Genomic DNA, 282,807 nt, shown 5'->3' with positions numbered 1-282,807 from the left:
AAGCTAACAGCATCATTATCCTAACACCCCATAATGGAGTGCTTAAAAAAGAATTTCTTTTTTGGATTAAAAAAATAAAATTAATAAACGAACCAATCGCGGATTGCCACGTACCAGTGGAATCTGCAAAAAGTGTAAACATCGGTGATTAAATATGCTTCAGAAGTGCTGATGCTTAAAAATTTTGTGGGACCCGCCCACTTTTATATTAGTTTTTTGTTAAGCAATCCCCCTAAGCACTTGGGATAATGATAGTCTAAAATCATAATCAACGCGCGATCCTTAGAGAGTTTTTTAGGTGCGGACCCCGCAAAAATGTTAAAATTCGGTCCCCAGAACTACGAAATAAAAATCGATCTTACAAGGAGTTTTTGCACTGTTTGCGGGCCCCACCGATACGTAGCGGCCCGCAATTGGTTTGCTTTTAATTTTTTTTTTTCCGACCAAAAAAAAAACAATTTTTTTTTTTTAAGAAACCGATGCGATAATCATGCTCTAAGCACTAAGACCATCTCCAATGTATTTTTCTATTTTTTCCTGTAAAATATAAAAACTTTATAATAGAGATGGGTTTGTCTCTAATGTAAACCTCTATTTATTCCTGTAAAAATAATATTCTTGATATATTATTTTCTAATATTACAAATAATACTTTTTATTTGTGAAAGTTGAAAACCAACCCAATTTAGTGTAACATTCATAAAATTATGATATTATTTACATTGAATATGTTTATAGACACTATTACGTAAATAAAAAGTATGATTATATATTTATATAAACAGTAAATTTTCACTAAAAAGTATTTATTTTTGTTGTAATTGTTAAATAAAAAAGTTAAATGATCGTTTTGTAAATAAAAAAAGTATGTCTCTATTATAGAGGAATGCTATTTCTTTCTCTAAATATAGAAGTAAAAATAACAATCTCTATTTTAGAGGAAGAAATATAGTAGAGTTGGAGTGATTTAATCTCTATAATAGCATAGATGTGAGTTGGGGATGTTCTAAGAGGATGAGGCCGGGAAAAGGAATTTATTTAGTTCTTTGATTTTTCTCAACCTAGTTCTTTTATTCTTTCCAAAATTCAAAGCCTTACAAATATGTAGCACTTGATGGAAAACAGTTTTTTTTTGTCTTGAATATAATTTAACATCATTCAAAAAAAAAAGAGCATATTAACACACTTTCAACGTTTCACTTCAAAATTGTCGCGTTCATCTGGAGCTCCAATTGCAGCTCTTGCTCTCAAAAACCCTAAAACAACTTCAAGTTGGAAATATTACAAAATTACCAATATTAAGTTCGAAATTTGATATCAAATAACAGTAAAAGCTTGAATTCTGGAATTTTAAATTCGCTGTTAATGGCTACTAATGATGAAAATTTAGGGTTTTATTGATTCATCTTTTTAAACGTGATTAACTACAGAAAGATTTTACAACTAAGAATCCTAATAAAATGCAACCTTAAGTGATAAATGGACATTTGCATGCGGTGCAACCGTAAATTCCGCTTTTCTGAAATTCTTGATATAATATTGTGTATTTTGTCCGGATCAATTCCTCTTCAGATTTTCATATTACTACGTAATTTTGATAATAACAACAATTAAAAACATTGAGATCGATATAGATCGTCGTTACTCGTCAATCCCACACCTTGCATTCCCCACGGGCCACGACCACAAGGAACATAACTGGCGCATATTTCGAGTTTTCTGTAACTAGATTAATACAAACTTTTATACTGTAATTAACACTTTAATCGTAACAAAGATAATTTGTGGTACTTTTTTACAATCCTTTTATAAACTTTTTTTTGTCTGAATCCTTTTATAAACTTTGTTGGTAATATTTTATTTTTTTAAAAGCTATGGTTTGTATTTTAGGAAGAAAATAATTGAATATTAATACTTTTGCTTCTTTCGTGGCCATCAATGAAAGAGAAAATACAACACGCAAAGTTACAAAAAAAAAATAAAAATACGACACGCACAAAGATGACAAAATTAATGAAATTTGATAAAGTGGCAAAACTAAGCTGCATTCATATTATTACTAGCAAAGAAACCTAATTCAATAATTAGGGTAATAATGACATTCGTGCCAGTACTATATAAGAATATCGCATATATAGCTGATGGTTTGTTTATACGCAAATGATCATAAAAATACCACCAATTTTCCGATTATTTCTACCACGAACATAGTTACTTATCATTTAGTATGTTTTGTAATAAGATAGAGAATATAATTATTTTAACGAATTTTTTGCTTAATAAATTAATCTTAATGAAATTGAGTTCCACGAGAAAACCGGGGATGTTAGTACCTAAAAGTCTGGGAAAAATGTTGAAAGTATGCGTTTGGAGTGACTTGGTGACTTCAAGATTCGCTTCAAACCTTTACGTGTCTTCTCATTATTTACCTTTTTAACTCTTCATTTTGCCACGTCATGTCGTCATGCCCTACCATTTTTCACCTCAATATCTGACCAAATTGATTCATTATACAATCAGAATCACTAATCAACAAGTTGTATCTAGGCGACCCTGAGCTGGTGAAACATTAGCTTATAAATCTCCAAAGACCAAAACTTTAAAAAAAATTTAATTTACTTCTAAATTTATAAAGATAAATTCTCTAGGATAGACCTAAAAAGTTTTTGTCACAAATATAGATCTTAGAACAAAAAAGACTAAAATAGACTTAAATGTTTTATCAAAAGAAATAAATATATACTTATACTCCTAGAGTTAATTAATCTAGACATTAGAGTTTAGAGTTAAGGGGTGAGGTTTAGGGTTTAAGGTTTAGGGTTTAGGGTTGAGGAGTGGGGTTTTGGGGATAAGATTTCATATTTTAAAAAAAATTTTAAAACAATTCAAAATAATAAATGATATTTTGATCATTTTAATTTTTGGGATCTATTTTGTGCCAAAAACTTAAACTGGTTCGGATTTTGGTTCAAATTTTTTTGGTTGAATTTGGGTATGAGTCCGGATATCGGGTAAAATGTCCAAGCCTAATCTATACATATAATATTTAAAAATTTGGAGCCAATACCAATGTTTCAGTGCCATGTATCCATATCTAGCCATGAACATATATGAACAATTGTATCAATATCCTTTCAGTGCAACCTATACGTTAAAATATTAATACACTAGGTCGATATCCGCGCCTTGCGCGAGATGAATGTTTTATATACATAAATTTTTACATACTATTATTTATTTACGTTCTTTTACATATTATACAATATATATATACATATATATATATACTAAATAATTGAGAGGTTAGTATTTATTACGTATAGAATTAAATTAGTGCGGACCTATAAATCGAAACAGTCATTGTTTTTAATTTACAATCATTTTATGGTAACGAAATCTAAAAATCATTTTTATCTATTTTAGATGATATTAAATTTAAATGATATTAACAGCGATGTATATTATATTTTTAATATGATTATTTATTAAATAAAATTTTCTATTCATATGGTTTTATGATCATTTGTATTTCTTATACAAAAACTAAATCATTGATAACAAGATATTCAGTATGAAACTTTTAATATTTTTAGTAATTTATAATCATTTTTACAAATTAAATGAAAAATTTTAAACTAAAATAGTATCTTTCAATGCAAATTTTGAAATTTAAATATTTATGAATTTATATAGTATATACAGTTTAATTTAAATGATAAATGAGAATTCCTACTCATATAGTTTTATTAACATTTCTTTTGTTATATATAAAAATTAAATCATTGATCACAAAATTTTCAAAGTGTAACTTTTAACAGTTTTATTACTTTATAGTCATTTTTAAAAATTAAAAATATAACAGATACATAAAAATCTTTTTTTTATTATATGGTTATTGTGATTGATTAATTTCTTTTAGTAATATGAAATAAAACAAAAATGATTGAGAACGTATAAATTATTTTCAAATCTTTATTGTTTCGAATCATTAATTATCAAATATATTTTGATCAACTTAGATAATTATGTATCCTTTATTTAAGAAAAGAAGGAAGAATATTTTTTACATTAATAATTAATGTTATGATTAATTTAATGAAAAGTATAATATATGTTTAGATGGACCAACTTATTTTTTTTTTAAGAATTCTGAGAATTATTTGATGACACACGTGTCAATGTTTTTTTTTTGGCAACAAACGGCTATTATATTACTCAAACTTGAGGTGGTCTAGACCACCTCAAGTTTGAGTAATACTCCCTCTGTTTCTAAAATATCCATGTTTTAGAATTTTCACAATTTTTAATAAAATATATTAAAATTTAGCTATAAATGCATAGTTTTTTGTAATTTTATATTTTCTATATTTTTAAACCAAGAAGATTTAAAAAAATGAAATTAATATTCTTGAACTTCACAATTTCTCATTATTAGTTGACAAAATTGAATTGAAAATATAAAATATATATCTTTTTGAAACAAAAGTTTTCTATAGAATATAGATATTTTAGGAACGGAGAAATAGTATATATAAGGGTGTCAAGTTTAAAAGTTATAATGTTTATCTTTTAATATATGTAAGGGATCTCTTGAGAGTTACTGGTCATTACGACTAGCAAAAATATATTAGCGCATATCGGAAAAAAATGATGAAGAGACGAAGTTAATTTTCATAAATAGCTTAGCTGTTTCATTGAAAAAATGCATGGGAAAGATCTTCCGCGCCTCTTATAGAGAAATAGAAGTACAAGATTCGGTCAAGTAGTGAATGATTGTGTAACATCCCGAGTTGTGATATGTGAAAAAGGCTTAAGGGAATTGATTTGGCTACCTATGTCATCAAAGTTGACTTACCTTTTCCGGAACACATCCTGAAAGAACTCCAGAATTAAGCGTGCTTGAGCTGGAGTAGTGGAAGAATGGGTGACTTATCGGAAAGTGATTCGCGATAGTGTGCGAATGGGGCCAAAGCATGGAAAAGGGTAAGGTAATGATTGCAGGATAAGTAAACAATGATTTCGAGTCTTTAGAAAAATTAACGGACCGATCGCTGGAACGAAATGGACCCACAAACCGAGAGAACAGACGTGGGTGGTCTATTAGTCGTGGACTGGCGATACAGATTGGATTTATATATATTCTATTCAGATAGCTAGGCCTTCAACACTATACACACCCTCGTTCTAAATACCTATCTTGTAAATATAAAAATTGTATGTTGAACCAAAAGAAAAAGAAGATGAAATTGTACATCTGTGACTATACATATATATTAATAGGGTTGGATGTTCTTAGCTGAACATCATCCACTATCTCTACATAATAGTTTACTTATTGTTTATATATTATCCGTACTATTTTGCACTATAAAATATGACCACATTCATCTTCATCTTAATTCCATTTATGATAAGATCTTGAGTTGTTTTCAAGTCCATGTATATTTTCTCGTAAACTTAAAATTTGCTTTGGAAAATTTCCATTTCACTTTTTAGCAAAAAAAGAGAAGAATATTGACTTAGAGCATCTCCAACTCATTGTTATTTTCACCTCTAAATGCTATAATAGAGAAAAAGTGCTCCAATACACCTCTATTTTTTTTTTTAAATACAAATTGCCATTTTTTCCTCTCAATATAAAGACAAAAATAGCATTCATCTATTATAGAGACATACTTTTTATTTACAAAATAGTCTTTTAATTATTTAAACTTTTATAACTATAACCAAAATAATTATTAAAAACAGTTTTTATAAACATAGAATCACATTTTTTATTTACATAATAGTCTTTTAAAGAAACTTTAGTTTAAACAAAGTTATAATTTAATGAAAATCTTGTAAAAGTTAAAAATGAATAGGGTTAATTATCAACTTTCATAAATAAAAAGTATTTGTTGTAAAATTTAAATAGAATATCTTGAGAATATTCCTTTTTAGAGACAAAAATAGAGAAATACATTGGAGATAAACACATTTCTATTTTAGAGTTGTTCTATTTTAAAGATAAAAAGAAGAATACCTTAGAAATGGTCTTACAAAATCTTATTCGCCGTATAATTATTTATCCTTCTTGATCTGTCATAAAAACAAGTAAAATAATTAATGGGTACTTGAAGTATAGACTACCACATGACTATCTTGCAGAGTAAACTAATTTATATTTAGCTACATGAAGTGTATCTTATGCATGACAACATCCTAAACTTTATGATGTTACATAATTAACATCATGAGCTTAATTTCAAGAATCCAAAAAATGATGTGGGCGTCTGAGACGTTAACTCCATTTAATTTCCCGTTCATCAATTAAAATCCGATCCACTAGATTGTAATTTAACTACTCTCTCTGATTTTTTTTGATGAGTCAAATTTTAATAAAATGTTAGTTAGATGGGTCAGATTTTAATTGATTTACGGGAGAATTAAACTTAATTATTTTTTCGACGTCTACATCATTTTTTGGATTAATAAAATTAAGCTTGTGATGTTAACCATATAATATCATTAACCTGTGAATATTGTCATGTATAACATATATTTTGTGTAGCTAAATACAGTAGAACATCTATAAATTAATAATGTTGAGACTTTAAAATTTTATTAATTTATAGAGATACTAATTTACAAAATTTTCTTTATTTAGATTTCTTGTTTAAAGATATATTTATTCTAAGATAAGAAAAATATTTGATTTTAGTGTGTAGACATTAATTGTTATTTTTTGAAATTTCACATTATTAATTTTATTATATTATTTGGTGTATGTAATATATATTGCATAGAACTTAAATGTGGTTTTAGATGTAATATTCCTAAATCTCATCAAAAATATATTAAGTGTTAAGAAAATATAAAGATAAATCCATTGTGAATATAAAACAAAAAATATAATAGTAGGTTTTTACTTATATAAAATATGTATATATATATATAAATTATTAATTTATAATTTTAGTGGGACCATATATTTATATAAAATTTTCTAAAAAAAATATTATCTTATTATTTTATCGATTTTAGTCAAATTTTGAATCAGTCGAAGTTGAAACTGGCGAAATTTATTAATTTATAGAGATTATTAATTTATCGAATATTAATTTATAGAGGTTATTGATGTTAGGTGTTTTCAAGGCTCATAAGACAAATGTTGTAGTATAAAAGATTTTCGAACCAGTTCTGAGGGATATCAAAGCACCGAGAATGCAAGTACTCACTTAATCTAAGTGCAACCAATGATTTAGATGGGTTTTAAGCTATGACTAAAACTAAAAAGCAATAACAGAAGGATACTTTCTTGACTAAGGGAAAAGAGAACTCATGGGCATAGGGATTAGACCTTGGGTGATCAAGTATCGAACTAAGGATGGCAAATGATCGATCAAACTATCGACCTTAAGCCTAGACACAATTCTAAGCAAGCTCTATGTCTAGATGAATGCTCATTTGCTAACATATCTCAAACATCAAATGTCTTTGGTAGAATAATATGAAAGCAATCATTACTAACAAGTCTATTAGCTATCTTAGCACCTTTAACAACAAATGTCTTTGGCAAAGTATACTAAAAGCCTAGGAGAGTTATCTCGGGCATTTCATCGAACACCTTTCGAGTGAGAAATGCCTAAGGATCAACAACTGAGTGGCCAACTCAGAAGATGCATTATGATTACTCTACTAGCAAGGAAATACGAATGATCTACACTAAAACATCGTAGCTCTAACCTAATCACCCTTAATCTCCCTAACCCATGAATTCAAAAGGTGATTACTCACTAATCTCCATGATTCCTCTTAAACCCATATTGGATTTCAGAATAATCATGTAGAGAAATAGATAAGAAATCAACAAGAACACAAAAACATAACAATCAAAATCCAAGAGATGAACTTCTCCAGAGAGTTTTTGTGTATTTCTCAATCGATCAAAAGATCATCTGCCTGGTGGCTACAAAAGATGTTTAAAACATAGGTTTTAGAAATGTAAAACGTGCCTAATGAAATGACCAAAAGGCCCTTAAGTAAAATAGAAATCGAGCAGATAATAGACGCGGAGCGACCTCGGCATGTCGCTCCGACAAGTCGCTCCGGCCTTCGGGAGCGACCTCAGTGGGTCACTCTGAGAGGTCGCTCCAGGCTTCGCTTCGTGTCGTCTCGCCATAGAGACGCGAGCGACCTCGGGGTGTCGCTTTGGGAGGTCGCTCTGAGAGGGGTGTGAGATGCGAGCGACCTCTGGGCGTCGCTCTGGGCAAGTCGCTCTGGGGGGTGCTTTGGAGCGACCTCATGACGTCGCTGCGGAACCTCGCTCCCATGCTCTGCTCGTCCAATGATCACCTATTTCACGTCCTTTAAGCTCCAAATGCATCCAAATGTCCCCAAGAACTCCATGTGGCACTCCAACACCTAATAAGGACAATGAATGCAAAATACAACCTAGACATGGCTAAATCCTAATCTATATGATGAAAATGCTCATGGATGAATGGATAAAACGATGCAAATATGCAAGATATCAACTCCCCCAAACTTGTTCTTTTACTTGTCCACAAGTGAACTTTCTAGAACTCATAGGGAGAGAGGTTTGAAGGTGGGAGCTCATAGCCAAAAGAAACACAACTAGCAAACACAACTAGCACACTCTCTTATTACACTCTAGCTTCTCTAGGCCTATCTCAACTCCTTTTGCTCTTACACTCATCATCAAGCATCCACACATTCAAATCAACCAACTTTCACATTCATTAAGCACAAAACATCAGGTGAATTCTTGCAAATGGTCAGTTGGTCCAAGTCATTTAGTTGGGTAAGGGAAGGCTTTTATTTAAGTGAGTCAAGAGGTTCAAAATATATGATCTTTAAGGTGGTTTACTCTCGAAACAAGTAGCCTTGACATTGCACATAATATATCTAAGAAAGGGATCAACTCATGCTTACAATGCTCAATCTCCATTGTTCTACCCTTTTCCCAAACATACAATTACACAATCATTCTCAAATGTCAAGCCCAACTCACATCTCTCACTAAAAGATTCTAAAAACATCAGCTCTTTCTCTTTGAAATCTACAAGGGATTTTTCACAACCTCAAAATATTTCTTAGCTCCTAACAACTTTGCTAGCCCCCTTTTCTTTCTTTTCTTTTGTTTTTTTTTTCTTTTCTCTTTTTTTTTTCGTTTTTCTTTTTCCTTTTTTTTTTAGGCTGGGGGCCAAGACTTTACAAAACTTGAGCTAGAGGCTTCTCTACTTATCCCAATAAAACAGTTCACTTAAGCACAAAGAGTCTATTCTTTTCTTTTTTCATTTCTCCCAAATCATAATCACAACACTCACCCACCACCTATAGCTAGACAATAGAGTGCCCAATCTAGCAAGAATAAAGATCAAGCATTGTCGTTCCCGATATTCTCAACATTATGCACATGTAAGACTTTCCGAAGAAGGCCTCACTCATCAAACAATGAAAGCTTAAAAGGAGGGAAGGGTTTTAGGAGTGGTCTACCACTAGAGTTTGTCAAAATAAGATTGGCATAAAGGATGTGACAACTCAAGTGTGTATAGCCATGACTCAGTACACAAGGGACCATGAGCAAGAAGCATTAAGTTCGTTCAGTTCAAATAAGGTTGTAGTTGGCTTCAAAGACTGAGTTTCAGCAATCAACAAGTTTCAGGAAGAATTTTCAAGGCTCGAAACATACAAGTCTTTTTGAGAGGTGCAAAAGCTACTCAGGTGCAACGTAGTGTTCTTTACAAGGCATTTAAAATCATTGCTCCCAATGCAAGTGAATGCAACCTATATGCTCTAGACTCTCCTAGAAATGCAAATAATGCAAACTAAATGATTGATTTTTTTTTTATATATATATGCAAATAGGTATGCAATGCATGACTCAATGAAACAACATCAAAGCAAACGTGATCAAATACTTGGTACCTCCCCCAAACTTGAGTTACACAGTCTCTGTGTTGTCAAGTAGAGAAAGAGATACCGAAAAGAAGACTAATATGCAAAAATGAAATGGTATATACAAGGGAGTGTGGTGGGTTACCTTCTATGGGGAATGAGTAGAGGGAGATGCTCCCTCCTCGTCGTCCTCAGGTGGTAACTCTTCAAGGTGCTCATCAGCAGGAGTGCCCCTCTCTTCAATGTAGAAGGATTGCCCGAACACAGTTGGTTTCCTCATTTTCTCCTTGATGTCAAAGTGTAGGATGTTCTCTTTACCCAAATGGAGATCAATCGTGCCCTCCTTCACATTAACAATAGCTCCTGCTGTAGCTAAGAATGGCCTTCCTAGAATCAATGGGTCTTGAGCCTCCTCACCCATCTCAAGCACCACAAAATCTGTAGGTATCTCATACCTTCCAATCTTCACAGGGAGGTCCTCTAAGATGCCCACAGAATACTTCACTGAACGATCAGCAAACACCAGAGAGAGTCTACACTTCTTGTACTGAGTGAATCCAAGCTTCTTTGCAACAGACAAAGGCATCAAGCTGACACTAGCTCCCAAATCGCAGAGACATTTCTCAAATACCATAGGTCCAAGAGCACAAGGTAGTGTGAAGCTTCCTGGATCCTCTAACTTCTCTGGAACATCAAGCCTCTGGATGATGGCACTGCACTCATGGGTAAGAATCATCATGCCTTCCATCTCCTTCTTCTTTGCAGCTACAGCATCTTTCAAGAACTTGCTGTATTGAGGAATCAACATAAAAGCATCGATGATGGGCATTGCAACCTGAGCTTCACTCATTTGCTTCTCAAACAGAGCCTTGTACTTCTTTAGCAGATGCTTCTTGAATCTACCAGGGAATGGAAGTTTGGGTTCATAGGGAGGAGGAACAAAAGAACTTTCACTTGCTGGAGTAACAACTTCACCATCCTTTAATGTCTTCTTCTCTTCTCCAACCTTTCCTTTACCTTTGGCTTCCACTATCTTCTCCAAGATCTCGTCATTGATCTTCTCATCAACAATCACCACTTCATCATCTATGTTGATGGCAACCCCCTCACTTAGTTTCTCAGCATCCTTGGTGAGGGTTCTAGGAGGTAACTGCTTACCACTCCTAAGGGTGATAGCCTTGGCCTCCTTGGGATTTTGGTCAGACTTTCCAGGTAGAGATCCTTGCTGGCGATTCTGGTGAGTTTTCATGGAAGCAAACTGATTCTCTAAATTCCTGACTGTAGAAGCAAAGTGTGAGAATTTGTTGTTGAGCTCATTGTAACTCCCATCAATCTTGGTATGAAGGTTCTTCAACTCATAACCAACATGCTTCTCACTTCTAGTCTGAGACTCCAAGATTTGTTTCAGTAAGGTATCAGTGCTGCTCTCTTGAGGAGCAGAGGAACCAGACGAGGGGTTTTGCTGAGGCTGATAGCTGCCTTGCTGGTTGTTTCTAGGCGGATAACCACTCTGTTGGTTGGTTGGATAGGATTTCTGTTGGTAGTTGTTGTACTGAAAGTTGGGCTCTTTTTTGTACCAGCTACCATTGTTGTTAATGAAACACAACTCCTCTTGACCTTCCAAACCATCAACCTCATTGACAGCAAGTGGATCTTCCTGCTTGGAGTTACCAACAAACTTTAGCTGCTCTTGGGTGGCTTTTTCAGCAATGAGTAGGTCGATCTTCTCTTCCAAAGCTTTGATCTCTTTCCTCGTCTGCTTATCATCTGTTCTACTGCCTCTGTCATGGTCTCCACTGTAGACTGCATCACTCTTTACCATGTTGTCAACCAGCTCTTCTGCATCCTCTTCAGTTCTCCCCAAGAAGAATCCATTGCTAGCTGTATCCAGTCTGGCTCTGTACTTAGGAAGAGCACCACGGTAGAATGTGCTCAGCAAGCTTTCCTTAGAGAAGCCATGGTGTGGGCATTGAGCTTGGTAGCCCTTGAATCTCTCCCAGGCTTCACTGAAACCTTCCAAGTTCTTCTGTTGAAAGCTAGAAATCTCGTTTCTCAGCTTAGCAGTTCTTGAAGTAGAGAAGAACTTCTCCAAGAATGCTTTCTTGCAGTCATCCCAAGTGGTGATGGAGTCGCTGGGTAGAGACTTCTCCCACTGACATGCCTTATCCCCCCAAAGAGAAAGGGAATAGCTTGAGCTTTAAGGCATCTTCGGACACACCATTGGTTTTTGACAACCCACGGTAGCTGTCGAACCTGTCCAAGTGATCAAATGGATCCTTTAAAGCCAAGCCATGATACTTGTTGTTCTCGATCACGTTGAGGAGTCCTGATTTGATCTCAAAGTTGTTGGCTGCCACAGCTGGTGCTCGGATTCCCAATCTATGACCATGAATGTTGGGGCGGTCGTAAGTGCCAATGGGTCGAGCTGCTCGCTGTTGGTTTTGTGGAACGTTGTTAGCTCCATTGACGCCCGCATCATTTTGAGGTATGTCTTCCATATCAGTGTCCAATCTCTGCAAGTGAGCCTGTTGCTCTTCGTCTCTTCTCTTTCTAGCACACTCTCTCTCTAAAGCTCTGATGTCTGCAGCTCTTGGAACTAGGTTTGATGGACCCTTGCTCCTCAAGTTCATACACCTGTAGATTAAAGGGAGGTGAAGAAAGAGAATTAGTAACAAAAGAAAATAAAAATGACTTAGTCTCAAGCAAGTGACTAAATCTCAATGTTAAAATCTACTCAGAATTTGGCAACGGCGCCAATTTGATGTTAGGAGTTTTCAAGGCTCCTAAGATAAATGTTGTAGTATAAAAGATTGTCGAACCAGTTCTGAGGGATATCAAAGCACCGAGAATGCAAGTACTCACTTAATCTAAGTGCAACCAATGATTTAGATGGGTTTTAAGCTATGACTAAAACTAAAAAGCAATAACAGAATGATACTTTCTTGACTAAGGGAAAAGAGAACTCATGGGCATAGGGATTAGACCTTGGGTGATCAAGTATCGAAGTAAGGATGGCAAATGATCGATCAAACTATCGACCTTAAGCCTAGACACAATTCTAAGCAAGCTCTATGTCTAGATGAATGCTCATTTGCTAACATATCTCAAACATCAAATGTCTTTGGTTGAATAATATGAAAGCAATCATTACTAACAAGTCTATTAGCTATCTTAGCACCTTTAACAACAAATGTCTTTGGCAAAGTATACTAAAAGCCTAGGAGAGTTGTCTCGGGCATTTCATCGAACACTTTTCGGGTGAGAAATGCCTAAGGATCAACAACTGAGTGGCCAACTCAGAAGATGCATTATGATTACTCTACTAGCAAGGAAATACGAATGATCTACACTAAAACATCCTAGCTCTAACCTAATCACCCTTAATCTCCCTAACCCATGAAATCAAAAGGTGATTATTCACTAATCTCCATGATTCCTCTTAAACCCATATTGGATTTCAGAATAATCATGTAGAGAAATAGATAAGAAATCAACAAGAACACAAGAACATAACAATCAAAATCCAAGAGATGAACTTCTCCAGAGAGTTTTTGTGTATTTCTCAATCGATCAAACGATCATCTGCCTGGTGGCTACAAAAGATGTTTAAAACATAGGTTTTAGAAATGTAAAACATGCCTAATGAAATGACCAAAAGGCCCTTAAGTAAAATAGGAATCGAGCAGATAATAGACGCGGAGCGACCTCGGCATGTCGCTCCGACAAGTCGCTCCGGCCTTCGGGAGCGACCTCAGTGGGTCACTCTGAGAGGTCGCTCCAGGCTTCGCTTCGTGTCATCTCGCCATAGAGACGCGAGCGACCTCGGGGTGTCGCTTTGGGAGGTTGCTCTGAGAGGGGTGTGAGATGCGAGCGACCTCTGGGCGTCGCTCTGGGCAAGTCGCTCTGGGGGGTGCTTTGGAGCGACCTCATGACGTCGCTGTGGAACCTCGCTCCCATGCTCTGCTCGTCCAATGATCACCTATTTCACGTCCTTTAAGCTCCAAACGCATCCAAATGTCCCCAAGAACTTCATGTGGCACTCCAACACCTAATAAGGACAATGAATGCAAAATGCAACCTAGACATGGCTAAATCCTAATCTATATGATGAAAATGCTCATGGATGAATGGATAAAACGATGCAAATATGCAAGATATCAGTTATATTGTATACATTAGTTTAGTCTATATTATTAACTAGATGTGGTGGTGGTCTATACTTCAGGTAATCAGCAATATTTTTCTTAAAAACAAAATGGAAACTTATGGAATCTTAAGTGTAAATGCGGCCTACATTAAAATTTGGGCTTGTTTGGATTTAAGGATTTTCTTAAGTTAACGAGCCTTTTCGATTTTCCAAAGGCCTAAATCATCAAATAGGATTATAAATTTTAAGATTTGTCTTCCTCTGTACCGACTTATTCATCTGCCTATCACTTTGGACGTCATCTTCATTTTTTTGGGAAAAATGATCGAAGTTCTTTTCTTGGAATGTATCATAGCGAACAAACGGATAAGATTGAATAAGCAGAACATATACATCATGCGCATGTATATGCATGCACTTGCTCACGCGATCAAACAAGAGCATTCTCCAAAGCTATCGGAAAAGGCACGAACAAACTTTTTTATGGGAAGATTTTTGGCACTGTGTGATTCATGTCGGTCTCCCAAGTAACTTCAACCATTTCGTCTATGGTATAATTTTTTCTTTTCTGAAAACGTCTCCCAACGATCTCAAGGAGTAACTGCAAGAAAACGTTTTTTTGCTAAAATTGGTAATGTAAATTTTCTTAGTTGATAAGTTTTCTTTACAATTAAATGCTGAGAAAGAAACAAATGAGAAACAATCCAAAACTCTTTCTAAAGTTGGATGCAAACAAACTCTACCCTCCCCTTTATAAAAAAAAAAAAACAAACTCTACCAGATAAACTTCCATTTATTTCAAAATGAAAAACGCCATCTTTAAACTATATCGTTTTTGTAGATTTTTTTTTTAATCTTGTTTCCCTATTATAAAGTTGAGTATCCCAACAAAACAAAAACAAAAACAAAAAACTTGATGGTTAAATATGCTATGTTTTTTTTTGTCATCAACAAAATATACTCTACTAAGATTATGAGCTAAACTGGAAATTCTTTATACGGTAGAACCTCTATAAATTAATACTCGATAAATTAATAATCTCTATAAATTTTTTCCGTCCCAACCTGGACAACTGTAAAATTTGACACAAATCGACAAAATAATAAGATAATAATCTTTTTTAAACTCTCATGTAAATATATGGTCCCAAAAATATCATAAATTAATAAATAATATATAAGAACTTATGCATATATCTAAGATAGTCTACTAAAATATGAGTCTATTGTTGTTTGTTTCTTCTTAATTAAAATTAAAATCCTTTTGGAGCCCATCTCTGATTTTTCTTACTGCATCAAAAACTCCTGGTGTTGTCTTTTCGAACTGCATCCAAAAATTGTGAAGAGTTTTAGACGCGACAATTGCTTCCTTACGTGTAACTGTTTCCAAAGGCATCGCAGCATCATCTTCTGGTTCATCATCAACATTAAGAACACTAGCTACAATTTCTTCTAAACTTTGAGCTTCTAAGCATGTATCATTTTCATCGGGATAATCGAGTAGGTTCTTAACATCCATTCTATTGCAATAGCCAAGATTATTAATCACAACCTCAAGTTCATGAATGTTGTTTTCACTGGTGGACTGCTCTTCTAAAATTATTGGTATGTCATCTTCTGAACGGATTTTGCAGTGTCGAAAGCAATTCGCTATTGTCTCTTAATGAACATTGACCGTCCAAGCTCCCACAGAAAAATTGATAGCATCCAAAACATTAATCTAAGCTGGATCTGATTGTCCCAACTCATAACCTTCTAAAATTTCACGGTAAAGTCTTCTACGGTAATGCATCTTAAAAGCTCTTATTATTCCAGCATCGCAAAGTTGAATTTTTGATGTCATATTAGGTGGCAAGAAGAACAACTCAACATTCTGTAGTCCTTCAATATTTTTTGGATGTGCTGGAAAATTATCAACCACAAACAAAACTCTTCTACCATGCATTTTCTTATCAAACCAGCGATGTACTATTCAAAAATAACACTTGTCATCCAAGCTCTTTTGTTCGCACGGTAGTGACAATTCATGTTGTTCATGTTGATATTCTTAAAACAATGTGGTTTTGCATATTTTTCAATAATCCATAGAGGAATTTTTTCAGAACCATCCTCATTACAGCAAATAACAACCGTTAGTCTTTCTTTGTCTTGTTTTCTTTCTTCAAGTTGTTTTGTAGCAAGAGAATGATCAGCTTGTAACCTGTAAAACAAACCAGTTTCGTCCATATTAAAAACATCCCCTTTGGAGAACTTATCTTTTTTTTCCTAAAACAACCGTTAGTCTTTCTTTGTCTTGTTTTCTTCCTTCAAGTTGTTTTGTAGCAAGAGAATGATCAGCTTGTAACCTGTAAAACAAACCAGTTTCGTCCATATTAAAAACATCCATTTTGGAGAACTTATCTATTTTTTCCCTAATAGCCTCCAGTTTCTTCTCCATGTCTTCTATATTAACTGAACCACTTTCTCCAAAGCGACGAAAAGATTTGATACCATGCCGTAACTTAAACTTTTCAAGCCAACCCAAAGAAAGATGATGCTCAGATTCTGGTAGAGGGTATACAAGTTTCAGTGTCTCTCTTGCCTTTTCTAAAATTAGCTCGCCAATCATATTCACACGATCCTGATATTGAAGAAACCACTCAAAAACAACTTTTTCCATATCCGGAAATTTTGCTGGTTTGTGCCGCTTGATATCTCTTCCTCCTTCTAAGCTGGCAGAAAGATACTCAGATGATCGCTTGAGTGTGTTTGAAATTGTACCTAAAACTATAGGGAAGTATATACATTAGAGTAAGCACATAAATCAAAACTAATACTTTTTATTAATTTACAATCATTTTTTTGGTAAATAAATCAAAACAATCATTTTTTCTACTTTATATGGTATATAATTAAACTTTTGTTATATTAACATAGATATATATATAGTATATTTTAATATAAATATTTATTATTGACACTTCCTACTCATATGATTTTATTAACATTTTTTAAATTTGATGTAACAAAAATTTAAACCGTTAATCACAAAACTTTTAATGTGAGATTTTTCTATACAAATTTCAAAATTAAAATATTAAGATCTCAATAGCTATTCACTGTAAATTTTGAAATTAACATATTTATATATTTTATATAGTATAATTTAATTTAAATGATATTAATATATATATATAATATGAATATCTATTTATGAGGCTTCATATTCAATACGATTTATGATCATTTGTATCTTGCTTGAACAAAAAAAATTAAACAACTGATCACAAAATTTTCAATGTAGGACTTTTACCATTTTTATTCATTTCTAGTCATTAAAAAAATATCACATTAATTGTTTAATTTATATGTTTAATGTGATTGTTTAATTTCTTTTAATAATATAAAATTAAACAAAAAGAGAGAGGATACAATTTTTTTTATCATATATGTATTATTCATAATCATTAATTGTCATATATATGTTAATCATATTATATAATTTTGTAACTTTTATTTAAGGAAAAATAAAATATTCTTTTTGTGTATTACTAAACAATTGTATAGTTAGTTTAATAAAAAGTATAATACATATTTATATGGATTGGACTAATTTATTTTTCTAAAGAATCATCTTCGTGATATCACATAGCTATGAAAACACGCTGTAATGCTTCATATACAGGGGATAGTAGTACCTTTGGTACAATTCAAAAGTCAACCATCTTGTAGTCATTAAGCTAAGCAAACCGCTCCCTTAGAAAATGTATCACACGAGGCTTTTGTTTTTTATAAAAGGCTCGTTCATCCGGTAGGAACCATAACTCATTGTCATGTCACGATTTACCTTATACCCTTCTTTCTTGCTCCTGTTACGGCTCGTTGCCGCTCAAAGCACCGATACTGAAGGAGGAGCAGGGTTAAAACCAACCACGGCTATAATCATGATCGTATTCGTCAGCGTTTTTTTCTCACTTGGATGTGTCTCCGTCGTCTACATGCGAAAGTATCTCACGCAAGCTCTAGGGATCGACGACGGATTAAGATCCGGCGACAGGGGAAACTGGCTTAGCGAGAGGCAGGGGGCGTGTGGGCTCGACGCGTCTGTCATAGAAACGTTTCCAACGTTCCGTTACTCCACCGTGAAGACGTTGAGAATTGGCAAAGCAGCCTTAGAGTGTCCCGTTTGTCTTAACGGGTTTGAGGACGATGAAACGCTGCGGTTGATTCCTCAATGCTGCCACGTGTTCCATACTTGTTGCATAGATGCATGGCTACGTTCTCACGTCACGTGTCCTCTCTGCCGTGCCAATCTCGTTCCTGTACCGGGTGAGTCTGTTTCTTTCGAGATATCCGGTTTAGCTAGAGAATCCGGTCAGAACTCTCCCCGAACGTTGATTTCTGATGATAACCGGAGAAGGGTTTTGGGTTCTCCGGACGAGCGGTTGATTGACTCAGTGGCTTGGTCAGGTAACAAGAGCATGCCACGTAAGTCCATGTCTACTGGTTGGAAGTTAGCCGGATTGTTTAGCCGGTCGAGTTCTACCGGTCAAATGAGGGAAAATCTAGACCGGTTCAAGCTAAGGTTACCGCAGGAGATACACGACCAGCTGGTGAACCAAGAGTCAAAAGGGCATATTGCGTTACCTCAAGTGAGGAGCTCAATACGAGGGTACAGAACCGGAAGCCTAGGGAATGAAAGAAACTATTTTTACTTTGAACAGTTTGATCAAGACGGTCGGTTACACCGAAGACCATTTTCTATAACTCCTCCGTACTGTACCGGGTCATTTCAGTCTCTGGATATCCACGGAGCTCAGGAGCCTGCTGGTCCACACAAAGGCTTGATTGAAGCAAATCAGCAATAAGGTCACCGTTTGATCGGTTAGTCACTGGAAAGAACAATGTCGGTGATGCGAGTCTGGTGTGAACAGGTTTAATAAAATAGGGTTTTGTTGAGAAATTTACGAAGAAAAATCTGTATATTTGTTATTTTGTTACTCAAGAAATTCAATACCTTGTACTCTGCTGAAATAAAAGAAATGCTTTTGTTTTATCTAAGTTTTGTAACAGCAAAACCATGAACATAACAAAAAAAGGGCCAAACAAGTTAAGCCATGTCACTTGAGGTGAGAATTTGAGAGCGATTCATGAAGCAGAACCACCATGACGGGAATAGAGAACGGATCGATAGAGAGCAGCAACATGGAGAAGAAAAATCAGGGCTATGATTACATCATCCAGCAAACCAATAATCCCAAAGAGTGCTGACAAGAAATGGAAACAAAGTATTGGTAAGTCGACAGAAGAGAAGAATGGAAACAAAGTATTGAGGAATCACCTTCCGGAATGATGTCTATTGGGCTGATTATGTAAATCACACTGAGTATCAACTGCATCAGATCAAACGCAAGTTTCAGCCACATCATTTTTTTTGTTCAGATGTGATCATGTACTAAGTTGTGAACAGGTTCGTAGCAGATATAAACTTCTCTAAGGTGTCCTTAGAAGTGTAGTAAAATGTGTGCGCTTTAACTAACCGCAATATAAACACGAGCTTTGATGACGAGTGGAAGCGTTCTTTGTGGATCCATGATTTCTCTTAATAGCCTTCGGAGTAAGAAAGGAAGGTCTTGAATCCTCTGCACAAACAATAATTGAAGTTTCATGTGACAATTCTCCACCAGAGAAAACAGAAAAGCCACAATCAAAACTTCTTTGCAACATAAACTCAAAAGCTAAGGCAATAGGTAATATATATTCATTAAAATTCCAAAGCAAATACATTTACAAGGTACACTAATTATCCCCAAAACTTGGCTCTGTTCAGTTATAATCAGCTTGACATCATCGTAGTGATTATGGAGAAAGACGAAACGCATACCTGAGACAGACCAATTGATTGTCCACCAAAGACTCGGTTGTAAGTTTGAACATCGCGAAGAACCTCTGAAACTGTAGGGTCATCTCTACCTCTCGATGTATCCTCAGAAGGAACAAGCAAAGTAATAGGACGACGGCACAAGGGACATTTGCATGGGCGTAATGTAGATCCATGCCTCCAAACAAGCATAATGCAGTTTCCTACAATAAATAAATAGTTTGGAAGGTGATCATATCAATTGATAATCCCATAAGGCTTCTTCACTGAGAAACTATACTACAACTAACAATCACATAATTAGACTGAACTACGTGTCAACAACATATGGAGATTACTCGAAACTAGAGTTCACAATTCTAAACATGAACAATTCGAAGAACTCGATCTCCACTAAAATTTGGCTGAGGATGATTCAGGAGAGATAACATAATCGAGATGCTAAGGACCTAAGGTTCGATAAAGTACAAGGATAAGAGATCGCACCGCAGAACCAGTGGGAGCAATTGGCTTGGCAAGGAGCACTGAAATTGCCATGGCATATCGAACAAACCTCGTTCTCCGGAGCCTGATTCATCTTCTTCCTCCTCTACTTCTTAGTCTACTCGTTCTTCTTCGATCGCTATATATATTCATTAGGTTTTTTTTTCGTAGCAGTTAAGTATTACAATAAATGATATGTTTTATTATGGAAAAAGAAAAAAAAGATATGTTTTATTACACGTGTCGATTGATGAAGCTAGAGTGGATGGATAGATCCAATCCGAGCCGTCTAAATTGTAAATTTTGCGTCATCAAGTTGGGGTGAAAGACTTTGATTGGTTTATACATTCTGTATAGCCCCTTTTTAAATTATGCCCAAAATACTGAATTTTACTTACTCTTTACAATGTGTAATCAATATTGAAGATGAGATCACAAGTACGAGCATACAACTTGAGAAACAAGCTAAACTAAGGACCAAACTGTCAGAAAGATGGCGGATTAGGCTATCAACATATCATTAATTCTTAAACCAGGGGGATTGGTTTGGTCAAGGGAGCATTGAGTAAAAGGAACCGTAGAGGCAAACAAATTAATCCGGAGGTATTATCGGTGTTTTTTTTTTTTTTTTTTTTGAAACTAGGTGTTGAGTTTCTTTATTTTAAGATGTAAGAAGAACTCAAGAATTTATCCAAAAAGAAGTCAGAATGAGTAGATAAAGTCAGTGTGTACAAAATTGGTCATGTTATCTCCAAAGCCATGTCATGCAAGATCAACAACCACTTCCATACAAAACAAATGTAACAAACTCTTATTAGAAACCCATCAATGTTTGGGTTTATCCTCACGCTTCTTCTTTCTCTTGCTCTTCCGCAGCCTGGTAGGTGTCAATCAATCAAAATTGAAGAAAAAAACAATCACTTACTTGATTCTACTTTGTAAGAGTTTCATAGATTATAAACAATAACACGACTGGATTAGTCACTTAGTGTACAAAATGACCAGGGCCGGGCCTGAATAGAAGCCCATCAAGCATGTGCTTGGGGCCTGACGAAAATAGGGGCCAAGTATAATCATAAAAAGCATGTAGCTCTATTGGTAACATTGTTATATTTATGGGAATGGACCCGAGTTCAAGTCTTCTCAGCCACAACTTTTAATATTTTTACTGTTTTTAGAAACAAAAGAGCCAAAAGTATCTTTTTGCTTGTGGGCCAATATTTTCCAGACCCGGCCCTGAAAATGACTAGAACTGTTTTCCATCTAATTTAAAACTAAGGTAAGGGGCAAGACACTACTAAGGTACTCTCATAGACACTACTACTATTAAGAGAACTTGTTTACTGGATCGTTGACACCATTTGCTTATTTGGTACCCTTAGAGAATCTTAAAACAATCTTATTTACTTACCTCTAAACTTAGTCACCATTTTTTAACTTCCAATATTATTTTCCAAAAATGCGAAGAAAGAAAATGATCCAAGAAACGTATGCAATAAGGCGCTTCCCAAACACAGTCAAGGGGGTAAAGCAGAAGAGACAAGCAAACCTGAAAGACAAAATAAGAAGTCTCTGTACTCGTGGGTGAAGTTGCAGACGATGAAGAATCAAAGAAACGAGAACAATCTGCGTATGCAGAGCCCATACCGATTCCAGCACAACAAGCAGTCGACGCCCATCTTGTTACAGGACTCCCTGCATGAAAATTAATTATACAATCTCATTTGTAATCACGATATGTGTAAAAGCTATTGAATCGTAAGAAGAGAGTGGAAAACACCGAACTGAAGAAGAGAAGACCGGCGAACGCGGCGCCGAGGGAGGAGCAGACCACGCGACGAGCAGTGATATCGATACACGCATCCCATTTACTGTTGACATCGGACTCGCCGTTACTCTTCTTTTCCATTTTCTCCGATTTGATTTCTCCTCTCCTTCCGAAAATTTCTTCTTAAGGGATGATTGGCATCACGTTTATTTGGACGTTACTGAGTACCTGCTAAGGGTCAACGCCCATCACAACATTTTTTCACTATCTTACCCACAACATTTTTCATTTATCTTCCTGCGTTAAGACACTCCATAATGAAGAGTTTAACAGCCCAAATATTTATAAAAATCAATAAAAGTAAATGCTTTTCAAGTGTTGTAATTTTTTTTGCGTTAATTTTTTTGTTGGTTTGGTCACCACAAAAAATAATAGAATATACTTTAAATATTCTCATAATGTTAAAAATTGAAACTATCGTAAGATTTTGTTAACAAAATCCTATATTTAATGTTTAATATCTTTATTGAAATTTTTAATAATAATAAAAAATTCTATAAATACTAGTAAGTCAATTCACCAAAGCCTGAAACAGAAAAAAAAAAAAAAAGAAAAAAAAAGGTAAAACTTCTACTATACTTGATCGTTCTTAAATTGATACATGCAATTAATATTATTATTATATCTTGGGAAGACGATCTATTTCCCCACGAGTAGTATCATATAGCACCAAATGTCTCCGGAACTATTGCCTCGTTCCATTTGTCCCCGATTACAAAGTTCGAATCCTATTTCCACACCAACTAGAATTAAAAATCTATATATCCCCGATTACAAAGTTCGAATCTTAATTCCACATATGGCTGGTTAGACATTGGGTTACTGTTCGTAGGTGAATTAGTTAACCATAATAAGCCAGATTAAACCAATGTCTGGTCAAATTATGTTAATAAACCGAAATTAGATCCGACTAAGACCCGATTACTTTAATAAACCCGACGAAATCCTTGGCTGAAAGTCCAAATCCGATAAAAATCCCCCAAATCCCTTTCTTTATCAAACCTAACCCTAAATCAAAATAATCAGAGAGAACATAGAAAGTGAAAGAGAAGATTTTCGATGGCTAATGAAGTGAACGGTGAGGAATTTGATGAAGAAACAGTTGAGAGAGAAGAAAACGAGATTGAGCAGGTAGTGGAAGACTTCGTCGACGAGCCTCCTGTACGCCACGACGAGTGTCCCTCCAGTGAGGATGAGGATGAGGATGAGGAAGGTGAACCTCGTAGGAAGGCAAAGGCAAAGGTCCCTGTGAAACACGGTGCTGGAGTACTTTACAAGGGGCAACGTTTCTTAAATGGTGTGGCTTTCAAGGACTCTGTGCTCGATTATGCTCTGAATACAGGCCATAATATCAAGCAGTACCGGTATGATAAGGATAAGATTGGGTTCATATGTGTTGGTGGTGAAGGATGTGAATGGAAAGTGTATGCGTCCACTCTTCCTAAGGATAACGTTTGGAAAGTTAGAGTCTTCATAGAGGAGCATTCATGTATTCCAAATGGTGAATGTGAGATGTTAAAAATTCCTCAAATTGCAAGGCTTTTTGTTGATAAGATTAGAGAGGAACCAGAATACTACATGCCCATGAAGATTGAAAAATTGGTTCATGAAAAATGGGGGTTTACGGTATCTAGGCCTCAGTGTCAGGCTGCAAGAAACAAGGCACTAAAGTGGATTGAGTTCGAGAATGATCATATGTTTGCCCGGCTAAGAGATTATGCTGCTGAGTTGGTCCATTCAAACCCGGATTCGACTGTGGAGATTGAGACTGTGACTAACACAACTGGTCAGGAAGAGTTCAACAGGATATTTATTTGCTTTGATAACATCAGAAGGACATGGAAACAGTCATGTAGGCAACTGATAGGAGTCGATGGATGCTTCTTAAAGCACAAAGTCAAGGGACAGCTTCTTGTTGCATTAGGAAGAGACGCAGATAATGCTATATATCCAATAGCATGGGGGGCTGTTCAAGTCGAAAACACAGAAAACTTGTTATCCTTTTTTCTAAACTATTGTCGGCTTTTGGTGTCTATTTTAGCATTTCTTTTGTTCAAACCAATGACATTTATCATTTTTATGTCTAATGCTTCTTTTTGCAATAAAATTTCTTAAAACCAAATCATTTAACATTGAAAAACATGTCACTTAGCATTGAAAAGTATAGTCATTTAACAATAAAAACAGTCTTTCATTGTGGGTTACATAACAACATTACTAAAACACAACAAGCATAACTAAACTTAACCATTTTCTTCTTATCACATTCACCATGATTTGAGACAAAGCTCCATGATACCAACCAACACCACACCTCCAATGACAGCTGATAACAACGTTTTCTTCATGCTACCTTTAGCTTCAGCCAACACTTCTTCCACCTTATCAAACAGCTCTTTCTCCACTTTCATTTGAACTCTCTCACCCAACAAGATCTCATTTCTTCTCATCTCTCTCAACTCTTCTTCAAGTCTTGCATTTTTGAATTCAAGTTTTTCAACCTCATTTATCAATGCCTCATCAATCCATTTGAAGATATGATTATCATTCTCAAGCTAAAAATAACAACAAACCTTATAAAAATCGATGACAGAAAACAATACAGCTTATTAATGAACCTAATTCAAACAGCACAACAATAAACAACACAGCTAAAGAGAGAGAACTCACCTTCTTTCTTGCAGCATAAGCACAACGAAAATACCTTCGGTAAGGATTTTTGTCAGATTTCGACATCAGAGGAAGAGTTTCTTCACCACACCAGCAGCTCTTCGGAATTCCGTTGATCACTCCACCCCTGCGACGAGAAGAACTCACTCCAGTCGATACTCCAGATGTGTTACTCGAATCCCCTGACATTGTTCTCTCAAAGATTCAAACACAGAGGAGGCCTTTAGGGTTCTTATTTCAATTCGAATTGGGATTTTTTCGTTTAATTAGGTCTACTTAAGGTTGTGTAAGGTCGGGTCGGGTTTTAGTTCTGGTCCGAGTTTAGGTTTGGTCGGGTTTTATTTAAGTTCCTGGTTTAGTATTGTTTGGTTTAGCGTCCAAAAACCGTGGTTCGACTTTCGGTTAACATAATCGTGACAAAACGAAGATTGGTGTGGAAATAGGATTCGAACTTTGTAATCGGGGACAAATGGAACGAGGCAATAGTTCCGGAGACATTTGGTGCTATATGATACTATGATATCTCATGATTTTAATGAATTTTAGATTCATATTTAAGTTTAATATGATAATTTTAGATTGCATTTAGGTCTTTATGTTGCATTTGCATACTCATTTGCATATCATAGGGGTTGGATTGCACAAATGGAAGTTTGGAGCCAAAATGTGAGGTTGTTCTTGTGCATTCAAGACTTAGTGGCTGATTTGGAAACCATCAAAAGTCGAGGGACCAATGCTGCAAATTCAGAATACTTGCTTGGGTTAAATCGCACAATAAAAAGTCCAGGGGTTGATTTGAGAGGCATCTCTGCAAATTATGAAGTATTGGGGCTGAATTGTAAACAAGAAAAACTCCAGGGACCAAGGTCGCAAATTGATAGAACATCTCCATTGTTGTTTCTCTTCTCCGTGACGATGGCTGCGACGGCGAGAAGCGACGACTCTGGAGCTTCAGGACATGCTTTCACGGCTCGAGCTGAGGTCACTACGGAGGATCTGAGCTAGCCTGAACATGATGATCCGTGGCGGAGTTCGTGGTGGAAAGCGGAGGTTTCAAGGACGACAGCCAGTGGATCACCATTGGAGCTCGTGGTCAAGCTTTCACGGAGGAGACTGAAGCGACGACTCCCGATGGCGATTCCGGAGCTTCCACGGCGGAGATTCTGAGCACGGCCACAGGAGATAGAGAGGCCGTGAGCCGACGACGACGACGGAGCACTACGGTGGAGCTGAGCACGGCCACAGAGGAAGCTTGGTCGCGTCTTGGAGGAGACGGTGGCGCAGTCACGGCTTGATTTGCGACGAAGACTGAAGCTTGGGCTGACGACGACGACGGCGTGAATCAGAGCAGGAGAGAGACACCGTTGAGCATTGAGCGTGGTTCACAGCGACCACTGGCAACGCGGGAAGAAGAACCCGCTCGGGAAATCCATCATAAAAGATCAAGCATCACAGCGGCTTAGTGAAACGGGATGATGAACCCGCTGGGAAAAGACCCATGCCCCTGTCCAATATCGACTTGGTGGAGCGGGATGCGATGGCCGCTGTGGATGCGATTTTGAGATGTTGACCGGTTTATTCCGGTTTGACCCGGTTTAATTCAATTAAACCAGCACGACTTGTACACCTCTATAAATAGATTTAGACCTAGAAACTTTATTTTTATCTCATTTTCTCTCAAGACTTTGTTTAAACTTGTAAAAGCTTGAATCTTTCTATAATCTAAGGAAGTACTTCATCTTATAATTGTATTTCTCTTGCTCATTAATATGATTAGCCTTGATCCTTATATGGGTTTAAGGTTTCTCATGGAGATTATTGAGTAGACACATTTTGGATTCATGGGTTAAGGTAGATTAGGGTGATTAAGCTAGATCTAAGGTGTTTTAGTATAGATCCATCTTGTTCCTTGCTAGTAGAGTGCTTTTAATGCAACTCTAGAGTTGGCCTCTCTAAAGTTGAGCTCTAGGCATTTCATACCCGGAAGGTGTTTGATGAAATGCCTGAACCAACTCTCCTAAGCTTTTAACATTCTTTACCAAAGGAATTTGTTGTTAAAGGTGTTAAGATGGCTAGTAGACTTGAGATTAATGATTACTTAGATAACATTCAACCAAAGGAATTTGATGCTTGAGTTATCTACGTAAATGAGCATTCATCTAGGGATAGAGTTTGTTTAGGATTGTGTCTAGGTCTAAGGTAGATAGATTGGTTGAAAGTTGACACCTTTAGATTGAAACTTGATCACCTTATATCAATTATCCTTACCCATGAATCCATCCTTAGCATTTGATTGAGTTCTTGTACTTATTTCTTGATTGGATTTGAGATCACCTTGTTTATATTTCTAGGATCTTAGCTTGTTACAAATCATCCATCTTCTTGTTTGCTTAGATTAAGAAAGCTTGTGTATTCTTGGTGTTATAGGTCACTAGTTCCTTGTGGATTCGATCCTAAAATGCTACAATGACATATCATTCGATTGTGGTATTGTTGGCACATTAGGTTAATTGGTGTGTGCTTAAACGCGTAATCAATTTGGCGCCGTTGCCAAGTTCTAGGTTGATTGTGACATTGAGATTTAGTCACTTGCTTGAGACTAAGTCACTTTTTTCTTTTATTTTGTTACTGGTTCTCCTTCTTCCTCTCTCTCTTTGCATTTCAGGTGTATGAACTTGAGGAGCAGAGGTTCATCAAGCCTAGTTCCAAGAGTTGAAGACATTAGAGCACTTGAGAGGGAGATAGCAAGAAAGAGAAGAGAAGAAGAGCAACATGCTCACTTTCAGAGATTGGGGTTTGAAATGGAGCACAATCAGAATCAGCCTCATGATGGAGTGGCCCAAGGAGCTGCAAACCTTAGGCCACAGCATCCACAACGCCAAGCTAGAGCCATTGGAGCCTATGATCAACCTCACATTCATGGTCATAGGTTGGGAATCAGAGCACCAGCTGTGGAGAACAACAACTTTGAGATCAAGTTAGGGCTACTCAACACCATAGAGAACAATAAGTATCATGGCCTTGCTGCTGAAGATCCATTTGATCACTTGGACAAGTTTGATAAGTATTGTGGCTTATCCAAGACCAATGGTGTTTCTGAAGATGCATTGAAGCTCAAGCTGTTCCCTTTTTCTTTGGGTGACAAAGCACATCAGTGGGAGAAGGCTCTTCCAAGTGACTCTATCACAACTTGGAATGAGTGCAAGAGGGTATTCCTAGAGAAGTTTTTCTCTATCTCAAGGACGGCCAAGATCAGGAATGAGATCTCTAGCTTTCAGCAGAAGAACCTAGAGGGATTTAGTGAAGCTTGGGAGAGGTTCAAGGGCTATTGGTCTCAGTGCCCACATCATGGCTTCACCAAGGAGAGTTTGCTTAGTACCTTCTACAGAGGTGCTCTTCTAGAGTTCAGGAGCAGATTAGACACAGCCAGCAATGGTTTCTTCTTGGGTAGAACTGAAGAAGATGCAGAAGAGCTGGTGGAGAACATGGCTAAGAGTGACTCAGTCTACAGTGAGGAGTATGATAGAAGCAACATAGGTGATGATCAGCACACCAAGAAAGAACTGAAGTCTCTCCAAGCCAAGTTGGATCTACTTCTTGCAGAAAAGGCTAAGCAGGAGAAAATGAACTTTGTTGGTGATCAGAAACAAGAGGCACCTCCAGTGATCAATGAGGTTGATGGTTTAGAAGGCCAAGAGGAGCTGTGCTTCATTAATGCTAATGGCACATGGTACAAGAAAGAGCCCAACTTTCAGTACCAAAACAACTACCAGCAAAGACCACTCTACAACAATCAGCAAGGAGGTTACCAAGCCAACCAGTCTCCTCAGACTCAAGGAAGCTCTTCTCAAACTCAAGCTCCAGATTCAAGTGTGGATTCAATGTTCAAGCAACTCTTGGAATTTCAGGCCAAAAATGAGAAGACCATGATTTATGAGTTCAAGAACATCCATGCAAAGATTGATGGGAACTATTCTGACCTCAACAACAAGTACATGCAACTTGCCTCTCATCTCAAGGCTTTGGAGAGTCAAGTTGCTTCTATGCCTTCATCCTCCAAGCAGCCAATGGGGTCTCTACCAGGGAAACCAGAAAAGAACCCCAAGGAGTCTTGCAATGTTGTTTTCTCCACTACTTCTCCAGAGATTGAGCTGAGTGATCATGAGAAAGAGGAGGATGAGATTGAAAGACTGGTATTTGGAACTGAATTTGGGGAAGTTGAGAGATTTGTTGTGGCCACAGCTGAAGCACAAATTGTGAAGGACGCTGCTAGGAAGGTTGAAGCAACGAATCTGCAAAGAGTTGAGCACAAGGCTGCGAAACAAGTTGAGGAGAGAGCTGACAACAAGCTGAAAAAGGTTAAGCTAGAGGAAGCCACTGAGGTTGAGCCATCACCCTATGATAAGCTCCCTTTCCCCCAAAGAGTTCTCACCAAAGCACAGAAGAAGGTGCTCTCCAAGTTCAGGAAAGATCTTAGTGATGTTGGGATCAGACTTCCAGAAATCTCGGGTATGCGTGAAGCTCATGTCCAGATGATGCTCATCAAGGACATTATAGACCACCAAGCTGAAGTGGCTGAGCTTTTGGACATCTCCATTCTGAAGATTGATCCACCAATCCCTCCAAAGTCCCTCCCTAAGCTTGAGTTTCAAGGGATGTTCATCTTACCTTGCTACCTTGGTAAGCTCACTTTTGATGATGCTCTTGTTGATTCTGGCGCAAGTGTAAATGTGATCTCAATGGAAATGATGAAGAGTCTAGGGATTGAGAGCATGGAGCCAAACACATCTTCCCTACAGTTTGGAGATTCCTCTTCTACAACTCCCGTTGGTCTCATCAAGGACTTCCCTTTGAAGATTGGAGCATGCACCATTCCTATAGACCTCACTGTTCTGAAGATGGTAACTGAGAAAAGAGTTTCATTGATCCTTGGCACTTCATTCCTTACAACAGTGGAAGCTTGCATAGACTTTGCCAACAAGAAGGTCACACTCCTAAATGTGAACAAAGCTGTCTCCTATCCACTACAATCCCAAAAGATGAATGCTGAGTATTGTGGAACAATCACTTGTGGAGCATCCTCCATTGAGAAGACCAAGGCTGAAGGGGTTGGTATTGAGGAAGAAGGTCTTGCTGGAGAGTCCTCTAAAGAGCTGTGTGATGAGCACTTGGAAAGTGCTAAAAAGAAGGAGGTGTGTAGAGCCACAACGGCTGCTCATGACAAGAAGAAAATTGTGAAAGAACCTCATCCTCCACCTCTTGATAAGATTCCTCACACTCTTATTCTCCACCCAATGAAGCTTAAGGATGGGGTCATTGAGTACAAAATCAAGTGCAAGGGAAGGTCTAAGCCATTCTCAAGTGCAAGAGCCATCATCACTCCTCAACTCCAAAATGATCCAATCAAGCTTCAAGAGCTTCTCTCTCAAATCCTCACCATCACTCTTGATAGTGGGAAGGATCCTCCTCCACTCTCCGCTTGAGGTACCACTCCAACCTTTCCATTGTATATACCAGTTTTTCTTTGCATTTGTTCTTTCTTTTGGGTATCTCTTTCAACTTACCAACACAGAGACTGTGTGAACTAAGTTTGGGGGAGATACCAGGTATTTGATCATGTTTTCTTTGATGATATTGCATTGAGTCTTGCATTGTACATACATATTTGCATAGAAAAACCAAAAAAAAATTTGAAAATTTTGAAAAAAAAACACAAAAAGAAGCATGTATTTGCATCACTTGCATCTTTAGGATTGAGTCTAGAAGTATTTAGATTACATTCATGCATTGAGAGAAACCTTGTAAAGAACACATGTCTAGAACTCAATTTGACATCCTAGCTAAACATATCAAGTAGCTTAAGCATCTCTTGAAAAAGCTTGTAAGCTTCGAGCCTTGAAAACTCTTCTTGAAACATGTTGTTTGCTTGATGATTGGCATTGTTCTTGAAACCAACTCCAAATGAACTAGGGCTTAATGAACTTAATCTCTCTTGCATATGGGCATTTGCATACTTGATCATGGATATTATACACATTTGGGTTATCTTTCTCTCTTTGTACCAATCTTTGTTAACCCAAATGACACTTCATACCCATTAACCTTCACCATTCTTTGAAACCAACATTAATTTGCTTGAGTGAGGCCTTTTATTGATAGTATGTCATGTGCAAAATTTTGAGAGTATTAGGAGCGACAATGAGTTGTTCTCATCTTTGGCTAGCATTAGGACCTCATTTAGGTTAGCATCTAGGATGGTTGTTGGGTTTGTGAACTTCAATTCTTTTGATCTTGGGATTGGGAATGTGAGTGAAAGTGAAAAGAAATGAACCAAAAGAGTGAGAAAAGGAAAGAAAGCCACTAGGGATCTAAAAAAAAGGGCTCTTGTGTTTATAAATAGAATCCCCTTTAGAAAAAAAAAACATGAAAAGAGTGGGGAAAAGAAAAATAAAAGAGCTGAGTGAATAAAAAAAAAAATCTTAGTTGGCTAAAATAAGAAATGAGAATGTGTTCATTGGGTGAGAGGTGAAAGTGAGTGTATCTTTGGGTTTTGGGATGATGAAAAGAAGAAGGGTAGAGCTTGAAATCATTTAGGAAAGGGGTAGAATGATGAGAACAAGTCATTGTATGCATGAATTGCTCCTTTTCTTAGATAAATTTTGCATAATGTTCTTGCTCCTATTCTTGAGTGTGAGTCACCATAAAAGATGCATTTGAAAACCCTTGCTTCACATTAGATCATTTTTACTCACCAAGCCAAATGATTGAGATCATGTGCCCATTTGCAAGAACTCACCTTATATGCTTGCTTTAATAAATGTGAGGGTTGGCTAAGGAACTTGTTGATTGATGAGTAAATGACTTGTGTTGAGGCATAAGAGTCTTGATAGGCCTTGAGAAGCTAGAGTGTAATAAGAGAGTTGCTCATGCTATTTGCTATGTTTCTCTTAGGATGTTAGGTTGAAGGCTAGAAAATGACTCTTTTGGTTATGTATTTTATTTTCAGTTCTCTCCTCTTTGATTGATCTTGAATGTTTACTTGAGGACAAGTAAAGGACTAGTGTGGGGGAGTTGATATCTCATGATTTTAATGAATTTTAGATTCATATTTAAGTTTAATATGATAATTTTAGATTGCATTTAGGTCTTTATGTTGCATTTGCATACTCATTTGCATATCATAGGGGTTGGATTGCACAAATGGAAGTTTGGAGCCAAAATGTGAGGTTGTTCTTGTGCATTCAAGACTTAGTGGCTGATTTGGAAACCATCAAAAGTCGAGGGACCAATGCTGCAAATTCAGAATACTTGCTTGGGTTAAATCGCACAATAAAAAGTCCAGGGGTTGATTTGAGAGGCATCTCTGCAAATTATGAAGTATTGGGGCTGAATTGTAAACAAGAAAAACTCCAGGGACCAAGGTCGCAAATTGATAGAACATCTCCATTGTTGTTTCTCTTCTCCGTGACGATGGCTGCGACGGCGAGAAGCGACGACTCTGGAGCTTCAAGACATGCTTTCACGGCTCGAGCTGAGGTCACTACGGAGGATCTGAGCTAGCCTGAACATGATGATCTGTGGCGGAGTTCGTGGTGGAAAGCGGAGGTTTCAAGGACGACAGCCAGTGGATCACCATTGGAGCTCGTGGTCAAGCTTTCACGGAGGAGACTGAAGCGACGACTCCCGATGGCGATTCCGGAGCTTCCACGGCGGAGATTCTGAGCACGGCCACAGGAGATAGAGAGGCCGTGAGCCGACGACGACGACGGAGCACTACGGTGGAGCTGAGCACGGCCACAGAGGAAGCTTGGTCGCGTCTTGGAGGAGACGGTGGCGCAGTCACGGCTTGATTTGCGACGAAGACTGAAGCTTGGGCTGACGACGACGACGGCGTGAATCGGAGCAGGAGAGAGACACCGTTGAGCATTGAGCGTGGTTCACAGCGACCACTGGCAACGCGGGAAGAAGAACCCGCTCGGGAAATCCATCATAAAAGATCAAGCATCACAGCGGCTTAGTGAAACGGGATGATGAACCCGCTGGGAAAAGACCCATGCCCCTGTCCAATATCGACTTGGTGGAGCGGGATGCGATGGCCGCTGTGGATGCGATTTTGAGATGTTGACCGGTTTATTCCGGTTTGACCCGGTTTAATTCAATTAAACCAGCACGACTTGTACACCTCTATAAATAGATTTAGACCTAGAAACTTTATTTTTATCTCATTTTCTCTCAAGACTTTGTTTAAACTTGTAAAAGCTTGAATCTTTCTATAATCTAAGGAAGTACTTCATCTTATAATTGTATTTCTCTTGCTCATTAATATGATTAGCCTTGATCCTTATATGGGTTTAAGGTTTCTCATGGAGATTATTGAGTAGACACATTTTGGATTCATGGGTTAAGGTAGATTAGGGTGATTAAGCTAGATCTAAGGTGTTTTAGTATAGATCCATCTTGTTCCTTGCTAGTAGAGTGCTTTTAATGCAACTCTAGAGTTGGCCTCTCTAAAGTTGAGCTCTAGGCATTTCATACCCGGAAGGTGTTTGATGAAATGCCTGAACCAACTCTCCTAAGCTTTTAACATTCTTTACCAAAGGAATTTGTTGTTAAAGGTGTTAAGATGGCTAGTAGACTTGAGATTAATGATTACTTAGATAACATTCAACCAAAGGAATTTGATGCTTGAGTTATCTACGTAAATGAGCATTCATCTAGGGATAGAGTTTGTTTAGGATTGTGTCTAGGTCTAAGGTAGATAGATTGGTTGAAAGTTGACACCTTTAGATTGAAACTTGATCACCTTATATCAATTATCCTTACCCATGAATCCATCCTTAGCATTTGATTGAGTTCTTGTACTTATTTCTTGATTGGATTTGAGATCACCTTGTTTATATTTCTAGGATCTTAGCTTGTTACAAATCATCCATCTTCTTGTTTGCTTAGATTAAGAAAGCTTGTGTATTCTTGGTGTTATAGGTCACTAGTTCCTTGTGGATTCGATCCTAAAATGCTACAATGACATATCATTCGATTGTGGTATTGTTGACACATTAGGTTAATTAGTGTGTTCAAACGCGTAATCATACTACTCGTGGGGAAATAGATCGTCTTCCTTTATATCTTTTTAAATGCAGAGAAAGCATGGCAGAGCAAACACGAATTCCTATCCAAACACCAAATGTTGAGGTGAGATTCTTCTTTGACTTTTTATTCTCTAGTGTTTTGAAGTTTGTATTTTGTTTACAACACCTAAACTTTTTTATCTTTGTTTGATTTTCATCTCTAATGTTGAGGTGGTTCTCTCCTTTCACCTTTTTCTTTAATTTTTATCGTTCATACATATTATTGTTTTTACAAAACGTAGTTTTTTTTCCTCATTATTTGATTTTCATCTCAAGTATTCCATATTTTATTGTATGGGCCCCTTCATGTATTTAGTGTGCAATCTTGCAATGTAAGTGGATTTCTCAAATGACATCAACAGATAAAAGTGGAATTATTTGAACATTTTTTCCTGGATTCTGGTTAAATGATTTTTAGCTCAATGTATAACTTTTTTTTTATTTGATAAAATGTTAAGCAGCTCAATGTATAACTTAACACTAAAACAAAAGAAAACGCAAATTAATACAACTGATGTTAAGTGAACCGCTTGTGAGTATTCACCCTCTTCTTAACCATCCATGTTTCTAGAAAAGTAAAATTTGTATTTACCAAATACCTTTTTGTGAACATTATTTTACCAAAACCTTGCATTTTAAGTAACTCATCGTAAAAATTGATTTATCTTTTGAAAAAAGTAACATTAATATACAAAATTTATTTGTGTAGAAAAAAAAAATACCAAAACATCTAAAGTTCTAAACGGAGATAATATGACTTTATATATTCTTACCAAATGATTGATAGGCTTGATTAAGTTGATCAATGTCCTATAGATCAAGAAGATCAAAGCTAAAAGATTTACACAACGTTGTATTTCGTTCTTAAGAGGAAGTAAATGTGCGGCTCACTATAGGTGGGCAAATGGTCAATTTCGACCCCAACAAATCAAAATATAACCCAAAGAAATGGTTAGTATTAAATACGACCTTAACTCAATTGTAATTTAAAAATACTATTTGAACTTTTTAAAACATGCATAAATCTACGTTGATTCTAACAGAGTTAGTCAAACCTTTAATAAGATAAAACGTCGTCAATTTTATCTAATTTTTTTTTTTGAAATGTTCATTCCGAGACTGTCAAACCACTAACAAGATAAAACAACGTCGTTTTGATCTAAATTTTTTTTAAATGTTCATTTAGAGACTCGAATTCGTGCTTTGATAGTAGATACCTTTTAAAGGGGGTACACTAACCATTAGACTAAAATAATGTTATGAAATATAATTACAAATTTTAAATTATATAACTTTTATACTTCTTCACCTTATCCAATTAAAAATTTGGTGATGATTATTTCTGATTTCTAAAAATACATTAACATGTTTTCAATTATCATATATTTGATAAACTTATATAATACTAATATATAAATAATAAAATATTTATACTTATACGAAACTGAATATTCTTAAAACTTTGAAACTATTTATATAAATTATTTTAAAATTTTAGACCTTGAAGGGTAAATTTTTTTCTTCAAAATTAATATAATATAATATACTCTATATTTTATGTTTTTCTATATTTTAGTTATTTTTAATATGTCTAATATTTTGAACAAGATATCTTAGTGAAAGAAAAGTAAAAGGCCTCTTAACATTTTAAAAAAGTATCACAAATATATAATATTAAATTTGACAAAAAAATCCCATTTAAGTTTAAAAATTAAAAATAATTGATGTAAGAAATTTTTATAAATATTTTAAAATATTTTGGGTATATTTAATTTCGTATAATTATAAATATTTCATTACTTATATTTTAGTAAGATATATAAGCTTATTAAAGATACGATAAGTAAAAACATGTTAATGTATTTATATAAATCAGAAACAATCATCACCAAAGTTTGAATTAGATAAGATGAAAAAGTATAGTAGTTATATAATTTTAAATTTGTAATAATATTTCAAAAAAATTTACTTTAGTCTAATGGTTAGTGTGTCCCTTTTAAATGATATCAAAGCACGGGTTTGAGTCAAGTCTCGGAATGAATATATTTTAAAAAAAATTATATCAAAACGACATCATTTAATCTTGTTAATGGTTTGACTACCACTAGTAGAGTCAATGTAGATTTAGTGTGTTCGGATAGTATTTTTTTAATTATAATTAGTTAAAGTTGTATTTGACACGACTGAAATTGTTGGGATCGAAATGAGTTATTTTCCCCACTATAGGCCCAAGCCCAATACTAACCAACTTCACATTTAGAAAAATGCTGACGATGAACCGGGACTCAGCTTCTTTCTAAAACAGTTGACGGAGCCGTCGACTACAGAATCAAACCGCCGTCAGATTTTCCTCCGGAGGCTCGAGTTCGGTCTGATTCATCGTCGCTATTTCTAAGTCGATTTGGTACTCTTAGAGTTCTTCTTTTGACTTCGCCGTCTTTTGAATGGCTAATTTGAGTTCGGATCGCCACCGTACAATCCTCGCCGCCTCTACTCTCAGCTCTTTCCTACTCTTCCTCTTGTCATCAACGGTAAGAGATGATGACTCTGACGTATCGTGATTTTGATGAACAATGGGGGACTGACATGGTTCCTTCATACTACAATCTACTCGCGCCATGTTCTCCCAGATTTCAAGTAATTGCATTCTTCAGTGCCATGTATCTCTAAGAAGCTCAACACCCTTTAAACGCAATTCTCTATACTAGAATTAATATCGCAGGTACTATTTTTAATATTTAGATACACTTTCATCACACCAAATATTACTTTCCCATCTTGATTCATGATCGAATTAGTCATATAGGTCGCCTTTTTGGGATCCTTATGGTTATATTGTATAGTAGTACTCATATATCTTGTAATGCACGTAAGCATATAATGCATATTGAAAAGTCTCATGTTGGTTGCCTTTTCATGATCGTATAGCTGATCCAGAGTATGATCACTTTCAAAAAATTTACAGTAATCAGTTTAAATTCCAAATGAACAATGAATACGATATCGAAGTTCGATACAACTTGACTTTCTTGTTCTTAGACTTGGTCTACCCGGCGGTACACATACAACCTGGAGAAGAACAAAAACGCCAAAAATCCAGCGGCGGTGAAAGCGGCGAGCAACCAGTAGAAGTAATCAACATGGGCTCGGTTTAAATTAGTGTTGAACCAGCTATCACCGCCATCTTTGCCAGTAACCCAATTAATCACAGTGATGAGAAAACCACTCAAGAAGCTCGAAAGACCCATCGCACTCAAAGAAAGCGCAAGACCAATGCTCCTTAGCTCCGTTGGAACTTGGTCGTAGAAGAACTCTTGTGTACCCACTAGCGAGAACACATCAATCATCCCGAGCAATATATACTGAGGAACGAACCACCATATAGACATTGGCACGGTTGCATCCGGTCTATCCACAAGCCCGTACTCCTTAGCTATCTCTAGCCGTTTGGTCTCTACCAACGCGGCCACCACCATGTTGAAGCTAGAGAGCACCATTCCAGCTCCGATTCTCTGGAGCATTGTGATCCCAAAAGGCTTTTTGGTAATGTACCTAGCTAACGGGAGGAATACACGTTCATAAGTTGGAACTGAGATGAGAATCGACACACCGATAAATGATTGAAAAGAAGCTGGAGGGATTTCGAAACCCGGCAAGATTTTTCTGTCTACCGTAACACCTTGCTTGGTGAAGAAGGTAGAGTATTGAGCATAGGGAATCGTGCTGATGACCGATGTGATCCATATCGGTATAAGCCTTACCAAAGCCATTGCATCTTCCACGTCCTTTCTATTACATGGCTCAACACCTCCTTCTCCTGGTAGTAACGCTTTCCCTAAGCACCTTTAGGTCAAAATGAAAGTCATTCACAGATCAAACTCTAAAAACAAAGATTCAAGAAACTTATGCAACTTACTCAAGCCAGCCTCTACATTTCTGAGACGAACCATCCTCCAATAGACTTTCCCCCAAACCCGGATCAGCTAAGTTCAGTTTTCGGTTCTTGTAAGCCGTGACGAACACTCTACCGATTCTTGCCAAAGCGTTCTTCTCCTTGTGATCTTCTTTTGGGTATCTGTAAGTTTTTCTTCCGAGCAAGAAGAGAGCTAGAGCCATAACCATGAACAGACATGGGATCCCAAACCCAAGCGCCCAGCTTATATTGTCTTGAACGTAAACCACCACAAGAAAAGATAAAGTGATTCCGGCAGATAAAGTCATGAACCACCAGTTGAAAAACGATCCTCTAGATATTCTCTCCTTTGAATCTCTCGAGTCGAATTGATCAGCACCAAACGCTTGAACACACGGCTTGTGGCCGCCTTGTCCGATCGCCACCATATAGAGAGAGCAGAAGAAAAGTATATTCACCCAGAAAAACGTTTTAACTGAATCGTTTCGTTGCTCTGATATTCTTATTATGATTAAGAAAGCCGACAAGGTCAATAGTCCTAGTCCCTGTAATAACGATCCCCAAATATATAAGGTGTTATTGGTTTTATACTTACATTTGTATTTTGTAATTTAAAAGCACTTACAAACATGTTCAAGTTTAACGTGAAATTAAATTAGTATTTATAAATATTCAAAAACTAATAACAAATATTTTGAAAAAGAAAACTTACGAGTATTGATCGAATAAGATATAAATTTATTCAGAATAAGGTGAACATGATTTTGTTCAGAACTTTTTAACTGAATGTAAATTTATTCAATACCAAAAATCGTATTTAGATCAAGTTTCTTCTTGTTTACAATCTTGAACTAAGATATAAACACAATAAATTTTTTAAATAGAAGAATTAGATCGTTAAATTTTGAAAGAATCAGCTTCTATTTGTTTAGATTATTAAATCGATTAAAATTATAAGTTGGAGTTTTTTTTTTTTGGTAAAAATTATAAGTTGGAGTTGGAGTTGAAGAAGGAACATACGAGTATGTAGATGAGAGAAGCTATCACTATGGTGCGGTAACGACCAAGATAAGCGTCTGCCACGAAAGCTCCTACAACAGGAAGCATCGAGGCTGTTCCTGACCAAGTGTTCACGTTTACGGCGGCGGTCGCCGTCGATTGCCCGAGAGGTCCGGTGAGGTAAGTAATTAAGTTGGAGGCAATCCCAAAGTAAGCAAATCTTTCTCCTACCTCCACACCTGAAATATTTCAAGAAAAAAAAGAAACTCGTAAAAGAAATTTCAAGAATAGAAAGGATTCGATGTTTTTGTTATGTCTTCTCACCGATAATATACCAGGCGGATCTCCATCCACCGGTGGAAAGTTTTCCGGCGGGAACTCCACGGTAGTCTACTGAATCGCTAACGTAATCTTCTAGAAATGCGACTTCTTCCTCTATGGCCATTTCTTGTCGCCACTGAAATGAAGAATCTGTTTGGACTTTGGAGACGATGAGGGAACTGGACTTTAAGCTAGATTTAATAAAGGGTTAATTAATTATTATATATTCGTCCTTTTTTTTTGATCAAAGATATATTCGTCTATTTATAATATATATATATATATTTTTTTTAAATTAAAAAACGTAATCGCTGGTCCCCTAACTGTCGCAGAGCGTATTATAAAAGAGTAACAATCTACCATTATTTTATGGGGCAGAAGTTTCACGTGCTATATTTTAGTCCTCTGATATTTTTTTGTTTGTTTACCATTTTATTTCAGTTAAAGAGAAGTTAATAAAATGATAAATGCATTTATATTCTTACTAATTACATATATTTGATCGATAGTATTTGAGATATTTAAAATTATTTATAAGATTAATGCAATTTGCAATTAATATTAAGCTGAAAGCTAATATATTTTACATAAAAAATTTAAAATGATATTTTTTGTGTAACAAGAAAAAATATTAAAACGACATTGAAAAAAAAGAATATATAATAGTGGCAAATGGATCATGATATTAAATCTAATCAAGAACCATGCATGGACAAGCTAATTTTTATTTGAATACATATTGAAGGTATCTATATATATAAAGAAATGTTTGCATCTCTCCCGTGAAGCCACGTCATCAATTCGTGCGTTCTGGGAGTGACACGTATCCCATTTTATATTTAGGGCCAAAATAAATGAATACAGTTAAGGGTAATTGAACCCAGCACCTCTAGCACTGGTAATTTCTTTTAGAACCACTAGGCTAAAGTCACTTTTATAAATATGTGGCCGCGAAAATACTTATTATCGTGTCAGCTGGAAGCCCATGCTTCTTCTGCTTGTGGTCAGGGCCGACACTGAACTGACGTCAAGATGAAGATCGTGAAGTTAAAAACTTTGTTTCAAACAGTTTTGCAATGTTTTCAACCTTTATAACTTGATTCATATAATATATATCAAAATATATTTATTGTACACGTTTTTATTAGTTTTGCTTTTAAAAGAAGATATTTACAGTTATAAATGTTTTGTGCCAGTGAAGTAATGGTTGAAAAATCTCTATACATATGTCATTTTAAAATAACACTCAACTTCTATATATAGTCAATACATATGTCCATGTTATATTCTAGACTTAATATTTTCTCTTGTAAAAATATAGAAAACAATTTTTTTAGTCTACAAGCAAATGTTGTAGAGCAAGTATGCATTATACAAAATAATATATATTTAAAATCCATACACAAAAACATGAAAGTTGTTATAGGCCTTTTTCTCACACATGCACACTCCACTATGAATAAGAATTAAAAAAAAAAAACAGTATTGTCATCAAACTTTATCACAAATCCACATTTGTACATCTATAATTATGAGTTGGACAATTAGTTAATTTGATACAATACCAAAGCAAGAATAATCGAAAAACAACTATACCACCGCATATTAATAAGTAAGACATAACAGATAACCAAATTCTTGAATTTTAAAACAAATTTTAACTAGAGCATTTAGTGAATATCAAATTAACTAATATCCCGCCCGTAAGGCGGGCCGACCCTAGTTGTACTTATTTTTGTATTACTGATTATTGGTGTATGCATGCAGCTCTGAAATTCACTGTAATCCTGCTTTAGCTGGGTATCTTCTCTCGGTCTGGGTCTGGATTGTGGTTTGGGGAATTTTGATTTCTGGTTTGGTAAGTATACCGAGTCCAATCCTGGGCCTTTGGATGTCTTTAAGTTTATGTTTGTAAAAATAAAAATTATTAATTGATGAAAAGCCTTTATCAAAAAAAATTCCACTGTCATCAGTTTAGTTTTACATTGTCTGAGTTTTATTCATTTAAAGAGTTACCTCACATCACATTTCATATGTATAAATAAATACTTTTATAAAAAGGAAAAACTAAACGAAAGAAAAATGTATGAATAGATTAATTCTGAAATGGACAGATATGATTTGTCATTGTTAAGAGAATACGTCCGGACAAAAATTAGTAGGACCAGACATAAAGCACCAAAGCAAAAAAAAATATAAAAAAGGTTAGTATACAAAGGACGTGACAACGAAATAGTAAAGAACAACGAATAATGGTCTCAGTACTCTCAACGACGGTAGAAACAGTTTAAGTGGTACATGCAGATAACGAGAGCAAATATTGATCAAGTGGATCATGCATGAGAGATGCATATAGAATGGATCATCTAGACATATTAAACATATCAATCAATTATTATAGTTTTAAATGATAAAAAGAGTAAACAACAAATGATATGTTTAAATAACAAAAATTACAAAAAAAAAATATTAAAACACATGATATATAGATATAATACATAGACAACAATAAATCTTGCACTAAACCATGTATCTGTAATTTTGAAACCAAAATATGAAGACATTAAAATTTAATGAAATATATATTCTTCCAATAGTATACATATTTAAATTAATTACTATATTTTTCATAATACATGTTATAATCAAACATACATTATATAAATATAATAATCTAAATAAATATAAAATTATATGATGAAAGTAGAAAGAGAAATATATAGTCAACGATAGTTTTTAAATTGTTAAAGTTGCAAGTAAAATAGAATGAAAATATTGTATTATAAAAATAGATAAATATTTTAATATTAAAGATTTGTAGATCTTCCGCAAAGAACACCAAATGTATAGCGGGTCATGCAGACCTGTTTTTCCAGAAAAAAACAAAAAAATGAAATGCATGTAGATCTCCCGCTTTTTGCAATGTAAAACTAAAAATGATTGAATGGTGAATGCAGTACGGGAGAACTGCATGTGCTGATGTACGGATGATCTTCACTTCTCCTGCTACACCATTCGAAGTCTAAATGTCATATTGATACATATTTTGTGGGTCCATTAGGATTTTCTTTTGTGTATGTTCTGAATGGTAAAAATAGTTCAAGCGATTCAAATCAAGCAGATTATGCAAATCAAACATAACAAGTGTAGATCAAGTGGATCATGCAGTAGAGATGCAAATCAAGCGGATCATGCAGGCATATAAAGCAGATTAAATAGTTATTATAATTTTGAATTATAAAAATAGTTCAAATAATAACCGGAGTCTCTAGTTCTCGTGGTAAAGGGCTCACAGTTGTGAGTACCGCCACCTGGATTGAAGTCCGGCCACCCGAAACGCTTTATGTAGTAAGAAAACTTGGATTTTATGGGTCTCGTAGTGATTAGTCTTTGGACCTAGAAAACCTTTGAGATCACACCACAGTTGTAAAAAAAAGTTCAAATAAAACAGATTATGTGCTTAAATAATAAAAATTACAATAAAATATATCAAAACACATAATATAGAAGTATAATACATAACCAATAATAAATCTTGCACTAAAACCATGTTACTGCAATTTTGAAATCAATATATGAAAACATTAATGAATATATATATATTTCTTCCACTAGTGTACATATTTAAATTATATTACTATATTTTGCATAAAACATACTATAATTAAAAACAATTTATAAAAATATAATAATTTAAATAAACGCAAAATTATATGACAAAAATAGAAAGAGAAATATATAGTCAGTGATAGATTTTATATTGTTAAAGTTGTAAGTAAAATAGAATGAAACTATTATATTTATAAAAACAGATAAATGTATTTAAAATTAAATATTTGTATATCTCCTACAAACAATCCCAAATGTATTTAAAATTAAATATTTGTATATCTCCTACAAACAATCCCAAATGTATAGCGGGTGAGATCTGCATGCAAATCTCGTGTTTTTCCAAAAAATACCAAAAAAAAATTGAATTACATGCTCCTGCAGTGTAAAACCATAAATGGTTGAATGGTGAATGCAGTCAAGACCGGCTTAGTGCATAGGCAGTTGGTGCGACCGCATAGGGCCCACATTTTTTTTAATTTTTTTGTCAATAATGTTTTATTCATTTTTATTAACATATAAACCAGGGCCCACATTAAATTTAAACTAAATAATACTATAAAATATGATAATGTAAAATATTCAATTATATTATTAATTAAAATAAAGAGAGTATTAGTTTTCTAACAACATTTGTTGTTGTTTTTAAATAATGGAAATGCCTAAAGTTTTTTTTTGTCCATGCGCTCATGTTTCTATTGAGCCGGCCACGAATGAAGTGCGGGAGAACTGCTTGTGCGGATGATCTGCACTTCTCCTACTACGCCAATCGATAGATAAATAATATGATTGAGTAGCAGAAATGTAATTATCGATATCATAAATAACAAAAATTTCAAGAACTAGTATCAGTTGGGAAAACAAAAAAAAAATTAAAGATCTTTTGGAAAAAGAAGTAAGAATTCTAAACAAACAAAATCAGGTACTGAAAACAAAGTGAAAAATATATAAACAAATGGTTGGTAACATTGATGATTTGTAGTTTTTGTTTTACAAAAATTAAGGTAAATAACTAAATACCTTTTAGTATTAAAATGAGTCAAATGTATAGGTATAGAATTTGTTGTTTTTATTTTTTTTTATCATTTATCTTGGTTTTGTATATGAAAATTATGTTTAACATTTATATTTATGCCATTTAATCAGATACTTACATTTATCAGCTTTATTTAGTACATAATGTTAAAGTTCTTATTCTTATTCTTTTTAAAATTTATGTAGCAACTGAACGTCTAATGTGTAGAACTGCTTCCACTAAATTCTCAACTACTCCGTATAATCTAAAAATTTAATGGCCGACGATTGGGGCCATTTCTTCAAAACTTGGATTCAATTTTGTTTTGTTTATCCGTCACGTCTTTTGTAGTTTACTATATTGTTCTTTGCTTTGAATACATATATACTAATCAGTCGATGAACAAATCCTTCTTTATGCAAGCTCGCCATGTTAGACACACGCCAGTGGTCCACGCACAGCTCAACTGTTCGCAGGAGGAATCGGATTCGGAGCAGAGGCGGACCCAATGAAGGAAAAGGTGGGTCAGATGACACAGGTTAAATGTCAAATATATTGTGTTTTGACTTAGAACAATATAGAATCAGCAGCGCAAACGGTGTTTGTGAAGGTAATGACACACCTTAACCTGGGTTCGAATCTCCATTTGTCATTTTTGTTATCATTTTTCAAAAAATTATATATTATGACACAGGTAAACATAAATGCTGGGTCCGCCACTGATTCGGAGCCTTAACGAGTTTACGCCTTGAACTCAATAGCTTCAACTCTTGCGCTACACGTAGGTTAATTGGTAGATACATGTTCTTTCCGACAAGATCCAAAACTGGGCCAATTGTTCTCCAAGTGGACGGAATAGTATGATTGAATTTTTAAATCAGATCATCAGTTTAGTTGGTCGTCCAACCACGAAATCATCAATTCTGTCGGTCCATTCTTCAGCCCTTTCAAGGAAGATAATACTTGTTGGCATTATTATACACAATTTGGACAAATACATACTTGAAGATGGTTATATATATGGAATATCTTGGAAATATCCTAAACCAATGGACCACTTGGACTGTGAAACCAATCAGTCGAAGCAACCAGGGGCGGACGGAGTGCATAGGATACGGGGGCACGTGCCCCCAACTAATTTTAAAATTTTCTTTAACAAATGATGTAAGTACATATAAGTGCCCCCAACTGAAAGAAAAAATACAATGAAAACTTTGTTGTGCCCCTTATTAAATCTACTTCTGCATCCGCCCCTGGAAGCAACAAGGGCGGACGCGCGTAGCGTAATACCAAAGTGGGGCATGTGCACACACTAACTTTTATTTTTGAGCTTTTTCAAATATACTCAAAACAAAAAGTCAAACCAAAACTACTTCATGTTTTTCTTAAAATTTTTATTTGCTCTATTCATTTCAGAAGTTTGAATTATTCACGAAAATGCAATTACTTTATTTTATTTTTTTCAGAATTGAGTATTTTATTCTATCATCCTCATCTTCATCAAGAATTTATAATATTGTCATTGCCATCAATACACCAACCCACCATGAACAACCAATTTGAAGCCCTTAATGCACCAAAGTTTCAATTTTTACTCTTCATATCTTATTACTTATGCACACAAACTACATCTCTTTCACTTTCTCTCTATATTCAAAAAAAAACCAAGATTTTGATTCTAAACTTTGTAAGGTTCAAACTCATGATTCTTGGTCATTAACAAATGGGTCTGTTTCGTGGTAAAGTTCTGTGTGATAGGAGAAGCTAATCAAGTTATCTCACTGGTTGAAAATATGAGATTGATTTATTTTCCAGATATGTTCGTCAGAAGACTTCCGTGTAAGTTTTCTGATCGTAGAAGACTTATACGGAAGTCTTCTCGTCAATACAGAGGTTAATTTTGTAACTGACTTTATGTTTGTTTTTAGAGACGATTTCTCTTGAAATCTTCAAACTTTTCTTTGTTAACAAAAAATCTCGAAAATACCCGAAAAGACTTCCTCGTAAGTCATCTAGGATACACAAATTAATTGACTGGATTGTGTCAGAAGGTTGGCTTTCTCTAGATAACTTACACGAAAGTCTTTCGAATTCTCGGTAGAATTCTTTTCACTGCCGGTGAAAATCGTCTCGGGTTACTTTTACAATTGAAAAATAAAACTTTAATATTTAATTTTATATAGACGACTTCCATGTAAATCTTCCGGAAGATGACTTACACGGAAGTCTTCTGTGATAACCAAGGTTTGACGACTTCTATGTAATTTTCCGCTTAAATTTTAATTTCTCGCTTATATTTTACTTTTCCGCTTAAAAATTAAGTCTTCTGAGAAGACTTCCCAAAATATTTCTAGTGAAAGTGTCATATGTTTGAACTTATATAATGTTTGATATTTTGTGATTTTGACTAAGTTTTCTTAGAAGTCTTCTATCTTAGTTTTAGTAAATTTGATTAAATTTTTGTGTTATTTTGTTTTGCTATTGAAGTTGTATCAATAACTTCAATAAATTTAAGTATTTTTGGCAAGATAATATTGTAAACATGAACATATTTACTAATTTTTTATTATTATCTTTTCAAATTTACAAAAGAATTCACGACTAAAAGAATACACACATCAATATAACACACAACATGCCATAAATAAATCTTACAGAAAGAGGTTAGTGCGTCCTAGTGTTTGCCAACTAGCGATGACGAGTAAATTATAGAAGAGAGCAATCATAGAAGAATACCATGACTCACTACATTCACTTATTTGTGTTGAAAACTTTTCAATTTTACTATATTTTAATTTATATCATTTACAAATGTTTATAATTACATGATTCTCATTTTTATCCCATTAAAATAATTTTAATAAAATTTATAAATCATTTTTAAGATCTACAATATGAGAAGAATTCCTAGAAGTCTTCTCCCGTAAGACTTAAAAAATCTCCGGAAGACTTACATGGGTTATATTAGTAAAAGCCATTTTGTTTTTTGTTTGGTCATAAAAAGCTTCTTGTAATTTCATTAGTATTTTGAATTAGTTTTACAATTGATTCAAGTTGGGATATACGTTTGTGTGGGTCATATTTGGTAAATTTCCTTCTTCTTTTTTCAAAAATTAATATATAATATATTTAGATTCCCTTAATCTAAATATTTCTTATAATGTAGACCCCATATTAAATAAGTTGATGGATCTGCCCCTGAGAAGCTATCCAAATCAAATCCAGACACTTATCCAACTTGTCAATTCCATTATCTTTTTGACAAAACCGAGCTAAGCTTGTGCCGTGTTCACCATTGTTATCAAACCGCGGAAATATTAACCTCCACATGGTACGTTCTATTCCATCAAATTTTTTCTGCTTTATCTTTTTTATACTAGATTAAGACACTTGTCTTACAAAGAATGAATATTATATATAAATTAATAAATTGAACAATTAAAAAGTCAATAACTATTACATAAATAATCAAATTAATGCAAATATATAAATAAATTTTATTAATCCAAACAATATTTTTTTCTATTTGATATGGTATATGATTAAATTTAAATTATATTAACATATATATAATATAATTTTAATATTAATATCTATTAAATAATACTTTCAACTCATATGTTTTTTGATCATTTGTATCTTTTATAGAAAAATATTTAAATCACTGATAACAAAATTTTCATGGTTGGGATTAATAGTTTTAATAATTTATATTTTTTTTTAAATTAAGTTTTCAATATTTCTCAAAGCTTTTATCAAGAAAAAAAATTCAAAGTAAATTTTGAAATTAAAATATTTATGAATTTGTATATGGTATGTACTTTAATGATATATATATATATATATATCTTTTAGTTTTAATATTTATTAAATGAGACTTTTTACTTATATGATTTTGTAATCATTTGCATCTTGTCGTAACAAAAAATACTAAACCATGGATCACAAAATTTGAATGTGAGATTTTTAATAGTTATAGTAATTTATAGTCATTTTTAAAAATTCAAATTATAACATATACAGAAAATTCTAAATTTTTATTATATGGTTTACGTGTTTGTTTAATTTATTTTAATATTTTAAAATCAAAGAAATATGATATAATGTACACTATTTTTTATCAAATCTTTATTATTCAAAATCATTAATTGTTATATATACTTTAGCCACATTAGGCAATTCCATATTTTTTATTTAAGGAGATAACAAAGAACATTAATATTGAATTTATTTTACCAACGAATGACGAGGAATAATATATTCCTTAACGTTCTTAAAAAAAATCAACATTCACAAAGAATATTTTTTCTTTCTCATCCCCTCTCATTCCCTTTTTTTTTTGTAGAGAAATAAAGAACAAAAGTATTCCTTGTTAAATTTGAAAATGAACAACCATTCTTTTTTATTCCTACTATTTTATTCTTCTATATTATTTTCATATTCGTTCCTCTTGTTTTTCGAATGGTCATTAGTCGGACCCTTAGATGGACCAACTTATTTTTTTAATAATTTTAAAAATCATCATAATGATAACATGTGGCTACCAAAAAATGTTACAATGATTTTCAATTAATATATAAGGGATTAATTTATCAATAATAAGAACTTTTGTTAAATGGTTCCATAGTTACAACTTACCATAAGTCATTTTTTTATTTTTTTATTATTAATTTTGTATCTGCCTTGTCTTTTTCATAAATTGTTCCATGTTACATTGGTATTTTTATTATTAAACTAGGATAGTAATCCGCGCTTTGAAAGCGCGAAGTTGTTTTTTATGACAAATTTATTAACATTGTATGTATATTTGTTCATTAATATGTTTAGGCATAGTGTTTCGGTTTCAGATTGTATTTTTTATTTTCTTTTTGGTTCCAGTCGGCTGTGGTTTTTGGTTCGCGGTTCAAGAAATATAGGAACCGATAGATTATTTATAAATTTGGATTTTTTATTAGTTTAGTTATTTTGTTTTTTGGTTTGGTTCAAATAACAATATTAGGGACCCGGAAAATTTATGATTCAATAAGTTTGGTCTGAATGGGAATTGGAATTTTCAATCTAATTTAGGTAGCTCTTGAATTTCAACCTTGATATATAGTTATATTAAAAGGAAGATGTGTTGCACTAAAAGCCTTATGTGTAATGCCGTAATATACAGAATCTTACATTAGTGCAACATTTGAAACATTTCCTTGACATGTATCACATCGCCACAAAATGTTTAACCATTTTCCCGACTCTTCTCTATTAATTTGTGTCACCTTTCTGTTGTTTTTGCAACATCTGAAATAGTACCAAACCCAACCGATATTGTACCTGCCTTGTCTTTTTCATAAATTGTTCCATGTTACATTGGTATTTTTATTATTAAATACAATAGTATTATAATTTTATCTCTTTTTCGAGTGTTTTTATAAATCAAAGAATATTTAGACGGAAGTCCAACTAATCCTACTATATAAAAGAAGCAGTTGATCAAAAAAAAAAAAAAAAAAATAAAAAAATAAAAGAAGCTAATTTGGGAGTTTATAAAGGGTGCCACATGGGCAAAATAATCTCCACCAATCATACTGCCATGTCACTGGCGGATTGGGCTTCTAATTAAAATTGTAATAAAAGATTTGGGTTTGGTTTTGATTACAAAATTGGCTACAGCGAGTGGCTTTGAATTAAAGTTGCTTTGGTTACAAAATTGGCTATAGCGAGTGGGCTTCGAGTTAAAAGAATGGGGTTCAAATTAAAATTGCTTTGGTTTGGCTTCAGCGAGTGGGCTTCGAATTAAAAGAACAATCTCGCAGCCCAGCCCATTAATTATGTGTACCTGTTAATTATTCACTAAGAACACGTAAACAAATTGCAATGCATGCAAACAATAAGGAATACGTCCTTTACGAGTTGCCTTATAATAAAACAAATGTATGCATGAATTGGTTTTTGTCGAGTTGTTAATTATTAGATAGACTTCTAGCTATACACGTCTAAATCAAAAACGATTTCACCAAGTTTAACTGGCCCCATAGTAATATTCTTTTCACCAAGTTTAACTGGCCCCATAGTAATATTCTTCTAGCAAAAAATCTGCATGCATTCACTAAGAAGTAAATAACATATATTCTGCCATTAATACAAAAAACAAAAGATATGGAAACAAAACCATAACGTTAATCAAAATATATATTCAAGCTTTGACTCTAAGCTCACCATAACATTTATCCATCGTCTCTCCCTCTGCAGAAAATCAGTCTAAGTTATTCAACCTAATCAGTGTAAGCTATTCAAACGATTAGTCTATAGTATTGGTATTCCGTTTAAGTTATCAACATCTGCACGTAGATACAAAATCCCACGAGAAAACCTCCTAACGTCATTTGGTAAGAAATCGTTTACGATCAACCAGCTCTACCCCTTCGTCGCAAAAGCCAATTAGGTAACCTTTTTTTTGGTGGTCGATCTGAACAATCATTTTAATATTCTTCATTTTGTTTAAGGAAGTGCTGATCCCAACACCATGGTCAAATCAACATCCAGAGATCCTTCCCTTCTAGGAGGTATTTTATATTTACAAGTTCCTTTTTGAATCAAAAAATTATTAGTATTGATATATTAATTTAATACTTAAATCTAAGGTAGATTTTCCTTTCAGATAGTAGTGATTTTTTGTATTTAAAAATACAAACTATGAACCGTATTAATTTTACAACAACATATTTATATTATACATTTTTAAAATAAAACATCATTAGTATTTATTATTCAACCAATAATAAAATATAATGTATACTAAATAACTGATTTGACATAATGTTGACATTACTTCTTAAAGTTCCTTTTTATTATATTTAGACCCAATAAAATAATTAAAAATTAACACTTCCAAATACTCATGCTACGTCCTTTTGATTGCCAATAAAAAACAAACAAACAAACTATCTTCACTTCAAAAACCAATTTTTAAAAATTAAATCAAATTTTGGTCACTCCAAATACATATTCTTTAATTATATTAAATTAAATGAAAGAAATCCAATTTTTTAAAAAAACAAACAAATTATAACTGTGTTCACTTCAAAAAATTAAAAAAAATGGTCAACAAAAAATAAATCACACAGTTATCTGTGCAAATCATGCAGCCGAAGATCACAATAACCGGAGCAACAACCTCGGACCGCAACCAATAATCGTTAGGATCATTAGGATGTGGCCCATCACAAATCACAAAACAAAAATGCTTTCCTAGGAACAACTTTCATTTATCTTGACATCCAGGTTTGTCTAAAAAATACTTTGTTTTTATTCTTTCCAACTACATATGAAATGATTGCTTTAAACCACTCAACAGGAACAGAAAATGGAAGGGAGGGTGCCTATTTCTACGTCGGACAAAATGTACCAACGGTTCGAGGAAGGGAAAATTTATCACATTAGATATTTTAATCTCCTTCCCAATAACCAACGGTACAGTCTTACAGTTCAACCATACATAATCAATATCAGTGAGACAACAATAATTACACAGATTGAAAAAAACATTCCACCAATACCTTCATACATATTCCGGCCCCAACGCTACCCCCAATTGATCAACTTAGCAAGTGCAACCAATTTCCTCCCAGGTAAAAAAAAACCATTGCCGGTCTCGCAAACAAATAAATTCTCTTTTTCCTCACTATAAAAAAAATATTATCACAGATGTTGTTGGTCGAATATGCCTCATCCAAAGAAGTGATTTATATAACAAGAACACATATTCTAAGATCATCATTGGATTGCGTTTACACAGGTACTAACACTTTATTAATAATATTTATTTTAACTAATAAATATATAATACAATCATTTTTAGTAGATCGAAAATGGTACGTCTAACTATCTGGGACAACGAGGCGGCAAATTTCAGGGAGCTAAATCACATATCTACCAGAAAAAACAAATCATAATCATCACAAGTATATTTCACGATTACATGAAGGTAATAAACTAAACATAATATTACGTCAAAATAAATGCTTACAAATATTTCACTTTTACAGGGAAACTATCACTCACAACCACACCTGGATCGCGCTTTTACTTCGACACCGACATTGATATCATACAACGCTTTCAAAAGAGGAATAAACTGCTATACTAAGCTTGAAGCCATAACTCCACATGGAATGAACAACAAGACATCAAACAACACCGGTCAACTGTTTTAAAATTTAAATTACTGCTTTCTACGTCAATTAAAAAGACCCACTCATATACTCTTTTATCCTACAAAAATTATTTGCTCAACCCAATATATTATTCAAATTTACTATATGGTTCATTCTACAATACACAAAAATAACTTCCAATTTCTAGAACTTAAAAATACCAAAAAATTAAAAATTTACTTCAATTGAACATGTTATCCGCGCGTAGCGCGGACCCCGGCTCTAGTCTTCTATAAAAGTATCTACGAATAATTCGATCCTGAGTTTTCAAATAAGGTTTAAGACATGATTTCATGTCTTGCCTGACCAAGCAAATGACAATTTAGTTTCTGGCGGAATTCAAATCCATGACTGAAAAATTTAAGATTTGTCCCAAGTTCTCCTTTTACCATCATGCTATCACTGTTTGGCTTCTCTCGTGTTACACAACAAAAATTGGATCATCAGACAATTTTTAAAGGCTGTGATTTTTTTCTTAAAAAGTAATTGTTGAGAAATATATCTAAACATTAACCAAAAATCAAATAAAATAAGTTGGTAACACAAACAAAATAGAAAAGACAAATCAAATTATAAGCACATTAACCTACAAATTAGAACCACACATAAATTAAGAAGATCAAATTATAAACAAATAAAAGTACAAGTAAAAACTGATTTATGTTTGTATTGTAAATTCTTAAACTTGATTTCTACCGGACGATATACATACAACTTGGGGATGAACAAGTACGTAATGACAGCATGGAGGTGAATCGGCGAGCAACAAGTAAGGCTCGGTTCAGGTTAGTGTTGAACCAGCTTTACCCACTGTTTCTTCCGGTAGCTCAATCAGGCACTCAAAGAAAGCGCGAAATCGAATGCTCCTTAGCTCCGTTGAGACTTGGTCGTAGAAGAATTATTGTGTTACCACCAAAGAAAATACGACATCGATTTTCTGTTAGATTAGATTTTGAAGGAATTTTAAACGTGCATCTCAAAATTATATTGTCCATGTTTTTTTTTTCTCTAAAACATTGTCCATGTTAAGACAACAAAATACTGGTTAAACCTTTTGCTTTAAGTGTGGTCTTACTATTTTTTGGGAACTAATCTTTTATTTTCATATTTCAGTTTTGAAATACTCAATTTGTTATTTTGTTTTCAAATTTTAAACCTTATCGGCTGTGTTATAGGCTTATGCGCCAACCACTGAGTTGAGTTTTGACTGTTACTTTGGCTTTCATGTGCAAGATAAAATAGACAAAAATTCCAGACAATGCAAATCTATATGTTGTCACCAATTTTCGATTTTTAAAATGATAGATTCATGTTTTTTTTTTTTTTTTTTTTTTTTTTTTTGATTAACCTGGGGGTATCCCAGGCCCATGGAGAGGCCCAGACTAATCCCCAAGGGGAGGTGCAGCCCACGGATAGACCCTCTCTCCGGGTATTCAAATGGGCCCTAAAGCATGGACCCATATCCGTGTTGGGTGACCAGGATAATTGTGACTTAGTTTCGCGCAGCAGGTGGATCGAACCTGAAACATGTTGGTGTCTCAGCCCCGTCTCCTTACCACTCGACCACAATCACCCGGTCAATGATAGATTCATGTTGACATATATATTTTGTGATTAAGTTTGTTTCTCGATTGTAGATTTGATTCTTGAAGAATTTTTCTATGATGCCAGATGTTTTCTTGTTTTTGATAAGATTTGATGTATGAAAAGATTATTGATGAACGTGTTACGTGAACAAACTCAAGTTTCTCCAGTTTCTCAAGTTCTCAACCACACTCTGAAGACTTGTGGGCTCTCAACATTAAGATTCTTGTTGATATCCCCTATATATTAAAAGAGAAGCATTACAACATATTTTTGTAGCCACATGTCATCACCACAATCATTCTTACAATCCTTAGAAAAATATGTTGGTCCACATAAATATATAATAAGCTTTTTATTAAACTAACCATAAATTAATCATAAATGTTCTTCATTGTTTCCTTAAATAAAAATCACGGAATTACCTAATGTGGCTAAAGTATATATAACAATTAATGATTTTGAATAATAAAGATTTGATAAAACTTAGTATATTATCTATCATTTTTAAAAAATTTAACTTATTAAAATAAATTAAACAACCACATTAACTATATAATAAAAATTTAGATTTTTTCCTATATGTTATATTTTGAATTTTTAAAAACGAATATAAATGACTAAAGTTGTTAAAAATCTCACATTGAAATTTTTCTGATCCATGGTTTAAAATTTATGTTATAACAAGATACAAATGATTACGAAATACATAAGTAGGAAATCTCATTTAATAAATATTATATATGTATATTAATATTTTTTTAAAAATAAATTATATACCATATAAAATAAATAATTATTTTAATTTTGAATTTGCTTTGAATTTTTTTGATAAACATTTTGAACAGTTATTAACAACTTAATATTTAGATTTAAACTTTGCATTGAATGTTTATAAAATTATAAATTACTAAAACTATTAAAGATCCCACAAATGTTTTATTGTTATCATTGATTTAAAAAATTTGTTATAAATAAATACAAATGATCAAAAATAATATGAATATAAAATATTTTTTTAACAGATGTCAATATTAAAAATGTACTATATATATATATGTTAATATCATTTAAACTTAATTTTATACCATATAAAATAGAAAAAAAGTGTTTGTCTGGATTAATAAAATTTATTTAAGTATTTGTACCAATTTAATTATATACGTAATAGTTACTAAACTTTTAATTATTCAATATATATTTATTATTTCATAATATGTAAAAAAATATATAATACTTAAAAATAATTTATATATAATATTTATTCCGCGCATGGCGCGGATCTTAACCTAGTATAAATTAAAAGAGCCGATGTATGGAAATGGTGAAAAAACCCTCGCCTCTGATAAAAGTCTAAAACCATATTTTAAAGAGTTATTATTGATTTCACCCTACAGGAATAAAACTTTGGGAAAACTGATTTTTTAGAGCAAAAAAATGGTAATTATGTCCCTTTAGACTAATCTATATTTTGTGTCATATTTTCCTATAACACCCTTTAATATTTTTGAAAATAAATTTAAGAAATAATTTTACAAACAAAAAAAATTTGGAAAAATAGTAACTTTTGATAAAATACTTATATGAACTTAGTGATATTTTTTCCAGTTATAAAAAAGTTAAAATTATCAATTTCATATTATGTTCTAAATAAAGTAGAAATGACATTCTACGAAGTAGAAAACGAAATCCACTTTTTTCATTGAATCTACAATGTTTAGAATACGTGATCTACGTAAATAGGAGTATTCTAAAAAAATTTAGAATACACATTCTGCGCTTAACCTATCGTTCTAAAATCTTTAGAAATCAAAATCTACACATTAATATAAATCAAAAACACGTAGAAACCGACTTCTACAGATTTACTATAAATCTAAAACATGTAGAAATCAAAATCTAAACATTACTATAATTCTAAAAAACTGTAGAAACCGATTTCTACATATTAGTTGTATTCTACGGATAAAAAATCAGTTCCTAAAAATATGGAAACAAAATATTTGGGAATATTCACTTTTATATTTTGAAAAAAAAAATTGAATTTTTTAAAAAAAATAAAAAAACGAAAAAGGAACAAAAAAAAACGAAAAAGGAATAAAAATTATAATTTTAAGGGCATTACTGCCATTTTGAAAAAAATTAGTCTAATGGAACATAAAGTAATATAGATTAGTATAAAGGGACATAGTTACCATTTTTTTGCTCTAAAAAAACAATTTTCCCTAAAACTTTTTACAAAAATATTGTTAACACTAGAGTTTAAAATTTACCCAAGGGTTTAAGGTTTAGTGTTTAGTATTTAGAGATTTTAAGATTTAGTTTTAATGTTTACTAGATTTTGACCCGCGCTTAAGAAGCGCGGGTATTTTTTGGTGACCGTAAACTCAAATATTAACTAAATTTATATTTACTATTAGATATCTAAAATATTTAAAAGCTGTTCTATTATTATTGTTTCAGTCCGGTACAATATTTTTATTGAGTTTTTATATCCGAATCAGACTTGTGGTCGAACCATAAGATCTAGTAACTCATATATAGTGGGATAGAATATAATAAAATGAATATAGTAAAAGTATCTGAAAATCAAAAAGACCGTTATTAACCCACTGAGAAAAATATAATTTGTTTTTTGTTTTATAAATTTTTGATATATTAATATACATTTGACTTGTATAAGAAATTTCTTTTAACAAATATTGTTAAGTTTATTTATAAATATATTAATTATCAATCTACCAAAATAGTGAAGCAAGTATTATTTTTTTCCTTTTTTGATTTTCTATTAAACTATTATCATTTAAAAAAAAAATCAGTTTGTGACAGATATTTTATTATAAGAAATCCATACAATTTAAATAATGTTACATTTATATGTATTTATGTATAAAATGGTCTTCATAATTTGGGATTTTGTAAAAAATGGGCCTAAAGTTAATTTGTTTAATTTTTTTTATGTAACAAATGTTAAATTGGATTTATAATTTTCTTTTCTGAATGAGTTGTATTAGTTAAATTATCTTTCTTAAGTTAAACGCCCAAAGCCCAATTAATAATATTTATTTTGATGATAACAAAGTGAGATTAAATAGGGATAACATATAATATGTAAGGAAGACCAAAAAATAAAAAAAGGAAAAGGTCCAACAACCTTTTATAAGTAGATTTTTAAAGACTGCTTCCCTTTTAATAGTATAGACTAGATTTTGATCCGCGCTTTCAAAGCGCGGGATCATTTCCGAAACATTCCAAGTTTATTTGATATAAATTTGTATTTTAATTATATCTACACTAATGGAATATTATATTCAATGTTTTGAAACTCGACCCGACCCGCAGTAAAATTGGCAAATTCGGTGGCTCATATGTAATCCATTTTAGTTTAAAAAAAAAACTGTTATTTAAAAATTTTAAAAAACCCGTAACAACCGCTAAAACCCGAGATCTGGTTATCGGTTGAGCTGGTAGATGACCCAATATGTAATTCGGTTTGATTTATTATTATATTTAGAGTATTGTAATATATATTCATGAATGTTCAGATGAATAGTGAATATATTATAAAAAGTGATACTCCAATTTAAATACATGTCTCTTTGAGTAACCCGTAAAAAATATATTCATAAAGCTATCAACAGTAACTTGTTTCATCGTATAATTACTATAAATATTTATTTTATCATATATATATATATATATATATATATTATTTTTTCTTTTTAATAATACTCTAACTATAAAAAATATATTTTTATGTATTTGGTGAGGGTTTTGAACAATTTGTTTTTTTTTTGCATTTGGATTAATATATATTTATATATATACAAATGAATAGATATATATATATATAAGTATTTATTACATTAATAACTAAAATATAATTGATTAGTTATTTAAATTTCGAATTAACATAAATTAAATTCATTAGTTTAAAAAATAACAGATTAGTTAGTTAGTTCCTTAATTTTAGGTATGATGTATATTTAATAATTAAATTAGATATGAATAGAAATAATAGGAAATATAATTAAATATAATGGTCCAACCTAGACTATTTGTAAGTAGATAAAAATTGCTTCTGTTTTAATAGTATTGATGATTCAGTGTTAAAGATTTATCCAAAGGTTTTGAGTTTACCCAAAAGTTTAGGGTTTAAGATTTAGAATTTAGTATTTTGTTGACAGCGTTAACAATATTTTTAAAAAAACTTTTTGGTAATTATTACTATTTTTTTAAAGCATAATATGATTTGATAAAATTTTATTATTTTGTTTTTTTTTTAAATAATAAATCTTAAATAACAAAATTTTATGAGTTGGTGAATCTAAAGGTTCATTTTTAGAGACTGAAACTGAATTCAAGAATAACTTTATTTTAAAACAGGACCTGTTTCTTAAAGTTTAAAACCATATTTTGATGAACGTGTTACGTGAACTCAAGTTTCTTAACCACACTCTCAAGACTTGTGGGCTCTTAAGTCTTAACATTAAGATTCGTGTTGATATATAAATTAAATGAGCCGATGTGTGGGCCTAATTTCCAAGAAACTTAAGTAGGTTGTTGCAAAATTATTGAAACTAGAATAAGACTTGCGGTGAATTTATATGAAAATTATTTAAAAAATATTGTATGGAAAAATAAAATTTATATTCTTGATCGAATTAATATTTTTGTTCCCCTAAACAATTTTTTTAAAAAAATTTGTTAATTATATAATTTGTTTTTCTAATGAACTGATCTCATTTTCAAAAATATTTTAGGTCAAAAAATCACTTTTCGCATAAGGACCTAAAATTTAGGCTGAAGAATCTCAGGTCTACTATTTGGTTACAATGAAACAATATCAGCTCGGTTTTATATTATAATTTAGCAATTTAAAATTTAATTATGGTTATGAGAAGTTTACGTTCACGTGACAATCTTATTTATCTTCAATATTTTTTTCATTTTTGTGTCGTTTTTTTTTCATTTTGGTTATTGCTCGATATAAATATCGATTTTTGAGTTTATTTTCATTTCGTTATTTTTTTCTGGCCTGAAATTTAGAAAATGTTTAAGATTTAAAATTATTAAAGAAATGCATACTTAGGTTAAGATATACGCCTTGTGCGGAATAAATATTTTATATTTATTACTTATTTTATGTTTTCTGCATATTATGAAATAATAAAATAATAATTTTATATTAAATAACTAAGAAATCAGTTATTATTATGCAATAAATTGGCGTGCGTCTATAAATCATATGACCGCTCTTGTTTATTCGCAATCGTTTTAGGGTAAATAAATCAAAACAATCAATCTTATCTATTGTATATGATATATAATTAAATTTAAATAATATTAACATAAATTTATAGTATACTTTTAATATGGATATTATTAAATGAGGTCTTTACTCATATGATTTTATTATTATTTGCATATTTGTGTAACAAAATGTTACACCAACGATTTTTTTTTAAAAATGTGGAATGTTTAATGGTTTCAGTAATTTATAATCATTTAAAAAACAATGAAGATTTCAAAATTCAAATATTAACTTTTCAATATATGTTCAACGCAGATATCAAATTATAAGTATGTATTTTCATATAATATATAGTTTAATTTACACTATATGAATTATATATATATATATTAACATAAACACCTATTAAAATAAAATTATTTATTCATATGATTTTATAATCATTTTATCTTATTATAGAAAAAAAAATTAAACCTTGATCACAAAAGTTTATGTGAGACTTTTAACAATTTTCGTAATTTATAATCGTTTTGAAAAATTCAAAATACATATACAAAAAAATCTAAATTTTTATTATATGATTTATGTAATTGTGTAATTTATTTTAATAATAATTAGTTAAACAAAAATTATAGAAAGTATACAGATTGTTAGGAAATCTTTATTATTTAAAATCTTTAATTGCCATATATATCTTAATCACATTAGGTAATTCCGTAGATTTTATTTAAGGAAATGATATATAATCATTTCAATTTGATAATGAATGGTCCATAATGGACATACTATATACTATAACATTCTCTAGCAATTTAATTTTGGACTAACAAAATTTTCAATTGATTCTCAAGCTGTCACGTAAGCAAAATTAGCATTTCAATTATGTGACAACTCATCATGACACTTTTTAATTAGTACAAACTACAGGTTATAACTTTTTAAATGTTTCTTTATTAAATATATAAGAGACGGTGAAAAACCCTCGCCTTTGATGAAAGTCTAAGACCATATTTTAAAACCGGATGTGTTTTTGTGAGTCTTAGCCCCCCCCCCCCCCCCCCCCCCATATTTTAAAAACAGAGACTTGATATCAGATTAAGAACATGAGTACATACAAAACGAAGAGACAGAACACGAGTCATGTTTAACTTCGCAGTGAATCTCGTTGCGTAGCTTATGAACAATCATCCTTCAGTCCTTAGAATAATTTTTATTAAGCTATGCAGCAAAGATCCACTGAACTAGTCAAGACAAGTAATCAAAACAACAAGCAACTAAGCTAACAGAGGTAGAATTTTAACTTCGCAGCGGATCTTGCGGTGTAGCCAATGAACAATCACTCTTCATTCCTTTGAATGATTTTTCATCAGCTACACCGCAAAGATCCGCTGAACTAGTCAAGACAAGTAATGCAAGTAGCTAAACTACTCAACACAATACAATAAGACACAGTGAACTTGTGAAGACAAGTAATACAAGTAAATCTCTATTTCAAATAACAAGTAACTAAACATCAACCTAACAGATATTTATTATCTTATTAGAGTAGTAACAACATACAATTTACAAAACTTTCAGCTTGGTGTTGTATCTTTTATTCTTGAGCACGGAGACGTTTGGTAATAACCGGTCAAGCCGGTGTGCGATCAACACATACATCAAGTCAACACCATAACATGCTATATCGTTTTGAGCCTACACCAGATTTCACGGTCATTACCAGTCGCAGACTCAATCAAGTGAAGAAAAGGAATGCAAGTAAATCACAATTCCAATACCAAAGATATATCAGTTCACAGGACAAATAATATCAGAGTACACTAATATAACTAAACAAACTACATTAGTCTTGTCTTAACTTCGCAATTTCACAATTTCAAACCACAATTAAATATGAAGCAAACCGAGACAGAGGCAATTGAAACTAGACATCAAACAAAACTATTAAATGAAGAGTTTTATACTAAGACAGAAAGACATGTAATAAAGTTCAAACTAATAATCAAGTAATAAAAGTTCACTTCATAGACAAAACACCATACTTAGCAGTTAACAACATCAAACAACAAACGAAAAGCTGAGAACCGGGAAGAAGGGACAAATCGCTACACTACTCAAGACATGACAATAAGACACAACAGTCTAGTAGTCGAGTTAACATCAAGCAACAAACGAAAACAAGAGACACAACAGTCTATTTAGATCATCTATATAACCGATATACTAAGAGTCTTAGAGAGTCTTACATGGGAATGTCAAACATCTTACTGATCTTGCATGCATCTTACGGATCTCTTTCCTTAGGTAGCTAACAACCTGCACATGATATACCAGAGTAAATCGTTAGAGGTTTAGAGCAGGGAGTTTGATGGATAAAGAACTTGAAAATATAATATGAGAAACTTAGAAGAAGAGATGTAAAAGCTTAACTCTGTACATGCATGTTTGATCTGTGAGGATTACAAGCCGAGATGGAATAACCGGAGCTTTTCTGTTGCCGGAGCTCCATTTCTTGTGTCGGCGACTCGTCTCTCTCTCTCTCTCTCTCTCTCTCTCTCTCTCTCTCTCTCTCTCTCTCTCTCTCTCTCTCTCTCTCTCTCTCTCTCTCTCTCTCTCTCTCTCCTTGTTTTTTTCAGGTGGCTGATGAAATGAGAAGGCTAGAAGGCGTGGGACATTAGGGTTACCCGCGGATCATTTTGGCCGTCCCGCTTTAAGCCCGAACCTGCACAGTACCAACCCGCGCACCATTCTGCGGGATTCCACTTTCTCGGCCCAATACCGCCCCGCCACAAGCTTTAATGGGCCAGTCCCGCGGTACAAGCCCTTGACATCCCTACATCTAGATGAGCATCCGGATGGACAAACAAATAGCCCCATAAAATCTGAATAAATAGATCATACAGATGGATCAGCTGGATGAAGATGACATATAGTGAAACGAACAACCCCATAGTTAGCCAAGTTGGACTCAGTTCCTCCACTCTTGATAACGTTCTATCCGTTAGTGGTTTTAAATTCAATATGCTGAATTGTGTGTTACTTATATACCACTAAGCACCAACAAATCTAGTAACAGTTCAAAATAAATTTCTCTATAAAAAAAACACAAAGCGTCTGTAGAAGAAAATAAAATCTGGTTGTCGGAATAAAGGGTGGCATGGAGGAGGGACAACTTCGATATACTCTTGTCTTGTTTATATCTCGATTTATCTTCTTCTTTTTTTAACATCAAAGAGTCATACCACAATTCAAATTTGAAATGGTTTGGATAGCCAAACCGAAATAGAACAACCAACAAAATAAAAATTTCCATGAAATATTTTTACAATCTTATCTAAGGAATCAACAATAACGTTTTGTCCTCTATGGATGTAGAAAATATTGAATATGTGGAATCTTCGTTGCAGCGTCTCCATCTTTTCAGCTCCATTGAAACTAGACTCTCTGATCATGATAATCAAATTTTTACAGTCAATTTCCAAATTTTGACATGTAAAATGTCTAAGCATCGCATGTTTTCCATTATTCAAGCAAGTGTTCAATTTATTTTAGTAAATGATATACATTTGTTAAAGTTTTAGTTGGTAACATAACTTAAGCCTAATATACATGAAGAAATCAAATTATTTTTTTTAAGGGAGAAAAGTTCTAATTATTAATGTGAAAACTTATGAATAATCATGTAGAAAAATTAATACGAAATTTTTGTTGTAATTTAATAAATATAAGTAAATAGTGTTTCCACCTTATATATGTTATAATGGTATACCATATTAAAATAGTTTGGATTTTTTACACATATATTAATTAGAAAATAATATATTTGGTGAGATACACACATATTTAGTTATGTACTAGGTGACCGGTCCGCACCCTGTGCGGGCATAACAAAATTCAAAATATAGAATAAATAGTGTATAGTTTTAGAAGTAACGGAATTTACATCTTAATACCACCGTCTTTGCGAAAAAGCATCAGTTATGGAGAAAAGCTGGTACTCAATATTTGTCATGGACGAGAGGGAACAAAGTAACTTCAGTATCAAGAAGCAGTTATTGTGTATATGTATAATTGCAACGTCCCAAAATAATTTGTGTGTTTAAGAAAAAAATTTCAATAACGATTTTATATTGTAATAAGGTAAGTCATTACAAACGAATTAAGAATTTAGAAACATTAATGTAAATTGGCATTTAAAATTTCAATAAATGTGATAATAACTTGGGCAGTAAATGTTTAAAATAAATAAGGTAACTTACATTTAAACTATTCATAAGTTATTTTGCAATTTGAACATGTCAAATAAGAAAACGACATGTGCAATAGGAAAAGAGCTGAAAAAAATGATGATATAGCTCACCTTCCCAAAGAACATATAGAACCTCTTATTATAATTTAAAACATATGATAAGCCAATATAAATAATTTTATAAATTTATTTATAATTTAATAAATGATTTATAAAGCATGCATCGAATTTAATAGACATTAATAGTTATTATGATACTTTATATGCAAATATAAAGCTTTCTATACGTATATAAAATCATTATATCAATTCAAATAAACATTTTTGTTTCTTATTTTATGTAATTTATAAATATATAAAAAATTTGATCACATTATTACTCTTTCATAGTTTCAACAATTAGTTACCATAAATAATTATTTCTAAAATTATATAGATTATTTGGAAAGTGGTAATTGAATTATCCTTTCTTTTTAGATATAATTATAATAAATAAAATCATCAAATCATCGGACAATCAAATTATAACAATTTGAAGAGTTCATTTATGATCGACACGTAATAAAAAAATCACTTATATGACTTCTCAATCAATATGTAGTAGGTTTATAATTTTTATAAATAATTTATAACATTTTATAAATTATTTTAAAATTCTGATAAATTTATTCTTTAAACAACGATAAATAATTTAAAAATAATATTAATAAACATGTTTGGATTTTGTTATATTTAAAACGAATACAATTCATCAAGTAGAGTATAAAACTATTATAATTATCTTATATAAAATTCCGTTCATTATATTTTATAGTTTATAAATATTGAAAGTAATAAATAAAACATTATTAATCTTTCTATAATTTAGAGAATTAGTTTCCATAAATTGTTATTTGTAATATTCTTTAGATTATATGGCAAGTGATGTTAAATGATTTTAAACTTACCTTAAATTTGTATATCTACATTAAATAAATAAAAATTAAGAACAATCGACCAATCAAATTATAACAATTTTTTGAAACGTACCTATGAGCGACACGTCACCAGAAATCACTAAAGTAATTTCTCTTTCAAAATATGGAATAAATAGTGCATAGTTTTAGAAGTAACAGATTTTATATTATCATTAATTAGAATTGTATTGTATATGTGTTGTAATTCTTTATTTTAGGTGAATAATATTATTTTTACATAAATAATATAGAAAAATTTATGTAGACATATTAAAAGAAAATATAATTAAATTAAAAATATTATCCATAAATAATATAAATTATAAAGTACAATTCTCGATAAATAAAACACAATCTATTAGAAACCTGCAAAAAATTTCTTAAATTTTGTAAGCAATTGGACGGGTTAACATTATTTGATAGATCTATAAGTTTCAGAATTTTATTGAACAAAAAATAATATTAAATTGACATACCGTCATCGAAATAGTTGAAATACTTGATTCGTAAGCTGTGAAGGTATACCGCGCATCCGCAAAATAGTCGAAATATTAAATTGAAATAGTCGAAATATTAAATTGACATACCGCGCATCCGCAAAATACTTCTCCGAAACTTCACTCGAAAATTCATCAGCTGTTCCAACAAAATTTGTTTGAAAGAAGCCAATTTTGTACGGATGCGCGGTTATCCGATAATCACCAATAGCATCGACAATTTGAATAACTGGACGACTTTCGCATCACCCTTGGTTAGTTTCCCTTCAAATTGTTTGATGAGCTGTTCACCAACTGAAGCACGAATTCTTGTCCCCTACACGAAGATGAGATGAGAACAAAAGACTAAAGACGATTATGAGTTGTAAAAAATGTAGTAATCTACTTACTTCTTTATCAACGAAAACCATTTCAATGGTGTTTCCGGAATCTTTGTTGTAATTTCTCCACAAGTGAAGAATCCTAACCTCAATACGTTATGTATCTTTACATGGTTTTAATTCCCTGATAAAAGACACTCGGTTTTTGGGAGCTTGAACTATTGCCATACTGTTTTTAAAAATTTGATATCTTCACAACAATGTATTGTATTGTATGTACGACCTTGGGAGTATCTTTATATATAGTCGACTTTTCATAATAAATGACGTTTGAATATTTATTTTCCGCAATAAATATTGAAATAGATTAAAGAAATATATTAATTTTACATTGTCATAAGCTGGTTTGCATTTAATATATATAAGAACTTGCGTAAGTAATGCATATTTAAAACTAGGTAAGTCATTAAAAATGAATTAACAATTTAGAAAGATTTAAAAGTCGAATTATGTGATACTAACTTGCGCAAGAAATACTTATTCTTAATAAGGCAACTTTATATTGTCGACCTTTCAAAAATAAATGACGTTGCTATATTTATTTTTTACAATAAATATTAAAATAGATTAAAGAAAATTATCCCCCTATTAACTATTTCACCGGGAATTTTTTATTGTAATAAGGTAAGTCATTACAAACGAATTAAGAATTTAGAAACATTAAGGTAAATTGGCATTTAAAATTTTAATAAATGTGATAATAACTTGGCAAGAAATGTTTAAAATAAATAAAGTAACTTACATTTAAACTATTCATAAGTTAATTTGCAACTTGCGTAAGAAAAAAGAAATTATTCATAAGTTACTTTGCAAAATAAATAAGGTAACTTACATTTAAACTATTCATAAGTTATTTTAAAATTTTGATAAATTTATTCTTTAAAGAACGATAAATAATTTAAAAATAATATTAATAAACATGTTTGGATTTTGTTATATTTAAAATAGTTATTATATAATTATATTCGAATACAATTCATCAAGTATAATATAAAACTATTATAATTATCTTATATAAAATTTCGTTCATTATATTTTATAGTTTATAAATATTGAAAGTGATAAATAAAACATTATTAATCTTTCTATAATTTCGAGAATTAGTTTCCATAAATTGTTATTTGTAATATTCTTTAGATTATAAGGTAAGTGGTGTTAAATGATTTTAGACTTACCTTAAATTTTGAAATCTAAATTAAATAAATAAAAATTAAGAACAATCGACCAATCAAATTATAACAATTAAATTAAAACTTCACCTATGAGCGACACGTCATCAGAAATCACTAAAGTGACTTCTCTTTTAATATATAGGGGGATAGCTATTATTACAAACAGAGTAAATGATAATGTAAAAGTGACCCTTATGATACTAGATCATGTACAAAGTTATGTTAAATATGTAATCACAAATTATAAAACAAATTAATACATACATATTGTATGTATAACTGTAAATAAGAGTCTCTTGCATTGTTCTTTTAAGTTGGATTTTTTTAATTGGAGTATATTAGAATTTTATTACCAATTTTAATTTTGACTTACATGTCATTTACTTGCTGATCTAATAATATTAGTACTTGTCTAATTATATATACGCATGTGATTGTGTATGTATATACCATTCTACTTGGTTTAACTATTAGAAATAGAGTTATTCTTGGGTTCATCCTCTATGGTGAACTTTTAGGTTCACCAACCAATAGGATTTCATTATTTCAAATTTGATATTTTTTAAAAAGGAAACAGAATATTGTTCAGTTATATTTATTTTTAAAGTTAAAAAAAACTTAGAAGTTACAGAAAAAATAATTTTAAAAAAAATATTTTTAACGTCGTCAGCAAGATACTAAACCCTAGAGTTTAGGATTTAAGGTTTAGTGTTTTGTTGACGACGTTAAAATATATTTTTTTGTAATTACTACTATTTATTTCTTTTTATCTATTAATTTTAAAAACATAATATAATTTGACAATATTTTGTTTCTTCTTTTAAAAAGTATCGAATATGAAATAACACAATTCTATTGGTTGGTGAACCGAGAGGTTCACCCCAAGAATAAGTCTTAGAAATATGTTCAGACTTTTTCATATAGTCAACATTTATGGGGCAAATATAACCTTTCCTATCCTGCAGATTCTCTAGACCAAGCAATATACACATAATAAAATGAGAAAGTATCTTTGGATTGAAATCTTCTTTATTTAGAAAGATTTTATAGCTATTTTACCTTAAACCTTTATATGTAGTTTTCTTTTAAAACCTTTCTATAATTTGTTGTAACTCTCTGTGGACTTGACCGACCCATAATATCAAAGTTAGAAACTCTATATAACAATATACCCATCTGGTCCCTAAAACACACACAAACCTTCTCCTCCTCCTCATTTTTTCATCACCATGGGAAGAAGAAAAGTTACACACCAATTGATTTCTGACAAGTCGACTCGCCGAGTCACGTTCAGAAAACGCAAAGAAGGCATCCTGAAGAAGATCAATGAACTAACCATTCTTTGCGGTCTACGCGCTTGCGCCATCATCTACAGCGATTACAAGGAGGGCCCTGAGGTTTGGCCAAACCGTAGAGAGGTACGTGTTCTTCTAAACAGGTTTAGCGCACTCCCCAAGGACAAGCAGACCAAATACATGATGGATCAGAAGGATCTCATGACCAGGATGATCCAAGACGCAAAGAAGAAGTTGGAGAAAGAGAAGATGCATAGCCGTGCGATGGAACTTGGGACGATTGCTGCGTTTAATGATTTACATGATGCTGATCATTCGGAGGATCTGATCAAAGCAGCCGATGTGGTTGAGAAGAGGATCAATGTGATCAGAGAGAGGATCAAGGCTTTGGAATCAAGAGTAGCCTTGGTCAAGAGAGACTAGGCTTTCAAAAGTTTCTTATCTTTTCATGGATTTTTAATAGTTTACAAATAAAGAAAGATGCTTAAGATAAAATTATGTTGTATGATTTTGTTTTAAAAGTCTTAAGAGAATAATATGGTTCATATGAATAACTTTGGTCTTCTTGGTATTTCAATCGGACTATAGATTGAATGGACAACATGATCTATTCGGGTTTATGACCAAGTTTGGTATTATATTTAGGAAGGTTTTGTCCCATTTTTGCTTTATTTATTTTTATTTCTTACACTTTTTTCACTCAATTATGATGTGGAATCATGTTTGTTAAAACAATCAAATTACAAGAACAACTAACGTATCGGTGGCTCAATCCCTCAATAAGTGAGGCTGAGTCGATGGCCGAGATACACAAAGTGCCAAGTGAGAGACATTAGAGTGAGTAAATTTAGTCGCGACGAGTACGCATTTAACCTACTTAACCTCTCGTTCAGCTTCTTCAGTCTACGGTTCACCGCATCCTCATCCATATTGTATCTAACCTTCTTACCACAGGTTCGAGCCGCTGCTTCACTGGAGTGTGATTCTGACTTGTCAAGCCCTCTTCCTTCTTCTTTTTCCACTTTTATCCGCTCAAACATCGCCTATTGATGAGCATAACACAAAAATCAATATTACACTGCATATTAATTTACATTAATAAAATAAACGTATAGGTTTTAGGCCTTTCATAACCTTTATAACTCGTGGTTCAACAAATGACGCATTAGCTTCAACCATCAGGATCGAGGACAAGAGGTTAACGGCCTGCCACATCTCCACCGCATCGGTAAGAACCTTCCGGCGTTGGCTGATGACGTGTCCTAGCAACCCAACCAGAAGCCCTACGGAGATTGCCTTGAAGTACACGGAATACACCTTGCTCTGCGCCACACCGAATCGATGCCTCCCAAGCACCGATGCCAACAAGTACTTCGTCACGACCGTCACCCACACGCACATCCCAAACGCCGCCGCGATCCCGATCAGACTCACCACGCTCCCGACCTTTGTCGGGTTCAGCGCCGCCGTAACTGCCGTCCCTAACCGCTTCACCGCCAACTTTGCCTTCACCAAAACGTTTTGGCTCTTACTCATCGTTCGCCTAGTTTCTTGAGCCTTGTGTTCAGCATAGTGGGGCTCGTGAGCCAGAGTTTCTTTCACGTCACGTGCCGCACGTGCAACCTTCTCCTTCCTATCTTGCGCCGTTGGATCGTCAACTCTCCCTAACACACTCGCCACCTTGTGCTTACACTTACCGATGGCATCGCATATGAGCTCTCCTGGTGACGCGTGGAGTTCACGCTCCTCCTCCACTTGGTCACTAACCGGAAGAGACGACGGTGTTTCTATCACTTTCCTTTTCACATTTCTAAACATTTCTCTTTGGTCTCCTATCTGCTCTTGTCCTCTTTCCGGCGGTGAAATCAAGACTCTAGTGTTGGTTTTGCCGTCTGCGTCGTACTCCACCACAACAACACGGTGGCCATCTTTCACGATGATTTCACCTTCCGACTCTGTGCACCGGCTCACCGTCAGTAAAACACTCAAGACAAGACATAACAAGGCCAATAGTTTTGTCATTTTCACTTCTTGCTTCGTGTCGCTCACTCGTTTGATACTTATATATATAGGCTGGCCGCCAACGCTAAAATAACACGTGTCTCCACGTGGACTTACACGTGTAGACTTCATATCATATCCTTCTCTACGAGGAAATGTAAACTCCAACATCAGCATTCAGCACTATTTGTTCCTTGAGGAATGGTGCGTGGTGAGGGAGGAATGAGAAAAGGCTAAACCATGGGCCTAGTTTTCACATGTATACCCAATATATACCGGGGACTTGACAGACCCGTGTGCAACTGTTTAATTTATCATCTTCTCATTGATCTGGGCCGTTTTCATCTATAAGTCACACCGTTCCAAGTGATTGCAATACTGCTCGCACTGTTCATGCTGCGCCATCCGCGGTTCAGGAGTAGGATGCCTTCAGTAGTCAGTACCTGCCAATTTCTTCAAGAGATTGCCTGCTAAGTCAGATATACTACTGAAAGTACATTAAAACATCATTCTGTTTGTACTAGTGTGTATCAAAAGAACAATGGTGTAGAAATTAGTAGAGGTAAGGAAACTAGTTTTGCCTCTGTGGTTGCGTACGTATATTCTATTATCCCAGTACTATGCTATATTTAGTAATATAAGCCAATTATTTTTCACAAATGCTCACAAAAGATTCATGTAAAGCAAAAGGGGAGTCTCTCTGATGTGAGACGTTATGTTCTTGGGGGCATAATGGGTTGGTTTTGTGATTAAATGACCTTTGGGATCTTATCATCTCCAACCAGCCATCTGGCTAACCAACAAGGATCTCCAGCGAAGTGTTTGCATTGTGTTGGAATGATCCCGAGATTGCTACCGATCTGAGCGTATTCATTTAAAGCTTTTTCCATCTCTGTTTCTTCTTCTCCCATGTTGTCCATTACATCGACTGTGTTCATACGAAGAACCTCCGCGTAGTTCTCTTCTAACTCATGATCGTTCTCAAAAGGTTCCATAGCTGGACACTGTTCAACATAAGGAAATGAGATTCTGAGTTAAATTTAAAGATATCTATTAATCTGTAGTTCCATATCAGCAAAGATAGAGAATCCGAACCTGACAGAACTGGGCATAATGTTTGTAAATTTCGCTGTTCTCATCTTGGTCACCGAGGAGAGTACCACCATACCACCCATTGGCTTCAGTGGTTGATGTGATCGATAGGTACCTAATACAATGAAACAACTGAAACAAGTGATTTGATGCAACCAGAGACAATATCTGGATTTTGAAAATGCCAAGTTGCGGTTAGACCCAACGTTTGGTCAGTATATACGTGTATGATCAGTGATAAGTTTGCTAATAATTTTATACAAATTTATTCTGAACGAAACTTAGATTTCAGAGAGGGGAGGAAAAGGAAATCATTACTTTTGAAAGATATCTTCATGATGATCGTTAGGCTCAGAAAGCCAGTCCAAGTTGCAGAAATCGTGGACTCGCTCACTCGAGGTCACTCCTTTCTCACTATCATCTGCACCAGATTTTGCGGCAGAGCCACTCTCTTCGGGTTTTCTTGATCCAAACAGCCAATTGGGGCTCTTGAGCTGAATCTCACTGAAGATAAGAATGTCAAGAAAAATAAGCTAACATCCGAAAAAGTCATGGTTCAGTTTTAACTACTATCTCTGTTCTTTCCTAAACTAGAAAACGTCTTTCTACTTTCTTATGCTCCTACTAAACGTAAAGAAACAAGATTCAATCAATTCCAAAATTTCCAGTCAAAGGGATAATAAGATGACTGAAAATTTTCAAATGAGGATCATTACGCTGCATCAGGAGCCACACCAGTGCCTCCAGCGCTGCCACCTGGCCTTTGGCCTGTCTCGCTGCAAAGCCTCACGTTCTTTATTGAACTGCATGTCTGCTCGATCAGTTTGTCAAATGACGTTAGTTTCTTCCGTGAGAAGTCTTCCCTGAAAGCCGGCACTGGTGCAAGATTGACTCCGATGCCACTCATGGGTTTCTCAATGGACTGGACCCTGCAATACACCAGAATTAGAAATCATACGCAACCAAAGGTTATGACTTATGATCTATCTCGGGAAATATAATATAACATCTTTGGTATTTCCTGAACAAGTTCATAAGTCCATTAAACTTGACGTCCAGTTTCAGGCACGTCTCCATATGTTATTTGCACCTAATGAAGAGTAAAACCATAATCTGATACGCACTAGGTTCACTAAATATAAACCTTACCCCCTTCCTGGGAAAATTTCATCTCCGATCCCTGACACGTGAAGATAATAATCAGAATCCAGCTCCCAGAGCGCAGGTTTCCCTTCTTGAGGTTGAAAGTAACCCAAGAATCTGCTCGAAAGAAAAATCATTAGCTACTTGGATTTGAGCCTTAATAGAAATGAAAATCAAAAGTTTTAAGTCAACAATTCCTTTAGAGGATTCAATATCTTAGTAGTTAATATTATCAGTCATGCATAAGGTAAGAGTTGTAATGCCCGTGTTCTAAAGCCTTCATCCTATTGCTACATCACTGGCAAACTAGACATATCAAGAACTTAGCAAGGAAACGAAGTAATTTTGCATAGGAGTATATTACAAGTTAATGGCGTCTTGCTTTTCGCCATCAGTGTAGGTATTGCTGTAGTATCGTTTGATAGAATTGAGATATTCTCTAGACTGTGTCGTGGCCTTCCATTTACCCTGCCTTTCTGGGAAAACCTATAATCCATCAACCAAGTTAACGAATAAACATTGCAAGTCTCGCTTTGTCAAAAAGGAAAAATAACTGGCCAAAGGTAATAAGTGGTGTTATTACAGTATTATGAGCAGCTGAGCCGCCATATTGGTGAGCGAGGGCGTCGCCCATGCTCTGGTACATATCCATAAGTGCAACAGCTATGCTACTGTCTGGGTCGATCTTAGATGTATCACTCAGACCCATTGCGTGCAGCTGACGGCCTAAAGCAGCCAAACCATATGCATACTGTGCTACGTTTGTTCGATCCAGGCAGTCGATACAGTTCGTACGCAGAACACCACTTTGGTAACGAGGAGCTGAAATACCAGTCCCATCGTCTTCTTTTTGCTGGCTTAGCTTCATCTCTTTCTCTCGGTTAGCAAGAGCACTAAGTATATCATTAGAACTCTCACCCCTTGAAAGTTCCAAGGAGAAAGCTCTTAGATCACGCAGAGATGCTTCCCTGCAGTATTTTTCTCCATTAAACCAGAAAGGTAACTAATATGTCTCCAGTGTTTAGAATTATATGTAGCAAATAACAAAAACAACTAAACATTAGCTGACATATCATCCCAAAAATACCTTCCAGTGCTAGCATGACTAAGTTGGGTAGCTTTTTTCTTAACAATTTTAGGCTTGCCACTGAAGTAAAATCCAGTCAGATCAAGTGCTTCGCTTGCGACGGCACCCAAAACAGCCAATACATTCGCCGACTTGCTTTAACATTAAAAATACAAAGTAATGTGAGCTCAAGTTAAAGGCAGGAAAACAAATCCACAACATTTTACCTCTTTGCGAATTTGTGAAAATCCCAGTGGATAAATTTGAGATGATTTTCTTCATCTAAAATTGAGTTTAGATAACCCACTGCATTCGCAAACTCCCGCCTTAGCACCATTTCCCGAGGTCTTTTCTCAACCGTCTGAATATTTCCATTGAAATTTCTAAGTACAAAAGGCACAACCATCTCCTTTAGAAGGACAGTAAATAAAAAAAAGCTAACCTTGATTAAGTTGAGCACAATGATCGGATTCCCATATCGGTTCATCAGGTCTTCAAAATGCATTTTAGTTGACTCGTATGTAGGATCATACCTCTGTACTGAGGCAGAAAAAAAAACAGAAAAAAGTAAGCAGATCGATAACCACAAACACGTTAAAATGCTCTAATTGAGATAACAGGCGCCTCTTATGTTAGTTTCTCACAGAAAATATCAGGCTTAGGGCTAAATCTCGAGGCCTCTTGCGACCAAAATAGTGGAATTGACCCTCGCATCTGCACCACTGAGGTCATTTTTCCCTTGCGTGATCCAGCTTCTTCATCAAAAACAAGTTGTTCTGTTTCAACATCATTCGCAACCCTTCCACGATCATTCACTCCCCTTTTCAAGTAACTGCGTAAACAAATTTACAGAATGGGAAGCTATACAATTCACAGAAAACAAGAAAGACAAGCATCTAAACTAGTTTAGAAGAGTTCACACGACTCAATGCTATGTTCATCCAAAATAAAATCAACAGAAGATACTAAGTATAACTCAGAAAGGGTCTTCGAAAACAGATATGGACTATGAATTCCTCATCCACGAGAGGCCTGACTAGAATGAATCTTACCGTGTGCCTGCAAAATGTCGAGAACGTTTGGATACTAGAGTAACACTGAAGTCTCTTCCATATATCGATAGCCGTGTCTGAATAACGCAAACCAATAAAACCATTTTGAGTCTACTAGTAGCCAACGTAGACATATGTAGGTTAAGACACAAGAGCATACAAGTACCTGCTTAAAATTCCCATGAACTAATGCCAGTGTCCAAATAGTGTTGTTACACCTTGAACGGATAGGCTGTGTCAGATACGCATTCCATACAAAGATGTTATCATAGGGCACCCCTTCCTCACCAGATGACAAAACGTTCTTTTGCAAACTCTGCATTATAGGATACGTGTAACTGTAGAAGAAATCTTTTGTCAAGTCTACACTTGACAGAAGCTTCTTGTACCTGCAAAGAAAGGAAAAAACAAAGAACCATGTGAAATCAAATAAATAGTTCAACTTCAAAGAGCAATCAAAACTCCAAGAAACAGACCTTAGTTCAGTTTTGGAATTGGCAACATCAGACTGGATAGTTGCATGTGGAACACTGATCATCTGACTTTCATCAATAGCATATATAGCATGCCCACATATGCATCCAATTTGTCGCCGTTTCGTCACCAAAACTAAGTAGTATGACTCCATAAACTTAGCACAACCTACAAAGCAAAAGCTTATCCACAAAATCCAAAGATGCAAAACGTTTGATTCACAAAACTAACCAGCAATCCCATAGACTTTAGCCACAAAAGCCAATCCTCCAGTGGAGCGATTGCCTTCAGCAATACGCTGAAGGAGACTCTTGATCTCCTGAGGCGAATACACTACTGGATCTTCACTTATGTGAAGCTCTGATTGCTCTGAACGATCAATCTTCAGCACTCTGAAGAACCTTTTGTTCCTATCGCTCCCGAGTAAATAAAACCTCTACGCAACAATAAGAACACAGTGCCATGAGATTCAACGTTACTGCAATTCGATCTACGGTTTTCATATGGATGCCAATCATAAGAGCAACACAGAGATTGACCTTGAGATTGATGAATCGATAAAGCTTACCGCTCGGGTCTCGTAGAGCTTGAATTTCTCGAGCGCGTAGGAATCGGGATCGGCGTCGGCATCGTCGGAGGGTTGAATCTTGGCGAAAGAGGAGAAGCTAGGAGTCCTTGAGTGTTCCGATTTCGCCATGCCGGATTTATCTCTCCGGGAACAGTCCGTTCATTTGCGATCGGAGAACAGGATTGCTTGGGAAGTTTGGAACTCGCGCGACGAGGGGCCTTTCCGTAATTTGCAAGTTTTTGAGATTGTGTTTATTGTCCCTTCTTTTTTTTTGGGGCAAACTATCGTCTCTTCTTTTTGTTTTCACACCTTAGACCATGTACATCAAGAGATTATAAGAGGTTCATGGGCTGGGTTTTACAGGATTTTAATCCAAAAAGAAAATGTAAAATGGGTTAATTTAAGTGAACCGGGCCGCTTGAGTGATCCCGTGTGAAGCGAGTTCACAACATGTGTCGCCACGGTATTGGCTTGCCCTTTCTCAGATGTCGACGCGGAAAATGAAGGCGTCGCGTGTTTCTCCTCATTTCCTCTTCTCTTCCAAAAGCTAGGGTTTTCTAGGCGAGAGGCGATTTGTGCTGCGACCACGATCGAGAGGTCGTTTTTCCATCAAATCGACGAGGAAGAGTGTTCTGATCGACTTCACCGTCCTTTGTAATCCTCTCTCTTCTCAGTCTTTTTATTTTTTAGGGTTGAAAAGCGTCGATACGAATTCGAATTGGGGGTTTCTCCTCCAATAGAGTCTGGAAGTGAAATCGATTAGGGGTTTGTTTGTTAGGGTTCTAAATCGAGTCTAAATCGAGTCTGAGAGATTTCTATTAGCTGAAATCGATTAGGGGTTTGTTTGTTAGGGTTCTAAATCGAGTCTAAATCGAGTCTGAGAGATTTCTATTAGCTGTGCTCGATTAGAGGGTTTCTTTGTTTAATAGAGTCGGCCTGCCTAAAGTTGTGGTTTTTTTTAGGGTTTAATAGAGTCGATATGAATTGGAAAAGGGGGTTTCTTTGTTTAATAGAGTCGGCCTGCATAAAGTTGGGGTTTTTTTTACGGTTTAATAGAGTCGATATGAATTTGAAAAGGGGGTTTCTTTGTTAGGAATCGTTTGTTCTAATAGAGTGGAGATATCTGTTTGGGTTATAAGAATTTTGGCATTAGTTTGTTCTAATCAATTCGTTTTGTGGTGCAGATGGATCCCTCAGAAGAACGTAAACATTCAAAACAACAAAAGGAGTACTGTGACATGTTAGGCTTCGTGGAGGATTCACAGTACGGTATTCCAATACGGTGTGCTTGCGGTGGGAGAATCATTGACGAGGTCCGGGGGAAGGAAGACTACGACAGTCATCCTGGAAAGAGGTTCTTCACGTGCATAAACTATGAAGTTAGTATATTTTCCTTAATCTATGTCATTAAAATTTATGAAACTCGAACTGTCTCTAATATTTTGTTTTCTGTTGTCAACAAGGATAATGGGTTGCACTATAGTCATCCTTGGGTGGTTGGTGTCCAGGAGGAGATGGAAAGGCTGAGGAAGCGTCTGGAAGAGGCTGAGGAGATTATCAAGGGGGTGCCGAGTCTCAATTACCAGATTGAGAGCCTGGAGGTAAATACCAGATTGAGCCTGGAGCTTGCTTTATTTCTGTTGCTTTAATATGTATGTCCTCTATTAATATTAATGAGTAACACTGTATTCTTGTTGTTTGCCTGTCCAGGAACAGGTTCGAAGCCTCACTGTCCAGGTCGGTACCCTAGAGAAGCTGTGCTTCGACTGAAATAGAGAGGTAAATGTTCTAACCCATCTCTAGCTGTGATGTAGACTGTAATGTGTTTGGCGGGAATTGATAACTAGAACTAGAAGAATTGATAACTAGAACTAGAAGTATTTAAAATTCGCGTTTTAAAATTCTCTAGAACTAGCCTTGATAACTAGAACTAGAAGTATAACTAGAACTAGAAGTATTTATTAGTAAGAGTAGCCTTGCTCAGAAAAGTAGAGTGGAATTAAATCTGTCTTTAAGTAGTTGATAGTATTAAGTTGTTGATTTGATGTGTATTTAGTTCTCTGTGTGGAGTAGTTGTTCTCCATTAGGTTTTATATTCAATGCTTGGCTGGTTGAATTTAATTTAGCTCTACTACCTGCGTGAAAACAACCTTAAATAGAGCAGTCCATAACCCCATTATCTTTAAAAATATACCTAAACCATAACTAAAACATAAACCAAAACCATGGAACCCTTTTCCACACAAACTTCCGGTTTCATTTCCCTACTAGCTTCGCAGAGCAGTCCATACCCTAACTGCGACCCTCCAGAAGCAGTAGCTAACTCTACTGGGTTAGTGAAACCGGCTTCCAAGAGGAAGTGGACAACTAAAGAGGACCTTGTGCTCATCAGTGGTTGGCTGAACACGAGCAAGGACCCTATTGTCAGTAATGAGCAGAAGATCACCTCCTTTTGGAGGAGAATAGAGGCGTACGTGAATTCTAGCACTCTGCTCACTGGCAGCGCTCCAAGAGAGTGGGGTCAGTGTAAGCAGAGGTGGGGAAGGGTCAACGAGCAAGTCTGCAAGTTTGTAGGCAGCTATGACGCGGCTTTGAAGCACCAATCAAGTGGTCAAAATGATGATGATGTGATGAAGGCTGCCCATGAGATTTTCTTCAATGATTACCAAGCCAAATTCACCATGGAACACTGTTGGAGGGAACTGAGACATGATCAGAAGTGGAAGTCAGTTTTGAAGTCAAGAGATGGCGGGAAGGAGAAAACGAAGGAAGCTGAACAGGTAATGGCTGAGGACGAGGTTAGACCACCTGGTGTTAAGGCTGCTAAAGCAGCCAAACGCAAGAGGCACGGGAAAGAAGCTGCATTCGATCAAATAGAGACCATCCTGGCTGAGAGAAAAAAGATCTCCCAGCACAAAATCCTACAACTTCTACTAGCCAAGATTGAGACTGATCTAACCCCTAACGAAATAACCCTCAAACAGAAACTCATATCTGAACTACTTGATTGATTTGGTTAACTTGCTTGATCGAATCTGTGTTTTCTTTATTTTTTGCCTCAATATGTGTAGTAATTAACTTATGTTGTCACGTTATTGTTGTGCAGGTTGCTTTGTCAGGAGTTGCACGATCACGGGTTGGTGTCTGTTGCTGTCTCACGGGTTGGTGTCTGTTTTTCTGTCGTATGCTTTATGTCTATCGGATGCAGTGTAGTATTTTTGTTGGTTTCTACACTGATGTTGCTTTGTTTCACGGGTTGTACTTGTTCTCTACAATGCTTTGTTTCACGGGTTGTACTTGTCACGGGTTATGTAACAAAACAAGCATATATAAATATGCTCTCTTGATGTATGCTTTTATAAATCAAAAAACTCTGCTTCTCTTGTTACTCTTCGATTCACATGTTCAACTCCATTTCTCTTTGCCTCAACGTACATCACCAACAAGAAGCAACCAAACAACCACCAAGAACCAAGAACCAAACGTAAGTTTTAAACAAAAACTTACACTTTTGTTAAACATACCTGTAATAATTATTCAAAGTTAGAAATATTCAATAGTTTGGATAATACAAAGAGTTCATCGAATTGTTAAAAGTTTTAAATATTCAAGAATTATTCAAAGTTATAAATATTTAATAATTATGCAAAGCTAAAAAAATTCAATGAATACTCTAGCTGATTTGGACCAGTAAAAGTTATAAATATTTAATAATCATTCAAAAACAGGAACAATGTCAAGCAACTCAGATGATGAAGTATATGAAGTATTTGAAGAAATGGTCGACCAACAAATTGATGATTACATCGAGTCTGCTCTAACCAAACAGCCGAAGACACGAGTATATATCGAAAGAGATCGGGAAGTAGGACACATGCAACTTTGGCAAGACTATTTCAGTGAAAATCCTACATACACACACGACTTGTTTAGGCGACGTTTTCGAATGAACAAGTCATTGTTCCTTCGCATTGTCGAACGTCTAGGTAATGAAGTTCCATACTTTCAACAACGGAGAAATGGTCATGGAAGGAACGGCCTCTCTACACTTCAAAAATGCACTTCAGCTATGAGAATGTTGGCTTACGGTCGTGCCGGAGATGCAAATGACGAGTATCTCCGACTTGGGGCAAGTACTGCAATTTTATGTTTGGAGAATTTCGCGGAAGCGATAATACAAGTGTTTGGAGATGAGTATCAAAGAAAACCAACACCTGAAGATCTTCAAAGACTACTTGATTCTGGAGAGGCACGGGGGTTTCCGGGAATGATAGGCAGCATCGATTGTATGCATTGGGAGTGGAAAAACTGCCCAACTGCTTGGAAAGGTCAGTTCACACGTGGTTTGGGAAAACCGACAATTGTCTTAGAAGCCGTGGCATCACAAGATCTTTGGATATGGCACTCATTTTTCGGATTACCAGGTACACTCAACGATATCAATGTTCTTGATCGGTCACCGGTTTTTGATGAAATTTTACAAGGTCGAGCTCCTAAAGTGAAGTTCAAGGTGAACAACCACACTTATCGTATGCCCTACTATCTTACCGACGGGATTTATCCTAATTGGGCAACATTTATCCAATCCATCCCGCTTCCTCAAGGTCCTAAAGCAGTGGCATTTGCAAAACGTCAAGAATCGACCAGAAAAGATGTAGAACGGGCATTTGGAGTCTTGCAATCGAGGTTTGCAATTGTTAAAAACCCTGCTCTTAAATGGGACAAAGAAAAGATAGGAAAGGTAATGAGAGCCTGTGTCATATTGCACAATATGATAGTAGAGGACGAAAGACAAGGATACATTCTAGCTAATACATCTGAGTTCGAGTCAGGAGAATCTAGCCGAAGTTCGGAGGTGAGAAGGAGAGAAAGTGTGAATGTTGATATGCTTAACATTCGCAATCAGGTTCGGGATTCACAAATTCATGAGCGTCTCAAAGCTGATTTAGTTGAAAATGTATGGGCAAAATTTGATGATCGTAGTGACTAATCTTTTGTATGTTCTTGAATTTCCAATGTATTGAATAAAACCTTTTACAATTTAATTAAAAATATTTTCTAAGTTTATGAATTCTCAATGTATTGAATTACAACTTCTTTAAAAAAAACAAATTTTTTATTTTTCTCAAACTTTGTTTTTTTTCCCAAAAATATATTATTTTATTCGTATGAACCCGAACTTGAGGTTCATTGATGCATAACCATATATGAGAGGGTTCAACACTGTTCACTGGCCCCACCATTAAATTTATAAAAAAATCCAATGAACCCCAAGGGGGGGTTCATTGATGTACATGCTCTTACTGTTAGATGTATATTGGTTCAATTTCTTCTAAATGTCCTATATTAGATTTTTTATCCGTAATAAGAGAGAAAATCCAGTCCAATCACTGAAAATCGTTTTTATCGTTGTCAGAAATCGTCTTCACTCAGAATTAAAATTTGAATTTGAGAATTTCAAAATTTTTAGGTTTAGTGAAAGGATAATTGATATGAAACTAACCGGGACATCTAATTCTGGTGATAAAAGATTCACAGTTGTGAGTACCGCCACCTAGGTTCGATTCCCGGCAACTGCGGATTTCACATTTGGACCGCAGCAACACAGATTAGTTCTTTGGACCTATGAAGCTGTGTATAATAAGAAAAAAAAATTGATATGAAACCAAGGTAAGTTATTTATGATTTAACAGTTGATTTTTTTGGTTATCAAGTTGTCAAGTCAACTATTAGTTAGAGAACAAAATCGTGCAAGCAATACTTTCATATTAAACTTGTTGATTTCAAATAGTTGAGAATTTAAATGTCTATTTTCTCGTTTATGAAGTTACAAAAATATTTTACTCAATAGATTTACAATTTATATGATTTGATACATACGGTAAAAAGGAAAAAACTGACACAATCAAAATTGAGTTTTCACGTACTGTATAGCAAAATAGTTTTTAAGAAAAACTTCATCGTGGATAGGATCACTGTTGATCATTTTGTGTATTTTCGATCGTTCATAATCATTTTGTTTTAATCCAGAAATGCTTTTGATCATTTTGTTTTGGACTGGCATATTTTACTATTAATTTTTTACTGTGTTTGTATCATGAATAATTGTATAACTGTTTTGTATCACGGAACAAAGGAGATGATTGGTTGGGTTGCAACTGTAGCAAATTTACTTTAGAATTTAGTATGTAAAATTTTTATTTACTTTTAGGAGATATAGCTTTAAAATTTCCTACAGCTAAAAAGATGTGGCTTTAGAAAACAAAATTTTTACGGCTATTTTTTTTTTGTTTTTTTTGCTGCAGTTTTAATTTTTTGGTTGTACCTTTAAAAACTAATATAAAGTATGATTGATAGTTTTTAAGGCTGTAGATGAAAATTAGAGTTTTTTTTGTTTTTTTTGCTGTAGTTTTAATTTTTTGGTTGTACCTTTAAAAACTAATATAAAGTATGATTGATAGTTTTTAAGGCTGTAGATGAAAATTAGAGTTATTTTTGTTTTTTGCTGCAATTTTAATTTTTTGGTTGTATCTTTAAAAATTAATATAAAATATGATTGATAGTTTTTAAGGCTGTAGATGAAAATTAGAGTTAAAGTCACTTCTTACGGCTCCACCAATCACTCCAAAAGTTTTGATTGGTATTTGGTGGAGTAAAAGTAGTAGAAATAAATAGGTGAAAAATGGAAGAACACCAAAAGTTAAACTCGGAGTATAATGTTCCTTACATTTATTATAGAGTAATAGATTACTCTACTTTTAATCATTTTTGGAGTAAATGGGCAGAAAATCAATTTGGCTTGATTGGTTGAAAAGAGAGTAACTTGCAGAAAATTTTGTTACTCTATTTTGATTATCGCTAGAAAATTTTGTTACTCTACTTTTATTATCGCTACCATTACCTTCCAATCACACTCAAAGAGTGGAAAGATAGAACTATACAAATTGTTGTATGATAAACATGTATCTATCTTAGTAATTTTTTGTTGTATAACTTGCACGTATAATATAAAAAGTTACTGATAATTTATATTTTGGACATAACTGAATTATATTTAAAGCTTTTAATTCTCTGAGAGACTTAGCAACAAAACATGAGTAAAAGTTGTATGATTGTATCTAACTTACATAAAGCAAAGCGTTTAAGACTGCTAAATACCAAACTTTTACAATTTCCAACCGTGCTTCCTTATGACGATGCCTTGATAGGACTTACCGAGCAATCTACCGAATTATCCAGAAGTGATAAGACACTCGGTTCATGTTAGCCAATAGCTAGAAGATACAAATATTTTTGCAAGTTTGGTGTATCACCTTTGATTATATATGAGGAAATTAAAAAGCTTGTTTGCAATTAGTCAGGTTGGGCCTGGCGAGTGACGTCTTAGTGATACAGAATACGTATTAAGAAGAAGAAAAAGTCGGCGAAATATACGGAATGTCCCGTTCGGAGCGTACCGCTGAATGAAGGCATGTGGTTATGGGCTCATATAACTCTTATGATCGTTCTTAATTTTGTGCATAGCTTATGAATCCTTGGCTCAAATTCACTTAAGCTCCTAAAGTTTAGTGCTTAGAATCACATCAGTTGTGTTAGCACTAATCTACTTTACTAGATTAGTCCTATTATACTTCTTCAAGTTTTTTTAAATATTTTTTTGGGTTTGTACAAGTAAATTGACTTCTTGAAGCATCTTAGACTTCAAGTCAACACTTGTAATCTTCTGTTCGTTTACTATTTACATTTCTAGCAAAAAAAATTATCCATATATAGCTTATGGCTGCCATAAAACATTGAATAGTGGACATCAGAATGTTTTAATTGAACAGTGGTTAAGTTTAATACACTGAACAGCGGTTGGATTGTAGAACATCTCGGAAGAAGTGTAAGATCAAAGATTTTGTTAGAAAAAAAAAATTAATATATCTCCACAAGAAATAGCTGACTTTTAGTACACTAAACATCGGTTGGATTGTATAGACCACCTCGGAAAAGTGTAAGATCAGAAGATATTTTTAGAAAAAAGGAAATTAATATATTTCCACAAGAAATAGCTGGCTTTTAGTTCTATTTGGTGGACTGATAGATTGGTCCCAAATATATTGTTTAAGAAATTTATAAATTCATTTTTCCTTTTCTATCACACAGTCAAAAATCTTTATCAATTTCTTAGATGAATTCTAGGGTTGGGCAAATAAACCGAACCCAAAAATCTGAACCGAATCTGATCCGATAAAAATGAATCCGAACCGATCCAAACCCGACGTAAATACCGAATGGATCTTGTTTTGTGGTATTTCGGGTTATGGGTATTATCCGAACCGAACCCGAATCTAAATGGATATCCGATAAAATCCGAAACATTCAAAACTTCGAAAAGATCTTGTACCAAACATGATCTCAATTCCAAATATGTATCCAAAATACACTATGAAATATTGAACATCTAAAATACTTATCTATTACATGAAGGTTGGTGGTTCTATTGCATGAAGGTTGGTGGTTCTATTACATGAAGGTTGATGGTTGAAGATGGCCGTTGAATCTTGAAGTATTTAGATTTAGATTTTGTTTTTGTTAAAAAATGTTTCTCATGTCATGAGAACTTGGTTTTCATTTTATGCTTTTATTTATTTGGTTTTCTTTTTATCAGTAAATATGTTTACTTTTCGTTTGATTTTGAATAATCACGGTTGATGTTACTTATTTTTGAATCGATTTTACTTAAGTTTTAGTTACAAAATAGATATAAATCAGGTATTTTAAAACTGAAGAACCGATTTTACTCATGTTTTGGTTATAAAATAGGTAAAAATTAGGTACTTTTAAACCGAAAAACCGATTGGGATCCGAACCCGAAAGTATATTGGGTTGTACCGGTTGTTTGAAGATTTACTAACCCCGACCCGAACCCGATAGAACCCGAACCGGTCCCGAACCGAATTTTCATATAATCCGAATGGGGCTAATTTTGATAAACCCGAAAAACCGAAACCCGATTGGATAAAACCGAAACCCGTTTGGGACCCCGAATGCCCAGGCCTAATGAATTCTCACAATGCTTTTGATTATAATTGATTAAAGTATCTTGATTTTGTTTTAATAAATTTCAATCTTTGTCGTCTTAAAACAGAAAGCCCTCGTCAAAATATATTATTGGTGCGATTGCCAAAATTTATGTCCGTTGGAAATTATCAAAATGAAAACAGGTAAAAAAAACACATAGGGTTGTTGCTAGTAGACTCTTGTAAGTTTATGTTTTATTTATAGATGTGTCGCGTTGTAAAACTCATCTCTATCAATTGTAATGACTTGATAACTTGTTTATATGACCTACTGTAAGAAGGATAAATATAAAAAGATAATAAACAATTTTTGCGTAATAGTGTTTTTAACATAATTGGACCGACATTGTTAGAACTTGGAACTGCGTTGTGACATTCGAAAATGGCTTTGACGATCACAACACAAGAGTAGAAGACCAAGAAGAGACAGAAATACACATGCACCAACCCAAATAATTCAGTTATCCAACTAATCTGAAAGAAATATAAAAAGGATTTTTTGTCAAAAAAAATAAATATAAAAAGGATATAGATAGGGGGTGGGATAAAATTAAAATCATAGGAGAGGATAATACACGTGGAAGTACATGGGAGAAGTAGCGTGTTGAGAGAGTGATTGGAGGGCAGAGTCGAAGTTGGAGTATTCAGATTGAAAAAGACAGCTACACCTACTCATCTTCCCAATCCCAATCTAATCTACCTACTTTCTTTCAGATCTACTCTCTTTCTTCCTTTTTCCTTTACACACACAAAAAAAAAAAGAAAACATTGCTGGTATATTTCATGATCAGCTAAGATTATAATTCTTTGAATGATGCAGCAAGAATTGCTTATACCGTTAAATGGTTAAAATGGCAAATATACTCTCTTTTTATTGTTACACTAGGAAGAAACAGAAGAAAGTGACAAAAAAGGTGCAATGAGCATGGCTAAAATAGTTGAAAATTATTAGTGATGACGCAATTAAATGTTATCATGGTTATTTTTCTAAATGATCAATCAATCAGATGTTTGAGAAATTGTAAAATCATTACGATGTTTTCTTAGAGCAGAAAAGTCAATAACTATAAACCGTACGATCTGCATCTGAATGAAAATAAAGCTAGGAAACCCCACGTTCCTCCTGTGAGTGTACAATCAATATATTTTTTTAAAAAAAAATTGACTGTTATAAAATTAATTTTTTCCATTGTACATCATTTTTGGTTATAAGTTTGGTAGTAAAATATAGGTTGTTAGTTAGTATAAATAACACTCAAAACGAAACATCCTACCGGAACCCTCTTCCTTCCTTGCAAAATAAAACACATCCAATTCCTCTTCCCTGAGCTTGAAGAGAAGAAGCGATTAAAGAGAGAGAGAGGGAGAGATGGGAAGGTCACCATGCTGTGAGAAAGCTCACATGAACAAAGGAGCTTGGACCAAAGAAGAAGACCAGCTTCTCGTTGATTACATCCGCAAACACGGCGAAGGTTGCTGGCGATCTCTTCCTCGAGCCGCAGGTACATATATTTACGTATTCATCTATCTCTTTCTGCATATATAGAGAGATAGAGATTAATTTTTATTGAAATTTTGACAGGGTTGCAGAGATGTGGTAAGAGTTGTAGGTTGAGATGGATGAATTATCTAAGACCAGATCTCAAGAGAGGTAATTTCACTGAGGAAGAAGACGAACTCATCATCAAACTCCATAGCTTATTCGGTAACAAGTTAGTCTCCTCTCTCTTTTCAAGAATTGTAACAGAGGATATCAGAAACAAAACATAAAAAAACATTTGTGAATTTTACTAATTTTGGGGAATATCATTATTTGCAGATGGTCGTTGATAGCTGGGAGATTACCAGGAAGAACAGACAACGAGATCAAGAACTATTGGAACACTCACATCAAGAGGAAGCTTCTCAGCCGTGGGATCGACCCAAACACCCACCGTTCGATCAACGGATCCGCAACCCCTCCTTCCAAAACGACGACTCCTTCTCTTCAAAACGACGAGCCGGTACGATTCGATTTCTCCGGACCGGATCAACAACGGACGGTTAAACCGGAACCTATGTTACTAGACCGAGAAGAGACTAATAATAACAACATTAATAACTGCACGAGCAGCGGAACGACGTCGGAGAAGGATATTCAAACGGACGACGATTGGGTACTCAATTTGGAACTCTCTGTTGGTCCAGCGACGACCAAGAGTTATCGGTACGAGCTGACTCGCAAAGCGAATCCTGACTTGGCCGAGTCGACTCGACGTTGGAGCTTTGAGTTGTTAGGGGCTCAGGCTGAGGTGTGTTTGTGTTGTCGGATAGGTTCTCATAACGAGTCGTGTCGGAATTGTCGTACTTCCGATGTTTTAACTACTTGGGAATCGAAAATTCTTTAGGATTTTTTATTTACTAGTACTATAAGTTTAATTTGTATGTTTTTTGTGCCTTTAATGTCTTGTAATGCATGAAGTAACAACATAGGTTTAATTATCAGATGGGACAGAGATTAATTATTAGTACTAATCTAGTAGTATCAATATTTGTTATCCGATCAAATCCGAATTACTTAAACTGTTTCCTAATATTAGTTAGATTTTTCTCAAACCTACGTGACAGAGTCACACAAAAGCAGATGATGTGCAGAGCAATTACGCAGTCTTTGATGCAGACACAAAACTATTACCTAACTGTTTGGTCTAGGTTTGGTGTCATCATTATTGTTATTCTTTTTGATTTTAGCATTTCGTCCTTCGGTTTTATGATTTTTAACTGACCTCACCTACTTTCTGTTTTTCAAAAAACTAAACCCTACTGATTTAGTGATTTCGGTCTATTATAAATTTAGACAAAAATATTGAACGTGACAGAAAAAATAAAAAGGATCGATGACGCCCATAAAGATATCGAATTTTGACACTTCCCGTTTCCAGAACTGGTAAGCATGTTCAAACACAATTAAAATAAGAATTTTTTATCCTTTTTTATATTAAAACAAAAAAAAAAGATTTTTCTTTCATTCAGTGACTTTCCAGACTATAGATTGGTACCATTGATACCATTTTACATATATGTCATGTGTGGTTTTGTTCGTGTTCTATCATTACATATTTGTTATTAATTATTTCTGTGTTTACAAATCGATTGCACTTGTTTAGAGGACGCAAACATAAGATTTTTTGTTTTGTTTTTAGGGGAGGGATAGACCTGAGCATTCAGGCCTTTCGGTTAGATAGGATTAGTTTCTTTCGAGTATGGGTTTTTCAAATCTAACACATGTAAATCCACTTAGGTATTTAAAAGATTTTTATTCGGATTCGACCGATTTTTTGAGTCTGTGTCGATTTAAATCTATAATTAAAATACATGTAATCTTGTAATTCACAAATATATAGCGGATCCTAGCCGGTTCAAGTATTTAGAAATTTAGCCGAAATCCTTTATATTTATCTATGATTTTGCAACATAACAAAAATAAAACTATTAGAAATTGAAATTAATTTTTTTTTTCAAACTCTAAATTTGACATTTAAAAATTCATATTACATAAAATATTATAAAATATTGTAAAGTTGTAAACAAAAAAATTATTATAACTAAATTATAAACTAACATATATAAAATATAACACATGGAATCATAATATTTGATATTTACGTTTTTAGGTTGGGTATGAATCAATTTTTATCAAGTCAAGTATATTCGAACGTTTTTTTGGTCTTGAATTATTCAGATCAGTTCTTTTCGGTTTCAATTCTTTCGAATAGAGGAATTTCGGATCTAACTAGGTACTTATAACTTTTTGATTCTATTTTGGATTTATATTTTTGGGTGGATTTTGATTTAGATTTTTGGGTCCAGATAAAATGTTCATGTCCAGGGAGGGTCCAGAGAGGAGGAACTCAAACACACATCTCTGTTTATAATTAAATTATCAACTTACATACCTTAATTTACTTTCATATATAATCAGAAACTACAAAGTCAACGTGGTTTCACTTAGCTTTATTTAATAGAGGAAGAATGATGAGTCATATAAGACAATTGACATATTCGCAATTTTTTTGTTGCGAAAACATATTCAAAATTGATAGCTAGATATCAACAAAATAATATTTTTGAGGGTGTTTCTTTAAAAACTAACTAAGATTTTCGTCTACGTAACTAAGATATTCATGTATATCAACTCGTGAATGGATCCTTACTCAGCAACTAAAGAAATTGAGATATACCCATTAAACTTTTAGGAAAAGCACGTTATCGTTATAACAAAAAGAAAATGAAGGTAATTGTATCGTGGTTGTTATGATTATCAGTTATAACTAATATAAATTAACAAATCACCACCACCATTATCTTAAGCTTTTAGAGTGGACTATGGACATCATGTAACGTGCCAGCTCCAATCTGGTTCCAGCATGTGGTTTCCTTAAAAACATTTTTATTAAAAAAGAAATGATAATGAAATCGAAGTTTAGGCTCTTTTAGGTAGAATCTCACCTAAAAGGTGGTTCCAGAACAATAATACCGAATTATCATGTGCATCTTGAGACAAAATCTTATTTCTATCCTTTTTATTTGTAACATGTAAAGCCTTTTTCTGCATTGGTGGCTTAAACTTTTTCAGACGTGTTATTGAAAGAGAAATTGGGTTAGATATACATAACAACCGGCGGAATTAAGTTTATAACCATTACAATTGCTTGGTTATGATATTTTGTGAATATTATGGCTCCGATTGATAAACATATCTTAATCGTGAAATCATGGAAACAATAGTAAAGCAGCAAAAAAAATTTTAAATTGCATAACAGCGAAATACAGATTATATTAATTATAGTATTTTATATGATATTTATTTTATTTATAATAAAAACAAACACCAATAATTAAACTAATTATTACAAAATATGAAATAACTAAAATTTATTATAAATACTTTACTTCTTATTATAAATATTTAACTTATTTGTCAATACATTTTTAATAATAGACTGACATCTTATAATATTATAAAGCAAAGTAATATAATTCTATCTATAACATAACTATTTATCATCAAAAAATTATTGCTGTTTATTTAAAATTTAAAATGATATTATCATATTAATGTGAAAGTGTTGATTTTGTAATTTATTTATATTTTTCTTAGCGAACACGCAGACTTGTGTTTTTGCGTTTTTTCTTCTTTTTGTAATTTTTATTGATTGACAGAAAACTTGCGGAATCGAGTTTAAAACGCCATTTAACAAGGTTACCAATCAGTACCTATATATTAATTGTTTTTATCTTTGATAAAGCACCACACATTTTCTTCTTCTATTTCTATTTATAATTATATGCTCAATTTCCAATCATTTCACTTTCGTACGCCCCAATCGTGTATATTTATCACATCACCACCATCACTATTGCTGATTATTTCATTCTTCGTCACCATTGCCGCTTCCACCATTTTCGTCACTATCGCTGCTTCCACTATTTTCGTCACCATCTCCACGGTTGTTATCAGTTGTTTTATTCTTCGCCACCATCGTTGTCATCGTCTCCACAGTTTTATCTTCCACCACCACTGCCACTCGTGATCTATTTATTTTTTTCCATCGTCTCTTTTCTCTTCCATCTTATGTAGCTGTTTCTTTTTCTCAGCAACTCTGGCAATTCAACTAGCTTCTCTGCTAATCATATTTCCTCTTCCGCCTCATCTTCTTCTGCAATGTACTATTTATTTAGTTATGTTCTATTTATTGAACGTATAATAGAAATGTGACCTTACAATACAATAAGAGACATGTGTTATATTTTGTTGTTGTGTCATTTTTATGAATCAATTGGTTTATATTTATTGATTAAGACTAACCAATAACAAAAAAACAACATATCAATACTATATTATTAAAATCGACAATGTTTAAGGTGTTAAACACTGTGAGCCAGTAAAAAAAAAAGACTATACCATTTAGATATACAATGTGGTATAGGATTGCATTAAGTTTCATAGTTGTAAAAGATGGACAACTTCGACAATTCCACTACGTTGCACAGAAGCTTCATCGGACGTCCGCTTCCCGCTTCGGAATCGGAATCGGAATCAGAATCTTGTGGAAGCTTACGGAATCTCGCTTCCAAAACGCTTCTAAAATATTCTTTTTAAAAACATGTTGGAAGCTTACGATTCCGTTTTGGAATCACGCTTCCATTCCTTAAATCAATAAAAATATAAAATTATAATTTTATTTTATATAAAATCTAAATTTTAATAGTATTGAATAGAAAGAATAGAAGTATATAAAAAAATTAACAATATAAATTATCTTTATGCATTGAGGGTTTTAATAAAGATAATCATATATTCAAATATATTATGTCAATTAATTATAAAGTAATAAAAATAATTAATATAATAATTTATTTTAAATTTAATTTATGTGTATTTCACAGTTTTAATATGAAATAATTTGGAAACTATTATAAATGAATAGATGCTTTATTTTAAATTTTAAACATGTAATTTTTAGTTCTAGATTTTAAAAAAAATTTTATATATGTATACGCTTCCAACACGTACCCGCTTCTTAACTTTTTTTAAAATCTCGCTTCCGCGCTTCCATAAGCTTCCGCTTCCACGTATCCGCTTCCGTTTCCATGTAACATAGCAATTCCACCAGATCCTCCGCAAATCTTACATTTTCCTACACTGATTTTTATCCATCAGCTCTGGAGATAATAAACATATCATACTGAAATATAGTGTTTTATTTTTTACTATTTTATTTTAGAAACATAGAATAGTAATGAAGCTTTACAATCTATTTTCCTCTTCTTCCTCAACCTTTTTATTTTTCTCTCTTTCTCTGAATTTTATAAAAATTCTCCTGGAATATCTTACATGCAAATCTCTCTCTCTCTCTCTCTCTCTCTCTCTCTCTCTCTCTCTCTCTCTCTCTCTCTCTCTCTCTCTCTCTCTCTCTCTCTCTCTCTCTCTCTCTCTCTCTCTCTCTCTCTCTCTCTCTCTCTCTCTCTCTCTCTCTCTCTCTCTCTCTCTCTCGGTTTTTTTTTCTTCTGTTGTTATGTACTATATATTTAACAAATATAGTATAGTGTAATATTGAACATTGCATTGAAGAACGGTCATGTATAGGAAAATAGAAATCCGTTCATTTTCATACTAAATTGTTATACATATCGATGCATAGATATATTATTAAATCTTATACTATTATATGCATTTCACAAAATCACCCTTATAGATAATAGAAAAAGAAAAGAAGCATTCTGGTAAAGAAACAAATCGAACAATATATTGACAGTTGATAACACACATATATGATTTTATTTACAAAAGAAGTAAAAACTAAAATAAAAGTGGATAAATTCAAAACATATGTTTAATTACGATGTAGTGACTTTTATATAATTGCGTATGCATCCGTTTAAATCTTTTTCTTAATTTCCTCTTTTTATAAAGAAAAAATCATAAGTATCTTGTATTTTAACAAATTCTACGTTGCCAATATTTGGTACTTAGTTATTTTGAGGTTTTTAATTCAGTATTCTACAATATTTTAAATATATTTTATAAGAAAATTATAAACCAAAAAAACATTTTTGTAAATAAAGTTTCTATCTAACCCTCACTCAAAACTCACTTTCTTTAAAGATAAACTATAACAATTTTTTATATGAGAGTATAAGTTGTATAATTCCGAAATTTTTAACGTGCGTAAAATGTTAAAATGATACTATTTGTAAAAATAAAGCGAGCAAGTTATATTGACAAATTATTTCAATTTTTTTCTTAGCTTTCTTTTGACAAAAGATATTATTCCAAGAGAGGCCAAAATTTAGAATATAAGCAGGTGAGATGGGGTAGATGGTAGAAGACAGATAAAAGCAACATGTGAGATGTTGGGTGGTAGGTAACCGAATCTATGATCAATGAATAATGGATAAAGGAAAATTATAATAAAGTTCTATATAACAAGAACAATTATAAAATATGGAATATTAATGATAGTACAACTTAAGATGTTGCACATGCACTTAGCTAGATTGAATCGCATCATCTTTAGCCAGCCATGCACTGGTCTATCTCTCTTTATTTTAATGTATTATCAATTCATACGTGAACTTCCTACATGTATAACTGTGTAAAAATGTCTTCCTTGTTGATTATTTTTTTTGTCAGCCCTTGTTGATTGATTATGTTGAAGGTTCCGGTTAAAATTGCAGCACTGGACCACCCTACTGTTAAAGATTATAAAATAATAATATTATTTAGTTTATTTTTTAGAGAAAATCACATCCTTGAAAGTGCCAATTAACACTTTAAATCTTGAAGTTTTTTCACTAATACTTTAACATTTAAAGTAATATTTGTATCATAAAAAATCTCAAAAAAGAAAGTTAACCGACTAAAAAGGTCAAAAAATATGATGTGTCAGTTTTGTTTTCAAATAATAATGATTTAATAATAATAAAAATATAATAGAAATCAGAAAATTTGAAAAAAACTCATAAAACTCATAAAATTAAAAAAATTAGAAAATTAAATAAAGATTTATAAAATTAAATAAAACAAAAAATAACTAATATTTTTAAAAATAAATAAGATCAAATTAAAATAGAGAAAACTAAAACAAAATCATAATTTTTTTAAAAAAAATTCAAAAACTCAAAAAAGTTTTGTTATGCCAAAAAACCGTCATTGTTAATGGTTGTGTGAGAAACCATCATATTCATTGGTAATATATTTGAAATTAATATTGTCAACGATGATATGATACATTTTTTAAAGAAATCTTGTAATTTAAATATATATATTTTTATTTTATTTTTTGATTTTATGAATTAATATTTTGGTTTTCTATATTTTAATTTAATCTTAGTTATTTTTTTGAATTTTTAATTATTTTATTTTTATTTAATTTTCTGAATTTTTATTTAATATCTGATTTTTTTTTGTTTTCTGAAATTTTTATTTAATTTTATGAACTTTTATTCAATTTTATGAATTTGTATTTAATTTTCTGAATTTGTTTTTTTATTTATTAAATATTTTTTTGGAGAAAAAAAACTGAAACATAATTTTTTTACCTATTTAACCAGTTTTTTTTTGGAGTGTTTTTTTGTGATACAAATGTCAATTTGAAGGTTGAAAGTGTTATTGAAAAAACTTCAAAATTTAAAGTTTAGGGTTTTTATGCAATTTTCTCTAAATTTTTATTTTAGAACTTTTGCCAATAAGATTACTTTTATATTTTTGTGGTTAAACTGTGAGCGTAACCAACTTGATTTGATTTGAATTTTTTTTTTTTTGAAAAAGATTTGATTTGAATTTTTGTCGATAATAAGTTTGGATAAAGTTGGGTAGCGAGACTACGCGGGAGTAAGGAAAACCAATCGCAAACTAAAAATTGAATAAGGCCCGGCCATCACCTGACAAAACTATTGCCTGGCTGAGAATCTCTCTTTTATTCATTTCAAATCCGAATGGTCCATGCCTCCATGTTATGAGTTTTGTTTCCCTTCATATACTTTCTAGAATAAACCAAATTCAATACGGATAAACCTTTCATGGTCTAATATTCTACCTGAAAATGTATAATTTATGAAAAGGATTTCCTCCTCACAATAAATTTTTTCTCTAACGTGTTAAAAGTCGAGATAAGAATTTCCACGCTTTTAGTTTGGTGCGTTAATAACTGCTACGACTAATAATTTTTACTATAGTACTAAGCAAATTCAGTTTAAATACAATGGCAAAAATCGATTCTTCAACTTTATTTTCTTCTTCCTTTTTATCGGATTAATTAGTGTTGGAGTCGCTATATTCTTTTGTTTTATCCATCTCAGTGTGGTTATGATTCTTTTTGTTCTTTATTTCTTTTGTTTGGGGTTTTAGTTTCCCCGTATGTGTAGCTTTTCTCCCAATATTTGGAATAGGGCTGGGCAAATAAACCGAATCCAAAAACCCAAACCGAACCCGACCCGATAAAAATGAATCCGAACCGATCCAAACCCGACATAAAAACCGAATGGATTTTGTTTTATGATATTTCGGGTTATGGGTATTATCCGAACCGAACCCGAACCTAAATAGATACCCGATAGAACCCGAAACATTTAAAATTTCTAAAAAGAACTTGTACCAAACATGATTTCAATTCCTAATATGTATTCAAAATATATTGAACATCTAAAATAATTATCTATTATATGAAGATTGATGGTTGAAGGTGGCGGTTGAAGGTTGAAGTTTTTAGATTTGGGTTTTATTTTTTATTGAATAATGTTTTTCATTTCATGAGAACTTGATTTTCGTCTCATGCTTTCATTTATTTGGTTTTCTTTCGATCAATAACTATGTTTACCTTTCACTTGATTTTGAATGATTACATTTGATGTTCCTTTTTTTTTAATCGATTTTATTTATGTTTTGGTTACAAAATAGGTAGAAATCAAGTATTTTAAAACCAAAGAACCGATTTTAGTTACTTTTTGGTTACAAAGTAGATATAAATTAGGTACATTTAAGCCGAAGAACCGATTGGAACACGAACCCGAAAGTACATCGGGTTGTACCGGTTCTTTGAAGATTTACTAAACCCGACCCGAACCCGATAGAACCCGAACTGGTCCCGAACCGAATTTTTATATAACCCGAATGGGGCTGATTTTGATAAACCCGAAAAACCGAAACCCGATTGGACTAAACCGAAACTCGATTGGGATCCCGAATGCCCATGCCTAATTTGGAACTTGCTTATTTATCTTCGTATCTCACTTATATATCACCCGTATTTCAACTATTAATGAACTTAGAAAATATTGAAACACGTTATAATATTGAACCGTGAAAAAATATATAACAAAAACTATGTGTGGTTGTACAGTTGTCCTTGATTTTGTTTGTTTAGTACGCGTATCAACGAGGGGATTGACTTTCATTCTTTCTCGGTATTCAAGATTTGATGCATTTATGCATGAATGCAACTCTGTTTATATACAGTTCCGTAGATATCGCATAAAGTCTTCGGTGGTAGATTATAGTAGTCTTGCTAGTTGCTACCTATCGTAGGATAATATTTGCAGCAAATGAAAGAAATGTTTGCATTTGCTTCTATCGTCTTAGAAATATACGACAATTTACAACCAAGTAGACAACACATGAGACCTCAGACTTCATTAGAAAATCCTGGATCTTCGATCGGTACTGTTCTTCTAGAGGATTTGTTTGAGACATCTTGGTTATTATAAGGTTATCGGGTATTAGGCTTTCAAATAAATATAAAACAAACATTTAGTAAGGTAATGAAACTAGGCTTTTATTGGGCTTAATAATAGCTCTGACTTTATATGGATCCAAGCTGGCCCATAAACTCAACTCACTCCCCGTAAACCGCCGGAGATGGAAACGCGCCGCTTAAAAACACCATGACATTGTCTCTCCCTCTCCCAATCAACACTATTATAAATCTCCCGAGACCCCTTCTGCTGGGCCCTCCTTCTCGTTGCCGTTTCTCAACCGTCGCCTTTCGTCCTTCATCGCTTCTCCACATTTCCGGCGTCGTTTCTCGGAATCTGTGTCGTTACTGGTTCTCGACGATGACGACGGCTGCTAGAGTGGAGCAAGAGGAGGATAAGCAATCAAAAACCTCAGTCGAACTGAAGGAGAAGATCGAGATCACTGAGAAAGAGCGGGAGATTTTCGATCGGCTTCTCGGTACGCTTCGGTTTTGCAACCTCGACACGCAGCTCCGAGTCGCCGGCGGTTGGGTGCGCGATAAGGTACGAACACTGGAACACTCCCGCCGTTAGATTCGTTAAAACTAGAATTGAACAAACGAAAATTAGGTTTGGAGTATATGCCGTTGGATACTAGGGGTGGGCGTTCGGGTTCGGATCGGGTATCTCGGATTTTCGGGTATTTCGGTATAGAGGTCTAGAACCGTTCGGATAGTTCTGTACTTCGGGTCGGGTTCGGATATTTTTAGTTTGGATTCGGTTATTTCGGATCGGGTTAGGATATTTAGATTTTGAAAAAAAAAAAGAAATTTCATTTCTCAAGTTTGTTGTATTTAAAAATATAACTTTCAGTTAACTAATTTTTTATTTTTAATAGATTGAATGGTTAATAGATTTGGACATAACATTTTAAAACTAAAAAGACATTAATTTAGTTATTTTTTTTTAATTTTGGATGTAATTTTAGCTACTTCGGTTTGGATTTCGGTTCGGGTTTTTCGGATCGGGTTCGGGTGCCACTTCAGATATCGGGTAAAGTGCCCACCCCTATTGGATACTCTCGCTCATGATTGGTGGATCTTGTGTGTTTACAGCTTCTAGGGAGAGATAGTGATGATATTGACATAGCAATCGACAATATGTATGGAAGTGAGTTTCTCGATAAGCTCAAGGAGTATTTAGCTTCTAGAGGCGAACAAGTTCAAGGCGACACTGTTATTGAAAGGTTCTTTTAACTTTTTTTAACCTGGATCTATTAGTATTATTACCCTTACGCTATAGTTCTTGATGTCATCTTGTTGGCCTTTTTCTCAGGAATCCTGACCAATCCAAACATTTGGAGACGGCCAAGATGCGCATTTATAACCAGTGGATAGATTTTGTTAACTTGAGATCTGAAGAGTACACGGAGAATAGTCGTATTCCAACAATGGTACTGCTCCTTATTCATCTCATACGAGTGTTGCAATGGAAAGAACCCAACTTTTTGTGCTCCTTAGTTTTGAGCTTTTGTTTATTTGCTTTATTACAGAAATTTGGCACCCCAAAAGAGGATGCTTACAGGAGAGACTTAACCATAAATAGGTACTCTCATCTTCCTCAAGAACAAGAATAGTTATGATCTGTGTCAATTTATGTGTTTGTGACATTTTTTTTATGATTTCGTAAATTTGATAGCTTGTTCTACAACATTAACACTGGCTCAATAGAAGATCTTACAGAAAGAGGTTAGTGCGTCCGTCCTAGTGTTCGCCAGCATTGTGTTCCTGTGATGTTCTAAATAATAGTTTACAAGGAACTGAATAAATCACAGGCATCGATGACCTTAAGTCCGGACGAATTGTCACACCATTGCCTGCAAAAGCTACATTCTTGGATGATCCTTTGCGAGTTCTCAGGGCTATTCGCTTTGGTACCTTTGTTATATATCCTTTTTCGAATTTTATTTCATTTACAGTGCTCATATCAGATCTTTCATTTGAGCTCTGTGGTTGTCGTTTTGTCAATTTACTGCTGTAACAGGTGCAAGATTTGGTTTTACGCTGGATGAAGAACTAAAACAAGATGCTTCAAGCGAGGAAGTTAGGGTAGCTCTTGGTGAAAAAATTAGCAGAGAGCGGATTGGGAATGAAGTATGTGACTGATCTTCCTGATTGCTAGATATTAGCTTATTCCGCTGTAAACCTCTCTTTTTAGGGTGTATTGTGACGCAACTTGATTTCTTGGTGCAGGTTGATTTGATGATATCTGGGAATGGGCCAGTTTCAGCAGTAACGTATCTTTCTGATCTGAAACTGTTTGGGGTTGTCTTTGCCTTTCCTGCTTCATCCGAGCCTGCACCATCAGAGAATTGTGGCAGGTTTATCTCATTTCTACTCTACTTAGCTAATCTGGTTCTCTTACACTGGGTTAATATTTTGCAAAAGCACTAACATGTCTGGCTTTTTAGCATCTGCAAAGCATACTTGGAAGCTATGTGGAGTCTCATTCAAACACCTGGGCTAGGAAAGTTCAGCGTGAGTTATTATACTGTCATGATCGCTTCTTGCTCCCTTTCTATATATATTCAGTTAGATTTTATTGGTGTCTTGTTTGGTTTCAGGGTGAACAAAGAAGGCTTGCTCTGTATGCTGCTCTGTTTCTCCCCTTTAGGAAAACCGTCTACAAAGACAATAAGGGCAAAATGGTACTGTAGTTCACGTATTTGAACTCTTGTTATCTTTGCTTGGACTAAACAAATCTGAGTTTGAATATTATATCTAACAAAATTTGAGCTCTTTTTTCCAGATCCCTGTTGTCAACCACATATTCAAGTTCTCCATGAAGCGGAAGACCAGTGATGCTGAAACGGTGAGCTCTGATTATTAATGTTCAATAGTCCTTAATTGCAGTAACAGGGCTATACGTGGTTTGTTGGTAATAACGAGAAAACCCATCTAACATGGTAAAATTAAAGCCTTCACATATGTTTTGCATAGTTTGGTGGTGTGGTCTTGTTCAAGAGCAGTGTATCTCGCGTTTTACCATGCTTTGTTTAAGTTGAACTGCTTTACAGCATAACAGATTCATGTCTATCATAATAATGAAATCCATCTTCTTCAGGTTATTAATATACATCGTACCACCGAGAAATTCCTATCGCTGATTCATTCCCTCCAGTTGAAGAATGGCGCACAAGTAGACAAGCTTGATTGGGCCACTGATATTCTCGAGCACTGGAAGTCCATCTCCGTTGATGATCCAGAGATCCCAGAAACTTCGAAAATAAGAGTACTCACAGGTACTCCTCTATAGCATAGATGGTATTGTATTCTTATAACTTCTGTTAATCTTTTGTGTAAACTACGAGTATTATAAAATTTGTGATTTTATTAGATCCGACCGTATGTATGTAACTAAAATGGTTTGTTTTATTATAACTCCAGGGTTTCTTCTTAGAGATATCAAAGACTTCTGGCGTGTTGCACTCTTAACGTCTCTGTTGTTGAGTGTGGTTGACGGCATGAAGGAAGATCAAGAAACTGGGCAGCTGGACTTCCAACTGGAGAAGCTGCGAGAAAGTTATCTAACAATCGAGGAAACCATTTGTGAATTGGGTAAGCGTTAGTATGGATGCTAAATTGTAGCATCAAAAGATAGAAATTTTCCAAGAGGTTAGACTTTGGTCAGTTACCAAGGCTCCACATAGGTGATGGTGTTTATTGCCTTGAACATTACAGGTCTTGATAACATCTGGCATGTAAAGCCTCTGGTGAATGGCAATACGATCATGCAAATTACAGAGCTTAAAGGAGGATACCACATCCGAGAATGGGTAAAAAACCTTTGTTTCAGTTATTGATTCTCTTTGCAGTTGAATCATTGCTTCTCTCTCATATACATGCTGCTGCCGTTTGCTTGCTCTGTTTTTGCAGCAACAGAAACTTCTCACATGGCAGCTAGCTTATCCCAATGGCTCTTCAGAAGAATGCAAGGATTGGATGAGACAAGTAAAAGCAAAACGACAACGGACAGAATGATGACTTTAGAATCTGGTGCCTCACTGGCTCACTCTGCTTATGTCTAGTCTTTAAGTATGATTTGATCAAATAGCATAGGCATTCCATTTCCATTAACCCGAAACAAAACAAGAAAACAAGTTTCATTTTCATATTAACGTAAAATCTCCTTACAAAAACACAAGAAAATAAACAGAGAGGAGAAGAATGGTTCTTGGTTCGAGCCCTTGTGTTAACTCTCCTCGTCACCGTTTCTTAGACTTAACTGCCACAACGCCTTTATAGAGCTTGACACGATCCTTCAAGGCATCTCGTCGAGGCCGAGCCACCTTATTGTTGGGATCAAACAACAAGGCCTCTTCAAAAGCTTTCAACGCCAAAGGCAGCTCTTTCTTCTGCTCATAAGCATCTCCAAGGTTGTTCCAAGCCGTAACATAACCAGGTTGCAGCTTCACCGCCATTTCGAACTGAGCGATTCCTTTGTCCAGTTTCTCCTCTCGAACATAACTCACTCCAAGAGCGTTATAGACCTGTTGAACTGTACAGGTTCAGTGAACTCTTATCACTTTCTGTGTATCCAGTGTGTGTGCGCAAACTTTTAGTACCTGAGCAAGATCTTGATCATCACCGTCCCATTTCTGGATGGCTTGAAGCAAGAACTTGTTGGCTGCAGGATAGAATTTCCGTCTCAGCATCACTGCACCTAGCTCAAAGAGCTCTGTTGCACTTGCATCCCCGCTCCTAACTTGTTCCTTGAGATTGTTCAGACAACAAAACAAAACCATGGAACACAGGTTTGATTAAGACTACCAAAAAGCATGGCTTGTACTTGGCTTAGTCTAACAATCTCCATAACATTCAGATTTCATCTCGGTTTGTTTATCGTTAATACTTGGAACAAAATCTATACCTGTAATTCTTTGGCGGAGAGGTCAAGCTCTCTGCGGACAAGTACTTGACGGATCACATAGAAAGTACCAACACCGAGCAAACCAAGTAGTAACAACAAGTAAGAAAGCTGGATGCTTAGTTCAAACAACTCTCCAACTTCGTAAATGGGTTCTGGCTTCAAGGTTTCTGCTGCTGCTGCTAGCTGAGGGTTAGCAGACATGATCAACAAGCTCTGGCCCAACAAGAAAGTTGATCCCTTTATTGGTATCTTCTTCTTCAAGGAAGCTTTGTTCAAAACCGGTAAACCTCTAGCAGCAAGTTCTGCAGGCAAGTTTAAGCCTTTGAAGATCATACAATGAAATAAAAGTGATGAAACTTAAAGCAAAGGAAGAAGAGAGGTGAATAAGTACCATGAAACGATGGAATGGGTAAAGTCCTTCCATGTATCTGAAACCCTAAAATTACTGAGATTATCAACTAAGAATGACGAGTAAATCATGGAAGAGAGCAACGATGGAGTGTTTACCTGAAGAGAAATCCTTCTGGGCGAGAGCTTGAGTGAAGGGAGGATCTGAGAATGAAGGGGAGGAGAAGATGAAGATACAGTGTGAAGAAGCATGTTGGTTTCGATCATAAGGTTTCTACAGATCGCACTGAAATTCTGAAATCGACGAGTGTGTATGTGTGTGAGAGCTCAGAGATGAAAGAAGAAGAAGATAAGGCCCACGTTGCTCTTCAGGTTTCCGGTTTTACCTTCCGGATTCTTATTTATGACTTATATGAGTATTAAAATAATAACTTGCACATTTTTAGTTAATTAATAAGGTATTTATGAACTTTTAAAATTTTGGACTCATTTTCATTAGGCAGATTATGGCAAATTAAACAAACTAAAGATCGTTGACAAAAAAAAAAACTAAAGATCACAATCACGTTCTATAACCCTACTTCCAAGTACATAATTCAAGGGGTACCAGAGATAGATAATCATTTGTGCTGTTTTTGTCCATGTTTTTTTCTTAAAGTATTTTTTTTTACGGCAACTGCACATTGGTATGGATTTTGAGGCTTATTTTTCTTCATACAAGACAGCACAATCAAATATTTAGAGGATTTCCTCACCTACATCTGAAAGTCGAAAGCATCACTTTATTGCTACACTAATCAAACACGTTATTAGCTTAGTTCTTCCTAGTTTATTAGCTTTATACTATATGCTTAGATAATTATATGAATTTTTAATTAGATGTATTTGCTAAAGAAGGTACAGCTACGGTAACATTTTTTTTGTCAACGTACAGCTACGGTAACATAGCATAAGGTATTTTTGAGTAAAAAAAATGATTGTTTATGTATTACTCCTTTCTAATATACTTGATAAGAACAAATAGTTGAGAAAATCACATAAGCTACAAAATATATACGATTTTCTAAATTAATATATTTTAATGTTTATTTTTAAGTAACAATACAATATTTAATTTTCTTAATTCTTAACATATGATAAATGTCTGACTTCAATTGTTTTTGTTTTAATTTTGGGAAATTATTCTACATTAATTGATTTATGAATTCTTCAGAAACATTTTGGGACCTCAACAAATAGTTGAGAAACTCTACCAATTTTTGTCGATATCAATACAATACTAAAAGGGGGATAATCTCAACTCTCAGCTATGCCACGTCACTAAAAATATTCAACCAATCAGAACATTTCGTTTTTAGATATGGGCTTAAAGTTTGTTTTCAATGCAATTAGATGTGTGGGCTTCGTTGGAGTTAGGTTTGGGCTTCTTTCATTTGATTAGACCTAAGTCTGCGACGGAGCTGAAGTCGCGAGTCTTTTCCCTTCTCCTCTACCACTTCGTCTTCTCCCCTTGAAACCATTTCGCACTGAGCTTTAATCGATCCATCAATACTCCACAAGGGTTCGTTTCAGCTCCTTTTTTTCCTCCTTCAATGTTCTCAGTTTGTGTTTGCAATTGCATAAAGGATCGTTCTCAGATTAACAAAGTAAGATGAGTGGAAGTGGAGTTAAGAGTTTCCGGAACCACAAAGACACCTGCAGATTTCCTCAAACCCATCTGTGAGACCGTTGTGGTGAAACTCATTATTGGTGTTGATTATGGAGGTGATGATACTCTCTTTCTTTGAACATATCTTCTTCTTTGTATTCTTCTTATGTTGTGGCTAACATTAAGGATGTAGCTAAAGTTCAGCAGAGCGATGTGAATTCAAATACGCTGAAGTTTATGCCACAGAGAATGCTCGGTACGGTGTCGTCTTCATGATTCCAAGTTGGTGGAAGATAAATGGAGAGTAGTGTTGTTGGTGATCCGAACGGTGAGGAGCTTATCAGCCGCATCTGGTGAGACCATGATGATACAATCTCTTAGCTTCGATGGTACTTATGTATAGTCTCTACAATTAATTAGATTCTTTAAGTGTTTCTGATGCCTGCGAGGGTATTTTTACTTAGTGGAAGCTCAGATTCTGATTGATAACTACAGATTCTGATGCCTGCGAGGGTATTTTTACTTAGTGGAAGCTCAGAAACAAGAGTTTCTGCAGAAGAGTTTGGTTTCTTGAAAGAGACATGTGACAGATACGGTGAACACGGTCCAGTGCTACATTCCAAGTGTATCGATTGTTTCAAAACGTTACCTTTGGCATCTGATTTTGCAGATAATGTGTCTACACAAATCATGGCGGCCTCTTTCAAAGCTCCTCTCGGGTCCATGAAGATAGCACTTTATTGTTGGGTTCATTAGAGGAACTTGACAGGGTTTACAGGAGAGAAGTTGGCGAGAATGATGATGGGAATATAACTCTTAACCATGTTTTATGGTCGTGTCCGTGGATGGCTGATGGTCTGAGCGAAAGTAATTACAAGGGACTTCTTTGGGGAGCTGATTGCACTGAGAGTTTTCTAAAACAATCGAACTTAAAAGGTAAGTGTAAAGCTTCTAATGATGTTTTCATTTGTGATTATATAAACTTTAATGTGTTTATTTTTATCATCTTTAGATGATTATAAGATCACGTGAAGGCCCTGATGCAAAATCAGATCGAGAAGAGATGGGAAACATGCTATGCAGATACTCAGTAGATCATGGAGTAGAATCTGGAGAGCTTTATACAATCTTCAGTGCTTCACATCTCTCACAGGTCACTTCCCTTAAACAAAGAGAAATACTCAAGAGCCTAGCTTTGCAGGATTTCATGTTCAGTGAATGGTTTGAGAGCTGTAGGTTCAGGTTAGATGGAGTTCTATTACCAGCGGACCAATCAAATGTTTGTTCTAGCGATGGCATAATTCTGCTTATGAACTGTGCGCACAATATGGTACTACCATGATGTCAGCATTGATTCTCTCAGAATCGTGAATGGATCAACATTACATATTTCTCCACATACTAATCCACAAGCTACTTAACTATGTTTGAAAGGTAAAAAATGTCAAGGTTTATACGCTTTGATACATTACGGATGTTTGGTCCTACTAAAAACAATTTTTTCATATAAATACATTGCAGGTACATGGGACAGATGTTTAGAAGAGTGTGAGTCCGTGAAATACATGATATGCTTGATGGTATTTTCTGGATTAGTCTTACTTCTAGCATATTTGTCTATAGTTGTTTGGGATGTAATGATCAACATCTGAGTTTATTCAGAGTATCTGTTATAGCGAATTTAAGGCTTACAATTTCATAAAGCAAAGGACATGTTCATATTGCATAAATACAAGAAAGTGACACATGTTGTCGGGTTTTGTTTTATCCAAACCAATAACCAGAACCAAACTGAAAACAAAAAAATACGACCTGGAAGAAAATCAAAACACCTAAACATATTCATGAACGAACAGTATAAATATATTTTCAAAATTGATGACAATTTTTCTCAAACATTTCCAATAATAAGTTTTTAATATGAAACATATGATTCATTAAAAAAAATCACTTGGTAAATTGAACTTCGGATAAAACATATTTTGGTTACATTACATATTGATCTACTAGAACATATTATTTCGTATATATTTATTAAAAAATTTAATTAATCTTCATAAATATTTTTAAGTACATACAAATTATTGATAAATTATTTAATAACTCTCAAAATTATATACACAGATAAAAATAGTAAATTTATGTTAAAAATATAAATTTAAAAATTCACATGAAAAACATTAATGTATATTCTTCTTATATTTGAATTTACAATTCAGGTTAAAAACATATTTTCGTTAATACGACGCAACAAAATGGAAAACATTAAATTTATGTTTTATAAGAGGAGATAATATAAATTTCAAAATTATATTATATTTAATGTATATAATATCATGTTAATATCATTTAAATGTCAGAAAAGTAAAAGCAAATAAATTCAATAATAGAAGAAAATATACATAATATGAATTTTTTTTTTTTTGAACACAATCATAATATGAATTTAAGAGCGAGAAACATTAATGTTTTCAATATTTGTCTGTCTTATAGCATTTTTTAATGTCATTTTTTTCTCAATTACTAAGCAACATTTCATATTATTAGTTATTAGTAATTTTTATTGTTTATTCACCTGCATGTGGGCTGAAAGTATGAATTTTAGAGTCAAAACATATGATGATTTTGTTCGTCATATTATCAATCAGAGAGACCCTTTTTGACACAGCTCACAATTCAAAAACTGATTATGTGTACTGGAGTTTTTTCGAGGAAATTTTCAAGAGGCAAACACATAAAAGAAGAAAAATGATTTATTTTTAGATAAAAAACTGTTTTTTTAGTCGAAAGATGATGAGTTTCCACGATAAAAGCAGATGATGATAAACTTAATTGCGATAATATCCTTTTATTTTTTGTGTGTGACTGTGTATAAAAAAGAAGGACAGTTTTAAAAATTTAACATAAGATTTAGATTAAAGCTACAACTATTAGTTAAATGTTTCTTTGCTAAAAATAATCGAGATGACATCGTTAGAAGCTAAATTAGACCAAACTTGAAAGAATAATTATATTTTATGGTTTGTGATTTGATTTTTAAAATAATTAGATTCTGTTTAGCTAACTAAGTTTATGATTTATAAAATAAATAGATAAATTTGACGTGTAATTTTTAGCTAAAATAATAAAATCACACTAATAAAGAAACATACAGAAATAGAAGAAGATATGAAAAAGATGAAAAAAAGAGAGAATGCAAAGATGAGAAGAGATGAAATCACAACAAGAAACGGCCACAATGGTGTAAATATAAATCTGCAAAAGACAAAGTCAAATGATGATAAAGGCTTCTACTTTAGAAATCGCTAAACACGCATGGATCCAATTTTTATAGTTTGTATCCAAACTAGATTTAGTCAAAACTCAATATCAGAAAAACACATTAACTGATTCAAACAATTATCCCAATTTTGGCTATACAAAAGAGAAGTCAAGGCAGCAAATACGAAAAAAGAAATAAAGAAATTCACTACCCTGATTGAAAAAGAACATGATCAAGCTTGAGAGTAAGAAGAAAGGTTAAGGAGAAGAGAAAACATGCGCTGAAACTGCTTGAAACGACTCACTACTCTTCTCCAACTCACTACTCTTCTGTGAACCAATATTTTTTTATCCTGAAGTCTCTAAATCACTCAGAGAGATCTTTTTTTTTTGACACAACTCACAATTCAAAATCTGATTGTGTGAAAGTGGAGTTTTTTCGCAAAAAAATTCAAGAGGCAACGCACATAAAAGAAGAGAAAATGATTTGTTCTTAGAAAAAAGAAACGATTTTTTCGAGTCGACAGATGACAAGTTTTCATTACAAAGCAAATGTATGACAAACTTAGTTTATGATAATAAATTTTAATTTTTTGTGTGTGACTGTGTATAAAAGTGAATGAGAATTTAGAAAATTTAACATTGTATTTAACTATTAGTTATATGTTTCATTTTTAAAAATAGTCAATGTGACATATCGATATAAGCTAAACTAAAACAAACTTTTTTAAAAAAATTATATTTTTATGATTTTAACAGTTAATTAAGTTTATGATTTGTAAAATAAAAAGATAAATTTGACGTGATAAATTATACGTTTTAATATATTTAAATTAATTATTCACCCGCCCGTAGGGCGGGTTTAATCCTAGTAGTTTTTAAATGTTCTTAAGAACGTTATGATATATATATATATATATAGGAAACAAACTAAACAAGTTATTTGTAAATGTTCAAAACTTATCATGCTTTGTCAAAAAAAAAATTGTGAAATAAATAATCAAATTAATGATTATTGAATTGTTTTAGGTCACGATAAATACTTTGTCGATTAAGAGGTATTACCGAAAGGTCCAAAACAATGAAGCCTTGAAAGTAACAAATGTAAAATATACTCAACTTAAAACCCAGTTACATAAAAAGGGACATAATGGTTATGTAAAATACAGACCATTCCCGAGAAGATCAGTTTCCTTTCTTCTCTTTATGTAGAATTTGCACAATAACACTAATGTTTTATGAGAGAAACAGAGCCAAATCAAACACTGTTAAAACTTAATGAAATCCCATAGCCCCAGTTTTGAAAGCTGGAGCATCCGGTGGTGGCGATGGCAGCACCGTTAAAGCCAATATGCCACTCACCGCAGCTGCAATTGCTCCTAACACAAACGCCGGAATGTTTCCACCACCGAAGATTTCATCAAATGGTCCACCTCCCACAGATACCACCATCTACATTTAATTACGCAAACATATTTATCAGAATCCTAGCATTTATATCTAGTTAAATAAATAAAACTGCTTTCAACGATTTTATTACCTGTGGGACGACAATAGCCAGATTTAGAACACCTAGAGAAAGTCCTGTTCGAATGAAAGACGCAAATCTTTAGTTTAACATTATTAATTCAAGAAATTGGTGTAATTCATCGTTTGTAAATATATTTAATACCTTTTTGTAACAAATATATTTAAGACTTTATCAGTGACTTATAGAATCATCTCAATAAATTATTAAATTACGAATCTGTACGTATTAAATGCTTATAGCTTTTTTAGGTCCCAACACGTTTAAGAAGAGTGTAGACTTGCATTATCCAAAACAAAAGGGGTAACTAAATTAAATTAAATTGAAAACTTAAATTAGAAAATTTACCTTGGCCGGCACCGGAATTGCTTGAAAATATGGAAGCTAGTGCAAAAGGAATACTGAACGTAATCTGCCATTAATTAAAATAAAATAAAAAGTCAAAATTAGGTTATTAATTTATTTCTAATATAATCAAAATAATAATAAGCCAATGGACACAATTTTTTTCAGTAAAATAACAACAAAAAAACAGAGAGAAACTCACCGCTTGAGGAATACCGAGAACAGCAAATAGAGTTAAGGCACCAGCAGTGACGTTACCAGGCGGTCCTGTTTTAGCACCGCCGTGATCTCGCCGATGATTCTCCGCCTGTTTAGTCACCAGAACCGTCATGGCCAAGCAAATAGCGAGGATGAAGTTAACAACTCCCCAAAGTCGTTTAGCTCCTCCCATTTTCCGACCAACCCATTCAACACCAAGAGACATGAAACCAAGAACTATAGCGTTAAGCATAAGCCCCAACGCACCAGCTCTTACACCATCATTGTAAAGCTTTTTAGCGGTTGCGCTTGCAGTTGCGTCTGAGTTACCTCCATAAACCTCACGGCCCATCCAATCAGTGTCGAAGAGGAGGAAAGGGAACCAAGCGATCCAGTTTAGTGCAGTGACTATAAGAAGCATCCACATCGGTCTTTTCAGCTCCTTGAAAGCTCCGAAGATCTCTCCGAAAAACGGAACGTTCGAGGCTTTCCCGTCTGCGGTTGGCTCAGGCGTCCATGGCTTCTCCTTCACGTAACAGAGAGAGACGAACGTGACCAAGACGAGAAGCGTTATGGAGAGGAAGAAACACGTTTTGAGGTTAGCACAGTAGAGGTCGCATGACTCGGTCATCGTGAAAGGGACCATCTTGTAGAGATCCCTGTAAGAACCCGCCGCGTAACCCAAAACGTTTCCCACCGCCATGAAAAACGAGAAAAACGCGTTTGCGGTCCGCGTTTTTTTCGCGTTCCCCGCGGATAGATCGGCCAAGAAAGCTCGGCATGGTCCTTGGAGGGTGTTGTTAGCCACGTCGAGTATCCAAAACCCGAGAGCGAAAATCGCGATGGCTCGCGTTCTAGGCGGTTTGTTGAGCTGATCACCCATGCTGTGACCTAAGTCGGCGGCGTAACCGATGAGGAAAACGGCGACGGTGACTAAACCGGCTCCGGCGACGATGAAAGGACGACGACGGCCGAATCTTGAGGTGCAACGGTCACTGTGGTAACCGACGATGGGTTGAACAAGCATGCCGGAGATTGGGCCACAGAGCCATATCAGAGAAGCCCATTTATGTGGGATTCCGAGTAGCTGCACGTAAGGAGTCAGCAGAGATAGTTGTAAAGCCCAGCCGAACTGTACACCGGCGGCTATAGAAGACACCGATATGATTTTTCTAAGCGCTGCTGGCTGATCAAGCTCAGCCGTCTGCGTCTCTAGCGCGGACGTACCGTTGGAAGCTTTCTCCATTGGGTGACTGACCATATTTCTGATCAGATTTAGACAAAGAAAGTTTGTTTTGTTTTTAACAGTGGTTGTTTCTGGTGGGTTTGGTGGTGGAGAAAGAGGGAGAGTGAAGAGGTATTTATAGGAAGAGAAGGATAGGATTATCCGAAGAGGAGACAAGGTAAAAGTATTTCTATTGGTGAGATACTCATCCAATATCTAGTTTAGTTATGAGTGTCTCCTCTGTAAATTTAGTTTAGTTATGTTGTTCCATTTATAATTAAACTTTTTGATTAAAAAAATTGTTTGATGGGATTTAAAGTTTTTTATTTTAAAAAACTCATTTCACTTTCTTATTTTCTTTTATTTATAATAATTTATTGTGATACCGTTAATGTAGATGATCAAAGACTTATTAAAGAGTTTGAGGCAGAAGAAAAAGAAGAGCTGCTCTTTAGTGTAGGGTACAGCATTGACATATGTCGTTCTTACATTAAATTTCTGTTTTATTTATTAGTTTTTTTCCTTTTTTTAGGGTACTGTTTTGGGCGGTTGAATGCATGAATAACATGCGCCAGAAAAGAGTAATTGTTTGAATACTCATCGATGGATGTTAAAGAGGTGCTTTTGCATCCTCATCTCCACTCTGCCTCCGGTTGATAGCTGATGGTATCGTAAAGCTCCTACAATCATTTGAATCGTGGTTATTGATGTTTGTCCATGAGAACCAAAATCATATGGCTACTGAAATTACAAAGAGTGTCATTCTCAGACAAAGCTTCCAATCCTACATTGCATGGGAGGGTCCAACTTGGCTCCATCATCGGATTTCTCAAGAAACTTCTCCGGGCTAAAGGGTTGATCCATCTTTCAAGTTCTGGCTTGGGATTGCTATCTTATAGCATTAGTCCTTCTCATCTGCCTCCATCTTTCAGCATGAGGTTTGTTTGTTTGTTGTGGTATCTACTTGTATTTCTTTCCTTCTTTTTTTTTCTTTGTATCTCTTTCCTTTGTTTTCTGTTTTGCTCTTCCTCTGTTGTTTTTTCAACTCTTTTTTTTTTATAACTATGGTGTGATTCTAAAAAGTTTATAGGTCCAATGATTAATCACCGCGAGACCTGCATAATTCGCGTTTTCTTACCACTTAAGGTATTCCGGGTGACAAAAAAAAATTAAACCTAGAGCGGTACCGGAAGTAGTAGCTTTGTTTTGGTTTTCAGAACCTTTTAGAATTATTAAGCTCCAACTCTGTAGTAGCTTTGTTTTGGTTTTCAGAACTTAATGTAATGAAATTTGAAGTGTTAAAAAGCGTCATATTAGTTTCTGTTTTTGGAACTTAATTGTTACTATCTACTACTGATATGGACCTTCGAATTTCTCTGACCTTTTCTTTTCACCCTTTTAATTCCTTTTGTTAAACTCAAAGTTCGGATTGCAAAAAGTCAGAAATAATATGTAAGGACATATACTACGCTGGTAGATATATTCCAGTTGTTTTTTTTGGATTTTTAAATTAGGTAAAGAGAAAAAAAAGGAATATAACTTTCGAATTTCGATCCGAGCGAGTGGCGCACTGGAATAAGTTTCGGCGTTACACTATTTTTATAAAATATAATTATTATTTTCAGACGTAAATAGGATATCATACACATAATATATATACAGTATATATCAATACAAAAAATAAATAAAAACATCTCTGTCTGGTAGATATTTAGATGAACTGATTATGTTTTTGACGGTTTTGTAACAGTATGTTCAACTCTTCTACTGTTGATTACCTCATGATACAACTACTTTATACGCATTTTATGTGATTAACCAAGTAAGAGAGGTTATATTTAGTTACAATGGTATCAATCAAACTTATAAATGCATTAAATAACTTGAAATATATAGTTGGTATGTTATTTTATGCATGAATATAATCACTATTTCTTTTAACAAGTAATTATATGCTTTCAAGATATTTTAAAAATATACAGTGTGAAGAGAATAATGACAGAGAAGGATACCATTTGGCAATCACATAAACAAAATAATACCCCAGAAGATAGTTACAGAAATATTTATCAATATATATGTTTTGGTAAATTAGTAAAGAAGGTTCTTTGTCAAAAAAAAAAAAAGTAAAGAAGGTTGTCTTAAATTTTGAAGACAGTTTGTCTACAGATTCTCTGATCTACATTTAAATGGATATAAGCAGGCATATCTGGGTCTTATTAAGATATTAGGATCACATGTTTGTCCATTTGTTCCGTTATCTTCGAAGTCTCGCACCTATCAGCAATATTGTGGACTCACTACTAATAAATATGTTATGTAGTGCAGGAGTGGTATCAGTACATATATGTATGTTTGTGTTCCTTAATTCCACCGGAAGTGTGACATAATTATGAAACTTCTAAAATTGATCATTCAACTATTTCTCCAACTAATTCATCTTCAGGCTATATATATGATTATTTTTTACTAATTTTTTTAACCATTCTCTTTGAAAATGACATAATAGTAAATGTTTGAATTACTTTCATGCATCTTTTTGCTAGATAAATTGTGGATTACAGTATTTGTTATATACATATAAACTAAAGCTAATAAAACACACAAAAAACAGAACTGAGAAGTTATAAGGAATTTATGGCTTTCATACAAATTTTGCATGATTTTAGATATGTTCGAAAAATACACGTTATAGGATTGGTTACGAGTAGCCTTAGTCAAAATATTATAAGATAAGGAGAAGTCCTTGTACATATGAAACATAAAAGAAAGAAATTTGTTGTTTAGAAAATAGAGCAAAAGAAGTAAAAAAAAAAAGTAGAGATCGGTACGTGAGAAGACATAATTAAATAGCTGGAAATTGTTGTTTTGGTTACAAAATGAAGGTTTTAGCTAATGTATAAAATTGTGCTAAAAAAAAGAAAGCTAATGTATAGAAATATGTTAAATTGTTGTGACTTGTGAAAGTAAATGTCTGTCTCAGGACAATTTTGTTTGTTAATCTCTCAAGTTGAATTACAGAGTAAACTTGTTTGTTTTGAAGGTGAAAAATGATGTCAACTGAGATTTGAATATATATATATAGTATATACATATCTTGTCGATTGTTGAAACATTAATTGTGGTGGGAGTATAATTGTTAGTCTAGTGATAAAATCCTAAATAACTGCACAAATACAAACTATTTTCAAATAAAATGGCTGATTTTTGTCCGTCCACAAAGAATAACAGATTAAATTAAAAAACAAAAGTGGAAGTTCAAAAATAAATAAAGAAGATTGCACGCACCAAAAATAACCAACTCTCAAAAGAGAGTAACAATTTAACAAAATCTGGTAAATGTCTCCCACATAACAAAGTGGACACTGTATCATTGCAGTTCAAATGCAAATAATTTCATGGTTTATTATAATAATAATACAGAGTAATTGTGTGAAACAATATGAAACCAGTCCCTTCGGGATCATCCGATAAAATTGAAATGATATACAGAAGATTAGCATGGTTCCTGCGCAAGGATGACACGTACAAATCGAGAAATAGTCAAAATTTCTTCAGTTAAAAAAAAAACAATATGAAACCACAATAATATATATAATTAAAAAGTTCAGATGAGAATGTATAATGGCCTTGTACTTTATTTTGGTGAATGATTGCAGTTTTATTAATTCCAAAACATTAGGGTCGGGGATTGCAACTACAAAAGAATTTTGTAGTTAGTTTGTGTTCAAAGATTTGTGCTTTGTTCCATCATTATGCACCCGTAGTTGGTAATGACTCGGCAACATGGGTTTTGCCTCACTTTTTTCTTTTGTTTCTTCATTAAAGAGTCAAAATATACATCATATGTTACAAAAAAGGTATATATGTATACCATAATAATCTTTCTTTAATCATTTGAAAAAAAATAATAGAAGCTGAATTAAAAATATTTAACTGACTAAGATAGGATAAACATATATATCTGGCATCCAGACTTTTAAGGTATATGTATTTGATTCAAAAATATATTAAATTGAAGTCTCAGTATTTATAAAACTGTTAGACACTCATATATATATTTTTTAAAGTTTGATAATTTAACTAAAATCAGGTGTTTTTGTTGTGTGCCACATTGGAGTATATATCCAAAGTATAATAGATTGCGTTTCACTAGAAAGCAATGATAATTAAGTATTTATGAGGTTTATCATGGATCATGAATTTGAGTTACATTTTGATCTTTTTTTTACAACCGTGAGGTCCAAAAGTTTTGTAAGTCCAAAGATCGATTCTACGAAGTCATGTATCAGGGTATGCAACTAATCTATCTAAATATCATGGTTAAGTGATCAAGATGAATTAAATTTATGACAAAAATTTCAACTGGAATCCTTTTGTCACTAAGTCAAGATGACTTGATGTTTTATAAGGTTTTATTTATCATGCATCATGAACTGGAAGCTTGATGTTTCTGTCAACCAAATAGAAAGCAAAAATAAAAGCAGAAAAAGGCACTCCAGAGTCGGGCAGGCCTAAAGAATAAGTTATACTCTAAAAGATGCATGCATTTTTTTTAACTCGGAATAAATCAGTTTGACAATGAAATCTTAATATTGAGGAAAGTTTTAGATAATTTAATAAATAATATGTATCAGAGATTTCGGATGACGCGGTGTTGATCAGTTCTCGGGATATACAACCTTATGGATTCACTGAATAGAGAGGAAGGAGAAGTTGTCAGCTCATTGACTCCTGTAAGCTATCCTTTAACTAGCACTCCGCTCTTTTCAGTTAATCTAGAATTTATTGATCTAATTCAATAGTTAGGTTTATATTCGTATATCCAATTATCTAAGTTTATACTATATCCTTTTTAGAAATAAAACTATTCGGAAATAACTGGAGTTAGGGTTTGTATTTGATATATATATATATATAAATATGCGTTCAAGTGTCTTTGTTATGAGTTGACTAAAGTTGCATTGTTTAGTTATTATGTATTCAATCATTTTCAAAGCATTTCTAATGTATTACTCTTTTTCAAAATAAAGTGATTATGAAATTAAGTTTTACTCTAATTTTATTTATTATTTCATTATAAAATAAAAAAATGTATTAAATTTTACTCTAAATTTTATTTTAAAATAAAAAAATAAAGTAAGATTAAAGATGCTTTAACGTTTGGTCCAATATTCCCAATGGTGTATGTTTTACTTAATCTGCATGAATTTTCAAGATTTAAAAAAAAATATTTATCCATAAAACCATGCTTTTATTGTGAACTACTTCATAAGTTCTATAATAGAGAATATTTAAAATTTTTAAATATAAAAATGTTTTGCTATTTGAAATAATTGAATTTTATTTTAAAATGCTTGCTTAATAATATTTTATTGTATTATTTATAATTGTTTAATTATTTCAAACTGATATTATTAATACTAGTATCTTTTAAAATGTAGATTTATTAAATTTTATGTTTTTTACAAAAAATAACTTATATTATAGAAAGGAGGGAATATATAACAAATATACTTGTGAAAATTTGAATTTTTTTATTGAGATTTATAAAGTCATAACAGGTGTGTGGCCTAATTCGAAGCGTCTGTAGCCTAATTCGAAGCGTCTGTAGCACCAAACTCTAAAATGATTACAAAACTGAAAAAAGCAATATCACGGCTAACAGCAATAAAGAAAGGAGAAATCAAATACAAATTTGGATAATTAAAAGAAGAAAAAATACGATAAAGGATCCGAATGTTCAATAGAAAAAAGAATAATCAACGAATTTTTCTGAAAAGAATAAAAATTAGAGACGTCACAAAATGGGAAGACTCCGTTAATACATATTCAGTCAAAAGACAAAAGAGTCTACTTACATTTAACTATTGTGTCATTTAAAAGTAACGGCTGACGGACAAAGTATATTCTTCGTGGAAAAAGAGACCAACGTGTTCGTGTATTTACATTACCCTGAGGAAGTTACCTATTCCCTCTAAAGCTGAACAAAATATCCTTAAATTTTAATTTAACGTTATTCGTTTCGATTTGAACTAAAAAATCTGAACATATATAACTCTATCAATCAAACCAAATATTAATATGCAATATCTATTCAGATATTCTCTACATTTCGGAACAGATACATATCAGATTTTTCAGTTTGGGTTCGATTCAGATTTCGGATTACGGATATTATGCCCATGCCTAAACATACCTCTCAGTTTGTCTCAACTACATCAGCTATACTACTAAATTGACCTGTGTTACTGTGTACGTCAATTTTTTTTTTTTGTAAAAGAATGTACGTCGAACTTATCGTCGCAAAGTAGTTCATATGTTACGACTAACTATACCGGCACTCGAATGTGAATCAGAATCTAGTAAAAAACAATCTTGTCAAATTTACTTCTATAAGAATAGTATAATAATGTATTGTATATGTATATATGAAGAAAAAAAAACAATCTTGTCAAATTTACTTCTGTAAGAATAGTATAATAATGTATTGTATATGTATATATGAAAAAAATTGCTAAACTATTTCACTTATAGAAATGAAGTGTTTGATAATTTATTTCATTTTTTTCTTGCTTGTGGAAGTATAACAATGTCCCTTTTTATCGCATACTCAAATCATCCATTTGGTCATTAAAAAAATAGTACTATTCAACATTCAAAGCCATTATAAGAAAGAAAGAATTTAGGCAATAAAATTTGTCAAGCTGAAAAAAAATCATATGCTAGACTTTAACCACTGCTTCATACTATAGCGTTGCTATTAATATTCTTTTAGTGGTACCAACCAAATCTCGTCCAAATAATCAGCTAAAAAGGGTCAAAATATCTTGCTAAGCAAAGAATCTTGCCTTTTTCCTGGTTGAGCAGGATCTAGATCCATCGAACCATCACATAAGATAGTCGAATCAAGCATCTGAGTCTCTTTATTTTCCTCCCCAAATCCTTCACGGATCTTATACACCACGCGCATCTACATATGTCACTCGAATTTTATATTTTTTATATTAGTGTTAAAGTTAGGACAAGTTTTCTAAAGTAAAAACGTACGCAAAACCAAGTTCTCTCGTGACTAGAAAATAATCAGTTCTTTTGTTATATTCAAAACGATTTTGATTCAAATAATTTAATCAAAACTAAAGCTAAGTTTATTTGGATTGTTACAACAATCTACCATATATCCGATAATAGGTTCGCTTAATTATCGATAAGCTGGAAACTAATTGAACTCAGACAATATTACTAGGCACGTTGTACAATGAAACCGTTCTCTACATACAATAAATGAAGCGGTTTATATTTTGTACTACATCCTAGTTATAAAAAATCAAAACATTTAACCACACATACATGGTGTTAATTTTAGAAGTGTTAAATCTTTATGCACCAAAAAAAACCAGCATCTAGTTGACATCTAGACCAACGTTGAATTGGCCTAGTGATAAAAAAAATGTTAGTAGCCTTTTCTTGCTCAGGTTCAATCCGTATTGAAAAAGATTATTTATATTGCTAAGATTTCTAGCAAGTAGGTGAAATCATTTTTTTTCCATTAAAAAAAGATTGACATATAGAGAATGTAGGGGCTAAAGGTTCCCGCGGTACAATAGACTTTTTAAAATCAAATGTTTTTTTAGGATAAATATATATTTTAAAAAGAAAAAAATTAGATTTTGAAACAATTATAAATATGAGTCTAAGAAATTGTAAAATTCTAAAAAAGTTTGTAAAGTTATTTATTCATATAATAATATACAAACAAAAATTTGCCTCGATACATTTTGTTCTTGAGTTCTTTATTTTCTTTTATATTTGATTTGTGCTTGTTTGCAACATATGATCTAGTGATAAGCAATTCGATGAATTAAGTGATCTGAGTTTGAATTAATTTCACGACATTAACCATTTAACTATATGCTTTTACATTTAGATTTGTATTTTAATTTTAAAGTAAAGTTCATTAATTAGTTAAATCTAAAACATCAATCTTTAAATGTAAACATAAAATTCAAAATATCAAAATTTTAAATATATAGAAGAGGTAGTATTTAAGGCTGTGTATCATAACTAGTATCCACATATTTGTTTTTTAGATAAACATGTTGGGCAACTTGGTCTTCCAAATGGCAGCATCACACCATGCATGCATAACATGCATAACTCGAAAGAATAAAGTAAGAAAAAATATAAACAAATACTAAATATCAAAGAAATAAAAATATGTCGGACTAAACAATTTATTTTCTAAAAAGTTGGATCGGATATATCTTAAAAATTTATTTGGATACACAAAAATCACTAATCTTCCTATGTAGAAATGAAAAGCTTTGTTATTTTACAGATCGTGTCAGTCATATGTTTATCACTATACAAACATCTATAATTTCAAGTGTTACGATCCTTTTTAAGTGGGGGTTTTAATCCATAGCAAAAAAGATACTGAATTTCACAAAATACAAAGAGATATAGTAATAAATACACATAGTGAACAAAACAAGAGAGATGGGGTAGAGGGAATAAATACATCTGTTACCACTTACCAGTTTCAATCAAATATATATACACATTGAAAATAGTAATATCTACTTAAGAATTTATTTTTTTTACTTAAGAAAATATTAATAATATGAGTTAAAATTTATAGAATAGAGTGACAACTGAACCAAACCAATTCGAGAAGATATACGAACTTTAGTCTAAAATCTCTTCTTTTTTTTTTTTTTTAGTCTAAAATCTCTTACTCAAAAGATAAAAAAAAAAAGCAAAAGAAAAAAGAAAAGAGAATGACCTTTTTAATGAATTTGGGGAATACATACATTCTGGTTTGCCACGTGTTATATAAACCATTGGTGAGTTGCTTTGCACCCAGAGATGCAGGCACAACCATTTTGAGCAAAGGTGGTCCAGCTTGCTGTTATAAGTCCGGACTCTCGGACCATACACTTACTAATAACTGCTCGTTAACTAACTCTGTGGTATCAAGTTGTTGATGGACTAATGGTAGTAGGATTGGTTCTTTTAATGTCCCGAGCTTAATCTATTCTTTCTTATACAGAGTTATTATTTAAATTAGAATATCTAAAGCTGACTCCAAATGTAGAGAAAATTAAACTTTCACTGTTAACAAAAAAAAAGAAGACTAACTTGGTATTTCTCAAACTTCTTTTTCATTACATATGTTAATTATTTTTCAGACTTTGATTTTGGCCGGCCGTCATGAGTCTGTTATTGGATATTTCTCTCTTTTCTTCTTCACGGATTACGTAAACCCCATGACATACAACATCGCTGTAGTCACTTTGTTGCCGACACATATATTATAATCTTGTAAGTGGATGGATCTTGAATGTAAATATATTGCGAGTTTGATTCTTCTGATGCGGAAACTAAGTCACATTGTTCTATTCACGATGGCTGCGGATAAGTTCGTATAAAACTCCTACTGCGGAAACTAAGTCACATTATTCTATTCACGAAGACTGCGAATATGTTCGTATGAAAATCTAAAAGGACCTGTCGTGGACTCCATTTCTTACCCGAGAGTTAGATCCATATCTTTAATAGACCCGAATTTATCTTTTTCTTTTTCAAAAAATAATCTTATAAGGATTTATTAAAACTGTCGATACGAGGGTGTAGTAGTTACTCTGATTGTTAAAATCTATTTGCGATTTTTTTTTGTTTATGTTTTGATGTGTTTGTGTGTCAAACAGTAGTGACAAACCACGAAACTTCTTCAGGTATGCTTACAAACTCGATCCTTATATGATTTATGAGAGAACATCTATCTTTATATCTTAGCTAGTGTACCTACCATGAATTTAAACTAAACTTTCGACCGACCATAAAGAACATCTATCTTCCGATCGTTTTTTTTTTTTTGTCTCACATGATAATGTTTAGAAACTCACTAGAACCATATATGACACTTGAAACCTATAAATTAGTCAAAATTTTATTTTATAATTAACTTTTAATTATATAGCTATAATTTATTAAAATATCAATATCGTTTTTGTTTAAAAAACGTTTTGGAGTTCTCACTGATAATAGTAACATATATGTCTCTCAGATAATTTCATTTTAGTTTTTAAAATTATTTTTTACTTTCTTAGAAAAATAAACTACACTTAAAAGAACAAATGTGATTTGAGTCTCAATTTTTTTTGAAAGTTTCTCAAAGAAGAGCTGTTTTTAGTCTCTCTTAATTAATCATTTATACTTAATTTTTAATCATTTATATTAAATTTAATCATGAGAAACTCACTTAACATACCTAGGACTAGGCTAATAAACCAAACCCAAAAACCCGACCGAACCCAAAAACCTGATCCGATGAAAATAAGTCTGAACCGATTCGAACCCGACATAAATACTGAATGCATCTTGTTCTATGAAATTTTTGGGCTACGGCTATTATCCGAACTGAACTCGAACCTAAATGGATATCCGACCGAACCCAAAACATTCAAAATCTCAAAAGAGAACTTGTACCAAACATGATCTTTAATTTCTAATATGTATCAAAATATATTGAACATCTAAAATAATTATCTATTACATGAAGCTTGATGGTTGAAGAAGGCGGTTGAAGCTTATTTTTTTTTAGATTTTGGTTTTGTTTTCATTGAATAATGTTTCTCATTTTATGAGAATATGGTTTTCGTTTTATGCTTTCATTTATTTGGTTTTCTTTCTATCGATAACTATGTTTATCTTTCCTTTGATTTTGAATGATCATGTTTGATGTTAACTTATGTTTTGGTTATAAAATAAATACAAATCAGGTATTTTAAAACCGGTGAACCGATTTTACTTTGATTTTGGTTACAAAATAAATACAAATCGGATACATTTAAACTGAAGAATCAATTGGGACCCAAATCCAAAAATACAATGGGTTGTACCGGTTCTTTGAATATTTACTAACCTCGGCCGAATCCGATAGAACCCGAACCGGTCCCAAACCAAACTTTCTATAATCCGAATGGAGTTAGTTTTGATAAACCCAAAAAACGAGAACTGATTGGACAAAACCGAAACCCGATCGGGATTCCGAATGCCCATGTCTAAACATACCAATGTGGATGCTCTAACGTTTATAATGATAGACCGAGTTACAGTAATAACAATAATGTACAGTTTACCAGATCGCAATTCCTATTAATATTGATACCTGAGTTTATAAATCAATTTAAACCTAACACAATAATAATTGAATATTCCCGTGGCCAGAAAAATGGCATATATGTTTGGTCCCGTTTCTCTAGAAGTTAAATTTCAAATCTAGCTGGATTTCTTATTTTCTAATCTTGATTTATTTTCAAGTTTTGTTTGAGGTTGTTAAAGAAAAGAGTTACCTATATGAGGTTGACACACACTAGACTATTTTGAGTATTTCCAAATATTTTCGATTGTTCTTTTCCTGAAAAGTCATTATTTCGGATTGACCCTATTAATTCCTTGACGATGTAGATCACCTACCAAACACCTTTGTTCTCTGCAAAAAGATATCCACCCAACCCATTTTGTTATAGATTCAAATCACACAACGACGTTAGTAAAGTAGTAAACTTGTAAATACAGTTAGGATGAGTTTATGTATCAAAAATTCAGTTCAAAACTGAAAAGAATTGGTAGCAAAGATTCATTGACACAAAATGAATGAGCTAAAGTGCGCATGAAAAGTTCAAAAAAAAGTCCGCATGAACGATCCCAAGACAAGGGCTAATACGCTCTATTCTTAATTTAATCCCATATGCAATAAATTGATTTGCATGTTAGAAAGCGGACGATGAACTAAGACCAAATGAATATGTGGTGAGCTAAGCTCTCCGAACTACACTTATAATTCACGTATGAGATTAGTCGGTAGGTTTATAGACTTAGTCGGTCGGTAACACAAGATTTTCGCATGCAGGAAACTCCGGTCTCGTGTATTCAATTTAAAGTTTGAGATGATTTGATTTTTAATGAAGTTTTAGATAGTTTTAATAAATTAAAGAATTCTAAATGATTTTTATTAAGCCATTCTAGAACATATCATCTAAACCACGAAATTTGATTTTTTTTTTTAAATTAAGAAATTCCATCCAAACACACTCTTAAATCATTTGAAAACTCTAAAATTTTACAATTTAAAATATTTTCAAGAGTAAATTAGCTCAATATACAAAAAGAAGTGGGATACCATAGAGTTGAGGGAAAATGGTGATGATGGGGGGAAAAAAATTGGGGGGAAATAGGGTATGGAGTGCAAATAGGGTATATGTTGTGTATAGGGAGTACAAATTCTCTATTTTCAATAACAATAGATTTCAGAATACTTTATAAAAATATCAAATTCAATAACAATGGATTTTAAATGAATTTTTAAAATTCATATTTGAATAACAATAAATTTGTTATTTTAATGCAAATCACCTCAGACCTCCTTCAAATACATTCTCCACAGCGTTACTTCAGAATGAGCTAGAATTTTTTTTTTGAATAACATAAAAATCCCAAAATGTATTGGAACGTAAAACAATATCTGTTAAAGATACTCTGTTATTAATGTAAAGATAATGTAACTACAGTAAAAACTCTTTAAATTTATAATATTGAGACTTTACTATTTTATTAATTTAACACTATTTTTAAAATATATTTTTTGTAACATAAGAAAATAATTAAACTATTATAATAAAAAACTATTATTTTTATTATATTATTTAGTGTATATAAAATATTTATTTATAGGATTTAGATGAGTTTTAGATAAAATTTTATTAAATACTATCAAAATATTTTGAATTTAAAAAATAGAAATAGACGCTATTGTGAATATAAAATAAAAATATATAAATTTCTGTTTATCCTTATAGTAATTGCATATATATAAATTATTAATTTGTAAATTTAATGGGACCATATTTTTATATAATATTTTTTAAAAACAATTATCTTATATTTTATCGCTGAACCTATTCAGAACTAACTTTAAATTAATTTGTGTTATTTATTAATTTATCGAATATTATATAGAGTATACTGTATTTTGATCATAATTTATCTTGTGTGAGGTCTTTTACATACTTTAGTACTAGCAGTTAATTATTCCCTACATATATATTATATGTATAAGGTCTTTTGATGTTTGATTATACAGAGGTTCATATCTTTCCGAATATCTTTTTGGAGTATTGTTTGGCATATAAAATATGGTACCAGTTATTCCCGATCAGAGAATATAAAAAAAGTATTCAAATTCTACTTTGAAATCTCAAAGAGGAAAACAAACAAACAAGAGAAAGATTATCATCACTGTCCTAGTTTATGGACCATATCATCACTGTCCAAGTGCATGGACCAAATGGGATCGCGGCCTCCACCACTTGCTAAAAATATACGGTTCATGTTTAGATTAAACCGGTCGAGCCGCGTGTTACATGTAACAACGATGTACCGTATACTCGCAAGATTTACAAGACCATACACTTGTATTATTTTCTTATTTTTTTTTTTCATTTAGTCTAGCTTTTCAAGGAATAAACTAGATTATATTGAATTATGAAGCACATGATGCACATATAGTTAATTACTAGCTTTTAGACAACACTGGGAATGGCTAAATATCTAGATAAGAATAAGATATATAAAACGAATTTTCATCATGGGCACCGAATTTATCATACAGTGTCATACATTAAAACAACAAAACGATAACATTTTCATCCACTAGACTAATTATGAGAAGTTCGGCATGTTTAAATAGTTACTTCATCATTGGAGACTAGAGCATGCTCATAGATCCTCTAACTTAGGAGCTCATCTCATTGCTAAATGTGTGACTAGAGAGAGGATCATGGCAATCATATATCGCTTCAAGTTTTTTTTTTTTTTTGGTAAAAATGTTAAGATTGCATTACCATTTTAAAGTTTGTGACAGAAGTTACAGAGAATCACTAGTAGCAGAAGACAAACGCCAAAAAGAAACTACAACACAACAACAATTACAGTAAGAAAAACGCGAGAATGAGCTGAACCTAGAAGTAGAAGAAAGAACACACGGGAAGAACTTGAAAGGGTTGCTAAGAGCGAGCAGCACGCAAGATCGAACTCCAAAGGAAGGCGCCAGTTAAAACATGAGTCGCTTCAAGTTTCCGTTCTTGGCTTAAGGATCTCTTTGTCAGTGAAGGTGGCTAAACCACTTGTATTTTTTTTTGGCTGGTTTATTGTATGATTCCTCTTGATCTGTCTTTTTTGTTTCTTTGAACCCTTGCGGGTATCTACTCTTCAGACGAAGAAATAGTTACTTCATCATGAGTCATGACAATCGGCTAATTAATCAATATTCCAAAATATGGAGAGAAATGGCTCTACATAGAACAATACAATTAATCTCAAAATTATCATTCAGAAAGTAAAACTTCACTCTCAAAACCAATATTTAAGACGCTTAATAGTATCTAATTAATATATAATCTCAAAAGATAACAATAATAGATCTTGCGCTTGTATGATGAATACAAAAAAATATATTTATTAAAATCAAATAGACGCCCACTAACTCGTCCCCAACAACAACTATATATGACTATACAAACTAAATGAAAGTGCAGTGGTAGCATAATCCTAAACCTCCATTCATCTTTTAAATATATCCAAAACCCGAAACAACTAATTTCATGAGGATATCCATTGAAAATCTCTGTTGAATGCTGATTATTTAAATCATGTCTACCTAGAAACATAAGATGTTACATAAGATGTTACAGAAAATATCACTATCATAAGCCTTTTTTTTAAATCACTATTTCATATTACATTTAAATATTAAGAATACATCCATATAAAACGTGTTTTAACCCATTTTATTTTCATGAACTAGGAAACCCGTTATCAGTTTTCTTAACAGTCATCACTTATCACTATAGTGTCTTTTTTTTTCGAAAAACGCTTTCTATTTAAATGAAAGTAACCATTACAGCTAACTTATAGTGTCTTCTAGTGTAAATAGTTTATAAGAATGAGTTTTTTTTTGTCAAATCTTCTTCGAAACTATAGGAATCATATGTACATATGAATCTAAGTGCTCTTTTTACTAATCATATTTGATCATATTCGCATGCAAGGGTAAGTGCGCGTACGAGTGACTGTGAAAAAGATGTACACATTCACAACAAAATATGCCGTGACGAATTTGGCCAAAAGATTGTGAGAATAATCAACACTCGTTGTGTATATAAAGTGCTTTACATGCATCTGCATTTACAATCCACACATCCTATATAAACAGATTTATTGAATTAATATAAATCTCTCAAATCGAGGAGAACCCTCGCAACAAATGTTTATGTAGTTATGAATCACACACATACATGCATATATATGATGAATGAATATGTATATATATATATGCGTACTTATATAGAGCGTGGATGATTGATCATACATGATCATGATAATGTCCAAGGTATGGGACAGTGGCGATACTTGCGAATGGCATGTTTTGATTCGAACCCACCCTAACAAGCACAACAATGACAATAATAATTAATAGTATATAATAAAAAGCTTTGTAATAATGTCCTTTGTGGAATTTTAATTCCAATATTCTCAATTATTGACCACATAAAAGAAAAGAGAATAGAGAGAAATGCCCATTTTCCAAATTCCCGAATTCCATAACCACTACGATGTTCGATTTTATGTGCTGATAAGAATAACTTTCGTTTCACAATCTTTTCACTATTTACTATTTCGGATCATAATGTCTTGATTTGATTTGTTACTGTAAACTCTTTTTTTTATTCCTCGTTTTGTTGGCCTTTCTTTTCTGGAGTTGATAGAAATTCTCACTCATTCCTTGATTTTTATTTATTTGATAATTGAATATATGCTTATGTAGTTATGTATACATCAATTTTAGTAAGACCAATCAACTTGCTGATTTTGGATTCCTGTTGATCCAGCTCTAAGTGAAGGAAGCATATATAATCCACTCATATTTGTGTCGTTCTGTTGGTTAAGACTAAATGATATCCATTTCCATCTACTCAGTATTATTTATGTCGTATGGAGATCTATGCTAGGATTAAAAGGATGTTAACGACGCAGACATATAATTAACACAAAACGATTTTGACTCCGATACAAATAACTTGAAAACAGAGAGCCCAAGAGTTTTATGGTTGGTTTTGGCAGCCGCATGCTTGCGTCAACAAGACACCACTAAACGAAGTGGAAGCGGCTCGTACTATATGACAACTCACAAGAATGTCTGTTTGTTTCATATAAAAGAGTCCGCACATGCATATTGACTATGTTAGGTTTTGTCGCTATCAAAAACTATTTGATCTATGTATTATCTTTTATGCTTTAGGGTTTCTTCCATTCATCACATATTCACATGTTCATGTAAATCAATAAGGAAGAAGATATATATATATCATGGATAAGTTTATTAAAACTTATCCATGATTTTCAAACGGTATATAAAAATATAATGACTGTGATAATAAGACAACAAACATTTATTTGTGTACTACTTATTAGCTCCAATAGAAATTTTACATCATTCACAATTTCACCCAAAAAGGAAAGAAAAATGTCGCAGTCAAAAAGAACCTAACCGCCCTAAGATTCCACCCAACCCAACACTGCACTGCAGAGGCCACTTACGTTAACGTGAAAATTACTAACATATCGTGTGGCTCATCTCCTTCCATGTTGCATCCTAAAATCATCGCACTTAAGATCTGTTTCTTCCTTTTAATTTATTTCCAAAATTGTCCCTACCAGAATCTAATCTGTTCAGTTTTTGCCCTTTTCTTGTTTCAATTTTGCCAAAATGTGTGAGAAATTTCTTCCTTTTACAGCTTACTTTGAATTTATTTCCCAAATTGCATCTCTCAGAAGCTAATCTTTTCAGTTTTTACCCTTTTCTTGTTCCAGTTTCGCCAAAATATGTGGAGTTTTCTATTTCGCAATATTTGTTGAATTTGCAACATAATCAGTCTTCTACACCGAATTAGTGAAATTTAATCAAGCGTTTATATGTGTTGAAGTGGGAAGATCTGTTCAATTTTATTTTGTAATTTAATAAGAAATATAAATTAATATACCAAAAAGTTAATGATACTAAATTTTTTATATAGTTGACATGCATTCTTTTTTTTATTGTCAGTGGTTTTAAATATTAGTGTATGATTTCTTTTATGCTAGACTGGTGATCAACCCGCCCTACGGGCGGGGTATGCAAACAAATGAAAATAATAATATATTTTAAATATTTAATTTATTTTTTACTAAAAAAAAATTAATTTTGATATTTTTTCTCATTTCGTATTCCTTTGAAATATATATATTTGAACTGAAATTGGTCTATATATTTGCTTATTCGGAAAAAATCAGGTGAGTAAACTTTTGTTTATTCAGTTTTTTTTTTTGTTTTTTGGTCAATTTCTTTATATTCAGTTTAGTTGGTTGATATGTTTTAACCAATTGGTCCTTGCTTGCCAATCGAACCACAAAACCGATTAATGAAAACAGGGAACCGATAATTTTGGTTTGGTCGGTTCCATTTGCTTAGGTTTGTACCACATGCCCATCGCTAAAACTCAGCATCGTTGAAGAATGAGAAGTGTCATGTTTGCTAGTTGCTACTGGCATTTTTGGGAAAATGTCGATGTTGAAGAGAAATAATGTGATCTTCTATTTTCTATAAATCTTTAAATCTAGTTGCAGGTGAAGTAAACATACATGTTTAAATTAATCCCATTAGCCACAAGAATAGGTTCTCCTCAGGTTCATACAATCTCTCAAAGCACCTAATTTGATTGAATTAGTATTTTATTTTATAGAAGAAAGATTGGCGCATGTTATGCTAATGGTCTGAAGTAATTTATTTAAGGTTGAGTTATTAGGGATTGTTTGATCTTGGGACGACAATGAATCCCGCAAATCCATATACAACTATGTTGTATGCTTCCAGCTACTAAGATTCACTCAATTTAATGAAAACATTAATTTTTTCTTGAAACTTTTGACCTTTTAGCTTGTCCGTTTAATACTTGTTTAAAGCATGTTTTCTGATGGAGTTTATGTACATTGGAATTATAAAATGTCAACTGATGTAGATTCTATGCATTGTGCTCTTATCATAATTTGATTTTCCTTACTTGCGTACTCTTCCAAATTTACTTTCACACACATATTTTCGTGTTCATGTTAGCAGGTCTAAGACTATAAATTATTTCAGATATATGTTTAATTTAATATTTTTATTATTTTTATTTTTATATTTTAACATCACAATAAATATACATTTTATTATATATAATAAACGTGGCATTATTACATTGTAATGGAAAATAAAATTACATTTTACGCCTAATAAATATACGTAATATTTACGTATATTTAATTTTAAAATTTTAAGATATATGTTTAATGTAGTATTTCTATTTTTTAATTGTATATTTACTTATTATTTGTTTGATGTAAAACTATATAATTTTTTTGTTTAATGTAATATTAACTTTTTTTATATTGTATATTAATTTTTTAAATGTAGTATTTCCTTTTTTTTACATTATGTACTTACTTATTATTATTTTTTCATGTATTATATATTTAAATATTTAAATGTATATTTACTTATATTTAATTTTTACATTTTAAGATAGATGTTTAATGTAGTATTTCTATTTTTGAATTGTGTATTTACTTATTCTTATTATTTTCGTATATATATATTTACAAATTTAAATTTCTATTTACTTACATATTGTATATTATATATTTATATATTTAAATGTATATTTACTTATATTTCATATATTATATATTTATATATTTAAATGGTAATAATGTGATTTAATGTAATAAGATAATAATAGTAATGATGTCAAGTGGTTTCTTTCGAATAATAATTTTATGTTGATGTTGATGTTCTGTGGAGCCTCAAAAAATCTTTTTTATTAGTATATATATTTTGGATTTATCTTTTTTTTCAACTAATTGTATTTTAGTTTTCGGTTTTATGTGAAACTATAAAATAAGATAGCATACATTAAGGTTGGGAAATCGGGGTCCTAATCGGATTCCAGCTTGAGTTTATTTGGGTTTCGAGTTTTCAGGTTCATGAACTTCAAACTCCATTCGGATATTATAAAATTTCAAGACAGATATTGTTCGGGTTTAGTCGAGTTCGGGTTTAATTACATATCCAAGATCCACTTGAACCCATAATAGTTTTGGTTTTGGATACTAATCGGGTTATCAGTTCTAAAAATTTAATTTGTACTTGATTAAACTCAATAAATTTCTAATCTTTTTAATAAATTTATGTACGTGGTTTCCTCAAACCATATGGTTGTCTTCAAAATTATTTTGGGAAACTCGTTCTTGATTTATACGTGATAACATCAGAAGTATCATGATTCATGACAAACCAAATCCTTAAACGAACGAGAATCATACATAATGAAATGTAAGCAAATTAAATGTAGCAACTATCAACTCTATAATCGTATGAAACATCTAAAATAATTATGTCATCAAAAAGAAAGTTGACATACATTAAAAAATACTCGAATTTATTAATCCGTAAATTTGTTTTAAACTTTTTTAAACAACATTGGTTAAATTTTAGAGAAAACTTATTTGTAAATGAACTTCAAATGCAATTATAAAAGCATAAAAAACATAAATATTAACCAAATTTCAAAATATATACTAGAATTAGTATTTGAGTTAATTATTCATGCAATATATAATTAGTTAAAGTACTCAATAATATATTACTGTAATTTGGATACATAATAGGAACTGAGTTCTAGTTTGATACAAGTTCTTTTTAGGACTATAAATTTATAAGTTTTTCGGATATCCATTTAGATTCGGTTCGGATAAAACCCATAATCCAAAATACCGTAGAAAAAGATCCATTCGGTATTTATATTGGGTTTGGTTTCATTTTTATTGGGTCAGATTAGGTTTAGATTTTTGGGTTTGGTTTATCGCTCAACCTTAGCATACATCAGACTATAAAATTTGATATTTTTTAGTCATATTTTTTAATTCTGTCTTTTAAAGGGCTCACTAAATAGTAGCAAATCAGATTAGATGTTAAATGGGATTACCCAACAAAACTTTAATTTTTTCTTTCCGGTAACTTACACCACATTGCCATTGCCATTTCCATTTCCATTTCCATTTCCATCTCCTAAAGAAAATACAGAATCCTGATGACCAGAAAATATTGATTCACCATGGAGATTGATTAACATGGATTTGATACAAAGAAGCTCAAAAACAAATTATGTGCAGACCAGGAAGCTCATCAGACCAATCCTCCATATAAAGCCTTTATATATAATGTCCTCCTCAGGTTGCAACAAGTGTAGAGTCTGTTGGGCTACAAGCTAACGTATAAAGCTCACATATACTATCCTAAAGAAGCCGAACATTTTCTTCTTTTTGTTTTGAACAACTGAAGCCGAACATTTTCTTAGACATACAATTTGAGAGCTTTTTACATTCCCTCGATTACATACACAAGTACATAACAGAGTAATACCAGTGTGACATGTGAGTGTATGTGTCTACAGAATCATCTTTTTCATCTACCAAAATAACATGGAACACATTATAGCATCCCTCACACGAATAATATAAAAAGAGTTACAAATTCTCAGTGAACTATGATGAACAAACTGGAAATCCTTTAGCGATCGTTAGGGTTAAACCAATACGACGCCGTATCCCACTATCACTATCAGCCGTCAATTTTAAAACTCCTAAATCAATGTCGACCGTTAGATGGTCTCACCGATCGTTCCCCAAGTCGCCATCAACACCATCACCGAAGAAAGATCTGTTGACCGACGACAATGGCTTCTCTCCAGTCAACCCCAACTTCTCTCCGCCCCAAGCTCCATCTCTCATCTCACGCAACCACACAGCCTACCCTCCCCCTCACCCTCCGATTCCCTCGTCGCCGCAACGGCCGCGGCGGCGTAAAAATGTCATCGCCGGTTTCCGAAATCTACGCGACGGCGTTAGCTGACGTGGCGAAAGCGAACAACACCCTAGAACCAACCTGCAGCGACTTGGAGAAGCTGGAGAAGACCTTCTCAGACCCTAACGTTCTAGGCCTGTTCGTGAACCCAACGGTGGAGCTTCGGAAGAAGCGAGAGGTGATCGACTTGATCGCCGAGTCGTTATCCCTGCTTCCACACACGGCCAGCTTCTTGAACGTGTTGATCGATTCGAACCGGATTGATCTAGTGAAGGAGATCGCCAAGGAGTTCGAAGCTGTGTACAACAAGATGACGAAGACGGAGCTCGTGGTTGTCAAGTCCGTGGTGAAGCTCGATTCTCAGCATCTAGCTCAGGTGGCGAAGCATGTGCAGAGGCTCACCGGAGCTAGGAATGTGAGAGTTAGAACGGTGATTGACGAGAGTTTGATCGCTGGGTTCACGATTAGGTACGGTGGTTCAGGTTCTAAGCTTATTGATATGAGTGTGAAGAAGCGGCTTGAGGATATCACCGCTCAGGTACAAATTGAAGGTTGAAGTTTTTTTTGGTTTACTAGTAAACAATGGTTTAAAGCTTTGTTATGCAGTGAAGTTCGAAACAAAAACAACAAACCGTTCCTTAACAGTTTATGAATTTAAAAGCTAATAAAACAATTACAAAGATTTGACTGTTCGCACGAAACTTGGACTCTGAGCCTTTCTTCGTAGTCTTTGGCTTTAGGGTTCTCACCACAACAAAGACCTTCCTGAAACTCCCATCATGACCCAAGATAAAGCACACAGAGCTCCAATGATCGATAAGCAGAAGAAACCCTTGTGGTTGTTCTTCTTGTTGTTTCCTCCAGACTTGTTCCTCTTTGCTTCTGAATCGTTAACTGCTATAACAACATTGCTACTTGTGCTTTTAGAACCAAACCGGTAGCGGCCACCGAGGCTTGATATCCTGACTATGTTGAGGTTAACGATTGGATTCTCTGAAGCAAATGCTGGACTCGCAGGAATCGACTCCAGGAAAGACCATACGCTAGAAGAAAACTGACTTGACTCGTCTTTTGTGGCTTCTTCTCCCTTGGTTATACTTATACCAGAAGTAATAGGGTTTATGAGCTCAGATGCATCAACTGCCAAGAAAATATGATTAGTAAAAGTCTAAACAAAGGGATCATCAGAAGTCTGTTATTGGTTTACCTGTACCAGGGGCCTCACCATATCGGCAAACAGTAACTTCATCATCCCTCCATGATTCACTACTTATCTTTCTGGTATAGCTGTTACGGAGCGGCCAGTTGCTATCTTGGTTCTTCCATGTTTGCTGCTGGAACTGGTTGCTATTCGCCTGGTCAATCACTGGAAGACTTTGTACAACCCCATTGTTCAAACCAACACCAACAGGCTCTGACTGAGGATTCGTGGCATCAAAATCACCAATGTATGAATCAACATCAAAGAAATCATTATCATTCAGCACAGCAGACCCTTCTTTGTCCACATAACTTGGTTCAGGTCCAGGGAGTAAAAGATCGTCAATTTCCAAATACTCATCTTCTGCCAAGTTTACCGGATTATTATTTGCCACATGAGAGTTCACTCCAGTCTCTTCGCTAACCTGTCTCATCAGCTCTTGAATATCGTTTTCATTCAACTCAGACTGGTTAAGCCCACCATCCGCCCATATATTATTATTACTTCCCAAACAAGCTGAAACCATGAGCTGATTTGTAGGAACATGGACTGCATCAGCCTCATCAACCTCGTCATCCTCCTCAGCCCACTCTTCTTCAACGAAAGGAGCTCCATAATGCTCACCGTTCTTAGGACCAGACCCGCTCTTCTTAAAAATCTTGTAAAGAACATAATTATCCTTAACATCTCCGCACTTCTCGAGTTCCTCTTTGTGGAGTGTGTACTCGTGCATGACCCAGTCAGTCCTCTCGCCCTTGGGAGCCCTGCCTCTGTGGAAAACAAGGGTCTTCTTCTCTCCAACGGGACGAGAACTGCACTTGATGATTCTATCTACCCCTGTTGCTTTCCAGTATCCACGGTCAGTTGCTCTGCTTGACCTGCCTCCATGTTGTTTCCTGTCTCTCGGGCTGAAGAAGAACCACTGACGATCTCCAGTATTATGTAATGCTTTGCCTACAAAAAAAAACATAAGTCCATCTTCCCCGAGTCAAAAGTTAACCTTTTAAACATGGTAACAACACAAAGATCTCAAAAGTATTAAAAAAAACAGAACCATTAAGTAAATTCAACTAAGTAAATTCGTAAATTCATTGAAAACAGAGTAAAACAGAGCGAAACAGAGCAAAGTTCTGAAAATTGTAAGCAAATGAAATGAAAAATGGTGGAAGGAGAAGATCTTGTAAAGGTACCGGGCAGCTCCTCCGGATCGAACTTGTAGACATCAGTCTCGCCAATTGCAGCGACTCTCAGTTTCTTGCGGCGGATCTTTCTCTTGAGGTAGTAAACAACCAGTTCCTCGTCGGTTGGATGAAACCTAAACCCTGGAGCTAAGACTCTGTCTCCAGCCCGACATGAACCCCTCCTTGAAGTCTCCATCACAAAGAAAAACCTTAACTTTTGTGTTGGTGCAAATTCAGAATCTGGGAAGAGATCGAAGTTTAAAGAGTGTTCCAATAGGATTGCATACTTTAAGGATCGTTTCTGTAATTTATTTAGTTATTTCGTTATCTTTTAGGGTTTTACTTGGAGAAGAGGGTTTAGCTGTTAAGGCGCCAGGTGGAACCTTCCAGTCGACTGCGTGGGATTCAAGCACGAAGGCCCATTCGTTAGACGGTGATAACTAATGGGCTTGGTATAAGGAGAGAAGCCCATAACGCTTTTTTATTTGGTTAAAACGAAAAATATATCCCTAAACATTAAATAGAGAGTGAAGGAGCGTGAATGACTCAGAGGAGACGTGGCTGGGGTAAAGAGGGCAGCAAATTACGGATACAAGGCCAAACCATAGGGCTTGTGTCATTACTTAAGAAGCTGATTCCATTTTTTTGTAATAAAGTAAATAAAAATCCTAAAAAAAGAAAGAAATAAATACTTTAGTTGATGTTCAACTTTATGGAAAACTCATGCATCAATGTATCTGAAATGACAGGGCAATGGACATTCAGATTCAACAAACTTTGATGCAGACTTAAGTGAGTACAAGAAAAAGGCAACTATAATCGTCGAAGAGTACTTCAGCACCAACGATGTTTTATCAATTGCTAATGAACTCAAGGAACTCGGAATGGCCGAGTACCGTTACTATTTCCTCCAGAAGTTTACAGAGGCTTCAACAAACTTGTGGCTTCAGCTGATGATCTCTTCGTAGATATTCCTAATGCTGTTGATGTTCTCGCTGTCTTTGTGGCTCGTGCTATTGTCGACGACATCCTCCCTCCTGCGTTTCTGAAGAAGCAGATAAACCTCTTGCCTGATGACTCTAAAGGTGTGGAGGTGTTGAAGAAGGCTGAGAAGAGTTATCTAGCGGCTCCGCTTCATGCGGAAGTTGTTGAGAAGAGATGGGGAGGTGCTGATAACTGGACAGCTGAGGATGTGAAAGGAAGGATTAACGACTTGTTGAAAGAGTATGTGATGAGTGGAGACAAGAAGGAAGCTTTTAGATGCATCAAAGGCTTGAAAGTTCCTTTCTTTCACCACGAGATTGTCAAAAGAGCGTTGATTATGGCCATGGAGAGGCAAAAGGCGCAAGTGAAGCTGCTTGATTTGTTAAAGGAAGCGGTTAAGGTTGGTCTTATAAACACCACTCAAGTGACGAAAGGGTTTAGTAGAATCATAGATTCAGTTGAAGATTTATCTCTTGATATACCAGAGGCACACATTGTGTTACAGTCTTTCATCTCGAAAGCTGCTTCTGAAGGATGGTTATGTGCTTCTTCTCTGAAATCGCTCTCAGCTGGTGAGAAGTTACTTGAAAACTCCAGCGCCAATGTGTTTAAAGACAAGGCTAAGTCGATTGTCCGAGAGTACTTCCTGTCTGGTGACACTTCAGAGGTTGTGCATTGTCTTGATACAGAGCCGAGTGCGTCTTCTAGCCAGATACGTGCGATCTTTGTCAAGTATCTGATAACTTTAGCAATGGACAGAAAGAAAAGAGAGAAAGCGATGGCTTGTGTCCTTGTCTATTCTCTTGGCTTCCCTGCCAAAGATGTCAGAAACGCATTCTCAATGCTCATAGAATCTGCAGACGACACTGCTTTAGACAACCCAGTGGTCGTTGAAGACCTTGCCATGTTCTTATCCAGAGCTGTGGTTGACGAGGTGTTATCTCCACGTGACTTGGAAGAACTAAGCTCAAGTGTATAAGGGAATGTGATTCAAACGGCGAAGACATTGCTGGCAGCACGTCTCTCTGGTGAAAGAATCTTACGTTGCTGGGGAGGAGGAGGAATAGAGACAAAGTCGCCAGGGTGCACTGTGAGCGAAGTGAAGGAGAAGATTCAGGTTCTTCTTGAAGAGTACGTCTCTGGTGGAGACCTGAAAGAAGCTTGTAGGTGTGTGAAGGAGCTGGGGATGTCGTTTTTCCACCACGAGGTTGTGAAGAAGTCAGTGGTGAGGATCATAGAAGAGAAAGAGAAGAAGGAACGAGTGTGGAAGCTGCTAAAAGTGTGTTTTGACTCGGGGCTAGTGACGATATATCAGATGCCAAAAGGGTTTAAAAGAGTGGGTGAGTTGCTGGAGGATCTATCTTTGGATGTTCCTGATGCTGCTGATAAGTTTTCATGTTGCGTGGAAAGAGCTAAGGTTGATGGGTTCTTGGACAAGTCAATTTCTATTAAGTAAACACAAGGTAAGAAAGAGAACGGCTCGTCTTGTTTTGCACCAACCTGAACCTCTTGACTCTGAGATGTTGGTTTGACGCATGATTGATTACCTTTTGAACTCTTTTTTTTTTCTTTATAAACATATATATTGAGAGTTTTTGTACTTTGATGATGATCTTACATTATGAAAGGGTCTCTCTCATCTTTACTACTCTTTTTCCTCTAAATGTTTTTTTCTTTGTTTCGTTTGAGAATCATCATCATCATCATAGTTTTACCTTTTTTCTATTGTTTAACTTATTTGCGTTTGGTTTAACACTTGGTGTATATCTCTAAACAAATCTGTTAAAGAATACGTTAAGGATGGTTGATAAGATTGGCATGTTAAAATCATCACTAGAATGTTGTGGGAGATGGATCAAGCAGATATTCTACACTTGGAGTCACCACATACTGAATTTTTATTTATTAAACTTAGCTTATGGTTTCTGAGTCTTTATCTTAGCTTGGTTGGTCCAGTTTATTTAAGAGAATCTTATTATGGACGGTGATAATTTACTTAATAATTTACTTGTTCTCTCTGGAAAGACTTAAAATGAAACTGAAATTTCTGAATTTCCAAATTCACTATACATGTTTAAGCTGTTATAATAGGCATGTTTAAGTGACCGAGCGGCGTGGCTGTCTGGCAATAAAAAAACGACACCTTTGTCGACGCTGTTGTAGAGAATCTCCTTGACCGCTTAGAGGTACACTCTTTGTCTCTGATCGCATTAAGACAAGTAGAGAGCCATTAACAAATGCCGTAGGTGTGAGAGTAATGATTCATGTTTCTCGCGTTAATAACGTTTTTTTTTTTTGCTATTGTTGTAAGAATTGTAAGAAGAGTTTTCCCTCTGCATTGTTTGGGAGGATCTCTTGGTGCTGTTCAGCGTTTACCACGTGGTCGTGGTTAGTTATCTCTCTCTTGACTGTCTTGGTTTAGGTTCATTTCCATCTGCATTTTTGAATGATGATGATGTTGATTTTGGCTTTGTTGCTCAGGTGGGATTCAAAAGCTTATCATGATGGATTCATCACATCTATTCTATTAAAACAGCAGTGTGACCCATTGATAAAAAGTTATGTCCAACTATTTATTCTTTAATATTAATAACAACTTTTTTTAATTCAAATGTTGTATAACTACTTTCTACATTAATTATGCACCACTACTCCCTTTTTTATTAAACAAGACCCACTATTCCCTAAAAACTCTCGACTAAAAAAACCAACATGAGATAATATTATGTACGTGGAACAGTTTTAAAATATATGCTTTTCCTATATGTAAAAAATCATATACGTATCAAAGGTGGGATTTACTTATAAATAAAATCAAACATGATTCAGAAACATTTATTTAACCAAACAAATCTGTTTTTTTTCAACATATTGTTGAAAACCTTACTTAAAACCCACTAAATTTGTAACTAATCAACCTTTAATAACTATGATTGCATATAAATATTATCAATAAATATAATTTCAGTTATTTATATTTTAATTTTGACCGAACTGATCCAAAAAAATATTAGCTTCAACAATTTAGAAATTTGAGTAAATATTATCATATAAATATAAATATTATCAATAAATATAAATATTATCAATATCAATAAATATTAGCTTATAAAAATCTAGAAATCCAATAGCCTTGGCTCTCTTCAAAAACCTCTATGCATATAAATATTATCAATAAATATTAGCTTCTTTGTTTAGAAATTTTTATTCTCGAAATGTTTTTATGTGAATAAATTAAATTATTTTTGTTATATTTTAAAATATTATTTTATTTAATATATTATATTTCAGTTTAATGTTTTTATTTTTACTAAAAATATCAACATAAAATGTTACAACCAATAAAATGTTATTTCTTTTGTTTTATATAAGAAAATTATTTGATAATATAAAAAGAATTGGGTTATACTATTTAATTTCAAAATTAGTTACTGAAATATATAATATATGGTCTATATTAAATATGATAAACAGTCAAATGATAATTACCTAATGATAATATATTTATCTTTTCTTAGAAATATTATTGTTTAGATGTATATTGTTTTTGTTAGGAGAATATCATATATGAGTAATTTTAAGATGTTTAGTTAAATTTCTAATGAATGGTCTAACATAGACTTATGTATGGTAGATAAAAAAATATGACTCTATTTTAATAGAGTTGAAAATTTATATTTGTTGAAATTTTTTTGATGATATTGTACAAATCATATATTAATGAATTATTTTTGTTTATTTATTTAAAATGCAGCATCAATATTAATAGTTTAATTTTAAACATTAGTTTTATATGAATTATAAAAAAAAGTTAGCTTCTTTGTTTAGAAATTTTTATTCTCGAAATGTTTTTATGTGAATAAATTTAATTATTTTTGTTATATTAAAATATTATTTTATTTGATATATTATTTTATTTAATATATTATATTTCAGTTTAATGTTTTTATTTTTACTAAAAATATCAACATAAAAAGTTACAACCAATAAAATATTATTTATTTTGTTTTATATAAAAATTAATTTGATAATTTAAAAAGAGTTGGGCTATACTTTTTGATTTCAAAATTAGTTACTGGAATATATAAAATATGGTCTATATTAAATATGATAAACAGTCAAATGATAATTACCTAATGACAAAATATTTATCTTTTCTTAGAAATGTTATTGTTTAGATGTATGTTGTTTTTGTTAGGAGAATATTATATATGAGTAATTTTAGAATGTTTAGTTAAATTTCTAATTAATGGTCTAACATAGACTTGTGTATGGTAGATAAAAAATATGATTCTATTTTAATAGAGTAGATACAAATTATTATGTGTGATAACGATGTAACTACAATTATATACGAAATTAAATAATTCCAATTTTATATATTTTTTTAATTTATTTAATGTATCTATTTAATTACTGTTTTATTACTAAACAAAATTGTAACAATACTTTGTTATTTTTTTTTTAAATTACTGTTTTAAAATAAAGTACCATATTAATAAACTAAAAGGCTATGTCACAAATTTATAGTTTAACCCTATAATAAATTCAATACAATTATCAAAATACTTTACTAATCATTTTTTATAGAAAATTATGCAAATATGATCACATATAAAATCTCAAATATGATTATAAAAAAAATACATATATGATACAAGGAAAAACACAAGTGCAAACTTATGAAACTTGATTTATTTAATATACTTACAAAAATTATCTATTATATTAAATTTATATCATACAAAAATATGATACAAACACACAGACATATAAATTATATTAGGCAAAAAAAATTAAAACAAAACATATACCCGCCCTCTCGAGGGCGGGTCAATATCTAGTCTTATATATTAAAACATAAGTCACAACCTTGATTCATGTGTGATTTTTTTTTAAAATGGACATTTATTAAAAATCAGTTATCAATCATTTATTACTAATAACATGGCTTCATAATATATCACAACTAATATAACCATAATCCCTACAAAACCGGAATGGTAAACATGACCAATTTTTAATCCTTATTAAATGTAAAATCAATTTATAGATAGTCAGGATGTAAACTATTATCAAACCAGTCCGTTGACCAATATATTATCCTATTGTTATTATTCTGAACATGTAATATAAATCAAATTTCGCCTACCCCTTAGACTAACGATGACCACTATACCAAATGGGTTTAATTAATCACCATATGTATACTGCGTTTATAAAACAAATTTTATACACCAAATCTGAATTACAAACTAACTAATTGCACCGTAATATTTTAGAGGCACAATATATTATAGTGTTAAAAATTTGATGTTTTTAACAGTATCCCAATTTTTTTTATCTATTACCAGTTTGATTTAGTTTTTAACAGTAGGTCTACTTTGATTTAAATTTTATATATATTTCAAATTTCTAAATAAAAATAGTACTGTTACATAATTATGTTTTCAAAACAAAATCTGTTACAAGAATGCAAAATTTGAATTTTTATAATAACAATATCATAAATCACATAAACACATCTATAATAGAGTTAGATAATACATAGTACTAAACTATATTAATTTATTGATAAATGTTGTTTTATAAACTAAAATGGTTTAGTATATAAAATAAAATCCGCACGGTTGTGCGGGTCGGCATGATTAAATCATGTAGAGATGCTCAACTGGATTCACACGAGACATCTTATTTGGTTGCTGATGAAGAGTTTCTCCCAATCAAAGAGAGGTAACAACAACAACACCACTCCCCCGCTATTTCCTTTTTTCGTTCTTGTTAGCTTTTTAAAATTATTAGGGAGCTGAGAATAGCATGCACTTTGGCTCACATGGAGCGAGAAGGAGGCATTAGTCCCCGCCTATCACCGTTGGCACAGGTTTGTAGATGACAGAAACAAAAAAAATGATTTATAATCGTACTGAGCTTAAGGCTTCTGTTTTGCTTTCAGGTTAGGGACGCATGGAATCTCTTGACCAGGGCGGGTTTTAGTCTTCCTGGTGTTGACTTTGACGAATATGTTGTTAAATACAAGAGTGGTAAAAAAACTATTCCACTTTTTGTTCTTCTTCATCATTGCATGCCCAAAGCTTTTTGGTCTTCTAACTTTTTCCTCTTCTATGATCTCTTTCTACTCAGCGCTGGATCTTATAGAGCATCTTCGTGCCATGGGTAAAAGTTTCACCCATGGCACGAAGAAACCAACGCTCTTCTCCAAAGGAACAAGTTAGGCATGTTTTTCTTTCTTTCTTCTGTCAGACTTTTCGTAAATATGACATTTTTCTTAACAAAAACTCATCTTCTTGACTATAAAAACAAAACAGATATTGAATCGCGAAATTGCTCTTGCCACGGCAGCTATATATGACTCCATGTTCGCCACAGAGGACGGAACTATACCTGCTACTTTTCAGGTCCGTCTAATAGAATACAGTCATTAAAACAAAGCATGCTAAACACCACAGGTGTATAATCCTTGCAGTGGACAACCTTTGAGGCCTAAATGTATATCGTTGGATACGTATTCATGTGTAGGTGATTTACATGACGGGATGGAGAGAACACTCTTCTCAACCACAGGCCAAGAGGAGAGGTTCAGACATCCAGAGGACCAGAAGCAATTGGGTGCTGTATCTTGAAGGGACGTTCAGGAAAAAACAGAGGCTTTACAAAAGAGACTGGGAGAATCAGTGACTAACCGACGTCGTACTATGTATTTTTGTATCGAATAATAATACAATATCAGGCATGTTTGATTAGTGTTCACTGTTCAGTGTTCCACACACACACACAAAAAATAGTGTTCAGTAAATCAATAGGCAGTAATTAGGCGATTTATAAGAGATTATTGATTAGGCCATTGTTTAGAACCTTTTTTGAACGCTTAGACCAAAATTTTTAATATATTAGTCTAGAAAAAAATTGTTTCATTTTAAATAAGGGATTAGCTCCCTAGAGACCAATTTTAGAATTTGTGTTTGCTGGTTCTTGTCTTGTCTGGTTCAGTAAACCTTATGACTATATAATTTTCTTGAAGGCTTTTTAAAAATAGCAAAAAGGGTTTCTTGAATTGGCCCGACATTGAAACATAAATGCACATGTATGTATATATTCACAACCATTTGGTTTGCATACTTAGGCTCCAAACACTCTGTTTTAGTAGCTTTAAATCAAAAAGAAGAAGACCAAACGTGCTCATGACCGTCCAGATAATCATACACCGAAATATTCAACGGCTCCACTACTCCACCTCCATTCCCACAATACGCCGTCGTATCGCCACACCCAGAGTTCCCTGACACGCCGTTACTGTTGACAATCCCAGCGTCAACTGCCATTCCGGCATTGGAAGCAGCTTGCTGGATAGACCTCGGCGAAGTATTATTGGAAGCGATATAAGGAGGAAGGAGGTGAGGAAAGTTGAGAGATTCGAGTGAGTTTGGTTGGTGTAAACAGTAGAAAGCTACGTCGTGTGCTACGGCGGCGCCTTCTGCGGTGGAGAATGAGCCTAGCCAGAGACGGTCTCGAGTTCCCGGAACTCGGATCTCCGATACCCATTTTCCCCATTTCCTGCGACGGATTCCTTTGTACTTTGATTGACTTTCGCTGCAATCCATTTTGTATTTGTGTTTTGAGTTTGAATCTCTATGGTGCTATTTATACGTTGAAGATTTGAAAGTCAAAATGAATAAAATAATATTATAATCTAGGTTGACCAATATAATTTAAATTTAATAATAGTTTTTTTTTATTCCGAAGAATAATTCAACCGGTCAAAGTATGACCTGTGTTAGTGGTAGTATCGGTTTGACATGGCGGTGGAAATTTGGTTCCAAAGTTGTAACTTTTTAAAAACTGGGGGTGTATAATAGTAAATTTGAAATTTATTTAAAATTTTACTTCTTATTCTGTCATAATATATATATCTCATAATTTCTGTAAGTAAATACCAAAATTATACCATCTATTATATACTTTTCCGTTTCAAATTATATATTTTTAAGTAGAACATACAAATTTTTAAAAAAAAATCAGTTTTATCCTGATTTGGTTATTAAACTTTACAATATTTATTGTTTTGTTAAATTAATCAATAAAGTTTTTGTAAAAGTAATAGAAAACTGTACTGAAATCATAAAACAGTATTTAATTATAACAGAAAATTAGCCCTAACTTAGTTAGGTGAGTTTGGAATATACTTAATCAAAATCTAATTTAAGACAGAGAAAAAAGCAATGTAAATTGAAAAAGCCAACAAAGACGATCAAAACTCCAAAAGAAGAACGTGAAAGTCGTCGGCCCATTCACTAGCACGTGGGGGGTAAAAATATAACCAATTTCTTTGCCTGTCTATAAATTCGTCACGCGTGACGTTAGCACCGTCTAAACGGGGATGGATGGATCCCTTGTTTTTCCATTTCGGAGAATTTTGACTAAAACAATATCCAGTTCCACGGGTTACACACAGACGGAGACAGCCCTAAACCAGTTGCAAAAAGTTGTCTTTTGTCGTGTTGTGTGCAGGCCTGGTTGTGTGTGTGTCTTTAATATATTGAAGATGGACGAAGACGTGATGGTCGACTTTAGTTCTCACACACAATATACACGGAATCACCCACCTAATACGTAATCAATGTGATTCATTCGGTTGAGAATGAGACGCACAACCAATTCTCTTAGTTGATTAGGTTCTCGTCTTTACTCCCTTACCAAATTTGGATATTTTCTTGTATTAGACACCGACTCGTTTAAAAGAAGTGATCACAGCTTCCACTAGCTGTAATCTCTTTTGACTGATTGACTATTTTACTTTTACATGGATGATTAACTGGAGCCCACTGAAAAGCCCATTTAGTTATCGGCCCATTATTTTGATAGTTAAGAGAGAGCTCTCTCGTCTCGTGCGTTGTTGTCCTAACAGAAACAAACCCTAAAGAGAAGCGAGTTCCGTCTTAATTTTCTCCCCAGCGAAAATGGCGTCGTTCGATGAAGCACCACCAGGAAACTCCAAGGCCGGTGAAAAGATCTTCAGAACCAAGTGCGCTCAGTGTCACACCGTCGACAAAGGCGCCGGTCACAAACAAGGTTAATCTCATCTCTGCAATTTTTATGATCTGGAACCGATTCGTCCTTGTCGTTTTGCGAATCCGCACGCTTATTTTTTCAAATCATCATCATTAGATCTGATCCAAGAACCTTGATGTCGTCTTATGTTTGTCCTGAAAACAGCTCAAATAACGAAGTTGTGGTCTTGTCTCTTTGCCACAACCATTGATATTTGTTGCTCACTTTTGACTTGTGAATAACTGTTATAGGACCGAACCTAAACGGGCTGTTTGGAAGGCAGTCTGGAACAACAGCCGGTTACTCTTACTCTGCGGCTAACAAGAACAAGGCTGTTGAATGGGAAGAGAAGACCTTGTACGATTACTTGCTCAATCCCAAGAAGGTAACTTAAATATTAGTATCATACACGTTCTGATTTGTGAGTATAACATTGAGATTGATTGCATTTTGATTCTGTGTTGTCATTGCAGTACATTCCTGGAACAAAGATGGTCTTCCCTGGGCTCAAGAAGCCACAAGATCGCGCTGATCTCATCGCCTACTTGAAGGAAGCTACTGCTTAGTGAAATCTATCAACCAATGGTGGTGTGGGAACATCATGAATTATTATTCTTTTGACAAATAAAATGTCCAAAACTTTTGAATTTTTTTTTTCACTTTTGGAAATTGTCTCTTCTTCAAATACGTTTTGGTGAGTACCAAATGTACTCGTGAGTACTTTCATTTTCTGAGGCTCATTTATATAAATGCATCTATCTATAAGCATTTTCTTTTCTCACATATTGCTGTGTAGAGAACAATAATCAAATTATATCACTTCAGTGTCATCCTTAAAAACCAAAAATTCAACTTTTGGTTCCATAGTTCTCTGCTAAGGTTTTACCAATCCTCGAGTTTATCCAATGGATTCAGATGCGTCGATGTGCTGTTCCCTCTTTAGTTTGCCTATCTCTCTACTCCTCATCAATGTCCTTGATAGCATCCTGCAACACCCAACAATTAGATCCAAGTGTGTAAGCAAAATATGGGATCAGACGCTGAGACTTTTCTGTGCTTATGCTACCCAAAGCTTGGAACCAATTGGTCTGAGAAAAAGATATAGTAGAATAGAGTAAGAGCAAAACAGTTGGTTACCTTTGCAAGACGTGTCACATATGTTGCAGCCAGTGCAGTTACCAACAAACCCAACCCGAGTGTTAAAAGCTGGCCGTTTCCTCCAGGCAAGCCAACATTAGATTCTTCTTGCTGAACACAACATAGATACCAGATTTGCCCATTTGATGATTATGAGAATCACAAAGTATTAACAGTTTCAACACATTCATGGACGTTACAAAACACAGCTTGATGATCTATAACCCTTTTTAACTCCCTCCTTTATATTAACAGAACATACAAGAAAACAACTTGCAATGATTGCTCGTCCAAAAGCCCCAGCACTGACATAAGCCCAAGACCCTGGAAGCATACCCAACCAGCTGCAAAAAAAAACACTAGTATGTAAACTCAGAATTCACCTTTATCAAGTTTTCTTAAAAAGAAATCTTGAAAAAAAGTAGGACTAACACAGACCTTCCAAAGACATAAGGCACAAACTTGACAGAAGTCAAGCCGTAGAGGTAATTGCCAAGAGAGAAAGGAAGGAGAGGGCTTAGCCGAAGGAGAGTAACAACCCTAAACCCATTTTCACCAATGGCTTTATCAATGGCGAGGAACTTCTTGTTGCCTTCAACTAACTTAAGGATACGCTCTCTAGCAAAGTATCTTGCAATCAGAAAAGCAACACTAGCAGCCATCTAAACAAAAGAAAAATTTAGACAACTAAACATGGGAATGTTACTTGGTGAAACAGTTTTGTGGGAGAACAACTTACAGTTCCACTGATAGAAACTATGATAGTACCAACAAGAGAACCGAAGAGGAGACCAGCCGACATGGTCAACGGGAGAGCGGGAATGGCTAGTATCTATCTAACCAGAAGTCAAACAAAAAAGAGCTTTGAAACTGAGACTTGTCAAGATAAAAACATTGAAGAGAGTGTCAAGAAGCTTGCCTCAAGCCCAGCATTTACGGCAATGAACAGTGCGTACCCAGCAGGACCATAACCTGTGTTTATTGGTTCCACAACACAACACTCAGGACTATTGTCATTAGAGATGTCAAATGGGCGGGTTGGGCGGGTTTAGGTGTGTCCGAATGGGCTTCATTTTTTGCTGGACATTTTTGATCGAAGCCCAAATAGAACCATGTCCAGATGAGACCATAACCAAATAAGCCCATGATTTGTTAGGCTACCCATGGACAGTCCATATGCCCACTTAATGTAAACAACATAATTTTAGTTTTAAAGATTTAAAAATTCTTAAGTTTTCAATTTTAAAAATGTCATATACTTAAACTTTATGTTTTAAACTTCATGTTTCAAAGTTATAAAAAACCAAGATAAGTTCAAAAGATTCGTGATTTCGTCTGATTTGCGGAAGCGGAAACAGAAACAGTCGCCAGACTCGCCACCAGACTCGTTATGAACACAAATTACCATCCATCTAACACATAACCCATAACACAATATTAGTAGATGATACGAATCAGTAGTTAATAGTGAAAACCCATAACATAAATCAGGAAATCTAACTTTAAGAGATGATGAAATCAGAAGTTGGTGAAGAAGAACCGAAAGAGAATCGAAAAAAACGAAGACGAGAAAGAAGAATCGAACACGAAGAGGAAGAATCGAAGAGGAAGAATCAAAGACGAGGACTCAAAGAGGAAGAATCAAACACGAAGAAAAATCGCAAGAGTGAGACAGGAAGAAAAAAAAGTGATTTGTGTATTCCCTCAATTTCCCAAACCCTAGACATTTAACTTTATTGGACCGCCCATTGTCCAAGTGGTTAAACCCAATGTTGCCCATGGATATAATTGTGTTCACCCATCTGAACAAATTTTAATTATGGTTTAATCTAGGTCTGTCCATTTTGGACCATATCAATTTGGACACGGGCCACCCATTTATAGCCCGCCCATTTGACATCTCTAATTGTCATTGAGTTGAACATAAAACATGGAATCAGTTCGGTAATAGAATTAATAAGAACCTTCGATAAGAGTAGAGAACTGAGTGAGAAAGGTATTGATCTGGTCCCTGTAGACGTAGCCAACTCCGGCGAATCCACCAACACTACCAATCAACAAAACGCCGGCAAGAATCGTGCCCTTAAGAGCAGCATCCCCATCGTCATCGTCTTCATCCGAGGAGGATTTAGCGTCTTCGTCGTCACTGGATTTGGGAGTGAAGAGCCACCGGAGAGTCTGGGGAGGAGGGGCGGTGGAGGGAGGGAGAGACTGTTTCTGCTTCTTGTTGGTCTGTTTGAGGGAAGAACATGGCTTGAGGAAGTGAAACCGTTTGTAGAGTGTGAATGGGAGAGAAGAGGATCTGATGATGAGACCGGAAGTGAGGCTGCGCATCTTCAAGCAGCTTTGATGAAGATTGAAGTGAAGCTTCTTCTGTGTTCCATCTAAATGTTTCTGAGTTTCTTCTCTCTCTGTTGTTGGCGCGGTGGAGAGAGAGAGAGAGATGCAGTTTGGATGTGGCTTCTGGAGATCTAGACTGCCACGTGTGTCTCTCCTCAGGGTCACGAAATAAGTCTCATTTCTTCCAGAAAAAAATGAAAATACAGTTTTTATGGTCTGGACTATATGTTGTTATTAAAAATAAATAAATATTTCGATATCTTTCAAGACTTGTATGCAATAGGAAATAAATGAAAATGAACAAAATAATAGGGTTTGATCAAAAAAAAAAAGAACAAAATAATAGAAATACTTATTCCATATTGTTTTTCCTTATGAAAAAAAAAACAACAACCATATATAACTGTTTCTCTTAACCCACTACACTACCTTACCTATGATTCTTCTTCTTTATCCACGAACATAAAAATTATAGTATCATACATTAAGTATATTGGTGTCATTAGTCAAAACAACTATAAATTGCAAATCAAAAATTAGTAAAAAAATACTGAAAGCGAAAAAACGTAAAGAACTAAAACAGAAAAGCTTCAAGCTAATATTTATATCAAACAAGATAATTAAGATCAATGATGCAGTTATGGTTTCTTCGATCGTAACCTAGGGCGGGCAGTCAAAAGTGAGCATTCTCCTCTCCCCCACAAATGACGTTCTGCATTACCATTTCTTATTTCAACTGTTTGGGCCTTCGGGCTAATGGGTTCCATCGATACGGGTCTGCTAATGTTTATTTTCTGTCTAACACTGGGTCTAACCCATAATATACTCTGGCCCAGGCCTGTAATATTTTTCTTTTCTTTTTGCATTTTTAATATGAAAGCAGTTTACAAAAAAAAAAAAATCAATGTAAAAATATTAAACAAATCTTATTTCATTTTATAGTATATTTGTGGTTGATTAATGATAAGTGTGTTGATATTTTCTTATATATACAGATAAATCAAAGTTAAATACTACATGTTATTTTTTTTTATATTATAAATACTTATATTTTAGTTTTATTAATAAGCAAAAAATATTCACATGCATAGCATGGACTCAATACTAGTAGTCAATAATATGCGATACACAGTTAATGTGTTTTGATAATAGTTCTCCACCTTTCAAAAAGTATTTTAATAGATCTTTCTAGTGGAAACACCGTAATATAGTAGTGGTTAAGGTTTAAAGGCTTCTACACACAAGTCTGGAGTTTGAACCTGCTACAGAAGAAAGGTTTATAAGGAATCTTTAACATAGTGCAAATAAATCTGGTCAGAAATGGATCTTCATAGGACGGCTCAGATGATGCAGTTAGGCGTAGATCTTCATAAGACATGTAGTATTGTCGGTTGTCGAATCGTCTATGTAATCTTTCTCATAAATGTAATGTCATAACAAATCAGCGTTATAAAAAAAATAGATCTTTCTAACTTTTTTTGGTATTAATTTTCGTAAAATCTATAATTGTATAGATCATCATCAATTATGTCTGAATGCATATCATATTTTTTTTAAAAATTCATATTCAAACATGATGCCTTTAAACTTTAAAGTGTCATAACTAAAGATATAGATCAAATATTATTTTAACTAATTTTTTATTATTATTTTTATGTATAACTATTAATAAAAAATGAAGTTAATATATGTCTTCTTAAATCGGAGGCCAGGCGTGGATCTTCATAGGACAGCTCAGGTGATGCAGTTAGGCGTAGGTCTTCATAAGGTAGGTAGTATTGTCGGTTATCGAATCGTCTATGTAATCTTTCTCATATCGTAATTGTAAGATCTTAATAAATCAGCGTCAAAAAAAAAATCGGAGGCCAAAATCAACGGTTTGGGTGGTTGGTTTATCCTCTGGGGCCCGACTATGCCTCTGAGGCTACTGTTCTTTCTCTTGTTACAGTGTTACCGACGTTTGGGTGAATCAAAGTGAGTAATGGGCCATGACTTCAAGGTAGATGCCCTGATCAAACCCCGTTGGTTAGTAAATAAGGTAGCAGAAGCACTCTTGTTTTCGCAACAAATCTAACCTCTCACATTTAAACACAGAGAAGCCTGTACAGTACATACTAAAGAACACAAGGAGATGTGAATTCGGTTAGCATAGCGTCATGAAGTTCATCTTTAGGCTTGTGGAGAGAGATTCGAATAATATTTTCTCTTCCACTTGATATATATAATTTGTTAATACTTTTATGTAATAATATCTCCTAACTTTAGTAGTCAAACAAAAAAAATCTCCTAACTTTATTTGAAGTTTTTTTTATCACATTTCGTTGCAAGAGATTTATATGATTGTAATCTTCTTATGTTTCAAATCAATTCAATTAATGTACTATATATGGTGGTCCTGGACAACATAAGTCTTCAAAAGGTTGTGTCCTTAGTGACTAAGTAGTGACTAACCGATTAATGCAAACATACTGTGTTTCTCTTCCAACGTCGTTAAAATTTTTTTCGCACGAGGTGGAGAAATTACATGTAGCTCTCATATGGATCACTACGTTACACGTGCAATAGATTCAGCCGCGAATCTCCCTAATTGAGATTCTGCTACCATTATCAAGAAATATTATGTAGGGATTCGTCGTCGGTTCAGAAAAAAAGGTGGTTTTGTTTGCTTAACCTCCAATCTCCTCAGCTCTATCACGATTTTAAGCCGTCTTATACGCAAGAGAGACGAATATTTTTATTTCACATATAATAATAAATAATATCAAAACTAGCAAGACAATAACCAAGAGATTAAGGAATCACTTAGACATTTACGTATTAGTTACACATGAGATATTCTAAAATGCAAGTCCCTTAGACTCGGCGCCGTTATCTTGGCACCATCTGCCTCACACCCGCTTCTTTTATCTCTTTTTTTTTCCTTCTAAATCGCAATCCTCAAAACCCTTACCTAACTAAACTAAAAATTACCTAACTAACCACCCTAATATCAAGATCCAAGATTCAAGACATTTATCCATCTCTAACTGTACATGTAACGCCAAAATCCAACATACACACATACACTCCTTTACTATGGTAAAAGATTAGTATCTATATAACCGATCCTGAAATTTTAAAAATTAAATCCTACAATGACAAAAAGATAACACATTATCAAGTCATGAGTTGCATACTAAATGTAATTAATTCCAAATGTCAGTTCTATAAAATAATATAAAAATTAGACCAAAAAAATAATAATATAAAAATTAGAAAAAGGGGAAGAAAAGAGTAGTTTCTTTAGCAGTTAAGCTGACTTCCAAAAAGCCATAATCCTCGCTCTCAATCTCATCAACGCTATTTGCATTCTTTGGCTATATATACATGCTTATATTCACATGAACTATCAAGCCATTAGCCATACCTCAAAATTGCTCTGAGCTTTGCTTTAGCCAAGCCACTTTTACAAGAATGGCTTCCCCTTTCTTGTTTGTTTTCCTTCTCTCTGGTCTTTTAGTAAGAAACACCTATGCTGGTCCCAATTACAGAGAAGCACTCTCAAAGTCATTGCTCTTTTTCCAAGGTCAGCGGTCCGGTCGCCTCCCTGGTGACCAAAAACTCTCATGGAGGTTCAACTCTGGCCTCTCTGATGGCTCCTCTGCTCATGTAAGACCCTCAAAAACTATATATAATTCCATAGTCACTAGAAGTAAAAGGGCACAACATTAATAGCTATGAGTTACAGGTGGATTTGACTGGAGGGTACTATGATGCTGGTGACAACGTGAAGTTCAATTTCCCTATGGCCTTCACCACCACCATGCTCTCCTGGAGCTCTTTGGAGTACGGTAAGAAGATGGGACCAGAACTTCAGAACGCCCGTGAAGCCATCCGTTGGGCCACGGACTATCTACTGAAATGTGCCAGGGCTACACCCGGGAAGCTTTACGTTGGAGTAGGAGACCCAAACGGTGATCACAAGTGCTGGGAACGTCCAGAAGATATGGACACTCCTCGCACAGTCTACTCTGTGTCACCCTCGAACCCTGGCTCTGATGTAGCAGCTGAAACCGCTGCTGCTCTAGCAGCTAGCTCCATGGTTTTCAGGAAAGTTGATCCCAAGTACTCTCGCTTGCTCCTGGCAACAGCCAAGAAGGTAATGCAGTTTGCTATTCAGTACCGTGGCGCTTACAGTGATTCCCTTTCCTCTGCTGTTTGTCCTTTCTACTGCTCCTACTCTGGCTACAAGGACGAGCTTCTGTGGGGAGGGGCATGGCTTCTTAGAGCAACCAACAATCAGTATTACTTAAACTTTATTAAATCCTTGGGAGGTGGAGACCAGCCTGACATATTCAGTTGGGACAATAAGTATGCTGGTGCTTATGTTCTTCTCTCACGAGTATGTCTCTCAATGCTTAGAAATTATTGACATTATTTGGTTCAATGATTCACAAACATATCTTCTTTCGCAGCGAGCAGTACTAAACAAAGACAACAACTTTGAGGTCTACAAGCAAGCAGCTGAGAATTTCATGTGCAAGATCCTTCCAAACACTCCTTCATCTTCCACAAAGTACACTAAAGGTGACTTAAACATACACCAGAATCAATATATAGCACATTTTCTTACTTAATATTTTAAAGTTTTAACCCTAAAAATTGATTTTTTCAGGTGGCTTGATGTACAAGTTACCTCAGAGCAATCTACAATATGTGACATCAATAACATTCTTGCTTACGACCTACGCTAAATACATGAAGTCCACGAAACAGACGTTCAACTGCGGAAACTCTTTCATCGCTCCCAACGCTCTGATAAACTTGTCGAAGCTTCAAGTCGATTACATCCTCGGTGTGAATCCGATGAAAATGTCTTACATGGTTGGATTCGGATCGAGTTTCCCCAAGAGAATCCACCATAGAGGATCCTCTCTCCCGAGCCGAGCAGTCCGTTCAAATTCTCTGGGATGCAGTGGCGGGTTCCAGTCTTTTCGCACACAAAACCCTAACCCTAACATATTAGCTGGAGCTATTGTGGGAGGACCGGATCGAAACGACCAGTATCCAGACCAGAGAGATGATTACAGCCGGTCTGAACCAGCTACTTACATAAATGCGGCATTTGTCGGACCCTTGGCCTATTTTGTCGGAAAGTCGCATTGAATAGACGGTGTCTGGTCTCTTTGGCTTGAATGGGCCACTCACTCTTAGTTCATTGCCTTTTTTTTTCTACAATTTGAAAAGTCGTTAGAGATCGGTTAGTCTAAATCCTACGCGCGAAAAGAAGTGAACGGGTTTGGCTATTCGAATGTAAACTGTAATGGGCTTTTAGTTCCATGACTAATCGGACTATTTAGAAAGCTCATCTTTGGCTCTTCGCTAGTTGAAGAATTGGTCAGATTATAACTCAGATGCAAACGAGTTTTATTTACCTGGTAAATTAATCTTCTTCAAGATTTCAATAATTCCCGGATATCTGATTTTAGGTTGACTACGCAAACATATTAAACTAGGTGGATTTCCGCGATTCAAGGGTTCGAATGTTTTGCAACAATATATTTATTATAATTTTGTTAAATATTTTTCTAAAAATGATTGTTTAAAAAAAAAGACTATTTTAAATACTTTTTGATATTTTGTATTGATAATTATACTAAAATTAGTTATATATAATATTTATGATTCAGTTTTTAATAAAATTACTTAAGTTTTGAAGGTATATAATACTGAAACTTTTGAAATATTTTATAAGCTTGTATAAATGATTTAAAACCTCTTATCATAATTTAAAACATATTATGAGATAAGATAAATAATTTTATAAATGTATTTATAATTTTATAAATGAGTTATAAAGCTTGTATGAATTTTATTAGACATTAATAGTTATTATAATACTTTATATACAAATATAATGCTTTATATAAGAATATAAAATCATTATATCAATATTAATAATTTTTTATTATTTTATGTAGTTTACAAATATACAAAAAATTTATCAAACATTATTATTCTTTCTATAGTTTCAACAAATAGTTACCATAAATAATTATTTGTAATATTATGTAGATTTTTGGCAAGTAAAATTAACTGTTTATAGACTTATTTTTTCTATTAAATATTATTAAAAATTAAAAATTATCGACCAATCAATTTATAATAATTTTTTAAGATTTCATAAATGATCAACACAAAAGCAAAAATCTCTTAAGCGACTTCTCAATTAATATATAGTAGGATAGTATGATGAGATTTTAAAAAATATTTTATAAAGTAATATATAAGCTCTTATAGATAACTTACAAACTCTTATGATAATTTAAAATATACAATAATTTGATAAATGTTTTTATAGATGATTTATAAAGCATATAATATGAACTTTAGAAGATGTTAATAGTTATTATGATAATTTATGTAAAATATAATATATATTTTTTTGTCGTCAACTATTACAGACTCGTACTAACTCTGTAAACCAAACCGGGTTATCTGCATCCATGTGAACGATAAAAGATGGTTGCTTTCTAGCACTGCGTGCTAGTCTATCCGCCTTTGTATTTTGCGTCCTTGGTATATAGATGATCTCTGATCTGGTGAAGCTCTCTTTTAGGGTCTTGACATCCTCCAAGTAATTTGCAAAAACTGGCAATTCATCTGGTTCTGAAACCATCTTCACTAATTGAGAATAATCCGTTGCAAACGTAACCTGAAACTGACGTAAAATATAATGCTTTTAAATAAGAATACAAAATCATTATATTGATTTATATAAACAGATTATTAATTTATGTATTTTAAAAGATATAAAGTTGATTATTTTATGTATTTTAAAAGATATAAAGTTGATCTATATTAAATAATATCGACCAATCAATTAATAATAATTTTTTAGGATTTCATATATGATCGACACATAAGAAAAAGTCTCTTAAGTCACTTCTCAATTAATATATAGTAGGATAGTAGAATGAGATTTTAAAATAAATTTTATAAATTAATTTATAAGCTCTCATAGATGACATACAAACTCTTATAATAATTTAAAATATACAATAAGCCAAGATATATAATTTGATAAATGTTTTTATAGATGGTTTATAAAGCATGTAATATGAACTTTAGAAGATTTTAATAGTTATTATGATAATTTACACAAAATATAATGCTTTTAAATAAGAATATAAAATCACTATATTAAGTTATATAAAAAGTTTGTCATTTATTATTTTATGTATTTTATAAATATAGAAAAATGATCAATTTATTTCTCTTTCTATAATTTAAACAATTAGTACCATAAGTAATTATTTGTAATATTATGTAAATTATTTGGCAAGTGATATTAATTAGTTATAGACTTACCTTTTTTTTTAGATCTAAATAAAATAAATAAAAATTAAAAATCATCGACCAGTCAAATTATAACAATTTTGTAAGAGTTTACCTATGATCGACATGTAAGCAAAAGTCACTAAAATAACTTCTCAATTAATATATAGTAGGATATTTGTTTGATATAATGATCATCATCATATAAAAAGATCAAGAATGAGTTAGCAGGGGGGGCTGATCTTGCCCTGTTAATTGATTAAACCCAAAACCAGATTACCAACAAATTAGAAAATGTCTTTTTGGGATTTATTCAATTTAAACGTATGAAGAAGGTGAAAATATATTTATCCTGTGCTTTGACCAAAAGATTATTAATGCTGATATTATTTCACCAAAAAATCTTGTCATGTAAAATATATGTTGCATGCTATTGCTTGCCCGAGTGATTCTTCCATTTCTTTATGAGTTCTCTTTTTTTTTTTTTTTTTTTTTTTTTGTCGTCAACTTTACAGACTCATAAATGGAAGAGTTCTCTTTATAGATATTTTCCCATCGACCTAAATGCCAGTCTCTTTTTCTCTGTACTTCATATTTTGGCTTCTCTTGATTTCTCTTTATGAGTTCTCTTTACAAACATAATTTATTTTTTTATGTTACATTTCAAAAAACAAATTTTAGCATTTGGAATATTACCATTTTGAGTTCTTAATATTTATTTTAAAAATTGTATACTTGGTTAAATAAATTTGAAAAATTACACAATTATCATTTTTAGTTAGGAAAATTATGTTTTTGTCACTAAATTAGTTCAATATTTTGTAAAAATATATTTGAATTTTTGGTAAGGTTTTTTATATTTTCTCAACAGATTTTGTTATATTTAAAATAAACATTAAATTTATAAGTAAAATTGATTTGTCATTATTATTTTTAACTAACTATTAAAAATTAATTTTTTTCTAGGAACATAATTGTATAATAATACATGAACTAAAAGGTTAGTTATATACTTATTATATTTTGAATATAATTATTTTTATAAAATATATTATTGGGTGTTTCAAAATAAATAAATGATATTATATAGTTGTAGATATAAAAGTTTAACATATGTTAATAGTTTTAATTTTTGTATTCAATATTACATAGTGTAAGAATTTTAACCCATTTTGACGATGAATGATTATTTACTTAAATGCAACAATTTTTGTTTTTTAAATCTGTTAATCTAGCAATTTAATATAAGTTTTTCATATTTAATTTATAGAGAACGTATATTTTAATATAATATATACTATAATAATAAAATTTATAAAATATCATAGAATTTTATATGTTTTATGATAAAATTCTAGTAATCATTAATTTATAATAAGATTACATTACTAATTAAGAAATTATAATGCATTATTTTATAAAAAAAAGTATTAATTTTTTTAGTAGGATTTTGTTATAACTAAAAATAAAATTCAAAATTATAATTAATATTATTTATTATTTATATTTATTTATTATTAAAATTTAATATAAATAATCAAATATTTCACATTAATTATTTAATTAAATGGTCCTACTATAATTTTCAACAGTAAATAAAATATATGACTCTAAATTAGTAGATTAGAGGTATTTGCTCTAGGCTACCAAAATTAAATTGTACAAGAAATACCATATTTCTATTAGATGGTTTGGACTGGTTAATTAAATATTTAGTGTTTTACTTTCTAACAAGTATATTGAGATTGAATGGTTGGATTTTTCAGTTTCTTCATTTTCTTAAATTAAAAAGTATTTCTTAAAACTAAAGGTAAAATATATAAGTTGAATTAACATGCACGCAGCATAGAAATCAACTTTTATCACTCCTGATTCACTCAAAAGGATGCTATATACGAAGTTTAAATTTTGTGAAAAAATATCTTCTTATGTTTTAAAGTCATATAATGTAAAAATGAATAATGCATCCAAAAAGAACTGTAGTTTTATCTGGTTGGCAAAAATAGAAGAAGAGACAACTGTAAATCTAAATTAAAAGCATATGTTTGCATTAATAAAAGAAAGAGCAAAGAAACAAAGAATTAACCAGAAAAATCCTCAAATCTAAAAGCCACAGATAATTACCCAAAACCTCTAGAAATCTAGACACGACTATGCGATCTTTAATTGTTTCTAGTATGGGGCATTCTTATAACTAATGTTTAACCTAGAGATACTTCAATAAGTTTAAACACTAATTATTAATGAAAATTAACTAATTAGGGTGGGCATATGACACACCTCTTCTTGTCTTAGGTCAGCCCTTGCAAGTGATTAAGTGTGAATCACGAGTGCAGATTCAACTACAACCGTAGCTTAAATTTGACCAACTATATAATACGTGTTGTTCAGATATACAATGAGAAAATAAGGCACTAAGATCATCTCCCATGGAGGTTCTTCAATCAGAACTCTCCTACTAAAATTAAAGAAATTTTTTTTAAAAAATAAGAGAAAGTGAAAAAAATATTCTAAAAACTCTTGTTTTAGAATTATTTCTAAACATTTTTCATCCGCATATCATGCAATTAACATTTTAATGTTTTAAAAAAATATCAAATATAATTACACAATTAAAATATGAGTATTTTTTTTTTAGAACTTTACATGATTTCTAATGGTTGGAGATGGTCTAAAACATTTTAAAATTTTAAAATTTAAATTCTGTTTTCCTTCCTTTACTCTTTAAATAATTGAACGTACTTCATAAAATGCAATAAGTAAGAACAATCCATGCCTATATCATCACGCCCATCTAACGCGCGTCAACACCACATAACCTTTGAGTAGTGGCTGCGTGAGAGACACGATCAATAGAGTCGGATAAAAGGTTAGAGACTGTATCTATACATAATTCAAGTCCAATATCTTTTTCCCAGTGGCACTTTATCATTATTATTACTCCTATTATTTTCGCTTTTCTTCTCATTCTCATTACATATCAATCAACCCTAAAGAAAACTTATCTTCTGAATCTGTTAAGTAGATCTCTAATCTCTTTCCTACTATCTATATAGCCCTACTTCTATGAATCTTTGTGTCCCTCACAATCTCACAAGTGAAACGTAAAGATAGATATTTGATCGGAGAAAAGATATGACGGGAGGAATAGGGTTGGGAGACACGACGTACACAAAGGTGTTTGTGGGAGGATTAGCTTGGGAGACGCACAAGGATACGTTGAAGAAGCACTTCGAGCAGTTTGGGGAGATTTTGGAAGCTGTAGTCATCACCGACAAGGCTTCGGGCAGATCTAAGGGCTACGGATTCGTATATACAATAACTCATTGTTTCTAGATATATATAGAGTGGAATATTTAGGTATATACATATATACCTCAAAGGGGGAACTAATTAGTACAGTTGTGTGATCAGGTGACATTCAAGGAGGCAGATGCGGCGAGCAAGGCTTGTGTGGACGCTACTCCGGTGATCGACGGAAGAAGAGCAAATTGCAACCTTGCCTCTCTTGGTCTTCAAAGATCCAAACCCTCCACTCCTAACCATGGTTAATACATATATATCCCATCTCTCTCTCAAAATGTGTGTGTATGTGTATGTATGCCTTTATAATGTTATGCAAGTTAGATCAAGAAAAAGGATAACTATAAGTTAATATATGGTTAGAGTGTCTAACTTTCTATACAAAGTTGATTTAATTGGTTAGAAATTTGTGTGGCCAATTAAGTATTGGAATTACATTATATATATAGTTGGTAACTGATGTTAATGGACCATAGATATAGCTTTTGTGTTGATCTTAAAAGTGATTTTGATGTTTAATGAAAGTGTTAGGGGGAGGGAGAATTAACAATATGAGAGTGATGATGAACACAATGCAGACTGGTTTTGGACCACCACATCCACCAACCACTTTCTCTCACTATCCCCAGCTCCCTCTCAATCTCTTTGGGTATACTCTTCTTCTTTTCCTCTCTTTCTTACATGTAATGATCATGATGATGAGATAGTACATGCATGCATAGACATAACATGATACCATCCAGCTCATATATCTCAATTAAATCGAACAAATCAGTTTGCATAACATAGCTGGCTGTCCTTCAATGTTTCCCACTTTGATTGTGGACCGACACTATTATTATTATTTGTAACTATATCTCTTTCTAATTTTCACTGGCTAATAATAATGTCTATAGACTAAAATGACTGAGAAAGTGGTCAACGACAGCTTGTAAAACTAACTGATTGATTCCCTCTTTCACCAATCATTTTTACTCTCTCTCCTCACATGCACTTTCTTGTGCCATGACCACGTGCCACGTGCATTCATACATGTTGTCACTCTTAAAGTGTAATTCTGTTATGTAAGAAAAAACATTGATTTGATACTCGCAGGTACTCTCCATACTCGTCAGATTACTCTCCATTCCCTACGGTCCGTAACTTTTTATCTCTCTGACATTGAGAGTAGTTGTATAACGAATCGAAGAATCTTTTCTGTCAACGAGTCTATCAGTTAACTTAGTTATTCATGATCACATAATATCTAACATTAATCTAACGTGTTACATACAGAGCTTATACGGCGTGTACGACTGCTATTCAGGGGGACAATATGGACTATATAGCAATGGAAACGGTGGAAGCGGTGGACTAACCGCAGCAGCCGCATCAGCTGCTCCATTTTATCCTTGTGGTAGCGGTGGAGGACATGGTGGGGTTCAATTCACTCAACCACAACCGTTTTATCATCACTTCTCTTCTTATAACAACCCGCACCAATACTCTCCTGCCACAATATCTGTTCAACAAGGTACACATCCCCAAAGCATTTTTAAGGACTAACCTTACTTTCATGTGTTATTAACAACTTTGTCATACTGAGGTCTTACCTCGTGTATGATTACACACCATGACACCAAAGCCAAAAAAGAGATACATTGTACACTAATATTGTTGACAGTGTGTTTTGCTGTGCCACAGGTGTAACCGGATTTCCACTTCAGCCACCTCTCATTCCTTACCGTTGAAAGAAGCTTAGAGTCTTTGGTAGCCATCAAGCTTCACATCGTCATCATAATCTTCATCTTCTTCTTCTCAAGTCAAGAGTAATCTATGGTTTAATAGGTGCTCTCTGGCTATCACAACAACTTTTTCTCTCTCCCTGTGCCCTAAAAGCCACCCATTTTATGGAATTTGAGGTGGCTTTTATTAGCAGATCCCCAATGGGATCTCCAGTTTCAGATGGTGATCATGTCGTATTGACATCTCTCACTTTCTTGCATTGCATCTTCTTGAGAGAAAAGGGTTCTCTCTCGATACAGTGATAATGCTTATGGAGCAGAATCGTCAATCATTCATCATGTGCCAAACTCAAAGCTGATGCATGTATCGGCTTGTTTGTCATGTTGTTTAGCCTAGGGATGGCTAATCAACAAGGCAAAGAAAAAATGTCTGTTAGGACTAATGTATAAAAATCAAGCACTACAACCATGTGCTGTTTGAAAAACTGAATCAATGATCCCATTTTAAGGAAAACATCAGCTAGCCTTTTTGTTGTATGATGAACATGTTAGTCTTTTTAGCATTAGGACTCAATTAGGTCATCAAATCTTCTTCCCCTTGGAGGGGAGGAATATCTTAAGATCATCTTTCTTATATAAAATGCATTATATATTTAAAGTATTTGTTAGTTTCTACAACCTCTTAGAATATGGCACACTTTAAGGACAATGCCATGCTTTCTAGTCTCTGTTCATAAATAATACTGGAAATATAAGTCCAAGGATGTAATTTGCTTAAACCTAAACAATACCTATTATAATATCTCGACAACACATTCTTATCTAATTCGGTTGTATCACCTTGTGTTAATGTCTGTTCTCGTATCCACATTTTGGTTTTGAACATGACATCAACAAGAGATTCATTCTCCAGTGACCACCACACTAGCTCACAATTATTCTTGTTCGATCAGTTTCACCACTTCTAGTGTTGTCTGGATGAACTTCAAAGATAATGGAGGGCTGAACAATTTTTAAGAGTAGATGTTTTCTCATCTATGGTTGTGTGCCATTTTGAGAAAAGGTATTGTAGCTCATCCATGTTCCACCTCTCAAGTCTGTCCTCTCAAGTATGCTAGATGGGATGAATATAAGATCCTTGTCCAGGGATAACACATTATCCATGATATATATGCTATGTTTCTAGAATTAGCATGTTCCAGCAACTTTTCACATGGTCAAATCCTTTCATACCAATTTTAAGATAGTTCTCAAGGAAGAAAGAAAAAATAATAACTGAACCTCTGGTCATATTAACGTCATTTATTACACACAAAACGCTTGTCTAAATCAGATACACTGGAGAGACATAATACAGAAACCAATGTGCATATTTTCTCTCAAAAACCCGGTTTGAAGCAAAGTCTTTTGCGTTTGCGGAAGACAAAGAAAAAGAGCACCAACTTCACGATGTAATCATCGGCTCTGGATCAGTCGGGTCGCTGGGAGTTTTGTCAGACTGACGTGCGGAAATGAACAATATGTCTTTAATAACCTGCACATTGATAAATAAAAGGTCTTGAGAGTAAATCTCATGGACTCATGAACCAAAAAGGGTACGTCAAGATTGTGTTTACTCACCTGTGACATTAATCCATGAACCTGCTCAATAGTTATCTTTGCACTATCCCGAGTTATTTTAGCGAGTGGAAGCTCGTCCTGAAAGTGATCCATAACACACATACATAATTGGGCTTTGAAAACAGATGGTGTAAACAAGATTAAAACCGACAACAGAACTCTAGGAAGCAAACACAGAATATTGGCAACAACTAGACGACGAATTGAGACATCAAAATTCTACCAGATTGTATGCTTGTTCAAACTTCCAATTCTGTCTATTTTGACTAAATAAACACGCAATTGTGAAACCATACAACCAGAGAAGGTGAACCATAATGATGTGCTGGTTATATCTAAGCAACATAGTGTTAAATCTTGATAGGCTGATAAGATTTTCTACATACTACAATCCAAGTAGTTAGATATTGATACATAAAGCAGTAGCACGTGATTTAGCTAAATGTCAAACTTGTAGATAAGAAAAAAGCTTAACAAATGGCATGTGGAAGAGTTCAAGTTCATGTCCAAAATCTCAGACAATCAAGAAACATTGAGAGCTTAAAGCAACCATTTAGAACAAACCTTTTTTTTCTTGTGAAGACTGGCCTTTTTTCCTCCAAACCAGGATTGAACCAGCTGACTCTCGGCTTGGTCAAGCTTCTCAGCTTCATTGGAAAAATGATAAGAAACGAGTAATTATTAAACTAAATGTTTTGAAGAAAAAGTAGCTATTGCATATCCAAGAATTATTTACCCAAGTCTGATATTTGTCCAGCAACATAGTCTCCATTGCCCAGCAATGGGGAAGAAGATAGTGTGTTCACCCAGTACTTGTTCCAAAGGAGATCAAGAAGGTGGCTATCAAGAGATGACTTGAAATAAGTGATGTCCAATGAATAGTACTGCCACATTACAATAAGAATCAAACATATAAGATTCAGAGGGACGATGAAACCCTCCAAGATTAAATGAGGATATGACAAGTACCTGTTTGCAATGAACACCAAAGTCCTCGATCTTGTTTAAAGGGATAGTCTGATACTCAGAAACATGATCATCTGAGATCTTATGCCCCTCTGGATATGTTCTGAACGCCCCAATCTCAACCTTACCTGCCGAAACAGTCCTTGTGGGATCAATAACAACAGCCAAGAAAGGCTCCTGATACTGCTGGTTAAGCATCTGTGTTGAAACATCAATACCCGAGAGCCAGCATCCATACCCAGGATGAGAGTGATACCATCCAACAACATTCTCCAATCTCCCAGCCTATGATTCAAGTTACAACAATAATCAACAAAACAAGATGAATTGTAGACTGAGCCTGTCCTAACATACGCAAGTGAAAACATTCACACAGGACTACCAAATATTTAAAGAGTTAATATACATAGGTCCCTAAATTGTTAAAAACAAAATCTTATTAAAATTCTTACTACTTATCTATACCATAAATAATCTCCGGCCCTGACAATAGAAAAGGATAAAATAAAGACGCTTCAAGGATAACTAAACAAGAATAATTATGTGGGCATCTCTAAAACCCTAGAATACCCTAAACCTAACTTAAGCACCAAGCAAACAAGCAGCTAAATACAACCAAGAGAGAAAAGATACCAGCTTATTTGTCTGTGAATATTCAACCATGTACTCATACGCATCGGCCTGAGCATTAACCCTAGTCTCGGTTCCTTCAACAGGCAAAGCAAAAGCATCCATAACGATGATAGTATCGCCATCGGTTTTCCCCTGCATAAGACCCATGATCTCGATAGTGCCACCAGAGCGAGCATGCACAACCATCTTGAGAAGAGCGAGCGCTGAGATTTGGACACGCTTGAAGTAGTTAGGATCGGTGGCCCATGGCTTCTCCTTCAGGACCTTGGCGTGAGCAGCTCCGTCGTAGTGGAATATGTTGTCGGAGGATGAATCCGCCGGTGGTTTCACGGTGAGGATGTTGTTCTCGAGCTCCCATGTCTTCCTTGCGATGGTAGACGAAGACTCCATTGTTTAGAGAAATCAAGAGGCAGAAGAATCTTAAAGATATTCTGTGAAGAAAGGCTTTTCTGGGGGCTTTGTGGTATCAGCAAAACTTATATGCTTCGGCTCAATCCAATTACATTCTATCCTTTTTTTAGACAATTTTCTATTTTAAAATATAGTAAATATTATATCATTTAGATTTGTTTCTTATATTATGGCAATTTATTCCAAAAGTTATATAGATATTCATTGACATTTTTGGTTTTGTTATTTAATTATAATTTTTTATAAAAATATTTGTTGTGAATAAATTTAGTGTTAGTTAATCTGATGCGACACGTAAGAATAGAGATCGCTATCTTCTTAAGAAAATATTTGAAACTCGTAAACTACCGATCACAAATATATCAGAACCAATACCCGATCTAGCTGTCGATCTGAGACAAGCTGAACTTTGAGAAATTATTGTTGAAAGTGGATTTCACCTTGGTCTAAACCTGGTCCAAAGATCTTATCCAGAAACTCAAAGGTTCCACAAGAAGACGATAGGCCCATAAAGAATAGTAATCTATCCCAAACTCAGATAAAGATCAAAGCTGATCTAACTCGGTCAACCAAAACGTAAAAGAGATCAGAGCAATAAAGACGTTTTTGAAGGCACACAATACCCGCCAAATATCGTACCACCGTTATGATTCCCCTAAGAGATATAAAGAAACTGTAAAGGAGAGGGAGAAGGACATCCAAGTCTTCTGATATTTTTATAAAATCAATAACATGCACATTTTCATACGAAAATCATCAAAAACAATCATTTACAAATTACTTTTCAATATTAGTATAAACTTTAACTCTAATTTCTGAATGGATTTTAAGATCCGTCAACAACAACGGCTTTGGTCTTCTTGTTGCTTTTTTACTCTGCAGTGTGTAATTGTATAGATGATGATGATGATGTGATGCACTAATCAAGCGCAAAGGCTACATGCGTTTCTTTTGTGTAGATTTACAACTTACAAGTTACAAGTAGCCTCATTTTATAATGACATTCAAATAGAATATCAATTACGTAAAGACTGCTTTCAAATTACAAGTACCCTCATTTTCTAGACAACTTACATTTCAGTCGTCATAGGTTAGTTTTACATTTGACTGGATTATTTCAGAAGTTTGACTTTCGTGAACGACTTACATTTCAGTCGTCTGGTGAAAATTGAAATATCAATATTTTATTAAAACTAGCCGACTTACAATTAAGTCGTCATAGGTTAGTTTTGCAATTGAAAAAAAACTTCAATATTTAATTATACCCAGACAACTTACAATTCAGTCGTCTGCTCGACGACTTACATATAAGTCGTCCAGGATTTTATTCCGAGATTATGGTCAAACCTCGTAAATCTTGGACGACTTACATGTAAGTCGTCTGACGGACAACTGAATTGTAAGTCGTCTATATTATTAAATATTGAAGTTTTATTTTTCAATTGCAAAACTAACCTATGACGACTTAATTGTAAGTCGTCTAGTTTAAAAAAAAAAATATTATTATTTAATTTTCACGAGACGACTGAAATGTAAGTCGTCCAGAAAAGTCAAACTTCTGAAATAATCCAGTCAAATGCAAAACTAACCTATGACGATTTAAATGTAAGTCGTCTAGCTTCTTTGGAGTTTTTTTTAACCAAACAAAAGTAGACAACTTATTTTTCAGTCGTCTCAAATAAAAAAATTTCAAAGTCAATTGCAAAAATAACTTCTGCGTTGACCAGACAACTTATATTTTAATCGTCTGGAAGACTTAGATTGAAGTCGTCTGCGTCGACCTAAATGGACGACTTCTGTGGAAGTCTACTAGATGACCTCCGTGGATGTCGTCTGGGTCAATGTTTAATAAACTTGCACTTTCTCTAAAACTATAAAGACTTTTTAACATTTTCTTGTTACTTCATGTTTATTAATGAATATTTGGGCTACTGAATGAAATTTATAACTTAATTGGTGATATTTATGAGGTTACCAACATTCACGTTAATTAAAGTTTCTAACTGGTCTGAGAAGACTTCTGTGGAAGTCTTCTCCGCTAGTTTTTAAGTCTTCTACGCTAGTTTTTGAATAACTTGTATTTTTAAGAGTGATAAGTAACTTCAAGATATGTAAAACTCATATTTTTAAGAGTGATAAGTAACTTCAAGATATGTAAAACTCATATTTTCCAAATATGTTCTCTCCCTTAGTTTTACTAAATTTGACTAAGTTTTTCAACACAAACTTATAAAAAAATATGATATGCTTTGACTAGTTACTATTGTTTGTTTCCATCTCTTAAGCATTATTGTTATAGACACTAATGATGAATATTGTTATGAGTTGGAAGAAGGGTTAACATGCTTCTTAAAATGTTGTATCAATATGAAGCTACCAACATTCTTGTTTATTAAGATGAGAAAAAGGTCATTGGAGTTTATTATTGCATATGAGAGATCCAAAGATAAGAAAATGGCTACTGAAGTCTATTATTTCATTGATTTGTAAATGTGTAAACACATTGTTAGCAAATGTATTACATCTTGGGAAACATTATTACTGATTTTACAAAAAAAATCACAATTAAAAGAGTAGACATGTAATTCACAAAACATATCACAAACAAAACTATTATAGATCATTCATCTATAAAGACAAGCTTGGACTCCACTTGATATGGAAGAAGACTTTGTCATAATACTTCCAGGAAGTCCAAACGACTTCTAGGAAGTCTAGACGACTTCCAAACGAGTTCCGGGAAGTCCAGACGACTTTCAGAAGTCCAGACGACTTTCAGGAAGTCCAGACGACTAAAATAGAAGTCGTCTGGAAGACTTCCTGGAAGTCGTCTAGTGCATTATATTTTAGACGACTAACAGGTAAGTCGTCCCAGAAGTCTTCCAGATCTGAAAAACCTGCATATTAAATCCAGATCTGAAAAACCTGCATATCCAAAAACGTTCAAATGGCTTAAAAACAGAAAAAATGAGTGGAACATTAGATAAATCTACCTTTATAGAACACATAAAATACATATCTAAAATTAATAGATCTACCTTTAAATGAGTGGAAGATGAGTACCATCTGATTAAAAACCTGCAAAAAAGATAGATTATTAAGAAAGACATGAGACAAAACTGAAAAATTCATATAAAGTTTGGTGTTTTCAAGTCAAAGAGATTAGAGTGGGTTTGGAGAGTTTTAGTTTGGGAAAAAATTAAGAACTTTATACAACAAGAAGTTGCCAAGAAAGAAAAATCAGACATAAAAACTTACCAAAACGTTCAGATCTATTATGAAAGGGTGACTTCGTCAGAAGACTTTCATGAAGTCCAGACGACTTCCATGAAGTCCAGACGACTTCCATGAAGTCCAGACGACTTCCAAGAAGTCCAGACGACTGAAATGGAAGTCGTCTGGAAGACTTCCTGAAAGTCGTCTAGTGCATTATATTTTAGACGACTAACATGTAAGTCGGTCTAGAAATCTTCCAGATCTGAAAAAACCTGCATATCAAATCCAGATCTGAAAAAACCTGCATATCAAATCCAGATCTGAAAAACCTTCATATCCAAAAACGTTCAAATGACTTAAAAACAGAGAAAATGAGTGGAAGATTAGATAAATCTACCTTTATAGAACACACAAAAATACATATCTAAAATTAATAGATCTACTTTTAAATGAGTAGAAGATGATTATCATCTGATTAAAAACCTGCAAAAAAAGATAGATTAGTAAGAAAGACATGAGACAAAGCTGAAAAATTCATATAAAGTTTGGTGTTTTCAAGTCAAAGAGATTAGAGAGAGGTTGAAGAGTTTTAAAATGATGAACATTACATTTTTGTTGCAGCCATTTGAGAAGATGAGAGAGAATGTATAAATTTTTCTTTATATAGGGAGACAAAAAATCCAATTAGGTTAAATATTTTTGATTCATACGACTTTCTAGACAACTTATTTGTAAGTCGTGCAGAAGACTTTAATATTTTTAGCGGGAAATTAAAATATTTTTAGCGGAAAACTAAAATAGAAGACTTCCCAGACGACTTACAAGTAAGTCGTCGGGTTTAAATTGTTTAAGCGGGAAAATAATTTTAAAGAAAATTTAGGCGGGAATATTTGGACGACTTACATGTAAGTCGTCTATTTTAATTTCTTCACCAGACGACTGAAATGTATGTTGTCTAGACCCTAAACATAACCCCTAAACTTAATTAACTAACTAAACACTTTATAAAATCAAATTAAACTTTAAAAGTGTTTACTATACACAAAAATAAACACGTATAGGTAAAAAATTAATTTTTCAAAAAAAGATTTAAGCTTTCCAAAATCTAACCTTAAGAATACATACAATACTACAACATATGTTGCCAAACCCTAGACCAAAGAAAACCATGATTCACTACATACACTTAGGGGTGTCAAAATGGGTCAAATGGGTCAACCCAACCCAAAACCCAAATGGGTTTACTGTTAATAGGTCATGGGTCAACCCAACATATTTATTAAATGAGTTGGGTTGACCCATGACCCATTAAATTAAATAGGTTAGATGGGTTAATGGTTGACCCATCGACCCAATATCTTTATAATAAATTATTTTTAAGTTAAGACCAAGTTGATTAAAATGATAAAATGTTTTTTGTGGTTTCTCCGGGAAAGTGAGTTTTCCCAGTTTTGGCGGGAAAATGCGTTTTTGCGGTTTTGGCGGGAAAACACGTTTTTTGCGGTTTTGGCGGGAAAATGCGTTTTTGCGGTTTTGGCGGGAAAACACGTTTTTGCGGTTTTGGCGGGAAAACACGTTTTTGCGGTTTTGGCGGGAAAATGCATTTTTGCGGTTTTGGCGGGAAAATGCGTTTTTGCGGCAAAATTGATTTTTCAGTTTTGGCGGGAAATTGCGTTTTTTTGCGGAAAACTGAGTTTTGCAGTTTTGGCGGGAAAACTTGTTTTGTAGATTTGGCGGGAAAACACGTTTTGGCGGAAAAACGTATTTTGCAGTTTTGGCGGGAAACGCATTTTACCACCGAATAAATGATTGGACTTTAGAGAAACTCATGATTTTTCAATTTTATCAAACCTTAGAATTGAGTTTACTTATGGTTTTGCTTAGAGTAGTTGCAATTAGAAACTCATGATGTTTCAATTTTATATATTGAAACAGTATATTCCCCATTTATTATAGAGTAGTTGCAATTAGAAAACCAAGGTTCCGAACGGTTTAATCACGACCGGTTTTGAAGAACATTACCATGTGATATTTACCTACTTGTGTTTGCCATCAAAGTCTCGCGCAATTAGCTAGAACACATGATCATGTGTCTAAATTGCCTGTAAACAGAATGTTCGAAATCTATCCTCAATATCTAGTTTCCAAAATGAAGTTCTTGTTATTCAAGTTGGGAAGAAACACTAGAGAAAAATGTTCTTATATGTCTAAAACGCATCAATCCTTACTATAGTTGGTGAGAGTAACCAGTAAGACCGAGCAGAGAAAACGCTCATAAACATCAAAATGAAGTCACTACCAGAGATAGTAAACTTGGAAAAGGTGAAACAACAGCTAAAGGGTCTCACATATAAGTCAAAAAAGAACACAAAAATAAGATCACAAATGTACAATTATATATATGATAATTAAACCAAGAATCTGGAATGAGAAATTAGTAACTTCAAATATTGCATGTACAAAGAGAGAACTTGCTGTTAAAAGGTAAAAATGATCACTTTTTACAAAAGAAAAGAAAGAGAATCATCAGTCCCCCGCAACGGAATCTTGCTTCACAGCCGGAGATTCTGGGCCGAAATTGATCGGCGCGTGAGGCCCAATAAGCCGAATCGCGGCCTTGTCGTAAGCCAAAGCAGCTTCCTCGGCGGTTTCGAATGTCCCAAGCCAAAGACGAACAGGTCCCCCGTTGCGAATTCCACCGTGAGCTTTACCGCACCTGATCTCAGCCGCCCATTTCCCCCACGGCCTCTGCCTCACACCTCGGAACTTCTTCGTAAGCCTCGCCGGAATCCTGATCTTAAACCGCGTCTTTCTCACCTCGGCGGAATCGGATGGGTCGATGACGATCTCCTTGACGAACCTCTTCCCTTTTCGTGGCGACGGCGATTCGGTGTTCGTCTGATCGTCTTCGCTGCTGGAAGAATCGGTGGCCTCCACGTCGGTGAATGATATCCTCACGACTCGCTTCATCGGGAAACTGGAGATGTGGCGGAGCTATGGTGTGTTTCGGTCTTTGAAATTTTTTAAACAATGACTTGTTCTTATTATTACGTCAGAACCTCATCATCATGTGGCTTGGAGTTGGAGATACTTGACTCGCTTTCTGAACAAGTTTTATTAAGTCGGTTATTGAAATTTATTGCATGATTGATTTTTGTTGATATGAAAATATTTTTATTTATTGACTTGAATTTTTTTTTTTTTTTGAAATTTTAACGGTAAATTTTTTGTCTATATATCTTTTTCTTTTGTAGGCTTTTGTCTGTAAATCTAAAATCATTTGCAGTTCAGTTTTAGATTTTATTTGATCATTAAATTTTTGGTTTGATTCTCGTTTGAAAAAATAAAATTTTGGTTTGATTCGATTTACTAAATCCAAATTGGATTTTTGAATTGGGTTTGGCTCAATATAAAAACCTCATCCTTGTGGAGTTTTATTGGCCTTGTGGGCTTACAAGTTACAACTTTATAGGCTTCAGCCATCCACAAAACTAGAGCGTGTATGATTTGATCACTTGTTGTCCAAATTTTTCTACAAGACTACAAGCTATATTGTTCCAAAACTCAACATATTAGTATATAAGTTCGTAATGTAATGGCAAATAAAAAATATGCATATGGACCGCTAATTCTTGTGAACCCCTGATAAGAAGTAGGATATTAGAGCACCATCAATACTATTAAAAGGGAAGAAGTCTTAAAAATCTACTTAAAATAAGTCATAGTTGGACCATTTCATTTAACTAGAATTCCTATTATTTCTCATACTACTAACTTCATTATTTTTCACTAAAGACAAATTAGTCATAAAAAATGATCCTAACTTAATTCTCTACATATACATTTATTATATACACATTATTCCATCATAATTATTTTGTGTTATTATTAAATAATGTCCACCCTATATTTGTAATGGTTACTTGTGATTTATTTAATAGTAAATATCTTTGGAGACTATAAACATAATACAATATCCATTGTAAAAAAAATTGCATCTTTTACAGAGATCAACCATTATTTTATACCAACCTTATTAACTAAACTGATCTCATTAACCATGTTATATATATGAACACTTCAGCATTATCATTCAGAAACTAAAGGATGTTTGTCACAATTTAATATTCCAAATTGGTTGTATTATTTAATACCAAACCAGTTCTTATACGAATCCATATATATGATTATGGTCTACATAAAACCGGTTCAATCTTTCCACCTGCTATATTTTCAGAAAATTGCTATTTATCTTTGGTTCTGTTAAATATTTAGTCTAACTAATTATAAATCGGTTAGTGATAACTTCTAAAAACTTTGAAAACACATAGTTATGTATTAACACTATATCAATACTTTAAAATAGGTTAGCAGTAGAATTGTGTTTTAGAACAAAATTTACTCATTTTAAAACATAATATTATTTTGAAAATAGTTTTGGTACTATGTGTTATATTAAACATAGTTATATATATATTTTAAATAAATAATTATATACATAATTTATACTTTTGGTTAACTAAATTATTTATCAACCAAATAAAAATATTCAGGTAATTCAATTTTTCGGGTTATCCGGTTTATAAATAGAATTTTTATGATATTTGGTTATTTAAAATTGAATGTAATTAATATTTTTAAATATATAATTTTTATTTGAAAATTCAGGTACTCATTTGGTTCTCGGTTTGGTTTCAATTTTTCAGTCATAGATATATGGTTTGCTCTATTATTTATGCAATTCAGTTCAATTTTTGGTTTTTCAGTTTAGTACGGATTGGTCTGTGTTTTTGGATAAATGTGCTCAAACTTATACATTATCTTATATAGAAATTTGTTTAAAATATATTTAATTACAAAAACAAATCCGCGCTTTTCAAGCGCGGATCAAAATCTAGTTAGTGTTAATATTTAGTGAGGATATCTCTTAACAAAATATCAAAAAGTAGGAAAGAGAATAAGGAATAGTTGAGAAGCCATTCTTTGTGAGAGAACATTGCACACAACCAAAGAGACCTATTCTATAGGTGTTATTTTTCTATTATTGTAACTATTTTTTAGTTATTAAAAGTAGATAAAATATAGATACTATTTAAAACATTACTCAATCCGTTTCATAATACTTGATGTTTTGTAGTAGTGCACAAGGATTAAAAAATTATATTTTTCTAAAAAAATATTTTAAAAGTATAAAATTAAAATCAGTTAACCAATTATAAAAACAGTAAAATCTAATTGATTGAACATTTTCCAATAAAATTAAAGTTAACCTTAAAATTTCAAAATTTTATGTAAAATTAAATAAAACAGTCATTCTAAAACATCATATATATTGAAAGGGAGGAAGTAATATAAATGCATAAAATTGTGATAGAGAGACTCACAAGATGCCGAGGACAATCCCATTGGAGGTATATTCTACCTATTAAAAATAGAAAATGTTGTGTCAAATAAACAAGCGATTGGGTGTAGAGAACTTCAACAAAAAAGTATGATATCCTCTTCACACATGTTACTTTTTTATTGGATTACATTAAATTTTGTGATTTAAAATTTAACTTTTAACTAGAATACATAAAAGTTATTATTATTAAAGTGGTTAAAAACCCTTGGCAATCGTACTTAGGGCTGGGTAAATAAACCGACCCGAAAATCCGAACCGAATTTGATCCGATAAAAATGAATCCGAACCGATCCGAATCCGACATAAATACCGAATGGATCCTGTTTTTTGATATATTGGGTTATGGGTATTATCCGAACCGAACCCGGACCTAAATGGATATCCGATAGAACCCGAAATATTTATAATCACAAAAAGAACTTCTACCAAATATGATCTTAATTCTTAATATGTATCCAAAATACTTTAAGATATTATTGAACTTCTAAAATAATTATCTATTACATGAAGGTTGATGGTAGAATGTGGCGGTTGAAGCCTAAAGTTTTTTATTTTGGTTTTATTTTCATTGAATAATGTTTCTCATTTCATGAGAACTTAGTTTTTGTTTTATGATTTCATTTATCTGGTTTTCTTTCTATCACTAACTATGTTTATCTTTCGCTTGATTTTGAATGATCACGTTTGATGTTTTTTCTTATTTTTGGATCGATTTTACTTATATTTTGGCTATTAAAAATGTAAAAATCATGTATTTTAAATCTGAAAAACCGATTTCATTTATGTTTTAGTTACAAAATAGGTACAAATCATGTATTTTTAAACTGAAGAACCGATTGGGACCTAAATCCGAAAGTACAATGGGTTATACTGGTTCTTTGAAGATTTACGAACCCCGATCCGAACCCGATATAACCCGAACCGGTTCCGAACCGAACTTTTATATAATCCGAATGGGGTTGATTTTGATAAACCCGAAAAATCAAAACCCGAATGGATAAAACCAAAATCCAATTGGGATTCCGAATGCCCATGCCTAAACGTACTCCCTGTTAATTTGTTAATGCTCTGATGATGCTCTTATTGATCAAACTTTTATGCATAGAGCTCTAGTGACCTTTTCATGGACTGAATTAAAAGATTCAAAACCTATTTGTGTACGTATTTTATGAATATGGCCAACAAGAAAATTAATTCGTACACGTTTTGCAAACAGTAAACCTTGAGGTTTTGACAAAGTGGTTTCTTGATAAATTGAGTATATTAGAGCATGATTAATGGAGGTTTTTAGAGTGGTATTTTTAGCGAAAAATAAAAAACCGTTTTTTAAACTTTCAACTAAAAAAACTAAAAATCTGCTCTTAAATAAGATATTTAAGAATCGATTCTTAGTTTTTTAATTAAAAGTTAAGAGACAGTTTCTTATTTTCTATTAAAAATCTCACCCTAAGAACTTTCATGCTCCGAGAACATTAAATCATTAACCAATTAACGCAAAACACATGAGGGGTAGGCCTTCATGAGGTCATGTACTCATGTTTATAGGATGTGGAAGAGTGGTTTTGTGACAAGTCTCAATAAGACCTTTGTCATCTAGTGATCGTGCATTAATATATCTTTTCGTATGTCGAATTAATTACCTGCACTGATATCATATTATTTTAGTAAGTATTTTGAATATATTGTATGCCTGATACGATAAGATTGAATTATTAATTATTCGTCTCCACAAGTTACTGGACCAATAATATTTTGTATGATTGAATCCACAAGCCTTGCCTCGCACCACTAAAATATATAGAGAAGATATTACCAAACAGATAAAAGGGACGTTTAACACAATTTCAACCTAATCTGCCCCAAACCCACTTTTCCAAAGAAGTTTATTATTAAGCGCAATCAACTCTATCATATTAAAATATTATGTGACCACTGATTATTTTTGTTGGTATAAACACTAATCAACTATGTGGACATGAATAAATCAAAAGCACCGGTTTCACTTCATATGGAGCCTACTTACAAGGTAGTATACTATGGATGATAGTCAGATATGTAAATACGAGAAAAGGTATGCCGACTAATATTTGACAATTAATTACACTGCCTGAAATTTGTTAAGAGTCTTAAGACGTACATGTTGTCTCAAGTTAAGTATATGCGTATATGCACATTGAGAGGTAGCAACACGAGTAGTTTTGCTATACATCAAAGGCTGTATTGGGAAAGGAGTTCTACTTAAAGCCAACAGCGTTGTACGTGAGTAAATGTGTATAGAGACTCGTACATGTTCACTTATTCGACGATCTTTTGAGGGCCTATGTATTTTGTTTTGGAGAGTCCAATAAACTTATTTGGATAACAAAAAAAAAAGGTTTTCGCTCGTATGCATAAACTGAAACCATGAAATGACAAGTCAAAATGAAAAACATACAATTACACCTTGTTACAAAAATATATATTTAAATGCAAAGATCTTTGGATGAATTACTATATGACGAAAGCAATCGTGATACAATAGGGGAAAAAAATGTAAGATGCATGCATCTCCTGCATCGGTTGATAAGTTTCCATAGATATGTATTTTAACTTCCAATCTCTGGAGGTGGGTTCCATTTTACTTACTATAAATATGTAATGTTTCAATTATTTGGTATTCGTGTTGGTCGCAAATGCATCTTGCGTGGTACACCAAAATAATATCGATCCTAAGAAAAAAATAAAGTCAAAGTGCACTAATTAAGTAATTATTAGGTACTTTAAATTTCTTTAAAAAAATCTTAGTAGATTTAGCTCATTGCATTACATGTTTACAAGGTAACACTTGACGTGATAATAAACATAGGAGTCATTTTCTTCTATAAACTATATAATTTTATATAACACAAAGAATTAACTACCAATTAAAAAAATAAGAAAGCGACCCGATGAATGAAAGAAACATCAGAAACGGCCTCATTGTCCGCCAGAAAATATCTTGGATGAGGACATCAATTTATCTATACACTAGAGGGACACACCTCCAACTTTAAACAATTATATCGTTACACCTAATGACATAGAATTATGTTCAATTCCATCAACAAATAAACTAATGTCTGTTTGTTTCGGAACATAATATTAACCATACCAAACTTCCCTATATATATATAGCTAGAGAGACCAATCTCATTCAAAGCATTACTCTCTTCGCGTGTGACAGTAAACATGGGAGCTCTCGACTTTCTCTTCGACTATTTCTCTAATAGTTTCGATGTTTCGATAAGAAAACGGAAGAAGCATAAAGTCATGCAGGTAATTAATATCCATAAACCCTTTGGTTTATTTGTTTTATAATTGATCGTCTTAACCTTTTTCAATTTGATGTGAGCAGACAGTGAACATAAAGGTGAAGATAGACTGTGACGGATGCGAACGCAAAATCAAGAACGCTGTTTCCTCCATGAAAGGTTCATTCCTCAAAGCTCCCCTAGTAAAAACACGACCCTTAAATCACATAAGATATCTATACGTGTAATAAAACTCTAAAACATTGACTCTACCGTACTAATAGCTAAGATTACGTAATTTGACATTTCATATTTCAGAAACGTAATTACTTTCCAAATTATATCAGCCAAACGCAGCTAGCCTAACTAATATATACACCACTCGTTTTTTTTCTGAAGGGGCAAAATCGGTGGAAGTGAATAGAAAGATGCACAAAGTGACAGTGAGTGGCTACGTGGATCCCAAGAAAGTATTGAAGAGAGTGCAAAGCACTGGGAAGAAGAAAGCTGAGTTATGGCCGTATGTTCCTTACACGATGGTGGCTTATCCGTACGCAGCTGGAGCTTACGACAAGAGGGCACCAGCGGGTTTTGTGAGGAAGTCGGAGCAGGCTCAGGCGCAGCCGGGAGGTACAGACGATAAGCTCATGTCCCTTTTCAGCGACGAGAACCCTAACGCCTGCATCGTCATGTGAATGAGTTTAGTGCTTTACATAATTATAATTAGCAACGTTTTTTTCTATTTTTATAAAGTTTGTATTGTAATCTTCTTGGTGTTCTATATAATAAGAAGCAAAGCAACTTATAGTAAACTACTTGTTTTTTGGTTAAAACTCATAGTCGACTGCTATATGTGTTATTTAACGACGACTATCTAACTCGCTATTTTCTCATATATATAAACTAATTTTGGTTTGTTTAATATTAGTACTTTTACTTGTTTTATATTAGTTTCATACGGTATTCGAAAACTAAGATTTATGTCCGAATCGTTCGATTGAGACTGAACATTATATACGCCTCCAAAAAGTTACCTTATTTTAGCTGTTTAATTTGGATATACCTAGCTGGGCGGTATGGTGTAAGCCAGAAGTAAAATCAGAAACCAAAATTTAATTAAGCTAAATTGATTTTTCAGTATAATGCTAAAATAGAAATAAAAAAAAAACTAGAAGAAACGATTAAAAATAGGAGTCATTTGTTTGAAATTGAAAATTAAGCTGGATGGAAAACTAGAAATGAAGTATAGTCAATCAGAAAATATGCTAGACCAGGTTATATTATATTCGGTTTATTTTGACGACTACTAAGGACATCTCCAATTCTACTCTATTTTCAATTCTAAAACAGAGTTTATAATGAAAATGCTCTAATAGTACTCTATTTTTCATTCTATAATAGAGTGAAAACTAGGTTTACTCTAAAAATAGAGTAACTTATTTATTTTGTTCATCACCATATCTTTTACTCTAAAATAGAGTATCATTGGAGTAAACTCCAACTCTATTATAGAGTTACTCTATTTTAGAGAAAAAAATAGAATAAACCATTGGAAATGGTCTAATTTCCTGAAACTCAAAAACTAAAAACCTATTATAGAATGGAAAGTTAGAAACCTAGCGATTAAACAGTATCACTACCTACTGTGAATCATTAACGGTGACATTCTTATTTATCCCAAAAAAAGAATACCGTGATCTAAGGATTAGCCAGTATGGGATAATATCATAAGCAAATAAAATATAATATAAAAGTATTTAAATAGCTATCTTTAGACCAATATATTGCACTCACTCGATACGTATCAGTAAAACGAGTTTTGTGGAGGCAGAGATTGATTAATAAAAAGTTGAAAGATTCTATGACGCCGGAGGAAATCTTTGGCAAGTAAAAAGCCAAACATAAAACAATTATATTACATCTATACCCTTTTGTTGCACAACTATGACACGTGTAAGATCCGATGGTAAATCTATCACATGTGATCTATTGTATCTCTACGTAATTGATGGTATTCTTCCTCGGTGGAGGTAGATATGTCGCTGATGATGTCTTTGGATAATATAAAAGATATTTGTTAGTCAATAGATATAAAAATAGTTTTTTTTTTCAAAAAATATAGATACAAAATAGAAAGTAAATAATTCGGTATTCGATTTGCTTATCTTCTATGTGCTCACTTTGTAAAAAGAACAAGAGAATTTATTAAACTTTGGACATAGCTTCTGCCGACCACCAGTAACAACAAACGAACTAAATAAGACTTAATATGTCAGAGGACATGTAAGTACATCAATGTAAGATGATGGCATGACCAGTTATTGATATGACCCTAACATTTTCTTGAAAATCTATTATGGCATGTGAAAATGTGAAAAGACACAAAACAAATGGACGTACGATGAGTGTAACATATAGCAAACGCGTGGCGTAGAGATAGAAGATAGCCAGAGACTTGGAAACTGTGAGTCAAAGTTTCGATGATGATGATGCTGATGCTGATGCTGATGCTGACACTGATACTGATAAGATATTTCGAACAAGTAAGGCCCAGGGTTTAAATTTACCAAAAAAAAAGGCCCAGGGTTTACAAGGAGCTTCTGTGTTAACTGCAACGTGTATGGTGTTTAGGACATGAACGGCTAAATTATTCGACTCGAAGCACTAATTAATCACAGCAGTGTATATCCACCGGAAACAGATGGTACAATATTGATATCTGGAGTTCACTTCAAAAATTAATATGCCCTTATGATTATGAAATGTCGGCTATGGACTTAACAAAATCATGTGAAACAACGTGGTACAATATTGATATCTGGAGTTCACTTCAAAAATTAATACATGCCCTTATGAAATGTCGGCTATGGACTTAACAAAATCATATTGTACAACGTACAAGTATGCTTTTTTGGTAATCAGGTTTTTCGTGAAATGAACATTGGAGTATCGGAGGTGGCAACTCCCGAATCTAAAGGGAATCTATTACAAATAGTTTGGATATATGAGTGGTATAGTATATTTGTTTTTCGCTAACAGTTCTATATACAGTGTTGTAGATGTAACTTTCAAGTTTTTAGGAGATTTCTAAACAAGCTATATATGATGGTCATGTGTATTTTATTTTTAAATTGGTACGTTTATTGTGGATGATGAAATCATTATTGTAGACGATTATACTCATTATTAGGTTTGTGGGGTAAAAAATTAAATTAAATTAAGTTGCAGATATTAGGGTTATCACTATAATTTTATCATGTTATAATAAATGTTTTCAATGATAAGAAGAATATTCGGGGTTTTAGGTTTCAAGATGAGTTTGATGAAAATGGAGGAAAGAAATTTTAGATCAGTTTGATGAAAATATTCAGATCAGTTTTAAGATTCTGGAGGACATAAATTTTAATTTAAGAAAATGATGCTTATATATATAATTACTAAAATAATATATAGGATTTATGTCTAAATATACTATCTCTACAAAATCTGGAGTTAATCAATAGTGTCATGGGTCCGGGGCAAAAAAAATTTTCAAACTAATATTAAAAAAAAAATCTTATAGATATTTGTTTTTGAAAGATACAAAAAAATATTTATAAAAAATAAAACTGTGATAAATAAAATTACTTTCATATAAAACAATATTGGACCTTTTTATTTTTAATATGAAAACACATGTATTTTAACAAGAAAATCGGATCCTTATCTATTAAAAGATAGAGGAAAATGGATTAGATCCCAGATGGTCGCAACATTTGTCTCCTATCTAAACTGGTCCTGGCTATGACTAGATCCACCCATGTATATAATTTGTAAACTCACATCAGATTAAAGCCTTGAAGTATGCAGTGGAATGAAAATACACATCGTGGAATGAAAATACGTACCATTAAACTTACTTTTTTTTGTCTTACTTTTCATAAAAAATACGGATAAATTAAAGAAAAAAGAGGCAGATAATTGTGCTGAAATGCATTGAGAAGATAGTCAAAAGATGTGGTTGTAGGTATATTATTTTACAAAAACATTTTTGATATTTTTATTGCTAAAAATGCAAAAACACATATTCAAGAATTAATATTTTCTTTATATATGCATAAAATTTATTTCAAACTAGGCGTTGGTCCGCCCTACGGGCGGGTGAGTTTATATTAAAACTATTTATATTTAAATATTATAAATCATTGAAACTTTATTTTATATTGAAAATAATAAGTATAATCTGTTTTTATTCTAAGATCATATGGTAATTATTTTGATGAAATTTCAAATTTATTGAACTATCAAAAGAATGTTATATACAAATCAGACCCTTTTAAGATGAAAAACTCTTCTATAAATATAAAAGCTACTCATAAGTTGTTACTTCAAACCATCTTCTTAATAACCCTTCCAACTTATGATTTGGTTTGTATTGGAGTGAACTAATCATGTTTTTCATTGCCTTGTTTATTAGCCCTCGCATGTTGTTTGTAGAAGTTATCAGCTTCTTGTTTATTAGCCCTCACATATTGTAAATTTTATTTTGTTGGTTTGAGTTGACTACTAACAATATTTTTGTTAGAGAACACAAAGTTATTAAATAAAAAATTAAGGAAAATGAAATGATTTATATATTTTATTTGATTTCTATTTCAATTTCATACAGTTGAAAAAATATAAAGTAAGAATAGCTATTTTTTTCTAAGAGTATCAGATTTTTAAATAACTAATTTCATATAGTTGAAAAAAATATAAAGTAACAATTTCATATTATTACAATAAATAATTTTTTTCACAATAATTAATTAATACACCAACTCCAAGCCAAATCATTGAAAATCAAATATAATGTGATAAAATTATAAAACTTAATTTTAAAAATAATAGACAAATAGTTTCAACAATGTCGTAAATAATAATTAGTACATATTATGTAACAACAAATGATGATTTATAATATATTTTTGTTTCAGTTTATATTAGATTTTCAATTTATAAAAGGGTAAGTTTATTATTTTAGTTAAAAATTACTTCTGTAATATTTAAAAATTACTTATATAAAATATTTAGTATACATTAATAAATCAAATTTATTATAATTTGTTGAATATGTATTTAGTAAAAAAAAATTCTAATTCGGAGACTCTTTAATCTTCCAACGTACGCTTTAATTTTGTTTATTTAAATCGTTGTGGCAGGTAATGAGATTGTTTATTTGAGGATTAGTGATAAATAGTTGTATTGTAAAGATAATTGTGTTGTAAAGGATAGTGGTCCACTTATCAATATATCATTGCCTAAATTTTAAAATCTTTTATGTTTTTATTTGGAAGTTTAACCTTTTTTATTATTATGTTTTGGTTGTAGAGAGTATTGACAATAATCTGCAACACTAAGCCGATAAGGCAAACTTAAATCCAGTTTTGGTGTTATATTTCTTTGACTTTGTTATGTTCTTAGAAAATGTACATAATTAATTGATTCAGATTCAACTGCTTTTCACTATAGCTACCTTTGTTGCTGTCATTTTTTTGGCCACGCGTTTTTGGGATATATCTCCTTGAAATTGTTTTTAGAGATGAGGCGATGTTCCAATGGTGGCATTCGTATAATAGGTTTATTTTTCTTATTATAAGAGAATTTTTACCATTGGTATAATGGAGCATAAAGTTAATCTCTTAAGTCAATTCTCAAAGATAAACAAATTTGAACGTGAAACTGTTTTTTATTTAGTAATAATCTGCCCTGTTCAGATTTAGATGCATCATAAGAGCAAACAAACATTAAAAATGGCTAGAGGAACACTTTTTGGAATGAGTAAAGCCGATAATGGTGATGCGTGAGATTGTTAGGCTGTAAGATATATGTACAGTGTAGGTCTTCATCGATTCCAGAAAACTTATTTAGAGGTCGAGCTTGTATATGCTAAAGAAAACTTATTTAGAGGTCGAACTTGTATATGCTAAAGAAACCGTTCATGAACCTGAATAAATGAGACGGAGTGAGAGGAGAGGTGAGGTGGATTTTAATGACTGAATTAAAGCGTGCGTTTAAGAAAAAGAGAAAAACGTTACAGAAAATCTAATCGGAGACCATGGCAAACGATATGGTTATGAGATCGAAGAGGAAGGGGAAGACAAAACTGATCTAACCGTGGCAAATCTGACCAAAGTTATGAAAATAGGAAGGGCCCAAAAATAACCAAAGCCCTTCAATGCTTTGCACTAAACGAACAGAATCAGAAAGAATAAGAAGTTGTCTCTCTGCTTGACACGTGTCGAAAAAAAAAATATGAGAGGTGATGTGGTGCATTATAGAGTCTTTCTCTTCTACTTTATTATTATAGATGTGTGTTATTTAGTTAAGATAATATTTATTACTATACATTTAAATATTTTTTAAAAATAATGCAAAATGATTGATATTGTATGTGTCATACATACCTATATTTTTTACATATTATATATATACATATGTGTTTATCTAATTTTTTTACCATTCAAATATTTGTTCTGGCCGCATGTTATTTTGATAACTTTTTTTCTTTTTCGTAAAATGTTATATATTATATATATATATATATATATATATATATATATATATATATATATATATATATATATACTTTTTATAACTTCTCAAGCTTTATTAGGCACCGTTATTTACTTCATCTATTCATATTCTACAATATATTGTTTTTTACAAAACCACATTTAAGCCGTACCACATTATATTATGAGTCCCTTATATTATTCACTTAATTTGCACTGTCTAAGTTGATGTTGTCATTCTAAGTGAAAAAATTCTGTGAAGAGGTAATCTTATCTATTCAAGTAGATGTCATAATTTTTTTGATGTGTTATTATTTAAGTTAGACAATCTTCTAAATATTTATTTTAATGAATTTTTCTATTTGTACGATAACATCATAACAATAACTGTGACTGCATTTTAGTCTTTTCTTTTCTCTAAACAACTAATTAAAAGTATTGTTAATGAAATTTTTTCTTGATTTCTTTAGTAAACATATGCTTCTTTTTTATTTAACGTGTGATATTTAATGTTGCTGATTTAATTGTAGCTAAAATATATCTATTTTAATTAAAAAGAACATTATAAAACGTATCTTCATCTAGAGTTCAAGAGAACAATAATACATATATTCATATAGCTTTTTAGATCATTTGATACAACAACCTACTGTATAAGACAATAGATGTACGTAGATTAAAGAAGTAGCAAATATGCAGAAACATATACACGTAAATAATTTATGTTACTTTTATACTTTGTTGTATAATTTATAACTCTCTTATATTTTGAACATTTAATACGGATTGATATATATCTTTAATAATATTTATTCTACTCTTATACTTCTTTCATAAGTGATTTTTTAATTTGGACAATTCATTAAAATTTTATCAAATTTTACATGACTCAATTATAATATTTTTAATATCTTTATCTTTTTATTTGAAATACAAATAAATGTTTTTAAGAAAATTATAAAAAAAAAATCTTTTAAATATCTTTACATAAGCATTTTAAATTTTATTTTCAAAAGTACTTAATTTAAATTTTAATTACCAAAAACTATAATTAGAAAGATCCATTTCTATTTCAATTAAAAAAATCACCCAACTTAGTGTATTTCAAGCAATTTATCAAATAACATCTTTACAACAAAATTATTCTGAAGTACAATGTATTATAGTTTTTTTTTTTTTTTAACAGTCTCAACAAAAAAATTCTCTATTATGTAGGTCCAATTTAATTTACGTCCATAAGTTACAAATTTCAAATTTATAAATAAAAAAAAAATTATGTAAAGTAGTATTGTTACATAATAGTGTTTTCAAAATAAATTTTGTTACAAGATATATATTTATAATATTTATAGTAATAATATATAAACCACATAAACATAGGAATTCTAGAGTTATATAATATATATAACACTAAATTACATTAAGTTATTGATAAGTTTTGTTATATAAAATAAAATATTTTAGTAAAGAAAGAAAAAAACATGTTTGGATGTGTGGGTCAAAATCTAGTTTACATTTAATTTTCATTATGTTATTTGAATTTGTGATCAAAGCCCACATTACGAAAACCGACCCTACTAAAACCCTGAACCAAAAACAAATTTAAAGCCCGATGTATGACAACAATATTCTTAGAGCATCTCCAACCCAAAACCTTATTTTAAAGGGATCAAGACCTCAAAATAAGGATTTGAGGGTTGATTACTCCAAACATGAATTCTCAAAAAAATCCTTAAAAGTTTATTTATTTACATTATAGTCCTTAACATTAACAAAAGTTGTTAATAATGATAAAACTTCACAAATACATATAAAAGATGCTTTTAATATACTATACAACATGCAATATTACAATATTATAAAATATAAATTACATATCTAATAAAACAACACACATACACACAAATTTTAGAAAATTTCATATAACATGCCAAATTACTCAAACAATATTTTCGTAAGACATGTAATATTTAAGCATTTATATAATTTTATATAATTTGTGTTAAATTTGTTTAATGTTTTTTTATTTTGTGTGAGCTTTATTTAATGTATCTTTCTATTGTATGAACTTTATTTACATGTTATGTAATATTTATTTTAACTTATTTTGGTGTACTTAAGTTATGCTAAATAAAGTTATTAGATATAGTTGTTAAATAAAATAAATGTAAGGAATAAAAAAAAATGAATAGTAGTTTTGAGATTTTGAATTGTGAAACTTCAAATTTGAGGTGTCACTATTCGAAACTTAAAAATTTGAGGATTTGAAGTTGGGTTGGAATGATAAAAACCTCAAAAATTAAAGATTTTAAATTGGGTTGGAGTGACAAAAACCTCAAAATTTGAGGATTTGAGATTGGGTCGAAGATGTTCTTAGTTCTTACTTTCACAACCATGATTTGAGTTATAGGCAATCTAAAGCAAAATCAACACTTTTCCTTAGCAGATAAAACGTTTTCTTTTAGATAAAAACTTATATATATTGATATTCTACAATACAAAGAGTCGGCTCTTGACATGTGCGAGGGAGCAAAAGCACTTATCCAGCTGCTTTACAAAAAAAAGTTATCGTTATTGTTTTTTTTTTTTTGTGGAAAAGGACTTTTAAAATTATGCACATGCCTGAATGTATGTTACTACTATGTACAAAGATGACATGTTCAAAATCATGGAAGATGACTACTCTTATTGAAAGCCGATGGCAGTGCCAGTCTTAACATTTTATAATGTCCTAAACCAGTTCAGAAAACTATGCCCTTGTATATATGTCATTTAAAATCATATAATAGAAAATCAAACTATGCTCAGTCTGGATAAACAAAAGTATAAAACAAAACGTGATTCAGTGACCAATTAACAATAAAATATCATTAAAATTTGCTGTAATATTCTATAAATAATTGACTATCATTAAGATTGATGAACAGTGAATACAATAGAAAATCAAACTCGTAACGATTCCTAAGTCCTTAATTACAATGTCAATACATGATACTGCTCTCATCATAATTTTTTAGTTTTTCTATAAATTTGGAAAATAATAAAGTAGTCAGACCATCTCCAATGTATTTCTCTATTTTTACCTCTAAAATAGAGGAATTCTATAATAGAAGTGGGTTTTACTCCAATATATTTCTCTAAAATAGAGATCTCTACATATAGAGCAAAATATAGAAAAATGTTATTTCTTCCTCTATAAATAGAGGAGAAAATAGCAATTTCTATTTTAAAGATAAAAATAGAGATGGATTAGAGTGGTTTTGCCTCTAAATGCTATTATACAGGTAGAAATAGAGGTGGATTGGAAATGCTCACATACCTTGTCTATGCGAAAACAATGATCGGAGAACTGAAGCAATAAAAGTAGAAACTAAAACTCAAGCAATAGTAAAAGAAAAAGCCGGAAATTGGGGACACGGCGGATGAGAAAGAAGCAACAAGAAAAATTTCTTTGTGCTCCCAATTTTCATTTTTTCGTGGAAGACCAGAACAACCAATATTGTAGAAGACCGGACTACCAGTATCAGTATCATGTAAGAAAAGAACAGACATATCTTATTGGAGAATCACTACAAGAAAAATTGTGTTTACCCACAATTCAACAATGCAAAATTATGTGGCTAAAGTTTTCTAGCCACAAATAGTCATAAAACAGCTATGCTTAAAAAAAAAAACAGAAATTTGTATTTATCATGTGACTTTTTGTGGCTATTATATGCCATAGCTATTCGAAGGACGAATGCCACAAATAAAAGCCTAAAGTTATAGGACACTAAATTTACTGTTGGATGATCTCTACATCATCCCAAAAGAAAAGTCTAATAGGGACGAATTTAGAAAATAGCGAAACGGAGATTAGACAATGTTTAAGTTATAAATAAAAGTGTTGGTGATATTTGTAAAATTAATGCAAGTAGAAATATTTCTTAGAGAATGTTATTCTCAGACCACTAAATAACATCAAACTTCTCCAAAATAAAAGTTATTTTCAAATTCTAAATTGTTTCTTTCTCATCTTTTGTAACATCAACAGATTTCTGGTGCGAATGAAGATGGATATTATCATTCCCTTTGAAGGAAAATTACTTTTATTAGAAACCTATGATAGAAAATACTCTTTATCGCAAGATTTTGCATGAATCCACCATCATGAAAGACTAGACAAAAGAAAATATGACAAAGACATGGAGTATTCTAAATAGAAAAGTGCATGGTTGTAGTAATCTGTAAGCCATCGGCTAATTTGTTTTTTGAACATGTCTATGTTTTTTAACATTTGCACCCAAAAAAACATGTCTATGTTTTTTGAACATGTCTATACTTATACATATTTGGAATTATAGAAAACTTGAAACAATAAAAAAAAACTCATAAAATCATCTAAATAAAGTCGAAATGAAGGTCGAACAGAAAATGCAAGCCAATCTATTTGTTAGTTCACTGCCAAAGACTTGGGACACACTAGTTGTGCCTCTGCACAATCCAACACCGAAGAGAATGCTTACTACAAATACTATCAATGATATCCTTCTGATAGAAGTTCAACAAAGGGAATGGGGCTTGACTTTTATTCAAAGGCCAACATCATTGATAGAAGAGGTAGAGACGCGACATGTGGGTATAATAGAAGCAAATATCAAAATGAATCTCAAAGACGATCCAAGTTTTTCTAAATTTTCAAATTTTATCCAAAGTTTAGTTATTATATTCCTAAAATTTAATTTTTTTTAAAAAAGATTTGTTTTGAATTTGAGATTTTTTTAAATTTTGTTTGAAACTTATCAATATTTTAACTAAAATAAACATATTTTAAATATTAAATGAGCAAAGTTTTAAAAATTAATTTTTTAAAATGAATAAGATAAATTTTTGTTTGAACTATTAAATTGGGTATTAAAAAGTTCAAGTATTAAAAAGTTCAAGTATTAAAAAACTTAACAAAATTTAGTTAGAATATTTCATGAAATTTTCCCAATTAATTTATTTATGTTGGTTAATTTCTTTCACATTTCAAAAAAAAAGCCATTAAAGTTCAAAAAGAGAAAACTAAGCCATTGAAGAACCAATTGCGTGACTAGGAACAGTTGCGTGTCTAGCCCGTGCGTGTTTGTCAGAACAACTAGTTTTCTACCAAATTTGCCAATTAATCCGGCTTTTCGGCTATTATTACAGACTCTCCCTACAAACCAGTATCCGTTTTTATAAATCATAATTACAGAGTATCATTTTATAAATTTTGTTAAAGTTCAATATTAAAATCTGAAATGTTTTTCATTACCAATTTAGTCTAATGTAAAACGGTTATTCAAATTCTATAAATGCATAAATTTAGAATTTTAATAAATGACAAATTATAATTAGTTTTGTTTGGTTCTATTACGCCTAAATAATTTGGTTGAAGTTCCGTTTTGAATTTTCATTTCTTTAATTACGATTCTTGTTTTTATTAATTTCCTAAGTACAGAAGTTTTATCTTTTATTTTTTTTAGTATAATTTTAAAGAAAAATGAAAATTATATGCATAGCTGATAGCTGTTTGCCTGTTTCCAAGAAAAATGTACTCATATTAGATTCAATTTCCTTCTTTTTTCAAGGAAAAAACTCTTGGGAAGTCGGAACCTAAAAACTCTTCGGGTTTAGCCATCTCTCTTATTTATATCTCCAAATCACTATTCACGGATCTTTCAAATGTAACATGGCTGAGCAACAAACTCCGTCCGCTGAGAATCAAAGTAGTAGCACTACACCCGTTTCCCTGACTCTGTTGGATCCAGATGTTCTCGAATGCCCTATTTGCTGCGAGCCCCTGAAGATTCCTATATTTCAGGTTTTGTCCTTCTTCATGATTCACAACTCTATATAGTGTCTTTGAATCTTGCTAGACTCTCAATCGTACGAAATGTTGACATTTATTTCTCATTGGGTTTGTATAGAGAGAATTCTTATTATTTCATTTGTTTTTCCAAGGGAGAGTAGGTCAATTAGTTAAACCATTTTTGTGATTCTTTTTGTAGTGTGAAAATGGCCATCTAGCCTGTTCTCAGTGCTGCGAAAAAGTGAAGAAGATTTGCCCGTCCTGTAAATCACCGAATGGGTACAGTCGTTGCAGAGCCATGGAAAGAGTCATTGAAGCATGTAGAGTGTCATGCCCAAATTCCAAATACGGGTGTAAAGAAAATACCTCGTTTGGAAATCGCTCTAGCCATGAGAAGCAGTGTCTTTTCGCCCCTTGTTTCTGCCCCGTGCCCTTGAATGATTGCAACTATGTTGGCTCAGACAAGAATCTCCGCAACCACATTCGGGCTAAACACAAGGACCACGTAATTCCGATTGTGTTTGATACTCCTTTAACACTTGTCATGGGCTCGAGCGAGAAGATTGTCTGTTTTCAGGAAAAGAAAGATGGGGAACTGTTTGTGGTTCAAGCTTTTCGCAAATCGTATGGTTTGTCTGTCAGCGTGAACTGCATTGCACCATCGGCGCATGGGCACGGAAGATTCTCCTGCTGTATGGATGTGATAATTGATCCTTGTATCAAACTAAAGCAGGCATTCACGGTTAGGGAAATCCAGAAGAAGATTCATGAAGAGCCCAAGGATAGTTTTATGTTGATTCCCTCGCATATGTTAATGCTTACTGACTGGAGCTTTGGTATTGATATTTGTTTCAGCCGTGGCATGGATAGTTTTATTCGTGCTTGAGTGCTAATGTACTGCGCAGTGTTTGTCCCGTGTGTCTACTAATGTGGTTGTTTTGTAATCCTATAACGTTGCGCGCTACTATGGAATTAGATTTTTAAAAATAATTTTCAATATTTTAAGCTTATAACACAATGCTGATTTACATGCCCTGGTAACAAATTGCTAAACTCTAAAGGTCTAAAGTTATTGGACACCAAATGTACTGTTGGATTATCTATATATCATTTCAAAAGAAAAGTCTACAAATAAAGATATTCTAGAAATATTGAGAAAATGGAGAACTATGGAGAAGGACGATTAAAGAGTTTCAGAATAAAAGTTATTTTTATTTTCTACACTTAGAGAATGTTTCTAAGCTTAAATCAGCATTGTGTTATAAGCTTAAAATATTGAAGATGCTGATTTACATGCCCTGGTAACAAATTGCTAAACTCTAAAGGTCTAAAGTTATTGGACACCAAATGTACTGCTGGATTATCTATATATCATTCCAAAAGAAAAGTCTACAAATAAAGATATTCTAGAAACATTGAGAAAATGGAGAACTATGGAGAAGGACGATTAAAGAGTTTCAGAATAAAAGTTATTTTTTACTCCAAAATGGTGCAACACCAAAATGGAGTAAGGTTTTACTCCAATGTATTACTCTATTTTCTACTCCAAAAATAATATTTTTTAAAGATTTCATTTTTATTTTATTACTAATTGCAAATAAAATCTTATACTTATAAAAATTAACAATTAACCCCAACTATTTTATGTTTACGATAAATAATTAAAATATATATTATTTGAATTAAATATTTATTATTAAAAAGTACAAGAAATCATTAAAAAGACAACATATATGTAGGTTCAACAATGAGCATTATAATATTTTTCCTACAAATGATCAACTTATGCATTTTGTAATGAAAATGAGCTTCTTTATCTTTGATATTCCTAAATCGAGCAAGAAAATTTTGAAATCAGACATTTTCATCTTCTGCAATTTCGATACTCGGATGTGGAGCTTCTCTTCCAAATTCAATTGGTGCATCGAGTTCACGCTCATCCATACAAGATCCAAATGTTCGTGCGTATATTCAAACTCAACAAATACAAATAATATCAAAGCGAAATGTTGAATCACAAGATCAACAAGCTCTTTCTTAGACTTCTCCGTTTGGGTAATATTTCACCGACCTTAGCGGATCCGGAACGGATTTTCCAGATTATTAAATTACTTATTTTATGTTATTTTTATTTTTATTATTTATTTTTCTGTTATTTTCATTATTTATTTAAAATTATTAAATAATCCTTTGTGGAATATACTATTTTCATGTTAATGTATCATTTTAAATATTATTTAAGTAAGAAATAAAAACATTAAAGATTGAAAGGACCATTTTATAAATAAAAAAAGTTCAACTCCAAAATGGAGTAATGGGTAAGATTACTCCATAAATGGAGTAACCCTAGCAATTACTCCATTTTGGAGTTGAAAATAGAGTGGGGTTGGAGAAGATTTTACTCCATAATAATGTTTGGAGTTGAAAATGGAGTAGTGTTGTAAAAAAAGCAAAGTCTTGTACTAAAATTCTCTTCCAAAATAAAAGTTATTTTTATTTTCTTTTTTATCTTAATCTATCGAAGATAACTGGATTTTTCCCCAACAAATGGTATATGACCAGGTTCTTTTGTAACATCAGTATTTTTCACAGTGCTTCATGGCTTTGGTTTGGAGCAGAAACGACGCAATCTCACGTGTCAAACGAGATGTTTTTAGCTTCATTTAAGATTTTCTTGTTGTCATGATTTGTCGATTTTTTGGTTCGTTTTGTGTATTTGATAGCTTTTGGGATAGGATTTTGTTATTTCATTTAATAGGGTACATAGTGTTGTTATCATGAAGTAATTAGGGGTTCTGCCCCAACTGCTTGAGATTGTCTCGTTATTGTTTTAAACGACTGCACATATTAGTACCAAATTGAGTACTGAATAGAAAAAAGCAAATTCATGTTTCTAAAAACATACCGGAAAGGTAAAGAAAACATAGACTAAGCATTCATCTTAGTGGTTTGTGCTAGTATTCGACAATGATGGTTAGGGTTCAAACCAAATTTGCTAAAAGTCGTATAAGACCTCTTTCGATCGGTTCCAAATCCATTCAAATAACGATGACTAATTAATGAGAAACAGTTTGGAACGGTATTGGCGTGCAATAGATTTTTTGAACGTCGACGACAATTGTCCTTCTTTTGCAAAAACACATTAGGATCGAATCCGTTTGGGAACAAATCAAACGAGATAAGCTTAGTGGTCCTGGAAAGAGGAACATACGATTTAGACTTCGGTGGATGAGTCTATTCTTCAAGTTTTTTTTTTCTTCTTTTTTGACATATATTCTTTTATATCACCCATTTTATACGAATATAGAGATAAATTTAGAAACTAAAAGATTACATACCAATCGATGATTGATGATGATAATATTTTATAATTTCATAATAGTTCCGGCCAGAACAAACAGTTACCTAATTTTGACATAGTAATGTCCATGTATTTATAAGATTGACCCATTCTGTTTATATATATTATTAGAATCAATTACTATTTTATATAAAAACAGATGATAATATAAAGTCGGCTTTACAACGAAGCAAGAAAAGAAATGTAGTGGTGCTCGATCACTCTCTTATGTATAATTAAAGCGTGTGTGTTGGTGTGTGGCTCATTTCAATTATATGTTGTGGTTGCATTATGAACCATAATATTCCATAGCCAACTGTATCTTCCTCCTTGTCTTCTTCTTCTCTTCCAATCTCCCACCGCCAGTTTCGCTATCTTTTTCTTCATAAAATGTATTTGCACGCTATGCGATTAAGAGAATGGTATATAAGAAAACACCAAAGCAAAGTTCTTATCCAAAAGAGTGAATATATCGATAATGTTGATGAATTTAGCATTCTTATTAAATGTTTACGTTGACATACTATTCTTTTTTTAACTTGTTATTTACAAATAAATACATTCAATAAAATAAATTACCAAGTTCCATCCAAGATTTTAATAACAATATTGACTTTGTATATTTCTTAAATTAAATATTTTGAATATACTATCATTTTCCTAATTCGATTTAATAAAAATGACAAATATCCAAAATAGCACCTTTTAAAAATATATTGTAAAAATAGCATACAAAAGAAAAACTTTCCAAAATAACCTTCATTTTACAAAAAAAAAAATTGCTCTAACTCTCAAACTCTAATCCGACGTACACACCCTTAAATATTAAAATTTAAACCAAATTTCATATAAAGATTTATTTTTAATAAATACTATTGTGTGAATTTTTCTTTTTGTGTTTTATTTTTTTGACAGATTATTAATTTTAAGGCTATTCGAGGGTATTTTTCTAAATAAAAAAACTTAGAGGTAGGCCCACTAAAACGGTGCCGTAACAGCGACATCTCTCTTGACAAATGGTCGCGTGGATAAATAAAAGCGACTAACTCCGAGCCCAGAGCCAATCTCCAAGTTGATTTATTATTTCTTTATTTAATTAATTTCCCGATAGACGGCGGCTGATCGGCGTAATGGCCGGAGTAATCATCCCACCCGCCTCTCTGCTCAAACTCATCGCCGAGATTGCTGAGATTCCACTCAACGCCGGCGTGTTCAAGAAGGATTGCACAGATCTCACTCGGCGAGTCTCTCTCCTGACGCATTTGGTAGAGGAGATTAAAGACTCAAACCAGATCGATTCATCTTCGTCGGAGAATGACTGGTGGTCTGATCTCGTGGTGGCGCTTCAAGCCTCGAAGCGTGTCCTCTCCTCAGCTCGCGACTCATCTGTAAGCAAAATCCTCGGTTAATGCAGAATTACCGGTTTAGTATCGGTTAAATCGAATTTAAAGTAAACCACGGATTATTGTACGTTTATCATCGGTTTGGCTAAAACGTTGATTTTCTCGGTTCAAATTGAAATCCTCGGTTATTATAAAATCTCTGGTTTAGTATCGGTTAAATTGAATTCAACCACTGATAATTACGGTTATATCCGGTTTAGCTAAAATGTTGATTTTTTTCGGTTTAAGGACGTTGCTGCGAAGAGAATCTCGTTCCAGTTCCAGTGCGTTACATGGAAGCTTGAGAAAGCTTTAAGCAATCTACCATACGATCTTTACGATATCTCTGACGAAGTTAAAGAACAGGTAACATAATACTCATTAAAAGATATGATTTTGCTAGTGTTTTTGGAGTGCTTCAAGGTTTGTTTTTGTTCTGTGTAGGTGGAGCTAGCGAGAATGCAGCTGAGAAGAGCGATGCAGAGATACGGTTCATTGAACTCTAACAAGTTCTCGAGTGCCTTATCTGAGTTGATGGAGAGAGATGTAAAGATCAAAGCTGAGGAAGAGAAGGATGAGAGTGTTGCAGAGACGATTCATCTCGCTGAGGAGAAGAAGCAGCTGACGAAAAGCCCTTCTATCTCTTTGGCTTTTTACTTGTCCAAAGACGCGGATAGCGAGAGATTAGGTAAAATGGTCACCAAGAACACTGATGAATCGAGTAAACTCACGGTTCCTGTTGACTTTCTCTGTCCTGTGTCTCTGGAACTGATGAAGGATCCTGTTATTGTCTCCACAGGACAGGTCTGGTTTCAAGATTTTTATACTTTCCTTACTGTTGTTTCTTGGTTTATTGATAAGTTTTATCTCTTCGATTACAGACTTACGAGAGGGCGTACATACAGAGATGGATCGACTGTGGGAACCTAACATGTCCAAAGACTCAACAGAAACTCCAAAACTTTACTCTAACTCCAAACTACGTTCTCAGAAGCTTGATCTCTCGGTGGTGCACCGAACACAACATTAAGCAACCCGGAAACGGCAGGTGTGGAGACATGTCAATGATCAGGTCACTGGTTCGCAGTCTCTCAAACCGGTCCCTAGAGGAACGCAGGAACGCTGTTTCTGAGATTCGGTCTCTGTCAAAGAGAAGCACAGACAATCGCATTATGATTGCAGAAGCAGGAGCAATCCCTGTTCTTGTGAACCTTTTAACCTCAGAGGACGTCGCCACGCAGGAGAACGCAATCACTTGCCTTCTCAACCTCTCTATATACGACAACAACAAAGAGCTGATAATGTTCGCTGGTGCAGTCACTTCAATAGTTCAAGTCCTTAGAGCTGGAACCATGGAAGCAAGAGAAAACGCAGCGGCTACACTCTTTAGCCTCTCGTTAGCCGATGAGAACAAGATCATCATAGGCGGGTCCGGTGCGATACCTGCCTTGGTTGATCTTCTCGAGAACGGGACGACGAGAGGGAAGAAAGACGCAGCGACTGCATTGTTTAATCTCTGCATTTATCAGGGGAACAAAGGCAGAGCGGTTAGAGCAGGTATAGTCCCTGCATTGGTTAAGATGCTAAGTGAGACGAGCAGCCAAAGGATGATGGTTGATGAAGCTTTGACAATACTCTCGGTCCTTGCAAGTAACCTAGACGCTAAGTCCGCGATGGTTAAAGCGAATACTTTACCTGCGTTGATAGGTATTCTCCAGACGGGTCAAGGTAGGAACAGAGAGAACGCAGCGGCGATATTGCTTTCGTTGTGTAAGAGAGACAATGAGAGACTGGTCTTGATAGGTAGACTCGGTGCGGTTGTGCCGTTGATGGAGCTATCTAAGAATGGAACAGAGAGAGGTCAAAGGAAAGCTGTGTCTTTGTTAGAGCTTCTACGTAAAGCATGTCAATGATTATTAGTCGTCTGAAAATAAAAGAAAAGGTTGGTCAATCTCTAATTTTTTTTTGGAAAATTGGCTGGCTATTTGTTTGATTATTATGTTAATATTTTGTTCAATTGTTTTGATATTTTTGGGGGATATTAATTCCATTTGTGGAATCGTATGTGGAGATGGTGAGGCCAAAAGGGTTTTCGAGAATCGAAACTCTTTTGGTTTTCTGTGTCTTTATTTTGTTCTATTTGTAATGAATTTGGGGAACAATAAGCATTGTTTCTGATTCATGAATTTCCATTTCTGTTTCTTGGTTACTCTTGTGAACAAGGTTACTTGGAAGAGAAGCAATAGATGTAAATAATAACTGATTTAGCTGCATTATTCGTTAAATGTCAAAGTTTCTGTTGCTTCGGTAGGCAAGTAGAGGACCACCACATGTCCTTACTAACTGGCGGATTATGGGAAGAGTCAATATATTCGATGGATGTATCAAAACTTTCAAACAACATTACCTCATAGACTTCAGTGTTTCACATGATTGTCAAGTGGCAAGGAAGACATATTCAATGATTGAGATTAATCTGAAAACGAAGATATATGTTTTTGTGATTGTTTCAAAGTTTCTTCAAGACCGAAAGCGAAATGAGTCATAATAGTCCTCTCTCTCATTGTTTTGTAGTTTTTTTTTTGTGATTACAAAAAGTCGTATGGTAATGGTATCATGGTTCATTAGCATCTTAAACGACCCATAACCCCCAAATTTTAAATGAGAGGGGGGGGGGGGGGGAGAGGGGGTAGGTAGCTTGAGAAGCAAGAAATTGAAAGTTCAGTAAGATAACGAATTCGGTTTGAAGCAACGAAGCATTTCGGGATCATTGCCAAATATTTTGTACTTCAATGAACCTTGTGAATCCAAATAGTTTTGTTTATTTAAGTAACATAGTGTCCTATTTAACTGTTTTTGCTTCTTCTTTTTTGCCTTTTTGTGAAAATTTGATTGGGAACAACTGAAAATGTACAAGAACTAGTATGAAACTAAGAATTACTTTGGAATGGGTACAATGGGCCTTTCTTTCTTAAATCAAATATATTCTTGATCAAGAAAAGAAGTCACATAAGGTCTCTCCTTTCTTGTATGATGTACAGCGTGTCCAAGAGAACTAAACTGTTCTCAGCTGTACTGTTTTCAGGACTGGACCCAACTTTAGAGAGATGATCTATGCCGCTAACTCTAGTTGACTATACTTCTGTAAATTATGTGGGCTTTGACTTGTTTTACAGACCAAGCTTCATAATGTAATGCTATTTGCATTACCCGGATACTTCCGGTTAGTACAGGTCCTACTTTTCGCCTATGGAATATAATCCAACTTTGTCTTGTATCTATGACCCGGCATCTAAATAATGTACAGTTTATAACGATTGCTGATCTTTTAAACAAAATTTTGGACTACTAGACTCAGATTCTCCGTTGCATGTTCCATGGCCACCAAAACAAATTTTCTCCATTAATATAATTTTTATGTGATAAAATAGCCTACGCTGTTAAATTTTCTGTCACGAATTATTCTTCAATCATACGAAAGCATTTATCCAATCTTTCTCTTTCGTACGAAAAATTATTTTCTGATATCTTCTCTTTATGTAATCGAACAACTAAAGCAAAGTTCCACTGAAAAGCAACACTTACGCTTTAAGCAAAACTACACGCACTCGTATATACATACTACTATACCTCCAGTTACTTCTTCTTTGTTTGAGAAAAGGCCTATACCTCCAATTATTGTCTTTATTCAATTCAATAGTATATGTTAAAAAAACATTTGATAAAGAAGGATTTAACCAATATTCAAAAAAGAAAGAAGGTTTAACTTACTTTGGATAATTACAAACGAATTATGTAATTACATTCACACATGCAGTATGACTTTGAACCACTATCCATCTCACACATGTATTGTTTATACTATTGTTTTGGTGTACGACGGTGGTAGTTAACCACTCTAGTAATTCCCAAATTAAAAAATTTCATAACGTGGAAAACCAAATTTGTTCATGTGGGACTCACATGAAAAAGCAATATCTTAGTGAACCGACGAGTATGCCTTAACCAACCATATTCTTAGTTTTCTTATTAATTATATTTAAGTTTAGTTAAGATTTCTTTTTTATTAAAAAGACTAGAAGTTTATGGAAATAGTTAGTATACACTATTTAAGAAGTCTATGAGTCTCATGCACTTGGCTTACGTAACGAGAACGCATTCATCATCACCTCTCCTCTTAACTCTTCACTCCATACCTCTTTAAACGTAACCTCCACAAATTCTTCTTTTTATTTCTCATTGTTCTAATCCCAAAAAATAAAACATGCCGGGAAATTATCACAGCCGAGGATCCAACGTTGGAGTCATAATCTTCACGGTGATGATCACGTTGCTGACTCGTCCAATAATCATCAACGCTTCATCAGATTCTTCTTCAGCCAACATGAGGAAGCTCGACGAGGTAGATCCCATAAAGTGCTCTCCAAGCTGTATCCAAAACCCTCCTCCACCATCTCCTCCACCACCATCTCCACCGCCTCCAGCGTGTCCTCCTCCCCCGGCTCTCCCTCCACCGCCTAAGAAAGTCTCACCTAACTGTCCACCGCCTCCGCCAGCTAATTTCTTGTACATAACGGGTCCGCCTGGAAATCTCTACCCCGTTGATGAGCAATTCGGTGCGGCCGCCGGAAAAAGCTTTACGGTGGTGAAGCTCGCCGGTCTGATTGGGTTTGGAGTTCTGTGGGTGTTGGTTCTTTGAGATATGCTCGGAGAAAAGAAAATTCGAAGATTTGTTATTTTGATCAGTTTATTGAAGAACGTTACTATCGTTGGTTATTAATAAATTTTCTAGCTAGGATCATGTATGTTTCATCATATTTTCCTATATCCAATTTTCTAATGGGGTTTTAAACACATTAATAAGGTGCGTAGACCAAAATTATGTTAAGGGAAATATGTAAATTTCTAGAATTTTTTCTCTTTATGTGATATGTTCTCATCTCTTTATCAACTTGCCGTTCGCATTGATTCTTGAACTTGAAAAATTGTACTTTATGTGGAATAATTTTATAGAAAAGCAATTCTACTTACAAAAGTAAACAAATGTAAAGTTGAAATTATTCCCAGGAAAATGTGAATTGAAAAGGGTAGAAAGGCAAAATTGGTGAAAATACTTTTGTTCTTTTTGGTTTATTCTTCAGTCAAATATGTGATTGTTATATATATCTACAAATAGTTTTTACTTTTTACTGCATACTTTTTGTGCTATGGAAAATAGAAATATCTATATCACACCATTATTTTTACAACAATTTCTTACTATTTTTAGTTATTCTATTATTTTCTCATTTAATACAAAACGGGCCGGTATGTCTTAATTCAAGTAAAGTGAATAACGTTGACAAAAAAATATTTGAGATGAAGCTGGAACAGGTGTCAAGGAAATGTATATGCTCTGATTTGAAAGAGATGGAAATCAACTTGGGTTTCAACAAAACTGGGCCATAGACGGCCGACCTCAGACATGACATGTGCATCTGTTTCGCCTAACGCTATATCCTCTCTACCAAATGCCATCTCTTGCCTACGCTTTCACTTTGATTTCTTCATACACACCGAATGTAGAATTTAAAAAAATTAATCCGAAAGTGTAATATTGGCTATATAATAAACTACTAAATTTGGAATATATATTTGAAACCTTTTTTTTCTGTTAAGCTTTCGAGGTTTATAGTTTATTTTCTAGAAAGACTGTACTCTTATACACAGAGCTGGTCTTTAACGGAAGCGAGTAAAACATGTGACCGTGAGATATTAAGTAAAAAACCGGCCGCATTTTTGACAAAAGTTTCTTCACCCTAGTTGGTGGTTGTACTATAGTTTGCTTGATAAGGTCATAGTTCGAGACTGTGTCCTTTTTACTACAATTTTATTTTATTTTTAATATTTAACAGGCCAAACAAAAATTTGGTTTCTAGTCCAAATATTTCTAAGACCGGTTCTGCTTATACATTTACTTTTCTGTATTTTAAACATTATTCTCTGTGAATAAATAGTATACATGAATCAAATCATTGTGCACCACATGACAGCTGTACTGCTATGCTTATATATATATTGTCTAAAAAATGTTAACACACTAGGAACTCTGTAGTACGTCTGATTGTCACTATCGCTTTTGACGTATTTAGGTTAGAGGAAAGTCGGGAGTTATAGTAGTAGCTATCATAACCACACCGACTAAAATTCTTCTTTTAGGTTAACATCTCCTTTATTTCACAAAATATTAAGAGTAAATAGCCAATCAATAGTTGAATGTTAGGTTTAGCCATTTTGGAGATTAATTAGTATGATTATTCTGTAGGTCTGGGATACTTCCCGGTTAAACAAAAAAAAAAAGAGTTAGTCATTTGAGTCATGAAACAAGGATACTTTTAGGATAGAATCATATAAAAAAAAGTCAGGGTCGCACCCTAAACATGTGACACACTGCATATACAGCTAACTCTGTGCCCCCCGCGTAACATCTCTGTGATCGGTATCTAGAGATATATTTCAAACCAATATATCATATATTGCATGAACCTTTGCAAACACAGCCAATTACAAGAAAGTTTTCCTTTATATAGTGCACATGATCTATTTCGTTTTTTCACTGCCATATCAATCCAAGCTATGATTTAAATTCACAACTGACTATCGACCGCGTACAAAATGACATTACTACTGCGATATTCATGGGCACTTAAGATTACCAATTTAACATGTTCTTCATTTGTATGAGTATAGATGAAAATTAGATAATTTCCCAGTTATAAGAAACTCTTATCGATACCAACCTCGAAAGCATGTGCGCATTTCTTAAACCTTCAAATTCACTCAACGTGTAGCCCTTTACAGATGTCTCGAGATTTCCTCAAAATTGTAATCATAATTAATTACCACTAGATCCGCACGTTTGTTTTTATTTTTTTATAAATAAATATTTATTTGTATAAATGATAATATATATTTTTAAAATTTTATCCGTTTAAATAATTGTTTAATATGACATTTCTAAACATAATAATCTCATAGTTTATATTGAGTGGTTTTATTTTATCCCGTAAACTGTTAATTGTATCATCCATATTTTTATAATATGACCCATGTATCCGCAAAAATATTTTTTTTTTATTTTTTATAGATCAAAATTTTATTATAATATATAATAAAATTGTTGTATATACTATTTTTCATGGATCAAAAATTTTTTTTTTGAAAGAAAAAAAATCAAAATTTCATGATAGTGTATAATAAAATTGTTATATATACTATTTATTATGTATATATATAATTAATAAAATAATTACCATATAATATATATGTATTTAGTTACGAAATGTATATATGAAATTAATTATTTCCAAACATATATATAAATATATAAAATAAAATAGGAAAAGACAAAGAATACTAAAAACTAGGTTTATTAATTATTGTTGCCATAAGTTTTATGTTAGAATTTGATTTTAGAGATGCATTAATTAAAGAGGAAAAGATAAAGAATCATAAAAAAATAGATTGATTAATATTTTTAGTGGCATGTAATTGTAAATAAGTTGAAAAACTTAAGAGTATTTTATAATTGTACTTTTCTTTTAATAATATAGATACATTTTATTTTTATAACTTAATTTAAAAAGTCTTTTAGAACTTGATTGTTAGTTACGATATTTGTTTACTTGAGACATAATAAGTCTTCAGAAAATGATACTATCTTTCCATTTGTCTTTGGGAGGTTAAAGTACAACCATCTACCACTTTAAGCATCAACGACGCACCATTTGTCTTTGGGAGGTTAAAATACAACCATCTACCACTTTAAGCATCAATGACGCATCGATTTCTTTAGGGAACATTATTAGGTCATCGTAGTGGTTGACGTGTCGAATATTCATCTAAAATTTTGTCGTATTAACAAAACACATTTTGTTTTCTCAATAAGATGGTTGCATTATATATTTATATATATATATATATTATTTTTTAATAAAATAGATATATTAGACAAAAAGAGATAGATAGATATATATCTCTCATTAATAAAAGATAGATAGGTATATACAATGCAAAACATGCATGTTTTCGGAACTTTTCCTTAGTCAATAATACAAATAATCAACCAAAACATCTCCACATTTTAAACTTCACGTGGTTTATTGATTTCCACTGAATGAGGGATCACCATATTGGTCCAAATTAGGAATTGATTTTTTTCCAGAGCAAATTTTCTAGCTTTTCATGTAGTCAGATAGCGTATATTTCTAACTCACACGTAAAACAACCGGACTGTCACCGATGAATAAATCTTCAAAAAATTAGTCGGTGGCCCCCGCCGGATATCCTTGGTTAATCAAAAAAAAACATCACCACATTTTTTTAAAGGCTTAAAATTACATCTCCACATAGAGCGTTGAAAAGACCGTTAATATAACTATAATCAAACAGGGATCCAAGAAATACGTAATGTATGGTCACTAATCGAGAATTATGCAAACCTATCATTTTACATAGTGATCATAACTATGTCGAGTAGCTTGCACATATACACATATATAATAGAGAATACTACAACATGCTAACTAAAGAAGACAACACTAATAACAACAACAAAAACCAAAGAAGTCAACACTAGCTCAATACAAATCCACAACTAACAAAAGAAAATCCATTAACTAACGAAGAATGACTCACTAAAATCATTAAGTAACGATAAATTAAGAACAATAAGTAATGTGACTAAGGAGGAGATATAGTAACAACAAACCATTGGCGGTGGCTCCTCCACGACTCAACCACCACCATATCCTCCTCCAGCATTTTACTACCCTTCCCCGGCTGAAAATTTACCGAATTACCCTTCTGACCTTCTCCACCGAGTGAAGGCGAAGGTGGCGGCAGCTTAGGGTCCTCCACCACCGGATGCTATCTTGCCTTACTTCCCCTACTACTTTAGAAATCCTTCTCATCGTACGGACCAAACGTTGTCGTCTCTATTCATGTTGGTTCCAGGGAAATTGACGGTAATGATCGTAGCCGTAGCAAATCTTGTGGTTGTTGGAGTTCTGGTAACTTCTTGTAATTAAGTTAATAATTATTGTAGAAAGTTCTGATTTGTTTGTATAAGGTGTTGTTATGCTTTAGAATATACTGCAGAGGAAGTAAAGCAAAAAAAAAAAGCCAAAAAGAAAGATTGTTAAAAGATTGTCTCTAGATATTGTGGAAAGTGGAAACTAAATTATAATTAACTAGGCCGCAGCATCTAATTATATTATTTGGAAATTAAAACTAAATTTTATCGCAAGGGAAAATTGAATTGAATTTCGTATATGTTTGAAAATATTTGTTTCACAAAGCTTGCCACTTTAGAGGTTTCTTTTACAACCACTTTCAAATAATGCATTTTACAATTATAATGTGAGATTATTTATTTGAATGATGATTATAACATAAGCGAGCCCCTAGCTCTGATTGTTTTATTATATATGTGTTTCTATTGTATAATATTATAATCATTATAACATAGAAACACAAACGCAAACACAACTAAACGGTGAATGGCTCACAAAGCAACCTCAACCGCAGCGCGCCTAACCGCCAAACTCCTTCCGTTTGCGTTGTTTTTCGCTGTCTGATCCCTGCTATTTGGTCTAATCCCAGTTAGACTCCTCTGTGTATCCACCTTCTGTTTGTTAATATTGAGCTTACTCTTGGCTGCTCCATTTGCCAATGACCGATTACTACTAGCTTTAGATGAGTGTGCTTGAGCATCTTTTCTTACCTTTTCTTGACCTATTGACGTGTCTTGAGGTCTAGCTAGAAGCACTGGTCTTGCTTTGAAGTTGAGAGATTTTTGCACTATGGCTTCCACATTTTCCTATAACATCAGAAATGTTCCCTCATAAACTCCATTTTGGAACAGAGCAAATGAGAGAAGAGAGATAAGTTAGATATTAATTTATGTACCTCTTTTCTCTTCTCGACTCTCTCGCTGCTTCTTGAACTGAAACCATTAGTAGCTGTTCTCTCTTTCATAGCAGAACCAAAAGTGTTCTTGGACCTGAACTTGTTTGCAGCTAGAGGAGTCAGGCTCTCAGTTTTCTTTGTTACTGGAGCTTGAGATGCATTGGATTTAACAATCAACGCCGGCTTCATTTCCTTTCCTCTGCCACCAGAAAAAAATAGTCATTTGAGAGTCGTGAACACACACACATACATAAAGTTATATGAAAAGAGAGGATATAAGCTACCTCTTAGTGTCAAAACTTGTTTTAGTATTACAACTAGAAGACCCCTTTGCTATGACAACATCCTTCTTGGTAGTAGTTTTCGTCGTTTTCGCATAACTAGGAGTAGCTTTCCGGTCATTTTTCAAAGACTTCAATGCAGTTGCAGAGGGAAAACTCATTTCTGCTTTATCCTCTACACTTCTCTCACTGCAACCAATTCCAATCTTCTCCGAAGCAACAGAAAGAGAACTATGATCATCATAAGACTCATAACTCAAACAAGAATCGCCGAATGAGCTCTTTTCTTTATCACACTTGTCTAGTTCATAGCTGTAGTGGCTACACTGACTCATACTCTCCCACAAATTTTCTTCTTTCTCACTAGCAGTTTGTTGATGATGTTGAGCTACTTCTCCCCATGTTTGAGCTTCTACAGAACTTGGAAGTTTGATTCCTTTTTTCTTAAAATGAGCCTCGAAATGAGCTCTCATCTGAGTAACAGACCCAGGCTTAGAGAATCTCTCAGCCTCTTCTAGATATCTATTGTGTGAGAAAGATGATCTCTTCTCCCATGATAAAGATTCCTTCTCGAATCTCCCAAATGAAACGGATCCTGAGTGAATAGAATTCTCCTGCAGCCCATTAGGAAACATATTAAAAGGCTTGTTTGTGTTTATACTTTATAGTTTATACATATATATTTTGATAAATAGAACATTTTCAGTTTCTCCATAGAACATATATATTTGCATAATACAAACGCAAAATATACACTAAACGCAGACGGAAACAAAAAATAAAAAATAAAAAATATCGAGGCCTAAGAACACTCTTGCCTGTTTAAAACGTGTAATATATTGGAAATTTGTTACGTGGATGACGAAAGAGGTACTAAGAAAAGGGCTCAGGGTCTCTAGGTGACTAGGTCTCAACATGACGAACAAAACGTACAAGTCCGTATCTTAGTTCTTATCAATGGGTCCATGAAAACGAGTGAGTGTTAATTTGAACTGAACATATAATCTGAAAACTATAAGAAGACAAAGTAGTAAAATTTTGACAATAGTTGAAGAAATTACCAGAAGGCTTAGGTTAAGCGGTTCTTGTATTTCTCCCGCCATCATATCGAGTTAGATAATTTTCTGTTGAACTGAAAATATACGTACATTTTTAGAAGAAGTTTTGTAAAAGGGAATATAAAAACCACACAATAACAATAGCATACCTGTATTCTGGGACAATAAGAGCATGAGAAACAGAGAGTACTACTGTACCAGTATACGGAGTTGATGAAATAAAGCACGAATGAGGAACTTTCCACAAAAGAACTCCTTGTAAATATAATGTTGAATTCAGATTTGGAATCGAAGGGTGACTAATCAATACTAATCTTCATGTTCATGTCACATCACATGTACTTCCTCCTCTTCTTGGACGGACGCTTCCCACGTTCTCCGTTTTAAACGCCGTTTAATTAGGAGGGTCACGATCCACGGTCGAGAGTTTACAATGTGATCTCGAATATTCGTAAACCGTTCGATCTTTCTTATGTTATCATGTGGATATCATTTCACACGTGAATGCACATTGCAAAGCGCTTCGCCATGTTCAATTGTTGCCAAATCCAACGTTTCGCTTACGGGACCGACCATTAGATCTCTTTAATTTTTTCAACCGAATTTTTGTTTTCTTTTCGATATGTATTATACGGATTTTAATATGAATGCTAATTTAACAGAGTAAGAAAAACAAACGAAGGATGCTAATACAAACCTTTAAACACATGTTTTCGTTTGAATGAAAAAATATTTAGATCAGAATGAGATATCGGTAAAATTAATATCAGTTGAATATGACTTTTGTGTATTTTCACTATGCTTCGTTGCTTAGAGAATCTCCAATGTACACCTATATAATTTCCTCTAAAATAGAAATTTATATTATAGAAGTGAAAATGTTTCAATGTATGCTTCTATAACATAGTTCTTCTATTTTATAGGAAAAAATATAGAGGAAAATTATTTTTTGCCACTATATTTAGAGGTGAAAATAACATATCTCTATATTTTCCTTTATAAATAGAGAAACTCTATTATAGAGGTATACATTGGAGCATTTTCACTTCTATAATACAACTTCTCTATTTTAGAGGAAAATATAGAGATAGAAATAGATGTGGCTTGGAGATGGTCTCAGAAGTTATAGCGAAGACAAGACGAAAAAATGAAAATAATTTAGGGGTTAGGTCTCTCTCGTACTAATATAATGGAGGCTAAACAAGGAAACATAATAATTGATACCTCACCAGCCCAAAGCATGTGATAACATTAATAAGAAATGTCGATTTTGCAATAGACCATAGCATGGCAATTGCATGTGACTTCCCGCGCTTGCAGCAGCAACAAGACGTAAGTCTTATCTAATGATTAGCTCATTTGCATATGATTCTCATTTCCCATTCTATGAACATCATTACTGGGGATATCTTATCAACTTGATTATCTCACATGTGGAAGCAAAAATAATAATTAGATTTAATTAGTGGATATCTGAAATCCTTGAAAAATTCCCACACAAAAATTTACCAATTAAATATTATTACTAGATTTTGACCCGCGCTTGGAAAGCGCGGAGTTGTTGGATTATATTAAAATACAAAATCTTATTATATCGAAAAACATAATTTTTAACAGCTATATAATTTACAAATTAGTTTATTTGAGATTTTATATGTACACTTTTACGTAAGTTTTTTTCGACATGAGAATTATATCCGGATAAAAAAAAACAACCGAACCGATCCAAAATTATAGGTTTAGTTCAGGTCCAGAAAAGATAACCTATTGAGTTTTTTGGATCCGCAGGTCTTTGTTTGAGTCCGGATCCTACCCTAGACCCGATCATAAATATGTGTTTATTAGGTATATTTGGACATTTCGAATATGTTTCCGGTATTATGGATATTGTTTTTAAGTTTTTGGTTTACGATTAGAGTTTTGATTTCAGGTAAATTTTTCAAATTAAAAAAATTGCGTATTTGGATAAATATTTGGGTATTTTTCAGTTCATGTGTCAGGTTTTGAATAAGATTTTAAATTTTTAGGTATTTGAATTTTTTTGGTATTTCTTTGGAGTTTCAAATACTTTTCGTGTTTTGGATATTTTTCAGATTTTTTAGATATTTCAAATTCTTTTAGGATCCTAAATACCCGAACAGATGTGGACCTATTACGTCCATATCAGGTCCAACAACCTTTTGATATAGATTTTTAACGTTATTATACAAAAACATGGTTGATGAAATATTTTTCTTAGTAAAGGTGTCATAAGAAATAATATTAAGATCTGTTAAAAATATTTGAAATATTGTATGTTTAGAATGATTAATGTATTATCAGAAAAATAATAAATAGTTATACATAACTCCAATAACTTTTTATGTTAGATTTTTTAAAACTCTTTCTCTTTTAATAGTATTGATTCGTTTTAAGTGAAAAGTATATAAAAGTATAATATCTAAACCAATAATTTTCAAAATCTTGAATAATCAATACTGATATAGTGAAGTCGGGTTAGCTTTAATAGAACCAATGAATTTCTTCATTTTTGTGAAGGTAACATGAATGTTCAGAAAATTATTTTTAAATATGAAAATATTATCAAACTATAGACAATTGAAAGTTTAGTATATGATATGAGATTTTAGTAGGAAAGTTTATATATGATATGATTATTTTATTATAAACGAAAGAGGAAGTTAGAATGTACACATATATGTCTTGTAATTTATCTTGCTTTAAATCATATATTATATGATAAAAGTGATAATATAAAACATTAGTTTCAATGCTTTTACGATTAAAAATCAAAATGGAAAATATAGTAATAGTAATGATTAGGATTTAGGAATGAGATTTAAATAAATAAATATAAGAATTGAATAAATTATTGTTAGAAAAATATATGGTAACATATTGTTAGTATAAATTTAAGGTAAGACCAAAAAATAATGAGTTAAATGAAAAAATCCAAACAACTTTCATAGGTAGATTTTTTTTAGACTCCTTCCTTTTTAATAGTATTGATTATTTGTTTTCATACGTTGAAATATTTATGTTCACATATCCCATAATGCTGCTCTAAAGCGCTTCTTCTTTCCCCAAGCCTACTGTTAAAATATAACTATACATGAATATGAAACCCTAATACAAGTTTTTTTTTCTTTCTGTTAGTAGCAATGAAGATGCACGGTTGAATTCTCTTTTTTTTTTATCTTGCAATTCCTATGATGCAATTGGAACAACAGAAAAGCAATGTCATAGTTACATACATGTGAGTATCCTAATAGCCTATTGGAACCATGTACACTGCAATAGGTAACCCAAACACACAGCCCATATAGAAGGGAATGAAGCCCAAGAAAGGAAAGGAAAAAGGGAACTTTAACAAAAAAATGAAACTCATTAACTGATTCTCACTTAAGGTTTCGAAAGAAAAAGTGGATCAAACGTTGTGATTAATGGATTGAATGAAACTAAAACAGACCAAACAAATCAAACTAGGTCTTGGAAATTTATCTGAATCTGAAGACTGGAACTGGAACTAGAATCGACCCGAGAAAACTGGTTTTGGTCAAGTATGATAATGCATTTTACTCCATTAGATTTTATTGTGGAGGACCTACGGGTCTTAGTCCCGACCCATACCGAAATCTAGAGTCGATCTGGTAATAGTGGATCCAAATTTTAATAACCCTAACCTAATAGCTATTGCAAAAAGTTAGATTTTATTCTTATGAATTTGTGATATTGCATGCTTTTAATGCATGTTACAAAAACAGTTCGGGTACAAATTCAGTAAAGGATGAAATGGAATTGAATTACTCAAAATTTATAAAACATATTCGAAAATTGCAAATAAACCTATCCGGAAACATGAAAAAGCACGAAAAATGCCAAAAACCTGAAAATTACAAAAAAACCGATCATAAGACAAAAAATACATGAAAAGTACCCAAAAGACCCAAAACCGTTTGTATCCGTATATAGCAGTTTCTTACGGTGTTAAAATTGTTTATCCGAAATGACCCGGACCGAGAAGATCTGACCCGAAACTGAACCAAAAATTTTTAAATACCTAGTTGGGTCTAAATGTCTAAGATCCGAAAGATCCCAAACTCAAAGGATTGATCCAAACCCGACTCGGGTCGAATCTAACCTAGATAAAACGGAAAGCGAGCGAATCAAATGGTCTAAAATATTGATATTATTATATTTGGTTCAGAATTATATATTATTTTCACATTTTCAAAATATTTTATACTTTAATGTTAAATATGTATTTAATACTTTGTTGTCATAATAATACTAAATTTAATATCAATACAATAAATTTAAAAATATATTTAATAGATCATACGTATTTTTAAAGTATATAAATATTTTTAAACTAAGATAAATGATTCATAAATGTTATATATAAAATAAATGTTAACCACATACTGGTAAACATTAATACTACAAATCGATATTAGTTAACCAGGTGAGAAGTACACTTAAAATATGAAGTGTGAATACTGTTACTAACAGACCATGATTTTATTTTAAGAAATAGAATACTTATACAACTATTGGAGTGCTTTATTATTTATTTTATTTTATTAAAAACACAATTGAATCTTTTTTTTATTGAATGGAAGGTCGAATGCAGTCTTAGAGCAATATTATTGGTGGGATGAACAGAGAGAGGGAGAGAATCCCTTGTTTTTTTTTTTTTTTGGTCATTGGAGAGTAAGGGACAGCCCTTAATTAAAGGCTTTTCTCTTCTCTTTCTTTTTCGGTTCCCACCTCTTTCCCTTAAAAGATATCTTAAAAGACTCCCAATAATGTTGTCCTTACCATCTTTCGTGTAGAAACGTCTCTTATATTGTTCCCACTCGTAGCCTAAATAAACTTTACCATCTCATAAAGCTGTTTTTGAAATAACAAGAATCTTATGAAGCTGAGCTCTGTATGATTTTAGAAGTTGGTTTTCTGTTTGATTTTAGAAGTTAATTATTTACTTCTAAAATATTAACATGGTCGCATGTAAACAGTGATTTATGCTAATAGATTATGAAAATCAAATACTAATTTTATTTAAAAAAGAAGGTTGTCGGATACACATGTATTTGTTTTAATCCAGTGGTCATGTTAGGGCCTAGAGCACCTTCACTCGTTACATACCCTATTTAGTATCTAAATAAATATATATTTTATATGTATAATTATTGTAATATTCAATTAAATTTGGAAAATTAAAAGAAGAGCTATCAATTATCATGTGATTAATGTCAAAGGGATTCTAAAAATTATGTATAGAAATTTGAAAATGGAACTTTCTCTGGCACAAATTCTATCTCTTTCTTTTTTTATTAATAAATTTTAAACAAAATTGTTAGATATCCCCTCTAAACACCCCACCATTAAGGTTGCCTTTAACAGGCCAATACTATCTTATTTTCTGGTTTCCGAGAAGCAGCACCCGCAGTCATTGGTCTATCTATGAGTACCTTTTTTTTTTTGTAACTGGGCTTACTATCTATGAGTACCTGAACACAAAAATATTTAAAAAATAAAAAAAGGAAGTGGCAGAAATGCACGATGGGAGAAATAAGAAGGGACACTCCTTCTTTGAGATACCCTTGCACCAAATTACTCCCAAATTAAAAAGACCCATGTCCAGATGTCATATTATAATTAGTTTAGTCTTTTTTTATTTGTTTTAAGTAATTATTTACAGCAAATTATTATTATTATAATGATGAGGTACTCTTTTCACTATGTCAACCACTAATGATACTCGGAGAGCAGCATTAGTGATAGTCTCTTGAGACATCACCTAAAAATAATAATAATATTTCATCTGTTTCAAAATACATGAAGTTTTAATATTATGCATAATTATTAAATAACTTATTTTTTATACTAAAAATATCATTAAAATATAATATAAAATTTATTCGACCAATCATAAAACAGACTACAAAATATGAAAACATCATCTATTTTGATAAAGCTAAAAAGTATATTGGTATATGAAAATATAATCTATTTTGAAACATCAAAAACTTTCTAAAACATCATCTATTTAGAAGCAGATGGAGTAATAAAATACACTAAGACCATCTCCAATGTATTCCCCTTTTTTTACCTCTAAAATAGAGTATCTCTAAAATAGAGATGAATTTCTCTCCAATGTATTTCTCTATTTTTACCTCTATAAAGGAATATTCTCAAAAGATTCTATTTTAATTTTACAAAAGATACATTTTGTTTATATAAGTTGATAACTAACCCTATTTATTTTTAACTTTTAAAATATTTTCATAAACTTATGAATTTTTTTAAACTAAAGTTTTGTTAAAAGACTATTATGTAAATAAAAAATATTATTATACTCCTACAAAAGCTGTATTTCTCTATAAATATAATTATTTTGGTTACAACTATAAAAATTTGAAAGTTAAAGCATATAGAGGTAAAAATAGCTTGGGGTTGGAGATGCTCTAAACGATGAAAGAGAAAAATGGAAAGTTGAAGAACGCTTCTTTATAAGGAGATTTTGACCAAATGGGAAGAAATGAGCTCCACAACCGTCTCTCATCTATTATTGTCAGCAATTTTTCAAAGATTAAAATTTAATTCAATAAATCATATATGTTGATAAGGCTGGGCATTTCATCTGATACCCGAACCCGACACGAAACATCCGAATTCGAACCGAAGTAGCAAAATATCCGAACGGGTTTTATATTGAACAAGTTTGGATATCCGAACACGATCGAGTATATAATACCCGAAGTCATCCAAACATATGTACACTTTAACCAAAATTTACATCTTTCATCCAATATATAACCGGTTTTTTTAACCGATTTTGATTTAATTAATATTATATAAAATCAATACCAAATAACTATTTTTCCTAACCTAAACGTGTGCACATATATATAAATATGTATCTCCTTTTTAAACGTGAGAGATTAAGGAACCATATGTATCTCTCATCTCTCATTTTTTCTCCCTACAAGATCTTCTTTCCTAAAATATTGTTCTTCTCACGATCCATGTAAGGTTTCTCGGAGATATTAGTTGTTGCCTTCATCAATGATAACCACCATAAACGTCACTATAATAACTGAAGCTACTTTGAACCATCTTGTCGTTCTTCCTACGGAAGAATATTTTCCACCCATGGAGCTTCCTTTATTACTCCCGATCGTGTTGCATAACGAAAGCAAGACAAAATAACTTTTTTTTTGCAAGAATTATGTTCTTTAAAAAAGAATTTATCAGTAAATAAAAAAAAATTATCAAATGTTTTGGTTTTTTAATTATATCTGAAATACCCAAAACCGACCCGGAGTGTAGAAATACCGAACGGTTTTATACTTCTATACCCAAACATCCGAAATATCCAATCTGAACCCGAACACCCGCTTCTATATGTTGAAATACTAATATAAATATATGAGAAACAAGGTTTGAGAGATTAAACCAATATTGATGCTCTAAGGGAAATATATATTGAAAGTCTAGTCCAAAATAAAATTAAAGTATGGTTCAAAAACAACTGTTGGATCAAACCCAATAACTTTTGAAGTTGGGTGCTGATGTATTAAACGAATGTGTGAGAACTTGTGAACGAAAATGAAGGGAAATGAAGAAAATCCAAAGATAGTTTTTTTTTTGGGATCAAAATCCAAAGATGGTTCATAATTTGCATTATGTCATTGCTCCTTGACAACGTTGGGACGACTACGGACATGTAAATAAATATATACTACAGAAGATAGTAGTCACATGGAACACTGACGTGATGTTTTCTCAGAAGACTTATGACACTTAAATCAGAGTGAGTAAGGTAAACTGTTTAAGAAGAGAGTTGGCAACTTTGTTGAAAAAGAAAAAAAAAAGAGTTGGCATTGGCAACTGTCATAGTGAGAAACTGTTATGTTTTTCTTTTTTGAGGCATTGATGGTATGTTGGATTTCTGTGAAGTTTAGGGTGAACATATTACCCATGTGAAAAAAAAACAACATAGGCATGAGCCGATGTTGTGTGTTCGATAATTTTATTAATTATTTGTGACATGGGTGTAAATGTGTAATACGGAAAGGAGTGTGAATGTCCCATTAACCAACGGTTCACTTGTCGGAGACTTCTAACAGATAGGTCCGTGGTATCGCCGACACCCACTATCACCTGTCATTTCTCTTTTCTTTTTTTCTTCTTTTCTCAAAAAAATAGTAATACATTTCTCTTCATTGCTAATAGTAATACTAATAGCCTAATAGTAATAGCTAAAAAAAGCTTTTAGATGATGTATACTAGACTACTAGTCTATTAGAATAGCGATTATTAAGATGGTGGTGTGCCACGAGAGAATGCAGCCACGCACACGAGGTACACAACCATTCCATCTCAATCCTAATCATTTTATTTTATTTATTACTAGAGATTTTTTCCGCGCTTCGCGCGGATTATGTCTTATAAATTTATTTTATTTATAATATTATTTGTTAATTTTTTTCTTTTATATTAACTTCTTGTTTTTTCAATGTTAGTTTTTCTTAATTTAAATTTATATGTTAATAATTTTTCATTTTTTTGTTGTAGATGGAGAATTATATTTTTTATTGATGGTTTTTTGTATGTGATAGTGACATAAATTTTTTGAAATTTTAAAATAATATTATATATAGTACGATTAACACATTAAAGAAGAGAAACATATTCAGACACATTTTACACAGGTTTTATATGCATAATTTTAAACATTATATATGTATATATTATAAGTTTGAAACATGTAAATGCTTTCTAAAGCTAAATACTTGTTCTGAGTTTACATAACTTATCGAAAGTTTTATCTCTTTTTAAATTCAAATCACAGAAAAAATATAAAAAAGTCAGTATAGATAGGTTTTTTGGGCTTTTAAATCAACACTGAAAAATTACATGAATCAGATAACAACAGTTTTGTAAACAACTGGATAAAATTTGACCGAGCCAAAGATTTTCACACAATATGTTCTTTCTTCTTCAAATTGCGAAGAGCCTATAGGCACAAGAAAAAAATCATAATTTTTGTTTTCACTTATATAACATTTTTTCTCATTTACACACGAAGTTTATTACACTGCTATAAGCAATGTAGAACTCTATTCATATAAGATTCACATCTATGCATTTTGACAAAGAAGAATTTCAGCCATCTTTAGTTTCGGAATGTACCAACTTCAGTCATATACACTATATTTTCTCTATGATTCAAAACTTATAATTTTAAGATATGTGCAGATTTCCATGTGAAAAGGCACGCACGCCATCTATCATTCAACCTATTACTTTTTCCAAAGTAAACACTATAATCCTCGTTTGGTTAGCTCCACAAACTAATCTCTTTGGATCAGTTTATCAAAAAATATGGATACTAATGTCAGAAAAGAATATAAACACTATCAACAATACATATTGGCACAAGAATATTTGGTTCAAGGAACATATTCCACGTAATGCGTTTATATCATGGCTGGCTTTGCGGAGAAGACTGCCAACCAAGGATCGCTTGAGGCGTTGGGGATTAAATGTCTCAGGAACGTGCGCTCTTTGTAATCTGGAAATAGAGACTCACCATCATCTCTTCTTTGAGTGCTCTTTCTCTCGCTTGATATGGGAGCCTTTTGCTGCTGAAGTTTGGATTTCTCCTCCGGCTGATCTACACTCTGTTGCAGCCTAGATCAATCAACCTCGCGTCAACGTAGATGCACATGCTACTCCAGTCATCAAGCTCTACTTTCAGTCATGTCTCCTCACCTTCATCAGTCATCCTTGCCTCTTTCGACCGTATGATGCGTGACCGTCTCCTCTCTTACCCGGTAAGTTCTTCTTTCTCATCTTCTCTACTTCTTTTTATATTTCTTGTATAAGACTTCCTTAAGGCTTTTTTTACCTTGAGTTGTTGTTGGTTGTTTTTGTTTCCTTGCTGTAATAAGTTGTTTAAAAACAACAGTGTAACCTTTTAGAAAATAATAATCTTAACATCTTACCAAAAAAAAACAACAAATATTGACTTATTTATGTGAATATATATTTTATTTTAAATCATTATAGTGGACGAATAAAACACCATAATTTGTACAACAAATTTTCTTAGATTCACCTCATCATACTCACCATTTTACCATTTTAATTACATAATTTTACATGAGCTTCTCCATCCTTCCCGGTTATTTTCTCTTTATTTATAACTACAATATAATGTTATAAATTATATATATTATAAATTAATAATTTATTTACCCTTAAAGTCTAACTATTAAAATATAACATAATTCAATATAGATATATGATTCTATTAATAAATTAGCAGTTACAAATTTGAAATTTCTATAAATATCAAAAGTTGTATGTTAGTTAATTATTTTCTAAATGATATTTATTTTTAATTCTTTTTAGATGAGAATATTTTGGCTGAGGTGGATAGTGTCAAAAGCCTTGAATTTAGTCCCTTTTATATAGTAGGATTTATCTTAACTTCTCCACTTATGATATCATTTATCTTTTTCCTCTTAGTCTTTTTCTTGATTGAAAATTTTAATCTATACAGGAAAAAATTACATTTATTGAAAAAAATGTAAAGATTTATCTGTCCGAAAATGAAAAGTCTTTTATAAAAGTATTACGTTACATTTGGAAAATTGGGTAAAGCTAAATCTAAACTAGTTAACCGGGCTTTTAGCTCTGGTGATAAAGGATTCACGGTTGTGAGTTCCGCCACATTGGTTCGAAATCCGGCCACTGGAGGATTTACATGCGGATCCTCCAGCGTCTCAGACCGAAGACCGTTCACAGTGAACCACATGGTGACGCTTTGGCAGTGTCCTTACTCGTTTCGGTTTCTAGTCTAGACCACCTCGGCACCTCGGTAGGGTCAGGATATTCGGTTATAAAATAAAAAAAATCTAAACTAGTTCATAGATAACTTGTTAGTTTTTAAAATTTTGTTAGTTTTTAATGTGTTTTTTTGTCTATGTATATCATGAATATGAACGTTATTTTAGGGTAAACGCAATGGCATTAGTAAAAATCACTAGGCAATATTTGCAAAAAAAAAAAATCACTAGGCAATGCCAGTATGCAACTATAAAATGAAAAGCGTAGGGAGATAGAGAGGGAGTTTTGGGCACTCATATCACTCTTTGGATTCACACAAAATTTCCTCGAGAGGTAAATCGGTAATAGGTATAACGTGATGGATTAGTACTTCAAAATATTTAACGACAACGTTGCCTTCTTCTTTTGGGTCCATATCTTTGTTAGTACTTGATTTCAAATGCATGCACACGATCCGCTGTTGATACTGAGATACAAAACACCTCTCATTATTCGATTTAATTATCATGGGGCTTTGGATCGTCCGTGCTGTCCACGGTCCACCCCATGAAACCCGTTTGGCTGTTGTCTGGTCGATTTGATGGTTACATCAATTTACAGTGAACCTTTTTGAAGCCTAAATCAATTTGATAAAAGAAAATGTGATGTAGTACAAATGTGTATATTTAGAACTTGGGGTAATTCCAACGAAGAGAGAGAGACAAAGAGACAAGGAGAGAAAGGTCTATTGGCACAGGGAGCACATGAGATGAGGGAGTGGGCCGGGAGAATAATACATGCGTTAGACAAAAAGAAGAAGAAGAAGAAGAAGCTACCAAGCAAGAAGCACACATTTTAGGACATTGGCTCTTTCCTTTTACTCATAAGTACTCTAATAAGTAGTCATTCATTTCAACCAGGGGCGAAGGCAGTAAGGGACTTATGTGTGCCCATGCACCCATAGTTTTGTCAATATTTACAATTTTGCAGGTAAATTACATATCTTTCAGCTAGCTTAAATGGTTAAATTCTTATTGTGCACCCCTAGACAATGAAGGTTCGACATCACATATGTCACATTTTTTTCCATTATGAATTATGCACCCATTAAAAAAAACTCCTAGCTTCGCCCCTGATTTCAACATCTATCATATATGTATGGCTATGATTGTAGCATTGTGGAACCAGATGAGTTATCCGACCATGATAGAAAAACTTAAAATCGAATACAAAACTTGTCGAGTGAAAACAATATTTGATTGTTGTAATTGATATTATTAAATGATAGAATCATTAGATATAAAATACGAATATGTAAACTTTGTAGCTGATAGAGATCTAGAATGCAGAATCAGTTTATCAGTAAGAACTTATAGCAAAATTTATATATTTTATAAAGAAATTAAGCTTATGTTCTATATACGTTTGAAACAAGGGCAATTGTCAATAATAACATCTTTTGAAGTTTATGTCTCAAAAATAGCACTAGAAGGAGAAAGTCACAAAAATGACATTCATTAAAGGGTAAAATATCCCTAATACCCTTGGTTTAAAATTAAATAAACAAACAAAAATAAATAAAATAAAAATAAAAAAATAAAAATAAAAATAAAAAAAATAAAAATAAATAATTTTTTTTATAGTTTCAGATTACACGTTTTCAGATTCGAAATTTTTATAAATTTTTTTTTTAAATTTATTTTTTTTTTTCAAATTTTCTTTTTATAATTTAAAAATACTTTTTGAAACTGTTTTTTAAATTTTTATTTTTTATTTTAGTATTTATTTTTTATAACCCCACCCCTTAACTCTAAACCCTAAAGTTTGGATTAATTAACCCAAGGGGGTATAAGTGTATATTTAACTCTTTAATGAAACCTATTTTTGTGACTTTGATCCTTGAGTACTACTTTGGAAACAAAAACTTGGTTTAGTGCTATTCTAGTCTTTTTCTCTTGAAACAACGGGCACACCAGTTTTATTTGTACCATACTGAAGACTTTTTAAAAACATTTTTTTCATTAATTTACATAATTTGCATTTTTTGAAATCTAAAACTCGGATTTCCTAAGGTATAACTGTAAGTTATATATAGCGCTTTAGCCCGTAAATCTACCTGCCACATGGACAAATTTTTTTTTATCTCTGTTTTATTCGGTTACTCTAGGTACTATTTAAGTTAAGGTAAAATAATTGTATTTTCTATATTTGCTTTTAAAGTGAAAAATACTTGCACAAACTTTTCAATTTTATCCTTTATAACTTTTACCTAAATTACTTCATTCTAGTTACGTCCACTTATTATAGTGTTTACCAATCACACTTTTAGTGTAGAAGCATTAGTTAGTTCTCACTCAAACTATTGGACTAAAACCATTTACAATGGTTTACTCTTTTTTTTTCCAAAATAGATTAATTCTATAATAGAGTTAGACTCTACTCTATATTCTATTTTAGAATGAAAATAGAGTGATTATAAAAAAATGAATTACTCTATTTAGAAAATAAAGCTATTTTTTATTCTATTATAAAGTGAAAATATAGTTGGATTGAAGATATTTTATTCTAAACTATATTTTAGAGTAAAATAGAGGAAATAAATTTTCATATGTCAATATTAAATGAAAGCTTCAATTAGTGACTATTTAACTGAACTGAATATAAATAAAATAATAAATCAAAATTTAATTGAAGAATTGAATAAACAGAAATATATGAATATGTTCAATCTTTTCCTCATCAAAATTGGAGAAGAATTTTTTTTACATGATTCTTTTTTCTTCATGAGGAAATGAGAAAAATAGAATAGGATAAGGATACATGTGTGATGTGTCTGCAATCTGACAAAAGTTTTAACCCGAATGATAAAAAAGTCGAAAAATTAGAATTTCACCATTTTTTTTCTCTAAAATGTGGTCACCAATTGAAGTCAAGTGTATTATGTGAAAATTCAATGGAACTCAAGTGTATTATGTTTTGTCAAAAAAAAAAACTCAAGTGTATTATGTGAAAATGTATGTTGAAAAACTACACAAGACTAGACTTATTTCCAAAATGGAAAATGAAACAATACTTAATCCAAAACAGATGATCGGTGCATCAGTCTTTTAATATGTCAACCTATGACATTAAGAAAATTCTCTTCCATCCGTTTACGTGACGACTATTTCTGATTCCCTATCGCATTCGATAATAACAAGAAATAATTTCTTACGCGTCGCGATGAAACTGATGGTGCACAGAGTTCATTACAGCCTTTATCCGAGGTATGCTGGTCTTAAGATTGCGTAAAATTTTACTACATTACGAATATACTAATCTCGAGATCACCAAAGAAGTTTGTTACTTTTTCAATTGCTGGGTACGTTTAATCCGTGATTGTTGATTACTTGTTGCAAGACTTTTCCAATTTTCTAGAAGGGAAAGATAAGCGTTGAGTATGTTCCCTTCTACTTCGACATCTAATTCAATAGATCTATAGATTGGTTACATCATTTCGGACGGCACCAATATTCAAACCTATCAATTATCTGTCATATGTATTCCCTACCATTATATGTTTCTATTTTTCGGAAAATATATCAATACGAAATTAAAATATACTAAAAATATGAATCGCATTTTTTTTTTGAAACCAAATATGAATCGCATATGACGTTAGAAACATTTGGATTAATACGCAAATTTTTTAAATTTATTTTTTTTCTGCACACATCACATTAATCGAAACCCTTTATGAAAAACATAATATTAATTGATAGAATCAAGAAAATTCATGCTCATATAGTTTAAAAACAGCGTGGGTCAGTTTCTTCACCGCAATATAAGGAGTAATGGTCACCGCAATATACAATCTAAACATATTTACCTAAAAATGGGTAATTTTCAATCGTTTTCTTATACCTATTTGATAATATACCCAGAAAATAGGGGAACAAAAGAATAAGCAAACAATTAGAGCAGTAAAGCACTTTACAAAATAAAAAGCAAAAGAAGCAGCTTTATACATTTTTCTTAATTACTTTTTATATGTTTTCATTTTCAATTTCGTTTTATTTTCCTTTTGACTTTTTCTGTCTGTTAATTAACCTTTTTGTTTCTCTATATATGTGAGTATGTGACTGCCAATTACATCACAAAGTTACGAAGCGACGACACAAAAAGGTTGAAGTGCAAAAGCGCCTAACCCATTTCTTCCCACTCATGGAAAATTAAGAAATCAATGCTCGAGTTGGATGGTAACTAGATGTTTCTCAAGTGGTGTACTCCCAATGCTCTCAACATTATCTAAAAGTCTACTACCAAAATTATCTTTCGTTTGGTGTATTTTCTTTAATTCACTGTCAGACCGAGTAGACTCATAGTAAAAAAGTGATAACATACAAAAGCACACTTTCCACAAAACACAGCGTACAGTAACAAAGACCTGAAACGTTTTAATCCTAGCGCAATGCCTACCTACTTCAAAAGACACAGGCAGTAAAAGGAGAATTCAAAAATCAAATATGTCATCAGGCTCTTTTATATATATTTTTTCTTTTGTTGGTTGCTTTTGTCTCGTTGCCCTTGTTTCCCGTTGCTTGTCTCTTCTCAAATAATCCATAGGAAAGTTTTGACAAGAAAGGGGCTTTGGATCCTCAAATCACATCTTGGTCACTAACTTTACTAAACCTCTTGGACATTCTCTAGTTTTGTTCCACTAAATTTGGAGCGATCTTGTTTTGACTGAATCAAAACTTTACCATTACCGAGCTTATAGCCCGAGTAGAATGTAGTAAACAAGTGTGATCGGTAGTGCGATAAGCATTCCAAATATTACCCTGCAATTTCAATCCACATAAAACATCAACAATGTTAGTCAGTAATCTTATATTAAGCATGAAAATTTCTCTTTGTTCAATATAATATACTTACCCTGTACTTAAGATTGCCGGATGAACATTGTATTCTTTTGCAAACACAAATGGCACGATTCCTTGTGGCAATGCAGCCTACAAAGAGTTACCACAAGATCTCATTAGTGGTTTTGTCATAATAAAATAAGCAACATCAAATATATTTACTTGAACTATGGCCACGCGTAATAGATCTCCCCGTAATCCAATAGCCATGGCTGCAACGGCCATTACTGCTGGTCCAGTCAAGAACCTCACCGCCATTGCAAAAGTTGCTGTAGAATTTCCGCAAGCTATTAACTTAGGTTGCAACGCCATGAACAACCCTTCATTGTTTTTCATAATCGATTAATTAGTTTCCACTCAAAATAATAAATGATGATTTCATACATCATGTAAGTGTAATCTAAATCCAATATATAATGATATCATACACGTCAAATGTAAATGAATGTAAACTCCAATCAACTTCCACTTAATATTGGGGACCACGAAAACTATCAAAGAACACGAGCTATGTCTTTCCACAACGACCAGTTCTATAATATGATGCCGTATCATTGACCCTACATGTCGGATGGTCCATCCAATAACAGGTCACCCCCAAAAATCTTAAAAATATACCGAACTTTCCGTACGGTTGCGTTTGTGACTGTGGATTGGCGTAATTAATCTAAAAAAGAACAGAAACAGAGTAAAGAAGATAAGACTTACCTAAACTGAACATTGCCATACCGAGACCAGCATCAGAGAGAATTGAGATTGATCCTTGAATGATTTTAGGCATTGCCACATTCCACCTTTCATAATAATCATAATCCAATCACAACTAGTTTATATAATCTCATAATGCTAATAAATTTTAGTTTTAGTATTGATTGGTTCTTGATTAGTTACCTGAAGGCCACAAGAGCCCAAATTAGACCAATGAGACTAGAGTAAGTGTTTGGGTTCCTGATCAGTTTCCTCCACACCATAATCAGTATCAGCCGAGTCATCACACTCGCCGGCGGCATATGTTTTCCCGGTCCGGTTTCACCCGTTTCCACCGCTTCTTTAGGGTTAAGCTCCGCCGTGGAGTTACACCGAAGCTTGTGCAGCCCGTTTGGCACTTCCTTCACCTTCCCTGACTCTTCTTCGCCGCCAAAGTCTCCATTAGTCGGAGCAGCTTCTGGAGGATCAGAGACTAACATCCGGATCTCTTTTGCTCCCTGATCGGATACTCCAGCTTGTTCATAAGATCCACCGGATAGTGGAAGACCCGGTCTATCCGAAACGGGTGACCCGTTGGATCCCCACACAAACATATGAAGCTCCTTAGCATCATGACTATTCGACTTCCCTCCGGTATGATGGCTTTTACTAGCGGCTGAGGTGGAGAATTCCGGGTTCGGAGCCGGGTACGACCCGGTTGGACCCGGGTAATACCCGAATCTAGGAGAAGAAACCATCCCACAACTCTCATCGAAATTCGAAGGTCTCGGAGTGGGTCCCCTCGACGACTGAACAGAATACATATCCGCCGGACCGAAGTTCGAGAGCCGGCCACCGGAAAACCCCATCACCGAATAAAAATCCGAGTGGTTAAAATTAGAACCTCTCGGCGTCGTGCTGAGACTATAAATCTCAGCTCCGGTGAGATTCGACGGACGCGGAGTCATATTCGGACCGCAAAAAGATCTCCGGGAAGCGTTCGACTTCCTCACCGTGACGTGTAACTTCCCGTCGTCTCCAACCTCAGCGTCCGTCTCAAGAAAATCATGCCCGTCCAACGAAACGACGTCGGACTCGACTTTAAAAGAAACTATCGAAGCGGCCGTCTCCGGGAACTGCTCCATGATCAGAATCTTGGCCCCTCTGTACTCGAACAAGAAGAGGAGGAGCGTGTACCAGATTATACACTGGAGAACGACGACTTGCACCATGAGCGAGCCGGAGTACTCGCCGTACATGGCGATCAGCAGAGGGATGCCCATGACGAGCGTGTTGGGGAGCGTGGAGAGGGAGAAGATGGTGATGCTCCACTCCAGGCTGCCCGCGCGAGTGAAGTTGGCCCAGAGGGTGAGGAGGGAGAGCATGATCAGCTTCTGGAGCGTGTCGGCGGCGATGAAGCGGAGGTTCATGGCGTAAGGGTTGTTGGTGGAGATGAAGTGGAAGGAGAGGAGAGGGACGGCGAATATGGCGACGAAGCGGTTTATTCCGGAGCATTGGTCCGGCGAGAAGATTTTCCACCACCGGACGGAGCCGTATGCGAGGATCATCGCGACGTAGAGTGGGATCACCGCCGTGAGGACAGTGTAGAGGTCGTGCCACGTGATCATGGTTATCGCCGGAGGAGGAGTGGTGAAAGTGTGATTCTTGAAGTGTGGGAAACTGTTTTAGTTTGGGAAGGGAAGTGAGTGTCTGAAGTCAAAGAATAGTGTCAGTTCTCTGTACTCTGTGATGACGAAAGCTTTGACAGAGAGAGAGAGAGAGAGAAGAAGAAGGTTGTTTGGATGATTATTGTTTTACGAGAGAAGACGTCCCTTTACAGCTCTTTATACATCAACAACACACATGACGACCTATACTATAAGCTCAGATTTTTATTTTATATTTTACTTGTTCTTTACATTTATGCTTTTTTATCTACACTTTTCCCTAATTTCTGCTCAATTTTTTTTGAAGGAAACTATAAAGAAAAAGAGTATCACATAAGATTCATTTAATAGTATATGGTTGTGGATTTTGTTTGAAATAGGCTATGTAGGAGGAGTTATGAATTTGTTTTAAAATTTTAATGACATTTTAGAATGGAGATTTGTGTAAATTTTTACTAGTCGACTAGCCTTGGGCAAAAAAAAAACAGAACCGAAAAACCAAACCGAATTACCTGAAACCAAAACTGGACGGAAACTCTAAAATATCCGAATGGTTCCTATATTTCTATATCCGAATAACCGAACCGAATGGGTACATAAATATCCAAAAAAAAAAAATTCAGCTTTTTATTATAAGGTAAAATATCATCAACTTCACTTCAAACCTGGGTTGGACATGAAGAGTGAGAACATTGTTACCACTAGACAACATAATCTTTTATGTACTTATATATATATATATATTGTATTTTATATTAAAATACAGTAAATATTATAAAATTAGCACTTCAATGACTCTAACTCTAGTTAGATTGACGAATATGCAAGTGTGTAACCACTAGACTACTTAAATTAACACGTTAACTAATATATTTTATATATATATATATATATATATTTGATTCATATATTAAACGGATATTCAAAACCGAACCGAGACCGAACCGAAATCGAACCAATATCTCATAAGTACTTATTGGGTATAAAAATGATTTATTCGATATACTCGGAACCGAATGGTTCTTATCCGAATACCTGAATGCCAGGGCTATGGTCGAGTGTTAGAGCTTGTTTATGAAAATCACTCATTTAGCCAAACGTGTTACTTATATAATTTGATTATTTTAAACTTTCGATTATTTGTATTTTTCTTCTTGACATCATGTATAATGTTATTTAAAATAAATTGTTACATGTTTGAAATTGAGTTCAAATTGTTTAAAGCTACCAATAATGCTTTTAAATTGTTCAGCACTTCATCTGGCAATCTATCTCCAACTGCCTCCCGGTATGCAACTCGCTCGTGGAACGCCACTGTGGCACCGAGCGACACTGCCCTCGCTGTGGTTCAGAAGAAGAAACGCCCAATCACCTGCTCTTCGAGTGTCCACCATCGATCCAAACTTGGGCTCTAGCAGATATTCCGCACTCTCCGGGGATATTCCCGTGTAGCTCGATTTATAGTAATCTGAATCATGTCATATGGCGCACAAACATCTATGCAATTCCAGATTCTATTAGCGCAAAAATACCTTGGTTATTATGGTACATATGGAAAGCACGCAACGACAAAGCCTTCAATGGTAAGGACGTCTCCCCCTTAGAGACTGTCCAACTTGCACAAGCAGAAGCGGAGAGCTGGTACACTGCACAGACCGTTGAGCAATCGCACGACGAAGCACCGGACGACCCTCCCCGCTTGACGTCGGCACCTCACGTTCCAGTCCCCAACTGCACGCTCGACGCCTCCTGGCACAAGGATGATAAACTTTTTGGCGGAGGAATGGTTCTAACTAACGAAGATGGGATGAAGACTTATGGTTCATTTGCTAGTAACCGAGTCCTCACCCCCCTACATGCAGAGTTCCAAACTCTTCTGTGGGCTATGAAATCTTCTATCCAGTTGGATCATTGCACAATGAACTTCAAGACAGACTGTCTTCAGCTAGTCAAGCTACTTGAAGAAGAAAAAGACAACTGGCCATCTATGTTGGCCGAATTTGATGAGTTCCACCTCATTCGTTCTATATTTACGTTTTTCTCTATATCTTTTATTCCCCGTTCTCTTAACTTCCGAGCTGACCGTCTTGCAAAAGAAGCTCGGACTCGAGGATTCTCTTTTTCCCATGTAAACCCTCAGCTACCAAGCTGGATGGCTCCTGAGGCCATCCTCTCGGTAACTTCTTAATAAAATATGGAGCTTTCGATGTCAAAAAAAAAAAGTTCTGACTATATTTTAATGTTGACAAAAACATGATATTTTAATATTCAAACGTAAATGCATGTCGAAATTTGTTTAGGCTATAGTGACTTGGTCATATATCTGGCTTGTGATATGGACCAAAGGCCAAGTTCTCATTGTGGGATAGGATGTCACTGAGCATTTGGCCCAGAAAGTACATCAAACGTAAGCCGAAATATAAACAGAAAATGTCAAGCAGATGTTGAACTCAGCTGATGATGATAATATGTTAATATAATGATATAATGATGACATAACTAAGTCCATCAAACAAGTGATATGCCCAAGAGGAAACCAAATACAACAAAACAATAGCCCCCCATCAAACATTTCCCCGTCCCCTTTTTATAATGAGATAAACATTTACTCGTTATTTTCTAGATTGGAGAGGAAATCTTGCAATAAATTGAGATTATATATTTTTTTTTGTATTTCTGTGATATTTTCTGAGGGACTCGTATGAAAAGTTTACTGAACCTTTTCTCCGAACTAAAACAAAAAGATCAACAAAGAAAAGAGGTGTACTAAATTGACTCAAGTCAAATAATAACTATGTATTTTTTCTCTCTTATATAACTATATAAGCTGATAAGACCATGACTAACCTCAATCTCTTAAATGGGGTTCTTACCTTTAGATAATAAACGGTTTTTAATTTTTCTTAAATTTTAATTAAGAAAAGATAAGAACAGTCTCTTAAATAAAATATATAAGAACCGTTTCTTAACCGAAAAATATAAAAAAAAAGTGTCAAATCATGAATTAACAATCTTGGCTAAGAAACCGGGTTAAGCAAAACTTAGATTTATACTATTTGAAAAAGTGTTATTGATGAGTATTGCCTTAGTGGTGATTTAAACATGTGATTAATGAGTGATCTATTAATATAAAATGCTAAAGCAATGGCGTGCAGGCCTCATTTGCCAGACTTAGTTGATCAAAATTGAATTCTAGACGTTTTAATGCCTTGTTCAATTATTTTTATAAAAGCGAGCGGTTAATCATGACGTCCTATGCACTTCCAAGGAATTGTCTTGAACTTCTAGGCCACCCTCTTTACATTAAATCATAGTACTATAAGGTGTTAAAGCTTTCTAGGAATTGTTTAGTTGAAAGTCGCAATGTTTCATTCATTAAAAAAAAGTCAGAATGTGTTTTGAAACTTAACAGGAGACGAGAGTTGATTAGTATGATGGGTTAATCCTCAATGTCACCAGACTCACCACCGGCTAAGTACACTCCATTCTCCAAAATAGCAAAAGCTCATACTAAAACATACATCTTGAGATTCTTGACCAAAATCAATAGTGGAGAAAGAGAGAGGAACGTAACATTACACTGTACTGAATAAAAAGATGAAAAAAGGAAAACTTTAACCATCGGCCGAAAACATTATTGGACCGACAAAAAAAGACTAGTCAAACATTATTGAGTGATGGGCCTTTAAGAGAGAGTGACGCAACGGCCTCGGCAACAGTCAAGAAGAGAAACTCAGGCCTCATGAACTCTTCTTCTTCGTCAGCTCTTTGTAGCTTCTCCATCACTTCACTTAATGGGTTCACAAACACAAGCTGCACAAATATCCAGTTACGATTAAAAACTAATTACGTTTTCTTGGTTACGTGAGAAAAACCGCTGAACAACTTTACCTCAATGTTCTTCTTCGCAGTTGTTTTCTTCAACTCCTTAAAGAATGAAACTCCGTTTGTGTCCACCCCACTCACAGCTTTAACATATGTAGTAATTAAGCATAATTAGCTAGGAAACTCAAGTTTTTGTTTATATATCTTAGGATATGATGATATGGTTAAAATAGATCGGTTTGATTAAGACTAACCTGACATTTCAAGAATTAAGAACTGAAGGCTGGAATGTTTCTCCTGAGCTTCCTCTTCTTCGGAATCTTCGATCCAACGAGATGTTCTATACACAATCCAGATGAAGAAAATGTTAGTACAAATATTATCAATAAGAACGACATAGCTATTAAGAAATGTGGTTCATTTGACCCATAATGGTAGCTCAACTGGTTGGGACATAGCCGTTACAATTAAATGTAGAAAAACATAGTTTATATAACTAACCTTTCAGTGAGGTAGTTCGAATTGGCAAAATTGACGGCAGATTCTATGCTTAAGACAAGAACTCCTGGGATCCTTCGTGCTTCTTTGTAGTGATGAAGATTCCTGTATATATCTGTCCCCGGAATATTTCCCATAATAACCGTCTTCGGCCTCGTTACTTGCATCAATAACTTGAACAATGATAGTCCCACCGCAATAGCTAGACCCTGTTGTACGGATAGGAAAATGACACCAAAGAAGGCACATAGCATCACCAAGAAATCGAACTTATCAATCCTCCATATATGACGAGCCGCAGGAAGGTCGATGAGACCGATGACCGCGGTCACAATGATGGCACCGAGGACCACGTTGGGAGTGTATTCAAATAGTGGCATTAGGAAGAGGAGTGTTACCATAACCGTGACCGACATGACGATGTTGGAAACCGCGGTTTTACATCCGGCGTTGTTGTTAACTGCTGATCTAGAGAAAGCTCCGGTTGTGACGTAGCAGGAAGTGGCGGAACCTACTACGTTCATTAGACCTATGGCAATCATCTCTTTGTTTCCGTCTACGTGGTAATTCTTTAGCGCTGCGAATGTTCTTCCCACCGCGATTCCTTCCTGTACGATTTAAATATATAGACAAAGGCAAAAAAGAAGACCGACTTAATTAAGTTAATTTTAACGTTTAAGTTGATATTAGCTGTTAAAGTGAACAATGTTTTACATGCAAACTCCAAAGAAAAGTTTTGAAGTTAAAAACGATTAACACCAGAACCGGTCCTGGGCATATTCAAATAAAACAGTTTACCTATGACCCCTAAATTTTTAGAATTAATTTAAATAAACATAAGTTCTCAAAATTTGTTTAAAAAAATTATCTAACATCTTTACAAGATTGCTTATATCCCTCAAACTTCAGACCTGTCCTGATTAAGACCATAATAATTAACATGTATGGCTGTATTTCAGCCAATGCCAACGAAACATTGGCTTTGACCTCCAAAATTTTTGTAGATTCTATACATAAACATATGTCTCTAAATTATGGGAAAACTTTTTTTATAAAAATTCTTGAGAAATATATGTGGCCTCAAATTCGGCCATGTTTAACATGCAAAGTAAATGCCAAATAAACAGTCAATGCCATGTAAGATCAAACCTTGTTGGATGACAAGCAAATGTACACGCAAACTAAGTAAGCAATCAAGAGCATATGAGATAAAACTGAGATTTAGAAACTTTACAGTGAGGGAGACAATTCCGGTGATAAGTCCTGTTTTGGCAACAAGTCCGAGATGACTTCCGTGAAACTGAAGCATGTTCCAAGACGGTGGGTTCAAACCTTCTTGTAGTTTTCCAATCTAAACGTCCACCAAATGAAAAAAAATAATAAATTATGCCCAAGAAAAGAGAGGATTGGTCATGTATAAAGGAAAAGGGAAGCTTACGACGCTGATTCCGTGACGATCTGCTCTGAAAACAAAGACGAGAAGCGTAGAGACGATAACTGAAAGAAGCGGAGCTCCAGCTGAGACCCAGAACAGCTTTGGCTTCTTCATGCTCTGCATTCAATTTCCTTATTGATCATTACTACTATTTTGACTTACTAATACTATATTTGGTAACTAATAGTGAGAGTGACGCAAACATACGAGGTGACGTGTGGCGAGCAAGAACAGCAAGAAGCAAACTCCCATCACAATTGTTTGCCATGACCACTGCACAATACCATTGAATATTATATATTACAATAACAATAAATAAAATATCAAATTGTAAATAAAAGTGAATAAAACAGAGGAAGAAGAAGGATAAAGAAGAGAGAAACCTCGTTGGTGTGGTGGAAAACAGAGGATAGAACAGGGACTACACCCATTTGCTTAGTGAAATGAGTTATCCCAAGTAGAGCCTTTAGCTGTTGCAATGATACTATTATGGCTGCTCCCGCCATAAACCCTATTAGGGTTGCTTTTGATAGAAAGTCTATTATAAATCCCAGCCTGCATATTCAAATATAAAAATCAAACAATACTCCACCAATTATATAGAGATTTTTCTTTGTTTTCACAATATGGATTTTTTCTGTAAAATTTATACGTAAAATTTATACGTAAAATTTAGTTTTATTATGATTATTTGTATTCTTCAATGTATCTTCTACTGGTTGAATTGTTTTTCGTTAATGATAATGTGAAGAGGAGTAAAAATTAGTATTTCTTCTCTGGATATTTACGTAATACGTCTTATAGAAGGAAATAGAGGGATATACGTACCCAAACAATTATAGAATTAAAAAAATTCAAGAGAATATTTCATTTAGACACAAGCAAAATTTTATTTCATTTAACATGACAAACATTTTTATTAATGTAGTTTAATTTTAGTGAATTTGAATATTTGAAGTTAATTTTAGTAATGAATTTTATGGTAAATATATTTTTTTTTTTTTGACAGCCAATTTTATGGTAAATATATAACTAAAAATAACAGAGTATTTAAATGCATGTAAAACAAAAGATCATGTCAATTTCTTTTATTAGTTAAATCAAATCAAACAAACATATATATATATATATAACCCTATAGATTGATGGTAAAGCCTAGCTCAGGCCCAAAATATTGACCTCTGAACACATGCGTCCAACAGAACCAACAGTCAACAGATACAACTGGTTCATGCAAAGCTAACAAGCCTTTATGAATATAATAGATACCTACGCAGATATTAGATATAGACATACAGAATATATTTGTAACCTGAGGATTCCAAGAGAGGCTTGAAAGAGACCAGCAAAGAAGGTCGAAGAAAAAGCGAGCTGTAAAAAGAGAAGAGGATTGTCGACGGGAGATACTTGTTGCCTTAGCATGGATCCTAAGATCAACGAAGCTATGGAGACTGGTCCCACCGCTAGATCTCTTGAGCTTCCCAGCACCGCATATACCAATGGTGGCACAAAGCTCGAGTCTACATACATCAACACACACGTGTGTATATTTACATTAACTACTAACAAAGAATAATTCGATACAATTTCACTTCACATTCTTACATAGACCAACGATTGGAGGCAAGTTAGCTAGCTTTGCGTAACTTATCCCCTGTTTTTTTAAAATACCAAAAAGAAAGAAAGAAACTTCAGTTTTGGAGAAAATATCAAGGATTTTAATTGAAGTGTTACTCGTGGTTAGTCAGAAGATGAAATGGGTCATCGTCGGATTTTGCAAAATTCTCTCGCTGGAAAACGTACTATGTACCTGAGGAATAGCTAAACTGGCGATGGTGAGACCAGAAACGACGTCGGATTTGAGGAGTCTGAAGCTGTACTCAGGACACCATTGGAGAATTGGGAAAATGTATTGAGCGGCTCTTATGAGTTTGGTACGGTTTGGTTGTCCTTTAAACTGTCTTAAAGGATCGTCAGGGAAGAAAGTCTCCTTCAGTCTTGTCTTCAGCTTTGCCGCCGTGCTCCTATGCGGCGGAGCAACCACCTTGTGAACCTCCATTAGATTATATATATGTTACTCTTCGTGTTATGTTTTCTTTCCTGGCTCTTTGTTGATATTTGATAATGTAAGTAGGAACCACGAGTATTGTTGTTTCGGGTCGGTCTTTAACATTTTATAATGGTAAGGTTGGCCACTTTTTGGGTATTTCAAAAGAAATAATTATTTTTGAAAACTTACACGTACTGTTGTTTTGTTTAGGGTTTATTTATTATTTACACTGGTAATTTTTGGTGGTATATAGTCCAAATCTTCAACAATTCTGCTTCGATCGAATACAAAAGAAATATTTTTATTCATATAATGCATGTACAAAAAAATCAGCAGTATGTAATAATGCATGTACAAAAAATTACAATACAGACCTAATGATATGAAAGATAACAAAATAACAAGAAAACTATAGCACGTAAGAAAAAAAATAAGCAGTATGTTCATCTCTATAACTTGAGTAATACGCAATAATGTATAAAGGCTAACAAACAGAGACATGAACCAACTTTGAGTTGGCCTAGCGGTAAAAGAATTAGTTGTAACTACCGCAATCCGAGTTCAATTCATGATGGAAATTACTATTTATAATGTTTGGGTTTCCGGCAAAGAGGTGAAACCATTTTTTTTTACCAAAAAAAACAGAGAGACGACCAACTAGCCAACTAGGAATTGTCACATTAATCCGGACAAAGAAAAAAGGTTGATGAGCGTTTAGACTTATCGTCTTTGGGTTTGAGTCGAGCCCACACTATATATTAAAAAAATATTAATATCTATCGAATATTTGTTAGATGCTTTAAACTTTTTTTTTGGTTGGATGCTTATGGATACAGTGTTTTGATATTGCGTTAATAATTATCTAATGTAATCGATTTAAATCATACTATGGTTGAAAACCATGACACCAAGATTCATCCATTCAGTTAACTCGTGGTGATCTATAATCAGGGGCGGTCCTTAACTAGCGGAGGCCATAAGCAAAAAATAAAATGGGGGCCCTCATAATGAATGATAAATTTGAAGAAATAGAAAAAATTTAAGTCACACAAGAGGTAGGAACAAAAGAAAAGACTAATTATTAACTAAATAGTGAGTCCAATAACAGTTATGAGTTTTTATTATTATCTTTTTGGATTTTCAGGTATGAAATACTATATCTTATGTACAATAATGCTTCAAATATAATTAAACAAAATGGGGGCCCTAGGCCTAGGTTTCACTACGCTCGGCTCAAGGACGCCCCTGTCTATAATCATTCAAGATGGAATTAGAACTTCTTTCACTGCGAATTTGATCAGGACTGGTCTTACAATTTACAAATGTCATGTAACAGAAACATTAAGCTTTTCACATGTCCTGATCATACAAATATATATTACTATATATAGTAGGTTTCACTTGACATAAAAATATCTTCTGGCTTTCACTTTTCAGAGTATATTATCCACAATTAAGCTCTACTGTACTTGTATCAATCTAATTGAAAATAATTTGCATGTTAAGATGATAGTTCACAGTTTCATGGCCAGAAAATTAAAATAGTTTAATTACCTTACTAGTTTAACTAATAAGGAAATGATATGCGAATTAATAGCTTGACATGATACTTGAAGTTTATCTTTTCGTGTGAATCAGATCAAGTTTATATCATTTTAATCAACCTTGTTTCCGGTGAAAGAAACGACCAAACTGAAATATCCATTTAACATGAATCTAACCAAACTCGTAAAAGAAATAGAAGAAATTCCAACCAAACCTATCAATATTGATAATATTGACGAAAAATATATACAACCTTAACCTGCATATTTGAAATAAGTCCAGACGGCTATATGAATATAAATGACTCTTAGACATAATTATTGCGAACCAAACGATTTTGTCAGAGTAATGAGTGAATCCTAACTAAAGATAGTTTGGTTTCTATGGTGGGCTTAGCTCTAATAGAATTAAATTAATTAATCAAAACATTATTTAAGGAGTTTCTTTTTATGTCGGGACACAAATTAAAATGGTAAGATGAACTAATTAATCAATGCAATTTGGTCACAATGTGGTTCCATTGTACAAATTGAGTCAATATACCAAACTGTTTTTGATAAGTTATAATCCAAACTGGAGGTTTATAGACCTAATAATTATCACTGGGTCCATATAAAAAATGGTGGAATAAAAAGTGAGCACTGGTGTAGATTCAGTCATATATTAGGCATGCAATTCCTAAATCAAAGTTTTCAAATGAAACCAAACTAGGTTAATTGTTTTCAGTTTTGGTTCGGTTAATTAGGTTTAACCGACTGATAAAACAATAAATTGATTCAAATTTTAGTTCAATTCTGTTTGGGTTGATTAAAAAAATTATAAGTAAAATAAATATCGGATATATCAAATATCTTATCTATTTAAAGAGTTTTCAAAATCCTTCTCCCAAATTAGTTATTAAACCAATATTACTAAAAAATTGAAAACATTTGTTTAAATTAATCGATGTTAAAGCTCAAATTTAAAATGGATATTATATCGATGTAAATAACATTTACCGTTGTTTTTCTTCTTCTAATTATCTGTCAATGGATCTTCAATCGAAATCCATACAAATCTTTAGAATTTGTAGATATATATATATATATATATGGTCAAAGCATCATTGAATTTGGAGTTGAATAACTCGAATTTTGGTATCTCAGGTCAACAACCATAATAAACTCATGTAACCACTAAACCACTACAAAATAATTTTAGTATATGCAATACAAATATATGTTAAGGGTATTAGAACTTTAACTAGTAGAGAATTTGTATTGTATAACCATCAAAAAAACTTAAACTAGATAAGTAACTATCACATACACTATTCTTTATATTTTTATATTAATTGCAATTTTACCCTTTTCACATTTCCCTCTAATTTTAATCACTTTTATATCTTAAAATAATGTTTATTCAAAATTTTAATTTACATACAAACATAGAATTTTTTCTGAACATAATATATTTTGAAAATTTTAAATGGACATATATTTTTACTAAATCTTTTGTTTAATGTTAGAATAACAATATTACATAGACTTAATATATCATATGTCTATTCTATATTAATTTCATATAATTTTTTAATTTTGTGAATATATAAATCACAAGACACATACAAGTTTATTTTGTTTTTGTATTTTCCTATTTTTAATATATATTTTTGGTTTTGTTTTTGTTTGTAAATATTAAAATATACTATTTTGTTTTCATAATCTTAATATAGCATGTTAACTCCTCTTCATTCATAAACTTGGCCTTCATTTATAGCCAGATCCGATTCCAATCCTGAATCCGAGTCTTCGTCATCGCAGTCATAGATATCTTTGATTCTCTGCACTATATCAACCATTCATGCTTTTGTACTTACTATATTTAACATTTAAATATAAGTTTTTTTGGTATTATATGTTTAGGAAAATTTGAAAAAATAATTTGCAAAGGGATTTTATTTTGAAAGTTTCATTGTATTTTATTTCTTTTGAAAACTACACTTTTTCTTAAGCTAAATGACTAGTTTATCCTAATTAAAATGTATATACAGCAAGAAAATAAATTTATTATAATTTTAATTTAGATGACAAGTAATAAAAATAAAATATAAAATAATCCTCGTTGAAAACATAATATACTAGGTGAAGAAATTCACAGTCGTTTGAAACTTGTCAAATTTTGATCTAGTGTCTTTGTGTTTTATAAATTTTGTATATTTATCTCTTTTTCAAAAATTTTGGGCATAGTAATGACCAATCCAAATTAACGAGCACATTGACAGTGTATTGTCCCTAGTTCTACAATTATTCAGTGGAGAGAAATTTTTTTGAAGCTGTTGTTTCGGTGAGATGATGAGTCTTAACATGTAAAGTTTTATATTATGTATCAAAATGATCTTTGTCATGTAATATTCTCTAGTTATCTAAGGTTTATATTTTTTTATAACGATAAACATTGAAATATTATAATATATTTATCCAATTATATATTTTAAATTAATATATTTTTCAATAACTTCAAAATTTGAATTTTAATTATTAAAAGATAATATTTAACTTAAACCTTGTCAAGATGTGGTTTTATATATTGGATAAGTATAATTTTCAAAAAAAAAAACAAAATCATTATATTTTTCAAATTTGAAAACATAAATAGAAATTTTTCTAATCATCCCTATATGTTTTCCAAACTGAATTGAACTCTATAAATTAATAATAATGAGTCAAATTATTTCCTATATTTATAGTTTTTTGAGACAATATATTTTATATTAACAATATAAATAGAATGGTATTTTGTTGTAGTGTGTTGTATACAAATGCTCACGTGTTGTAAATGAATGCAATGTCTATTTGTATCGTAAATAACACATTCTTCAAGACATAGTTATTTTCTTAATTTTTTCTCTACTGTGGTTATAACCCATGTTCTAAAACTTGGGGCAACTCGGACGCTTAATCGAAGAGTAAACATTGATCGGGTATGAACCGTGGCGGATTGGATAACTCGGATTTGTCAAAATTTTGATCTTTTCTCTTTGATTTTGAGGCTAAAATTCTATTTATGGTTGAAATCCTATTACAACGGAACAAGAACACAATAAAAGATGTTGAAATCATGATGAATCGTGGAGAAAATGGTGAAAAGCATAAATTAGGGTTTACATGTCAAAATTGAAGAATATTAAAATGAAAACATGTTATGTATTTATAAAAGATAAAAAAACAAACAGAAAGACCAAAACGGCTTCTTGATCACTCAACTTTACGAAGAGTTTTATAGGCACACTAACCACCATACTATGTTGCATTTATTGGTTTTCCATACATATACTAATATATATAAGAAAACATTTAAAATTACGTTTCGATTAATCCAGATTAATTTTTAATTTTACCTCAACTCGTTAGGTCTAGACCAGTCGCACGCGTTAGCCTAGGGCCATCTGGAACATGGGTTATACCCCAAATTCACCTTAACTAATAATGCATATGGTTTTTGTTGGCTACGACAAAAGTATCACATGGAAGGGCATTGAACACCAAGTCAAATAATACAAGTATATGAATGTTATAATGGATATTGGTAGGCCTAATCAGATTAAAATAAAGGAAAATAATAGGAGAGAAAGAAACAAAAGGGAAAAGTAACGGGACGTGAATGGAGTTATTCGTAGCAAAAGGATCTGATGCCCAACTCTTTTGGAATGGAGGGCCATTTGAAGCACTATGCACATTGCGCACTTGTGAATGTATTCGCGTGACTCGTAGTCTCGTACTATGGTCCATATATCCACAATTTTAGTTTAAATTACTTCTAGATATATAGACTTTCGTGTTATATAATTTTGGTTTTTTTTGTTTTTACTTTGTTTAAGTTCTTCCGGTTCTGATTTCATTATAATCTTAATGTTATTAGATTAGTTTATCCGATTTGGATTGTAATTGTTTCTTGTCCTTTTTCAAAGGATCTGGTCAAAATCTAGCTTTTTCGTATTACTTTTATCTAAATGTTTAATTGTTGCTCTTCTGCCGACTTCATTATATCCGGAAAAATGGTTTTGAACCTTTCGTGGTTCGATCTTACTAGTTTATGAAGCTAACGATTTCTTGCTTGATTGTTTTAGGCATATTCTCTATAGGAGGGTTTAGTTATCAACCTTGCAAACGGTAATTCTCACAAAGGTTCGTTGAAGTTTTGATGGCTCTATTCTTTGGTGTGCAGTATGCTTTACTATTTAAACAAGCATTTGTCTCTCTACTCTAGTTGTGGTACCAATCCTCTTTAATTTATGTATCGAATATTTTATGCTTATGCTTTTAGGTTGGGATCTTTTTCTTCTAAAGAACCATTTTTTTGCCCGTTTTGTATCTCAGAAACATATCTCATTATATATTTTTGAAGTTTAATATTTTTTCATTGTTAAAAATATTTCAAAACTAATACATGACAAAATGAAAGACTACTTGAATATGCTGCAATGTTAAACAATAAACTATGCAATTCTTCCATTCTCTTGCACATATATAATATGTACCAAATATATAATTTATAATAATTGATTAATATTTTATTTTTAATAAGTTTTAAAATCTATATGTATGAAAAATTGAAATTTTCTTTAAGAAAAAACTGGTTTTACTTATAAATAATTTGATCGATTCAATTATTTTTGGACATATAAGATTGCATTTATTCATCTTAATTGAACCATAAACGTTTCATGATTTTTAATATGAATTGTTGCATTGAATTTAGTTTTAAGTTTTAGATATGAAAATATATTATTTTCTTTTAAAGACAAAAATACCTATTTTTAAAAACTATGTTTTATGTGTTTAAACACATTGATCTCGACGACTTCTTTAGTGTCGCATTTGATTATTCATACTATCATTTAAAGGAGACTCCATATTGACAAAAAATATTCTTTCCAAAAACATAAAAATGCATGAAATATATGTAGTTGCTTCGAAATAATAAATTTGGTTTTTGTTGCTTCTTCTTGTTCCTGTGAAACTGTATGAATTCGTATATACAGTCGATGAATCTCTAACAACACAATCGTCAACGCATCATAAAGGATCTTATATTTAAAGTTCCGCTGGGCAATATTCAAGATTCCGTGGGAGGAAAGCAACTACAGTAAATTTGATAGGTGGCTTCGAATGTTGGACCATTGTCCCGTCCCGCCCCGCAGTTAACAGTAACAAAAATCTTTACATACACTATATATCTATATATTTTTATACTGTTAAAACCGCACCGCAGTTGAACTGCTTGTCCCGCACCGCTCAAACCGCAGTTACCATTGCGATTGCGAGCCAGCGGGTCTCTCGCCACTTCTATTTGTTGATAATTGCCAATGTGAATGTCGTATTTCTAGTCGTTGTCTCTTTGATTGACTAATATAATTTTCCATTTACTGTAGTATTATTAAATTGTATTATATTTTAACTTCTTACCAACAATGATCTATCATCATGACAACGCTTGCCTAATTAGTAACATATCTGGATGATTTATTCAAAAGATACATGACTACGAGAGACAATTAAGCTGAAACATGCTACCCAATTAGAAGTCTAGATCCACTATATGCAATACTTACATTTAATAAAATTTGAAACTCATACGTCATAACTTTACATCTTCTAAAACTTAAGGTCATCACTCCATTTAAGAAAATAGCCTAATGGATCATAAGAAACCATTTCATAAACAATACTTAACTGACAGTTGATTTTGTAGTTTTAGGTTCAGTGAAGAAAACCAGTATATAATATTTTTGTATCCCCATTTATTTATGGTCTTACTCGAGCATAAGATTACGATACCGGTACCATTTTTTTTTTGATCAAATCTCTGAGATGATAATTAAAACATTAAATTACAAAATAAAAAAAAACTAATATAAGGTGACACGAAGACGAAAAATTGTCAAATGACACCACCAGATTGTTATTGCAGTGTCATTTACTCACCGTATATTTTGGGTTATGTTTCTAGTAAAATTTAAAATCTTACAGTTGCATACACATATATAATATATAAATACACATAAATGTAATTTTAGATACTTTGAGGTAGATATCCTCGTCGAGGGTGATCTCACAGACCTGAGCAATAATATCATAAATAGAAAAATCAATAATAATTATACGGGAGTGAAAAAAAAGATGTCGACGTCTATCTCCTTGCAAGTTGCAACCATTTAATCTGACAGGTGACCCAATCGTCCAAAAGTAAAAATAATAATGCGACTGTGACAAGATCTGTCCTCCGATTTTTCAATTTGATTCAACCTTTTTTCAACCCCTATTCTGAACCAACTTGCATGTACATCAAACATCTTATACGGATTTGTCTTTGATATGTTTTGCTTTCTTCGTGACTTCATTATCCTGATGTGATGCAATTTTGGTATTTGTTTGTATCATTTTCTTATCTTCAACAAATAATACGTGCATGTGACTAAAAAGAGCTGTAAGTGTTGTAGAAAGGAGATGTATAAGTTCTCTATAGATGAGTTTCTTCAAAAATGTAAAATCCAAACAATTTATTTTAATGGTCTCACTTAAAAAATACATTTTAGTGCTTCAGATGTTGTAATTGTTTGTCGTTCTTTGACAACGTTGCATAAGCTTTGCGTCTATACTATAGTAATTTGTACTCATATTGTATAATAATCCATATTTAAACTCGTTAGAGTGCATAATAGTGAAACAATTTGTCCTTTTTTGGTTATAAAGAGCATTGTCATCCCAGTATTCAACAAGAACAACGAGAATATCACCGCATATGAATTAGTGAGATGCAAATAGAATGTCGTAACCTTTAATAATAAAGTCAACATGAAAAGTCTACTGAATCAGCAGCATAACTTAAAATACATTATAACCACAAAGATGCGTACACAGCTCTCACAATAGCAACGTGAATCACAGTAACAATAGGTAACATGAACCACAGTTACAACAGATAAGGTGAATCAACAGTTGAGACTTCACATTCAAGCGATTAAATAAAGCACTTTACTTTTCGTTCGAATTAACAACCATGAGAGCAATTGACAATTAGAAAAGAAGGAAATAGCACTCGTGAAAGTTAAAACGCAAAAAGATTTGTACAGAAAATACGCGGGCTATTCTTTAGTGTGATGACTTTTGATTCTAGTTTCTTAATCAAATATAAATGTGAAACCAAGTCACTTTTTTTCTTATCTCAGAATTTTTTTTATAATAACGTGGCACATCAAGAAAGAACTTCAAACCCACCAATGGTTGAAACTTGGTCCTTGTCTCATTAGGTTTCATGAATCTTCTCCTAAAGGTCGGTGCACTATGCAAGGCTTGTAATTTTCTCTTTTTATATGGTGGCTTTGGCCAGAACATAAGAAAAGATGTTGATGAGATTCGATACGATGTTAGTGTCAAGATCCTCTTTTTTTCGTCTTTAGACTCTAGGATGATAATAAGGTGAATCTATATGCTATAGTGCCTATCCATTTCTTCATCATTGTCATGAGATCGAAAACCCATACTTATTATACTTTTGGGACCTCCTCAAAGACAAATTGAGCTTTTGATCGCGTGTTGCTTTGTTATCCCCTTTGCCCACTTTAGGGACCTCCATGTGTCAGTTTTCCTTCTTTTAATATTATTTTCTAACATTTTAAACGTTGAATAGTTGGTAAGGACATCCAATACAAACCATTTTTCAATATTTAGTTGAGAAAACTTGAGAAGAGGTTTAGACCAAAATTTTTTTTTGAGAAGAGTAAAATTGAATACAGTTCGGAAAAGTTTAACACGGTCATCTATTCATGTAATATTGTACGGATTTGTTAGCCATATATCATATATGACATATGTGAAGTAGTTGTTACATTCAAGAGTATTCATTCGAACCTCTGCGGTCTAAAATGCTGTGTACATTCGTGCAATGGTATTCACATTTACCTTTTGGATTCTTTTTACTATTTTTACCAAATACATTACCCTTCTTAAATCTTGAGTGGTAAAACGGTAGGGTAAAAAGTGGTTTTGAAAGAAAACAAAGAAAAATGAATTCTAAAATATTAATGTATCCGGTGAAATCCTCTTTACTCTAGTGGTTTGACCAAATGTCTATTAATACTTTTATATTAAGAGTTTCGGGTCGATTTCAGAGAAAGTGAATTATACATAATATTAGAAAGATGATTATAAGAGATTTTTACCATATCGCAAAGAATACCGTCGTGAATGAATCTCATAGGACAGTTCATGATGATGCAGTCAGACGTGAATTTTTAAAGATAGATAAAATTGTTGGCTTTAATCTACGTAATAATTATTATAATTTGTAATATGATAATTAACCAGCGTTAAAAAAGATTAATATATCTCAAATTTTTTTGTTTTTACTCTTGTTTGAAACGCGTTCGGCGGCTAGAACCACAGTGATTATGCTATATTGATAAAAAAATCTTATTAAAATAAAAGTCAGTTTTAAGTTACAACTCAGTGTTTACATCATAGATCTCCACAGTTTGCAATAAGTACTTAATAAAATGATGAAAATTTATGCTGAAAAGAAAGGAAAGTTAGTTTTTTTTCCTGCATAATCATATTTATATATAACAGAAGAATGAAATGGTAAATTTATACCAAATAAAAAAAGCAGTCGAATCATGTACTCATATATCGATAAAATAATAAAATATTATTAATATAAACTACACACATAAATTATAAAATAATCTTAAATTGAAATTAAACTATTAATCAATTATTATAATATATTTTACTCTATAAATATTTATATACGTGCATGAATACGTGAGAATCACCTAGTAATCTATAACATGTACGTAACACTACAAATATTCCATGCACTATTTATATATTAATAAAATAGATATATGGCATGAATGTTTACAACCGCACCACAGCACACCAATAACACAAATCTCTATATATATATATATATATGTTTTCTTATTATTAGAACTACACCGCAGTTATTCCACATATTACCAATGAGACTCATAAAAGAAAATTTACGTAAAATTTGTCACCACATAACATTTAGATAGTTCTTGCATTTTCAGAAGTGAATTAGCACTGATAATATATATGTTGAGATTGTGAAATCCCGTGTCCAACTCTATCTTATCTTATTAGTACGATATTGTCCACTTTGGGCCTAGGAGGCTAGCCCGCATGGATTTACTTTTGGTTTCCTTCCCAAAAGGCCTCGTACTATTAGAGTTGGACATATCTTTATATATTAGACTTTCCTTTGTCTAATATCCGATGTGGGACTTAACTTGTTATCTCACATTCTCTCCCTCAAGCTAAGGACCACATTCATCTCGTATGTTTCCTTCGGCGAATCATCTTCGGTAACACCTTGTACCAGTAATCGCAGGGCTTTCTTTTTAGAATGTTTCTCCCACAACACATCACAGGTTCCATGATCTTCTGACATTTCTGCAACATACCTTCTCTTTCTTTTTCTACCCGTTCTTACTTAAAGAGTATTTTAGTCTTCTTGCAGATTTTTCGTCAACCTGCTCTGATACCAATTGTTGTAGAGATCATCTTACATTAGACCTCTATATATATAGGACTTTCTTGATTTCTCCTATTACAAGTATATCTAGGAATTCTTATCTTTATCCTAAACATATTAAGCTATTCATCCTTATCTTCAATAGCTTGTCGAACAAGTAAGCTTGAAGCTTATCCAACATTCTCCCTTCTAAGCTTCAAGTCATTTGCACTGTGGTCTTGTACTTTGATCAACTCCCTCATCTCTTTGAATTTGATCCTTGCCAGTGCTTTAGTCAGTATGTCTGCGCGTTGTTCTGTTCCTGGTATGTGTTCCACATTGATTAACTCCCGTTCAACACACTCTCTGATGAAGTGGAAACGCTTGTGAATGTGTTTGCTGCGTCGGTGGAATACTGGGTTCTTCGCGAGTGCAATAGCTGACTTGTTGTCCACACGGATCAGTGTTCTTTCCACCTTTCTTCCTGTGATCTCACTCATCAAGTCTTGAAGCCAAATAACTTGCTTAGCAGCTTCTGTCGCGGCCATGAACTCTGCTTCACAAGAAGATAGAGCCACCACGTCTTGTTTCTGTGAGCACCATGTGACTGGTGTGTCACCGAGACAAAACAGATGTCCAGTTGTGCTTCTTCCATCGTCTGGATCTGTGTTGTGGCTGCTGTCGCTGTAACCGATAAGCTCTTGAGGTCCTCCGTGTTTGAACATCAGACCGTAGCCACACGTACCTTTCAAGTACCGTAGCACTGATATCTTGCATATTTACATTGTTTTATCCATTCATTCATAAACATTTTCATCATATAGATTAGAATTTAGACATGTTTAGGTTGCATTTTGCATACATATGTCTCTATCAGGTATTTGAGTACCACATGGAGTTTCTGGAGACATTTGGGTGCATTTGGAGCTCAAAAAGGAGTGTTTAGAGTGGTCATTGGGCGAGCAAGGCATGGAGCGACCAGTCCGGAGCGACACCACCAAGTCGCTCTGACCTCCCTATTGGAGCGACCTTACCAGAGCGACAGGGAGAAGTCGCTCGCGGTTTCATCACTCGGAGACGCGAGAACGAGCCCGGAGCGACCTCCCGGAGCGACCTCCCGGAGCGACACCACGAAGTCGCTCGCATCTCACACCCCTCTCGGAGCGACCTCCCAAAGCGACACCCCGAGGTCGCTCGCGTCTCTATGGCGAGACGACACGAAGCGAAGCCTGGAGCGACCTCTCAGAGCGACCCACTGAGGTCGCTCCCGAAGGCCGGAGCGACTTGCCGGAAGGACATGCCGAGGTCGCTCCGCGCCTATTATCTGCTCGATTTCTATTTTACTTAAGGGCCTTTTGGTCATTTCATTATGCACGTTTTTACATTTCTAAAACCTATGTTTTAAACATCTTTTGTAGCCACCAGAGGCAGATTATCTTTTATCTTTTGATCTATTGAGAAATACACAAGAACTCTCTTGAGAAGTTCATCTCTTGGATTTTGATTTGTTATGTTCTTGTGTTCTTGTTGATTTCTTATCTATTTCTCTACATGGTTAATCTGAAATCTAATATGGGTTTAAGAGGAATCATGGAGATTAGTGAGTAATCACCTTTTGAATTCATGGGTTAGGGAGATTAAGGGTGATTAGGTTAGAGCTAAGATGTTTTAGTGTAGATCATTCATATTTCCTTGCTAGTAGAGTAATCATAATGCATCTTCTGAGTTGGCCACTCAGTTGTTGATCCTTAGGCATTTCTCACCCGAAAGGTGTTCGATGAAATGCCCGAGACAACTCTCCTAGGCTTTTAGTATACTTTACCAAAGACATTTGTTGTTAAAGGTGCTAAGATAGCTAATAGACTTGTTAGTAATGATTGCTTTCATATTATTCAACCAAAGACATTTGATGTTTGAGATGTGTTAGCAAATGAGCATTCATCTAGACATAGAGCTTGCTTAGAATTGTGTCTAGGCTTAAGATTGATAGTTTGATTGATCATTTGCCATCCTTAGTTCGATACTTGATCACCCAAGGTCTAATCCCTATGCCCATGAATTCTCTTTTCCCTTAGTCAAGAAAGTATCATTCTGTTATTGCTTTTTAGTTTTAGTTATAGCTTAAAACCCATCTAAATCATTGGTTGCACTTAGATTAAGTGAGTACTTGCATTCTCGGTGCTTTGATATCCCTCAGAACTGGTTCGACAATCTTCTATACTACAACATTTGTCTTATGAGCCTTGAAAACTCCTAACATCAAATTGGCGCCGTTGCCGGGTTCTGAGTAGATTTGAACATTGAGATTTACTCACTTGCTTGAGACTAAGTCATTTTTATTTTCTTTTGTTACTGATTCTCTTTTTTCACCTCCCTTTAATCTACAGGTGTATGAACTTGAGGAGCAGGGGTCCATCAAACCTAGTTCCAATAGCTGCAGACATCAGAGCTTTAGAGAGAGAGTGTGCTAGAAATAGAAGAGAAGAAGAGCAACAGGCTCACTTGCAGAGATTGAGTACTGATATGGGAGACATACCTCAAAACCAACAGCGAGCAGCTCGACCCATTGGCACTTACGACCGCCCCAACATTCATGGTCATAGATTGGGAATCCGAGCACCCGCTGTGGCAGCCAACAACTTTGAGATCAAATCAGGACTCCTCAACGTGATCGAGAACAACAAGTATCATGGCTTGGCTCTAGAGGATCCATTTGATCACTTGGACAGGTTCGACAGCTACTGTGGGTTGTCAAAAACCAATGGTGTGTCCGAAGATGCCTTAAAGCTCAAGCTATTCCCTTTCTCTTTGGGGATAAGGCACGTCAGTGGGAGAAGTCTCTACCCAGCGACTCCATCACCACTTGGGATGACTGCAAGAAAGCATTCTTGGAGAAGTTCTTCTCTACTTCAAGAACTGCTAAGCTGAGAAACGAGATTTCCAGCTTTCAACAGAAGAACTTGGAAGGCTTCAGTGAAGCCTGGGAGAGATTCAAGGGCTACCAAGCTCAATGCCCACACCATGGCTTTTCTAAGGAGAGCTTGCTGAGCACATTCTACCGTGGTGCTCTTCCTAAGTACAGAGCCAGACTGGATACAGCTAGCAATGGGTTCTTCTTGGGGAGAACTGAGGAGGATGCAGAAGAGCTGGTTGACAACATGGTAAAGAGTGATGCAGTCTACAGTGGAGACCACGACAGAGGCAGTAGAACAGATGATAAGCGGACGAGGAAAGAGATCAAAGCTTTGGAAGACAAGATCGACCTCCTCATTGCTGAAAAAGCAACCCAAGAGCAGCTGAAGTTTGTTGGTAACTCCAAGCAGGAAGATCCACTTGCTGTCAATGAGGTTGAGGGTTGGAAGGTCAAGAGGAGTTGTGTTTCATCAACAACAATGGTAGCTGGTACAAAAAGGAGCCCAACTTTCAGTACAACAACTACCAACAGAAATCCTATCCCAACAACCAACAGAGTGGTTATCCGCCTAGAAACAACCAGCAAGCAGCTATCAGCCTCAGCAAAACCCCTCGTCTGGTTCCTCTGCTCCTCAAGAGAGCAGCACTGATACCTTACTGAAACAAATCTTGGAGTCTCAGACTAGAAGTGAGAAGCACGTTGGTTATGAGTTGAAGAACCTTCATTCCAAGATTGATGGGAGCTACAATGAGCTCAACAACAAATTCTCACACCTTGCTTCTACAGTCAAGAATTTAGAGAATCAGTTTGCTTCCATGAACACTCACCAGAATCGCCAGCAAGGATCCCTACCTGGAAAATCTGACCCAAATCCCAAGGAAGCCAAAGCTATCACCCTTCGGAGTGGTAAGCAGTTACCTCCTAGAACCCTCACCAAGGATGCTGAGACACTAGGTGAGGAGGTGGCCATCAACATAGATGATGAAGTGGTGATTGTTGATGAGAAGATCAATGACGAGATCTTGGAGAAGATAGTGGAAGCCAAAGGTAAAGGAAAGGTTGGAGAAGAGAAGAAGACAGTAAAGGATGGTGAAGTTGTAACTCCAGCAAGTGAAAGTTCTTTTGTTCCTCCTCCCTATGAACCCAAACTTCCATTCCCTGGTAGATTCAAGAAGCAGTTGCTAGAGAAGTACAAGGCTCTGTTTGAGAAGCAAATGAGTGAAGCTCAGGTTGCAATGCCCATCATCGATGCTTTCATGTTGATTCCTCAATACAGCAAGTTCCTGAAAGATGTTGTAGCTGCAAAGAAGAAGGAGATGGAAGGCATGATGATTCTTACCCATGAGTGCAATGCCATCATCCAGAGGCTTGATGTTCCAGAGAAATTAGAGGATCCAGGAAGCTTCACACTACCTTGTGCTCTTGGACCTATGGTATTTGAGAAAAGTCTCTGCGATTTGGGAGCTAGTGTCAGCTTGATGCCTTTGTCTGTTGCAAAGAAGCTTGGATTCACTCAGTACAAGAAGTGTAGACTCTCTCTGGTGTTAGCTGATCGTTCAGTGAAGTATCCTGTGGGCATCTTAGAGGACCTCCCTGTGAAGATTGGAAGGTATGAGATCCCTACAGATTTTGTGGTGCTTGAGATGGGTGAGGAGGCTCAAGACCCATTGATTCTAGGAAGGCCATTCTTAGCTACAGCAGGAGCTATTGTTAATGTGAAGGAATGCACGATTGATCTCCATTTGGGTAAAGAGAACATCCTCCACTTTGACATCAAGAGGAAAATGAGGAAACCAACTGTGTTCGGGCAAGCCTTCTACATTGAAGAGATGGACACCCCTGCTGATGAGCACCTTGAAGAGTTACCACCTGAGGACGACGAGGAGGGAGCATCTCCCTCTACTCATTCCCTATAGAAGGTAACCCACCACACTCCCTTGTATATACCATTTCATTTTTGCATATTAGTCTTCTTTTCGGTATCTCTCTCTACTTGACGACACAGAGACTGTGTAACTCAAGTTTGGGGGAGGTACCAAGTATTTGATCATGTTTGCTTTGATGTTGTTTCATTGAGTCATGCATGGCATACCTATTTGCATAGATAAAAAAAAAATCAATCATTTAGTTTGCATCATTTGCATTTTTAGGAGAGTCTAGAGCATATAGGTTGCATTCACTTGCATTGGGAGCAATGATTTTGAATGCCTTGTAAAGAACACTACGTTGCACTTGACTAGCTTTTGCACCTCTCAAAAAGACTTGTATGTTTCGAGCCTTGAAAACTCTTCCTGAAACTTGTTGATTGCTGAAACTCAGTCTTTGAAGCCAACTACAACCTTATTTGAACTGAACGAACTTAATGCTTCTTGCTCATGGTCCCTTGTGTACTGAGTCATGGCTATACACACTTGAGTTGTCACATCTTTTATACCAATCTTTTTTGACAAACTCTAGTGGTAGACCACTCCCAAAACCTTTTCCTCCTTTTAAGCTTTCATTGTTTGATGAGTGAGGCCTTTTTCGGAAAGTCTTACATGTGCATAATGTTGAGAGTATCGGGAACGACAATGCTTGATCTTCATTCTTGCTAGATTGGACACTCTATTGTCTAGCTATAGGTGGGGGTGAGTGTTGTGATTATGATTTGGGAGAAATGAAAAAGGAAAAGAATAGACTCTTTGTGCTTAAGTGAATTGTTTTATTGGGACCAGTATAGAAGCCTCTAGCTCAAGTTTTGAAAAGTCTTGGCCCCCAGCCTAAAAAAAAAAAGGGAAAAAGAAAAACGAAAAAAAAGAGAAAAGGAAAAAAAAAAAAAAAAAAAAAAAAAAAAAGGGGGCTAGCAAAGTTGTTAGGAGCTAAGAAATGTTTTGAGGTTGTGAAAATCCCTTGTAGATTTCAAAGAGAAGGAGTTAAAGTTCTTAGGATCTTTTGGTGAGAGATGTGAGTTGGGTTTGACATTTGGGAATGATTGTGTAATTGTATGTTTGGGAAAAGGGTAGAACAATGGAGATTGAGCATTGTATGCATGAGTTGGTCCCTTTCTTAGATATATTATGTGCAATGTCAAGGCTACTTGTTTTGAGAGTAAACCACCTTAAAGATCATATGTTTTGAACCTCTTGAATCACTTGAATAAAAGCCTTCCCTTACCCAACCAAATGACTTGGACCAACTGACCATTTGCAAGAATTCACCTGATGTTTTGTGCTTAATGAATGTGAGAGTTGGTTGATTTGAATGTGTGGATGCTGATGATGAGTGTAAGAACAAAAAGAGTTAAGATAGGCCTAGAGAAGCTAGAGTGTAATAAGAGAGTGTGCTAGTTGTGTTTCTTTTGGCTATGTGCTCCCACCTTCAACCTCTCTCCCTATGAGTTCTAGAAAGTTCACTTGTGGACAAGTAAAAGAACAAGTTTGGGGGAGTTGATATCTTGCATATTTACATTGTTTTATCCATTCATTCATAAACATTTTCATCATATAGATTAGAATTTAGACATGTTTAGGTTGCATTTTGCATACATATGTCTCTATCAGGTATTTGAGTACCACATGGAGTTTCTGGAGACATTTGGGTGCATTTGGAGCTCAAAAAGGAGAGTTTAGAGTGGTCATTGGGCGAGCAAGGCATGGAGCGACCAGTCCGGAGCGACACCACCAAGTCGCTCTGACCTCCCTATTGGAGCGACCTTACCAGAGCGACAGGAAGAAGTCGCTCGCGGTTTCATCACTCGGAGACGCGAGAACGAGCCCGGAGCGACCTCCCGGATCGACACCACGAAGTCGCTCGCATCTCACACCCCTCTCGGAGCGACCTCCCAAAGCGACACCCCGAGGTCGCTCGCGTCTCTATGGCGAGACGACACGAAGCGAAGCCTGGAGCGACCTCTCAGAGCGACCCACTGAGGTCGCTCCCGAAGGCCGGAGCGACTTGCCGGAGCGACATGCCGAGGTCGCTCCGCGCCTATTATCTGCTCGATTTCTATTTTACTTAAGGGCCTTTTGGTCATTTCATTATGCACGTTTTTACATTTCTAAAACCTATGTTTTAAACATCTTTTGTAGCCACCAGAGGCAGATTATCTTTTATCTTTTGATCTATTGAGAAATACACAAGAACTCTCTTGAGAAGTTCATCTCTTGGATTTTGATTTGTTATGTTGTTGTGTTCTTGTTGATTTCTTATCTATTTCTCTACATGGTTAATCTGAAATCCAATATGGGTTTAAGAGGAATCATGGAGATTAGTGAGTAATCACCTTTTGAATTCATGGGTTAGGGAGATTAAGGGTGATTAGGTTAGAGCTAAGATGTTTTAGTGTAGATCATTCATATTTCCTTGCTAGTAGAGTAATCATAATGCATCTTCTGAGTTGGCCACTCAGTTGTTGATCCTTAGGCATTTCTCACCCGAAAGGTGTTCGATGAAATGCCCGAGACAACTCTCCTAGGCTTTTAGTATACTTTGCCAAAGACATTTGTTGTTAAAGGTGCTAAGATAGCTAATAGACTTGTTAGTAATGATTGCTTTCATATTATTCAACCAAAGACATTTGATGTTTGAGATGTGTTAGCAAATGAGCATTCATCTAGACATAGAGCTTGCTTAGAATTGTGTCTAGGCTTAAGGTTGATAGTTTGATTGATCATTTGCCATCCTTAGTTCGATACTTGATCACCCAAGGTCTAATCCCTATGCCCATGAATTCTCTTTTCCCTTAGTCAAGAAAGTATCATTTTGTTATTGCTTTTTAGTTTTAGTTATAGCTTAAAACCCATCTAAATCATTGGTTGCACTTAGATTAAGTGAGTACTTGCATTCTCGGTGCTTTGATATCCCTCAGAACTGGTTCGACAATCTTCTATACTACAACATTTGTCTTAGGAGCCTTGAAAACTCCTAACATCAAGCACTTGCTTCAAAGCTTTTCCATGCGAGTCTCGTGGTGAATGCATAAACTTGCTTAAAATGCCAACACTAAACGCCATGTCTGGTCTAGTGTGCATTAGGTATCTCAGACATCCTATCTTCCTTCTGTATTCACTTGCATCTATTTCAGGTTCTTCCAATGCTTTCGAAAGATGCAGACCAAACTCCATTGGTATACAGGTAGAGTTACAGTCGCTCATGTCTGTTTCTTTCAGTATGCGTCGAGCATAAGCTTCTTGTTGGATCGAGATACCTCTCGCACTCTGTTTTACTTCTATGCCGAGGTAGTAGGTTAGTAGACCCAAGTCCGACATCTCAAACTTTGTAGACATTGCTTCTTTAAACCCCTTGATCGCTTTTAACGAGTTTCCAGTGATGAACAAGTCATCGACATATATAGCTACTATGAGTAGCGTATCTTTCTCTTCTTTGCGATAGACTGAGTTTTTCTTAGCACACTTTCTGAATCTTAAGCCTTTCAATATTTGATCCAGCTTCGTGTTCCATGCCCTGGGGGCTTGACGCAGTCCATACAATGCTTTCTTTAACTTGTAGACTTTATGCTCTTCACCTTTCTTTACGAACCCGTCTGGTTGCGTTACGTACACGTCTTCAATCAACTCACCATGTAGAAAGGCCGTTTTGACATCTAGGTGATGAATCTCCCATTTGCTTGCAGCAGCAAAGCCAACCAGTAGCCTTATAGTTTCAATCCGAGCCACTGGTGCGAAGACTTCATCAAAGTCTATACCATGTTCTTGAACATACCCTTTGGCGACGAGCCTTGACTTGTATTTATTTATACTGCCGTCCGCGTTTCTCTTAATCTTGAAAATCCACTTGAGTCCTATCAACTTCACTCCGTGTGGTTTCTCCACTAGCACCCATGTTTCATTCTTGTCTATGGATGCGATCTCATCCTTACAAGCACTTCTCCATCGTTTATCTTTGAGTGCTTCTTGTATTGACACTGGTTCATCGTTCAATGCAAGCAGTAACACTTCGCATTCTATATCAGCTAGCAACACATAGTCTTTAAGATAGTCAGGTTTGTTGGTCTGTCGAGACGAGCGTCTCACTTCTTGCGTAGGCTCGTGCTCCTCTTGTCCTATTTAGAACCAGCTTCCTCTGCTTGAGGTAGATTGGCTACGGTTTCTGCAGCATTATCTTCTTCTGTAGCTACAAACGGGCCGCTTCCACTGTCTTCTGAACTACCCCACGTCATGTGAAACATTCCAGGCTCAGGCTCAGTTTGGACTTGCTTACTTTCTCCCTTCCAATTCCAACGAGCCTTTTCATCGAAAATTACATCTCTACTTACAATTATACGTTTTGAAGTAGTATTGTAAAGTCTATAAGCCTTTGTCCCTGGTTCAATACCCAAGTGAACAGCAGCTTCTGACCGATCATCGAGCTTCTTTAGCTGACCTGAGTCTTTCTTTGCGTATGCCATGCACCCGAAGACTCTAATGTGAGATATGCTTGGTTTCTTTCCTTTTATACTTTCATAGGGAGTTTGATTAGACAAAGCCCTTGTAGGAACTCTATTAATCAAGTAGGTAGCATGTCGAACAGCCTCTCCCCATAAGTAATTAGGCACACTCATGGCTTTTAGTATGCTTCGTGTCATCTCCATTAGTGTCCGATTACTACGCTCCACTACGCCGTTCTGCTGCGGAGTATAGGGTGCTGTCAAATGCCTTCTTATGCCGTTGCTGTCACAGTATTTATTGAACTCGTGTGAAGTAAATTCACCACCTCTGTCTGTGCGTAGCGTCATTATCTCTTTGTTGAGATCCTTTTCAACCAGCTTCTTGAATGTTTTAAACTTTTCGAACGCGTCACTCTTATCTTTCATCAGTATCGACCACATATACCTTGTTCAGTCATCAATAATCACGAAGATGTATCGATTGTGAGAGAGAGTTGCAGGTGAGATTGGACCACAAAGGTCTGCGTGTAGGAGTTCGAGAGGACGTGACGACCTGAACATCGTTGCTTTTGGAAAAGGTCGTCGTGTCTGTTTCCCTACCAGGCATGAGTCACAGAGACGCTTTTCTTCACCTATCTCTGGTAGACCATATACCATTCCTTGTGTTGCCATAGCTTTTATCGTCTTGAAGCTTACATGGCCAAGTCTGGCATGCCATCTCCATGGTTCCTCCTCCAATCTAGTGTGTAGGCAGGTTGCTTTTCCCACTTGCAGTTTCAGTTTATAGAGACGATTTGCTGTTCTCATAACTTTAACCAGCAATCTCCCTTCAGGATCCTTTAGAGTCAAGTAGTTGTCTTTCATTCGAACATCGCAACCTTGCTCCGTTGCTTGTCCTAAGCTTAGGATGTTACTCCTTAGCTCAGGAATGAAGTAGATATCTGTAAGTAGTTTCTGCTCTCCTGTCTTAGCTTCAAAGAGAATAGAACCCTTGCCACTTATATCAACAAATGAACCATCTCCAAACTTTACTTTCCCTTTGATGTTTTCATTTATTTCGGAGAAGTAGGACCTCTCTCCGGTCATGTGGTTTGAAGCACCATTGTCCAAATACCAGATACCATCTTCCTTCGTGTCTGACTCAAGTCTCTTAGGCATGACCTTGCCTTCATTAAGGAACACTACCTCATGCATATATAGTACTTCATCTGCAACCTCTGTCTCTGCTTTGTTGAGCTCTTCCTCGTCTTTCTTTTCAGTACACACAGAAGCAAAGTGTCCCTTCTTCTTGCAATTATAGCACACGATCTGAGAATAGTCCTTCTTCTCTTTGGTTTTCTCGTCTGTGTTGCTCCTGCCACGACCTCTACCTCTGTTTCCTCGTCCACGTCCTCTGTTTTGACCTCTGCCTCTTCCTCCATTATCTGACCATCTTTGATCATATGACTTCTCAGAATTTGAGTATAGAGGACTTCCTTTTTGTTCAAACGGTTCATAACCTTTTATCCGTTCTTCATACGCTTTAAGCCTTCCGATAATGTCTTCAAAGCTAGTCGTCTTTAAGTCTAACAACTGCTCTAAAGAAGCTGTCATATGAATGAACTTCGGAGGTAAGCTGTTAAGGAACTTCTTCACGACCTTTGGTCCTTCAATACTTTGACCTAATGATGCCGCCTTAGAAGCAAGTTCTGATATCTTTCCTGAGAACGTGTCAATAGAGTCCGAGTCATCCATCTTTATACGATCGAACTCATTCATCAACGTTTGGAGTCGAGCTGATTTAACTCGTTATGCTCCTAGGTTTCTTGTCTTAATAGCTTCCCATATTGCTTTAGGGGAACCTAGATCTCCAACTTGCAAAATCAATCTTTCAGGTATCGACTGGAACAGAAGCACTGTTGCTACATCATTCTTCTCGTCGTCTTCTGTTCCTAGCTCAATTGTTTCCCAAACCTTATGAACACGCAGAAGAACTTTCATCCTCATTGCCCAAACTGTGTAGTTCGACGTTGTAAGCATCGGACAAACCATTGCTCCAGGTACGCCATCTTTTATCTTCACTAATGCCTTTGAATCCGTCATGGTTTATGCGATCAATAATAACCACAAGCTCTGATACCAAATGTTGGGATTGTGAAATCCCGTGTCCAACTCTATCTTATCTTATTAGTACGATATTGTCCACTTTGGGCCTAGGAGGCTAGCCCGTTTGGATTTACTTTTGGTTTCCTTCCCAAAAGGCCTCGTACTATTAGAGTTGGACATATCTTTATATATTAGACTTTTCTTTGTCTAATATCCGATGTGGGACTTAACTTGTTATCTCACAATATATATATATATATATATCTGATAAAATAAATATGTTTTATATTAGTTATAAAAATTATACATTAAAGATCACATAATGATATTCAGTGAAGTATAAAATTGACAGTTTCATTTAAAAAAAAATCTAGTAGTTTGTGATGAGGCTATGTTTCTGTTATTTGAAAACTCCCTTCGTTTTGCTTCAATACCATTTTAGATTCTGTTCACGTTGCAGAAATTTCACCAGAATTAAATAACAAATTACTAACTGGTATGCTTCCCTGATTTATTTCAGTCTCGAGTTTGTTATCGATTTTAGAAACTTATGAAAATTAATTCTACTACTTTTTAGGAAGATTCTAATACATTTTATCGAATTATTTTATCTAGTATGCATACTTATCTACCAACACAACAACAAGCTGTTTTAGTACAAGTGCCAAAAGAATACTCTGCCCCTTGTCTTCTGCAGAACGCAGTGCAGCCTCTGTCTCCTCCCCTTACACAAGGATTAAATTTGAAGCATTTTTGACGGTCCTCTATTCCAACACCTATTTAGCAATAAAAATTATTAAGACAATATGCACATTCAGATAAAGAGATGCAATCATGTACATGCACATAAGTAAAAAGAGGAATGTATAATAGTAATACCAGGACTGATAGTGGATATCGTACGACAATGAACACACGATATAACAAAAAAGATAGTGAAAACTAATGTGACTAAAGTTTTCATAATGATAGCCATTTTTGCAATATTTTCTTTTAATCTTTTTAGCCTTTTTTATTACGCTTAAGATGATTATTTATAAAATAACAGAATTATACATTAAATATAATTTTCTGGTCAAAGATAAAAGATATCTTCTAATTCATTTCTTTATTAGACTTATAGTCAAAAGAAAATATGCTTTGAATGGGAATCAAATAAAAATAAAAGATATCTTCTAATTTATTTCTCTGTTTTTATAGCTTCTTATTCCTCTAGTTTCTTTCTATGGTTCTCCATTTTTGTATTACATATCTTCTCTTTCCTTTCGTAGCTTTGCCTTAGTTTTTAAGTTTCCATCTTTGAATTAAGTTTTGTGAATTTGTTGTTTACAAAAAAAATAAAGAATAAAGTACTGTTCATATTGTTTTTCAAATCGGTCATATGTCAAAATAGTTTTTCAACAAGACTTCAATAGATCATAGATGCAATAACTCTTTCTTCTTCGTAATTTCAGGTTGTCGTGTTTTCCTTCTCCCTTTCTTTGGCCAGTACTCAGTTTTTGAATACTCCATGACTATTACATAGCCGGATTAATCGTTAGATTCATGCTTAAAAGTTAAAGCCATCACAAACATGCGTGTTTACCCTTTCTCCACTTTTCCATGAATAATACAAATTATTTTTTTGTTGATTATTTTTGTCTGCATAAGAACTAATTTTGTAATTGAAAGAAATTAAACTCATGAAAAAAAAAAAAAAATTAAACTCATGAAGTTCACTAAGAGAAATTATTGAACATGACTAAAACGGATCGACTCTGATGGGCCTGGGCTTCGTGTAGGGCAAGTAAGCGTAGACACTTCCGCCATCTAAATATTGCTGAAATACGATACGAGCCGATCCAGTCTCCGTTGTCGTTGATTTAAAGAGAGAAATGGCGAAGCGTTTTGATCCCGACGCTCAACTTGTGTGTTGGTGGAGAATATTCCAAGAGGGTGGTAGCAGTTGGCTCTGTAGGCTGTAGCGAGAGACAGAACCGGGAATCTGATTTCGCTTTGGTTAAGGAAGGATACAGTGTTATTTTTGCTGTGTTCGGTGGTATTCAAGTGAAGCCTGGAGAGCAAGAGTATGTCGGCTTTCAAACGGCGTTTCACTTGGCTATGCGCAGGACCGATGACTACACTTCATGATTGATGTGTTGGCTAGCAGCAAGAGAGTGTTCTGTTTTTTATTGCATGGCTTTTTAGAAATTCAATAATGTTAATACATGATCATGCAAACACCATCTAGTTGTGTCTACGTAGATATTACTGATTACAATGCTTATTAGTTATGTCGGCTGATTATGAGTAACAAAGAAACTATTTTGGTTTCTCTGTTCCAAGAATAGATAGCATCCCATATCTACTATTCAAGAAGCTTATTACATGTTCCAACTCCAATGGCTGCAGCAAGGTGCCAACCAGCGTGAAGGAACTGTGTCTCGGGGAAGAAATCATCAGCTATGAAAAGAGCACCTCCTAGTAATGAAGACATCTTGTGCACGATATGAGCTGTTTTTAGATCTGGATCCTTTACGCTTCTTTTAGCAAATGCAACCTGAGTCAAAAAAATGTGTCATTCAGTTAAGTTACATCAAGGAGTGTCAAGTGTCTCATGAACTTTAGTACCTCCATCATTCCGGTGTGAACAGCAGAGACCATTAGAGGTTGAAACGGTAGAACTAAAGCTGATGCAGCCATCAAGAACTTAGGGTTCTCATTCCTTAGAGCCCTTGAAAGACACTGTCCAATACGCAATCAAATCTAACCGGTTATATTGGCTAAAGACAGTAGAGCCGGTCCTGAACATAGCTAAATGAAACATTAGCATTGGTCAAACTTAATATAAATGTGAAAATAGATCCTTAAATTATTATAATTTTTTTAAACTAAAATCTTTATTAAATTGTTTAAGGCTCCCAAAATCTCAGGGCCTGCTGAGACATGAATTGAAGATGGGTTAAGAAGAGTGGAGCTTACTACTGTTGTTGTGGCAATCATGGTATAATCTAACCATCTCAGGTACTTCCTCAACTTTCCTCTAGAGGCATGATACAGACTCGAAGCGATTCCAACTCCAATAAGAGAGTTTGCGTACACCTTTGTGTTCAAATTCTTCCTATATTTGCATATCCTCTTGTCAGAGAAAGTCTACGTACAAATGGATTTACCAAAGAGAGCGAGCATTTACCTTGGTGCTTGCATTCCAAGGAAGATGAAAGGAAGCGAAGTAGCCACATTAGCTGCTGTTTCTAAGACACTCTGGTCCCCTGTCAGTACATGATTGATTCGTGAGAATTGGAAGACAAAGATGGAAGGAGTCATGGTGGTTTTTATAATACCGCGAATGCAGCAATGGATTGGCCTTAGACATGGAGGTCTTTGTTGCCAAACACGTCTGTGAAAAAAAAAGAGAAACCAAGTTATTACTATTACCATTTTAGGACGGTTAAAAAACACGTACTCGATGAAAAGTCTTTGATTTGTTCCCATTTCTGAGGATTTATTGGTCTGAAAGTCACCAACTTGGGTTGTTCGGTCGTATGAGAAAGGCGACACGACGTGAACTCCATGGATACCCTCAAGGGCGTTGCTTGACTTTGTTGCAGTTTGTAGGCTCATTGGCTCTTTCGCAGAACCACACAACAAGACAACTCTCTTCTTTACTTGCTGGCTGTTTCTTGTTTGTTCTGCTCTGTAATGATCAAAAAAAAAAAAACATAAACATATAATGGAGACAAGTCGTTGTAGGTTCTGTTATTCCACAAGTTGTATGCTAGATTCTATGTGATCCGAATCGTAGTTGCGTCTTCACTTATATATTACAGAACAAGCAAGAAACAGCTAGAGAGAGAGAGAGAGAGATCGAACCTGGAGGAATGGCCTTAATGTGAGAAAGTGCTGGAGAAGAAGTGCATAAATATTGGAAAAGGAGCAAGTAGAAGAGGAAGATGAGAGAATATAGCGAGAGAGATGCGAATGAGTCAAGAATCTTCCTCCTGAACTCTCCTACTCCACGGCATATTCTCATCATCATTATTCTTATTGGGGTTACCCGGCCCGGTTTTTCCGGGTTAGAAACCGGTTTGATCCGAAACTCATGTTCATGCATGGGTTTATAATATGGGCCATATAAAGGGGGAAGCCCAATCTATGAATAGAACTGGGCTGTGCGGTGATGCACGTCCTGTGAAATGTTCTCTCAAGTTTCTTGACGTTGGATTTTGATTTGGTTTTGTCTTCGTCTTTGTTAGTCATTTTGAACCTTTTTTTTATAATTAACTTTGGAGTATCCCAAACGTATGGAAAGATCTAGAATAATCCTGCAGTCTACAAATAGATCTTCTCTCTGAAGTTTTATTAGTCATTCTGAACTTTTTTGTTATTTTGACCAATCTTTCCATCGAAAATTATTGTTTGTTATTTCAGTTTCAGATATCTTTTACTTTGACCTTCGAATTTTAGTGGGTGGTACATAGTCATTCAGCCAAACTACCATCTAAAAAACTATCCAGTCTAGCTATGGAGATTGAAACCTGGCTCAAATCTTTTGGACATTTACTTTCGACAAATAATTATGGATTCAATTCAAGATAAATTTGCAATGAATTAGTATATCTAAATATTTTCTTAAGTATGAAACTTTCTATCATATTTTTTGGAAATGATAGTTATCTAACTCATTTATTTCAGTGCGAATCTCGATTTATTTTAGACTTTTAATTTCGTTGGAAATGGCAATATTAAAATTTGCTATGAATAAATGAGTTAGTGATCGAACCATCATTTTTAAAAACAAATATGTTATAAAATTCATATGATAAAATATGATAGAGAGTATATAACAAATTAAGAGTTCACGATTGTAAAGATTTGAAAAAAAACTACTATTTAAAATAAGGGCACAAAATACTTAGCACTACCAAAGTACATATGTTGTTTTTTTATCGACTTTCGGATCACAACGGGCCGGCCCGATAGCCCAAACCCTCATAGAGGGGAAGGCCTCACTTTAGAAGGCATGAAGGGGTCGAACCCATGATGTCAAGGTCCCAAAGGGACTGTCAAATGGCCACTAGACCATGAGCTACTCGGCACATATGTTTGTTTAATACTCCTAGATTAAAACTGCTAGTAATATACCGACTTAATAAAAAAGAGTATGTGACTTGATGTCAGAAAACCCAAAACTGAGTTCGCTATTATTTTTATACTAGATAATAACCTGCATCATGCACAAAATAAGATATTTTATGAAATATTTGCTAAATGGATTAAGTTTTTTTATTTATATTTATTAAATAATAATAAAAGGTAAATGAAATGTATTTTAAGAATTAGATCAAGATACAATTGTAAAATTATTTAAACTTTTATCAATTCAATACATATTTCTAAAATTTTGAAATTATTTTTTTATAAAATTTTAATATGTTATAATTAAAGTTAAATGATATTAAAATATATATATATATATATATATAGTATAATTTTAGTATGAATATCTAATATCTATCTAATGAGGTGTACTCATATGATTTATGATTATTAGTATTTTTTACCAAAAAATTATACCATTGATCACAAATTCTTTTTAACAGTTTTAGTAGTTTATAATCATTTTAAAAAAATTAAAAATAAAACAGATACAAAAAATCTAAAATTTAGTTATATTGGTAGTATGACAGTATTAATTATTTTAAATATATAAAAATAAACAAAAGTGATAGAAGATATCCAAATAATTATCATATTTTTATTGTTCAATATCATTATTTATCATTGTATTGTAAATCACATTTGATAGTTTCATAAATTTTATTTAAAGAAAGAATAATGAAAATTTGTTTATGAACAGTTGACTAATAAATGATCCACTTTTTTTTAACGTCTGATTAATTATGCTTTCTACAGCCGATAATTCTACCATCACATGAGAATGCACGTCTGACTGCATCGCTCCGAGCCGTCCTATGAGATCCATGTTTGATGATACGCCTTTACACCATGCTGAAGACCTTTTGTAACCCTTTTTCTCCATGATCTGTATAATTTACGTTTTCTTGGGTTTGAAACGCAGACCTCTTGGTATAGAAGCATTAATGAAACCTTTAGTCAAACCACTGGATTAAGGGGGCTTCCATTTCAGTTTTATAATATAAATAGTAAGTTCAGTTTTTTTTTTTAATATCAGTTACGAGAAGATGTACGGTGTTAACATCTAAGAATTATAGTTACTGTTGTAATTTAAAAATAATTTTCTATTAATATATAAAAATAATGCCGTATTGGAATTATCTATTTAGAAATTAATAAAAATTGTTTTTAAGAGGCTGAGAATGAGTTAAACACAAACTTATTAATGTATACTGTATGCTAAATTCAGATCTGCCTGCTTGCACATATATTTTTATTAAAATTATGTTTAATATTTTTTTATCAACAGATTTTGTTTTATATAAACTAAAACATATATTTGAGTATTAGATGTGCTTGTTTACAGTTTGATACTATTTATAATTTATTTTTTATTTTAAATTTAATTTATGACTTAAATTTTAAATTTAATATATTATATATGCTATGAAATTTATGTTAATAGCATAAAACATAAATATTCAACTTCATTATAGTTGTATTTTGTTTTTGATCACTTGGAGCTTTTATTTTCAATGTCTCAGCTTAACTATGCTCGTCTTCCGGTTCTCAAATGCACAATTCGGTTGATCAGTACAACTCTGAATATGCCTGGAGTTTTCACGACAAGGATGTAAGAAAATTTCAAAGAGTAGCCGCAATCATTATTTTGAAACAAATTTGATCAGGGGATGAGGACGGTCTGTGAAGTATCTAGAGTCTTTGGTTTTAACTGTGACGATTAAAAAATAATAGAAACAAAGAAGAAAGAAATGAAGATGATCAAAATAATAGGAATAGTTGTTGTTTTTTCTTGTTTTTCCCGGATTTAATAAGTAATAATTTTATTCTATAATTTCTTAAATTAAAAGGAATGAAAAATAACATTAAAAAAAATTCCTCATAAATAATGTCAAAGTTAAGAAATGAAGAGGAATTAATTATTCTTGCTCGTTCCTGTGGTCACCATTTAGACTTCATCTTGTAACCGCAAAATGTTTACACATATTTTTTAGGGAAATTGGGCTTTATAACCACCAAAAAAATTATAATTCAATCTATAACTAAAAACTCTATTTTTTCACTGTATCATGTGTCTTTTATATAATATTGCCGTATTGCCCTCTGTTGTAACCGGTAAAACCTGCAAAAAAAAAATTAATAATCATTATATTTTAAAAATAATTTGTGTTCAGTAGAAAGTCACACATCCACACATAATTTTTTCTTCTTCTTCCCTGTTTCTTCGTGTTCCTCTCTCTCTCTCAAATTTCTGTTTTTTTTATACGACGAACACATAAATCTCTGTCACATAGCTTCAATCACCTCTACATGTACAACCAGCACAACCATCATCATCATCGTTTGTTTCATCGCCGCCACCGTATTTACTCCGTCATCATCTCCGTAATTTTTACCTTTCTTCTTTTTCGAGAAATTAAATCGTTTGATTCTCAGATTTGGGAGAGAGCAATGAGACGGACACGATTATCAGAGTTGATTTTTGCAAGAGTATAACATCTTTGCATTCTCGGTGGGTGGCTGAAGGGAAGGTTTCTCTGATTGTGAAATCGATGGTGTCTTGTTTGACGGAAGAGGAGACACGGCAACATGAAGTAACAACGGCCAGTTCTTCTTCCCAGATGTGTCTTGTTGTTTTCTACCTTTTTGTTACTATACTATTTTATTATGTTCTATTCCATTTGACGATTAATAAAGAGTGTTCTATTTTGTTTAGATATATATTTTGTAATTTTCTTAATATCTAACTATCATTACATGTTTTGAATCTGTAAAAACCGTACTATGATTTATATTGTATAGTTTAATATTATATAATATGATTTAATATTGCATAATATTGCATACATTTTTATATTTTGATATTTGGGTTTAGGGTTTAGTGATTATAGTTTAGGGTTTATAGTTTAGGGTTTACTAATTAGAAGGTGAGGGGTTATGGTTGGAGTCATTATTAACTTCTTTCATGCAATCATAGATATTTCATAATTTCACCAGTATGTACTATTCTATTTATTTTGTTCCATTCTATTTGGGTTTAGGGTTTATATTTGGATTTATGGTTTATATTTGGGTTTAGGTTCGCTGATTAGAGTTTAGGGTTTAGTATTTTAGGGGATGGGGTGGGGTTGGGATAAAGTTTAGGGTTCACTGATTAGAGTTGAGGATTTAGTATTGGAACTACATTTTCTCTATTTCTATTCTATATGACTCATGTAGAATGGTAATGTATTTTACTGGCATTTTAAAATTTGAGTTTAGTTTATGGAAAATTGGGGTTAAACACTGGTTAAGGTTTAGATTTTGATATTTGGGTTCATATTTGTTCCATTCTATTTGGGTTTAGGGTTTATATTTGGATTTATGGTTTATATTTGGGTTTAGGTTCGCTGATTAGTGTTTAGGGTTTAGTATTTTAGGGGATGGTGTGGGGTTGGGATAAAGTTTAGGGTTCACTGATTAGAGTTGAGGATTTAGTATTGGAACTACATTTTCTCTATTTCTATTCTATATGACTCATGTAGAATGGTAATGTATTTTACTGGCATTTTAAAATTTGAGTCTAGTTTATGGAAAATTGGGGTTAAACACTGGTTAAGGTTTAGATTTTGATATTTGGGTTAACGTTTAGTGATTAGAGTATAGGGTTTAGGGTTTATTATTTAGAAGGTGAGGAGGTATGGTTGGGATCAATATTAACCTCTTCCATAAAATCATAGACATTTCATATTTTCACCAATATGTACTATGTTATTTATTTTGTTTCATTCTATTTGGGTTTAGGGTTTATGTTTTAGTTTAGGGTTTATATTTACGTAAGGGTTTAGTAATTCGGGTTTAGGGTTTAGCATTTAGAAGGTGACGGGGTATGTTTGAGGTTAACATTAATTTCTTCAATGCAATTATAGACATTTCATAATTTCTTCAATATGTATTATGTTATTTAGTTTTTTCTATTTTATTTGGATTTTGGTTTAAAATTTAGATTTATTATTTATATTTGGGTTTAGGATTTATTGATTAGAGTTTATGATTTAGTATTTAGGGGTTAAGGTGTGATTAGAATAAGGTTTAGTATCTAGGGTTTGGGGTTGGGATATGTTTAGTATTACAGATTGTAGATTATGTTATATAATCTATACTATTTCGGTTATATGGAATAGAGCATTCGGTGTATGTGTATGTGACTAATAAAAGCGTAACGTGGATGATTCCTTCTTTCTAATGAAATAAGACTACGTGGACACACAGAACACATTATTACCGGATAATGGCAAAGAGGAAGGGTATAACCGGATGAATTAGGGTGTAAATGTTAGTTTCTATATTATGTCAAAATCAATGTCACTCACTTAATTTCTCCTCTAAATATGGCTAGTTGGCAAATAAGCCCTATTTTTTTATCTTATTTGGTATCTTATGCCGTGTACAAAGTACAAACCCCATGTGGGTATTAAACGAAATGTGTGGGACAACAAAACAAAGACTGAAACTGAGTTTGTTATTATATGTAGATTATTTGTACTATATTCAACTTATATTTTTATAAACAAGAAAAAATTAATTTTATTAATATTTTGTTGGCTTCACAAATCCTCACTGCAAACGAAGAAACAGTATAATAATTTTTTTTGGAGTATTAAAATTAAATATTTCATTAAAAGCATCCTTATATAAAAGTACAGCAAACTTTGGTTGATCATTATTGTTAATTTTGAAATTAAGTTTTAATACATTAATACTATATTAATATTTAAAATATAAATATAAAATATATTAACATTTTATTGATGGATGTAATAAAAAAAATTGAGAACTCTACATTAAGGTTTATATATTACTGTTTCGAATTTCTGAAATCTATCAATAAAATAGGAATATTATTTTATATCTATTTATAAAGTTCTTTTTTTGGTAAGATATTATCATTAAAAACGCGCTTACTGCTTACGGTCTTACGAACTCTTAAAGCATTTCAAAGTCGTCTATCAAAGCATTTTCGTTGGTAAAGAGAGCAAAGCAGCCAGTAAATAAACATGGCAGAGTCTTCTTCTCTATTAGGAGAGCTTGAGGTTGAAGTTGAAATCAAAGCTCCTGCTGCAGAGTTCTACCACATGTACGCTGGAAGACCACATCATGTGTCCAGAGCCGGACCTGAAGATTTAAGACCCTATTCAAAATAATAAAAATTGTGTAATTTTATCTAATTTTTTTTTATTTTTTGAAAAAACTAAATTTAAATGACTTCTTTTAAAATAATAATTGAAACTTAAAAATAAATAAAATTTGGTGTAATATTTATTATAATTTTGTTAAATAAATTTATTATTTACATTATTTTATAAACTATTTGGTCATTTTTATCTTGTATTTAGCACTTTAAATATAATTATACTAATACATATAAGAGTTTTTTTAAAAGGGGCCCCACAAAATATGGGGTCCATACAAATGTTTCATATGTGTTGGTTCAAGCCCGCCTCGCCATGTGTCCAAGGCCACTCCAGGCAATGTGATCTGCACGACGGAGAGTGGGGCAAAGTTTGGCAGTATCATCTCTTGGAACTACATGCATGGTACGTATTTTTTGCTCGAATAATCTATAAGATATCATATGTATATTTTTGAATTTATACATAATGCTGCAAAAATATAGATTTTTATGGTAAATGGTTCGTTTTGGGTGTAGATGGAAAAGCAAAGGTGGCGAAAGAGAGGATCGAAGTGGTGGAACCGGAGAAGAAACTTATAAAGTTTAAGGTTTTAGAGGGAGATCTTATGGAAGAGTTCAAGAGCTTTTTGATTACGATCCAGGTTACCCCTAAGCAAGGAGGAAATGGAAGTATTGTGAAGTGGCACTTCGAGTATAAGAATTTGATGAGAACGTCTCTCACCCTGAAACTTTGCTCCCGTTCTTTGCCGATATGATCAAAGAGATCGACGAACACCTCTTGTCCGAGATATAAAGGTGGAGTTGTTTTTGTTTATTCCCGTACGTTTTCTATAATTTTAATGTTTTTTTTGGAGTATAATATGTTTTTCATGCTTGTCTCAATAACTATGCTCTTTCAAGATTAAGATTGGATTCTTCAAGTTATAATGGATAGTGAGTTAATGTTGTAAGTTGCAAATACGAAGCTTGTGAATGTATGCTTTGATTATTAATTTGATAACAAAGCGCCTAAAATTTACGCGGAATGAAGACACGGAATGAATATTATATATAAAAATTACTTATACATGTTGTTATTTATTTTGTTTTCATTACGTATTATGAAATAATAAACATATTGAATAATTGAGAACCGAGTACCTATTATGTATCTAATTAAATTTGAATAATCACATAAGTCAATATAATCCATCTTGTTTATTTACAATAATTTTTATTGGTAAATAAATATAAACAATCATTTTATTTATTTTATATATTATATAATTAAATTTAAATGATATAGACACATATATATAGTATATTTTAATATGGATATTTATTAATTGAAGCTTCCTACCTACTCATATAATTTTATTAACGTTTTTATATTTTTTTACCAAAAATAATTAAACCATTAATCACAAAATTTTCAATGTGAGATTTTTAATAATTTATAATCATTTTTAAAAATTCAATTCAAATCTTAAAATTAAACTATTAAGGTCTCAAAAACAATTAAACAATTGATCACAAATATTTTAATGTTATAACAAAAACAATTAAACAATTGATCACAAATATTTTAATGTTAGACTTGTGACAATATTAGTAGTTTATAGTCTTTTTAGAAAATTCAAAATATAACATCTAGGAAAAAAATTTAAATTTTTTATTATATGATTAATTTGATTGTTTTGTTTCTTTTAAGAATATAAAATTAAATAAAAATGATGAAGGATACAATTTTTTTTTTCAAATCTTTATTATTCAAAATGATTAATTTTCATATATATGTTAATCATATTAGACAATTTCGTAGATTTTAATTTAAGAAAAAGAATTAAAAATATTTTTTACACTAATAATTATTTTATATTAGTTTAATAAAAAATATAATATATGTTTAGATGAACCAATTAATTTTTTAAAAAATTCTAAAAATAATCCTAGTGAATCCATAAACTTTTTTAGTTAGAAGTATAATATAAAAAAAAAGTAATAAACAAAAATTGAATCGAAGGCACTATATTTTTTTGTTCACCAAAACTAAGAATAATTAATCAAGTTAATTTAATCAGAAAATCAGAAATAGGAAGCATGATCGGACCCTGCACCATAAGACATCCGTCCTCCCATGTGCGGTGGGGACTAGGAACGATACGGTCTGAAAAAAGAAAGGAGAAATTATCAAATTGCCAAGCGATTTTGGTGTAGCCCACTGCTAAGTTTTCGATTTTCCAAAAAATATTAAAATGAGAGGATCCTTTTTAGGCTATGTATTAGACTTCGGCTCTTGAACTCTTCTTTTGAGCCGACACGAAGCTGTATAGATTTCGGTCCATAACTTCTCCATTAATTCAACTAAACAAAGGAGAGAACTCCATTTATGTTTATTTTTACTATGCAAAATTTTTCTTTAACCTCAAATTAACTCTTTTTAACTTTTTGGTTGAAATGTTGAAGTGCCTTACATATGATAGTATATCTGCTGACTTTATATCCAAGCCACACATTTGGTCAAACCAAGAGTTAATTGGAAGAGACCAAATGCCAGCTGAAAAAAATCTGCTGTCCAGAAGATGTTAGCTTTGATAATGTTGTTTTTAATCCAAGCCACCCATAGATACTATACGTTTTTGAGCTTTGAGAAGAGGACATCAGCTGCCTATGAAAGTATATCTCACGGACAGTTACGTTGAGTGCCTTGCATATCAATATTGTGTAGATAAGACTGATTCTTGGTAAAAAGAAAAGACAGATTCAAAATATAAATTAAGACTGACTCTTGGCAGACAGCTTCAGCAATTTTGAGAAAACATATATATATATATATATATATACATATATATATATATATATATATATATTTGCAACTAGGTCTCGTGGTCTGGTGGTAAAGGAACCTCGGCTGAGGTGTCCGCCATCACGAGTTCGAACCCTGACCATAACATGATTTCCGTTTGGCCTCCAGGACCTTCCTTGCCAGTTCCGATTGGACGCGGTGGAATAGTCAGACTAAGTGAGAGGTCCGGATACCTGGATTATCAAAAAAAAAAAAAATATATATATATATATATATTTGCTCAAAAAATATATTTTAAAATTGTAACAAACTTTGATTATAAAACTAAATTTCAATTGCCACGTATGGATGACTGGTGGTAAAGGAACATCGGCTGAAGTGCCCGCCATCACGAGTTCGAATCCCGGCCACAACGGATTTAACATGGTTTCCATTTGGCCTCCAGAACCTTTCTCGTCAGTTTCGGTTGGACGCGGTGGAATAGTCGGACTAAGTGAGAGGTCCGAATACCTGGATTATCAAAAAAATATATATATATATATATATATATATATTTGCTCAAAAATATATTTTAAAATTGTAACAAACTTTGATTATAAAACTAAATGTCAATTGCCACGTATGGATGAACAGTCTACTCGCTGACATTTGCTTGATATATATTTGTAGAAAGTCGCTGGGTCCAATCAACTTCATAAAAAGTATTAATCAAACAATACTACTATATCCACTAAAGATGTTTAGATCTAATAATTCAAACATTTATGGATAAGTACACATATTGCTAGATTTTATAATGTTTTAAAATACTATTTATAATTTTATCCCATCCTTTAATCATCCCAGAAGTCGACTTTTCTCACCATTTCCTCTATAAAAAGCGCCAGAAACTGTTAAAGGATTACAAGTCAAAAAGAAACAATTCTTCCTATTAGAGAAAGAGAAGAAGCAAAGCCCCAGAAGAAATAAAAATTGCAGAAATGGAGGACATGCCAGAATCTTCCCTTGTAGGAGAAGTTGAGGTAGAAGTTGAGATCAAAGCACCGGCAGAAAAGTTCTACGAGATGTACACCGGAAAAGCACACCATGTCGCCGAAGCCACTCCTCAAAACGTGCAGGCATGTGATCTGCACGACGGAGATTGGGGCACACTTGACAGTGTCATCGTCTGGAACTATGTTCATGGTATGTGAATCAAAACATAACATTTTAGAAGATCTGAACACATATATAATATTTTCCAACGAAATAATATATTTGATTGGTAACTGGTAAACACTTTGTTTTGGATGTAGATGGGCAGGAAAAGGTGGCTAAAGAGAGGATTGAATTAGTGGAGCCGGAAAAGAAACTGGTTAAGTTCAGGGTCATAGAGGGAGACCTAATGGACGACTTCAAGAGTTTATTGATCACGATCCAGGTGAGTCCTGAGCAAGGAGGGCTTGGAAGTGTTGTGAAGTTGCATTTTGATTATGAGAAGATCCATGAGAACGTGGTTCACCCTGAGACTCTGCTTCCATTTTTCGTTCAGATGATCAAAGAGATCGACCAACACCTTATGTCCGAGGAATAGAGGACCTTTTTTCGTATATTTTATGTGTGTGTGTGTTTCCATGCTTGTCTCAGTATTGTGCTCTATCTGTAGTGTAATACTTTTTTATAATTTGAACATTATATATATGTTGTACTATTGATATTAATAAAATTGTATTGGGATAACGTAGTTTAGTGGTTTTTCCTAGTATTAGTATATTTGTGTCGTAATACGAATGTAAATTCGATTCGGTAGTCTGTGTGCAGAGTTATAGATGACAAAAAAACTAATTTGCTATCATTACAGTTTTAGGAAGAAATTTAATTAGAAGTTGAAGTAATTTTTATTAAAACGACAAATTCATTATTATTCAAACATATAATTTCCATTTGGTACAATAATATGTAAACTATTTTGGCTTCTTGTTTAATACACAACCTATTTTTCGATGCCTAATTAATACATAAATTTTTGAAAATCGCAAGTTTTACAATGCCAAACTAATGACATCACCCTATTAAAGGGATTCGTTAAAACGTTGTTAGTTTTAATCAGAAAAAGTTTATGAAAAATATGATTGGTTATATGATATGTTGTGAATATTGATTATTTAACTAACCAATTGAACCTCTTGATTATTGCTTGTGTTTGGGTTTGGGTTGGGATATTAAGTGGTTGTGCATGTTAATCGGGGTTGTGAACCCACTGAGTAACATTAGGTTACTCAACTCTCGTTGTATAATCCTTTTCTTGCAGGTAACCAGTAGTCAGGGGCGTCCCTAGAGTTATGGAGGCCATAAACAAAAAATAAATTGGGGGCCTATCTAATTGTGGATTCATTTTATTTTTAATGTTTCCTTATTAATATTATTTTTGTTTTTTTCACTGACATTTAGTAATGGACTGAATTTAATTCATTTTGACATTGGTATATTTTTTTTACTTTACAAAACAGTAAAATCCAAAATTATTTATAAAAATTATAATAAAACTTTTAAAAATGGAGGTCTTAAAAAATGGGGGCCCTAGGCCAATGCTTCAGTTGGCTGTGCCAAGGGACGCCCCTGCCAGTAGTGCGGGAAAGCATGTAGCGGGGGACGTGCAGAACATTAGGAACACCAGAGTAGTTTGATATATGTCTTTTTGTAAAGCCATGTTTTGTTATACATATGTGTAGACTTGATTTGGCTTAGGCTTCCCTGGACGTGTAAAATATGTTGTGTTTGAAAAGTAAATATTATATGGTAATAAAACGGATGTTTTAATGTAATTGCGATGTATTTCTGATATTGGTCAAGTCTGACCGACATAATTGTAGTTCATCGTACGGGATGAAAAGTCTTAGACGGTGTGCTAAGGGGGCACTAACTCGTAAACGGTCTAGCTAGGGTCGCGGGATGATTTTTCGTGACTTCAGCCGGATTGATGTCAAGTTGGTCAAGTAGCAGCCTCGGGCTGACTGGACGGAAGAACGGTTAGGGAGTGTTACAGAAACGCACAAAAAATTTGTTGGGATGAGTAGCTTACGAAGAATTATTGTGTGCATGATGAGCTATTAAAAGCTCATATATAGGCTGTATATATATGTCAAAAAATAAATTCTGTTATAAGTAAAGAAGAGAAAGAGATGAATTGGTGTGTCTTATTCCAGTGATAATGAACCATATAGGTAAAATTTGGAGAACAAGTATATCTAAAACTTTCTATATGGACATCACCAAAATATTCATAATACTTTCCATTGATGTCCATTATACCAAAGTACTTTCAAAATGTCGTAGATTCTATCTCATTAAAAATCTTACCAGGAAAACCCAATTAGAAAAACCATGGTTAAGGGAAAGAGAGTAGCGCGTAATGACTTCCTTCATGTGTATATATGTCAAGATCTTTGAGGCGACATAATCCGATAAGATGAACTAACTTCTTGGAAGTAACAGTGTGTAACGCCTTGTTGAATAAAACAGCCAAGTTGTCACTTGAACGAAGATATAGAACACGACCATCGTCATTCTTCTGTAGTTCATGAACCTTATACAGTTTGATCGTTTCCTTTTATTCTGTCGATTTAAAATACTTTAGAATGATGATATAATTTTATCTTTGAAATTTGAATATCTTTTTGAGTGTCTATCATTTGTGTGTTCTTTGTTGACTCGTTAAAGCCTTGTCATGGAAAAACCCAGTAGAATAAAAACCATGATAAAGAAAAAGAGTAAAACCACATATATTTCACATTTCTTTCCCTAAAAACAATATTTTCAGGATATGCATTCTAATTAAATATATCTCATTAGGCTATTGATCTAACAGAACAAACTCTTTTGATTTATATTATAATATCTAGGGGCAATTCTCTTTTGACATAGACAATAATTTCTTAGTCTATTTGGACTTCAAGCCAAATCTTACATACAATCGTCTACAAATTTTTCTTGAACATATAACTTATTCATGCTTTTATAATAAAAGTTATTACTATGGCTTTTTCTTTCTTGTCATATGAAATTACATATATCAGATATGAAAGAAATTAGTAACTCGCTCAATAACACTATAAATATGGTACTTCAAGACCAAACATATATGAGCATCTTAATATTAAATCATTTAAGGATTTTTTTAAGATAACATCTCATTTTTATATCTTCAGTTTTGAATACATAAATATAATATGGTATTGTCAATCCAAAATACGATTTTCTATAACTCTTCAGGAGATTTGGTTATATTCAAATCAACGATTCTACTGATTTATAATATCTTGATAAAAACAAAGGGTGTGTATTTTAATTTCTAATATTTCATATATCCCATCAAACATATTTCGATTGAATAGCTAGAGTTCCTCGAACATAATTTTGATATCATCAATCCTTCGTTGAGTTTATCTTTGGGTATTATAATTCAAGTTCTTCCTTTATTACTAGACTGATAAGGAACTTGAAATTAGTTTCATATACCACATGAGACTATGGCTCTTCAAAATCAATTCATATGTATCTTTCTTTGGTGCAATAGCTCATTTTATCCCACTTGTTTTACACCTTTTAGTGTATGGACTATTAGTCCAAATAATTCTCTTTCACAAGAGTTTCTATATTTGCCTCTTACTTCTTTCTTATTTGGCCAATCATTTCTTTGTGTCTACTTTTCAATAGACTTTCTTTCATGACTTTCTTTCTCATTCATTATATCAACTGCTACTTAGCATGCATTAATATCATGACGTCAATTTACTTATCGGTTCCATTTTATTTCATACATGGCATAACTTTATTGAGATATCTTCATTGTCTCATGTACCTGAATTTCTTTCAGTCATGTTTATTGTCTCTTCCGGAGATCATTCAAACTCTATTTCCTCTTGAGCATTATAATTTATGCCCCTTTTCATTTACTAGGATTCTTCTCTTTGGAACCAACATGTCTACTACGTTTCAGGCGTGACTCAGACTTACTAGAAGTTTGATATTGTCCTTCTAGGACATCAATTCTTATTTGAGAATTTACAGCTGGTATATATGATTTGATCACTCTATTTATCTGGGTCAACAAATGTGTTTGGCAACTGCTTTACTAAGCTCTATAATTGAATTATCTTTTAGACTTCTATTTAACATTCGCTTTATTCCGAGGATCAATGATAATTCATATCAACTTATTTTCTTTTCCAACTGTTTATTTCTCCCGTTTATGTTGGAAATACTAATTCAATTCTAGCATTTAGATCGAGCTTTACTTATATTCTTCAGGGATGGCTCTAGATTCTTATGTATCTATGGAGATGTATATCCAACATATATTCCCAACCTCATTTGAAAACACATCTTAATTAAGCTCGGTGTGGAGAAACTGGAATTTGTATCGCACATCTAAAACTCTTGGACGAAAAATGGTTGGTTTATGACCCAATACCAATGATGAGGAGAAATAGTGATTACTTGTTGGCATGATGCAAATTTATGTTGATCAAAATGTTCAATATTTGTTGCAATGAACATGCAATAATCAATCAAATATTTAAGACGTTAATTCACCAAAATTATAAAGACGCATAGTGGGTGATCAGTCCACAACATCTTTTTTATTCATGCTAATATCTTTCTTTGGCTGGTGAAAACCGTATTACCATTTTATCTTGCGAGCAAGCAACTCAGAAGAATCTTCTATTTCTTCAATGAATATTCACATAAATCTTTAAATACCTTTCGAGATCATTATTGAACCAAAATGGTCTAACAGGTTCATGCCAAGTATTTTGTAAGCTCCTGGTTTATTATATATTTATCTCCATTTAAATAATATGTGTAGTACAATCTATAATAGGATGTAGGCACTTTATCAACTATATTTTTACTGCTTTGAGAAAAATTTCTGATTTGAAATGAATTTAATATTTCTTTCGCTTTTGTGTCTCAGTATAATTTGTCTCAAATTTCTATAGATTTACTTTAAGAAGAACTAGATCTTATCCCGTACGACCGTGCGGTTTTCTTTAATACTAAAATATTTTAGGTTATATAATAAAATATATCAATAAATTAATATAATTTGGTGTTATATATTATCTAATTTTATAATGATATTTGTGTGGCGTATATTATTATTACTACAAAATTTATAAATAAATATTTTTGTAACAAATTGTTTTTTGAAAATATTATTATGTAACAATAATGATTTTCATAATTTTTGTTTGATTTCTAAATTTAAAATATATGTGAAAAATAAATTAAGTTGAACCTACATAATAGATAATTTGGTATATAGTTATTAATTAAACCAATTTAGTATAGATGTTTAAATGATAATCTGAATTGGTTTTTAACTCAGGGGAATACACAGACACGTTAATGACATTAAACTAAAGTCTTATATATACAATATGAATAAATATACAATATTTATTAATTCTAATATATTTTTGAAAAATTGTTTAAAATACACCAAGTTGATTACCACTTTTCAAAAATATACTCAATCAAAATATTATAACATTTTTTTGTCCGCAATATCATAACATTTTGATTTAGTGTTTAATGAAAATTATTTTTAAATTATTCTTAAACATTTATAGATTATTTAGGAGAGGTAATTTAATCATTTTTATCACAAATTTAATATATTTATGAAAATGATTATTTGTTAAGGGTACATTTGAAAGTGGTATGACATTTGTGGTATATTTGAAATTACCCCAATATTTTTGAGTCAATATTTTATTTGATTAAATTTAATTTTGTAACTGTAAGAATATGTAAGTGCAAGTTTTTGTAGAAATGAGTAAATTATGAAGCTAGATAAATAGTCCAATAGTTTATGACAATTTTGAAATTTGGAACTTAGAACTTAGAAACAATATCCAACTATTTACTAAGAATAGGAAAATAAATGGTACAAAAAGTTCACCTTAAAATTTCTAAAAAACGTAATCACTTACGAAACTATTCTGTAATTTGAACTCTCTGAGTGGACTTGCATACTTTGACAAATATAAAATTTTTACTTTAATAATACAGTAAAAATTCTATCAATTAATAATGTTGAGACTATTGTATTTTATTAATTTATAGATTTATAATTTACAAAAATTTCTTTTTTAGTGTTTTTTCTATTTTATTTTTTAAATAAGAAAATAATTGATTTTACCTTATATATATTAGTTAAATTTTATAAATTAGACTTTCAGATTGTTTTACTATATTATTTGGTATATTTTTTATGTTTCACGGAATTCAATGAGGTTTTAGATATAATTTTACTAAATATTTTCAAAATATATTGAAATTTTTAGAAAAATAGAGATGATTTCATCGTGAATATATGAAACATATATTGATAGATTATGTTTAGTTTGTACTTATAAAAATGTATATATAGACAGATTATTAATTTATGATTCTAGTGAGATAATATAATTACATAGAATCTGTTAACAAATTAATATAATATTATATCAATTTGTGTCATATTTTGAACTGGTCTAATTCGAGATAGAAAAAAATATTAATTTATCGAGTATTGATTTTTAGAGTTTCTATTGAACTTGGATTTCTTGAGCCAATAACAGTCTGTTGCAGTTTGACAAGAAACTAAAGAAAACTTTACAATTCGATGACATGTTTTCAAATAGAGAATACTTTAAAACTAAAAGAATACTGCTTTACCATTAGAGAAGTGCCAAAAGAATCTTAAGTGTGTTGCCTTAGATTTAGTTCATACGTGTGGTGGCAGCCTAAAGCATATATGAACTAAAATATTATACACTGAGAATCCATAGCAAAAGTTGAATAATTAAAATTTAATAAAAAATAATAAAATAAATAAATAAAGAATCAAACTTTGACCAAAAAAAATAAAAAAATAAAGAATCAAACGTGTATTAAGGACTCTGGCAAGATAAAACAAAATGACAGAAACAATAAATTAAATATTAAATATATCTTCAATATAACAAAGATAAAATATTTTTCTTTTGAATTATACAGAGATATCCTGACCCCACAGAAGTGATCTAGATTAGTCACGTGTTGCCACATGTCGGTTCTCTGTTCCTGGCGATGCCGAAATGTTAATTTTCCAGTGGCCGAGATTCGAATCTAGTTGACGGTACTCACAGCTGTAAACCCTTTACTACTAGAATTAGAAGCCCCGGTTTAACAAAGATAAAATATAGTTATGCAGTTATCTATTTCACCTTTTAAGCTTAGAAAAACTGAAACTCAACGTTTCTTCATATTTTGAAAACTCTGTTTCCATTAAAATTTTAAGTATATTGGTCAACCACTTGTAGAATTGCCCAATTTTTTTTCTAAATCAAATATACCAAAATGAATCTTACTGTAATTAAAACCTATTTACAGTTTTGTACAAATTAGCTTTAATATGATAAAATAGGTTTAGATGAACCCTAATTAACACTACAAAAGTTTAATGAAATAGCTACAGCCTACTTTATAGTTATCAAAACAGAGTAACCTCATTAAAAAGGTTTAGATGAACCCTTATTATTACCCTGACTACATGGTAGTCATTAACTAAAAAGGTTTAGCTAAACCCTAATTAACCTATTTAAATTAGGCAGTCGACGGATGGCGACAAATCCTTATGTTCTGACACTATATTTGATCTATAGCAAATTTGTAGTTTGTTACCAACTGCAACTGTATGGCTACAACTTATTTTGTTGCTAATTATTCACAAATTTTTAACTACTAATTTTCTGTAGCTACATGGCTACGAACTTTGACAACAATCTCCCCTAGCAAATCTGTGATCAATGTAGCCAAATGATAAAATTTTAAAGCATAAATATATGAAGTAGAACATAACAAAAAGAACTAAAATTTAAACATAATATAATATATACTAGATCATGACCCGCACGACCGTGCGGGTTTTCTTTAATAGTGAAATATTTTAGATTATGCAATACACTATATCAATAAATTAATATAATTTGGTGTTATATATTATCTAATTTATAATAATATTTGTGTGGCGTATAATATTCTTATTATATTTTTTTTTGTAACAAAATTTATTTTGAAAACATTATTATGTAACTACTGATTTACATAATTTTGTTTTATTCTAAATTTGAAACATATGTGAAAACTAAATTAAGTTGAACCTACAAAATAGAGAATTTGGTAATTAGTAATTAATTAAACCAATTTAGTATAGATGTTTAAATAATAAATCAATTTTTTTTTTTAACTTAGGAGAATGCACTGACGTTAATAATAGTAGAGTAAAATCTTATATATACGATATGAATAAAGATCAAATGTTTCATCTATGAAAGAAGGTGTAAATTAATTGTATTACATAGAAAAAACATTTAAAGGTGAGACTTCTAAGTGGTCTAAATTAAAAAAAAAAATCACATATGAAATAAATCATAATTTTTAAATTTTAGTTTCTAATTATACTTTGTGATAATTAAAATTTTAATTAACTAATTTCGAAAATATATTTTAAAAATATTCTAAAAGATATTTGAAAGATTTTGTTAGACATTGTTTTAAGATATTTTTTAGTATTTGAAATAAAAATAAAGATATTAAAATATATTAAAATTAAGTTATGTAAAATTTAATAATTTTTTCAAGGATGGTCCAAATAAAAAAATCACTCATGAAATAAGTAATGACTTCTATTTTAATAGTATAGATTATCAAGTGTCATACAAGAACACACAAATATTAAACCTAAAATGTGAGAACAACATGACAAATTTTCAAACTAAAAACAAAAACTTATATTGCGAAACCTCCAAGAAGTCGTGAAACGTTGCGTTTTGAATGATATCTAGATCCTCGACAGTGGCAATTGTGATCTGCATAAAACTGAGCAAACCTGCAATATGCCACAGAGTCACAGCTTTACTTAGTAGGAAGCACTTTATCGCCATTAATATTGAAAAATGTATCAAGGAAACTGAACAAAATCATGTAGTTTCGCACTTTATGTTGAACCGCAGATTCAGAGATAAATTGTCTTTGATAGATGCAAGTGATCGATGATAACCCCTACCTATAACAATATTGAAGGCTTGAAGCACGCCTTTAATCACTATAACAATCTTGAAGCACGCCTTTAATTGATTCCCACAATTGACTACACGAATAAATCTTGTAGTTTCTTTTACCTAATTAATCTTGTATAGTTGTTATCAACTAGTTGATTCCTTTCGTTTCCTGACCGACCATATATATAATCCAACATTCCGCAACTCTCTTGTTTTATAATGATTGATTCCCACAACTTTGAGTTCCAAAATAGGGTTTAAAATGGTGAATGCAGAATAACACAAGACGCTAGCTAGTTAAATCCACAACTTGTTTTCTGCCGATTGGCTGATTATAAAATTTCCAAAAGAGCACTTATTTACTTTGATTTTCTTAGTTGATTTTTCATTATTGTTTCTTATTTATGTTTCACTAGGTAATTTTCCCGTGCTCTTGCACGGATATAAATATATACAAATAAATATATTATCATTATTAATATTCTAATTTTAATTTATATATATGATTTATTTTATATAACATTATATTATTTTAATTAGACATATAATTTGAATATATTATATCTATAGTCGATGATGTGATTATTACTTTGGTATATTGAATTGTATTTAATTCTCCATATTTAATCGTAGTATTTTTTATGCTAATAAAGATTAATATTTTGATTAATTTTTATTTTTTACATTTATACTTTGGTCTTGGACTTAAAAATATAGATTGTTTAAATTACTCATTTGTGGATAATATTAAATTACACATATTTCTTCAATTCAAAGCACAATTACTTTTGATTCTAGTCAAACTAAATTTGATTTTATTTATTTCATTAGTTCAGCTTTTTACCTTAAATAATATATATATATATATATATATTCTGTAAATTCTTTTGTATAATTTGATATTTGTAGATTTGTAAAATTTCAAAAACTCATAGTTAAAGTTTAACAAAAAGAAATTATGTAAAATTGAATAAACATCTCAATTATATTAATTATAAAATATTTTTAGTTCATCAATGATATTTTAGTATATGTTATTTAAATTGCCTTTTTCAAATCTAAGAAAATGATTGACATAAATAAAATATTTTTATTAATTAATATATATTATGTTTTAAAGAGAGGTTATCTTTTTTAGCATCAAAAAATTTTTTTTTGTGAACTTTATTTTTTAGGAAATCACATTATATAAATATCTTTTCATAAAATAACTTGTCTTTACTTTTTGTAAATAGTATTTATGTTTTTTAATATATGAACATTTCCTTTTATTATATATGCTAAAAATAAAAAAAAGGAAACTGAAATTTAAAATGTAAATTGGAATTAACTTTTTTCGTATTTGTAAATATTATTTTCTTTTTTATTATATGAATATTTCCTTTTTATTATATATGCTATTTAATAAAATATAAAAATGAAACTAAAATTTAATTGGAATAAATTATTAAATATTTTTAATAATGGCAATTTGAAATAATAGTTTAATTTATTAAAGGTACCTCTGTAAACAGCAGTTGTAAGAATTAACGTGAGCGCGACACATAAGAAACTGATTTCTCAAATAATATTACAGAGATTTATTAATATTTATATATATATATATAACTGTTATATTTCATTTTTATTTCTTCTTATATAAACTTCAAATTTACATTTATATACATGTCTTTAATTTTAATTGGAAATCTTTTTACTTATGTGAAATTTTCATTAATGAACTGATACATGCAGGTCTGGACCTGTAAAAATTAAAGGCTGGAAACAACAAAAGAATTTAGGCCTATTAATTAATAGATTTAAAAGAAAAAGCAAGAAAATTGTTCAAAAGTGGTGGGAGATATATGACCTTCAACATCCAACTCCAAAAAACAAATGGCAAATTTACGTATTCTTTAAAGGGCAGGAAGCAACATGTCACAAGCTTGTAACTATAAAATGTTTATATTTCTTATTATGTAATATATAAATGCAATATTTTCTTCTTCTGTTGCTTACTGTCTTCACGTTTATAATTAAAAACGATGTTTGAAAACAACTAAGATGTTTATATATTATCAAAGATACGATAACTATAAACGTAATGTTATATCTAAACGCAAAACAAAACAATGCCATAAGAGAAGTTCAAAATTATTTTCTTTGAACAAAAAAGAAGTTCGAAATTGTTTTCAAAATAACAATGATGTGTATGTGAGACTAATAAGATTTTAAGGGAATAAAAACGTCACCTGAAGATAAACCAATTAACTAAAAGTCCGATTTTTCTTAGTCACAACAATTGCTCATTACTTCCTCTCTTTTTTTTTTTTTCTTTTGATGTCTCTCATTTCTTCCTCTATAAAAGGGGTAATGAATTCTAAAGATACTCACTCACATCAACACCTAGAGAAGCAAAACATCCGTCAGAAAAAATGGTACAGGCTACGATGCAGTCTTATATGGTAGGGGAGATTGAGACAAGTATTGAGATCAAAGCTTCCGCCCAGAAGTACTACCACATGCTCACCGGAAAACCAAAAGATCTTCCGGAAGCCAGTCCTGACAACCTCCAGAGATGTGATGTGCTCGAGGGAGAGCCTGGAAAAGTTGGCCGTATTCTCTCCTGGAACTATGTAACTAGTAAGCCCAAACGTTATTTAGATATATTGATTTGAAAAAAAGCCAAAAAAAAAAACATAAACAGTAACAATACCGGGCTCAACTGATGGTGGACAAATGTGTCCGCAATCGTCTATCTTGAATCCGGGAAAACGAAGCATATGAGGGAGGACTGGCATTATGGTTTACAACATGATAAATATATCTTTCTGTTAATTTATGAAAACTCTGCATCAATGCAACACCCATTATAAAGAAGCTTTTTTGTTTGAACAAATTTAACATTTTTCCAAAAAAAAAACTTAAACACCCGTTTTGGGTGTAGATGGACAGCCAAAGGTGATGAAGGAGAGGATCGAGGCACTGGAGCCGGAGAAGAATCTGATCGTGGCTAGGGTTATTGGGGGAGATCTAATGAAAGAGTTCAAGAACTTCTTCCTCACTATTCAGGCGACCCCGAAACAAAGAGGACCCGGAAGTGTTGTTAAGTGTCACCTGAAGTATGAGAGGATTGACAAGAAGGTGGCTGACCCAGAGGACATACTCGTGTTGTTTGTCAATGCATCCAGAGACATGGACAAAATGCTTTCTTCTGAATTCTAGAGGATTCTTCGGAAATCTTTTCATCCATCTATCGATCTATCATCTATCCGTCCGACTATGTGTCTATCTATCTATATATTGTGTCTGGGTGTTTAGTATATATTTCTCAATAATGTGATCTCTCTATAACTGAAGAGATCTAATATATGCAAGTATGTCATAATCATGCACGATGCCTAGTGCGTACGTTTGAAGTTGTAATTTGTAAAGTGTCACTTGTTTTGTTTTTATCTTTGCTAAGAAAAGTGTGACTTGTGTGTTGCAATGAGCTTTCTTCTTGATCAGTATACATGTACGCAAGAATATTGGTGAGAAGGTGGCTCCTCACTCTGACACTCTGCTGCAGTTCTTTTAATTTAATATCCAAAGAGATCCGCGATCCGCCCATCACCTCATGTCTAAAGCATAAACCGACTTGACTCAGAGTGTGTGCGCACATACACATTGTAATGCTTAAGTTAGCTGTGAGCATATCGACATTGCCCCTGCGTTATTACACTCTCACAATTCACACTTGCCTTTTTCAATTTGAATCTCAACCTCACCGCTTTGGACATTTCTCAGCATGAGAAACATGTCTTGAATGACCCTGAGCTAAGACCCCTAGCAAGAGACATAGCGTTGGCTGTAGGCTTAGTGAGCTTCATCTTTCCGTTACTGGAGATGATTCTACTCTCTTCAGTCAAGCAGTTTTCTCTGCTCGGCTTCGTTCTATATATAGATCAAGGTTCCATCAGAGACTTCATGGAGACCCATTCTTTGAGCCTCAAGAAACGGTCTGATGTCTATTGTCTCGCCTCCCATCTTGTCATGCGAAGTGAATGTGTTTTAATCATACATTTCCTGTAAGCGGAATGCAAAATAAAATAATCAGAAACATAGCAAACAAGCAAAGACTCTTTTGTCAACAAGTCTCACGACCAAACTGGTCCTGACCACGACCCGATGAAGCATTCTCTTTAGCCCCCAATTTTTTTTAAAAAAAAACTGTTATACAAAAGATCGTATGACTCTTAAATTGTAGAAAGAAATTTTATATTAAAATTCACCTAAAAATATTTATGGCTCTCTAAATCTCAGGACAGCCAAGATAAAAAACTAACCACTACAAGAAACCATGAGTTTTTTGACCGATTTTTGTTTTGGAAATTTTTGACGGTTTTCCAACTGAGTTTTTCTGTCAAAAATTTATTTCCAACAGAATACAAATTTTTCATAAACTTTAAAGAAATTTTCAACCAATTTATTTTATGTCAAAAATTTCTGAAGGTTTTTCAACTAATGCCAATCAAAAATTCATTAGAAATTTTTGACGGTTTTTAAAAAATTTATGCGGTCGGAAATTTCCTTTGATTTTCCAACCATTTAAAACCATATACAAATCTATATTAATGATCCAAAATCTAACATTTTCATACTTAACCTCAAAATTTAAACTTACACTTAAACTTACTTTTTTAAACCCAAAACATTATACTCCAAACCAAAAACTCTAAACTAAACCTTCTACCCTAAACCTTATGCATACCTTAAACTCAAACATATTCTCCAAACCTTAAACTCTTAATTACATATATCATCTACTAAATATAAATTTCAAATCTAAAAATTTAAAATTTAAGAAACATCAAATCTAAACTTCCAAACAAATATCATATATGTAATTCGTAAATGCCGTGAGAAATTTTTGACGTATATAATTTATTAAAAAACCGTCCAAAATTTTGAGGATATTATTTTCGTCAAATAATCCGTCAGAAAAATACTAGATTCTCATTGGTCCATTTGGTTTGGAAACAATGTTCATCTCAACCATTGATTCGAATAAATTCTAAGGGCCATAATTAGATTCTCCTCCTCTCCTCCTCTGTAATTCCTCGAATAATATTCTCTCTTTTACTTATAACTTAGAAGTAAATTTTAGGGCTCGGTTAAGGGCCATGGAGGGGATGTTCGATGTCATCGCATCAGGGAACTTGGAGACTATGCGGGCGTGGGAGTCTGTTCGTCAGTCCGTTCACCGCGACCATACCCCAGAGGAGCAGGCGGAAATGGATCGACGTGTTGATGACCATAGTTCAAATCTATATCATGAAATTAAATGAAACCGATCTGAAGAAGCAATGACTTAGACTCTATCATGAAATTGAACCATATTGAAAGATACGTTTGGGTCTGAAGCATCGTGGATAAAAGCTGTTGGGTAGTGGATGACTAGTTCAGATGATTTGTCTTGTAAGTAGTCTGTCAATTTAAGCTAAAGCTACGATTTACATGCTCACCCCCAAACAAGCCAGCACTGATATGGAGCAGATGTTTTTTTTTTTCCGATAGGATGCAAAATGGGGTGTTTTAACAGCATGTTGACGTCTAGGGTGATGCAGATAAATATTTAGGTATTTATCTTAACTAATGAAAATTATTTTAAGAATTTTTAATAATTTTAAGGTTACTTGATTTTTATATAAATACACTTATTATGCATGAGATATGTTTAGTTTATGATTTGATTTATTAATAAAATTGAGAGTTCTATCTTGTTTTTGTCGGTAATTAATCTATAAAGACTTCAACAAATTTAAAAAGTCATTGATCTTAGGTATTCGAAGATTAAATAAGATCTTTGTATTATTGTAGCTTCCGCTATATCAGAAAATTCTTAATTATCAGAAATATTTGCAGCTATACTAGTTAGGATCTATCGTAGAATTAAACATCTCAAAATAATTCAAATTATTTCAAAATAAGTTAAGTTAGTTAGCTATTACATACAACGACTAGCGCGTGTCAAATGTTGTCGAGAGATGGCCTAAGATAATGCATGTTTAGTCATCAACTACTCTTCTTCGGGTCTCGAAGGACCCGAACGAGTGTTTTTTTTTGTAACACAACAATTTCATTAATACTCTTAACCAGTTACAAGGACAAAAGCAACATCTAAACTCTGATGTGCGATCGTAATGAAATTTTCTAAGACAAAGCAGTAGAGAGATAGAGACACAAACTTAGGCTTACACACATCCTAACCGTGGCTCTAGTCTTTCGAGGGTGATATTGAGATAATACAAGAGTTTCAAGATAACCCCAGGTTGTTCCCAAAATCAATATATTGTGATAACGGGAATACAGTAAGCAGTTTTTTAGATAAAAATGTGTTTGTTTCAGTCTCTACATTCATGATCTCAATTTCTATTATTATTGAGAAGGTTTTTGTAGATGGCTCTACATTTACATTTTTGGATAGTCTTTTTTTTATCAAACTATTTGCATTTCACATAAAAGGTCTTACACTCCATTTCTGGAGGAGAGGTTCAGACTGCCGAGGATAGTCTTTGGTGAGGACACACATCACTGAATCAAAATTCACAATCATAGAGTACAAAAATCTCTTACTTGTTACCAACAAGTTGGTCTGATTCCTTCACTTGCCTAAGGGACCATATATATTCCAAAATTCCACAAATCTCTTTTTTACAATGATTCTTGAAACTGAAGTTTAAACACATCTTCAGCCATTATTTTGTGATAGATTTCATTTCCATATATGGCATAAAAAGAACAAACTGCATGGTACTTACATACAGGGCCATCCATCCCTACATCATACTAAAAGTGGCATTGGCCTTAGGCCCCTATTAATACAATGATTTTACTTTTGTTGGGGCCCCTATTCTAAAGTTCCTTAGTTTAGTAGTTAGAATATTTTTTCTTAAATGAGCCTTGTCTACGTTTGGCTAAATTATCCCCTAATCTTTTTTGATGTAATTTATATTTTTATGTAGTTCAATTCTACTTCCAGTTTATAGATAAAACTGTATTTATGAAATAAATTTTAATATTCTAGACTATATCTATATATATTATATATTTGGTTATATAATTGTATTTAAAAATAACTTTCAATAAAATTATACATAAACATATTTTAAGTTTTTTTCTTAAACATATTGTCATAGTAGCGACTCCCATTATTCATTGTAAAAAATAATAAGCTTATGTCTTTTAATATTTAAAATTAAAGCTTTTAGAACCCTTATATTAAACTTATTATCTACGTATTTTTGAATACTAATCAAATATTATTCTATTTTTTCTTATTTTTCTGACTGTAAGAAAATCACACTTCATCATTTAAGTTTATACAATTTAAAAAAATATAATTTTGTAAGTAATATGAACTTAACTTATATTTTTGTTTTACTTTTATAGTATTTAACAATGTAACAAGACATTTATTTCTCTAAACTATTTTATACCTTTATTATAAAATAAATTAAGTTTTAACAATTCACCTTAATAATGAGAAAAAAAACCTTAACTTTATATAAATATTATTTGGCATCAGGCCTCCAAATAAAACATAAGAAAAACATGAAAATAGAAGCATGTATTACCAAAGGCTAATCAGTAATCTCAAGGCATGAGAAGTCTCAAGTCATAGATAATTCTATATTATTATCAAATAAAATAAGTGACAAATATGTGCAGTTATTAAAATTTAGCGAATAAAAAATATCACCAGACAATAAAATTAATTGTCAGTAAAATCTACCCCCGTGTTGACACTTTCTCTATAAAAGGGGCTATGAGCTTTAGAAAGTACTCATTCACTAATTAACCACTCCCATTCTATAAGTACACTAGAGAAGTATTTAATCATTTGGAAAAAAAAAATGGCACAGGCAATGATGAAGTCTTCTTTACAAGGAGAGGTTGAGGCAGATGTTGAGATCAAAGCTCCTGCCACTGAATTCTTTCACATGTTCGCAGCGAGACCACAAGATGTGTCTAAAGCCTCTCCTGAAAACGTCCAGGGATGTAATGTGCAAGGAGGAGAGATGGGAAGAGTTGGCACTCTCATCACTTGGAACTATGTTCTTGGTAAGCAAAATTTGTATACATCTATAATTTACTGGACGCTAGAAAATGTGATTGGTAAAAACTATGTGTTTGGGTGCAGATGGGAAGCCGAAAGTGGCCACGGAGAGGATCGAGGCAGTGGATCCTAAGAAGAACATGATAAAGTTGAAAGTTATAGAGGGAGATCTTACCAAAGATTTCAAGAACTTCATAGTCACTATCCAGGTGACCCCGAAGCAAGGAGGACCTGGAGGTGTGGCGAAATTGAACATCGCATATGAGAGGATTGATGAAAACGTGGCTCACCCGGAGACTTTGCTCCAAACTGGTGTCAAAATGTTCAAAGACATCGACGAAATGCTTTCTGGCTAAGAAATAGATATTCTTCGAATATCTCTATATAATTATCTTCTTTGTGTATTTGGGTGGTTTGTGTCAATAATATGCTCTCTCTAGATCTAAAGAGATGTGAGTGATATGAAAGTGTGTTATCATAAATATTTAATCTGTCTTTTATGTTATTGGGTGTTTGATAATCAGCTCTCTCTCTCTCTCTAAATTTCAAGTATGGAAGTGTACATGTTCAATTAATGTCTGCCATTGCATAATTAAGGTTACGTTCTAATCAAATTGTGTGTTGGAAATTTCAATTTTTGAGTATTGAGTTGCTATATATATATATATACACTTCTTTGTCAATCGTAATACTAATAGCGAAAACATATTATAACTAATTTCAAACTTCAGAAAATTGTACTTTATGTTAATTTATATCTTATTTTGTAAAATTCATAATGTAATATATGTATATATATATACATATATATCTTAAAAGCTAAATCAGTATATTTTAACTTGAGAAATATAAATATTAAAAATAAGTAAAATTTCACACATGCTAGAAAACATATTAGCAATATCGATTACAAAAAAAAAAATGAATTTTGATCCATGTAAAACGGATTAAAATTATGGATTAATCAGTTTTCAAATATATAAACATCAAAAATTAAAACTTACTTAGATTATAAATTTAATTATAAACTATTAAAACATAAATAAATTATATATTTGCAATTCATTTGTTTATGGATAGTCATTTTTTGAGAAAATTGTGGATAGTCTTTTGAGAGGATTATTGAGATAATACAAGAGTTTTAGCATAACCAGTGCCGTGCGAAGGTCTACCGAGGATTGAGGCAAAAGTAAAAATGGGGCCTTTTAGTCAAAAAATTTTTTTGATAAAAATATAATGTATAGTTAACGAAAAACTAACAGTAGTATGATTTAAATTAGTAAAGATTAAGAAAAATTAATCACTTAAAAGAACTAGTGAGTCTTATGATTTATAATTAGTTCTATAATAAATAAATAACTCTACGATAGTATAAATTAGTATGAGATGTTAACTTAATAAAGACAAAAAAACTAAAAGTACTAGAAAAAAATAAATTAATGACGAGGTATATACATGAAGAAACATATATCCGAATACA

The 282,807-nt window shown here is 33.1% G+C and overlaps 35 protein-coding genes, 7 long non-coding RNA genes, 4 other non-coding genes and 2 pseudogenes across 60 annotated transcripts; 27 read left to right on the top strand and 21 right to left on the bottom strand.

The window, feature by feature from the left end:
* The first annotated feature begins 11,852 nt into the window (after positions 1-11,852).
* LOC117127045 lies at positions 11,853-11,959 on the top strand. The gene has a single exon (XR_004449803.1). It is a non-coding gene; the product is annotated as a small nucleolar RNA R71 (small nucleolar RNA).
* Positions 11,960-17,095: 5,136 nt separating this feature from the next.
* On the top strand, positions 17,096-18,931 carry LOC103829846 (E3 ubiquitin-protein ligase ATL15-like). The gene has a single exon (XM_018652774.2). The coding sequence runs from the start codon at positions 17,860-17,862 to the stop codon at positions 18,892-18,894; it is 1,035 nt and encodes a 344-aa protein (XP_018508290.1). The 5' UTR covers positions 17,096-17,859; the 3' UTR covers positions 18,895-18,931.
* Positions 18,932-18,989: 58 nt separating this feature from the next.
* Positions 18,990-20,586, bottom strand: LOC103829327 (E3 ubiquitin-protein ligase RNF170). The gene is made up of 5 exons (XM_009104986.3): positions 20,394-20,586; positions 19,911-20,110; positions 19,567-19,668; positions 19,368-19,419; positions 18,990-19,293 (listed from the first exon to the last, which is right to left on the bottom strand). Exons 1-5 carry the CDS (start codon positions 20,482-20,484, stop codon positions 19,175-19,177), a joined length of 564 nt encoding a protein of 187 aa, XP_009103234.1. The 5' UTR covers positions 20,485-20,586; the 3' UTR covers positions 18,990-19,174.
* Positions 20,587-21,005: 419 nt separating this feature from the next.
* On the bottom strand, positions 21,006-22,407 carry LOC103829326. The gene is made up of 3 exons (XM_009104984.3): positions 22,176-22,407; positions 21,940-22,085; positions 21,006-21,267 (listed from the first exon to the last, which is right to left on the bottom strand). Exons 1-3 carry the CDS (start codon positions 22,297-22,299, stop codon positions 21,235-21,237), a joined length of 303 nt encoding a protein of 100 aa, XP_009103232.1. The 5' UTR covers positions 22,300-22,407; the 3' UTR covers positions 21,006-21,234.
* Positions 22,408-23,221: 814 nt separating this feature from the next.
* LOC108868997 lies at positions 23,222-24,876 on the top strand. The gene has a single exon (XM_033274963.1). The coding sequence runs from the start codon at positions 23,278-23,280 to the stop codon at positions 24,331-24,333; it is 1,056 nt and encodes a 351-aa protein (XP_033130854.1). The 5' UTR covers positions 23,222-23,277; the 3' UTR covers positions 24,334-24,876.
* Positions 24,486-25,077, bottom strand: LOC103829845 (uncharacterized protein At4g04775-like). The gene is made up of 2 exons (XM_009105538.3): positions 24,889-25,077; positions 24,486-24,773 (listed from the first exon to the last, which is right to left on the bottom strand). Exons 1-2 carry the CDS (start codon positions 25,075-25,077, stop codon positions 24,486-24,488), a joined length of 477 nt encoding a protein of 158 aa, XP_009103786.3.
* A 3,059-nt stretch (positions 25,078-28,136) lies between these two features.
* On the bottom strand, positions 28,137-28,243 carry LOC117127061. The gene has a single exon (XR_004449819.1). It is a non-coding gene; the product is annotated as a small nucleolar RNA R71 (small nucleolar RNA).
* An 8,651-nt stretch (positions 28,244-36,894) lies between these two features.
* LOC103829324 (protein NRT1/ PTR FAMILY 5.16) lies at positions 36,895-39,964 on the bottom strand. Its single transcript, XM_009104983.3, has 4 exons — positions 39,253-39,964; positions 38,950-39,167; positions 37,933-38,474; positions 36,895-37,859 (listed from the first exon to the last, which is right to left on the bottom strand). The coding sequence occupies exons 1-4, from the start codon at positions 39,371-39,373 to the stop codon at positions 37,052-37,054; spliced, it is 1,689 nt and encodes a 562-aa protein (XP_009103231.1). The 5' UTR covers positions 39,374-39,964; the 3' UTR covers positions 36,895-37,051.
* Positions 39,965-40,434: 470 nt separating this feature from the next.
* LOC117126580 lies at positions 40,435-46,485 on the top strand. The gene is made up of 2 exons (XR_004449227.1): positions 40,435-44,483; positions 44,568-46,485. It is a non-coding gene; the product is annotated as an uncharacterized LOC117126580 (long non-coding RNA).
* A 19,734-nt stretch (positions 46,486-66,219) lies between these two features.
* LOC103829322 (agamous-like MADS-box protein AGL80) lies at positions 66,220-68,098 on the top strand. The gene has a single exon (XM_009104982.3). It carries the CDS (start codon positions 67,393-67,395, stop codon positions 67,879-67,881), a length of 489 nt encoding a protein of 162 aa, XP_009103230.1. The 5' UTR covers positions 66,220-67,392; the 3' UTR covers positions 67,882-68,098.
* A 92-nt stretch (positions 68,099-68,190) lies between these two features.
* On the bottom strand, positions 68,191-69,548 carry LOC103829321. Its single transcript, XM_009104981.3, has 2 exons — positions 68,593-69,548; positions 68,191-68,501 (listed from the first exon to the last, which is right to left on the bottom strand). Exons 1-2 carry the CDS (start codon positions 69,478-69,480, stop codon positions 68,235-68,237), a joined length of 1,155 nt encoding a protein of 384 aa, XP_009103229.1. The 5' UTR covers positions 69,481-69,548; the 3' UTR covers positions 68,191-68,234.
* A 393-nt stretch (positions 69,549-69,941) lies between these two features.
* Positions 69,942-75,160, bottom strand: LOC103829320 (phosphoinositide phosphatase SAC1). The gene is made up of 16 exons (XM_009104980.3): positions 74,855-75,160; positions 74,518-74,722; positions 74,289-74,454; positions 73,979-74,201; positions 73,813-73,889; positions 73,405-73,592; positions 73,203-73,300; positions 72,988-73,121; positions 72,782-72,916; positions 72,278-72,662; positions 72,059-72,180; positions 71,701-71,811; positions 71,268-71,480; positions 70,870-71,055; positions 70,555-70,666; positions 69,942-70,463 (listed from the first exon to the last, which is right to left on the bottom strand). Exons 1-16 carry the CDS (start codon positions 74,981-74,983, stop codon positions 70,209-70,211), a joined length of 2,739 nt encoding a protein of 912 aa, XP_009103228.2. The 5' UTR covers positions 74,984-75,160; the 3' UTR covers positions 69,942-70,208.
* Positions 75,161-75,343: 183 nt separating this feature from the next.
* Positions 75,344-82,895, top strand: LOC103829319 (putative nuclease HARBI1). Of its 3 annotated transcripts, XM_009104979.3 has the most exons (5): positions 75,344-75,508; positions 76,039-76,233; positions 76,318-76,455; positions 76,565-76,633; positions 77,961-82,895. In XM_009104979.3, the coding sequence occupies exon 5, from the start codon at positions 78,588-78,590 to the stop codon at positions 79,842-79,844; it is 1,257 nt and encodes a 418-aa protein (XP_009103227.2). In that variant the 5' UTR covers positions 75,344-75,508; positions 76,039-76,233; positions 76,318-76,455; positions 76,565-76,633; positions 77,961-78,587; the 3' UTR covers positions 79,845-82,895. The 3 variants fall into 3 exon arrangements, with proteins under 3 accessions (XP_009103227.2, XP_033130844.1, XP_033130845.1); XM_033274953.1 differs by having other exon boundaries at positions 76,565-82,895; XM_033274954.1 differs by lacking the exon at positions 75,344-75,508 and having other exon boundaries at positions 75,515-76,233.
* On the top strand, positions 77,080-77,865 carry LOC103829844 (glutathione S-transferase T3-like). The gene has a single exon (XM_009105537.2). The coding sequence runs from the start codon at positions 77,080-77,082 to the stop codon at positions 77,863-77,865; it is 786 nt and encodes a 261-aa protein (XP_009103785.2).
* Positions 82,896-85,107: 2,212 nt separating the features above from the next.
* On the top strand, positions 85,108-86,433 carry LOC103829318 (transcription factor MYB3). The gene is made up of 3 exons (XM_009104978.3): positions 85,108-85,421; positions 85,502-85,631; positions 85,739-86,433. Exons 1-3 carry the CDS (start codon positions 85,289-85,291, stop codon positions 86,304-86,306), a joined length of 831 nt encoding a protein of 276 aa, XP_009103226.1. The 5' UTR covers positions 85,108-85,288; the 3' UTR covers positions 86,307-86,433.
* An 8,744-nt stretch (positions 86,434-95,177) lies between these two features.
* On the top strand, positions 95,178-99,317 carry LOC103829316 (CCA tRNA nucleotidyltransferase, mitochondrial). Its single transcript, XM_009104976.3, has 15 exons — positions 95,178-95,697; positions 96,249-96,379; positions 96,469-96,586; positions 96,686-96,738; positions 96,832-96,881; positions 96,968-97,066; positions 97,177-97,286; positions 97,386-97,513; positions 97,604-97,670; positions 97,757-97,840; positions 97,942-98,004; positions 98,257-98,434; positions 98,580-98,750; positions 98,874-98,968; positions 99,069-99,317. The coding sequence occupies exons 1-15, from the start codon at positions 95,344-95,346 to the stop codon at positions 99,171-99,173; spliced, it is 1,806 nt and encodes a 601-aa protein (XP_009103224.1). The 5' UTR covers positions 95,178-95,343; the 3' UTR covers positions 99,174-99,317.
* Positions 99,281-100,815, bottom strand: LOC103829317 (tetratricopeptide repeat domain-containing protein PYG7, chloroplastic). Of its 3 annotated transcripts, none has more exons than XM_033274964.1 (5): positions 100,570-100,815; positions 100,454-100,490; positions 100,063-100,382; positions 99,758-99,904; positions 99,281-99,682 (listed from the first exon to the last, which is right to left on the bottom strand). In XM_033274964.1, exons 1-5 carry the CDS (start codon positions 100,675-100,677, stop codon positions 99,398-99,400), a joined length of 897 nt encoding a protein of 298 aa, XP_033130855.1. In that variant the 5' UTR covers positions 100,678-100,815; the 3' UTR covers positions 99,281-99,397. The 3 variants fall into 3 exon arrangements, with proteins under 3 accessions (XP_033130855.1, XP_009103225.1, XP_033130856.1); XM_009104977.3 differs by having other exon boundaries at positions 100,063-100,364; positions 100,570-100,814; XM_033274965.1 differs by having other exon boundaries at positions 100,063-100,364; positions 100,454-100,498; positions 100,570-100,795.
* A 250-nt stretch (positions 100,816-101,065) lies between these two features.
* On the top strand, positions 101,066-105,173 carry LOC103829314. 6 transcript variants are annotated; one of them, XR_004449212.1, is made up of 5 exons: positions 101,066-101,971; positions 102,048-102,447; positions 102,554-102,994; positions 103,071-103,492; positions 103,580-105,173. It is a non-coding gene; the product is annotated as an uncharacterized LOC103829314 (long non-coding RNA). The 6 variants fall into 6 exon arrangements; XR_004449214.1 differs by having other exon boundaries at positions 101,066-102,174; positions 102,263-102,447; XR_004449213.1 differs by having other exon boundaries at positions 101,066-102,174; positions 102,258-102,447.
* Positions 105,174-106,406: 1,233 nt separating this feature from the next.
* On the bottom strand, positions 106,407-108,739 carry LOC103829313 (sucrose transport protein SUC2). Its single transcript, XM_009104974.3, has 4 exons — positions 107,395-108,739; positions 107,196-107,259; positions 106,860-106,903; positions 106,407-106,771 (listed from the first exon to the last, which is right to left on the bottom strand). Exons 1-4 carry the CDS (start codon positions 108,649-108,651, stop codon positions 106,595-106,597), a joined length of 1,542 nt encoding a protein of 513 aa, XP_009103222.1. The 5' UTR covers positions 108,652-108,739; the 3' UTR covers positions 106,407-106,594.
* LOC117126581 lies at positions 108,714-124,383 on the top strand. Its single transcript, XR_004449228.1, has 2 exons — positions 108,714-108,793; positions 109,148-124,383. It is a non-coding gene; the product is annotated as an uncharacterized LOC117126581 (long non-coding RNA).
* Positions 112,066-112,169, top strand: LOC117127038. Its single transcript, XR_004449796.1, has one exon. It is a non-coding gene; the product is annotated as a U6 spliceosomal RNA (small nuclear RNA).
* A 2,994-nt stretch (positions 124,384-127,377) lies between the features above and the next one.
* LOC103829310 (ATP synthase subunit delta, chloroplastic-like) lies at positions 127,378-130,263 on the top strand. The gene has a single exon (XM_009104971.3). It carries the CDS (start codon positions 129,492-129,494, stop codon positions 130,173-130,175), a length of 684 nt encoding a protein of 227 aa, XP_009103219.1. The 5' UTR covers positions 127,378-129,491; the 3' UTR covers positions 130,176-130,263.
* On the bottom strand, positions 130,170-132,795 carry LOC103829311 (NAC domain-containing protein 13). 2 transcript variants are annotated; one of them, XM_009104972.3, is made up of 3 exons: positions 132,011-132,795; positions 130,827-131,774; positions 130,170-130,759 (listed from the first exon to the last, which is right to left on the bottom strand). In XM_009104972.3, exons 1-3 carry the CDS (start codon positions 132,195-132,197, stop codon positions 130,365-130,367), a joined length of 1,530 nt encoding a protein of 509 aa, XP_009103220.1. In that variant the 5' UTR covers positions 132,198-132,795; the 3' UTR covers positions 130,170-130,364. The 2 variants fall into 2 exon arrangements, with proteins under 2 accessions (XP_009103220.1, XP_009103221.1); XM_009104973.3 differs by having other exon boundaries at positions 130,845-131,774.
* LOC108868783 lies at positions 132,543-134,604 on the top strand (annotated as a pseudogene).
* Positions 134,605-139,309: 4,705 nt separating this feature from the next.
* On the top strand, positions 139,310-139,958 carry LOC103829842. The gene is made up of 2 exons (XR_004449225.1): positions 139,310-139,401; positions 139,523-139,958. It is a non-coding gene; the product is annotated as an uncharacterized LOC103829842 (long non-coding RNA).
* A 110-nt stretch (positions 139,959-140,068) lies between these two features.
* Positions 140,069-141,610, bottom strand: LOC103829309 (ethylene-responsive transcription factor ERF019). Its single transcript, XM_009104970.3, has one exon. The coding sequence runs from the start codon at positions 140,602-140,604 to the stop codon at positions 140,158-140,160; it is 447 nt and encodes a 148-aa protein (XP_009103218.1). The 5' UTR covers positions 140,605-141,610; the 3' UTR covers positions 140,069-140,157.
* A 236-nt stretch (positions 141,611-141,846) lies between these two features.
* On the top strand, positions 141,847-142,834 carry LOC103829307 (cytochrome c). Its single transcript, XM_009104968.3, has 3 exons — positions 141,847-142,072; positions 142,303-142,436; positions 142,525-142,834. The coding sequence occupies exons 1-3, from the start codon at positions 141,961-141,963 to the stop codon at positions 142,615-142,617; spliced, it is 339 nt and encodes a 112-aa protein (XP_009103216.1). The 5' UTR covers positions 141,847-141,960; the 3' UTR covers positions 142,618-142,834.
* LOC103829308 (TVP38/TMEM64 family membrane protein slr0305) lies at positions 142,810-145,770 on the bottom strand. Its single transcript, XM_009104969.3, has 7 exons — positions 145,153-145,770; positions 144,108-144,160; positions 143,928-144,020; positions 143,627-143,850; positions 143,466-143,532; positions 143,189-143,299; positions 142,810-143,037 (listed from the first exon to the last, which is right to left on the bottom strand). Exons 1-7 carry the CDS (start codon positions 145,520-145,522, stop codon positions 143,008-143,010), a joined length of 948 nt encoding a protein of 315 aa, XP_009103217.1. The 5' UTR covers positions 145,523-145,770; the 3' UTR covers positions 142,810-143,007.
* Positions 145,771-146,214: 444 nt separating this feature from the next.
* On the top strand, positions 146,215-151,897 carry LOC103829306 (endoglucanase 3). Its single transcript, XM_009104967.3, has 4 exons — positions 146,215-149,176; positions 149,256-149,909; positions 149,983-150,094; positions 150,183-151,897. Exons 1-4 carry the CDS (start codon positions 148,982-148,984, stop codon positions 150,671-150,673), a joined length of 1,452 nt encoding a protein of 483 aa, XP_009103215.1. The 5' UTR covers positions 146,215-148,981; the 3' UTR covers positions 150,674-151,897.
* Positions 151,898-153,132: 1,235 nt separating this feature from the next.
* Positions 153,133-156,674, bottom strand: LOC103829304. The gene is made up of 2 exons (XR_625525.2): positions 156,222-156,674; positions 153,133-155,303 (listed from the first exon to the last, which is right to left on the bottom strand). It is a non-coding gene; the product is annotated as an uncharacterized LOC103829304 (long non-coding RNA).
* On the top strand, positions 155,397-158,074 carry LOC103829305 (probable RNA-binding protein ARP1). 3 transcript variants are annotated; one of them, XM_009104966.3, is made up of 6 exons: positions 155,397-156,154; positions 156,260-156,392; positions 156,674-156,797; positions 157,244-157,283; positions 157,424-157,661; positions 157,812-158,074. In XM_009104966.3, the coding sequence occupies exons 1-6, from the start codon at positions 155,981-155,983 to the stop codon at positions 157,835-157,837; spliced, it is 735 nt and encodes a 244-aa protein (XP_009103214.1). In that variant the 5' UTR covers positions 155,397-155,980; the 3' UTR covers positions 157,838-158,074. The 3 variants fall into 3 exon arrangements, with proteins under 3 accessions (XP_009103214.1, XP_009103212.1, XP_009103211.1); XM_009104964.3 differs by having other exon boundaries at positions 155,423-156,154; positions 156,680-156,797; positions 157,832-158,006; XM_009104963.3 differs by having other exon boundaries at positions 155,427-156,154; positions 157,832-158,006.
* Positions 158,075-159,127: 1,053 nt separating this feature from the next.
* Positions 159,128-162,932, bottom strand: LOC103829303 (COP9 signalosome complex subunit 5a). The gene is made up of 6 exons (XM_009104962.3): positions 161,092-162,932; positions 160,462-160,743; positions 160,229-160,376; positions 160,057-160,139; positions 159,493-159,570; positions 159,128-159,406 (listed from the first exon to the last, which is right to left on the bottom strand). The coding sequence occupies exons 1-6, from the start codon at positions 161,479-161,481 to the stop codon at positions 159,317-159,319; spliced, it is 1,071 nt and encodes a 356-aa protein (XP_009103210.1). The 5' UTR covers positions 161,482-162,932; the 3' UTR covers positions 159,128-159,316.
* Positions 162,933-167,046: 4,114 nt separating this feature from the next.
* LOC103829301 (ethylene-responsive transcription factor ERF069) lies at positions 167,047-169,319 on the bottom strand. The gene has a single exon (XM_009104961.3). It carries the CDS (start codon positions 167,686-167,688, stop codon positions 167,245-167,247), a length of 444 nt encoding a protein of 147 aa, XP_009103209.2. The 5' UTR covers positions 167,689-169,319; the 3' UTR covers positions 167,047-167,244.
* Positions 169,320-171,249: 1,930 nt separating this feature from the next.
* On the top strand, positions 171,250-174,284 carry LOC103829299 (heavy metal-associated isoprenylated plant protein 22). Its single transcript, XM_009104960.3, has 3 exons — positions 171,250-173,416; positions 173,496-173,571; positions 173,791-174,284. The coding sequence occupies exons 1-3, from the start codon at positions 173,330-173,332 to the stop codon at positions 174,084-174,086; spliced, it is 459 nt and encodes a 152-aa protein (XP_009103208.1). The 5' UTR covers positions 171,250-173,329; the 3' UTR covers positions 174,087-174,284.
* Positions 173,610-184,724, bottom strand: LOC103829300. The gene is made up of 3 exons (XR_001955188.2): positions 184,252-184,724; positions 183,244-184,220; positions 173,610-174,070 (listed from the first exon to the last, which is right to left on the bottom strand). It is a non-coding gene; the product is annotated as an uncharacterized LOC103829300 (long non-coding RNA).
* A 692-nt stretch (positions 184,725-185,416) lies between these two features.
* On the top strand, positions 185,417-189,317 carry LOC103829298 (E3 ubiquitin-protein ligase SINA-like 10). The gene is made up of 2 exons (XM_009104958.3): positions 185,417-185,751; positions 185,939-189,317. Exons 1-2 carry the CDS (start codon positions 185,620-185,622, stop codon positions 186,623-186,625), a joined length of 819 nt encoding a protein of 272 aa, XP_009103206.1. The 5' UTR covers positions 185,417-185,619; the 3' UTR covers positions 186,626-189,317.
* Positions 189,318-189,791: 474 nt separating this feature from the next.
* On the top strand, positions 189,792-192,670 carry LOC103829297 (U-box domain-containing protein 11). Its single transcript, XM_009104957.2, has 4 exons — positions 189,792-190,467; positions 190,711-190,827; positions 190,906-191,265; positions 191,343-192,670. The coding sequence occupies exons 1-4, from the start codon at positions 190,210-190,212 to the stop codon at positions 192,372-192,374; spliced, it is 1,767 nt and encodes a 588-aa protein (XP_009103205.1). The 5' UTR covers positions 189,792-190,209; the 3' UTR covers positions 192,375-192,670.
* A 1,803-nt stretch (positions 192,671-194,473) lies between these two features.
* LOC103829296 (glyceraldehyde-3-phosphate dehydrogenase, testis-specific) lies at positions 194,474-195,431 on the top strand. Its single transcript, XM_009104956.3, has one exon. The coding sequence runs from the start codon at positions 194,726-194,728 to the stop codon at positions 195,158-195,160; it is 435 nt and encodes a 144-aa protein (XP_009103204.1). The 5' UTR covers positions 194,474-194,725; the 3' UTR covers positions 195,161-195,431.
* Positions 195,432-198,446: 3,015 nt separating this feature from the next.
* On the bottom strand, positions 198,447-203,745 carry LOC103829295 (protein WVD2-like 7). Its single transcript, XM_033274961.1, has 4 exons — positions 201,752-203,745; positions 200,694-201,304; positions 200,410-200,608; positions 198,447-200,320 (listed from the first exon to the last, which is right to left on the bottom strand). Exons 1-4 carry the CDS (start codon positions 201,794-201,796, stop codon positions 200,006-200,008), a joined length of 1,170 nt encoding a protein of 389 aa, XP_033130852.1. The 5' UTR covers positions 201,797-203,745; the 3' UTR covers positions 198,447-200,005.
* A 13,198-nt stretch (positions 203,746-216,943) lies between these two features.
* On the bottom strand, positions 216,944-221,103 carry LOC103829294 (auxin efflux carrier component 7). The gene is made up of 5 exons (XM_009104953.3): positions 218,383-221,103; positions 218,200-218,285; positions 217,654-217,811; positions 217,505-217,581; positions 216,944-217,410 (listed from the first exon to the last, which is right to left on the bottom strand). Exons 1-5 carry the CDS (start codon positions 219,804-219,806, stop codon positions 217,344-217,346), a joined length of 1,812 nt encoding a protein of 603 aa, XP_009103201.1. The 5' UTR covers positions 219,807-221,103; the 3' UTR covers positions 216,944-217,343.
* Positions 221,104-223,277: 2,174 nt separating this feature from the next.
* LOC103829293 (probable sulfate transporter 3.3) lies at positions 223,278-227,770 on the bottom strand. 2 transcript variants are annotated; one of them, XM_009104952.3, is made up of 12 exons: positions 227,414-227,770; positions 227,209-227,257; positions 226,916-227,123; positions 225,987-226,158; positions 225,811-225,876; positions 225,607-225,720; positions 225,403-225,519; positions 224,567-224,776; positions 224,172-224,377; positions 223,925-224,010; positions 223,737-223,813; positions 223,278-223,658 (listed from the first exon to the last, which is right to left on the bottom strand). In XM_009104952.3, the coding sequence occupies exons 1-12, from the start codon at positions 227,660-227,662 to the stop codon at positions 223,506-223,508; spliced, it is 1,707 nt and encodes a 568-aa protein (XP_009103200.1). In that variant the 5' UTR covers positions 227,663-227,770; the 3' UTR covers positions 223,278-223,505. The 2 variants fall into 2 exon arrangements, with proteins under 2 accessions (XP_009103200.1, XP_009103199.1); XM_009104951.3 differs by having other exon boundaries at positions 224,172-224,776.
* A 232-nt stretch (positions 227,771-228,002) lies between these two features.
* LOC103829292 lies at positions 228,003-232,650 on the top strand. The gene is made up of 2 exons (XR_625523.2): positions 228,003-228,708; positions 228,798-232,650. It is a non-coding gene; the product is annotated as an uncharacterized LOC103829292 (long non-coding RNA).
* Positions 232,651-241,638: 8,988 nt separating this feature from the next.
* On the bottom strand, positions 241,639-241,745 carry LOC117127050. The gene has a single exon (XR_004449808.1). It is a non-coding gene; the product is annotated as a small nucleolar RNA R71 (small nucleolar RNA).
* Positions 241,746-250,618: 8,873 nt separating this feature from the next.
* On the bottom strand, positions 250,619-254,117 carry LOC103829290. 2 transcript variants are annotated; one of them, XM_009104949.3, is made up of 8 exons: positions 253,933-254,117; positions 253,522-253,756; positions 253,404-253,459; positions 253,253-253,331; positions 253,042-253,180; positions 252,691-252,804; positions 250,960-252,619; positions 250,619-250,856 (listed from the first exon to the last, which is right to left on the bottom strand). In XM_009104949.3, exons 2-7 carry the CDS (start codon positions 253,632-253,634, stop codon positions 252,428-252,430), a joined length of 693 nt encoding a protein of 230 aa, XP_009103197.1. In that variant the 5' UTR covers positions 253,635-253,756; positions 253,933-254,117; the 3' UTR covers positions 250,619-250,856; positions 250,960-252,427. The 2 variants fall into 2 exon arrangements, with proteins under 2 accessions (XP_009103197.1, XP_009103196.1); XM_009104948.3 differs by having other exon boundaries at positions 253,526-253,756; positions 253,933-254,115.
* Positions 254,118-259,875: 5,758 nt separating this feature from the next.
* On the top strand, positions 259,876-262,389 carry LOC103829289 (annotated as a pseudogene).
* Positions 262,390-263,880: 1,491 nt separating this feature from the next.
* On the top strand, positions 263,881-264,924 carry LOC103829288 (MLP-like protein 34). Its single transcript, XM_009104945.3, has 2 exons — positions 263,881-264,362; positions 264,473-264,924. Exons 1-2 carry the CDS (start codon positions 264,158-264,160, stop codon positions 264,748-264,750), a joined length of 483 nt encoding a protein of 160 aa, XP_009103193.1. The 5' UTR covers positions 263,881-264,157; the 3' UTR covers positions 264,751-264,924.
* A 9,815-nt stretch (positions 264,925-274,739) lies between these two features.
* Positions 274,740-276,762, top strand: LOC103829287 (MLP-like protein 31). The gene is made up of 2 exons (XM_009104944.2): positions 274,740-275,869; positions 276,174-276,762. The coding sequence occupies exons 1-2, from the start codon at positions 275,662-275,664 to the stop codon at positions 276,449-276,451; spliced, it is 486 nt and encodes a 161-aa protein (XP_009103192.1). The 5' UTR covers positions 274,740-275,661; the 3' UTR covers positions 276,452-276,762.
* A 4,285-nt stretch (positions 276,763-281,047) lies between these two features.
* LOC103829285 (MLP-like protein 31) lies at positions 281,048-281,850 on the top strand. Its single transcript, XM_009104943.3, has 2 exons — positions 281,048-281,332; positions 281,412-281,850. The coding sequence occupies exons 1-2, from the start codon at positions 281,125-281,127 to the stop codon at positions 281,681-281,683; spliced, it is 480 nt and encodes a 159-aa protein (XP_009103191.1). The 5' UTR covers positions 281,048-281,124; the 3' UTR covers positions 281,684-281,850.
* The last annotated feature ends 957 nt before the right edge of the window (positions 281,851-282,807 follow it).

Source organism: Brassica rapa, chromosome A07 (assembly GCF_000309985.2).
Source record: "Brassica rapa cultivar Chiifu-401-42 chromosome A07, CAAS_Brap_v3.01, whole genome shotgun sequence".
NCBI classification, from domain to species: Eukaryota; Viridiplantae; Streptophyta; class Magnoliopsida; order Brassicales; family Brassicaceae; genus Brassica; species Brassica rapa.
This window is presented reverse-complemented; position numbering and strand designations above follow the sequence as displayed.

Excerpts from the sequence above, each read along its gene's own strand:
- LOC103829846 (XM_018652774.2), top strand. The coding sequence starts at position 17,860 with ATGTCACGATTTACCTTATACCCTTCTTTCTTGCTCCTGTTACGGCTC.
- LOC103829327 (XM_009104986.3), bottom strand. The coding sequence starts at position 20,484 with ATGAATCAGGCTCCGGAGAACGAGGTTTGTTCGATATGCCATGGCAAT. Across the intron at positions 19,669-19,910 it reads AATCAATTGGTCTGTCTCAG|AGGATTCAAGACCTTCCTTT; the intron begins GTATGCGTTTCG and ends TTGTTTGTGCAG. Across the intron at positions 19,294-19,367 it reads AATAGACATCATTCCGGAAG|CACTCTTTGGGATTATTGGT; the intron begins GTGATTCCTCAA and ends ATTTCTTGTCAG.
- LOC103829326 (XM_009104984.3), bottom strand. The coding sequence starts at position 22,299 with ATGGAAAAGAAGAGTAACGGCGAGTCCGATGTCAACAGTAAATGGGAT. Across the intron at positions 22,086-22,175 it reads CGCCGGTCTTCTCTTCTTCA|GGAGTCCTGTAACAAGATGG; the intron begins GTTCGGTGTTTT and ends ATTTTCATGCAG. Across the intron at positions 21,268-21,939 it reads CTTCTTATTTTGTCTTTCAG|GCTGCGGAAGAGCAAGAGAA; the intron begins GTTTGCTTGTCT and ends GACACCTACCAG.
- LOC108868997 (XM_033274963.1), top strand. The coding sequence starts at position 23,278 with ATGGCTAATGAAGTGAACGGTGAGGAATTTGATGAAGAAACAGTTGAG.
- LOC103829845 (XM_009105538.3), bottom strand. The coding sequence starts at position 25,077 with ATGTCAGGGGATTCGAGTAACACATCTGGAGTATCGACTGGAGTGAGT. Across the intron at positions 24,774-24,888 it reads CTTATGCTGCAAGAAAGAAG|CTTGAGAATGATAATCATAT; the intron begins GTGAGTTCTCTC and ends TGTTATTTTTAG.
- LOC103829324 (XM_009104983.3), bottom strand. The coding sequence starts at position 39,373 with ATGGCCATAGAGGAAGAAGTCGCATTTCTAGAAGATTACGTTAGCGAT. Across the intron at positions 39,168-39,252 it reads ATCCGCCTGGTATATTATCG|GTGTGGAGGTAGGAGAAAGA; the intron begins GTGAGAAGACAT and ends GAAATATTTCAG. Across the intron at positions 38,475-38,949 it reads CTTCTCTCATCTACATACTC|GGACTAGGACTATTGACCTT; the intron begins GTATGTTCCTTC and ends TCGTTATTACAG.
- LOC103829322 (XM_009104982.3), top strand. The coding sequence starts at position 67,393 with ATGGGAAGAAGAAAAGTTACACACCAATTGATTTCTGACAAGTCGACT.
- LOC103829321 (XM_009104981.3), bottom strand. The coding sequence starts at position 69,480 with ATGACAAAACTATTGGCCTTGTTATGTCTTGTCTTGAGTGTTTTACTG. Across the intron at positions 68,502-68,592 it reads TTGAACCACGAGTTATAAAG|GCGATGTTTGAGCGGATAAA; the intron begins GTTATGAAAGGC and ends GCTCATCAATAG.
- LOC103829320 (XM_009104980.3), bottom strand. The coding sequence starts at position 74,983 with ATGGCGAAATCGGAACACTCAAGGACTCCTAGCTTCTCCTCTTTCGCC. Across the intron at positions 73,301-73,404 it reads CCCTAAGCCTGATATTTTCT|TACAGAGGTATGATCCTACA; the intron begins GTGAGAAACTAA and ends TTTCTGCCTCAG. Across the intron at positions 70,667-70,869 it reads CATGAAGATATCTTTCAAAA|GTACCTATCGATCACATCAA; the intron begins GTAATGATTTCC and ends TCATTGTATTAG.
- LOC103829844 (XM_009105537.2), top strand. The coding sequence starts at position 77,080 with ATGGAACCCTTTTCCACACAAACTTCCGGTTTCATTTCCCTACTAGCT.
- LOC103829319 (XM_009104979.3), top strand. The coding sequence starts at position 78,588 with ATGTCAAGCAACTCAGATGATGAAGTATATGAAGTATTTGAAGAAATG.
- LOC103829318 (XM_009104978.3), top strand. The coding sequence starts at position 85,289 with ATGGGAAGGTCACCATGCTGTGAGAAAGCTCACATGAACAAAGGAGCT. Across the intron at positions 85,422-85,501 it reads ATCTCTTCCTCGAGCCGCAG|GGTTGCAGAGATGTGGTAAG; the intron begins GTACATATATTT and ends AAATTTTGACAG. Across the intron at positions 85,632-85,738 it reads CATAGCTTATTCGGTAACAA|ATGGTCGTTGATAGCTGGGA; the intron begins GTTAGTCTCCTC and ends CATTATTTGCAG.
- LOC103829316 (XM_009104976.3), top strand. The coding sequence starts at position 95,344 with ATGACATTGTCTCTCCCTCTCCCAATCAACACTATTATAAATCTCCCG. Across the intron at positions 97,841-97,941 it reads AAGACAATAAGGGCAAAATG|ATCCCTGTTGTCAACCACAT; the intron begins GTACTGTAGTTC and ends TCTTTTTTCCAG. Across the intron at positions 98,751-98,873 it reads GGAAACCATTTGTGAATTGG|GTCTTGATAACATCTGGCAT; the intron begins GTAAGCGTTAGT and ends TGAACATTACAG.
- LOC103829317 (XM_033274964.1), bottom strand. The coding sequence starts at position 100,677 with ATGATCGAAACCAACATGCTTCTTCACACTGTATCTTCATCTTCTCCT. Across the intron at positions 100,383-100,453 it reads ACCCATTCCATCGTTTCATG|GCTTAAACTTGCCTGCAGAA; the intron begins GTACTTATTCAC and ends TGATCTTCAAAG. Across the intron at positions 99,683-99,757 it reads ATGATCAAGATCTTGCTCAG|GTCTATAACGCTCTTGGAGT; the intron begins GTACTAAAAGTT and ends ACAGTTCAACAG.
- LOC103829313 (XM_009104974.3), bottom strand. The coding sequence starts at position 108,651 with ATGGTCAGTCACCCAATGGAGAAAGCTTCCAACGGTACGTCCGCGCTA. Across the intron at positions 106,904-107,195 it reads CAATTCCGGTGCCGGCCAAG|GACTTTCTCTAGGTGTTCTA; the intron begins GTAAATTTTCTA and ends TCATTCGAACAG. Across the intron at positions 106,772-106,859 it reads TGGCTATTGTCGTCCCACAG|ATGGTGGTATCTGTGGGAGG; the intron begins GTAATAAAATCG and ends AATTAAATGTAG.
- LOC103829310 (XM_009104971.3), top strand. The coding sequence starts at position 129,492 with ATGGCTTCTCTCCAGTCAACCCCAACTTCTCTCCGCCCCAAGCTCCAT.
- LOC103829311 (XM_009104972.3), bottom strand. The coding sequence starts at position 132,197 with ATGGAGACTTCAAGGAGGGGTTCATGTCGGGCTGGAGACAGAGTCTTA. Across the intron at positions 131,775-132,010 it reads CGATCCGGAGGAGCTGCCCG|GCAAAGCATTACATAATACT; the intron begins GTACCTTTACAA and ends TTTTTTTTGTAG. Across the intron at positions 130,760-130,826 it reads TGGTGAGGCCCCTGGTACAG|TTGATGCATCTGAGCTCATA; the intron begins GTAAACCAATAA and ends TTTTCTTGGCAG.
- LOC103829309 (XM_009104970.3), bottom strand. The coding sequence starts at position 140,604 with ATGGATTGCAGCGAAAGTCAATCAAAGTACAAAGGAATCCGTCGCAGG.
- LOC103829307 (XM_009104968.3), top strand. The coding sequence starts at position 141,961 with ATGGCGTCGTTCGATGAAGCACCACCAGGAAACTCCAAGGCCGGTGAA. Across the intron at positions 142,073-142,302 it reads AGGCGCCGGTCACAAACAAG|GACCGAACCTAAACGGGCTG; the intron begins GTTAATCTCATC and ends TAACTGTTATAG. Across the intron at positions 142,437-142,524 it reads ACTTGCTCAATCCCAAGAAG|TACATTCCTGGAACAAAGAT; the intron begins GTAACTTAAATA and ends TTGTCATTGCAG.
- LOC103829308 (XM_009104969.3), bottom strand. The coding sequence starts at position 145,522 with ATGCGCAGCCTCACTTCCGGTCTCATCATCAGATCCTCTTCTCTCCCA. Across the intron at positions 144,161-145,152 it reads GTTCTCTACTCTTATCGAAG|GTTATGGTCCTGCTGGGTAC; the intron begins GTTCTTATTAAT and ends CAATAAACACAG. Across the intron at positions 144,021-144,107 it reads CCGTAAATGCTGGGCTTGAG|ATACTAGCCATTCCCGCTCT; the intron begins GCAAGCTTCTTG and ends CTGGTTAGATAG.
- LOC103829306 (XM_009104967.3), top strand. The coding sequence starts at position 148,982 with ATGGCTTCCCCTTTCTTGTTTGTTTTCCTTCTCTCTGGTCTTTTAGTA. Across the intron at positions 149,910-149,982 it reads CTTATGTTCTTCTCTCACGA|CGAGCAGTACTAAACAAAGA; the intron begins GTATGTCTCTCA and ends CTTCTTTCGCAG. Across the intron at positions 150,095-150,182 it reads TTCCACAAAGTACACTAAAG|GTGGCTTGATGTACAAGTTA; the intron begins GTGACTTAAACA and ends TGATTTTTTCAG.
- LOC103829305 (XM_009104963.3), top strand. The coding sequence starts at position 155,981 with ATGACGGGAGGAATAGGGTTGGGAGACACGACGTACACAAAGGTGTTT. Across the intron at positions 156,798-157,243 it reads CTCCCTCTCAATCTCTTTGG|GTACTCTCCATACTCGTCAG; the intron begins GTATACTCTTCT and ends TGATACTCGCAG. Across the intron at positions 157,662-157,831 it reads CACAATATCTGTTCAACAAG|GTGTAACCGGATTTCCACTT; the intron begins GTACACATCCCC and ends GCTGTGCCACAG.
- LOC103829303 (XM_009104962.3), bottom strand. The coding sequence starts at position 161,481 with ATGGAGTCTTCGTCTACCATCGCAAGGAAGACATGGGAGCTCGAGAAC. Across the intron at positions 160,377-160,461 it reads TTGGTGTTCATTGCAAACAG|TACTATTCATTGGACATCAC; the intron begins GTACTTGTCATA and ends GTAATGTGGCAG. Across the intron at positions 160,140-160,228 it reads TGGACAAATATCAGACTTGG|CTGAGAAGCTTGACCAAGCC; the intron begins GTAAATAATTCT and ends TTTCCAATGAAG.
- LOC103829301 (XM_009104961.3), bottom strand. The coding sequence starts at position 167,688 with ATGAAGCGAGTCGTGAGGATATCATTCACCGACGTGGAGGCCACCGAT.
- LOC103829299 (XM_009104960.3), top strand. The coding sequence starts at position 173,330 with ATGGGAGCTCTCGACTTTCTCTTCGACTATTTCTCTAATAGTTTCGAT. Across the intron at positions 173,417-173,495 it reads AGAAGCATAAAGTCATGCAG|ACAGTGAACATAAAGGTGAA; the intron begins GTAATTAATATC and ends TGATGTGAGCAG. Across the intron at positions 173,572-173,790 it reads CGCTGTTTCCTCCATGAAAG|GGGCAAAATCGGTGGAAGTG; the intron begins GTTCATTCCTCA and ends TTTTTTCTGAAG.
- LOC103829298 (XM_009104958.3), top strand. The coding sequence starts at position 185,620 with ATGGCTGAGCAACAAACTCCGTCCGCTGAGAATCAAAGTAGTAGCACT. Across the intron at positions 185,752-185,938 it reads TGAAGATTCCTATATTTCAG|TGTGAAAATGGCCATCTAGC; the intron begins GTTTTGTCCTTC and ends TTCTTTTTGTAG.
- LOC103829297 (XM_009104957.2), top strand. The coding sequence starts at position 190,210 with ATGGCCGGAGTAATCATCCCACCCGCCTCTCTGCTCAAACTCATCGCC. Across the intron at positions 190,468-190,710 it reads CCTCAGCTCGCGACTCATCT|GACGTTGCTGCGAAGAGAAT; the intron begins GTAAGCAAAATC and ends TTTCGGTTTAAG. Across the intron at positions 191,266-191,342 it reads TTATTGTCTCCACAGGACAG|ACTTACGAGAGGGCGTACAT; the intron begins GTCTGGTTTCAA and ends CTTCGATTACAG.
- LOC103829296 (XM_009104956.3), top strand. The coding sequence starts at position 194,726 with ATGCCGGGAAATTATCACAGCCGAGGATCCAACGTTGGAGTCATAATC.
- LOC103829295 (XM_033274961.1), bottom strand. The coding sequence starts at position 201,796 with ATGATGGCGGGAGAAATACAAGAACCGCTTAACCTAAGCCTTCTG. Across the intron at positions 201,305-201,751 it reads CGCTTAACCTAAGCCTTCTG|GAGAATTCTATTCACTCAGG; the intron begins GTAATTTCTTCA and ends AATGGGCTGCAG. Across the intron at positions 200,321-200,409 it reads GAGTCGAGAAGAGAAAAGAG|GAAAATGTGGAAGCCATAGT; the intron begins GTACATAAATTA and ends CTGATGTTATAG.
- LOC103829294 (XM_009104953.3), bottom strand. The coding sequence starts at position 219,806 with ATGATCACGTGGCACGACCTCTACACTGTCCTCACGGCGGTGATCCCA. Across the intron at positions 218,286-218,382 it reads TGGGCTCTTGTGGCCTTCAG|GTGGAATGTGGCAATGCCTA; the intron begins GTAACTAATCAA and ends TTATTATGAAAG. Across the intron at positions 217,812-218,199 it reads TATGGCAATGTTCAGTTTAG|GGTTGTTCATGGCGTTGCAA; the intron begins GTAAGTCTTATC and ends AAAACAATGAAG.
- LOC103829293 (XM_009104951.3), bottom strand. The coding sequence starts at position 227,662 with ATGGAGGTTCACAAGGTGGTTGCTCCGCCGCATAGGAGCACGGCGGCA. Across the intron at positions 227,124-227,208 it reads GCCTCCAATCGTTGGTCTAT|ACTCGAGCTTTGTGCCACCA; the intron begins GTAAGAATGTGA and ends TGATGTATGTAG. Across the intron at positions 225,877-225,986 it reads TTTTCCACCACACCAACGAG|TGGTCATGGCAAACAATTGT; the intron begins GTTTCTCTCTTC and ends GGTATTGTGCAG.
- LOC103829290 (XM_009104948.3), bottom strand. The coding sequence starts at position 253,683 with ATGAGCCTACAAACTGCAACAAAGTCAAGCAACGCCCTTGAGGGTATC. Across the intron at positions 253,332-253,403 it reads AATCCATTGCTGCATTCGCG|GGGACCAGAGTGTCTTAGAA; the intron begins GTATTATAAAAA and ends ATGTACTGACAG. Across the intron at positions 253,181-253,252 it reads CTTGGAATGCAAGCACCAAG|GAAGAATTTGAACACAAAGG; the intron begins GTAAATGCTCGC and ends ATGCAAATATAG.
- LOC103829288 (XM_009104945.3), top strand. The coding sequence starts at position 264,158 with ATGGAGGACATGCCAGAATCTTCCCTTGTAGGAGAAGTTGAGGTAGAA. Across the intron at positions 264,363-264,472 it reads CGTCTGGAACTATGTTCATG|ATGGGCAGGAAAAGGTGGCT; the intron begins GTATGTGAATCA and ends TTTTGGATGTAG.
- LOC103829287 (XM_009104944.2), top strand. The coding sequence starts at position 275,662 with ATGGTACAGGCTACGATGCAGTCTTATATGGTAGGGGAGATTGAGACA. Across the intron at positions 275,870-276,173 it reads CTCCTGGAACTATGTAACTA|ATGGACAGCCAAAGGTGATG; the intron begins GTAAGCCCAAAC and ends TTTTGGGTGTAG.
- LOC103829285 (XM_009104943.3), top strand. The coding sequence starts at position 281,125 with ATGGCACAGGCAATGATGAAGTCTTCTTTACAAGGAGAGGTTGAGGCA. Across the intron at positions 281,333-281,411 it reads CACTTGGAACTATGTTCTTG|ATGGGAAGCCGAAAGTGGCC; the intron begins GTAAGCAAAATT and ends GTTTGGGTGCAG.